The sequence below is a fragment of the Antedon mediterranea genome, chromosome 8, assembly GCF_964355755.1.
Source record: "Antedon mediterranea chromosome 8, ecAntMedi1.1, whole genome shotgun sequence".
NCBI lineage: Eukaryota > Metazoa > Echinodermata > Crinoidea > Comatulida > Antedonidae > Antedon > Antedon mediterranea.
The window spans coordinates 6,253,351-6,499,042 of record NC_092677.1 but is presented as its reverse complement, the minus strand read 5'-3'; the positions used below and the strand labels follow the sequence as shown (position 1 = coordinate 6,499,042).

The following is a 245,692-nucleotide window of genomic DNA, read 5'->3' as shown; positions in this document are numbered from 1 at the left end:
ACGTCATTCATCGAAGATACTATAATGTTTCATTTTAATCTGAAAAGTACACCCCTATCGAAAAATAGACAATCCCGGTAATTAGCCGACCGTCGGCTACGTAGTCGTTTGTGCAGCGCACAACACGTGATAGTTTGGGTAGACTTCATCATCCATGTGTCGTGTAACGTCTGTCTCTCTGTGCAGTCTACCTCTGCTATCTCCATCTTTTTGAAATAACAAAGAGACGCCTGGTACAACGAAACAAGTTGACGAAAAATGGAGCTTGAAGTAAACAACGTGATAACGAACAAAATAAATGCTTGGAGATCGACAAATGGACCTTTTAGTTGGAATTTCGCCAAAATGATTATTTAATTATCTATTTTATCATATGTCATCGCCAAAATGGCTGAAGTAACCGTTTTATTTTTCGCCAATCTGGAAACGTTTTCGCCATGGCGACCGGCCAGTGCGAGCCCAGCTGATTATATATTTGTTTGCAAATAAATGACCATTACCTGCAACTCTTGAGCTGTTTGTGATAATCGTTGAAATGTTTCCCCCAAAGTTTGGTTTAAATCCGCTGGATTGTTAGGTAGAGGTGTGGTGCCATCACTTTTTGGTTGAGAAGCTCCTGCAGCAGGAGGTTGAGCAGTAGGTGCTCCAAAAAAGTTGGCAAAGTCTGGTGGTGAATGGTTACCACCCATTTCCTCTATATCCTTCATAAAATCCTGCATGGCATTCTGAAATTCTTTAGTGGCCTCGCTAGCCACTTCTGATGATCCAAATAATTCATTGAAAAGTGCTTCCTGAGCAGGAGGTATGGAAGGCCCATATTTCTGTAAAAACAAATTTGAAAAATAATGACATTTGGTGAATTTTTTTCCTCCTTTTCCAGTTCGAGTATAAAAATGACACAGCAAATCAGATATCTTTTGTTAATGTTATTGTTAAGGGTACAACATTGCTAAACGCAGCTAATCCCCGCAAACCTCCAAAAAACATAGCAAACCCTATTGAACATTGAACATAAAAGTTACTGAATCGTGTAGTGTATTACTATAATATATGTGTGAAGTACTACACGATTCAGCAAAGAAAGAGATACCTACAGTGTAGGCATGAAGCATACATGACTGGAAAAACGGTTAGCGGTAGGTAGGTCTTTCGACACACCCCTGTGTCAATATTTATTTGTAAATGACGCATCCATGAAGCACCTCTCACACGGGTCGTGGGTCATACAATTGACCAAACAAGTGCAACACAAAAGGTCGAATGTGCATAGAAACCTTATAAATTCAAATTACAGTTACACATTGTTAAGTTGACTGTCTGGCTAGCCTATAATTTGATTACCTTTGTGCTTTCATCTTTTGGTTCTATTACAGCTTCTGTTTTTTGTACACTATTTGTAGCAGCAGACTTAGTTTTTTTAACATCAGGTTGGGAATCACATTTAGCACCTTTGACATTTTCTTTTGCTGGTCCTTCATTTAAGTCCTCTAAAACACCTTAAAAAAAAGAATAATTATTTAAATTTGAGAATGCAGCCAGCAGGTGAATTTAAATAATACTAGGCCTAATATTTAATATTTAGTTTTTTAAATATAATACAAAAAAATAGCCTCTATAGGGCTACTAGGCCCAATACTATTCTATTGTTGTATCTTAAGCCGTGGTGGTCGCTATTGTGCACTCGAAACATAAAGAAAAAAAAAAGTAGTAGTAGAAGTACTAGCTCTAGCCTCTAGAGGGAGATCTAGCTAGCTATTCTATAAACATGTTTAGATCTAGGCCTAGCTAGGGCCTAGCTAGAGTAGACTTTTCGCCTCGGTCGGTAGCAAGTAGGCCATTTCATTGGATTCCCATTTCATTTATATATGCCTATACTATAGGCTATGGCAACAAACCAGTTTAGTTTTAGTCTAACTCTCTTCTACTACGTGAATAGTAAATAGTGTAGGTAGGCCTAGATTCCCGCTACAGGCTAGGCTACTACTAGGCCTAGGCTCTAGGTAGGACTGGGTCTAGTTAGGCCCTACCTACTAGGCCTCTAGACCTAGAGTTCCGATCCTAGAGGAGGGCTAGCCTAGAGAGGCGGATTAGCCTCCCATGGCCTAGCTAGCCTCTATCTAGCCTAGCTACTAGGCCTTGGCTTTAATTAATTGATAAAACATACTATCTAAAAGTTCATCTAATTCTGGATCAATTTCTTGTGTTTTTTCTCGCGTTTTTATGTCGATTGCCAGCCGTGAACCACTTGAATTATCATCGGTAGTTTCAGAACTTGTCGATTTTTCAGCCATGTTGTTCATCATGAATATTTTGTAATCGCCCGCCCTCAACGACAACAAAGTGACAAACTGTACATGGAGCGCCTATGACGCCTTTAATTCACCAAACACTGTCCCTATATAACAAGTGTAATTATTTTAATCATTATGTTTAATTTTGAAATGGTATTAGTTGCGCATAGTAATAAATCATAAACTATCCTATTATTTACCTCTGTGCGCAATTTTTGCCAGAATACGATGTTCACACTGTTGTATGATGTTAAGGTTAAATGATTCTCCCCAAAACACAAATTCAATTTCATCAGGGTGCACAGGTGAGCAGCAGATACAATACAAGATGTTTTATTTATGGTTACAATACAGTAGGCCTATATGTAACTTTTGTTTGGCCAATAGTTAATACTAAAGAAAGAAAAAAAGTTGGGAGCCTCTGAAGGCAAAATTAATTATATAATATCTTGCCCGGTAGATCCGTTGTATTATACATGACATCCTCTCCCGGAAATCTAATTTGAAATTAGCATATAAATAAAGTAATATTTACAAACTATTTAACACAGGTTTTCGAAAATTTAACTTGCGCCTACGCCAGAAATTATTAACAGCTGCATATATAATTGAAGAAAGGCCCCAATTAAAATAAAACTAATTTTTATATTTTAATACAAACCTGGTTTCGATAATGTTATTTGGAATTAGCCCTACCCAACGAAAAGGTGATATCTAATGGTGATAAATAATGCTCTGTGCTTCAGCTTTTTGTAAACTTTTAAGAATATTTACTGCAATACGTTGTTGACTGATCGCCGCTTTTTAATCAACTGCTCAGTCTGCATTTAAAAGTTGAAGCATTGCCTTTTTTCGAATGACTTAACTAATTGCTGGCCTAGCATTCATCAATGATATATGATGGGTTGTACATTTAATAAAAGTAGGTCTTATAAAACAATTTTTGTTTGTATTCATTGAATACTCAGAGAATATTTTTTTCATTCGATAAAAAATTGACTGCTCTAGTTAGTATAGCTCCCCCTATAATGATTACCGTTTCTGATAAGATCTTTGGTTTCGTTTTTTTCCCGATTCTTTCATTACGTGACGTCACGTACACAATCTGGTTTGATCTAGAAAAAGTTGCTTTGTCTATTTGGAATTGAACACCAGTGATTGGTCCATACCAATTGTTTTGTCGCCGACGATTGGCCAATCAAAGTATTAACAACTTTTACACGTCACTAGTGCATGGGCTCTCAGCGAAAATAACATCATCGGTCGCTCTCTCGTACGTAAACACTTCGCGATGTCAAATTTGTGGAATTTTGGTCTATTTTTGCTCATTTTTAGATGTGAAGTTGTTATGTTGGAAGGGTGAAAATGAATGTACGGTAACATCAACACAGGTATACCACTACAGTGCTACAAAAACAACAATGATGGATATGGGAAATCAACATCTCTTTGTCGATCTGTCCCAACGGGGATTGGACGTTTTCACAGGCGACGGAAGCCAGGATCGTATAGTCAACAAGGCTGATGTGAAGGGCCTAAACATAAGTCGAAATTTACTAACATTTCTACCGTATAATCTCGCGCAGTTTTCTGGTTTAGTTGAACTGGACATTAGCAATAATCAAGTGGCGATAATTTCAGAAGAAATAGTGCAATTACAATGTTTGAAAACATTCACAGCAAAAAACAATCTTATTGATCAATCATCTTTACCAAAGAATTTCGGCGAATGCCCAGTGTTAGAAGTCCTTAATTTAAGTGGAAATAGTTTTGTAGATTTTCCTATTCAATTAACAGAATTACAAAATTTAAAATTTTTGTATATTGGAGGTAATTTTATCACTGACATCCCACGAGAAATTGGTAATTTCAGAAGGTAAGATTGGTGGGCTGTGTATGAGAAAAGGAGGGAAATTAGCCTAGTGGCCTATACTAGGGCCTAGTTTGTGTTTTGTATGTTCATGATACTGATAGTGTTTTAAATTTGTGTACATATTTAATATGAGGCCCTAATTAAATATAACGATATATCTAGGCCCTAGCCTAGGCCTACCTAATCTTTTTTTAAACTTTTATTGCCATCATAAAGAAATTTACTAGGATTAAAATTGACGATAGAGATGGTAAATAATATAGGCCCTAGTTTGCCCTTAAAAACAGAAAAAACAGTTTTCATCATATGTCATTATGATCAATCATTAAGATTAACAATAACTATTTAAATTATATTTTCAGGTTGGAACTATTGTACCTTGGAGGTAATCGCCTCAAAACGTTGCCTGTAGAAATTGGTGCACTGAGCAATCTACAAACCTTAGCACTTAGTGATAACAAGTTACAAGACTTACCTGCTGAACTAACCAAACTTACCAGTTTACAATCTCTCAGTCTTCACAATAACCTGCTGACAACGCTTCCAACACAAATTATCACGTTGAGTAACCTGTGCGAGTTAAGTCTACGAGGAAATCCTTTGGTCGTTCGGTTTATTCGCGATTTTGCTTGGCAGCCGCCGACGCTTTTGGAACTGGCAGCCCGTTGTGTAAAGAATCAGCATTTAAGTTATTCTTTGACCGATTTGCCTGCTAATTTATATCACTATCTAAATCATGCTAAGAAATGTGTTAATCCTAATTGCAAAGGTATGGTCAAGTCTTGTTTACACATGTACCACTCAATAAGCGATCTCTCCAGAGGGCGCCATATTTCAAAGGTCAATCGGGACAAAAAGTTTCATCTAGGCAAGCGCACTAATGTAAATTTACATCATCGCTCTAGCCTAGATTTTTTGTCCCGGTTGGCCTTTGAAATATGGCGCCTTCTGGAGTTATCAAAGTCGCTTATTTCATACAGAAAACTGAAATTAATACTGGTGTTAGTAGCATTCTAAAGAGTATGGACTATGTTCAAAGCGGTGAAAATCATTTTGACACACTTAGATAGTCATAACTGCTGTACTTGAGCTGCGAATTCCATTTCAAGAATAATTAATGTAATATTAATAAGGTGATTCAAAATCATCAAAAAAAAAAACATCCCAGGAAATACTACAGTAGATACTTCTGGCAAGTGTACATTTAGTGTTATATATCAAATCATTCATATTTTTTTTCCTGACTGAAGATGATTTTCAATAGAAAAAGTACATGATTTTAAAAACCAATCTTTCATTTCAGGAGTTTATTTCAATTCGAGAGTGGAGAACATAAAGTTTGTTGACTTCTGTGGTAAATATCGTCTTCCTCTGATGCAGTATCTGTGCTCACCTCAATGTCGCACTTCTACTCATTCTTCAAGCAGTTCTGAATCGGAATCTGAAGACGAAGACAGCCGACTAAAGAGGGTCCTACTTGGTTAAACATTATAATTATCAAAGTTGTGGTTTGGACTGGAATACGGTAATTTTGCAATGCAGATGATATACAATATTATACAAAAATATAATCTGCCTATTGATACAATAATAAAATTACACATGAATTAAGTGCATGGAGGATTGTAATGATTAAAGTAATATAAACTCTCAATATATTGGATCACAAGTACTCAGGTAAAGCATGCTATTTTAGACTCATCTGAATTTGTATGTGTAAGCTGCTTTTACATCATGCCCTTTGTCAAGCAAGGTTATTCAATTCATGCTCACTGTTAATTGGTCAAAAGAAAAAAAATCACACAATTTCAAGAAACAAATGGCTTCTTGATCCATCGCTCAGAATTTTGAGTCCGAATCCGGTACGGATTCAATGTTGGGAACGTCCTATGTTTTAACACTAAACCAATTTTTCTTGGAGCGCCTGATCGAAGCCAGGCGTGATGTGAAAGCAGCTGTAGTGTATAGACAAAAATATATAGGGTTTGTAAATTGTACTATAACATTAATCATGTTTTTCAACCAAAAATACTGAATAGGATTTATTTATTTAAACATATATTTTATTAATTTGATCTCGTAGACCTTTGAAATTGCTGGAGAATGTTACCAAACAAAGATCACAGTTTCAAAAACTGTCCATGTATTGTTTACATAATTTACTACTTTATACTGTTTTAATATAGCAGTAACTTATACTGTATATTAATGTAATGTGTCAAATATAGTGTCCAATAATTTTAAAAATTAATGTTTTTATATTTAGCAATTATATATTGTACATTTATAATTTATTATTAAAAATAATAAGTATATCAATTATCTGAATTAATGATTGCCAATTTATCTTTGGCTTTTGTGCTAACAAATTTATTCAAATATTTGTGTATGGTGGTTAGAATGTTTTTACAAATGATTTTTACACAATAAATTAGGAAAAAAACACATGTTCAGTCAGAAAATACTACTACTAGGTGTCTAGAAAATGAAGATCTAGATCTTAGGTCTTATTTTTCTAGATCTTGGTATTCTCAATGCCCCTTGTAACTCTCCCAAAGTTGCTTTTGTTTGCTGTTAGTATTTATAACATACATTCTGAAAAATAGACCAATTTTGAGATAGATAAGGCCTAAATAAACTATACATTTTTATTGCCAAAATTCTGTAAATTGAATATTGATGTCTAAAGTGAATGGTACTTTCAGTATTAGCTGGATAAATTAGTCTTGTTTAGTTAACTATGGTGCTATGGTTAATATCAGGGAATTTCTGAAATAATGTAGAAAATCACTGTTTTACACCAGCTGGTTTGACCATTACTGTAATGTTGGCTTAGTATTATTAAATATTTGAGCCATATAACTGCTGCTTCAAAAATTAGTTTAATTTTTTAAGTAACTTAATTATATTGGTACAATTGTAAATAATTTAAATAGTAATATAACATTATGTATGAAAATTATTCAATTCAATTTTCCAAAGTCTAGAATTCAAGTGGTCAATTGTGTTGATGACCCTATAGTAGGTTAAAGAATTAAAATGTTGCTTGCTGTAGTAATGAAATGTTTCTTTTTCTTACCAAAAATCAATTCCACATATTATTCTAAAGACTGTTCCATTAAAGAGTAGCTACAGATTTTTAGTCGCGTGGAAGCGACTCTATAGTTCACTATGTCGGTCGGTTGGTCGGTCTGTCTGTCGGTCCGGTATCACTATGCGTTTTATCGCTTTATGACCTTATCTTGATATCAGTTTAATCTAGCTAAGTCAATTTTTCACAGAATATTCCTTATGGCCAGGAATCGATGTGGTTATGTTTTCACGGTGCGCAATAAAAAATTACACGGTCTACGCACGCACGTTTGTAATCATATCTTAACAACCATGAATCACAATTAAATAAAATTTGGTACTCATAAATTTCAGGGCATAAATCATCATATGGCAATACAATTACGTGCGTAGCGCATGTAACGCATGCGTACGCGCGCTTAAAATGTTCAAAATTTATTTTCGATGAAATAAGAGTACGTTTCAGGCAATTTTAAGCGTTTACAAAATTGCCATGAGTGCGCAGATTTTTGCGCGCGAACTGCACGTTAAATGTTGTTGCGCACTCCTTTTGCCCGATTTCTGTTTTCTTGACTTACTTTTCAACTCGAAATTACGTTATACATGTTCAGTAATTTCGGTCAGTATAGTTCACTATGATTGTCGGTCGGTCTGTCTGTCGGTCCGGTATCACTATGCATTGTAGCACGCGACTTAATGGCTGTTGGCCTTGTTTTCTAAAAAGGAGCTTATTTCACTCGTTATGCTTCACCGCTTTCAAAATGGGGTCATTGACAACAACAAAAAGATGGTAAACTGTAAAACGGATTGTGCTTAAAATAAAATCATTCGATTAGAAAACGTAAACAATGCAAGCCTTTTTGTTGAGAACACGCTCTAGATTCTCCGTTATTAAATAAGTACTCAACGGAAAAACTATAATCAACGTTAAAATCCCAATCTAACAATTGCAAATCTTTATAAATAACTAAACAGCAATTTCAAACGCGGAGTTGCCTTTTAATACTGTAGTGTATTTGGTTCCCATTCTACTGTAGATAATATCTAGGATAGAAACGAAATACAGTACTATATTAACTGCCTTCTTTTAAAATCCTAACATCATGCGAAGAAGCAGATTATTGCGTCAAACAACATTGACCTAGTTTTTACTGTGAACAGGAAGTGGGTTTTAAGGGTCATTTAAATACAATGTCACCTAAACTTGGTTTTCATTGAAGAGATTAATAATTGTAATACCATTAGCCTATTAATATGAATACCATACCAAGATCCCTAGCTGAAAATCCATATTCAGGGTCAAACTGTACTTAAATGCTTTGAAGTTTACCTCGCAGAGAGTGTATAAATAATGAATGTTTATGATTAATCAGTGCAATGTGCAAAATAATTTCATGAGGCAACGCCGAATGAAACTAGAACATTTCATCTTTCATCAAATGAAATCCTGTCCGTACAAACAGAACAGTGAAAGTTGTGTTTGTGGGACGGTGATCCAATTAACCATCATCAAACAGAACAGTGAAGGTTGTGTTTGTCGGACGGTGATCCAATTGACCATCATCTACACAGTAGATAATCTTTACAGTTTCAGTACAATTGCAAGCCAAATGGCTAAAGAGGATTAAGGCAGGGTTGGCTGTAATAATCCAGTAGTCAGCATCATGGGATGGGGCATTTTGGTTTTAATTATGTGCACTCCCGCACCTTCCCTCCCCCCCACCCCCTCCTACAAAAAAAAAGATTGTTCACACTCTGTTCTCTGTTGTTATGGATGAAAAAATAGGAGGCACATATAAATGAACATAACTGTTTTGAAGAGGATCATAAATCTATTCCATCAAATTCATCAAAAAGGGAAAAAAATGCATCTACTGATTCAACATATGTACTTATATGATAAAACGATATGAAACGGAACAAAAGAACGTGACATTGGATAAAATAGTTGGCGCCATTCCACCTTTTGAAAGTAGGCCTAATGAAATAATTATGTGTAGGCCTGTTTTTGAGCCAATCTAAATTGTCTGTATTTTCATATTGGCACAAAACCAAATGGAAAGATGTAAGTTTCATTTCAAAAATTACTTTTTCTACCAAAAAAATGCAATACTCGGAGAGGTGTAATAAGCCTTCAGCTATATAAAATCTTTGGTAATACTACAAACTAGGGCAAACCATAGACAAATTAATGATTGAATAAATGTGTATGGCCTGATGTAATACAAATCCCCTGACAAACAGAAATGGAACCATGGAGGTATAAAAACAGAATTCAACTAAACAGATTATTCCTTTAAACATAATGCAATATAAAAGCTATTTATTTGTAAAAATCTATAACATTTTATTTACAAAATCTATCTGTGACATGTAATACCCACCATTTCTCCATGGTTTATAGGTAGCTGATGCGCTAGAAATGTAAATAAATGTATAATGAATAGTTAAAATAAATACAACCCAACCATGTTGGTTTATATATTAAACAGTATGAACTCGTAAGTAAGCACACATTATCACAGTTTGTGCCTGAAACTTAAAGTACTTTTCTGGTTTAAATTATACAAACAACAAAATAAACAAAATTCTCATTTCTCTGCCTTTTTATGTTTTTTCTTTCTTTTCTTTCTGTGTTTTCTACTCCTTTTATGTTTCTTTCTTTCCTCTTCAGAGGTTTGACCTTCATTTGAACTTGAATCTGTTGTTATTGTACTATCTGAGCTATCACTTTGTTGGCGTTTCTTTTTAGACTTTTTCTTTTTTATTCTAGAATATAAACAAATAAAAAGTGGTCTTTTTGTATACCATTTAAAGATGTATTGCCCCCCCCCCCCACCCCAAAAACATTAATATTACGTTAATTCTTTCATACAAAAAAAATAGATTTATCAATTACCGCTTGTGTTTAGATTTTGTTATCTTTTTCTCTTCTTCGCATTCCTCGTCCTCTGGATAAAGTTCGAGAAACCCATTGTGAGACCATCTAAATAAACCAAACATAAGTACTTTATTTATTATAAAAAAATCACATGGTTTTGTATTTCTTTCCTTCTTGACAAACCATAAAAAGTCGACTTACTATATGATGACAGCTACTTAGTTGCACCCAAGACATGCGACATTTAAGGGGGAATACAAGCAAAAACCCACACAATAACAAGTGGTGGCGCTAGACAGCACCGAGAACCGAGACACGATGAGTGAAGACAATCAATCAACACGTCACTTGCGTGAATAAGGCTACCGATCCTAGTTAGCCAAAACGTACCAAAAATCTATTTTTTATGGTTTATCAAAAAAGTAAAAAATATAAGAATCAATTGCCGATGAAATAATGTAACAATTATCAATACATGAAGTAACACAAATATTCAACATCAAAATATTGAATTTTACAAATCATAATGGTGATTTTTCAGTGATTTGGGTAATGCATTCTACTTTCATAGTTTATTATTAATATTAGGCATAAATAAACAATTTACTTAAATTGCCGTTATTTATAGTTTTCTGAATAATATAGTAAATGAATATAAAAAACTATTGACCCCCAAAAAACAAGAAGAATATTATTAAAGATGACTAACTTTGCGGTAGTTTTAAGTTGAATGATTTTTGTTAACAAAAGACAAATAAACAGCTATACATTATTTAACCAGAAGTTTTGTTGACAATGGACAGAATATTTTTTTCTCTATATAAATATATATTTTTAATCCAATTTGTGGTAAAGGCTATAAATTAGACATTGAATTGTCCTATTATTAATTTAAAATGTTTCAATTTATTGTTTAGAGAGGGATATGAATTTGTAATTCACTATAGTTTGCTCAAACATGTTCCATACCAATAATTGTAACACAGTATTAAGGCTACAACATTCAACCTTATGAGAAAATTGTACCCAAAAATTGATTTAGATAATGTTTGATCCCTAGATCCTGCATGATATTCTTTAGACGCAGACGTTTCCATGTCAACCAAAAGACATTAAAATCAAATATGTATACCACAGTAATGACAAATTTGCAATAGGATTACTTAAAGTTGAATAAAACCATTAAATGGCTATCAAATACCAAACAGCTTGGTTTTAGGGAGGTTTCGCAACCTTACGAATACGATAACGAAAACGGATACGTCACACATTTGTGAAACTTTTGAGCTGATCCCCATTTCATATTCGTAAAGCGTATTCGTGTTGACGAATATCACCAGTCATATTCGTAACTACAAAACGAGTATAGTTTTTGATCTATTTTGCACATTTTGCATTTGAATTAGGAATGAGTGTTCGTGACGTATCCGTTTTCGTTATCGTATTCGTAAGATTGCGAAACCTCTCTATTGTCAAATAAAAAGTACAATATACCAATTTGTGTGGGTGGTGAATTGTGTTGTGAGATAGGTAGAAGAACATTATATTGATGTCACAAAGAAATAAATAATGATGATGACATCACAAAAAAAGAGAGTTAGGTATAGATTGATTGTAAACAAAAGCGGCTATTTGTTTTTATGTGATACTATAGAGTACACTTTATGTAAAACTTTTAAAAACTATACAAACAAAATGTTGTTAACTAAAAACTATACAAAATACCAAATGTTTACAACATGCCTTACAAGTGTAGTGTAAGTAAACCTTAAGTTTATTTAATTTTGTTTATTAACTAAAAACTTTAAATGAAAGCACTCTCATTCATAGGCTCAGAAACTAAGTGAAGTGCTTGTTGATATTTTGGCCTATCGTTCAAAGAATACAGATTTTCCTTGATTAAGTTACCATACCCATAAACTGATTTTCCTGAAAATCAACAGGCATGTTTTGAATTAACACCCACACATTCAGGATAATGAAAAAATTGCAGCTAGGCACGATATAGACACACACACACACAACTTGGTTGACTTAGTTTGTAATTTATGTTTTTTTGTATACATTTTTTTCTGGGATAGAATCCAATACAATCCAAATATATTCTTTATAGTGTTATAATTTTCCTCTCTTTATTTTATTTTTATTTTTTATTTTATTCAATCGAAACCAACAGCGATAATTACCGCCACTAACAAGTTTGATACAAACAAAGCCAGGACAGTTTAAAGCACCTTGATTGGTCCTGACATTGATCAAGGGCTTCTCTCGTCCAGTGCCCACCTTGACTCTTCTCATTAAAGCCCCATTCCCTACGTTTTTTAGATCTATTTTAAGATCACAAACTATATTTAATGTAAAAATAATACTATATGGTCCTATTGCGATAACTTTTTTCGTCTTTAAACGGTTAAAAATGTGAAAAATAAATCGATTCTAATAATTATAGAGGCCCGCTATAAATCCCAAAATGCATTGCGCGCGGATTGATATTTTTGTTTTTCACCTGTAATTCGCCCACTTTTCGATCGATCGTGAAGCCAAAACAAATGGAAGACTCCTAACTTTTCAGCGAAAATACCGGGTTTTCCCCAATTTGTATCAACGGAGTCTGGCAAAAATAGAAAGACAATTAATGCAGCAACTATAAAACATCAGGCTAGGTATATAGCTAGCGTACGATGTTCGTACGTTATCGATGTTTACCAGCTAGGCCTACAAAACTAAGCCTAGATAGGCTAGGCCTAAGACCGTCCACGAGAGGTCGATCGCCGCGAGCTACTTAGGTAGTGCATTGTTTCTCACTTTTTATCATAATTTACCATAAAACGTACATTTAAGACAAGGAATGACATGGTTTAATGTTTTTAAAGTGATATATATGTATTATTTTCCAAAAAACGTCCAAAATTGCAGGGAAGGGGTCTTTAAGTTTATGCTATGCAAGTACACTATGCAATACATTGTGTTTTGTATTGATATTAACAAGCATCATAACCACCAAGCCACAACTCCACTCCACTTCAGTGTAGAATTGTCACAAAAATGTTTCATAAACTGACCTGTCAGAATTTAATGGATTACATTTGGTAATCTCTCTCTTCACATTGTTTGCAAGACGATGGTAATCATCGTTTAATTCCTTCTTTTGTCTTGATCTTGAATGACTATGAATAACAAAATGAATTTGTGTTGAGAGTTTATACAGCACATGGTGATTTATTTTAAATTATAAAATAATACAATTAACTCTCCCAATACTATACTTTTTTTGAGGTCCAAAGAGTCCCAAAAAACCCCCCAAAAACATTCCAAATACCAAACAATCTGGAAAACCAGATGTATTTGGAAATTGATTTTATTCGTGACATTTTAAAACAATAGTAGACAGTATTTATTTCAGTTAAATTATCAAATTAAATATATTTTAGTTACTGATCTAACTCTTTTCAATTTGTTGTCATGGTATCATACTGCACTTAACTCTATGTTTTTCGTTCCAAAAATCAATCATATCAATTATAAAGCAAATTGTGGTGTTTTTTTTTCTGCATGCAATTGCAAGTTAATTATTACTTAGAAAATAAAACAATTTTGAATGTGAAATAATTCAAAATACAGTACTCAATTTTATTTTATATTTTTTTCATAACACTATTTGGACTGGATTTTGTGGTGCCAGCAACTCCAGATATTTGTTACATCAAAGTTAAAGAAAGTGTTTCAATAGCAACATACAAATGTAAAAACAGGAAGATGATGGGAAGTTTAACATTAATAAACCATTATATTAATGATTTCCTGTAACCGACCATGGAGAAATAATCTATGAAAAGACTATACTGTACACAGTAAAACTACTTCCTATACAAAGTATGTTCAACTTTATGATTTACAATAAATAATGAAGGTTGATTGAGCTGCTCTGTAAGCATCTACAGTATGAACATTTTTTTTATGTTGAGTAGTTCAGTGTGTGGTCAGTCCCTTTCCCATTAGGCTACACAATTTCTTAACCATTTCTTAATTACCATCTCTTGAGCTGGCCTATATGTTTAAATTTTTAACTTTGAACAAGGAAAGGCAAGTTTTGGAAGGAAAGGCAAGTTTTGGAAGGAAAGGCAAGTTTTGGAAGACATTTCCATTTTAACTAAAGTATGGTATTGCGAGAATCAACCAAATACAAAAAAGTAAATAAATTCAGAACATAGATACCTTGAACTGTGCTTACGCTTTCTACTTGTTTCCTTCAGTTCAGATTTTCTCGCTCGCCACATCTCATCCTGCTCCTGCCTGCGATTGTGAACATCTGTGTGACGAATTACATTTTTGACAAATTTTCTGTCTAGATATCGTACTGTGATTTTACCATTCTGTATCATAAAAACACAATTGTTGGTTTTATTAAAAGGGCTACAACAATTTATGTAAAAATTAAATAGGTTTACTCTTTTATATGAATTTTAAAATCTAAAATAGAGCAGAATAAAAATTATAGGGGAATAGAAAGAAATATAATACTAATGCAGGATTTATTAAAAACATGTTTAGTTTATTATACAGTAGTTAGTATTGTTTACAGTAGTTCAAATTGTCATGTTTATAAGCACTTAATATTAATCTCAAATTTACCGAGTCCATACTGTATTTCTTATTTTGAATAGCACATCACTCTGAAAATAATGAAATTAGTTAAGTTTGTGACCTTAAATTAGGTTGAAAAAAAAACGTTGGTCTACTGTAGTGTCATTAAAGCATGTCTAGTTTTATTAGAAGTAGACCAGGCCTAGGCCTAGTACCTCATCATAGACCTACTAGTACTGTACATTTCATATTTAACGCAAAACATTCTCACTCCCGATGAGGTGTATTGATCGAAACTCAACAGTTCTCTTCAGAACTATGTGGTGTACCGCAAACTTTTTATATCAAATTCAAACTATTCTATTCAAAATCATTTATTTTGAACTAGGCCTATAGGTTAGGCTTTTTAGACTTAGTTAGTTAGTCTATTAATTAGAAGACTAGGCCTAGGTCTCCTAGTATTAGGCATGGCTATTAAGTATTATCTATTAATTATTATAAGCCTGATTGGCCTACTACCTAGGCTAAACCTAAGTACTGTATAACCTACTCCAGGTCTAGAGACTTCATATGCCTAGGCAGGCTTGCAGCGGACCTGGTGGTGGTCTGCCCGTCTCCTAAAAAAAGTCTAGGCCTAGCCTAATAATAGTATTAGGCATAGGCCTAGGCCTAGGCTAGCCTAGCTAGGCTATAGGTTAGATTAGGGAGGCCTAGGCTTGGCCTACTATATAATTGGATTTACAACACTAAAACAATCTCAGAGAGTTTGACTAATTTAAAATATTGAGTAATTCCTATTAATATTCTTACTTAATTAACAATTAATTAACATTGTTAACAACTTTTTAATCAGTCAGCAGAGTACGTCGCGACGACTATTTTTAAGATCGCCGAGAGACCCCCTAGCTGCTGCTGAATAATATTCTTTTACTACTGTATACTGTGTACATGTATATTTGTGGTGGGTTTGTGGTACATAATTGGTACCCAACAATGGTTAGGTTGTAACTTCAGACGAATTAAATCCCGATGTTAATGCTTGATGTTTTCGCTTTTCCCCCTTTCTCAGTTGTTTTGAGAGGAATCGGAAAACAAAATTGCATTTGCAATAATATATATTTTAAACCATTGAGTAATCTTTATTCCATGTTTAAACACTGTATAGCCTATTTACGTAGGCCTAAACAAAACCATATATGGACACACTGAGTGGATACCTAGTTCAATATTTCATTACGTCTTCATTGTGGGTAAATGCGAAAGTGATATCTAAATAGCTAAGGCCATAACTTCACCGGCTACATTACGGTCGAGCGAGAAAGAAAAGACCGTTTTTGCAGTTTTCGGACTGTGATTTGCTCTTTAAAATAAGACAATGGATGTTCACAATCAGTCATCCAAGAATATTAAAATACAGATTGTACATACGTCGAAGCAATAACATCATGTGACAAGCAAATTCCGGTAGAGTTTCATAATTATGTTTTTCATAGACGAATTAATTTGTACACCGACCTATTATTACGCTAGCAATGTATTAGTATTGTTGGAGCCAAAAAATGTAATCGTAACATAAATATACATTTTTCGGGTCCATGTTAGTTCTTACTTGATGGCAAACGAATCCAATGCACAGAATACCATTCTTCAAAGCAAAATATCTATCCAACGAAAAACTTGATTATAAATCCACAAAGAGAAAAAAAACTTGATTGTATATCCATCCACACAAGGAAAATATCTTGAATATAAATCCACAAGGAAAAAATCTTGAATATAAATCCACAAGGAAAAAATCTTGAATATAAATCCACAAGGAAAAAATCTTGAATATAAATCCACAAGGAAAAAATCTTGAATATAAATCCACAAGGAAAAAATCGTGATTATAAATCCACAAGGAAAAAAATCCACAAGGAAAAAATCCAACGCATAACTTGATATTTTTTTAATGTGACGGTAAATAGCCGGCCTAAAAACCATGCACTGTACTCTTCTAAGAACTGCAATGTTGGTTCTCGGGTAGCCTACCGGCGGTATGTCCTACGCCTATATATTCGTCATGTAACAGAAAGGCTTAACCATGAAAATTAGTGCCCTTTCAACTAAAGCTCGGCCCACCGTATTCGATGCATTCCTCTTAATCCGCAACATAAATGGGGCCACGTGGACGAGCGATCACAACATTTTCAACGCGACAATATTACAAGATGTATTTTGATTGGATCATTCGATTAATAGTATGCAGATATTTCGTGTCCATCTGCGGGCTCAGACATTTTTGTTGGCAGGTTTCAATAAACAAATTGAAAGAGTTAGTTTATCAATGTTTATGCTTAAATAATTTTAATTTTTATTATTAATTATAATTATTAATTATTTGTTTAAAAACACAATTACAATGTGTTAGAATAAACTTTTTAAAATTCGAATATTAATTTCAACATGGAGGTACTGTATATAGAATTTCTACATTGCGTCCAGAGGGATAGTCTCCAATTATGTGAATGGGCTAACGCCCTAGATTACTGGATTTAAGTATAGTCTGCGTTGGATTGGAACGCACGGGGGTACATATTATGTTCTATCACATCTCCTCATCTCTGCAATTGGTTTGGTTGCGACGGACGCTCGCGATCGGATTTTTTGAAAAAGTGTATTTTCAGTTCTACGTAAAATTTGATTATTTTTTATGTAGATTGAATCCTTAGGCCCTGGCCTCATCCAATAATATAGCCTATAATAGGCTATAGCCTAGGCCTAGTACTAGACATAGCTTAGAGCTAGCCCTCTCACGGATCCCTCTCTCTAGCCTAGCCTAGCCTAGGCTAGTTAGCATACCTAGGCCTAGGCTAGGCCTACTACTAGGCCTGGTACTAGCTAGAGCCAGCAGAGGGCTTGCTTGATGGTCCAGCTAGAGGCTAGCCTAGGCTAGACAGACACTAGGCCTAGGTAGATAGCTAGAAAAGCTAATTAAGACTTAAGTAAGCCCTGACTAGGCTAGTACAGTACCACTATCCTGACATTAAGTATCTGGCCTAATAATAATATTAAATGATTTATCTTGATTTGAATATATAATACAATTTATAATTCAGAGTCATGGCCAGCAGTAGCAGCAATGAGGGCAGTGATGAATTAATGAAACAAGCCCAGCACATCTGGTCAATGCTGGATGAACTAGCAGATTCGGACCCAGAGGCTTATAAAAAATTCATAGAGAAAAACGTAGCAGAGAGCAAAGACCAGGAGGCACCAGCAGCTCCTTGCATGTGTATCCAGACAACAATTTTGGTAGAATGCTTATACCTTTTTTGCGCCATAAACAGATCCAAGAAGGACGCTTTTTAAATTTTAAAAATTGCAATTCAAAAGACCTCAGCGTTCGGCACTTCATTTTACAATTTTACTGTAAATCATGTCCTCCCCCTATTTTTCTAATTCTTCCGGTACCACCACTGTAAATCACACCATTTTTTGTTATTACTGTATAACTGTTTTCTTTTCTAGAGTGAAAAACAATGTGAATTGTTTATTAATATCTGCAGTTGGAGTCGAGTTCCAGGGCCTAAAACAGACCATGATCCTATACCAGTCATTGCAGGAAAAATGAAAGAACTGATTGAAGGGACAAGTATGTGCTGTTCTGTGTAATCGGTTATTTTTCATTCACCTAAACATATGCCATATATAGCGAATAAACCTGTCGCATCTAAATATGTGCAATCTAATATAACAAACACTATAAACAGTTTTAAACTGTGGGATTTGAACTTATAATCTCGTATTTACATGCCGAGTGTCTTAACCAAATCACCACCAGATATGCCTATGAACCACTGAGTATAGAAGATATGGATAAAGATATCTTTGATTTGTTTCTAATTTTCAGAAAAACATAAAGTGATTCCAATAGCATTCAATACAGAGGTTTTAAAGGAATGCTTTGAAGCTGCTGACACCACTAGAATGCTGTTGAATCTTTCGCTTGACTATGTCACAGACCAGTTTAAACTTAAACTTGACAGAAACTACACCAAGTTAAAAGACTCAAATTTCAAAGGTGATCCCTTAACACTTGCGACAAGTTTTATCAACAAGAGATTTAAAGACACTGAATCAAGACCTGCAGACACACAACACAAGGGAGATTCTTTAATCGGAAACTTAGGGAGCATTTTCAAAGGAGAGGGTGTACAGTTTAATAATAGCAGACAGGCACATGAGATAACTCTGAATTCATCTGTAATAAAAGAACCAATTAATGGAGGAAAATTGATTGAAGAAATTAGCATTACTAGAGCAGCACCAGAGTATTCCCTAGAAGTAGTTAGTGATACCAAAGGACGTCATGTTGACATTAGGATTTCGTTACCGAACGTGAACTCGGTTCGACAATGCGAGTTAGATATTTCTTCAGTAAGTATTCCAAAAATATTTTTGATGAGCACACTATTTAAGATAAGTATAACTCATGATTTTAATAACCAATATCGATTTCCACATGGTCTGTTATTAAAAAATATTAAAGAATCACAAAGAAGTAACTTGATAAAAATAAATGATTTCATTCTTTTTTTGATAGGACGACGTTTCGTTAATAGTGGAGGATCTTTATAAACTTCAACTCGCCCTTCCTGAAGCCGTTTCAGAAGATGATACCAGTGCCAAATTTATAAAAAAATCATCAACTTTAAATATCAAAATACCCACTAAATTACAAGAAATTAAGCAGTGATAATGCTTCGGAGTGGCTGTCTCTAGTGACAGCTACACCCTCCTCAGCTAGCCCAACATGGATGGTGCTTGTGTGTAGGCCTAGAGAAAAGTTAGGCTAGTGACAGCTACACCCTCCTCAGCCCAACGTGGTTAGTGCTTATGTGTAGGCCTAGAGGAAAGGAAGACCATACAGAATGACCCAGCCATCTCAGTTATTTACTTTGTACTAACTGGTATACAAGGCTGTAAACATGTGTTGCAAATACACCTTGCCTGAAGAAAGTCCGACATTTGAAATCTGAAATGCGTTTAAGACATTGAATAGTATAATATGATCCAATTCTAGCGAAATAAAAATGCAAATAAAAATCTGGAAAATGTATTTTTTATTCTACATTTCTGATAAATTATTGAAAGCTATGAACAATAAATGGATTAGGAACTCTATGATAAATGTCAATAATTATCCATCATAATCATTTACAGAACAAAATATATATACATGTACAATCTATAATATAAATACACCACCAAGGCGAATTTAAACAAAGTTTTTTATGATTTCAGTGAGTAAATAGGTTATTTACTCGCCATGATAAATTATTTTTTTTAAAATATTTTTTTAAAGGTTTATGATATCCATTGAAGGATACGTCACACTGCTTGAAACTTGGTGAGTTCATTAAATACTTGGGAGCCAATCTACATGTCTAGCTAGTCTGCTTTCAGTTACATAACTTCAAATTTTAGGGTGGCCACGCCCCTCATCATACTTATAAATCTGTTAAATATAGTATTGTAACTGTGATACCAAATTCTTGCCAAGTACTTACATTGGCTGGATGGCAATGAAAACAAAAATATTTTGCATTATGAATATTTTTAATTATTTGAGCTAGAAAATGAATTATTTGTAAACAATAAAATGTGGGAATTAGTATAGTATAGCAAAACCATGACTTGATGCAATAATACCAATAATAATAATAATAATAATTGGGGTTTGTAACAACTATATTATAACCTTACACTTACAAACAAAATTCCCATATAATAAAATATTTATACTATATTTTTCACTTCATAATACTGTTCCATCATACAAAAACCAAATACGAAAAACCTTTTAAACTACACTCTTTATAAACCCTCAATAAGTTAAAATACCTGAGATGTTTATTACTTTGTTTACTTCCGTTCACAAGCTGTTCTTAGAGTTTAAATACAGCCCATGGTGTCAGATTTTTGACGCGTTTCAATGAAAGTATGCTGTAAAAAATTTCAGACAAACGACGTTTCTACAACCGAGTTATCAGATAAATTGCAATACCTGATTAATAACATTTTTCCAACTGTTTTTAGTGTTGCACATGGTGTATATGATGTTCATCCATGAAACAAACAGCTGTTTTTGTGCTTTTTATCAACCTCATCTTTCAAAATAGCATCAAAAGTTAAATTTATGTTTTGTATAAACAATCTTACTTCTGTGTGATTATATATTATGGTCAATACGTGATTAATATATTATTTGTATGTTTTTTACTGCAAAAAGCAAGTATAGCCACGGCGCGGTATGATGCCGTCAAAAATTAATGTTCATGTTTGTGTTTACTTTTTAAACAAATCTCCATCTCCTGAAAACAAGTATCTTAAAAAGTTCATTACAAATTATGATCCTTTTAATTACTTGAAACCGCTCATAATTGGTCTACTACAACCAAACGTAAGAAAATACAACACTGTTAAATATTAAATAATAATAATCAAGGTTTAAATCTTAGTTAAGATACTTTCTGCACCTTCTTGATCCGCAATTGCACGGCAACTTAACATCTTCAATAGGGAACTTGTAGTCGTAAGTTAACTCCTCTCCAACGTTGATCTGCCGACTGGCAAAGATCACAATGTGCTTTTTCCCATCAACGTTAATCACACGCGAGTAACAATTCGGCTGAAAATAGCGAATGAAAAGGAGTTTAAAGAAAGTTTTGAGAAAACTATACATTTTCACAAATATTAGGATTCAATTTAGAAAATGTAAATCATAATTAAAATACCTCACAAGAATGGTTAATAAACCTGGCAGCATTGCCATGCACTGTAGCATCAATGACGTCATAGTCATCGATTCGAAACATGTAACAACCAATACCCTGAAAAAGAAAATGAAAGCACTCAGAAACTGAGTGAAGTACTTGGCAAAATCTATCAGGGAAAACATTCTTTGGAGAGAGAGGGCTCACTACTTGAAATTTTGGTTCAAAGAATACAGAAGGCATGCAATTTAATATCTTGTATAAAAGATACAGGTAAGTCAGATTTTAATAATAAGTTTTTGTGAAGTGACCAATATATAAATTTTCCTGAAAATCAATAGGCATGTTCTGTAAGTATATACCTGCTAACACCCAAACATTCAGGACGATAACTTAAAAATTGTGGACGCTATTTTACGATTAAAGGACAATCCTTGACTGAATGCAAGACTAAAACCTTAAGGATGGAAAGAAGATTTGGTGTAAAAGTAGTAAAATGACATGAATTTCAGACCTTGCTTTCGTAATACTTCTCCCTCTTGTCCGTCAAAACTGACCGAATGACCGTTCCACTGTACTCAATAATCATTTCTCCTGTCTCAATCAATCGCTTACAAAACAAACCTCGCCCATGAATCATTGATCTAAACAGAGAAAATATTTAACTTCATAGTGCATATGGAAACTTTCCATTTGTATCAATGAGTGCTTAAGTGTAGAAGACAATTGTACATGCTCACAGTTTAAAAGAATGTGCTTAAATGCTTTCATAGATAAAAATAAACAACTGTCTTTAAACAGAAAAGCATCAATTGAAAGCCAGAGGCCGGTCACATTTTTAAAACTATTGAACCAAGATATAAAATGAAAACAAGAGGTTGGTATAGAAAAATCATTTATGTTTGCAATTTCAACTAAATAAAGATGTTCTTCAAAGAGAGTCTTTTTCACACCTAACATATAAAAGTATCTAAAGCACATTTACGGCACTTAACCATAATATCTCTACATTTCTACTTTAATTTTAGTGATGGAAACAGAATTGCTTACCGGAAAACACCAACTGCTTCTTTAGCTGTATTTTTCAAATGTCTAAATCTCATTGCCATTGGAAGGTCTATGCTTGTTGCACGTCTAGAAAAATAAATAAAAGGATCATAAACAGTGAATCTAACCCCATGCCATCAGCGCAAGCCTGGTGGTCTGGATGTATGAAAACCAAGTGCTCTCAATGTACTATTTCTTGTCTTATTATGAGGGTTCGTCCCCCTTTTATTTCCATACATTGTTTAATTTGTATACATCTCATTAATTCATTAATATACATATTTTATTATTGTTTTATTTGTTCTCCATGTATAAAGTAGAAAATTACATCATACATCAGAGTAGGGCAAACATCTGCCCAATTACAATGCAACTGTATTGCAATGCATATTCCCTCTTGTTGAACCAAGTCAATCTAGTGTTGAAATTGTACATCTTCTCCGATTGTCTTACAGAAAATAAAAGACATTGACAGGAAAAATATTATTAAAATAATTACCTGGCACTGCCATATGGTGATGAATCATCATCATCATTGACGATGAGCAGTGGAGGTGGTTTGCGATGTTTAGAAGCCAAAAAATCAAACATGTCATGAGTGAAACGAGTACGCTTGAAAGCTTCTGCTCGGGCACATCCATATGGATTCATTGGTAGCTCCTAAGAAGAAATAAACAAAGTGTGGTGTGGAAAATGAAAAAGATTTGATAGTTGGATTGTTAGATTCAGATTATGTTATGATATAACATAGATTTAAAAATTGTTTGAAGGCAAATAAATACTTTTTTGTGGTATGCTAGCATTACCAAAGAAAACAATGTTTCCTAACAATATTGAAGAGAGATTCTCAACTTAATTTTTTTCAGGAGTCATAATCTTGTTAATTCAGTAACATTTTTTCTATAGACTGCCCATTGCACATAGACAAAAGTTTTACAGTGGCCTGAGTAGCATATGGATTTTTAAATCCTTAAGCTTTGTCTATGCTATCAAACTTCAGGTCACATCACTACCATATTTGGGCACATCACACTTTTTTGCCAAACTAGTTTGATAGTTTAGACAGAGAAGGAACATTTACTGTACAGACTACAACTGATAATCTAAAAAACATTTCACCTCTTCTACTGTGTTTGCATTCTGATACTGGTGGAATTGAAAATGATAATTGCAACAATTTGGCGCACCATACAACTGCTCAATTAGAAATGCTATTGCATTGTTGGAAATTCCAAGCATGGACAAACCGTGAACACCTAAAAATGAGATAAATATAAAATATAGTAGTACATAGTAATTTAGTATATAATGCAGTTGTCAGGATGAACTTAATTAGGTCATATTTACAAACCTAAGCTCTTACTCCACTATCGAACTAGTTTGACAAAAAAGTGTGATGTGCCCAAATATGGTAGTGATATCACATCATCATGTCCATTTATGGGCACATCACATTTTTTGTCACAGTGTAGACAAGAGTTTAGTAAGAAAATGTGAAGTCTAGTCTTTACTGAACTTTTTTTTAAAGTTTGAGTTTTAAGTTTGCAAATTAAAGTTAGCCAGTGTAGACTAGGCATTAACTTAAATGCAAACTTGTTTTCTGCAGTTAAACCAAGTTTATAAACTAAAGTTTGCTAGTAGCAAATATGCAGATAACATAAAATAAGGTAGGGTTTAACTATCTATTAAATTCAATTATCTATTATATTAGGTCTTGTTCAGGTTGTGTAATTCACCAGAGTAATCATTAAACAAAATCCTTTGATATATTTGCCGAACAATTGAGGAAACGGCAATAGCATTTTCTAAAAAAGCATATATGATCACCTGTAAATGATAAACTTTTCATCCTTGCATCATTCCTACGCTCGTTTACAAGGTCTACCACCTGTTTCCATGCCTCTTCCATCGAGTCTGCTCGTGTGCTAAAACCATCATCGCTGGTGACCTCAAACACAAGATGAGGCTCATTTTTAGGTCGTGGCAGTGTTTTTTCTTCTAGACCTTTCATCATTCTGGCCAACAGTGGTGACATCACCTCTTCTTCCTCAGCTACATTTTGTATGCGTGGAGCTTTCCGTTTGTGAACCAATCCTGCAGGTGAAGTTAACCTTTCATCATCTGGTGGATAAAAATCAGAATTCAAAATTGAAACCTATTGTACTGCATTACAATATTATACCTGAATACAGTAATAGACGCCTTCAGGGCCCAACAAAGCTTCCCCTATTGGTGTCAAGCGTTAAAACATACTCCTCCTTACATTTCACTGAAAAGTGTCCGTAATGATAGATATATACGGAATACATAAATGAACAAACTACAAACCTGTTTTTCTTTGTACAACAGGAGGTTCTTGATTACTTGACTTGGTATTAGCTTCTGAGCTGTTTGTGGAAACCTTAACATTGCCAGAGTTACTCTCTTTTAGAGGCTGCTGTGGTGCCACTGTTGCTTCTTCTTGATGTGGACGTTCGGTAGGTATTAGAAGACTTCCAAGATTCAGGTTTTGTTGACTTTTTGCCATTGGAAGAAAGGGAGTAGAAGATCTCTCTACAGCTCTGGCAGCAACTTTACGCTGAAGAGCTCGAAGAACATCAGAACTTGAGTGTTGTGTTGACAAAGGTGAGCCTTGCTGTTGCGACTGCAGTATACTTAAATTGGACACTAAATGTGAGGACGTTACTGGAGCAAGAGGTCTTTGAATAATAGATTTCAGAATATTGGAGTTTGTGGCAGAGAATGGAGAAGTAGTTGGTACATGAGGTTTCATTGAACTTAAACTGGTCTTGATGATATGGCTTCCGTGAGGAACATACTTAACTGGTTGCAAACTTGGAAATCTTGGTATTGGAAACTTTTCTGGAAACACTCGTTTATAAGAATATCCAGATTTATCATTTGATTCAAAACTCACAGAAACTGCTTGAGTTTGAGGTAACATATTTGAAAGAATGCTGTTCTTGCTCTGTAAAACATTGGACACACCAACTGCATTTCTCGGTTGGATTTGATTAAAAGGAGTGATGGGAAATACATTATTTTGTCCTCTCACAGAAATAGAGTTTGTAATAGTTTGATTACTAAACATTGAAACAGAGTTAATCAAATTTGCTTGTGGCTGTACTTGAATACTCGTGTAAACAACAGATACTGGAGTTGAGTTTACTAACGTTGGAAATGATTGTGCAATAGGCGTGTAATTTAAAACAGGAGCTGAACTCACTAAATTATTAGACATTTGTAAGATAGACGGATTTGCTGTGCTTTGGACGTGACCAACTTGAGAAATGGACAATTGTGGTTGAGCGGGTAAAATTACAGATGGTTGTAAATTACAACCAGATGGACTTCTTACTGGACTTAAAAGCTGAGTGTTGTCCTTAACATAAACTGTTGGTAAAATAGCTGGTGAAGTGACATTTTGGTTCAGAGGTTTAACCATAACAGTGACTGCATTTACAACAGGAACTGTTGATTGTACTAAAACTGGAATGTTTGAGTTTCGGATAAAATTTACTGCTGTGTTTACTGATGGAATCTGAGGACAAATAACAGGCGACATTTGACTACTCCCAGCAATAGAAGTTGGCATTATATTGCAGTTTGGTGTGACAAAAGAAACCTGTTCTTGTTTAGGCTGGTTGTCAGTTGATGTAAGTAATTTTCCATCATTGCTCAACTTCCTTATTTCTTTAAATTTGCTTACACTGTCATCTTTGTTTACATACATATAAACTTGTTGAGTTGTTTGAAGACCACAATCTTTCACTTGTTTTCTCATAATGTTTGGTCTGTAACTTTGTTTGATAAGTTTCGTTTCTGAAGAATTTGTGGTAAGAGGAGTTTCAACATTTTCTTTTGCATTTAAAATTTTATCAGATTTGTTAAATATATCAATTATTTGAAGTTCGTCATCTTGATTTTCAAGTACTGCTTTAACAGATTCCGAAGTGTCTTTGGTTTTTTTGGTAATAGTAACTACAATTTCACCATCTTTTGTTGCATTTTCTACATTCATACTTTGTGCGTTTTTAGTTATATTATTTGTTTCAATATCAGTAACTGTACTATTATAATCTTTTGGTTTCTTTAGTGGTGGTCTTCCTCTTCTTCTTTTAACTGGTGGAGATTGCACCTGATCTTCATCTTCTTTCGTTTCATCTTCTTTAATTTCATCTTCTTTCGTTTCATCAGAATATTTTACATTTCTTTCACAACAGCTTCTTCTTAACCTCCTCCTAGTAGAAACACCTCCCTCTACATCTACAATTTGTTCACATCCAGACGACAGTTCTTTCTCCTCTCTTTTGTCCACGCCTGCCATACTTCCCATTTGGTTTTCACTATTGGTTGGTTGTTTTCTTGGACGACCACGCTTTCTAACAATAGGCTCTATAAGACCCTCTTTCTCTAATCTATTAGCCAACTGAACAGGGTCATCATTTTCCATCTTCTTAGATAAAGCCAATAAATCCACAGGAGATAAGCTTACTCGCACATCCTTTGTGATCTTTGGTGGTGATGGTAGCTCTTCATTTTCTTCAGTTGGTTCAGATTCAGCTGCTATTCTAATCAATCTAGAAGAAGTGTTTCGCATTGGATAGCTTTTCCTTCCAGGTTTGGAAATGTCCAATTTATCTAGCTTTGATTCAGGTACAAACTCATCAAAATTTAACCTTTCTGCTTCCTGTTTATATTTCTTTTTTGACCGTGGGCTAATGACTGGTTCATCAGTGTATTTTCTCTTTTCTGTCGTATGTCCATCAGAATCTTTGGTTACTAACTCATTCTCAGTATGTGTAACAACAATACTAATATCTTCCATAGGTTTGTCCTTATCGTCCAAAATATTTTGTTTCTGCTTACAATTCATGATATGCTTAAGATAGAAACTTTCCTTGACGTATGACTTCTGGCAATACATACATTCAAATGGTTCATCTTCATTTTTACATACATCAATGTCTTTCTCGGAAGATATTTTACAATCTTTTGAATTAACATCTACTTCCTTATAAACACCACTGCTGTCATCAACATCAATTGCATTGTTCACATCATTTATTGATATTTTACAATCGTTTGGCCTACGGTTCAATTCTATTTTACTTTGTGGATTCTGTCTTTGTTCTTTTTCTGCATCTCCATTGCATTTAATATCTACTAGTGACATTCTTTCAGTATTTTTTCGGACTGCATTATTTCTATAATTCTTTCTAAGAAGGTGACTGATGTCAATAGTATGCTTTTTAACTTCTTTGTCTTTTACAGTACCGTGTTTATCCTTAATCAATATAGGTAGAATTTGACCTAATTCTGATGATAATTTGGAAATTTTATTTTCTGGTCTCCTACCAACATTACTAGTTACATTTCCACTTTTTTCTGAATCCTTGTTAACATCGTACGGCAACATTTTCTGTCCTGAATTTTCTGTAAGATTTCTACAATTTGTTTCCTTATTTTGGTTAATTAGTATTACTTCAGACAAAGTGTCAGGACAATTATTCAATTCTTGTTCTTGTGAGTTACTTCCAGTTCTTTGATTTAGATTAATGTCAGAGTTTTCTGGTGAACGATTACGTTCATTTTCTTCAATAGTATTATGAATCTTGTTTTCATTACTTGTCTCTAGCTGACCTTGTTGCACATGATTGCACATACTTTCTGAAGCCTTTTCATTGGCACTTTGCTTCTTGGAATTTATGCGATATTCATTTTCATTAGGCTTGATAACATTTGACTGAACATCAGTTTTCTCTCTGATAATGTTGACATAAGCTTCGGTTACTGGTGCAGTTTGAGTATCTTCTAAGTTAACCATTTGAACTGTTGCAGAACCATTGTTCAAGGTGATTGGCATGTTAGTCTTATCATCTTCGGTGGGATTTAACTTATTATTAGCAGCAGCTTTATTCAAGGCATCAACCACATCATTCAAAATCAAATGATCACCAGAAATAGGTTGCAATACTTCTTCATTGGTAGAGATTTGGCTGGTTTGAAAGTTTGTTTGTCCACCAGCCCAAGAGTTACTTCTTTTCATATTCGCAGTCTTCCGCCAGCTATCTGTACGGGACATTGGATAACTGTTGCTCAACTTTGTGGAGTCATCAAGGGTAAACACAAAATCCTCATCAACAATCATGACAGAGTTACCAGTAGTAGCTTCATAAACCTCTAAGGCCCGTTCTGATAATTTCTTAACAGACCTCTGATTGTCAGCATTGCTGTTTACACATTCTGTTACTGGTTCATTCACAGAGGTTGTACTACAATTGAAATCAACTGGTGGTTGAATGACATCAGCTGGTGGTTTAATGACATCAGCTGGTGGTTGAATGATGTCAGCTGGTGGTTGAATGATGTCAGCTGGTGGTTGAATGACATCAGCTGGTGGTTGAATGACATCAGCTGGTGGTTGAATGATGTCAAGTGGAATGATGTCAGGAGTTTCAAGATCAGCAACAGGATCAATTTCCATCCTTGGGATGTCTGTTACAATATCAGTCGCTATAACATGATTATTATGTATCAATGTGTTGTTGGTTTCAACGAGTGTAGTCACTCCTGGCGATGTTTCTGGAATTACTTCTAAGATCTTGATGGTATAAACACATCGTTTCCCTGGATCGATAGTACTCCAGTACACACGACAGCACCTGTAAAAATCAAATAAAATCTTTATTTGTTCCATATATAAAATGTGTACATGGAAAAATTGTTTTCTTCGACAGAAAATATGGTAAAACAATTACAATTAAAAACATTCATTTAAAACATACATCAATCCCACATAAAATATTCAACAATCTTAATATGAAGTGTTTTCTTAGTACAGTTCTTATATACAAACAGCATTGTTTAACCTATCAAATAAAGATTATAAATAGTCAGTGCATAGAGAAAGTCTACAGCAAAAACCTTTTGTTGACAAGTAGTGTCTGATAACCAAAATGCTACACATGAAGAATAGATTAAAAATATGCCATGTATCCAAGATGATACCACTATAACAAAATAATGTTAATGTATCTTTAGTGCATCTTCTAAACATAACAATTCTTTACCTAAAGTTGATTGGATAAAGTGCTTCCTTGCAGTCAGAGAGAGGACCTAAACGGCCTAAAAACTCAACTGTTAACGATCCAATCATTGCATTCACTCGTGATGGTGGTAAACCTTTTGCAAACACTTTATTCATCTTCATGTTATCAAGACTGACACATACCCGACGTAAAACTGCAAAATGACCTTCTTCAACAAGCTAGAAAAGATATAGAAAATTATGGTACTTACATCTCTAGTTATAAACGAATGTGCTATTCTTCTTTATTCTATTCTTTTCTTCTTTATTGTATCAAACAAAAACAATTTCAATACAAAAGGTAGCCAAGATATAGCCGAAGCTAATCAAGCTTGGTACCTTTTATCTTAACTAACTTAAGCTACGAAATTAACAAATAAATAACAGAACTTAAAAGAAAATAAAAATTTGATTACAACCATATATCTTACCTCTTTGTCAGCATGATGACCATGTTGCCAACAGAATACCTTTTTATCTTCAAGAAAAAAGGCATTCTTTTCTCGTGCACACATAAAATGATAATTAGCAGGACACCCTCGCGTGTTACAGCCGACAGTTGCGCCCTGACGGTCACATACTTCACAACGCTGTACAAAACGAAAATTAAAGGTTTAAATAAAACTTTCATGCAATAGAAATGAAGTTAAATATATAACGTCGTGCCTTTCAGTAGTTTCCTCTGTAAAACAAGGACACTGGTGATTGAAAGGAATTTTAAGTTGTGCGCCATGTCTGAATAGCCTACACCCATGCCATTTTGTGACATCAGATGTCATGGCTTGCTACAGGGAAGTGATTTTAATTATATGCAAATCATTTTCATGAAACATTGCCTTAAATTGATTTCATATAATATTTATACTTAGGAACTTGTATGAACATATTTACAAGTAGCCTTCCTCTTGATATAGCGCTGTGGACATTAACCAATGACCCGTCCATCTCCTCAAACACCTCTGCTGACCACAGTCCACAGTTTATATGTATCCAGTCATCTTGACCAATGTAAAGTAAACGTCCAGCAAGGTCAGGCTCGTGGTCACCACATTGGCCACACAGTGAACACCGACGAGGATCTTCTGCATTTACATCCAATAGCGGGAAGTCAAATGCATCAACATCTGTTTAAGCAAGTTTGTTACATTTAATCAGTATCATATTAAGTAATAATGATGATATTTTGAATCAGAATTGAACCTGGAGTATGCACTCCTTTTAACCATTTTGGAATGTTTAATTGATGGTTATAAATTGTATATGCCTCATGAATTATTCATGAGGCAAGAGATTGCATGTGTACACTAATCATTTTGTAAAAGAACAAAGCAACTCCACTGTTTCAAGCAATTGGTTACACTAGTGATCCTGATCAAAGTCTTTCTTTTGTTTCTGCAAGAGATATTGAGAGGAGTTCTGTGGAGTTGTTATGAGGCAAAGAGACAAACAAACAACTCTAATTTCTAATTTCAATGTACCTGAATTTTCTTCTAATGCTGGTTTCTTAGTAGACGGATGAACCTTTTTAAGCGGCGATGGTTGTGGTGTCTTTGGTGCAGGAAGAATTCTCTGTTGCCATTGTGCATATTCATGATCACAATATGGTGGCAAAACGGCATTGGGCAACATGCCACTAAAGAAAACATGAAAAAATGAATTCGATATAAATATTTTACTCCAGTATTATATCCATGATGACATTATCTTTTACAGAAGTGGTTATTATTTTTGACCTGTGTATTTGGTAATATAGTATAGTATAGTGTTTAATTGTTATTGTTTATTTGGTAACTGTAAAGAATAAAAATAGTTCATAAAAATAACTTACTCTGGGAAAATATGATTCTTCTTCCAACATTTGGAGTTCAAGGCGTTACACCAAGGGAACATTTTCTCAATTACTTGCAAAAACTGTTCTCTAACGATCTGATTGCTGCGCTTAAGATCAATATTTTCAACGGTTTCACTAGATATTGACTCCTGCATTATGGCTACACAGTCATCAATGAAATCGGACTAAAAACAAATTATTGGACTTTATGATTATTCTCAATAAATCCACTAAACATGTACATGACAACCAGAGAAAAATTATGCAAGACAAGATAAGCTAATTATTTTAAGTAGAACAGTTTAATCAAGATCCATTATACAGACAAGATTTTATCCACTTGAAACACAACCAAAACCTGCTACTTACCACTGATAAATACTTCATCGAATCAACATTATTCTTGACCATCACCAAATTAGATGGTCGCTCAGTCTTCTCTTTCACAGATACAGCTTTAGAGAGTTCCTGGAGGCTTGCTTCAGACTGAAGAATAAGGTTACTTATGTCTTCTGGTAATCCTAATGTAAGATCTAGCATCGAGACATCTTGTGGAATGATGCACACACTTGGGTTTAAAGTGAACTGATCACAGATGCCAGGATTACAGAGGATTTGAGTATGATTTGACAATGACTGTGTTACTAAAGCATTGTCAATTGCCCTGTTTGCCATTTCAAGATTTCGTTGTGTATTCTCTGCCGAGTTGTAAGTATTGCCATCATCTGAGTATGCAGAAACAGTAGTGCAAGTGCTTGGTGATAGAGAGTTAGGATCTAATAAAAGGTTTTCTGAAGTGACATCAGGTACAACTGAGATAGGATCTTTTGTACAAGAAACTGACTGAAGACCAGGATTGTCATTTGCCACAATGGTATCTTCTAAAATATTGGCAGGCATACCAGATGTACCAAATGAGCTGACTGAAAATGGCAAATCGGAATCTGTACTAGATTTGACACTAGTAATATTTTCTATGTTTTTTGATAACATTTTATCCGGAACTTCAGTTCTATTCACATCTGTAGAAGGCGTAACACTGTTTTCTAAATTGTTTACAAGAATTGATGTTTTACTATTATCGACCAAACGTAAATCAAGATTATCCAATCCAAGTCTTAAAGGATCCATGGTTGCCATATTAGAGTTCGCAGTGTCAGTAACTTCAGATATATCTAAGGAAATTGTTATGTTACTTCCTTCATCAACTATATTTTCAGTAACATTTCTACTTTTACTGGGTAAAGATTTATTGTTTGCTGAAGAAACACCAGATGTTTGTGGTCTAGCAGATGTGTCCAAGTTTGTTTGATTTAAAATCTCAACATCAGTAATGTTTGAATTTAAAGGTGATTTTGCAACAGACAAACATGGGAGGATGTTTCCTTCAGCTTCAGCTATTGAAACTGGTACTGGTGTAATGTCAATACTTTCATTTTCTGGCATTTTTTCAATAACCACTGATACCCCCATTAGCTCAACGTCCATTTCTGCAGGCACTGCCTTTGGTGCTTTGCCTGCATCTTCAGATAGTGCTACTGCCATTGGTTCAACACTTCCTATTACAGAAACTTCCATCTCTTCTACACCTTTGGTTTCTGCAGGCACTGCATTTGGTGCTACAACTACACTGCCTGCATCCTTAGGTAGTGCTACTGCCATTGGTTCAACACTTCCTATTACAGAAACTTCCATTTCTTCTACAACTTTGGTTTCTGTAAGTACTGCGTTTGGTGCTACAACTACACTGCCTGCATCCTCAGATAGTGCTACTGCCATTGGTTCAACACTTCCTATTACAGAAACTTCCATTTCTTCTTCAACTTTGGTTTCTGCAAGTACTATGTTTGGTGCTACAACTACACTGCCTGCATCCTCAGATAGTGCTACTGCCATTGGTTCAACACTTCCTATTACAGACACTTCCATTTCTTTTACACCTTTAGTTTCGGCAAGCACTGTGTTTGGTGCTACAACTACACTTTTAATATCCTTGGATAATGTCACTGCCATTGGTTCAACACTTCCTATTACAGACACTTCCATTTCTTCTACAACTTTGGTTTCTGCAGGCACTGCGTTTGGCGCTACAACTACACTTTCTGCATGCCCAGATAGTTCAACAATACTTGACCCCTTTGGATCATTTTCATTCGAAATGTTTTTCTGAAAAGCAGCAAATATATTCCTATCCGTTTCACAATTCTTTTCCACGTTAGGTAATACAATTTCATTTTTATTCTCAAATGTACATGAATTTGTTTTATATTCCAAAGATGTTTTTGATTCATTGTTCGAAATATTATCATCAGCAGAAGAAATTGCAAGTAATGGACTAGAAAGATCTTTGATATTGCACGAATTTATCTCTCCATCTTCTGTAACGATTACAACAACCTCTGATTTTGCTGCTTCCATGACATTTTTGATAACATCATCCTCCATATTAGGCAGAATCGATGACAGTTCTGTTACGATTCGAGACGTGGGAAGATTGGCAAGAGTTGTGTTTGCAATTTGTAATACTGAACTATTGTTAGAATTTAAAACAGCTAATCTAGGAGAAATTCTGGACGATGTTTCCTGATGCAAACGTGGTGAAATTCTTGTTGGCATTTCACGTTGGACATCACCATATCCTGTTCGATTTAAATCCTTTCTTGATTTATTCTAAAATAATAAGATATTGCAAACAATTATTTTCCAATAAATAACATTACACAAAACTACATATATATAAAACAAAGACATGTAAACATGTGCTCCACGACTCTGAGGCACACTGCCTATCTCAATTCGTCAATTTATAAACTAGTTTGTTTTAAAATCACCAAAAACACAACATTTTAATCGACCTTACTAAAAGTCATAATTCCTCTCAATTTGAATTTGAAATGTTATTGTGTATTTAATATGAATTAAGGTGAAAATTTTAAGCATTCAAAGTGCCTTGAGCACCTTTGGTGAAGAAGTGCACATTAAAAATCTTTACTATTATTATTAGTGAGAATTTCTTTTTCCATAACTGTGTTTGGTGTTACATCTATACTGCCTGTATCCTCAGATAGTGCTACCGCCATTGGTTCAACACTTCCTATAATAGAAACTTCCATTTCTTCTATACCTTTGGTTTCTGCACTGGCATTACTATTATCCGTGAGAATTTCTTTTTCCATATAAACAGCTGCCATTTGTTTTTGATTTTTTTGTAGTTGTAATTTACTACTCTTATTTTCACTATTAAAGAATGAACCCAAGATTTTCCTATCATTATTAGGCCTCATCTTCAAACACAACCATTATTTTATTAATTTTATACAAACATAGAGACAACATCAATTAGCTTGATTGTATCAAGGAGTGGCAAAACAGTTTATGTTGTTGATTAGGCGTGCCACTCCCAACAAAAAAGCTATTCATTATTGACTTACTTTCTTTGGCTTTATAAGATGATATGCACTTTTACAATTTAACAACGATGTGATAACATTCTTGAACCCTGCTTGCATCTCCTCCATGATCTCCGTCATCCATTTTGCTGGCCTGACTGGATCGCAGCGCGGACACAGATATGGAACGTTCTCTGGTAAATCAGCCATTATATTGTATAAATCATCTAAAAAAATAGAATAAATTGTATTCATATTTGTGTATTCTGCGTAATATAGGACACCCTTTGACAATCTAATATATGTAACAATAATAATTGATATTTATATATAGTGCCATCCCAACAATCATTGCAGTAATGTGGACATGCTTCTCCCTGGATCACGTAATGTCAGTGCTGCCAATTGTAGCTCACACACTGCGTTGGTGAACTAGTATAACAGTGTAACCCCAGGACTTAAGCCTAGACTATAATCACCCAGTATTTCTGCAGTCAGATAAATGTGGTCTTTATCATAATAAAAAAAATAAAATCTAACCTGTTAACCCTTCACACTTGGCATGGATCCAAGTGTCACATGACCCACACTGCATCATCTTTGATTCATAATCATCATCTTCATAACAACGGTTGCAAATGGGACAATAGTTACCTAAAATACAATGGTAAAACAATTACTGTATAATGAATATAATTCCATGATAACTGTACCAGCCAATTATTTTTGAAATAAGACTTTTGGTATAAAGCCATATATAATGTATTAGGGAGCTTTTGATTTGCGACGACCCGACTTAGGTCAGATCACTTGATGTGTCGTCAACCGTCGCCTGGATCTAGAATGATCAAAACTTTGTTGAGGTGGGGAGCAACCAACATGTCCTAATATCTCTGTATGCGCATAATGGATGAACATGTTTTCGCCAAATTTTTTAACCAGGTTAGGTCATATATGCTATACATTATATTCCATCAAATTGTATCCAGTAATACAGTATCTTACCCATATCAAATAGTTTGCCACAATCTTGGCATAATGAGAAGTCATAGCACCATGTGGCATTACCAGTACCTGGAGTTGTAGCACCACAGCTTTTGCATTTAACACACTTTGTACAAATCTGAAAAAAGCGAAAATCATGTTATTTTCCTCAATCAAAATTAAATTTTTTTTTAAATACACACATAGAAATGGTAACATTTTCTTTACAAAATCTTACCCATATTTTGCGACGCTTTGATGGCTTGGTAGGATAGTTAGGTCCAAGGCATTCAGCATGGTATGTGTTCTTGCATTTATTACATTGTAAAAGCTATTAAAGAAAATATAAGTATTACAGTAGAACCTGTGTTTTACGTTCCCTCGATTTTACGTACGCTTAAAATAACCGATGACGTCATCATTTTCTTACATTGAGGGCGCAATTTAACAACAACAAAGCACACAAAGTCACAATCATGGCTGTGTGAGGAATTCTGCTATTGTCTGTGGGACAAGCTACGCACGTGCATTCCCCCTAAAGCAGCGACTGTTTTTATTGATAGAAAACAATTATATTTTACACTTTATTTAAACATCGTACAGCCTGTATATACTGTACTTGTCTGGTTAGGCCTCACATCTTGCTAGGCCTGCTAGCCTAGCCTGAATATTCTAGGCAAGGCCTAGCTAGTGACCACCTGCATACTGTACAGAAGTAGGCAAATACGGCTACCTACGATCTCTACTTATTTGGGGTCAATTTAAGGTCAACCTTGATTTTACGAATCCCTTGTTTTACGTACGCCTTTCGGTCCCGTACCGTACATAAAATGGAGGTTCTACTGTATTGTGTAAACATTGTGACAATATTATGTACAATACAGTACAGTCAACTCTCCCAGAAGCAGAGATCTTTTGACAACTATGTGATGATAAATAGAAACGGAACATTTTCCATGTTTTTGAGATAATCATTTTGAGAACTTGGAAAGAGTGGTCTGATGTTGTAGACAACTGATGTTCATTGTTGTTTCTGTATATACTTAAACTCTGTAAAATACATACATTATTTTGGCAACCGCACACATGGCAGAACTTGCAGTTTCGACAGCACCAATTTTCCATTTCTCCTTCTAGAGGCTTGTCTTCTTCATCCAAACAGAAATCATGGAATGGCTCGCAACACACATTGCAATAAAGAAACTATCAAAAAATAATTGTTAATTAATAATTTATAGAATATTTGTTCAAGACATACATATTTATTTCATACAATTATCTTTATTTGCATTGCATACTATATTTCTATTCAATTGTGGATGAGTTTAAAGACCATTTTTTTTTAATACTAAATTGGTTATATAAATTGGTAATTTAATGTTATTTTTTTCCAATTTAGAATAAAGCGTTTTTTTTTGGTGAGATCCTGATGAATGAGAAATTAAGATTGACAGAAAAAATACAAAATAAGTGAAGTGATAAGAAACAAGTCTTAACATACCTCATGTTGACCTTTGCTCCCACAAAGGTAGCACACAGTACGTGGCACCATAGGTTCAGAAGATAGTACAGCTACACCTTTATGCCATGCATTGAGCACACTACAGTCGGTCTATGGAATACATACATCAATAAAATTAGAAAAGGAAGTTATAATAAAATACTAAAATTATTTGTGATTACAGAACTTTGGACCTTCTGAAAAAGCAAGCTTTTAAAACCAGGCTTGGTTTCAAACAGACTTGATTAAAACCAGACTTGGTTTTAATCAAGCATGATTGCAACCAGGCTTTATTTCAATCAAGCTTGGTTTCAACAAGGCTTGATTGAAATCAGGCATGATTTAAAACAGGCCTAATTTAAACCAGGCTTGGTTTCAACCAAGCTTGATTGCAACCAGACATGATTTTAACCATGGTTTGATTTAAACCAGATATGATTTAAACCAGGCTTAATTTAAACCAGGCTTGGTTTCAACCAAGCTTGATTGCAACCAGACATGATTTCAACCAGATTTGGTTTCAACCAGGCTTCAGACATGATTTACGGTTTTTCTTTTTCTGTTTATAAGTTTATTAATATGGATGATATTCCCGAAATAAAAAAAAATTGAATTAAATCAGGCTTAATTTAAACCAGGCTTGGTTTCAACCAGATTTTATTTCCAGAAAGATTTATTTGAACCAGACTTTTAAACCAGGCTATAGTACCTTGTAGTCTAGCATAATACGATGAGTGGCTGCATTCACTTGCTGGGTCATCTTGCTTTTTAACACCAACTGCTGCATACCAGGTGTGTTCTCAAATTTTTCTTGACGAGATGAAAGCTAAAAAAAGTAAATAGGTTTACCAACGGAAAATTACATGAAATTAAGAATTGAATGAATTGTTGGTGTCTAGACAACTTTCAGTATAGAACATGCCTCTGTCAGACACATTGTACCTGGGCAGAGAGCTTTTACTCTTTATCAATGAACTTAGTTTCTGTGCCAGGCTAGGAGTTCCATGTCAGTGAGCACCTTGTATCGGACCTTGTATCGGTAAGCTTGGGCTCTTTACATTTTGTCATTGGGATTGAACTTTGTGACCCTTATGGCAGTGAGCTGTTGGTAAGCTTGATCTCTGTGTCAGTAAGCTTGTACACCACCAGTGAGTTTGGACCCCCATGGCAGTGTGCATGGACTCTGTGCTAGTCAGCTTGAACTCCCATGCCAAATGTGCCTATACTCTGTATAAGTGAGCTTGGACCCCCTGCGTTCAAAGTGCATAGACTATAAGGACGAGTGGCGCAGTGTGTTGGACGTTCGACAAAGTTCAAATCCAACTCCCACAACATTGCTCATATCCTTACTTACATTTGCCTCTCTCCATCCAGGTGTATAAATTAGTACCTGGTTAGATCAAGATACAACTTTACGCTGATTACTCTGCATTGTGAGAGTACTGTATGTTTTCATACATGTTTGATCCCAAAAAAATGACTGGGGTAATAATGTTCAGTGCTTAGAGGTTTCACAACATTAGGCGCTATATAAAATCCAGGATATTATTATTATTATTATATTATGTATCTGTTAATTCTATACAAATATTCAACTTACCACTTCTCGTAGGCCTTTCTTGATGATCTTGTTGGCAACAAAAGGTTTATTCTTCTTCACTGGCTGATCATTTACTTCTGGTTGCTTGCTAAAGTTTATAACCCTTTGTATTTCTGATAATATAAGAAATGTTTGTAAAGATCTTATTCTCAATAGAATTAGTAGCGTTATAATAAATACTAAACACATAGTGTTATCACAAGTTATGCTATAATGCTAACAGGCGTCTTGGGATATTTATCCAGCGTATATTGTAGGTTCGATTACATTCTAGTTAAGAATTCACACATGAAGCTAGTCACTAACGCAAGAGCATACAGTGGTACGAGAACATACACTGATCATAGATTAGTCAAGACAACTTTAACACTACAATGGTATAAATTAAATAGTAACGCTAAGAAAACCAAACAAATAGATGTGTCAAAACTTCAAGCACAACAAAACAGACAAACATATCAAAGAGAGGTATCGAGATGTATACAATCTGTAAACATCCAGGACCTGGAACCACAAGAGAAATGGACCAGATTAACGACAGTCTTTCAGAATGTAGCATTGGAAGTGGCTGGTTACAGGAAAGCAAAGTCTAAATCAAACAATAAATATATACAAGAGTTATCGAAGAAGCAGAAACAGTTGAGGTGCGACATAAATTCATCAAATGACAAATCAAAGAAAACAAAACTTAGGAAAGAAAGAAATCAAATCATAAAGAATATTCATACTGAACTTAATAAAGAAAAAGAAGACACACTAAAAGAAAAGATAGCTGAAATTGAAAAATTCAAAGATGACTCAACAAGAATGTACCAAGCAGTAAAAAACCTAAAACTTAACGAAAATAAAAGACTTGTGGTAGAAACAGAGTTCGGTATAACAACAAACGAAGAAGAGCAGGTAGAAATAATTAGCAATTTCTTTGAAAACGTCTATCACAAATCACAAGAAAAACCTATAAACGAAAACATTAAACCTATTGAAATGAAGTCTCCCTTTACAGGTGATGAAGTTGCCAAAGCAGCGAAATGCTTAAAAAATAGTAAAAGCCCAGGAAGTGACCAAGTATACTCTGAAATGGTAAAATATGCACCTACAGAAGTTTTTAACCACATAGCAGAAATATATAACCAAACAGCTAAAACAGGAAACATACCTAAAGAAATCAACGAAGGCATATTGCATCCAATACCGAAACCAGGCAAGAAAAAAGGTCCACCAAAAAACATCCGACCCATCATCCTACTGTCGGTTCTTAGGAAAATGCTAGCAATATGCTTACTAAATAGGATAAACGACAGATTAGATGAACATGTCCCTGTAACACAGGCCGCGTATCGCAGAGGACGAAGCACTACCGAACATGTACATACATGCAAAATGTTAGCAGAAAAGGCAATTGCGTCATCTAACTACGAAATAATATTACTACTACTTGACATGACCAGTGCATTTGACACGGTGCGGAGGAATACTCTATTTGACATACTGACACATATATTACAAGATGATGAACTACACATGTTGAAAGTTTTGATAAACAATGTAAAATTAAGCGTTCGAATTGGAAAACAGACAGGAAAATTGTTTACTACTACACTAGGAGTACCACAAGGTGACTGTATGTCTCCGATACTGTTCACACTATACCTAGCAAAGGCACTCGAATCAGCAAACACAACACCACTACCCCTACAACAGCTTAATATCCAGATGCAGTATGCAGATGAGATTTCATTTATTAGCGACTCAAAAGAACACATAACTAAAATAAAGAAAAATGTAACAGAGAAATTAGCAGAATTCAATCTAAAGATAAACGAAAGTAAAACAGAAGAATACCTAATAGGAAGAAACACCGATAGTAAATGGGAAGAATGCAAATACCTCGGTAGTAACTTGGACACAGAAAAAGACATTAAAAGAAGAAAATCACTAGCAGCTATGGCATATAACAAGCTGAAGTCGTCGCTAGAACACAAAACGATGTCTATAGACGTGAAATCCCGTTTGTTTGACGCATACATAGCAAGTATTTTCTTATATAACAGTGAACTCTGGGTACTAAACAAAAAATTACAAGAGAGTATAGATCTATATCACAGGAAAATGTTGCGAAAGATGATAGATATTAAATTAACAGATAGAGTGTGTAACACGAAAATATACGAGATAACAAAACAAGAAGAATGAAGTAAAAGAATTAAACGAAGGAGACTAAATGGTATGGACACATAATTAGATTACCGGATGATACCCCAATCAAACAAACAATTAAGGAAACTAACAGGAAAGTAAAACGACCCGTAGGAAGACCAAGAAATAACTGGATGAATCAAATAAAGAAAGACTTACAAGGACTAGTAGACACTAACACAATAATAAACCATCCTGCCATAAACAGAAAAAAATGGAAACAAATTGTGGAAAGCGTAATGTCGGAAGACGGAAAACGTTAGCAACAAAACTATTGTAGGGTCTGTTAGGTTCCACAAACACAATTCAAACAAGATACAATTTACCTTTTTTTTTTGTTGCCGGCAACACTGTCTGTACCATTGTAGATGGCAACTGGGGATTTGTGCACTTCCTATACCTATTATAGAAAAAATATTAACCATTAGAAAAATGTAAGCAACATTTTAAACACTAAAGAAAATGATAAAATGCATCTAGTGAGCATGAATTCATAAAAGTTTGATTACAAAAATGTGGTAATGGTAGACAATTGTATTAACAGGGCATCATCAATGCTTGTTTTCAACTGCACTTGTGTATGGCAATGGGTACACTAGTATATACAGTGTACTAATTAATGTAGACGAATCTTTTTACATTTCTTTTACAACAATTACCTGCAACATTGTTTCTTCTTATTAAGACCACCATACTTTGTTTTGTCTCTATAAAAAAAAAGTTTGATTTAAAGTCAATAGAATCTCACATCAAACATTTCTAATATTTAAAGTACTTAACACTTTATTCTACAAGGTTTGGAAATATCTCATACCTAAAAAAAACTTTATTCTGATTAATTTTTCCAGCAATTTCATTTCATTTAATTATTAATTTATTCATCCAAAGAGAACAGAAAACTATCATTGAATATAATACAGTAAAAGATGAAAAGGTCCATCATCAAAAAGCTTGTACATGGTTGATGACCTATCAAGAGGGAAATGAAATAAACAAGGAATGACAAACTTACAAACAGTTATCGCAAGTCCTGCAGTCATCTTCATTTTGACAACCAGGACATTTCATGCAGCGCACCTTTCGCTTACGTCCTGTCTTTGAGGTCGGCCTCAATTTGATGATGGTATGTGGAGATGAAGTTGTTGAGGCTATTGATGGACTAGAAGTTTCAGCTCGGTCGGTAGATGTATCTGAATCTTTAAAAAAAAAGGGCACAAATATTAAATTCAACATGTACAAAAAAGGAAACTAATGCTTTTCTATTAACAATAACACATCTATAGAAGGTGGAAGTCTACTGTTATCCATAGGCGTAGGAAATGGGATGTTGACAGTGGCAAGTGTATATAAATTGAATGAAAATTAAATAAGAATCATACAATTTTATTATACTGAAAGATTTGTTTTCTTATTCTTTAATATTGTTGGTACTTTGCTGGTATACATTTTCTAATGGTGTTGGTGGCAGAGTGCAGATTTGAATCCATGACCATGGGGAACCTAAACCAATTGTTAGATAAAACGAATAAATAAATAAAACTATTGAAAATTACCATATGTCTAATCCAAATTAAATGCAAAAATGAACATTACATTTAGCATGCATCATGCAAAACAACAATATTATAATATTTAATCATGCATTTTTCATACAATATTATACATTTTAAATCAAACATTGACATTACGACTTACCTGCTTTCAGAATCAAGTACACAAGGCACACTAGCCTTGCAGGATAGGTCTGTTTGTGTATTTTTTTAAACAATTATTTTAGCAAATGGTTTAATGTGTGTGACATGTACTGTATATTATTAGGTATGAAGTGCAGTTACTTTATCTGTGTATCAGTTACACTAATTCTTAGAAAACTATGATAGATACTTGAACTGCAATGATACTTAAACAATACTGTAGTGAACCAATTCTTTTGATCTAAATCCATGTCCAAGAGTAGTACAGTATGCATGCAGATTCTTCATTCATAAAAGAGAGCATGCTTAATTACTGATGAGAGTTAAGCTCTGTCTACACTATCAAACTAGTGTGATGTGCCCAAATATGGTAGTGATATGCGTTTATCATGTCTGTCCATATGTATGGGCACATCACATTATTTTGTCATCATAAAATTTGATAGCGTAGACAGATTTTTAGAAATGCTTCTTCTTGTGTAATGGAGGTTGGCGGCACATGGATTGTGAGAGAGGAGATGGAGATTCCCAATAAATGATGGCCTGTATTTGAATTGAAAATACTTAATACAAATTATAACAAAATAAAATAACTGCATACCAAGTACGACTTCTTGGTCTCTCTCATCAAGCGGGAGGGCACTCAGCGAGTGTTCTTCGAGATCCGTGAAATCAGCAGTGGGGCATCCCAAGGCTACAGACGCACGCCGACAAACATGCTTGATCCGAGGGCCACGACCTAATAACCGAACTGACTTAGGCTTAAGTACCGCTGCTTCGGCTCGTTTTTCTCTCTAATTATTGTGCATGACAGATTAAAATAAAATAAAAGAAATAACTATACTTTTAAAAGAAAGGTTACAAAGAAGATATTTTTAATTACTGTAATTATTTTCTGAAATGCCTCACAAAAAATAGGCAGACCTAACAGTAGGTGAGCTGCATTGTAAAATTTCATTAAAACAAATAGAATTTCAAAGATCTTCTAGCCCTGAATTCCTCATACCCAGCAAACTTTAGAATGTAATTAAGCACATTTACGTACTGTTTTTAAAGTACAGTTTTGTTATAAAACTTTTAGTACCAGCGGCCAGCCTGGACAGGAAGACAAACTACTTGTGTCAAGTACTGCACTCTTCCTCTGTAGCGCATACTAAAATGTTCAGTTTCCAAATCTTGATTATTATTTAGAAATTATATTTTGTATTATATATTTATGATATAATTGAGAGGGGTGGGGATAAATTCCACCCACCCAACTGTCGCGCACAAACAAAATTTACTCAAAATTAATAAGGGCCAGCCATTTTAAATACTAAGTGCGACCATCCTTCAACTGGCCCTGCTGGCCACCATGGTTTAAAGGTTAATTTTCAGTCCTGATTTTGTATTAATATGTTTGCTATCATCAATTATGCGTAATGAAATCTAACCTTCAGCGCTTGGTTCTTGGCGATTCTTTCGGGAGACCTGTCAGCTTCTATTGCCTCAGCCATCTGCCGGGAGACTAATTAATGGGAAACAATTAAGCTTAATCATTTTAATATTATTTCATTAATGTGTTTACAATATTTTATATGGGTGTTATTAGAGTAAAGTGGAATTTCAAATGTGCAAGTAAATCTGTGATAATTCTAACTGAAGAAAAAATATATCTGTTCAGTAAAAAATTTAGACAGGGATGATGCATACAGTACAGTAAGCACTGCAGAGAGAAAAACTACTGTGTACAGTATCTGATCAGTAAAGAAATTCAGTATTGTACATCACAGAGGTAATGCGGTTGTAATTACAATTTTAGTGGCCATTAATTGTTTTATTTATTATTTTCAAAGTTCAGGAAAGATTTTTTTTTATGTTTTATCAATTTAAAGTACTATTTATTGGCTGCATTTGTTCTATTCTATCAAACTCTACGAAAAAAGATGCACTCATCATTTTACAGACTTTCACTAATTACAGGTACAGATGCAATTATCAGTAATCAAACACAATGTACAGTTATTTACACCATTGAGAAATACAAGTAACTTATTTCTGTATGGTGACACTTAACTGTACTGAATGGCTATTGCTAAACAATGCAAACTTAAAAAAAAACGTAGCAAACCCCTATAAAAGTGATTGAAACATGTTTTTTAGGTTTGCAGGGTTAAGCAATACCCATATTGAATGCAATTATTGACAAATGTAAGAATCATTATGTTTACACACAGCAAATCTACAAAATGCATTCACTATAAAAAAAAACAAAATGCAATAATAAAAATATCAAGAATCTGCAAAGAACTGAGTTAAAAATTGGTAACCCAATGATGGGATTTAGACTACTACAGTACTGTTAGCATTGCAATATCCTTGACAGAAACAATAATTTTTAGGGATTAGAGGAATTAAAGATATGGCTGTTAAAGAAAAGGAAGAAGACTGTATTGTCCAACAAAACATGAAAAATAAAAATTTAAATAGACTACTGTAGAGTTGGTTGGTACAGTATATTTTTCTCAGTGAAAGTACAGTACACAGTTCTTTGCAAGAAAAAAAAAATGCCATGCAAATATCTAAACAAATAACGGTATCTAGAGTAAAGTAATTGTACTTACCAGCATCAGGCCAAACCCCAAGAACTCCTGGTGTCAGTGATTTTGTTTCCATCTTTTGCATCTTTGAACTACTGTGCCGAACCCTGTCAGTCTTTGCTGACATCTCCTTTGATTTCATAATTAAGCGTCGTCTTGCATCTTCTTTTGCCTTCTTTAAAAGTTGCTTACGAATATCTTTGCTTTTCTTTTCACTTCTGTGAGATGGTTTAAAAAGCCCATGTTCCTCAATATCGCTCCAATTATTACTGTATTCAAAGTTTCTATCCTCAAAACGTTTCGGCTTTTGGGATGATCTTGGACTTTTCTTAATCTCCTTCCGACGTTTCCTCTTTTTTTTGTGTTTCTTTTTTTTTATCTTACCGTCATTACCAAGTGTATAAGTAAGTTTATGGCGATGTTTCTTTTTCTTTTTTTTCTTTTTACTTGGCGCAGATTTTAAGTCAGTTAATGGAACTTCATCGCTGAATATATTCTGTAGTTCAGAAAGTTCTGCGTTTGAAAACTCCGACAAGGCTGTAAGGTGTTGACAAATAACATCATCTTTCACCAGTACATCTTTTGTGTCGCATTCAGTTGTTACGTTTTCTAAATTTTGCTGAGTGTCGTGATTTGAATCAACGGATGATGTATCATAATCACTGCTACTAACCCCAATTTGCTTCTCTCTCTTTTTACGGTCTTCTTCCAAAATGGATGCAATATCGTCAGTTTCTTTGGTTTCAGACAACACATTTTGACATAGTTCTGAAGATTCTATTGCACTTACTTCACTTTTTACAGGCACCTCCTCTTGAAGTTTGACCTCAACCTGATCACTTTGGGGGGATTCGATCCTTTTTCTAAATTTTGATCTGGTTTTTACATCATTTGATTTTACTGTTTTATTTCTAAGTGGTTGCTTTCTTTTACCTATACTTGTCAACTTTAATTTCTTCTTTTTAGCAAGAGTTTTTGAAATAACCTTAGTAATTTGGACTTTCTTTTTTAAACTTACAGCTTTTGCCACCTTTGAATGCTGTTGGACCCTTAAAGATTTCTTACCCTTCTCTTTAACATTTCCCTCTGTTTTAATGATCTTTGTATTTGTTATGTTCTCCTTACTAACATTCTCTTTTTCCGAATTATCCTTTGGCGAAACATCATTATCTAAAAAGTTAGCAGAGCTGTACAGCATACTACCATCCAAGAAACGTTTTGATGGTTTAATTTTCCTGGAAGATCTGGCGCTAACTTGAGGAAGAGAGAATTTTTTTTTGTTCTTATTCGGAACTTTTAATAATTCATCTTTCTTCGCAGTTTTTGCAACATTCCTTTTGGTTATTTGCAAGTCTTTTGCCCTTCTTAGTTCCTTCTTTCTGGTAAGTGTTTTCTTTTCCACAGTGCTGTCTTTTCGCTTTAAGAAGTCAAAGTCTTGACCCGACACCATGCCATCATACTGCCGAGTCCTTTTAATTTGCCTTTTTCGGCATAAAAGTGGAACACTGTCTTCTTTAGCCAAAGCAAGACTATTGAAAATATTTCTTCCAGATTTTGCTTTCTTAAGTAGTTGCTTTGCAATGGTTTGATCCGATTTTTTAAGAGCAACCTTTGGTCGAGGATGTTCTTTTGAAGGAAAGGTTTTTTTGCATACACGTTTTCTTTTAAGAAGTTCTACAGTAACATAGTCATTCTCTGAGGGTGTCAAATATCGAATAACTGATTTATGACCCTTAACCCGGATAATCCTTGCAATTTTCCCATCTTCTGGTTGCTCAGATCCTATTGAAACCAATGGATCTTCTTCTTCAGTCTCTTTAATGTCAGTGCTTGTATGATCTTCCTTGACCTTCGGTGATAATGCACGATTACTAGATTGTACGAGGTCTGATAACCCCTGTGAGTTTCTGTTCTGTAAGCGTTTCAATCGGAGAACCGGACGCCTTGAAAATTGTTTAGAAGCACCATATTTGACCTCATTCAATGCTTTTTTAACCTCACTTTCGGTCTTGTTGGGTTTAAATTTTGCAAACTCGCCTTTTCCATACTTTAATAAGTCTCTGTATGATTTTCTAGGAGTCCTTGTAATGCGTGATCTAGACATAGTAGGCTTAGGCCTAGGTGGAGAATCAAGCAACACATTTTGCAATAATCTTGGAGACAGTTCTAAGTCAGAGTACTGAACTGCATTAACCTCTTCATCCAAAAAGCCTTCAAATTCTTCCTCCTACAAAACAAATAACAATAAATATTCAGACAGCTGCTACAGTTTATAGGCTGGTTACTGAACACTGTTGGATATTTTGAGTGCTAATTATAATTGCATTTCATCAATAAAATCATAACTTTTACAGAGACCTTGTCACCAAAAATGTAATTAATCGATCAATCTTGATCCAACAATGCACAATCATAAATGATAATAATTAAATTAATACTAATAGGGCTTGGCTGGGGATGGCTGGGGATGTACTTAATTAGGTCTAGACGATACAATGCTACTGCAGTGTATTTTAATTTTATTTAATATTTACATTACAATAAATTTGTTGATACAAAAAACAAGAGGCCAGCCAGACCAGCAGGACGAACATCACCAACAATACATAGTCTAGCCTACTACTAGGCCTAGCTAGCAACATAAAATAGGCCTACATACTGTATGTTTTAGCATTAGTATATTTTAAATTATAACAGTCACAATAGGTCTAGGACTAAGCTAGGCCTTCTTACATGGGCCTAGCAAGACTCCCCTGGCCTAGCTAGATGAATAGCAATGCCAACAAAGTCATTGTCAATGAATTGATAACAAGATGGAGCGAGTATGAAAATGCATCGATAAATACCTCATCTGACTCTCCAACTAAATCATAAAATTGCTTTAAATTTCTATGGATGGTAGCTGTAACATTGAAGAATGTTCTGTTACAATTTTGAGCTTCTTCAGGCAACAATCTAACAAGATTACGTCCAAATCTTTGCCCTGGTCTACCAGGGAAGCGTAAACGCGCCATCTTGTTGTCTTAAAAAAGAGCCCTGCAACGAGCGTTATACTCTTAACCTTTTGTTGACCTAAACAAAGCGTAATCCATTATCCGCGCCGTCGACGACACACAACTGTAGTCTACAAATAGTAAACATGAAACACAATCGGTACTATAATCACAATCTTTAAAAAAATAATTTGTATCTAAACATTGTATGAAAAGTATTTATACAGAATAAAGATAGTTTATAATATTTTTTAAAAAAATGGCAAACATGTCGAGTTGTCCACAATGGTCTCGTCGAGCCGCCTTTCCCTGTGGCATTAATTTGCACTCTAATACTTAAAGCCCCATTCCCTACGTTTTTTAGATCTAATTTAAGATCACAAACTATATTTAATGTAAAAATAATACTATATGGTCCTATTGCGATAACTTTTTTCGTCTTTAAACTGTTAAAAATGTGAAAAATAAGTCGATTCTAATAATTATAGCGGCCCGCTATAAATCCCAAAATGCATTGCGCGCGGATTGATATTTTTGTTTTTCACCTGTAATTCGCCCACTTTTCGATCGATCGTGAGGCCAAAACAAATGGAAGACTCCTAACTTTTCAGCGAAAATACCGGGTTTTCCCCAATTTGTATCAACGGAGTCTGGCAAAAATAGAAAGACAATTAATGCAGCAACTATACAACGTCAGGCTAGGTATATAGCTCGCGTACGATGTTCGTACGTTACCGATGTTTACCAGCTAGGCCTACAAAACTAAGCCTAGCTAGGCTAGGCCTAAGACCGTCCACGAGAGGTCGATCGCCGCGAGCTACTTAGGTAGTGCATTGTTTCTCACTTTTTATCATAATTTACCATAAAACGTACATTTAAGACAAGAAATGACATGGTTTAATGTTTTTAAAGTGATATATATGTATTATTTTCCAAAAAACGTCCAAAATTGCAGGGAAGGGGTCTTTAATAATAACAGGATTTTTATAGCGCACATACCACTCAAGAGTGCTATCTGTCTGTGATGGGCGGTGCAACCGTGTGGCGGATGGTGGCACACGTCCGCAATGTCATTGATTTTCCTATAAAATTATTTATATTTATTTATAAAAAAAAATCACTGAAATAAACTTAATGAATCAGACATGACTCTCCCCGCGGCGACTGGGCTGGGCACCGTCTCACACAGCGCGATCCGCCCGCCGCCGAGGAGCAGTGAGGCGGTGGAAATCCCACTTGTCATGGGGAATCCCCGTATTAAGTCAACCAACCACGACGTACTGGATCGGAATATGACATTACCAGTAGGCCTACGAAACTAACCCAGCCAGACAGTAAGAAGTATGACGTAAACAATTCAAGTGCTATATAATGGCTGAATTTCGAGACAATTAGGCCTCGTAAACTCATGTGGAACAACAGCTGACATGAATTTAAAATCAAGAATAACAGCTGGAGAATTATTTTTTAATAATGTTTAATTATTATTATTATTAGCCGGACAGTTCTGCTGTAAAATTAACAAATGCCATACTATAATCGACTAGGCCTATACAGCAGAGAGCCATATCCGTCGATTGCAATTGTTTGTGTACTGCATGTAAACTTAACATGGTTTATGTTACTAACCATTTGGCCATCATGTAGGGTTAAAAAGCAATTTTAGTATATTTTAAAAGTCACACTTCTGGACACATGGATCCCGTGATTAAAAATGCGCGTGAGAAAATGGAGTATGTATTGCATTTCGATATAAAAAAAAATGGTGTCCAATTCCGAGATACAGAGTGCGGGGCACCGAATAAGCCAATGAAAATTGCCCAATTCCCAGCGCCTAATTTGCAGCTGCTGGATCATCACAAAACAGCGCCCTCATTGTGTTTGCACTTGACGTGATTTTTTAATCCTCTTAAAATATTTTAATATTCTTATATTATTATATCGTATTGTGAAGCGCTTCTCAACTGTTATTTTAACAATTAGGTAATCCCGAATCATTAATTTCATTTCTTCTAATCTGTATGTTCGTTTTAGTTTTCTATGGCGAAATAAATGATTATTAAATGATAAGGTTATTTAGATCAACATTATATAGATAGAAGAAAGAAGCTAGGTCTAATGTCAGTAGAGAATAGGCGTGATTTCTTAAACATGACATTCATTGCCAATATAATAATTTCTCCACGATCTGATTTTATGAGTGAATATGTTGATTCTTTTTTAGTTAATAATCGAAACCTAGATATACTCACCTTTCATCATGGTAGAGCTCGTACTGATGCTTTTAAATACTCAGGCATAGTACGGTTTCCTAAAATGTTTTCAGAACTTGGTGCTACGATCAGAAACAATCTTATTGAAGAGTCGTTTTTTAAGTTTAAACACAGTTTAAAGCAACATTTTATAGATTTTTAACTTTTCATATTTTTATTAACATGATTGTACCTACTTTGAATTTTTTAACTTTTTAACTTTTATACAATCAGAATTTTTAACTTTTATACAATCAGAATTTTTAACTTTTATACAATCAGAATTTAACTTTTATATAATCAGAATTTTTAACTTTTATACATTCATAATTTTTAACTTTTATTCAATCAGAATTTTTAACTTGTATACAATCAGAATTTTTAACTTTTACACAATCAGATTGTTCAGATAGCAATTGCATTTTTATAACACTTTTGTTAACATTTTATTATACCTTATTTTTCTATGTATTTTTCTAAATTTGTTAAATGTCGGTTTTATTGTATCATTCAAGTTGACAGGGGCTGGTCAAGCACATCACAAGATGACAGTTTTATACTTTTGCTTTTCCGCTACTCCCCTGTTATACTTATTATGTTTGTTTTTTTTGCTATGTAGAAAGATTGAAAATAAATAAAATAAATAAATATACCGTAGAGACTATACGGCGCTAGGCTTATATAAAATCTCATAAAATATTTGAAGATGTGTGTTGGTAAAATTCTTTAGAAAATGTTTCGTATTCCAGTGTACGTGCCTGACAGTACACAATGTCAGGCACACTGACATTTGCATTTGCAAATTTCAAGTAGCCTACAGTATTTAATAACAGTTTTGATATTGTAACTTAATATTAATATTTCTAATTTTATTCGTTCTACTCATTGCAATATATAACATTGAATTTTCTACCATTTGTACAATAATAAAAAACAGTTAAAAACATTAAAAATTTGCTTTTTGTGATCGTTCTTGTCTTTCGAGTGTTTTTATTGTATTAATGTTTTAAGGATTTTTATTACGGTTGTAACAGGAGCCGAGTCAAGTGACATTCTGTTTATATTTATGTCGTCTATGTTGCCTATCAAATGTATAATATACGGTAGGCCTTACTGATGTTATCTACAGTTTCATAAGCCTTTCTTACGTTCTTTTCCAACAAAAAAAGAACAATAGAGTTGAATTCAGCAACAAACATCATTGTACAATACTTCATTGTTATTGGTGAATACAGAGTACACAACAATAGAAAATTAACATATCGATATTAATTTATATTTGTAATATGTGGAAATTCCAACTAAATACCAAGGCCTACCAGGAACATAATTACAACATCGATTGATCACCAGCGCACATAGAGGTAAGTAAAATGTACGTAGATCTACTTATTTGAAGAAGATTAGTGTAATTTAATTATTAAATATTTTGGTATTGCATTTGTATTAAAGAAACCACATGCAACAATGACTGGTGTTGTCTTTTGTTTCCGACAATAATCGACGAGAAAGGTGAGAACGACCATCGCATCATGGAGTATGGATGAAAAAAAAGATATTATAGGCCTAATTATAGTAATGTATTTCCTCCATCCTTGGGGAGTGTTCGCTCCTAACCCTCCTCTGGTGTGTTGGTGTTTTGTACACGCTAAAGACACTACAACAGTACACGGGTACAATAGACACGACTCAGGTCAGGTGTGGATTCCAAGTGACCGAGGCATTTATTAACAACAGCCTATTATACTATTCTACCAATAATATCAATGCGCGTAGACCAATCACCCATGTCTTAATACACGACATTTCTCCCTTTTTAATTTGGAAACCTATTTTCACATTTTATATATTTTTTTTTTTACAGATTTTCAATACATTTTATTAAAATTAACAATACACCAAAATCTTAACGCAGAGCTTATACGCTGAATAGTCGAATGGATCAATGAACGTTAGTTATTGAATATGTACAACCGATCATAATACTACAGTAAATACTGCAAAAATGACTGTCTATAGAGTTATATTTTAAAATGACTACAAAGCAAATTCAATCATGCTGCTAAACAAACAATACTATAGAAACATTATCATTCAATAATGAAACCGATCTGGCGCTTTGCGCACTCTGGTTGACCTTCTTAACACACTTGGTTTAGTAGCAACACTACTTTTAACATTATCATTTATACAATTTTCTTTAGTCTGTTCAATAGCATCATTACTTTTAACATTATCATTTATACAATTTTCTTTAGTCTTTCTACTCAAAATTTCTTCTTCTTCTACTCTTTTATCTACATATTCCGTATCCATATCCTCCCCTTCTTTATTTTCAAAATCTACATTTACACCTCTATCTTTAATTTGATCAACATGTCTTTTCCAAACCATTTTATTTCCAACATCAATTTTATAGTTTAGAGGACCTTCCTGGTTTACAACAACACCAAGAACCCACTTAGTTTGTCCTATATAATTTCGCACATAAACCAAATCGTTTGTTTCGTATAAACGCAACTTTCGATCTCGTTTATGCATGGCTTTGTGTAAATTATTTCTCACAGAATCATTAATATTGGGTCGAAGGATATCTAATCTAGTTCTTATAGAACGGTTCATAAACAACTTTGCAGGTGTCTCTTTAGTCAATGAGTGTTCAGCATTTCTATAAGAAAGCAAAAACCTGTCTAATTTAGTTTGCGGATCACCTGAATCATTTCGAGCAGCCCTTAATCCTTGTTTTAACGATTGAACAAAACGCTCTGCTTGTCCATTCGTACTAGGATGATAAGGTGCAGATAATTTGTGACTAATACCATTCATAGCCATAAAACTCTTAAATTCCCCAGACGTAAACTGTGGACCATTATCAGACACTAGAACTTGGGGCAAACCATTCCGGCTAAACAAAGTTCTCAATACCCCAATAGTTTTATGTGAAGTCGTAGATTGCATAATAAAAACTTCGGGCCACTTTGAAAAAGCATCGACCACAATCAGATATGTAAGACCCTCAAAAGGACCCGCGAAATCTACATGTACACGTTCCCCAGGGTTAGAAACAGGTAACCAAGGATGCATAGGCGCAATGGTAGGATTATTTTGTATACGCTGACATGAGTCGCACTTTTTCGCAGTTTCCTCAATTTGCGCATCTAACAACGGCCACCAGAAATGAGAACGCGCTAACCCTTTCATTTTGACCACCCCAATATGGCCTACATGCAATTCCTCTAAAACCTGTTGTCGCAATTTTGGTGGAATTATTACCCGGACACCCCATAACAAACAACCCCCTTCAATAGTCAGTTCGTTTCGTCTGTTAACGTAAGGTTTCAAACTCTCGCTTTGGGGCCAACTTCCATCCATAAGATAACGCATTACTCTAGATAATATTACATCTTTACGGGTATTATTTCTTATTTCGTCGCTAGTTACCGGAAGAATCTTTCTAGAACCAATATGCGCAACCGAAATTTCGCTATGACGTGGGGGACCCTCAACCGGTAATCGGGATAAACAATCCGCGTTCGCATTCGCTTGACTGTTCCTAAATTTAATATTATAATCAAACCCAGACAAATAAAGAGCCCATCGCTGGATTCGCTCAGCAGCCAAAATTGGTAACCCTTTCTTCGGACCAAATATAGTAGTTAGGGGCTTATTGTCGGTTATTAAAATAAACCTTCGGCCATAAATATAGGAATAAAACTTTTTGCAAGCATACACGATTGCCAAGGCTTCTCTTTCTAGTTGCGGATAATTTCTTTCGGTCTTATTCAATGAACGCGATGCAAATTTAATAGGTCTTTCTTTCCCATTAACCATGTGGGATAACACAGCGCCTACCCCTTCACCTGAAGCATCCGTAGCTACTGTTAAAGGTAAATTTGGATCATAGTGAACCAAAAACCCAGAATGTCTTAGCATTTCCTTAGATTTCACCCATGCATTTCTAGCTAATTCTGTCCATTCAAATTCTCTACCCTTTTCTAACATACTAGTTAAAGGTGCTAATATTGTGGCTAATCGAGGTACAAATGAACGGTAATAATTCACCATTCCCAGATACGATCTTAAAGTAGTAATGTCCGAAGGCAACGGCATTTGCAAAATATGATCAATTTTGTCTATGGATTTATGAACACCATGTTTATCAACACAATGTCCCAGATATTCAACAGACTGCTTCATAAATTCGCACTTTCCCCGTTTTAGTCTCAAGCCATAATCTTGCAAACGAACAAGGACCCTCTCTAAATTACCAAGGTGCTCTTGATCGTCTTTCCCTGTGACCAAGATATCATCAAGGTACACTTGTACACCCGGGAGATCCTTCAAGATAACATTCATTGCGTTTTGCCAAATTGCTGGCGCGGACGTTATGCCAAAAACCAATCGATTTTGCTGAAACAAGCCCTTTTCAGTAATAATTGTGAGTACCTTTTTAGACTCATCGGACAACTCCATCTGATTGTAGGCTTGTGCCAGATCTAATTTGGTAAAGGTTTCACCACCCGCAAGGTTAGACAAAATGTCGTCAACGTTAATGTTAGGTGGAGCAACAGATTGTAGCACTGGATTGATTGTGGGCTTATAATTTCCACATAATCTAACGGACCCATCCTTTTTCCGAACGGTTACTATACCACTGGCCCACTGACTATGCGTCACTGGTGTCAGAACCCCAATGTTGACCAATCTATCTAACTCAGTATCAACGTCAGACCTTAAGGCATAAGGAACCCGGTATGCTTTACTAATCATTGGCTTGGCATCTCCCTTAAGTAAAACATCAGCTTTAATATGCTTTAAAAGACCCAGTTCCTCTTTAAACAGACCCTCATGCTTATCCAAGAGTTGTTTAAGAGCATCCCTACATTCCAATTACATAATTATTATTATGAAAACATTCTTGCCAATTTAACTTGATAACATTTAACCAGTCTCGCCCTAAAAGAGAATGCTTAGTATTAGCAACAACATACATGAATAAATAATGACATTGTGACTCATATACCACTTTAACACTGATTTTACCAAGGGGTTTTACAATCTCCCCCGTAAAACTAGTAAATGTCCGAGAACTCCCTTGCAAACGTTTATACTTAAAATGTTCTTTATAAGTCTGTTCAGATATCAAAGTTACTGCAGAACCAGTGTCCAATTCAAACTGAAAGTTTCGGTCATCCACATTCATATTAACACAAATAGCATCTGATGATTTAGTTGTTGTAAAAATAGGCAAAGGTAATGCAGTTTCAATATCACTATCGCTATCATCCATCTCTACCGTACGTACACCTTGTGACCTTTTGTAGCACATGCGACTGATATGTCCAACTTTTTGACACACGTTACACTTCTTGTCTTTAAACCAACAATTTTGTTGATCATGTGATTTTCTTCCACACCGGTTACACATCTTGAGTTCTTTATTCCGCTTTTTATGTTTATCGTTATTACTTTTATACATATTCCTACGCTCACCACTTCCCTGTTTACCACCACTAGAGTATGTATCAATTTTATGAACCTCTATATTTATAGCAGACTCTCTCAGATACTTGGATTCATCCTTAGCACTTTCTCTCGCTAAAGCAACTTCTACTGCTTCATTAAAACTCAACGCAGCCACACCCGCCTTTTCCATTAATTTCATATTGTGTGTCTCTCAGATTAGTGGTTGCTAAGATATGATAAATCAAGGTCAAAGGTAAATAATGTTAGAATCCGCCATTTTTTTGCAAAAACATGCCATTAGACTGGATATAAATGTGTAGTTTCTGAACAATTTAAGCCCTAATTTGTATATCTCCGATTAGTGGTTGCTGAGATATGATAAATCAAGGTCAAAGGTCAATAATGTTAGAAATAGCACTTCCATTAATAGCCTGGGTGCAGTACAAATTTTGCGGGAAAAAAGTATAGGAAAATTTTTTTCTTTTTTTTCTGATAGAGTATACCATATAGAATGTCAGAAAAAAAATCCCCATCCCAGGGTCTTGGGGAAATTTTTTTACGGCACTTTTAAATTTTGGCCTATATAACACACACAAATGCCTATTAACACACACAAATACCTATATATAGGGGATAGGGAAAACCATTCACGGTTTTTTTAACTTGGAGTTGTGTTATGATTATTAAAATTAGCTGAGGCTTACTTTAATAACTACTTCTCATAGTAGTTGATAAATCGAGTCGATAACAATGACATCATCATGCCAGAATCCAATATGGCGTCCAATTTGGCGGAAAAAACAGGGTATTGCTAAACCCCCGCAAACCCCTGGAAACCTCCAAAATAACATAGCAAACCCCCACCGAACCAACATAAAAGTGATTGAATCATGTAGTGTACGACCCACTGGGTATATCCATGAAAAAAAAAAAATTAAATTTCTACTGTTAACTACTTATTTTTGGGGCAAAACATCATTTTTTGGTCAAAAATGATTGCTAAACCCTGCAAACCTCCAAAAAAACATAGCAAACCCCACCGAACCAACATAATAAAAGTGATTGAATCATGTAGTGTACGACCCACTGGGTATATCCATGTTTTAAAAAAATAAAATTTCTACTGTTAACTACTTATTTTTGGGGTAAAACATCATTTTTTGGTAAAAAATGATTGCTAATTTTTAACCAAAAAATGACGTTTTATCCCAAAAATAAGTAGTTAACAGTAGAAATTTTAATTTTTTTTTACATGGACATACCCAGTGGGGTGTACACTCCATGATTCAATCACTTTTATGTCGGTTCGGTGGGGTTTTCTATGTTTTTTTTTTTAGGTTTCCAGGGGTTTGCGGGGGTTTAGCAATACCCTGTTTTTCCCGCCAAATCGGACGCCATATTGGATTCTGGCATGATGATGTCATCGTATCGACTTGATTCATCAACTACTATGAGAAGTAGTTATTAAAGTAAGCCTCTACTAATTTTAATCATTAAAACACAACTGCAAGTAACAAAAACTGTTAATTGATTTTCCCTATCCCCTATATATAGGTATTTGTGTATGTTAATAGGAATTTGTGTGTGTTATATAGGCCAAAATTTAAAAGTGCCATAAAAAATTTTCCCCAAGACCCTGGGATGGGGATTTTTTTTCTGACATTCTAATATGGTATACTCTATTAGAAAAACCAAAAACAAATTTTCCTATACTTTTTTCCCGCAAATGTGTATAATAATTGTTCTGCACCCAGGCTATAATTTTTGGACAAACTTTTTCAATAAAGTGAATATAAAAACATATATTCTAACGATTTTGACACCATAATTAAGTATCTGTGACTAGCGGTTTCCAAGATACAGAGTACGTTATTAAAAATGGCGGCCATTTTTAATTATGCAAATTAGGCTACTTCCCGTTGTCGAAAAATGTCCTAACGTTGATAAATGTGTTCAGTAGGGTCTAAAGAACACATTTCATCAAAAAAATCTTTTCTTGCAATTTGTGTGAGAAAAGGGTCATTTTTTAGCTAAATCCCATGGACTAATAGTCATAGTCATAGTCATAGTCATAGTCATATATATTTTATTGTCCATTTAAAAAACAGAAATGTGATTTGAAAACTGGCAAAATACAAAAATATAAAATACAATTTACAAAAACACACACAAAAAGTTAAGAGGCTAAAAATTGTTAAAATTAGATAAAAATTATCGGTTACAATTACATTTTACCTTTGTACTCTGGAGTTATATAAGTGTATAGCATTAGGTACAAACGAGCACCTAAACCGTTTTGTTTTGGTATTAAGTGCACGTAGTCTTATGCCAGAATTCATGAGAGCAAATTGTTTGTGAAGAGGATGTGTTTCATCATCAATGATACTTTTTACTTTTTTTAACACATTTTCTTTATACAAGGATTCAACATCAGGTAAGTGCTCTCCTACTAGTCTAATTGCTCTATTTCCTATTCGATTAAGTTTAATTTTATCTTTTTGCATTGTATTACCATAAAAACAAACATTACAAAAAAGTATTACACTGAGAATTACAGAGTTATAAAACAATTTAAGTATAGTTTTGTCAATTTGTAGGTACTTCATTTTTCTTAAAATAAACATCCTTTGGTTGGCTTTGCATGTGGCTTTATTTACATTATTTATCCAATTTAGCTTATTGTCAATTATACAACCCAGATATTTGTACTCATTTACTACTTCAATCTCATTTTCATTTATAATCAGAGGTTCTAAGGGTTCTTTAATTTTCCTAAAATCAATTTGCATTTCTTTTGTTTTCTTTATGTTTAGTTTCAGGTTGTTATTGCAGCACCAGTGATAAAAATCACATCCTAATAAGGCTCTATTGATGCATAGTAATTTAGTTGTTTCACTTTTACGTATTTTAATCTTAATTTTCATCTGTTTTATGAGTACATGATTACATGTAAAGACATTTATGAATTTTTCATATTTTGTTTTCAAAATGTATGTTTGGAAGTGGTGGATTTAGAGGGGACCGCTACCTCTAATATCGATAATGTTTTTATCCAACCATAATAATATGAATTTTGATCAAATAATTATTCAAATTTGAATGATAATTATTCTAATAGCATTATCAAAATCACTGTTATTTACAATTTTTTTTTATCATACGTCCAAATTTCTAGATCTAAGCCTGTTTGATACAGAGTATGTTTGTTTGTTTTATCTTTATCTTTATACTGGGTGACCTCTTCAGTCAAAGACTGATCACCCAGTTGGTGATCAGTGGCTGTGATGTACTAACACCGGGGTAACCCCCACTCGTCTCGAAAGATGTACTAGGTTCTTTAAAGTGCACACGAGCAAGTTGTGTACACTGGACCTACGGTTTATAGTCCTTATCCGAGAAGACTCATTCTACCACCAGAACCATGGAGTGAGTGAGCCTCGAACCCCTGCCGATGTTATGGCTACGTGATTACGGTTCCACTGTCTTAACCGCTCGGCCACTCACTCACTATACTCTACATTTGTACAATCCAATTTGGATACGTTTGATTAATGTAATTAATTCCTATAGATCTATCTATGAATATTAAAATGGTTTTATTATGTTGATCATCATGATAAGATGCGATAATTATTAGATTTAGATTGTTTAAACTGGGCCTTAATGCTATTAATAATAAAGCAATACAAATCACACACATATTTGTCGATTTATTTGAACTAAAATGAATAGTGAACATTTAAACCACGATTTAATTGTTTGTAATTATAATCTAATATCTTAATAAAAGTAGGCCTATATATCTAGATTTAGTAAATATCATTGTACTTGCAAAAAGGCATATCAAATGATTCGGATAAGGTAATATTACGCAGTAAATATGGAACACTAAATCGAATTCGGTTGTTACAGAGAAATCGCAGATGCATGAACATTTCATGTTTTTGACACGTCATATGAAACTACAAATTTCAGGGAGAGAAATGTCCTATCGCTGGTTATTCAATGTTAAATGTACGCCGATATGGTGCTTTTATCTGTTTTGACCCCATTTAAACTAATGTCATTTTTAGGGTTTGACGTCACTTACAATTTACACATGAGCGGAAACGGTAAGCGGAAAAGGAATTATTTTTTATGACAATTTATATAAAACGGTTTTCCACTTATCGTTATCCCTCTTCTGTGTAAATTGGCTTCTGCTACCTATTTTGTACAATCAAATGTCAAATTTAACATAATTTAATTTATGTGTAATCAATAATAACTAGGCCTACCTTACAAATGCGAATTTCACATAATATTAATATATAATAGGCCTATTGATATTATTTACATGGCAGTTTCATATATGCGACTAAACAAACATAAAGAGAACAATAAAGTTTAAATTCAGCAATAAACCATTGTATAATAATATTACAAAACCGTGCAGACAATTTCTAAATCGATCATTTCTATTTTTGTAACGCGTGGAAATTCCACAATTACCAAGGTACCGGTATTCAAAGAAAACGCTCACAACAACATCCATTGATGACCAACGCATAGAGGCAAGTAAGTGTTTTACAAATAAACTGCACCAACAATCGACATTCGTCGCGTCTAGTTGCATGGAATGAGTAAATATACCACATTTATATAGCGCCCTTTGAGTGAGAGGCATAATCTCACAACTCCTCCGGTACTTACTTGACATTTTTCTGTGATGTATAGTAATTTTTCTGAATTGGTGTTGACAATATTGTCACAAATGCCTTTACTTTGTTTAAGCAATGGATGTTTTATATAGGGTACCTGTATGCCTATACTATTTATACATAGGTCAAAATGAGAGTACCATTACCTTTGTAATAGACTTGCCCCAAGACTGTATTTATTGTCTTTTTTTTTATTTATTTGTTTTTATTTCGACCGCGATTTTTGTCTGAAAATACAGACTTGTGAAACACGTATAGAAATCGATTTGCAGACCGCAAACATTCGATAAGAATGACGTAGGTTATCATACCGTATTTGGCTATATGGGGCGGGCGGTATGTAAATATGGATTTCGAATCAACCAATGATTATTTTGTTTCAAAATGAAAAAGATCGAATACGTACAGTGCTGAATGTACAATCGAGACTGTTGAAATATAAAATCGTAATGCCAAGTTGTTTTTTTGTTGTTGTTTATGAATTGTTTAGTCCTTGGCCTAGGCCTCTTTCGTAGGTCCTACTCAACTCGCACGTATCTCCGCGTAATAAATGATCCATTCAATGTTTGAATTGCGGAGAAGCTATAGCCTATCACATCAAGACGAGCATGTTCTTGGGAAAAATCCCATCAAATGTTTACCAGACTACTAGGCATATAAAATAATTTCTAGCCTTCAGAAACTTTCATAAATGTACCCAAGTACACATTGTCTAAACGTAACATAGCGCATGCGCATCATCTTAGTTGTTGAATCTTTAAAATTCTGAAATATGAATATTAAAACGGTGTACGAGTGAGTATCCAATCGCATGCAGCTGAAACTAGTCAACCGGATAATCGTATGCACCAAGAATTCTTGGTGTCAAACCACGTGACTTGTGCGTGTTTCCCCAGACGGAGTATCCAAAATCAAGTAGTATACGTATGAAACGCCATATGTGCCAAAATATTTATCTTTTTACTAATATTAAGACAAAACTCCGTCTGGAGTCTAAACCACCCACAAGGTCTTTGATACCGATGTGCTCCTCTACTGAATGCCATGGCTCCGTCATTTATTTCTGTAAAATCGTAGGTAAAAGACGGATCAAAAAATCTTCATCCAGTTGGTATTGCACCCTCCCACTTCCACCATCTTGTTTAACGGAATGAACGTGGATGATTGTGATATGCTTTGCTTATCGATTGACTGGTCATCACCTACTCTGCAACTTCTGTGGTAAAGCTCAAGCGAATCAACAGGAAGACCAATCTGTGGAGCTACAAGTCGACGAATGTCAGCTGCACTTGCTTCCTTTGAAATGCTTACCTTTCCAGTAGAGCCGCCGAGACTTCTAAACAAAACATCGATTTCGTCAACGTTTTTGTTTTTGTTGAGCACAGAGGTCTTTCTAAAGTGGAAAAAGTCGTTTAATTGAATCTTTTGTTGTGACGATGATCCTTCTCCAGGCGGGTTTACCTTAACACCAAGACTAGCGGACATTCCAGCTGCAAGCAGTTTTAGTGACTTCAAGTTGACTACTCCAGGCTGCAAATAATAATAAAAGAATGCCCTGTAAACATTTTTTACAACCGTTGTATTTTAAAGGTTTGAATCGTGTAAACAGAGAAATATAAATTAAATTATAATTTTTAGTTAGAGATTCTCGTGTCCCAATATAGGTTCATACGCACTAAAAGTACAAACTGTTTTGTTGACGCGAAAAACTGCAATATTTGTTTCAAGTGTACTGTCAATCGTAGCAAAGTAGATCCTACTAAAATCTTGCTAAATTGGGGCCCCATATGAGATAATAAAACTGTTCATTTACCGCTTGGCCGTACTGCATTAACTTTCTTTTAATCTCTCGAGCTTTTGGTCTCAAATGGTAATCTCGCTGAAGCATTTTTGTGATCAACCTTTGCATAAAGGTACTGTGTACGTGTATTATGGAACCATATGCATCTTCAAACCAACCACTTCTTTCACAATACTTCCCTTCAATTCATCATCTAATATACAACAAAAAACAATACCCATGCTGAAAATATCTGCCTGAGCATTGTAATGTCCTTTGGGGACCTCTGGTGCCATGTATTCGTACGTCTCAGGAAGTGACTCCATAAACATTTCGTGGAGTTTGTGACCTTCATTGTTTGTCAAAATCTTTGCTAATCCAAAGTCGGCAAGTTTCGTAACTCGTCGGTTGTCAACCAAAATATTACCTGGTTTCAAATCCCTGTGTGAGATCTTGAGTCTGTGAAGATGTGCTATGCCTGAAGCTATGTCTTGAATTAAACACATCCGCACGTCGAGGTTAGGTTTTTCTGGATTTTATGAAAGCGTTTATGTCCCCCAAATCACAGTACTCCATCACTGTATAAATGTAAACTTCTCTATGCAGGATCCTTGCCATCATTTATGCTATGAAACTGTATTTATAAACGATGAGTAAATAAATGTGAATTGAACTTAAAGTCAAAGGCCAATACAGTGACGATGTCTGGCTTGGGGAACCCGAAGCAAGAACGCATTCAACAGCTGGAGAATGGCCTGTAAGTTACCACGGATCGAAGATGACCAGAGATAACATTCCCATTGGAAGTTGTGCTGGATCTGCAGGAGGACTGCATAATGGAATCATAACTACTCCTTCGATCCAAACGGTCGCGTTAAAATATGCAGACAAATTTGAATTTGAAGGTAACACTTACCAAATAGCTCTTCAGAATCGGATAAATCCTGACCCCGGTCACATGCTGAATATATCAGAGGATGAAGCAGCAGATTACTGGTTATCACCCAAGGAAGACCCTTCCCACCCTACCAATGTGCATGATGTTAGACCATACGGCATTCTTATTCGTAAGATCGACAACAACAGTTAGGTTTCGAAATTGTATATTATTAAGAAACATTAAGATCAGACTAGATTTGTTTGGAACAACACATGAAGTGGTTAAAATTATAATCTATATTATATTCACGTAAAAATAACTGTCATAACAGACGTGATAACGACAAAATACCAATGTTTTGGTATTGTTTGTTGAAATTTCTTCACTCATGTGTTCTTTACAACAATACCTGTATGCAGGAAAAGAAAAACAGCTGTGGATAGAGGATACCGAATGAACTGTAGGGGCAGGGCAATCGATTGCATAGGCCTACAAGATGTGCAGATAGAAAATAAATGTAGGACAATTATACCCGTGTGGCTAAGATGGTCAAATAAACTGTAAATGATGAAATTTATGACCGTAAATTGTATAGCTGTAGCTTACAGTACTTTGCACGAATAATGATACGATGACAGTTTGTTATCAGATAGCTTATAGATTCCTGGAATGATTTGATGTTTAATTACAACATAACATCCGAGCAAACATTTTAACAGATTAGGAGTACACAAAGTATAGGCATATCAGTCTTTTTATTTATTAGGCCGATAATGTAAGATTAACGAGTTGTCATAATATCCATTTAATTCAATTTGAATAAGGAACAGATAACTTGACAATGTAAGCTTGTTTTTCGTTTGTTTAGTTTGCACGCAACGCAAAACACATATCATGCAACTGAAAATAAAATATAATAAAAAAGAAATGTATTAAAAAATACTTAATTCAAAATACTAATGGGTAAGCCTAACTAATGACAACAAAGGGCAACATATAAAATGATGTTTACATTTTAAACTTTTACAAAAGTCTAAATCTAAGATTGTTTATTCATTAAGTGACATGATTTAATTTAAAACATAATTTTCAAAAATATTAAGGAGAAAACTAAACATGCTTACGTGAAATGAGAGACCACCCTCGTAAATTTTTGAAATAAACTTAACAAATAAATAAATAAATAATACTAGACATCCAAGAAATGAAATTACAATAAGCACCGAGAAGTAAAGGTTCCCGAGACATAGTCGCATTGCAATGTTGAAGAAATACAATTGTTTTGTGGTATGTAGTGAAATGGCGTTGCAAAACATAGGTTAATAGACAAAGCTTATTCTATTCGGTCTTACAAAACTGTGTTTTTATGTATAACTGTATGTTTTTAATATTACTGTATTTATGTATTTGAACATTTTATTATATTCCTTCTACAACAGCGTGAGCGCCAATACTTATTGTAGGCCTATTTTAAAATAATATAAAATGGTAAACTTTATAAAAATATAAAATGTAGAGATGGAGAGAGAGAGAGAGAGAGATACATCATTATTAAAATAATCACAGGTGTATGAATGTTGTTTATAAATTTATGGTATTAATGATAACATGAAAATATGAGTTTATTAATAAATGGTTTCATAATAATTAAACAACGTAGGCCTACTGGTTTATACTTAAAACAGAGAAATGTTTTCCTTCATATACAGAGAAACCGATAGGCCAGGCTAGTGGTACGGGTTTTGTTGTTACTGCATTAGTATGGTAAACGGCTCAGTCAGCAAATTATGATCCACGATGTTTCATTATATGGATTCTATTGATGTAAGTGACGACGTAACGCCGAAAATAATAGGCCTATATTGATATTGAGATGTCAACACATAATGTTTCTCAAAAGATATTGTGCACCGCCCTCATCTATTTTCACACTATTTGGAAATTCCATAAATACCCAGATAGAATAAGTGAACACTTAATAAAGTACTACGCAAAAAACAAGAAAGGTAAGTACGCACCCATATTGAATAAGGGAACACTTAATACTACGCAATAAACAAGGAAATAAATAAGGAATAGAAACGCACGTAAGTACTGATGTTATCGGTTTTGTTATAATATGTATGAGGTTAAAAGCAATAATTAATATGATAGGCCTTCGGGACTGAGGAAGAATTGAAAACATCTTATTCGATATCGCAACATTGCGAAAATCACTCTGTTCAACATCTGAAACCAGTTCATACCGGAAGTTCATGTCATTGGTTCCCTAAAACACCACCCATTTTCTCAGATATGGCATTCCCAGTGCTGTATCTCCACATACAATCTATTTTCGGAGTATCATAGGAATATTTGGTAATACAGCTCAATTCTATCACATATGGAGGCCTGTATCATGTATGGTTAGGTTATTCTGTTACTACTAGGTACATGTTTAACACATTTTATGTGGTATTATCAAATATTCCTATGATACTTCGGAAATAGATACTAATAATCGACTGTAACGGTATGCATATAATAATTAAACTGGTAGGAGTATTTTTAATATTACTTTTTACTTTTTGTACAGTGATTGAACAATGGAAAATCTCGAAAGCAGACCACTAGCCAAGAACCAAATCGTCAACGGCTACAAGATAGTAGAGCTTCTCGGCACCGGTTCTTTTGCGGATGTATACAAGGCGGTTAAATCCTCTAAAACAGTTGCCTTGAAACGATTTAAAGAATTGAAATTACATGTTCCAGATGTTTTAGCTGAGATAGAAACACTGAAAATTGCCGCTCATAAGAATGTTGTACAGTATATGGAAAGCTTCGCGGATGAAAACACCATTTATGTAGTGATGGAATACTGTGAGTTCGGGGACATAGAAGATTATATACTATCAAAAAAACCTAACATCAAGGTGCGGATGGGTTTCATTCAAGACATAGCTTCTGGCATTGCGCATCTACACGGGCTCAAAATCTCACACAGGGATTTGAAACCAGCCAACATTTTGGTTGACAACCGACGAGTTGCAAAAATTGCCGACTTTGGATTAGCAAAGATTTTATCGAAAACTGAGGGTATGAAAAGTCTCGAAGAAATGTATATGGAGACGATGGCTGGGACTTATGTATACATGGCACCAGAAGTTCCGAAAGGACATTACAATGCCCAGGCAGATATTTTCAGCATGGGTATTGTTTTCTGTTGTATACTAGATGAGGAAGTAAAGGAAAGTATTGAGAAAGAATTGGTTGGTTTGAAGATGCACGTGGCTGAAGGATATACATATACGGTGCCGGCAAAAATTGGAGCCTTTATGCAGAGATTGATCACACAAATGCTTCAGGAGGACTACCATTTGAGACCAAAAGCTGAAGAAATTAGCAAAAAGTTAATGCAGCACGGTCAAAAGGTAATTTCCCCTCTCAAAACACCAGTACAATTAATTTATGAGTAAGTTAGTTTTTGTAGTGTAATGGAAATTTGTTTAAAATAAAAAGGAATTTCTTTTTATATTTTTTGCAGCCTAAAGATGCTAATTTAAAGTCATTAAAATTGCTTGCCGCTGGGATTTCTGCTTGTCTTGGTGTTGAGGTACGCCCTCCCGGAGAAACATCATCGTCTTCACAACAAAAGATTAAACTAAACGACCTTTTTCACTTTACCAAGCCAGTGGTGCTAAATGAAAATAACCCTCAATCAATCGTCCATGATGTTAGTAACATCGATATTTTGTTCAGAAGTGTCGGCGGCTCTACTGGGAAGGCGAAGATTTCCAAAAAAGCAAGTTTGCTTGAAATGCGTCGACTTGTAGCTTCACAGATGAGGCTTCCTGTTGATTCGCTTGAGCTTTACCACAGAAGTTGGAGAGTAGATGATGACCATTCAATTGATAAGCAAGGCATATCACAAGGTGCAGTTATCCACGTCCATTCCGTTAAAAATGATAAGGGGACGGTGCACTACGAAATGGATAACGATCTGTTAGATCCGTCTTTTAACTTCGATTTTACTGAAACGGATGATGGCGACAATAAGTTTATTCGTGGAGAGCATCGGTATCACAGACCATGTGGGTGGTTTAGACATGCACTCAAAGTAAAAGGCCAATACAGTGACGACATTTGGCTTGGAGGTCCCGGAATAAGAACGAATTCAACAGCTGGAGAATGGCCTGTAAGTTACCACGGATCGAAGATAACCAGAGATAACATCCCAATTCAAAGCTGTGCTGGATCGGTAGAAGGACTGCAGGATGGAATCATAACTACTCCTTCTCTCCAAACGGTCGCGGAAAAATATGCTGAAGAATTTGAATTTGAAGGAAACACTTATCAAATAGCTCTTCAGAATCGGATAAATCCTGACCCCGGTCACATGCTCAATATATCAGGGAATGAAGCAGCAGATTACTGGTTATCACCTAAGGAAGACATTTCCCACCCTACCAATGTATATGATGTTAGACCATACGGCATTCTTATTCGTAAGATCAACAATTAGGTTCAGAATTGGTATATTATTAAGAAACTACATTTGTTTGGAACAACGCCTGAAGCGGTTAAATTTTATATTCACGCAAAAATAACTCTCATAAGCTAACACGCGTGGTTAAGGAGAAAATACCAATGTTTTGGTATTTGTTTGATAAAAATAAAAGAAAATATGTAGGATGACAGCAACCGTGGATAGAGGATACCGAATGTAGGCCTACTGTTAGAGGTAGTATACAAGATGTACATATAGAAGACAGGACTATACTCGTGTGTCTACTGCATGACTACATTAATTTCTGTTTAAATAGTCAAATAAACTGTAGATAATGAAATTTATGACCGTAAATTGTATAGCTGTAGCCTACAGTACTTTGCACTATATGATAATGATATGATTGTTATCAGAGAACTATAGATTCCTTGAATGATTTGAAGTTTAATGTTAACATAACGTACGAGCAAACATTTTAACAGATTAGTATAGGCATATCAGGTCTTAAGGCCGATATGTAAAATCAGTGAGTTGTCATAATATCCATTTAATTCATTTCGAATAAGGAACAGATAAGTTGACAATGTAAACTAATTGTTTTTGTTTAGTTTGCACGCAACGTAACCGTGTAAACAAAAAATATCATGCGAACTGAAAATACAAAAATAAAAGAAGAATTGTTTAAAAAAATATTTAATTCACAATACTAATTGGTAAGCCTAACAAATGCAACAAAAGACGACTTTTACAAATGTCTAAATCTAGAAGATTTTGTGTATTCAAACAGAAATGAAATTACAATAAGTAGCGAAATATTAGCAACCGAGAAGCAAAAGGTCGCATTACAATGTTGATGAAATACAATTGTTCTGTGGTATGAAGTGAAATGGCGTTGCAAAACATATGGTGTGATATAACTTTATAGACAAAGCTTATTCTATATTCTGTCTTTACAAAACTGTGTTTTTCTGTAAAACTGTATGTTTTTAATGTTTATTCAATTTGAATATTTTATTATTCCGTCCCCAACAGCGTAAACGCCAATTGCTTTTACAAAATATAAAACTGTAAACTTAATTAAAATATAAAATGCAGAGGTGGAGGGAGAGAGATAGATCAGTATAAAAAGAATCACAAGTGTATGATTGAATAACTTGTTTCTAAATTGATGGTCTTAATGATAAAATGAAAATATGAGTTTATTAATAAAATGGCTTCATAATATTAAACAACGTACTGGTTTATACTTAAAACAGAGAAATTTTTTCTTTCAAATACAGAGAAACCGATAGGCCAGGCTTTTGTTACTGCATTAGTATGTTAAACGGCTTAGTCAGCAAATTACGATGTTTCATTATATGGATTCTATTGATGTAAGTGATGACGTAACGCCGAAAATAATAGGCCTATATTAATATTGAAATGTCAACACAATATGGTTTTCAAAAGATATTGTGCACCGCCCTCATCTATTTTCATACTATTTGGAAATTCCATAAATAGGCCTACCCAGATTGAGTAAGTGAACACTAATTACAGTACTACGCAATAAACAAGGAAATAAATAAGGAATAGAAACGCACGTAAGTATTGATATTATCGGATTTAATATAATATGTATGAGGTTAAAAGCAATAATTGCTATGATAAAGAATTGGTGAAGAATTGTATACATCATATTCGATATCGCAACATCACGAAAATCACTCTTACATCTGAAACCAGTTCATACCGGAAGTTCATGTCATTGGTTCCCCAAAACACACCAATGATTATGAATTACTACTGTACTAGACACATGTGTGATGTGGTATTACCAAATATTTCTATGATACTTCGGAAATAGATACTAATAATCGACTGTAACGGTATGCATATAATAATTAAACTGTAGGAGTATTTTTAATATTACTTTTTACTTTTTGTACAGTGACGTGATTGAACAATGGGAAACCTCGAAAGCAGACCCCTAGCCAAGAACCAAATCGTCAATGGCTACGAGATCGTAGGACGTCTCGGCACTGGTTCTTTTGCGGATGTATACAAGGCGGTTAAATCCTCTAAAACAATTGCCTTAAAAAGATTCAAAGAGCTGAGATTACATGTTCCAGATGTTCTAGCTGAGATTGAATCACTGAAAATTGCCGCCCATAGAAATGTTGTACAATATATGGAAAGCTTCGCGGATGAAAACACCATTTATGTAGTGATGGAATACTGTGAGTTCGGGGACATAGAAGATTATATACTATCAAAAAAACCTAACATCAAGGTGCGGATGGGTTTCATTCAAGACATAGCTTCTGGCATTGCGCATCTACACGGGCTCAAAATCTCACACAGGGATTTGAAACCAGCCAACATTTTGGTTGACAACCGACGAGTTGCAAAAATTGCCGACTTTGGATTAGCAAAGATTTTATCGAAAACTGAGGGTATGAAAAGTCTCGAAGAAATGTATATGGAGACGATGGCTGGGACTTATGTATACATGGCACCAGAAGTTCCCAAAGGACATTACAATGCCCAGGCAGATATTTTCAGCATGGGTATTGTTTTCTGTTGTATACTAGATGAGGAAGTAAAGGAAAGTATTGAGAAAGAATTGGTTGGTTTGAAGATGCACGTGGCTGAAGGATATACATATACGGTTCCGGCAAAAGTTGGAGCCTTTATGCAGAGATTGATCACACAAATGCTTCAGAAGGACTACCATTTGAGACCAAAAGCTCAAGAGATTAGCAAAAAGTTAATGCAGCACGGTCAAAAGGTAATTTCCCCTAAAAAAACACCAGTACATTTGGTTGACAAGTTGTAAGTTAGTTTTAAGGTAATTTCCTCCCTCCACTTATGATTAGTTTTTGTAGTGTAATGGAAATTTATTTAAAGTAAAAAAGAATTTCATTTTATATTTTTGCAGCCAAAAGATGCTAATTTAAAGTCATTAAAATTGCTTGCCGCTGGGATGTCTGCTTGTCTTGGTGTTGAGGTACGCCCTCCAGGAGAAGCATCATCGTCTTCACAACAAAAGATTAAACTAAACGACCTTTTTCACTTTACCAAGCCGGTGTTGCTAAATGAAAATAACCCTCAATCAAGTAAAAGCAAAACAGTTGACAAAACCATGATCGTCCATGATGTCAGTGACATCGATATTTTGTTCAGAAGTGTCGGCGGCACTACTGGGAAGGCGAAGATTTCAAAAAAAGCAAGTGCAAATGAAATGCGTCGACTTGTGGCTTCACAGATGGGGATTCCTGAAGAATCAATTGAGCTTTACCATAGGAGGTGGGAAGTAGATGATGACCATTCAATTGACAAGCAAGGCATATCACAAGGTGCAGTTATCCACGTCCATTCTGTTAAAAAGGATAAGGGGACGGCACACTACGAAATGGATAACGATCTGTTAGATCCGTCTTTTAACTACGATTTTACAGGAATAGATGACGACAAGAAATTTATTAGAGGAGGGCATGAGTATCAACGACCATGTGGGTGGTTTAGACATGCACTCAAAGTGAAAGGTCAATACAGTGACGATGTCTGGCTTGGGGATCTAGGGACAAGAACACATTCAACAGCTGGAGAATGGCCTGTGAGTTACCATGGTTCAAAAATAACCAAAGATAACACTCCAATTGGGTCTGCACAAGCTGGACTGCAGAATGGAATCATAACTACTCCTTCTCTCCAAACGGTGGCAGAAAAATATGCTGAAGTATTTGAATTTGATGGTAAAACGTATCAAATCGCTCTTCAGAATCGGATAAATCCTAGTTCTGGCCACATGGTGATTATCTCAGGAGATGGACCGGCAGACTACTGGTTATCGCCTAAGGAAGACCCTTCCAAGAAAGTGAATGATGTTAGACCATACGGTATTCTTATTCGTAGGATTAGCGTAACTGATGATTAACACACATATCGTGATAAAACGTGGGGTACTCGCGGCGTGTAAATATTGGGTGAAATTCGGAGGGCTAAAATTATCGAGTACCTCATTAAAAACAACACTTGTTTTGTTTATTTGTTGAAGCTAAAATTCACTTTAGGCCTACAGTACTTCAGAATTGTAAAGGGTAGACTATAACGTGACCAGCCACTAAGTATTATTGTAGGCCCCTATAATATGGTTTAACAGATTATAATTCGGGATTCTTCTCTTATCACTAGAAATGTTTCTACATTCTCTGATGATGACACTTTATGTGGTTATTATGCGCAGAAAATAATATAGTCTTTCCCAACACGGAAGTTGTAACGACCATAATTGTTATGTACATTCTGGTGTTTGAATTTTAACATGCCCTATTTCACCTGATTTGTTCCATTATATTTATTTTGTTGCGTTTTGCTGCACAGTGTTCTTTTCCTTTCACTGAATCAATGTAATGTAAATTCATTTCTATCATATAACTAATTCATACATAAAGCCTATACATTTTTACACCATGGTAAATAATGAAAAGGAATTCGTACACTCCACCATAACATGCTACATATACGATTTTATTTACACTTTGGTATTGACACGTCTCAACCATATACCAGTTAGCATATTGATAGCACATTGAACTTTTACTGTACGTGACGACGTCCAAGAACACTGTTTATTGTGTACCAACAAAATACATTTGGCTTTTGAACTGAACTTTTTCATTTGTCTTTGCAAAACTGATTTTATTGTAATTTGTACCTTGAACTGTGTGTTTGCATTACTCTACTATAACGTTGATAAATTATTAGGTTTATATACGTACATAAGCCTATAATACACAAATCATTCACACATTGCATATTAATATTCTATAAATGACTAAGCCCATCAACTCCAGGTTTCTGGAAATTACATTACACAGATTGTTATCACAAAATATGAAATATTGAAACAGAGATTTGACATTTCAACAAATGGGAGTACAAACATCGATCTAAATCACTGTTGCCTCTGACCAAATCATCTATTGTTGCTGCATTTTCTTCTATTAGACTGATGTGTCAATGTTAATTGCAATTCTTTTATAACTAACACTATTTTCATCATGTATCATGTCAGTAGCAACATTAGGCCTATAGTGGCAAGTTATCATTATTTCAAACCAAAATATTCGGAGAACAGCGCACTGTAACGTATGTGAAGGCGCTAGTTACACTCCGTTATGCATGAGTAATTTATAAAGTAAAGGAATACATAAACGGGCATAAATAGATGGGAAGATTTGTACTCGTCGTTCATTACGAGTAAGGGTTAGAGTCCGGTATGCATTAATGCTATTGTAACAAGAAGTCACAGATGTTGTAAATAAAGGTAGAAAGAATTTAGCTTATTATCTTGTTTTGTACTTGTACTATTGGTCGACATAATACTTCCGTTTCACCATGCTTTAATGTAATCTATGCCGATCAAATCATATTAATAAAGCTTGGTTCCCACTAGAGACACAACGCAAGGATGTAGACGCAACAAAATCGGGTTGACCAATGATAAGCGAAAGATCAAATAATCCATCGCTTGTCATTGGCCAAATCACTCGTGTTGTAGTGGGAACCAAGCTTACATTCCAGAGCAATGTCGCGAGACACATTCATTTATAACACAAATTGAAATTCAATTATACAGCGGTCGAGGGTTAGGCATTGTTTGTTGAGATCCATCTGAACATATTGGAAGAAAACGAATAATGAATAATGTTTTTAAATTCCAAAAGATGTGATTTGTATAACTATGACATTTTTTTCATGGTAATACGACGACATTACAAAACATCCATAGTTTGGTCAAGAGTAACGCACTGTCTATTTACACAACACATTTATTGAAACCATTAAATACCACCATAAAGCACACAGTACCAATAAAAATTCCACAATTTCGATTCGTCGCAGAATGCATAGGACTTGTAGAATTATATAGATACAAACAAAAAATAATGATAATATGTTACGAAATGAATACAAATTATTGTTCTAATCAGATGAAAAAACAAACATTGTTAATAGTATATTAGATGTTAAGTTGGATGGTTTTATTGAAAATAAAATGTATTAATAGAAAAAAAATTAGGACTGTATATCTATTTTAAGAATAACTGGAAATACCAACAGCGCCATCTTGTACCGGTTCTATGCATTTAATAAGAAGCATACTCTTGGTTTTATTACAGGTAAGTATTGGATTATTGTAACCTTATTGGAATTTTTGTTTGTACACCAAAGTATTTAAACTAGTGTACACACTTCTTTAATGATAATTGCGCCTCTTTAGCAACTGTCAGACGACAACATATATAGGTTTACATAGGCCTACCACAAAGTTGAAGCTCAGACTCAGTAGCATATAATATCTGAATACAATAACACACAAGTGTATATTTTTGCCAATGGTTGGTTGTTTTTGTATCACGTGGCGATGAGTATCTGATTAATTTGAACTGTGAAGTTGTTTCGAATACACGTGAAACAAGCTTTTTGTCTGATCTGCTCTTCGGCGAACATCCGAGCCCTCTACAATTGATTCAAGATGGAAGCGACCGACTAATTGAACACAGTATATTTTAGAACAGTATGTAATTTAAAAAAAAAATATTATTGTGTTGTATACGTTGAAAAGTGAGATTCATTGAAAACCTAAAGTTCTATTCAGGCAGGCGAAGAAGAATTAAATAGAACAGCCATGCTTTCAACGAAAAAAAGGTTACACAATTTAAACATTTACTTTGTGAAACATTTACTTTGTGGTGGCCAACATTTCTATCTTTAAAGTAGGGTCAAATTCAATTCTAACTTTACAAAAATGGTGGTATTTTAAAACGTAGGCCTATAATACTGTTTAATATGTGTGAAATATACTAACAAAATCATAACAATTTATAAAAATTATATATTATAGGTATGCATTGAATATCTAATCGTTAAAACATGGGAGGTAACAACCAGAGTCGTTCACAGTCCACTGTTTCTCTACAGCCAGTAACAGAAAATCAGTGTTTGTCGTACGATTTCTGCGAAAAAATTGGAGAAGGTCAATTTGGTATTGTATATAAAGGAAAGCACCAACAAACAAATAAAACAGTTGCCATTAAACAATTACAAAGGCCTAACCAAGATCAAGATCCACATATGTTAGCTGAAATTGAATCACTAAAAATTGCAACTCATAAAAATGTTGTACAGTATATGGAAAGCTTCCAAATTGGAAACACCATTTATATAGTGATGGAGTACTGTGATTTTGGACACATAACAAGTTTCATAAAATCTAAAAAACCTAACCTCAAGGTACGAATGGGTTTCATTCAGGACATAGCTTCAGGCATAGCGCATCTACACGGGCTCAAGATATCACACAGGGATGTTAAACCAGCAAATATTTTGGTTGACATTCGGTGTGTTGCGAAGCTAGCTGACTTTGGATTAGCAAAGATTTTGTCAAAAACAAGCAATGGCAAAAAACTCGAAGAAATGTATATGCGTTCGATGGCTGGGACATATGCATACGCAGCTCCAGAGGTCACCAAAAGACATTACAATGCTCAGGCAGATATTTTCAGCATGGGTATTGTTTTCTGTTGTATATTAGATGATGAATTAAAGGGAAGTATTGAGAAGGAAATGGTTGGTTTGAAGATGCATATGTTTCCAGAATACACGTACACAGTACCGGTGAAATTTGAAAAGTTTATGCATAGATTGATCACACAGATGCTTCAGCGAGATTACCATTTGAGACCAAAAGCTCAAGAGATTAGCACATAGTTATTGCAGCTTGATAAAAAGGTAAACATATACAAGTTTGGTGGATTTTATTATTTCAAAGTTTGGTAGAGATTCACACCCATGCAAAATGATAAATAAAAAATAATGGAAAGTAATATTAGATTGATGCTGTATCGTCAACATCTGCTATATTACCATTACGTCTTCTTATCGTATTATATTCTACTAGTTGAACCAATCTTCTGCACACAATTATCGCATTTAGTGCAGGCTTCCTCTAATAGTATTAAGCTGTATTGTAAATGATTTTGCACGGTTTGAGAATCACATACAGTCACGTATATGTATTGTTTTTTGTAAGGTATAGAGTTAGAGTAAGTTGAATATAAACTTGTAAATGATAAAATGGAAATTGTCAAGTTATTTGTTTTATTATTTGCAGACTGGTGAAGTGAACATAAAATCATTGAATTTGCTAGCAGCTGGAATGTCCGCTTTTCTTGGTGTTGAGATAAGACCACCCGGAGAAGGATCATCGTCACATCAAAAGATTCAATTAAACGACCTATTCCACTTTACAAAGCCTGTTGTGTTAATGAAAATAACCCTAACTCCAACAAAAGCACAGATGTTAATGACATCGATATTTTGTTTAGAAGTGTCGGCGGCACTACTGGAAAGGCAAGGATTTCAAAAGAAGCAAATGCACTTGAAATTCGTTGACTTGTAGCTTCACAAATGAGGATTCCCGAAGAGTCATTTGAGCTTTACTACAAAAAGTGTGAAGTAGATGATGACCATTCAATTGATAAGCAAGGCATATCACAAGGTGCAGTTATCCACGTCCATTCCGTTGAAAATGATAAGGGGACGGTGCACTACGAAATGGATAACGATCTGTTAGATCCGTCTTTTAACTTCGATTTTACTGAAATGGATGATGGCGACAAGGAGTTTATTCGAGGAGGACATCAGTATCAGAGACCTTGTAGGTGGTTTAGACATGCACTCAAAGTCAAAGGTCAATACAGTGACGACATTTGGCTTGGAGGTCCCGGAATAAGAACACATTCAACAACAGGAGAATGGCCTGTAAGTTACCATGGTTCCAAAATGACCAGAGATAACACTCCCATTGGAAGTTGTGCTGGATCTGTAGAAGAACTGCAGGAGGGAATCATAACTACTCCTTCTCTCCAAACGGTCGCGGAAAAATATGCTGAAGTATTTGAATTTGAAGGTAACACTTACCAAATAGCTCTTCAGAATCGGATAAATCCTAGTTCTGGCCACATGGAAATCATCCCAGGAGAAGGAACAGCAGATTACTGGTTGTCGCCCAAGGAAGACACTTCCAAAGATGTTAATGATGTTAGACCATACGGTATTCTTATTCGTAAATTGTAAGTTAAAAAGTTAAAAATATTGCAATAAAAATGCTGTTTCATAACAAATCAATATTGTTTACACAACATTTTTATCTTTGATGTAAACATTTTTATATGCATTTTGCATTATATATTTTTATACTTTTTTATGTGTTCTTATTTGTATAATTTCCCAGAGGAAAACAATAATTAATTAAATTTGGAATTTACTACTGGAATTAATAGCATGGTAACTAAATGTTTGCGCTAAATAATAATTCTTTTTTTATGTATTATAATTATAATAATTGTATATACTGTACACCTAATTCACAGCCTTGTTGTTGGTCTAGATTGTATTTTGTATAATAGTTCAAAAAGAAGAAATAATTTCCGAATACCTACTAGACCTATTGAAGTAGGACGAGAACAATTGTCACTACAATTATTTTATCTTTTTTAATAAATTAGATAACAAAGCTGACATTTACCAACAGATAAATATTCCTGGAATAAAACATAAGATAACAGATCAAACACGTTTGTCTCCTATGTTCACATATTAAATACAATCCAAAAAAATCACAAATACGTAGGCCTACGCGCAAGTAATTCCAATCAAGCAATCAATCGCAAATTACGGATCATCAAAACTGCAGGTTTTGGTACTTTGGTCTTTTTTCTATAAATATGGCCCATTTTTAATATCTTATATTTATTATAGGCCTACTATGGATAAAACTGTTAAAAATATACGAAAAAAGAGAATTTATATTATATAAAACAAACTTAAACAGATACACGGAGATGCTATAATGACAAGTATTACTAATTGACTTATTTTATGAATGAATAAATCGTGTTTTTTCTATAATACATGGTTATTAAAAATATTTATATCATTATCTATTATATGGATAATGAGGTTACGAAATATTCGAAAAGGAGGATTATATTATTGTATAACAATCGGTAAATAAAGATTGTAGATTTACAACAACGAACACAATTTACTGACTGTATAGTAATCATGTTGAATGAATGAATGAAAGTGACGGTACAAGCAAAATTGAAAAAAAAATGTCGCTTATGATTTGGAAAATTATGTGTGTGTATGTCAAGTCGTTTTAGAGCCTACTGTTTCCTTACATTACACCGTGACCCATCGATAGTACAGAATACATTTACACGTTGAGGTCACGAATAATAGTATATAGTATCTTTACGATAAGTAGGTTTCACATTTGTATTAGCCTTTAGAATCAATATATTCATTACGCACTGCATGATAGACGTTTCTACAAACATAAAGCATACAGTAAATCAACAACGATTCAACAATTCCGATTCGTCCGGAGCATAACAAACATTTCCGGAAAAAAAAACCCATAAGCCTATAATAGTTATTTTAGGAAAACTGGAAATCCCATACCGCCATCTTTGAGGAGTTTAGCAGGAACTCGTCGTTTTTAAATGTGTAAGTATAATGTACAGTAATTTAATTGTATCTTAAATAGTTGATTTAAAATTAGTAAAACATTCTGTGTTAAACCGTTACAATTTTTAAAAACATATAAACATACTATCATATAAGTATACGGCTAGATTAAAACAGGAACGGATATTTTCACTTGACAGTTAATAGCTCTGTTATGCGTTGCTGGTTGTTTGCCTTCATTGTTATAGGAAAGGCATTATTACATATTACATTACATACATTTAGGCCTAGGAAAAACCCTTCACATTTTATCACGGGAAGGCTATGCCAATTTTAGCATACATCATAGCAGCTTACAAATGAATGCTTTGAAATTTGTTAACATGAATAATTGTTATCATTTTTTTAATAAGGTCAGTACTGACAGTACCTATATACTTTTCAAATATGGGAGGTAACAACCAGAGTCGTCCGCAGAGTCGCTCACAATCCACTGTTTCTCTACAGTCAGTGACACAGCATCAGGGGTTCCCGTACGATTTAGGCGAAAAAATTGGAGAAGGTAATTTTGGTACTGTACATAAAGGAAAACACCAGCAAACAAAAGAAATTGTTGCCATTAAGAAATTGAAAAAAGTCAATCCAAGAGAAGCAGAAACATTGAAAAAGGCTAATCATAAGAACATCGTAAGATTGATTGAATTTCACGAAGTTTCTGAAATAACATTCATAGTTCTAGAATTCTGTGAACATGGATCCCTGGATGTTTACCTAGAAAAAATAAAGCCAACGACTGAGGTACGAAAGCAATTTATTAAAGATATGTGTGCCGGATTAGCGTATCTTCATAGAATTCCAATCATACATCGAGATCTAAAACCAGCAAATATCCTAGTTAGTAGAGACGGTGTTGCTAAGATAGCAGATTTTGGACAAGCTAAACTGGTAGTAGGACCTGACAGTGAAGTGAACGTTGATAAAATATACATGGGTACAGCAGGTGGCACTCTTGCCTATATGGCTCCAGAAGTAATGCAACGACACTACAACTTACAGGCTGATATTTTCAGTCTCGGTTTACTCTTTTGTGCAACGTTAAGTGACGAATTGAAACGAAAAATTGGAGCGCAATGTACAGCTATGATGGTTAGTAAAGGTGACCATAGTTTGACCTTAAGTAATCTAGGCGACGACTTCATGGAAAAGCTAATTACAAACATGCTGAAAGAAGATTACCACGAAAGACCAAAAGCACGCGTTGTCTATCGTCAAATCATGCAACATGATGGTCCGGTAAGTGTTCTAATTTCATTTGTCTTGTGTGGTGTAGTGTATAAAATAAATTGTAAATATTGGTCAAATTGGTAATTTATAACTTTTATAATATATAACATCTATTCACAGGTAAAACAACCAAACCTATCATCAGTAGAACTTGTGGCAGCTGGAATTGAGGCTTGCACAGGGGTCGAAGTTTTGCTTCCAGGAGAAGCTGCCAAATTACCAGGTCATCCTAACGTCAGGAAAATCACAATCCATGATTTCTTTCACTTCACAAATCCAGCAATGAGTTTTAATGAAAAACGAGAAACGGATGTTGTCGACGAAAATCTTATCGATATATTCGTTAAAAGTCAAGGTGGCTCTACGGGTGTATTTGGAATTTCAAGTGACGCTACTGTATCCGATCTGCGGAAACTAATTTCCTTAAATTCCCACCTTCCCGGTGACTATCTAGAGTTGTTTCACCGAGCCTGTAGAATTGAGGACGAGACACCGATTCGACAAGAAGGTATCAAACATGGGTCAGTTGTTCACGCTCACTCTGTTGGTTCAAGTCAAGTATTGTACGAAATGGATGAATCCCTTCTTGATCCAGGATATAACTATAATTTCACAAAATTGAATGATGGTAATACACAGTATTTCAGAGGTGACCACACGTATCAGAGACCATGTGGTTGGTACAGACATGCACTTAAGGTTAAAGGTCAGTACGAAGATGATATTTGGTTGGGAGAGCAAAGAAGTAGAACAGATTCGTCACCAAATGAATGGCCTGTAAGCTACCATGGGTCAAAGATGAGAAATAACTGCATTGTACATGGCAGTATTGCGACGAACGAACCCATACAAGGCGTTTTTACCACCCCTTCTCTTGACATTGTTGCCGATAAGTTTGCTGAGACATTCTATTTCGAAGGACATACCTACCAAATTGCTCTACAGAATCGGGTTAATCCAGATAAGAAAAATGGAAACATGGTAGTGATTCCAGGAGAAGGTTCAGAAGAATCGGTTGAATATTGGCTTTCATCAAAAGGCTATTTAGAGAATGGGTTTTCAGATGTCAGGCCATATGGTATCATTGTTCGCTTGGTAGATGATGACTAAATGACTAAACAATTTAAACATATACGAGGACTATGTAAAACTCATCCCTTTAGTCGTTTACCTGAACATACCTTCGAAAGTTTCATAAAATATTCAAGAAGACTCGTATAAGAAAGTACAAGAAATAGTAATACAAAGAAGTGCTCAAAATGGTATTCGGACACGTAGATACATTAAGATGAAGATATAATATAATAGCAAAGGAAATATTTTTACTCAAAGTACCTGAGTCTAGTACTCTCTCATCTTCTCTTCTTCTTCCATCTGGACACTATTGAGTACTATATATACTTATAAAGTACTACTCCTCCCTTATTCGTTGTAGTATGGAGCTGGGATTTGGCATGAATATACCACAGGGACATCCATGTCCTCAAAGCTATGGATTTTTAAATTTCAAACCGGATGCAGCCATATCACGTCTCGAAGATGGTACCGTATAGCCGTATTTGGTAGCGAGGTTATTGATGTGTATGTGACGTTACATCCGGTCTTATGACGTCATTAGAGCTTCTTTTGCTGCTGTACCCAGAGTATCGCACATTCGTGCTTGTTGTATTCTATCGTGGCGGCACTATCTTTTATTTCTATTAACGTTTAGCAATGTAGTCTTTACCGCGTACACAGTTCACATGCAAATATTGTTACCAATATACCCCATGTGGGTATTGGCGGGACGCGATTGTTATGATTTTCAAAAGTAATTTGTCATCAACCGCGTAAAACATTGTGTTTTATTTTATAACTATTTAATCAAGAAGTCCACCAATATTTTAAAATAGAGGGCGTCAAATATACTCGTTGTCGAATAACCATCGATTAATGGTTTATGAGTAATATAAATGTATATTTCTATCTAAAAATATAGTATTCATAATTTTTAAATTGTCAATACATTGTATAGTAGTGGTTAGATAGTCTGCAATACGATTAAATGTATCAATGTATATTTACAGTAGTGATGACGGTGTGTGGAAAGTATTTGGTATAATGTTTGTGATAATATAACTATTTTTGGGGATTTTTTTTCTTTGTCTATAATCTGTAAAATAATAATATAATTAATAATGCATGCAAAAATCTTCATATTCTTTAAAAGTATATCAAGCTTTTACAGATTCGTACCTTTAAAAAAATAATAATAAAACAGAATTAATATCTCATTTAGCTATCTTAATTTTAATTCTCCTCCAGCCCCCGCACCTAGCCGCCTCCTCACATTTGTCAAAATCTATTGTAACAAAATTAGCTACATGGTATTAACTTTTACAAACAAATAAATCATACTTCTTTTATAATAATAATTACGAATCTACTTTATAAAGCCCGCTGTGTTAAATGAAAATTCCGGAAAAGCATGTCCACAGCAGACGGAAAAACCCCACTGATGCTCATGGTGACATTGATGGTTTGCTTAGAAGTTTCGGCGGCTCTACAGAAAAAGACTTTTCAAACAAAGTGCAAATGGAATTCCTCAAAATTGTAGCTTCCCAGAAGGGTCATTTTAGTTTTACACATAAAGTGTAGGCCTAGTCAATTGATAGGCAAGGCATATCACAAGGTGCAGTCATCCATGTCCATTCCGTTAAATGTATCAAAATACACTACGAAATGTTTTCGATTTTACATGAATAAATGATGGCTACAAGGAATTTATTAGAGAAATGTATCAGTATCTTTGGGTGGTATCAACGCTTAATAAAATAAAGATGTCTGTCACATTCAACAACATGAAAATGGCCTGTAAGTTACAATGGTTAAAACATACACTTCAATTAAACGTTGTTCTAGATATGCAGCAGGAGGACTGCATAATGGAATAATTACTCCTATTCAAACGGTCGCAGAAAAATATGTATTTGAATTTGAGGGTACTGTAACACATTAAATAGCTCTTCAGAATTGGATAACCCCTACTCATAGCAACATGGTAATTATCTCAGATAATAGAAGCTGATGTGTACCAAAAAGATTCATGGAAGTTCAAATAAAACATAATAATAACCAAGCAAACATGCGTGTCTACTATATTCAGATATTATATTCAATGTGTTTAGGCCTATATATCTTTCTGAGATATTATTTGGAAAAAAAATCATAATGCAAAGGAACGGTTAATACCAAAATATATTTGGTAGGCCAAATGCATATGTACAATTCTACGCTAAAGCATTGCTTTAGAATGCAACCCCAGGCATTACACATGCATCCAATTGTGTAGCGCGTAGGTCTATTTAAAAACTGTATTATTTTTATACTGAAACCAGGGAGTATTATTATATCCCCGATCCCCGATACTACTAAAATGCGTTACTACTGAGATATAACCTACGGAAAACTTCCACTGCTCTTATGTTCATTTTCCCGTGAACCATCCACGGTACATAATCGTTTATGTAAATTTAAGGTCGTGACGAATACTATCTCTATATCTATCTTATGACCCGTAGCCTTTGGAATCAATGTAATACCTTTTAGGCTTATACTGCATGTAGTTATTGACATTCCAACAACAAAAAGACAGACATAGAACGTACAGTAAATCAATATCTCTATCTATGTCAATTTGAATAATAATAACCATAAAAACACCCTGAAAGAAGACTATCTATTTTAAGAAAAACTAAAAATCCCAACACGGCCATCTTGCAGTAATACAGTATCTGATTGAGTTTAGCAGGAAGCCGTCCTGCTAAAACTAATTTGTAAGTACAGTATTTCTCTTACGTTTTAAACAAAAATTACTAAATTAACTTGAACTGTAGGACTTTGGTTTGTTCCTCTTAATCATGATTAGGAACTCTTCGTATCAGTAAGATAACATTACAGGTGTTTTACAATAGGTATATATACAAAGGTATAGTTCATATTTCAATACAGTATTGATTTATAAATTTATTTATTTATTTATTTATTCAACCATATTTTACGAAGGTGACCCAGCCAGCGGAAGCTGATTTTAAGGGGCCCTCAACAATACGACATAAAACATAATAAGTCAAAAATATATTACAATAGTTAAAATTGAATAATGAATAAATATAAAGGTCAAGAAGATAACAATTTAAAAAGAGTCATTATTAAGCATAAAATTCTTTAATTTACTTTTAAAATTTAAAAAGGTATTGCAATTTCTACCTATCAAGGCACCACATCGGATTTTTCTTCTACACGGTAACCAAACTTAGAAATGATAGTGGGTAGGTCCTAAAATAATTATGTTAAACATCTATAAGATAATCAATGACATTTTCATCTTAGTATCATGAAGATGAAAAACATGCAAAATTGTACTTATTGTGTTTTAATCCCTGCCATACCAGTCTTCATTTACATTTTTTCTCGGTAAATAGAAATTACTGAAAATATATTATACTGTATATATACATATTAAGTTACATCATCTAGTCCCGCGATTTAATTTTGTAGCTTTTGGCTACAACATGATAATCTGACGTCGATTAATTCATTATCCGCTTCTTTTATCATTAATAACTAAACACTTTGCGATCTTTGATCGTTTCTAAAGGCTTACATAATCTTTACCATTAAGTCTCTTAGCATGATACGTGCTTTTATACTTTCCTTACAACAGTAATGAGTTACTTAATTACTGGGTAACTATAAAGAGGTTACATTACTACGCAACGAATTTACCATGATGGATACTCGCATATTATGTAATAATGGGCTTAGCTAATGGGCTTAGCGTTTTATACGATAATATTATATAATATAATTATCTGATAAAAATAGATATAGAACTATATCGGTCTAAAAATGACTGCCTTCGTCACTATGTAGCCTATTTGAGGTCTATAGGCCTAAGTAGATTGAGAATCGGTGATCTCAAACGTGTGTGCGTATCCTATAGTAATTGAGGTTAACAGTGTAGAGTTACATTTAAAATGACATCTGCAGTATAGGCTTACATGAATTAGCCTGGCCATATTCCTTGAAATACAAGTCTCCACTTTATAAATAAAATTAATTCTTTTAAAAAATCATTTAAATCATACCTTTTTGCTGAGGCATATGGTATTAATGAAGCATAAGTGTTGTGATTAGCGCCTTGAGCACTTTTAGTGGATATGTGCGCTATATAAATTGTTATATTATTATTATAACTATGCAAGGATCAGCTGTGCATGGTTACAATGTTGAAGGGGAGTGTTTGTTACTGATAATGACAACACACCCTCCAGAGTTAGGGCCACGGGTTATAATGTTTAGGTTATGGAATAAAGTTCCGGTTTGTGATAATGTAAGACCTATGAACTAGTTAGGGTAGTAGGAACTATGTAGTGTTAATTCAGTGTGTGCACGCAGAACGGACACTGGTCGACTTGCTTCTTCATCCGATTCATTTACAGTTTTTGGCGGAATATACATATTTCCTGGGTTGTCTCAAATCGAAATCTCCACTGGCACTTGCACAGCACATTTTCAAAGTAGAAATGTCGATATGACATTTAATCGAAAGTCGGTCGTGATGGGATGGGATGGATGTTACTGGATCATCTTATCGTAAACACGCACCCTTCTTTAAACAGTCGCCAATGAATAAAGAAAAGTGAATACTGAGTACCGGTGTTAGGCCTATAATGAAAATATAACATTCGTATCACTGAGGTATCATCGCCACGATACATTTTTTTTTTATAGAACGCGCTAAAAGCTTAAATGTTTTATTTAATGTAGCCGCAGCATCACATATTTATTTTGTTTGTTTGTCTACAGACATCGTGGCATTTTGCGGTATACCGATGGGGAGTCGTTACAGATGATGCTCTTTAGGCTGGTTTTAAACTTAAGATTTAACAGCGAATTTACAATCAGCACATTGCTTAGGCCGTAACAAATATTTTCTTTCAGTTTTTATGTGTACGTAAAATATTTATAACGTAATTTGGTCCTTGTTTTTTTTATTTGGGGTTAAATCGACACCGTGTGTACTATGTACAAGGAATTTTGATACAGCAGCAGCAACAAATATAATGGTTTTACTGCATTTTGCTGAAATCCCATGTTACCCTCTATAGTGTTAAAAATCGACGCTGTGAACTGTCCACGTAAGTTACTAGAGGTCACCAGCATAAGACATTACATAACATATAGTACTGGAGCCATGAGTATCTTATCCATGTATTTATTGAAGTAAATTTGCTTGAACACAATTGTTTACATCACTAGCGCCCTCAAACTACTTTACCAAGCTATTGGCCGAAAACCGATAGCGTCACACATTACTGAATTTGTTTCGCTCATTGATCATGGTGCCTCGCAACTGCTTTAAAACTATACATGTAGCCTATACATTAACATGTATAATGTGAAGTTTTGAAGCAGTCGCAGGGAACCATGATCAAAGAGCGAAACAAAAATAGCAATGTGGGAATCTAGCGGTTATTCGAACTTAAATCGAGAGACTGATACGAAACTAATATAATCTAATATCTCGAAAGCATGTCGAATTATAGCACCGCGTATTGTCGAACAGGCACCACGTAGCCTACTGACGAATAAGCACACTTTCGAAAAAGCACGTCCTCTGTCGAAACACCACATACTGTCGAATAAACCCCACGGGGCCCCACGTAGGCAACTGTCGAATAAGCACCATGTATTGTAGAATAAACACCACTTACTGTCGAATAAGCAACACTGTCGAATAACCAGTGTCGAACAAGACCTCTCTCGAATAAGAACCAAGTATTGTCGAATAAGCACCACGTACTGTCATTGAATAAGCTGTTATTAAATAAGCACAACTGTCGAATAAGCACTTCTGCCGAATAAGAACCAAGTATGTTTTAATAAGCTCCACGTACTGTCGAATAAGCATCACTGTCGAATAAGCACACTGTCGAACAAGACCTCTGTCGAATAAGAACCAAGTATTGTTGAATAAGCTCCACGTACTGTCGAATAAACAATACTGTCGAATAAACAATACTGTCAAATAAGCACACTGTTGCGCACAAGCACATCGGTGGAATAAGAACCACCCTTGTCGAATAAGCACCATACTGTCGAATAAGCACACTGTTGCGAACAAGCACATCGGTGGAATAAGAACCACCCTTGTCGAATAAGCACCACGTACTGTCGAATAAGCACACTGTTGCGAACAAGCACATCTGTGGAATAAGAACCACCCTTGTCGAATAAGCACCACGTACTGTCGAATAAGCACACTGTTGTGAACAAGCACATCTGTGGAATAAGAACCACCCTTGTCGAATAAGCACCATACTGTCGAATAAGCACGCTGTTGCGAACAAGCACATCTGTGGAATAAGAACCACCCTTGTCGAATAAGCACCACGTACTGTCGAATAAGCACACTGTTGCGAACAAGCACATCTGTGGAATAAGAACCACCCTTGTCGAATAAGCACCACGTACTGTCGAATAAGCACACTGTTGCGAACAAGCACATCTGTGGAATAAGAAGCACATCTGTGGAATAAAAACCACCCTTGTCGAATAAGCACCACGTACTGTCGAATAAGCACACTGTTGCGAACAAGCACATCTGTGGAATAAGAAGCACATCTGTGGAATAAGAACCACCCTTGTCGAATAAGCACCACGTAGGCCTACTGTCGAATAAGCACACTGTTGCGAACAAGCACATCTTTGAAATAAGCACCACGTACTGTCGAATAAGCACCACAACTTTCGAATAAGCACACTGTTGCGAACAAGCACATCTGTGGAATAAGAACCACCCTTGTCGAATAGGCACAACGTACTGTCGAATAAGCACACTATTGCGAACAAGCACATCTGTGGAATAAGAACCACCCTTGTCGAATAAGCACCACGTACTGTCGAATAAGCACACTATTGCGAACAAGCACATCTGTGGAATAAGAACCACCCTTGTCGAATAAGCACCACGTACTGTCGAATAAGCACACTGTTGCGAACAAGCACATCTGTGGAATAAGAAGCACATCTGTGGAATAAGAACAACCCTTGTCGAATAAGCATCACGTACTTGTCGAATAAGCACCACTGTCGAATAAGCACCAAATTGTTGAATAAGTATCAATGTCGAATGATATCTTGTTACACACTTTCAACATTATATAATTAATGTGTAAGATTACACTCCACGTAAGCAAAAGGTTAATTTTATAATGGTAATTGCGTTATGGATATCTAAAAAGGAAGAAATCTGTAATAAATAGATAGAAACTTACTGTTTAAACTATGGATTACTTACAAAGAGTTTACTGTATAACAAAATAGCACAATTATATTACTGTTCTATGGTAACATTTGTATTACTTCTATATGATGAGAGCATAATTTAATCAGCTGTTTCTACAATTCTTTCTGTGGTACCGCGCATAACATGAAACCGCCAAATTTCGATCAAATACTACAAATAGTATAGGGTACATCAATAATTAGGATAAACACATTGAACATTTCTTGGGAGTCATGTAATTATATACAGCTGTTGCTAGCACATTTGCATACATCAAAATCAAACCAATTTAATTTAGGTTTGGAGGGAAGACATTTGAGTGTAAAGGCCTATTTTTACGAGTTACACAATCACAAGGTATTGATCGAAGATAAATAGATAACTATACATTATTCCTTCAGAAAACAATGACATTTTTAAAAACGAAATAGACAAATGTCCATCGTATTTGTATAACAAAATCTTTTTTTCAGATAAAATTTACTTATGTGATTGAAAAAAGTCATGCGTTTCCCTGGTTACCATACCGAATACGGGCTTGGTGTTAACAAAGCTTTAAGCTGAAAACAGCGGCGATAGCGTCATAATATAAATTAAATCGATTGAAAAAAAAATCAAAGTCCATATGATTGTTATAGTTATTGATTGTTCATTTATGAATATAATTATCAGTATTAACACTGATTAATTATGGATGACTCTCATCAATCACTTCTTACTATTTATATAGTAAAGCAGATGGTTTACCCTATGTCAATGTAATTAAATTATAATATTAGTTGGTGAAATGAATACAACCATGATGATACCAAGGCAATCTAACAACGGACGCTGAGCTCGTCTTTTAATTCCAAGACTCGTAACAGTCATTTGAGCTTATGTCTGGCTGCGACAAATACAAATATACCTAATGTACTCTCTGCGGAGCTTGGTTCCCACTAAGACGCAAAGCAAGCGAGTTGGAATGACAAGCGACTGTTCGAATAATCCATCGCTTGAGTTACGTCATTGCGCTGCGTCAATATTGGGAACCAAGATTTAAGGACGTAAAACAGATCGTGTCACAGTCACAGATAAACCCTTTCATCTCCGGAGCTCATACGGCAATAATGTATTTGCTCAGTATCTTCGGAATAATCATTCGGTAATCAGCATCTCATATGATCATGAAGGTCACATGTGAAAAACATGTGATGCTGTATTATCGATCATTCCTATGATACTGAAGACATATATTGAGAAACGGGTGTATTTTAATTATAGTTATTGTATTGATATTATTTTTATGCTTTTAAACTGCGACTGACCTTCAGCGTTTAAATTAGCATATGAATAAAACCAACAATAAATCATTATTAAATTTAAACGATTTTATTGCAAACAGCTTACAATATTGATTATCGTTATTTTTTACGCGCATTTTTCTCAAAAGGGAACTCTTAGAATGAAGATAATACAATGTTAAATGCATGTATGTTAAATCTATTTATTCTTGGTGCTCAAGTTTTAACTGAAAATGTAACTGTAAACTTTAATTTTGCTACTACTAACGATAACTGTTTTCCGGTAGCAAAGTCAAGCGAATTAGGACTTAAAATACTACTGTACAACAATAAGCTTTTCCATTAGGGTCTATAAACTCTTGATCTACAATCAATATTATGTTTATTATTAGTGACGTAGGAACATTTTATTTTGGTATTAATTTCACGGGAAACGAGTTCTCATTATAAGGAATGTATTGATGATGTAATAAATATGTCGAGAGAAATTGATCATGGGTATCTGTATCATCTATCTTTACCTATCTTTTAGTTAGCAATAACATATTGCAGCCAGTTCTCCTACTGTATCATATCTAGTGACGATAAACATTATGCCGTATCGTGTATGTTGTCAGCAACAGATACATGTCACATACACATTAACTTAAACTAGCCTATAAATAGTCCGTGACTCGACGATATGAAAAATGGGCCATATACAGTCACGTTCTAAAATGTGAGTTAGTATGATATACCGACTGACCAACCGACCGACATGAGCTGTAGAGTTGCGACTAAATTGAAACGTCCACGTTGGGATTTAAACTAAGGTGTATTAACTGGAAAACCGAAGCACTAAGAGCCGAAGCACTAAGAGCCAAAAGCACTAAGAGCTGAAGCACTAAGAGCCGAAGCACTAAGAGCCGAAGCACTATGAATAATTGACTATACTGTATGTCAGGACATGGAATCAATTTGCTGTAGGCCTAAGAAGACACGCACTGTTTACTGTCTCTAGAGATGATACCATGAAACATTACCGTGGAACACAGCACTTACAAATCTTGTGTTATACTGAATCGTATTTAAAGCACCGTTGTCTTGCATCTTGATGTAACAACTTGGCCTTAACTTTAAGTGATTCTAAATTTAGGTAAATGAATGATAACATCGACGATAATTAATAACTACACGATTCAATTAATCGAAAACATATTAACATTTCATTATTATAAAAAGAATGAAAATAGAACATTGTCGTGATGGTTTTATGACGGTCATTTTTACATGCTCTTTATTTCTTGGAAACGGATAAAATTAGGAAACTACAAAAGGGCAATTTACACAGACGAGCGGGAACGGCAAGCGGAAAATCACTTATATAACTTGTCCCACCTTGAATAATGTATATCCTGAGCGGAAACCGCCCGTCCGTCCTCATTTTGTGTCAGATTGACCTAAATAATGTATATCCAGAGCGGAAACAGCCCGTCCGTCCTCATTTTGTCTCAGATTGACCTAAATAATGTATATCCTGAGCGGAAACAGCCCGTCCGTCCGCATTTTGTGTCGGATTGACTTAAATAACTAAATGTGTTACATAATAGCTCCAATGTTTCTATGGTACTCAATTATTATTGCGAATGATTGATTATTCCCAATTAAACTATGTGGTTGCTGTATCCCACTACGTACTGTAAGGTAAACCAAACAACAACAATATTGAAATACCTAATAAACGAGTATAATATTAATAATCCCCAGCGATGATAGACTGGATTTCTCTTCACTTGAAATCTAAGCCCCGCCCACGATCAGACGATAAATGTGTAACGCATGCACAGATGGGTTTGATCACATACTTTATTGAGTTTGTCATTGTATAACAGATGTACAGCGAGTCTAATCATAAGTATTATATAAAGTTGAAGCTAGTTGAAGCGACCAATTTAAAGGCAGAATATTAAATATACATGACACATCATACAGGTAAGTAAGCAATTCTCTATTATTACAATTTTAAAATAATTTTTTTTTCTTATACAAGGTATGGAATATTGTTTCTTACGCGGTATAAAGACGAACACGATAAGTGAAGCAAGTAGTCTGTAGGCCTCCTCACGGGCCTACTCATGATTCGAATAGATATAAAAGTATCACATGGTTAGCTAGGTAGAGCGCATACAAGTGTAACAACCCTCTAATTTTAATTGGTCATCGGTTTATCCAATTATCGTGCACGAAATTGCGCCGCGCAATTCAGGGCATGAGGTTATACAACATGCGACCGGCGCACGAAATTGGCAAATCAGGTAAAACTGTTTTACCAACGACTTTTGCATGATTTACTGTATCTGTTGATATGCTGATATGACAACAGCAGCAATACGATCCAGCAAAATGACAAATGTGGTCTGAATGGTTTAACGTTGTTGTTTTTTTATATAAAGACAAGAAATAAAAAGAATGGGTCGATAAAGTAAACGTACATACACATCGGCCAAGGTATGAACACTATTGTACTTTAATGTTATACGACATTGTTTCTCAAAGGACTAACATAAATCGTCATGAATATAGACGACAAGCAAATAAAGACATCACGAATTGCAATAAAAGAAATCATTTTAGCTGGATTTTTGTTCTGGTTGAAGGATAAAGTACGGACAATCCCGTACATTGCGAACGATACAAATTATGAACGGTTCCTATTATTATTATAACTAATAATTACAAATCGGACGTTATTACATAAACAAATAAACCAGAGCTTTCCCGATTAAACTAAAACTATAAAATATATCTGTTACGGTAACCTCCCTTAATTTTTTTCGATTGCGCTTTTTGGTTTTGGGCGCATCGACTTTTAATTTACTGCTGTGGCTGCAAACATAATTTGGTTACACATGCCTCAAAATAAAATTATTCCAACTGATCTAGAAATCGCCGTGAAAATAAAAGTAGGCCTACATGCTCAAATGTAATTCTTGGAGGTTTAAACCATGCCGTAGATTGAAAAATATACACATACGTAATGTATAATCTGTGTTAGATTAGTATAGTAGGCCCTACATTTTAATTTCACTCTTTCTAGAGTAGGTTTCAAGTGTAAATATTTTTATTTATTATTTTTTTTTACACACAAAAAGAGTGCATCCACTCGAAATATTTACCATAACTATAAAGAGAGTAAATATATTTATAAAAATACATACATTTATTTTTATTGTTTTCTTTTTGTCGCATATTGTTTTTTTTTTAATGTATCTCTATGCAGCGTTTTAATCGTTAAGCATGTTTTCCAGAAAACATTCGCGACAATCGGATATTCATGAGTTCTGATTTCTTGCAAATGTTTTACGCGTTTCAAATATTACAAATGGAAATAATATATACTGTACATGAATCAGCTTGAAAACATTTGAAAACATGCTTTAAGTCTAAGGAATTAAGACAATAAGTATCATTTTTCTATTTTTTTGTTGCTAATTATCATAAGTTACGGTATAACTCTGTAAAACTACGTCAGATGAATATGCGTGTGTTGCTAAATCTAGTGTTATTTCATTTCATTTATGTATTTGACCACAAACCATATCAAATTTACCGAGAGGAATGGGACTACTGAAGTAAATACGATTACTATAACTACAGGATTCAGCAGCCTGTTACTGTTTTAAAGAATAATTATATTCTATAAAGCTCGGTTCCCACTGGAGACAAGGAAAGTAGAGGCAAGAGACAGTTCAAATATTCCCTCGATTATGATTGGTCAAATCATGTTGAGTCACATGATTTGTGACGCAATTTATTTGGTTTTCTCATCAATGTTGACATCAAAAATCAAATTCAAAGCATTGTCGGTGTCGAAGTGAAATCTCTGATGTAATGTTTAAAATGTTTATACTTAAGAAAATTAACTCAATTACAAAACTTAACCCACCCATTACACTCATATATTATTACTGTATTGGCATATCAGAAAGGGCTAGACTGACACAGAAAACAATTTCCACAAACCGTTTCAGATTTTCAACACTGTACAAAGCATGCAATTTATTTAATCAAAAACTTTAAAAGATAGTAACTTATTATATTTAAATATTTATCCCTTGTATTATTTAATGATCTACTTATGGTACAAAACATATCTCAAAATTTTAAAATGTTGGCACTAAAGTAGACTTGTATTTTGTAGGGAGAGCCAGGCATAACTTGCAGACACTTTAAGCAAAACGCGTGCACTGACTTAATAATGTTATACAATTTCTAGAACAATAATGGTAATCTTAAGTGCTGATTTTTAATAAATTGATATACCTCATGATTAAGCTATGCCACTCGGGATTGCCGTTCCTTGATACTAATCAAACAAATTACACAAAGTCGCCATTTCCATTTAGCATTCAAAGTGATCAGTCTAAATAATTTCTTGTTTTACCAATCTGTGCAACTTTATGCAAATTGTAGTTTTTTTCAAATATTTTTTTCAATATCACTAATACAATTGTAAAACCCAATTTTTATCTAATGAAAATACAGTTTCGAACGTGATCTTAATCATAATTACCATCATTTTCGCATTCTATGTGATTTGGAGATGGTTAAGATCATTTTATTCATAATTTACGATAATGAGAATTTAATTTATTCTGTTCCATATTTGCATTAATCAAGTTTCTTGGATATTGATTAAATTTTTTGATCTTTTTTAAATTATGAAGCCTCCTAGTTTATAGTTAATAAACGCATTTACATAATAGACCGTTGGGTAATAATGAATGTGTGTGGGAAATTGTGTAAACAGATTTATTGACTAACATGGTCACCAATCTCGGACCTGAGCTGGCGACTATAAACATTTTAGATGTTGACCGATCTATCGTTACCCCTACCCTACACGCACTGCGTTTAGACAATGGAAAACCGTTTGAAGAGTTATTGGAGTGCAAATGTATGTTCGCGGTCATAAGTTCTACCCAGGCTCTATATAATAAATCGATTGAAATTACATAGTTATGATACTATGTTGAGAAACCATTTGAAAATCTATTCTATATGTTGAGCCTACGGATGGTTCACACCTTTTCAAATGTCAAATAAAAAAACAAACCAATTCAAGAATAAGTCACACGAATTAACATGACGTAAGCACACTTTATTTTAATTCACATGCATTTTGTAACGTGAAGTTGCATTAAACGCGCTTTAGTTCAGTGGTGGAATGGAAATAAAGAAAAACAAAATAAAACAAAAAGAACATTATAGGCCTAGCCTAGTCAAAAAAAAATCTACTACCAAGGATCGACTCGTGTGCAGTTTATTACCGGTTATTTACTGTAGGATAAAGTAGTATAAAATCCGATAACCATTATACATATAATAAAATTACTATAGTAATATTTAATAACATGAGGAATATCAAATACGATTTTTAAAAACACTTAAAAATTTCATATCTTTACCGATAAATCAGTTAATATCGAGAGGTTTTTTTTGGCTTGTCGTATTGCTCTTGACAATAATTTAATTTCAAAACAAACCGATTTTGAAGGCCATTAGCAAACGTGTAGTTGATGCTTGAGAAAAATAATACCCCTCAACACATCAATTTACAATATTTATATTGAATTGTATAAAACTATGCTATAACTCGGATGAAAATACGAAACATAACAAAGCATCATGCGTAAAGCATGCAGATCATTTTTTTTTAAATGAAGATGAATACATTTTAAGATGAGATAGATTGAAAATTAATTATACTTGTTATCTGTTTTAAGCCTTGTCTACACTATCAAACTTTATGTGACAAAAGAATGTGACGTGCCTATATTATGGAGACGATGACATCATATCACTGCCATATTTGGCCATCATTACCATATTTGAGCAATTTTTTGGTCAAACCTGGGAAAAGTGAAATTAACTGTAATTTCACCCTTTTACAGTAGACAATGATAGATAATGTCATCACTACCATATTTGGGAATATCATTACCATTATTTGGGCACATCACACTTTTTTTTTCCAAAATATTTTGATAGAGCTTTAGATAAGAACACGTATGCATTATTCGTTTGATCCCATTGTTTCGCATACTGCATTAATACACAATCCTCTAGACTCAACGACACTAATAATACTGGCAATCGTAAGAAGAGATCTTACTTAACCGATTCACACATACAATCCAAAATGGTTACATGGATATCTCCCCGAGATAATTTTACTGTAATTTATAGTAATCGCCGTGTTAAAAAAAAAAGATTTGTGTTTTAATATCTCTATTAATTTCATACTTTCATTTTCAACGTTGTTTGTGCCTTGTGATATTTTACTCGGACCCCAATGGAAACTAATTCTTTTTTTTTAGGATTAATTCGGGTGTCTTAAATTCATCATCAAATATTTTTCCTTTGTTCTTTCTCTGGTTTTTATTTTTCATTTTAGGTCTGTATGTCTTTATGTATGATATGTATGATCAAAGAACTTATAACACAAGGATCTCCTGTTCTTTAATTTGCATTCAAAACACAGTATCGGAAGTACAGGGTTAAAAGGTCAAACTGGGCGACGCCATTTCACAGCATGGAGCAGCGCCCCCTCCAAACTAGGAAGTCAATTACTCTTCCCCCTAGAGTATTAGCAGATCCCCTCTATGATTTTGACTTTCTAATTTGATGCGGGCGCCCTACTCCTCAGTCAATTACTCTATCCCCCCTAGAGTATTAGCAGATCCCTTCTATGATTTTGACTTTCTAATTTGATGCGGGTGCCCTACTCCATGGCTCACAATGGCACCACCCATTAGCTCTATTCTATGCCTTTCGAAATTGTTACGCGCTTCGGACGAACAGGAGATTCTTGTGTTATAAGTTCTTTGGTATGATGTATGGATTCGAAATAGAAACAAGCAGCGTATGCGCGGATACGCTTCGAAACGTTCCTACCAAGGAGCTACCAATGTTAGCTTAGGCCTTATATTACAATTGTTTACGCGTAAATAGGAGTAGTAGTAGTACTATTTATGTCGGCATAAGCATCTTTAGAATACTGACTGAATTATAATTTATGTTATATTAAGTGGTAGATTCAAATGACGTTTGTGTTTGGACATGTAGCACATATATACATTACCAGGTAAAATTATGTTATTACATGCAAAGTGGACCGCATTTTCCTATAACTTATTTTCAACCATGTATTGTATGCATCTCATACACGTGATATCAAGGGAATTTGTTGGTATATTAAAAATAATTACGTCTCAGTGAAACGTCATTCGATGAGTTTAAAAGATATAAAATGGACGAATGAGAGTCATTATGTTCTAAGTGACTTATTTTTATGGATAAAATGCTCTTTCAGATTACAAGACGTGGTAACAATATCAGTAATGTAAAAATTCAACAATGGCGTAAGCTATGGAAGGCAATCACCGCCAAAAATACAATTACAAACATACAATATATTCGTGGAAATATACAACGTACTCGCAGAAACGTAAACCGTACTCGCAGGAACATACAACGTACTTGAAGAAAAGGACAACAAAAAGACATTCACAAAAACGTACAACGTATTCGCTGAAACAGACAAACACAAAAACGTACAACGAAGTCGCGAAAATGAATGCGCAGAAAATAACTATGGAATCGTCCATGAACATTTAGGATGAAAATACGTTGTATGTTTCTGCGAGTACGTTGTACGTTTCTGCGAGTACGTTGTACGTTTCTGCGAGTATGTTGTACGTTTCTGCGTGTACGTTGTATATTTCCACGAATATATTGTATGTTTGTAATTGTATTTTTGGCGGTTATTGCCTTCCATAGTAAGCGTAAAAGGGAAGATATTTTGTGATGGATTATCATCTCAAAACTGTCGCTTGTCATTGGTCAGCTCACTACGTCTTTACGTTTGGGTCCTAGTTAGAAACTAAGCTTTAAAGGTAAAATAGGGAGTGCCGGTAGTGGATCGGGATCATCACCCTACTGCATAGCACGTGAGTGTACGGTCATTCTGCAATGACTAACACCGCTACAAGCGCGTAGGCCTACATGACTTGGTGGCGGTCTTCCAATCAATTCAATTCAAGTTCATATTTAGTCAAGAAAAATCTAAATCAGCATAGACATTTTCTGTGATTGTAATTCCAATTACAAAATAACAATGAAACGTACAACGTACTCTAATTACACATTTTTAAAATACATCATTTATACAAACGTCAGTTGAATAGTACAGAATATTAGAATATTTTAACTCTAACTAATAAATAATGCAACGTATATAATATAAACGAGGCTGGGTTACTATAACCCAATTAATTTGGCGCAGGGGCTTCCAAGTATACTTATATAAACATATACATTAGGACTGGTATTCGTAATCTGTTTGCGTTAATAAATAACAGCGGAATATATAATCATAATTAACTGATATAATTAATGGATAAGATGAATAATAATCCTTTATACCCAGAGGGACTTGATTATGTAAAGCAACTTATACCCAGAGGGGTGAATTGTTATGTAACACAATATTATTGATTGAAGCAGCAGGAAAGGATTTAATCTTAAATAGGAAATCATTTATTATTCAACAGTTTCTTTCGTCTGATTGGTCAACAAGAGGGCGAGGAACTCGACGATATAGGTACGCCAAGTTATAAATGTTTATAAACGCTTCAATACGATCTATTTTACTTTGAGTATACAAATACTGCAGTTATCAGTTCCTTGTAGCAACCTATACAATAGGCCTACAAACCAAATACCCACTTGTATTATCGCAGGCGTCGTACTGCGACTTCCATTGTGTTGGGCAGGCAGTACAGTCTGCCGTATTTCTTGTATAGGCCTAGGCCGACGTAACTAAATAGAAGGGTGGACAAGGGCCTACGTGGTGGCCTAGTCATAGGCTTGGGTAGTTCACGCACCCCTATAACATAATAAAAAAAAATTTATAACAAATCAAAATCAGGCCTAACCAATTATTTATATATGCAAATACGGAAATCGACTGAACAAATTTCGAAATAAACGAATAAAGTGAAGTACTCTTCTAATTTGAATGGTTACCGAGTGACGTGGGTTCATAAAAGTTTAAGCGAATAAAAATGAATGCTATTAGTGATTTTCTAATATACGATCGAGGAACTATATTTTAATCTTATATATTATTACTCGATTATGAGTATACTGTTTACATCGATATAATTTAAAGAGCTCATATTATAACTAAAGAAATTTGATGACGAATGTATTTTTTTTTTCAAGAGAAAATAATTTACGTTTCAAGATACATTACAAGGAACAAGTGTTTAATTGACTTTTGAATAATGGGATTGAGGAGCTTTGTGATTATTGGAACAAGAATGTTGTCGTTGCCGCGCAACCCCCGCACGCACTTGAACTTGAACACCTCATGTAGTTAATTGCTGTCCGTGGGCGGCAGTACGCTTCATTTGCGCTTAGTTTTATAGATTTGAGATGTAACTATTTCATTGTTTTATTCATAATTGCATGTTTGTTTACTGTTTGAATTTTCAAATAGACAAGGAACATTACCGTGACATCAAATGGGAGTCTTCACACTAACGTGAACATTCCGTTCATTAGATTGCAAAAAAAGCGTTCATTTACCTCATGTTCTTCTAAATTGTTTCTACTTTACCTTTCTACTACTACTCTTCCTTTCTTTTTAAATACCAATTAAAAACGCAATGGGGTTTCACAATGTGCGCACCCAAGTGTAAATTTAATTATTATTTAACATAGTAAAAGCTAATATGGAAAGCTGAATTAGAACAGTTATTGGGTATATAAAGTAATACATTAATAACAATTTAGGAACACAGGGCTGTAATACAGGCACGTTCGTATTCACATACTGCATAATAAATACCCGGTTACTATGGAAATTCGTATTTGCCTGGGACAAATCAACAGTATCTAATAATAAACTATGTACACAAACGATCTAAATTATGTTTTTCATTTTACTTGTGCAAACAAAAACAAATTTGGAGATAATCATACACAATATACTTTCATGTTTACTTTTACTGGTGGAATGATCGAGCGGTTAATAAATCGTCGTACACCATAGCTACAACATCGACACCATAAGCCCAGCGCTCTCCCTTGACCATTTACTTTTAGTTGTAGAATAAGTTGATTTGATCGTGTCCACCGAACCAAGTGCACCTTTTGTTCTGTACTGTACTGGTTCATCTCCTCCTGCTGGGACCAGCAGACGACAGAGCACCGCCTTGGTGACAGCACTCCACACAAAGCCTAGGCGGCCACTTGACGCAGCACAAAAAGGTCAGCAATTGTCACAAGCAAATAAACTTTCGCTTGTCATTGGTCGGTGCGTTGTGCCTACGTCGTTGCAATCGGAACCGTACCCGCTTGGTCCCCCCTAGCGACGCAACCTATGCAACATAAGCAAATGACCTTCCAATAATTTTGTTTTCCCCCGTCTGCGTGAAATCAAACCTGCGTTGTTTGCAGCATTATTGCGTCGTCGTTTCCAACTTGTGATTACGCAATACAACACTAATATGAAAGTTATATGTGCCACAGAAATTTCGGGCGATTATTATGCGAATCCATGGTCCGATATAACCTGCAGGGGTTTTGTGATGAAACTATTTTACAATCTTACTTTTCTGCACAATTTTTGACGATCGGTGTAGAAAGATAGACATAAATTTCAGGTTTAGATAGAAGTAAGGTGAAAATGTTTTTTCAACACGTAGCCTACATATAGCTATAGATAGAAAGAAATTGAGATAAATTGAGGATGAATTACATTATTTTAAGAAAGGACCGTCTAGAAAAAAAATGTTGTTCAACTTATGTAATATGGGCCGAAGGCCAAAATTACTAATAAAAAAAGAATCAGTCTCGTGGTTTGAAAGCCTTTATATGAAACCCATATTTAAGAACGCAGAATTATAGTATTATGTTACAAATAAAGGTACATAATTTTATAAATCACTATCAATTGTTATGGCAATTGTAATCTTATATTTCTATTGTATACACAACCCACTATTGATTGGTACTTTAACAGGTCTATCAATCTAAATGAAAAGAGACACGCAATGTATCAACATCAAACATGTAACAATGGTAGAGATATATTTGTTGTTATTCATTTTTAATGAGATACGTTAATTGTAATCCGGCTTGCTCATCTCAAGTATTATCAGCCTAACATTTTAATTTACGTAATGTCATCCTCAACTTGTTTTTCCAATTATCATTATCTCATCGCAAAAGTCGTTTACATAATGTTTTAATCAATGCACTTTGTAGAAAATAATGGAGAAAGCTCGTAAAATATACAATGCATTATTTTTATAATCACCTTCGTGCCGTACACCTTTGTACACATTAAATTGACCCTATTAAGTTAAGGCAAAACGGCACTGAAATGAAGGACGTAAATTGTTGGAAATTGTATCTTATTGATAAATCTATATAGCCGATTACTATAGTACGATGCATGAAGAAATGTTGAGATGACACTGTACACAATACACATGGTATCCAACGTGAAATCCTCAGTCGGTATTGGATTCAAAGACGATTTTTTGTTTACCATTTTTTGGTGATCCATCCAGCAATTGCTGATCATTAGGGACCCTCAGAGGTTCACAAGACAAACATGTAGGCCTACACAAGATGATCAACATATAAACAAAGTCTTATTTCAAGTCTTATCATGGAGTAGTTAAACTTATCTCTTCCCTTCTCTTACGGACGGGTAATGAAAGTCAATAACGGGTTGGAAGCGTACTGATATCAAACTGAAAGCCCATGACAGTAATAAAATCAATGGTGGCGAGTACAGTCTAGTACTGTACACTGAAAACCCAAAAGCAGGTATTGGCATCAAAGAATGGTATAGCCTACTCAAATAACGACGGGTAGCAAAACAAAGTAAATTTAATTTTAATCGTCACCAAACGAATGAAATTAGGACCCTCGTCAGTCACACTCAGATCAGGAAGAGACAATTTTCGATTCAAATACTATACAAATTGTTAATAATTATTGACAACTAAAAACAAGTAAATATGACTCCACTCCTAAGGAAAGAATTCGCTTCATCATTTTGTCGAAAGTATTTATTAAGGGAATACAAGTTGTGATAAATCAGCGTGCATATAATCCATAGAGCATTCAATCATACTGTATAAACACATTGAATAGATATATCAAGTGTACAACAATTCTCCATGGAGACCTTTGGTATTGATAATCATGTTGTGCGCTGTTATGTTTTGATACATCTATCTTAAAACCATGTAGTATCATAATAAGTATTTCAAATGAAACGTTCAAATTCAATGTCATTGAGTGACTTTGGAGAATTTTAACAACTGTCTACTATATTAACTGTCATAAACACTTTAAAAGACTATAAAAAACATTCAAATTCCATGTATCAATTCATTCAGGCACGTAATCGGAATTCTCCCATTCTAGCTGGACGTAACCCGACGACGTAAGCGCAATGCAAACGAGTTGACCAATGACAAGCGACATTTATGATTGCGCAGAGTAGGAAAAGGTACAAGAGAAAGTTCAAAGGTCAAAAAAAGTAAAGAAACATTTCATGGGCATCAATGCGGCGCATATGAAACACATAATATATGCCGTATCAAGGAATTTGCCTAAATACCGTACTGAGAATCGGCTGTTCATTTACAGTACCTTTTCCGACCAAATGTAATTGGGCGATTCATTAATTCGACAACAAAAATAAATAGACTCAATCCAAACCATACACGCACAATAACAGCATCTAAAATTACACGTCATCATAGAACAATTGTATAAATCAGTATAAATTAAACACCTAATTAATCTTTAATTCGGCGAAAAACAAAAAGTTAATTTCATCGTTGTCGCCTCTAAGTGTCTCACAATCAAAATCCGTGTCAGCTAGGAATTCTGGCTCTGGTAATTTGATAGAAAAGATATTGATGTCTGGTATTAAGAAACACAATTTTTAATACGTTCCAATGTTAATAACAACGAAAATTAGCTACTGCATATTATACTGCTATATTAAAAAAAAAGTCGAAACAAAACATCTAGACGATGGTGGTGAGTTGAGAAACAGTTCACGGTCTAACCTATTTAGGCACATTGTATATAAATCACTTTAATTGACTTTTAATGAATATTGGAATTAACGTATTTAGGCCTATTATTGCACACTATTCACAGTGATACACGTCGTGTGATGTCGCTCGGCAAGAAACAGTATTGCAGTTTCTTATTGTTAGACATGAAACCTTACGAAAATCGACTATTAATGTACGATACGAATGACATGATTCGATAGGTCTGAACAGATACTTAAGGTATATGAGTTGTTTACCTTGGCTATTTTATTGCATTATTTTATATACATTATCGACCTTGTTTTATATCTTGTGTATTGTGGTTAAAAGGTAAAATGTATACTCATCAAAAGGACCTAATTACATACAATACATTTCTATATTGATGTAAAAGTAGACGAGTCAATGATAGTGAAAATGATTGTCTAGGAACCTTCAATATAATAACATTTTATTGTATAATAGGAGTCACATAAGACATGATCCATAAATGAATTACGCCATGTGCACGTCGAGGTTTGCTTATGATCAATCCAACGCGTAGTCAGTGGACTTGCTGATGTCATAAATAGTCCTATGTTACAGGTACTACACATGGCTTAGGGCCCTTCTCGACAATTTTAGTTGTGAGTATAAAACGGATATATGAACTCTGATGCTCATATCATCCGCGAAAAAATAATTGTGTTGATCTATCTGTTGTGGACAGGCGAATGATCCTTCGTGGCAGCTAAGGAAGGGACCTTTAAGGGAGAGAGTATTTGTTATCTGCTACATCCTCTAGTCTAAAACAACGACAATCTAAATTCATTCGTACTGGCTTGTTACAGTAGCATGCCGCATCACTGAACGAAGCAGTGAACGAAAAATATCCGTTTATGCATACGCCATTCAATAATATTCAATCACCCAAAACGGATTGTAACTAGCGCCATCATATCACTATGCTCTGTATGTACGCACAGAGCGCATTAATAACATTGTGAAGCGTTTGGATAAAATTAGCTTCCTAGAATGATATTATGACATGGTGCTTGTGACAAATTACCTGCTTACAAATATAAATCAGGTACAAATAATGCATCCGACCGATAACTGTTTTTTTAAAGTAATTTGTTGATTGTAACTAGCGCCATCATATTATTATGCTCTGTATGTACGCACAGAGAACATTAATAACATTGTGAAGCGTTTTGATAAAATTAGTTTCCTAGAATGATATATGGTGCTTGTGACAAATTACCTGCTTACAAATTTAAATCAGGTACAAATAATGCATCCGATATCTTAACTGTTTTGTTAAGTTATTTGTAAATTTGTAACATTATCTTCAAATAGATCATACGAATCTCTAGGTAATCTAATATCAAATCAGAAGCAAATTCTATTTCTTCAGGTGGTTTAATACGCATATAAAACACTCTACCTATGAACCAGAATATATGATTAACCCATATAAAGTTGGCTAACCAATTAGGCCACTGAGTATAGGAATTTATGCAAGGCTTGTCATGTGTACGGACGATCGTGGTTGCGTAGGTTTTCCATACTACTAGTACTAGCTAATCGCACACTGTTACTTGAGCTACCACCTTTAATTGAACGTTTATGCAGTCACGTCTAATTAGTCACGTATTAGTTGACGCTCGCGGAAATTATCTCCTAACACCCAAGGCTTGTTTTCATCTCAAGAACACAATTATGTACTGTAGTTGCATCTGACCAGGTTTGCAATCATCAAAAGCTTCTTCGCTCAATCGAACAGTAACAGAATGCTTGAAAAAAAAACACTTGAACACACACTACAATCGTCATGATAGATGCGTATTTATATTGCGTTTTATAAAATTGTCTTAAAGCGCAATGGACAGGATGCTACACAACAATATAACTCAAACTGTGCTTATTCGTCTTTCCACGACAAGCGCTTTCCCGAAGATGCACTAGAATGCACGCGGACACGCGAGCTGATGTACTGGATGGACATCCAGTTTTAAGTTACTTACCTAGAAAACATGTTCTACCACCATGGCTATGGCGGATGAGAGCTGTGTGCCTATGATGATATTGTGGCTATAGTTTGCGGCGCCCCTGCCCTGACCCTCCGTCACTATAGTATTGTGTTTAAATTGCAATGAAGTGTGTATGAACACCTTGTCCCCGCAAGGATCTGGTTATAATATTCATTAGTTTTTTCGATTAATTTTGTTTGATTACTTGTCAGTCGTTATGTGTAAATAACCATCATTTACACCATCTGTTAATCATTCCACAGTATTTCATATTTTATGCAGAGGAATTAATGTTAATAGTTTAAAAATATTTTGATTATTACGTGTTTATGTAATGTCGTTTGAATGTTAACATCAAGAAAATATCTTTTTAGAGTGCTTCAACGATATAAGTGCTTCTATAAAAAGAATATTTAGTGATCTTTTAATTCAAAAAATAAGGAATGAAAATTAACAATTGACATTGACGAATGGCAACAAATTATTTTAAGAGCTACACACTCGGTCTGACGGAATTATCGTTTGGCAACGTTCCGGTTGTCGTATATTATTGTTTGTGATATACAGTAACATGATTTAGACCTAATCTAATTGTCTAGTCTACCGGACGAGACGTTGAACCATCTTCAAAGAAGAGGGTACACGATTGAAACGGAATCCAATTATTTTTCATATCCGAATTTCTCCTCGGTAAATCCATAAGTAAATTGAGAATTAGTATTAAACATACATATTTTATTTACGAAATGTACCATGTTATTTGTACGTAAATTATTCCAAATAATGACCACGCTAATTTTCTTAATGTATGCAATTTAAAGATCAATTGATTATACAACACAACTTTAATTATACTTCTGAACATAAAAGGTCTCCTTGCAAAAACGAGCAAGAGCACTTGACGTTTTGTCGTAAATACGTCAGAAAATAGCCGTGGTAATTTTGTCAAAAGTCAACTCCTGACGTCAAAGCTCTAAAATTATCCGTATGTCTCGTTGTAACTGATTAATTGATAGATTATTGATAAGGTGCGAAATGGCACCTGTTGTTAGAATAACGATAATACTTAATTTGTATGCCAGACTAAACTTATCATTAATTACAAATACTGTACATCTTTACATGGTGTATACGTAACGACAAACATTAGATTATTCTTCACAATTAAATAGTGAGTCTTGTCAAAACGTGAGGTTGAACATGGTTATACTTACTGTAGAAAATGAAATGCATCACATAGGCTATATAAGATCGAAACAGTACTGTCTGCAGATTGGATATATATATATATATATATATATATATATATATATATATATATATATATATATATATATATATATATATATATATATATATATCCAATCTGCAGACAGTACTGTCTGTATATATATATATATATATATGAAGGGCTAGTGTTGCCCGAAAGCTCTGCTAACTTTTCTGGCTGTTTACTTTATCGTTTTGATTTAGCTTTTCGCTTTTTATTTTTGTATCTCCATTGAGATCCAGCCACTGATACCCACAGCATTGTCATTTTTTCAGTAATTTGCCTTTGGATTTATATATATATATATAAACAAATCAGGCAAAGAACATTAATTCTAAAGACTCACTATTTAATTGTGAAGAATAATCTAATGTTTGTCGTTACGTATACACCATGTAAAGATGTATTTGTAATTAATGATAAGTTTAGTCTGAGTTCGAGTCTCGGTTGGGGCGACTTTTTCTCATTCTCACAGATTTCCTCATCTTTATCGTTTAAAATTATATATATATATATATATATATATATATATATATATATATATATATATAAACACAACAGGCATAGAAATAAATTCCAAACCGCCCGGTGATACACTGAAAATTATTTAATTAATTTTTGAAACGATAAAGATGAGGAAATCTGGGAGAATGAGAAAAAGTCGCCCCAACCGAGACTCGAACTCGGACCGTCTGCTTGATATGCAGTTGCCCTAACCATTAGACCACTGGGGCTTTCATGTTATTGTTCTTTAACTCGATCGGATAACGACCCTTTAACATTCTCGGCGTGGTACGGTTGGAACACAACTAGTCCTCAGTTGTACGCACGCGCACCAGAGATCAAATTGATACGCCCTCATCTATAATTCAGTATATTTATTCACTAAGCGGGATCTCGAGAGATACTTTTATATATATATAAACACAACAGGCATAGAAATAAATTCCAAACCGCCCGGTGATACACTGAAAATTATTTAATTAATTTTTGAAACGATATATATATATATATTATTCCATTGACTACCACAATTTAAGTTTCAATGTTAACCACCATTTAAGCTGTTTTATAGTTCTATTCCAAAAGTTTTTATATCTCTACCAAGCTACCTTCTTTGTTTCCTAATCTTATTCAGTCTCCACCCACTATTAACCACCCTGTCTCCTTTGTTGTATTTCTTTTATTCCTGTCCACCCAGGCAGCACTTGCCAGTTCTTATAATATGACGTTATCCAAATTCCTGCACTTGCACTGATGAAGGGCTAGCATGTTGACCGAAAGCTCTGCTAACTTTTCTGGCTATTTTACTTTATCGTTTTAATTTAGCTTTTCGCTTTTTTTTTTGTATCTCCATTGAGATCCAGCCACTGATACCGGGCACCCACAGTATTGTCATTTTTTTTCAGTAATGTTTATTTTGTCTTTTTATAAGTGGAAACTGTATTTTGTTTATTTTTTTTCTACGGAAGTGAATAACTTTATTAAAACTGCGAAATGGTCTATTCAATTTTTATTTTGTTTAATCTTCATTTTTCATGTGTTTGGAGGACAATACATCGTTAATTACAATACATGTTAAACACGTTGTTAGAATTGTCAAAATGTTTTGGACAAAATTGTGTTTTTAATAAACATTTATTTGTATTTGATTTGATTATAGAATTCCGAAAATGAAGTGTGGAAGTTGCATTTAAGAGAAACATCTTAGTTATAAAAAACAATATAAATCAAATAATACAATTATTATGGGAAATCATATTTATATTTAACATAATACGATATCATACGTTCTGGGGGGTAAGTTATGTTAGTGGAATAAATCAATGAAATAGCTCCACGATTTCAACAACATACGGTACTTAATTTAAAGAAGTTACCAATACGCAGAAACATTCAAACACCATTTCTCTCATCCAGCTGGCCTTGTGTGTCTCATAAAAATTTAACGGATGGAAAAACATTACATGTAAATGTGTGTGTGAGAGTTTTATATGAAACATACAGTAAGGTATCAAAATCAAGTATGCGTGCGAGTATTCCTGGAATTTGTAGGGGTATCGAATTCACGTCAAATGTGAGCATACACTTATTTACCACTTGAACAAGCAATTTCGACGAAATAAAATTGACCAATGCATCGCGTACATTTTTTGTTAGATTTCACGAGCGACGTTTCTTTTAACTGACCAATCAGAAAAATGATTGATTACATACGCACAACGTTTATTAGCGGCGCTGCAGATTGAATGTGAAAACACAACTAAACTCAAACAATGGTCGTCGCTGGGAATTTACGGATTGTTATCTGAATTCGCTTGATTGTCTAATAAATTTAGCAAAGGAGAGTTATTAGTTAAATTATTATTTTGTAGATGTAGATAATTGCAAAAGAAATAAAGATATTTATAGATACTTATACTGTACACCAGGCAGTGATAGTTTAAATAGGCATAGGGTAGCCAATCGGGTCACTATTTCGTTTTCGTTGGGGACTCCTAAAAGATATATATAATATACATATATAATAACCTCTCTCTCTATAAAGAAGATACGTATGGGATTCGAACACCACATCGACATGCAAAGTCCATAGTCTAATCAATTCGACAGATGGCTCGATGTAAAGCGTTTGCATTAGCGAATTTCAGTTAGATCAATTCTTACGTCACACCTTATAATTGTGGATATGACTAATGAATATTCATGTTTATTTTGCAACATTTTATAAGAGGTCTCCAACTTATGTACGAAAAGAATTATCGCAACCGAGCATCGGTGCGTGTTCACGTCTAGTGTGAACCGGCCTTTAATTATAGATAGCAATAACGTTACATCATTTTTGCAAATCATTATTTTCCATAACAAAAAATGAATTATCTTTAAAAAATGCACAAAGTCTGAAAAGTACAATTGCTGTACAAAATGGAAATTGAAAAACAGTCATATTGATGAATAAATTTATCTTATACTAACAATCAACAATCAATCATTATTGTTTTTTTATTACGAGTTAAGTCCTATTGATTAATAATTCAGACAGCGTCAGTGGTCGCGTTATTTACTTTTTAAAAAGAGACCGCGTTCGTTCAGTGTTATTACAAAGCTTCAACTCATAACTAGCAATCATGTCACCAACGTTAAAGTGCATTCGGAAACGAGTGGATAACTAAGGTGGTTCAAAATAAACGGAAGTATGTTACGTCGATCTTTCAACTTCGTAATAATCATCGCACTTTGTAATACATAACAAACGTTCATAGCTACTTGTACTTTTTTAGCGAATTTATTCGCAATTATAGAAAGCGTAAGCTTATGCGTAATAATATGTTAATTTTTCATATTCCTTTTCAGCGAATTCAAATAATAGTTTCGGTATTTATGAAGCCAAAAATTGAGCAACCAATCAAAGCTCAGAAACTTAGACCCCATTTACACTTACGATTTAGGCCGGCCCTGGGTCGGCCCTGGGTCGGCAATTGATAAGTGTAAATACTCCAAAAAGTTAGGCCGGCCCTGGGCCGGACGCAGATCTGGGCCACCTCTCCAGGTAGGTTCAGGAGCGGCTTTTACGTTTGGGCCGGCTTACGCAGTGAACCGTGAACAACGTTTGACCTTTTTATGAGGTTGTTGTTATGACGATCCGACATTCTCAGTACATACCTTCCTCCTTTTCGGGCGACAATTTGTTTTCTTCATTATATAGTTAAATTTATTTTCAGACATCTTCTTTCAATAAAGTATTCCTCCGCTTGTTTCGCATATACATAAAATATAGCCATATTATATAAAACAGTGGGGTTCATTTTGTTTTTAATGGGACAAAAAACAACAATACAGTACTATAAATATAAAACGGTCGGTTCGCGCGGAGAGTTGAATTGACGATCGAGAGAGAAAAATGTAAACAAACTGTACTTCGTATCCCAGCATGCAATGGTACTTCCGATAAAATTATTTACGACCAGTAATCTGCGTCGGTAGTGTAAACGCTCTGGGCCGGCCTAAAAAAGTAAATATTTGCAACCGGCCCAGGACCGGCCCTGGACCCAAACGAAAGTGTAAATGGGGTCTTAGTTATGACGCGTTCAAAGCCACTCATGCAAATAGAACAGAACTCGGAGAGAGACACATGAGTGAAGTTGGATTCCTGCAGCAAATAAGTGGATAAAAGACTTTAGGCCGCAAGATAGAAGTATTAGGACTACAAAGCAATGTAATGTAGTCGGCCACGCTCCAATTAATGTCGTTATTAAAATATTAGGTTAAAATCTTGATTTTGTATTATGTTATAAATCAATATATAATTATAATATGGGACGACTTTTTCTCATTCTCACAGCAGATTTCCTCATCTTATCGTTTCAAATTAATTAATTAAATTTCAATAAATCACCGGGCGGTTTAGAATTTATTCTGTGCCTGTGATGTATATATATTCATCACAAAATATTTAAGATTTATTGTTCCTCAAAAACATGAAAAATAAAGTTTAATACAATCAAACTTTGAATAGGCTATTTTCAGAGGGAAATATAATCAATTTTGTGAACTTATGTTAGTTTCATTTTTCAATTGTTTTTTCCCGCCGCTATGAGGTAGACTTATTTATGAAATATAAATCCTGTAGGCCCTATCGGTCAATTGTAATATCGTGTGCATTAGTTTTAAAAGTTAAGATTATAAAAGGCCCACACACATGTGACACTGTGTTATAGAATTTTCCTCTTACAGTACCGAAAATCGGCTAATGGAAATGAAAAAAAAGTGTATACTACAATATTTTAAACAATGCTAATGTAACATGCAACATACATTGAAATCACCTCTCGGGGCATTAGATGATGACCTTAATGGTAAAACTAATTATTAATCCCAAGAAATGAAATCGTCAGATTGAAATGACTGCTTCTATATATATCTGCTATTCTGCCGCACGAATTCCCAATTCATTAGACAAGGCTAAAATGTTGTTTGTTTTTTACAACTTTTTAAGCAATCGGAGTAATCACCTATTAGCATAATATTCTCCAATCCATTAAGACGCCGAAACTGTTGCTTGATGTCGATTCATCAATGTTTCTTTTTCACCCAAGAGTCTACGGGAGCACTTACCCAATTAACTGTTGACGCAATTTAACTGTTAGGAAAAAAAATGTTGTAATCAAATCATGTACCGTAGTACTAGAGCTTTTCCATGACCTTCTGACTGGCCGATTTTAAGATACAAGGATCGCAGAAACATGAACTCAATTTTGGGAAGACACTTTTGAGTTTCCGTACTATATTAACATCAATAGATACGATTATATCACCAATGCATTACGAAAAACAAATTTCTCAAATTTTGAATTTCTTTAAAATAATAAAACAATATGGTAGGCCCACAGGAATCTACAGTACATAAGACAGCAGAATGTATACGTGCATGACAATACTTTTCCTCTAAACATTAAATGACAGTCTTTTGTAAATGAACAAAAGATATTATTATTATTATTATTATTACATAATGTTAAAGGATGCACATAAAACTTTTAACATTCAATGGTTAAAATATATTTAACGGATATGTAAACAGGGTTTTTGTTAAGACAGTTACGCGGCTATTTTTGGTTTTAGTCTCAGGCTATTTCTGAGTCTAGGCTCAAGTTAGGAGCTTTCTTGAATTGCGCATACGTACAGTACCGCCGGATAATCCAAGGGGATGCGCTCGGGGCGTGCGCTCCCCTTTTTGATAGCTATTAAAATGATGAACTACATTTATCTGGTTTTTTTTATAAATATAAATGTTCAACTCGGAGCTATAGACTTTAAGTGAGGCAATGTATTTTATGTCCATTGTGTTGCTCGGGGCGCTTACCATGCGTGTCAACAAAGTCATTTGACAACACGTACTCAGTCCTGTGTCGACATAAAATCAAATAAGAGAACTATTATATAACTTAATAATAGTAAATACAAACAACGTTATAAAATATTGGCAGAAAAAAACCCCAAATAGATAATTTAAATAATAATACTAGTTTGAAGTGTGATATGACATCACATTTATTTATCACATAATGTGTCACATGATATAGTGTACAGAAAGAGCTTTAGTTAACATTTTTAAATGAATGAAAACTGAAGAACAAATCCGCGTTAAAAGCTGAATGCAAATGTTAACTCATTTGCAAATACAGTACATATAAATACTTTCTACAACGTATACGGTAACCATTGGCAACGAACGCTCGTAAAAAACTGCTGTATTTCAGTAATTTCCGCTCGCCTGTAATTTTGACATTTGTATTATGCTTTTGGACGTGTCATTATTTACGGTTTCCGATATTTCTTTTGGAAAAATAACATCGGATTGATCTTCCCTTTGTTAACAAAATGGTGAACTTTTAAGTCTTCACCTAACTCAACTTTTTATATTCTCGGTCGATACAAAAGGCACGCTTTTGTGATTTTTGGAGAAGATAATTATTCTCGTATTATTTTTTTGTTTCCTGTTGACCTAAAGCAGCTTAAATCTGGCACTATTTTCATCTACAATCTATAAAAGATGACTTATGAATAACATTTAATGATGTTACAATATATCAGCTAAGTGTGTGTACGCAAGAAGCATGATCCATGTCCTACATACGCCCCACTGCATTACTCTTCTCGGCATAACCACCTTCCAAACATGCCCTTCCTCTACATTCATTCTCACCTACTTGCCCCTTATTTTAGACTTACGTGCTATAGGCCTACTACCACTTGCACTTTGACTACTTTTCCTTGTTTTTCCACTAGGGGAATTTGTTCGCGCGAATGAAAAGCGTTAGCTTATACGCATGCGTGTTCATGTTTCTATCTCCCAAATCCCTCTTAGCACATGCGTATAAGCTTACGCTGTCGATTCGCGCGTCTTAATCATTCGTTACAACTAAGAAGAACTATACTTTTATATTTCTTCGTAACGTTTTAATATGTTCTTTGTAGTCCTGTGGGTTTTGTGTGACCTTTGTGATCAATATTTTATTGCAAAATATAATAATATAATATAATAAATACATAATAATAGAGAATAAGAATAAACGATTGACTATCCTCCGTACTCTTGCGAAATGTCATTGGCTACTTGAAATGTTGAATTTTGACTTTTATAAATCGCTATGATTCTGAAACATTATATGGGCCACTAGATTGAACTATACACGTCACCGGATGATAAAGAATAGCAAAAAAAACTGTATTAAGAAAAACTTTATTTCAGGTATGAATGTTTGTGACGGAAGTACGGCGTATTCTTCTGGATGCCTTTAAGCGTGGTTCTCACTAGCGACGCAACGCAAGGACGTAACGCAAGTGAATTGACCAATCACAAGCGATGGCTTATTCGCTTGTGATTGCTAACTGTCTATAACTTCGCTTGTCATTGGTTAAAACGCTTGCGTTGCGTTTACGTCCTTGCGTTACGTTCTAGTGGGAACCAAGCTTAAGACATAATGTCTACGAGTTTGTATTTTTAGAACAAGACATCATTATACTACAGTAAAACTTATGGGAAACCCTTATTAAAGCGTGGTTCCCACTAATAATAATAATACCACATTTATATAGCGCCCTTTTCATGAGTAATCATGCTCAAAGGCGCTTTACAAGCATTATTACCCCAGTATTTTTTGGGATCAAACACGTATGGAAACATAATCCCATAATGCAGCCGGTAACCAGCGCAAAGTTGTGTCTAGATCTAACTGGGTACCCATTTATACACCTGGATGGAGAGAGGCAACGTAAGTAAAGTATCTTGCCTACGGATACAAGCAATGCGGCGAGAGTTGGATTCGAACCTAGGTCTGACGATCGGTAGTCCAACGTCCAACACACTGCGCCACACGCCCTTACATTAGCGACGCAACACAAGGACGTAACGCAACGCAAGTGAATTGACCAATTACAAGCGATGGCTTATTCGCTTGTGATTACTAACTGTCTATAACTTCGCTTGTCATTGCTTAAAACGCTTGCGTTGCGTTTACGTCCTTGCGTTACGTTCTAGTGGGAAACCCTTATTAAGGGGGCACGATTGAAGTGTCTCTCGGAGCCCAGGAAATGTATATTCGCAACTTAAAATCGTTCATATAATATTTAGGCCTAATTCTGTATTGTGTATTCAAATCGAGAATATACAATGATTATAAAAGCTTCTGTTGTCAGTTTCTTTTAAAGATAAGGTTTCGTCTTCTCTTTTACATGATAAAATATTACCTTGAATATTATAATGACGTCAAACATGGATCGAATTTTTATATGATGATGCGTTTCCATATAGATAAGTTGCCACATGTTGACGCGTCAACTCGATCCATAATAGCATTTACCAATCTGTTATAACGCATTTGAACATTTAGAATTTCTTCAGTTAACGCATGTTATAATTTAACCCAATTAACTCACTTATCGCGTCGTGATTCCTCATTTTTTTTACTAACGTTGCACGCTGATAAGAAGCCCAAGGCTTACGAGATAAATTAATATTAAGAGACATTTTGTATTGATTTAATGTGTTAGGGTTCTACTATCGATGTTATAGTTATGTGCTATAACTCCAAAATACTACCGGTACTACAGCAGCACGACTATGGTATTATATTAATGTAACAATAATATTATCATTATGCTGTAATACTAAACATTATTGCTATAATAATAATAATTAATGTTATTTTAAACCGCACGCTTTGTTACTACTTTTTAAAATTATACTGTATTGTATGATATATATATATAAGTAATACCGTATATTTGCCAAACATAAATGTAAAGATACAGCAAAACTGAATTAATCGCGTTCATTAGTGTTTCAGATACTATTTACTCTGGAACAATCACCATCGCTAAATTCACTTTAGTCTCAAATACATAATTTAATTCAATCGCGGTATTAAAGAAAATGCCGTATTGTATACATATTTATGAGACATAAATTGATAATATTACCAGCCGAATAACCAGGTTTGGCGTTTCCCTACAATATGTTTGCACGTACGTGCGAATATTGATTACATAATTATAATACAAAAAGCCGGATTGTAAGAATAGAGATAAGCTTGGTTCCAAGGACGAAACGCAATGACGGAAGGAGGAAGCGCAATACAGGTAATCACAACCCGATGGATATATAACGTCGTGATTGGTCAAATTAGATACGTTGCTGTTCCATCTTGAATTAATAGGGAACTTTGGCATCGGGACGGTAAACGAAAGGGACAAAATTAACAAGCGTAACGGTTATTTCGAGACACATAGCAACGGCGGTCATCCCCTCCTGACTAGTCCGCAGACCCTGTACATGTGGGCATGATGGAGCGTGTTTGAACGGTTTCTGCGTTAGTGAAATCACGCTATATGATAGGCCTACATAACATTTTTTAGTTAATTACAACTAAGTTGGAAAACTTATGCTTATCATTTTTTGTTGTTGAAAAGTTATGTAGGACCGAACTTTAAATCGACGAAAGATAGTTCCGATAAAAATATATAAATATAGGCCTATTAATATGGTCTTTGTGCAAATACTATACTATATAATAATAATTTGTATGAATTATAGTATCCTCTCTCCTACCGTCCCCTATCATACCATCTAATTTTAAAGGCAGACGGAATGCTTGGTCATTCAAACTTTGAGTTACAAGCACCTGCCGGCATGGTTACGTTTCCTTGCTGCGCTTGAATTGGAACAGAGCTAGCTGGTTGAACGAGCAACTGCCTTTCCGCACAATAAACATTCTAAAATTATTTATAAAAAGCTAAACGTACAATAGACCATTAAATAGAACGAAATTAAATAGAACTATTAACATGCAGTAGAACTAACGGCACGTGGTACGAGATTAACCAATCAGATAGTAGTTATACACCTTGGCGTGTAGAATCGAGTGAGTAAAAAGAGTCAGGGTACAAACAAGAGTCTATACAGTAAAACTGAATATACAACTTTATAAATTTAAAATAAAACTTTACATGTAGATTAGAACTAATAATCAGTGACACGTGATATTAGTTAACCAATCTAATCAAAATAACATCAAACAATATGCGACTACTACTACCGCGTCAATATTGCAGTAGGCCTACATGTTGTTAATGGTGATAATAAATAAAACAAGAGAATCTGAGACTAGTTGCAGTTTCCACCAGGGGTTAATCGAGAAAAAGGATCAAGAATCGTGATAAAGAGTGGCATGGAGTCGTCCGTGACCACATATCTATCAGTGGTTTAAATGTGATGCTTGTTGCATCGGCCTAAGTGTAATAATAAGTGGTCCAGAAATGGGATCTTGGTCTGGCTGGGTTGTCTCCAAAATTGGATTAAATTTGTTAAAGATTCATCTTTTAGTTTTGACGATTATCCTGCTAACAAACACACCCACGCACTCAAATCTCAGACAAAATTATAACCTCCTCCTAAGCGTAGGTAATAATGACGCACGAGACAAGGTTGTCGCTCTTAATAGGGCCTCAGATTTATAGGTGACGTTTTAAAGGGGACCACAGTAAATGAATATAAACGCGGCTGTAATTAACGTATGTGTTTTCTGTTGGTCAAATACAAACTCATAAACTTCAATTTGTATTTGTCATTTAGATATAATTAAGTATTGCTATTAAACTTGGACATAAATCGTATTTGTGTACTTGTGACATTTTTAATGCATAGTTTCACCTCTAGCAACAGTTTATTGTTGTTCAGTTTCCATTTAAGTAAACTTATGTTATCAGATTGAATAGAATTCATATTGAGAATACATTGTCGTTATCATACAGTTTAAGGGGTAGCCACGGGTTCTAAACAATTTATTTTTTATATAAAATATACGTTTGCATGCGTTATTGAACCAAGATGAAAGAGAAATAATCAATCCGTTAAAAATGTGAGGTTATATGGCTTGTTTGTATGTTTTAAGATAGGACGTTCACCAAAGATTGACTAATTTAAGTACAAACATAAAAAGAACGGATTTTTTTTAAACAGAATTCCATTGGTTTAAGAATACACTTTTATCTTTCAGATTCCATTTAAACGGACACGAAGATGTGAATGGAGATGTCGTCATGTTTGTCGAAAACTATAACTCATAGCGCAAAGTGTGTATAGGCCTACCTCTTCTAAAAATATACAAAAATGGATGATGAAGAGGATTTTGATTATGATGATGAAAACAGTGCACATTATATTGTGTTGATGACGTGTACGTTTGTGGTAATAGCTATCGTTGGATTAATTGGCAATGTGTTAATATTACTCACTGTGCTGCTAAACGCGTCAATGAGAACGGCTCCAAATGTCTTACTAACGAACTTAGCCGTTGGTGACTTACTGATTATAGTATTCTGGCTCCCGAACCAGTTTTCCAAAACTATTCACGGACATGAAAACGCGTTGTCGCATTCATCTATGTTCATGTGTATAGCTTCGGAATCTTGTCAAGTAATATCACAAAGTGTCAGCGCTCTTACTTTGACAGTTCTAAGCCTCGATCGTTACGTGGTCATCACTAGTACGACGGGACGACTTGTCAGTTCACTGCTAAAATTCTACGTCTACGTTGTCATTTTAATATGGTTGCTCGGGATCAGTTTTGCAATACCAATCGTGCAGTTTGCAGAGTATTATCACCTGTTTGACGTCATTAACACAAGTTATTTGACCGAGGAAGATTTTGAAATCCATGCAGACAGTTACATATGTGATCGAATGCCACCATCGGCGATGAGTAGTATCATCTACGAAAGTTTACGCGTGGCGTTGCTTTACTGTATCCCAGTTTTGATTATCGGGACGTCATATTCCATGATGGCGCGGAAATTGATAGCTAGCCTGAAAAATGTTCGCCGTTTGTCGTCAAGAACGACCAGTCGTAGCCAGCAGACAAAAACACGTAAACGACTGGCGATCGCCGTTCTTGTGATTGCAATCATGTTTGCTCTTTGCTGGTTGCCAGAGATGGTGTTTAATATAATGAGAAGTATTGACTCTGCTCGTGTGTTTGTTCTGAATAACAATGCTGTCCAAGAGTTTGGTCCTTTGCTTGTCTATATCAACTGCTGTGCAAATCCTATTGCGTTGGGATTCACCAGTCTAACATTTCGCAGACATTTTAAGCGTTATCTGTTACTTGAGTTTCTTCGAGGTACTCGGATTGATGAAAGCGGCAGTGAATATCGGTTTGTCAGTCAAACATTTCGTATGAAACATGTAAATAAGCACACTGGTATAGAATCTATGGAATCAACCGAAGTCGATAAAGCCTGAAGCTCATACACAATGAAAAGAAACTAAATATAATACAATGTCTGCGAATTAAAATACACACAGACCGTCCGCAACAGAGTTAAACAAAGAGTACGAATTATGAAGAATGCGCCATCGCATCTGCTGCGGTGAGATCAGTTGAATTGCAATTGCGCAAAATTTGATAAACTATGATGAAACTTACCTTTTACAATGAGACGCACATTGTCTTCAGATTCTTTTCTTTTCTCATTATTCCTAAATCTAAAAAAGAAAATATTATACAATTATTGTTGTTTATTTATAGAGACCGTAAAACCTGTTCATTTGGTGAGTTTATTCGAATCGGAAGTTGTTTACTTTTATTCGGTGACGTAGGCCTAAAAAAGATCCGATTCAATGTATGCTATATTGGCTAATGTTTTCTAAGATGCTACAGTGTACGTACTCGGTAATGTTTTTTATTTTATTTATGTATTTAGAGGCACATGTGGCCAAGAATTACCATGAATCAATGAATCACTGTCCTCGGATATACAGTAGGTGGTAATCCCCAGAACATTTTTTGAACCAGTTCTCAGGGTAATCCCCTACTTGTCTCGAATAATGAATTGGGTCCTTTAAAGTGAACACTGGCACACTGGACCTCGGTTTATAGTCCTTATCTGAATTGTTGATGGTTGTTGATCCAGAACTAGGCCTCGAACCCATGCCGATATTGTTGGCTCTTTAGCTGCTGCATAAACGGCGCCCCTGCCTTAACCGCTCAGCCACTGACTCACTCGTTCCCTTTTTGTGTACTAAACACAGAGGGTTACAGTTTGTCATAGCAAGGCAATCTAACAGGACACTGAGTACGCCTTGTCAAGATAGAATATCGTAACAGTCCTTTGATTTTATGTCTGACTGCGAAAAATACGAACTGTACTACGTAAACTCTCCGCGGTGTCTTTTATAAAGGACGTGGAACTAATCTTGTCCCAGCCACAGTTAAACCCTTTGATATCCTGAGTCTTCGTCCTAGTTTCCTTGTAATCTTGCCAAAGCAATTATAATGATGTCTTGATTCATAATAGCAAAAAAAAATCGGATTTGCTCACTTTAAAGAACTGAAACGGCAATGGAGTTGTTATTCTCATAATAGGTTTTATCACGAATATTATATAAACTATTGATTTAGGTCTATAGTATTGAAAATAATCAAACTGAATACTCAAAGATGTTGTTATCGCACAATGACAAGGACTGGATATGACCGAGCCACGGCAAGACTTAAGCTCTCTCTACACTATCAAACTTTATGTGACAACAAAAATGTGATGTGCCCATATATTATGGAGATTTGATGATGTCATATCACTACTATATTTAGGAATATCACTACTATATTTGGGCACATCACACTTGTTTGTCAAACTAGTTTGATAATATAGACAGAGCTTTGCGGTACTTAACATTATATAAGCTCATAATTGCCATGAAGACGACGACACTAGAGCAATGACGACACGCACAAAGCAAGACATTTGTACAATAGCAAACGGTAAAAATTACTAATTATGTCGCTTGTGATTTTATTTGGGCAAATTTCAGGTATATCATTAATTGTACGTACGCGTTCTAAAACAAAATTGTAAACTTTGTCAAAAGCACACAAGGTTCTGCTACCAATTGTATGTAGGTCTCTAACCAAGGCAATCTAACAACAGAATACTGAGCTCGTCTAGCGAAGATTGAACTCCTAACAGTCCTTTGATCTTATGTCTGGCTGCGAGAAATACTAATAGTATGTACATGTTCTTTTTTTTTGTTTCTGTTAAGGAGGCGTGAAACTGATCGTGTGTCAGCCACAGATAGACCCTTTGAGATTAGTAGCTCAGTATAATGTTGTTAGATTGCCTTGCCTTTGTCTAACAGCTCAGAAAATGCACATATGTTTCGGCACTATCAAAAGTGACAACAATAACAACGATAGTAAAAAAATATTTTAATTACGCTTAACGCTATTGATTTTCGATGATGTGTTTTTGTATTCAGATGGTTGCCAGAATAATAGTAACTGCGGAAAAAACTGTTAGTTATCATGATCTGTTATTGTTATTAATATGCCATATAATTTTTTTGGAATGTATTGTCCTAACTTAAATGTTACTAATAATTTGTTAAATACTCTTACCCATAATTTCGATTTAATAACATCAGAATAAGAATTTGACAAATCTTTCTAGAATTCTGACACCGTGAAAGGCGGCGAACACGTGTCTTGAATGCATCAAGCTATTTCCTAAGTAGGCCTAAATGCATCAAGGTTAACGCATAAAATGCAACTAAACGTCATGAATCCGTGACTTGCAGCCTAACTAAGCTGAATTGCACACAGGTGTGGATGGTAGTAACTTTCTTCTCCCTTAAGTGCCGATTCGTGTCGAGTTCTGCCATCAGACGAAGCTCATTCGTCTGCCTATTGCTTTAGAGGCTAAATAGGGAATTCTAGATCATAAGCTCAATTGGATTTAAACTAGTAACTGTCTGGGTGAACTGGTTAGCTGATCAGATAATAATCAGCTGGAGAAATTAGATGTAGATGTGTGCAAACTGAGTAGGCCTAACTATAGTTCTGGACAAATTCAGAGTTAGCTACCGTTACACGAATCTTCACAGGTAAAAAATGTAGCCTTTGAATTAACGATGACTTTTTAAAACAAGGCGAATTTACCACGAGAATGGAAAACCAATCTGACCTCATGGTTGACTTCGATTTCGGTGCGAAGATTCACCTAGGGAAACATTCTAAAAGAACTTGCGTATTTTATACTGAATAATATATATATAGAGTTAAACGGATTATAACATAATAAATTAAGTCATTTTTACTTACTATAATGTACGATAATAATAATTGGAATATATTGTTCAATGATTATAAACAAACTTCGAAAAGCCAATTATGATTCAATATTATTTTGAACCCAAGTTCTGTCTACACTATCAAACTTTGTGACACAATATTTGGACATTGTTTGTCAAACTAGTTTGATAGTGTACACTAACCTTTATAATGGTTCGTCAAACTTTTTTTGGAGTTATTATTATCCTAAAAACTGTATATTATATTTATCATTCTGTTCTATAGAGTTTAGTTTATTTTAGAATTTGGTAATGGTTTAATTGGCATTGATAACCTGTTCAAAAAGACAAGATGAATAATGTACACGTCACGAATATAGGCATAGCTGTATTACTAAATTAATCTAAATTAAGGTAAATTAAAATTGTGAAATTGTTAACATTATTATAATCATATTTATTATTATTGATGAAAATGTATCGTGTTGTAACACGCTTAGTGCATTATGCGGTATGTGGGCCGCAAATGGTGTTTATATCAGTGTTACCGCTGGTGGTGGTAACGTAGTTGGTATGTAGCCCTAATGTATCAAATAAAACACGTATATATATTTAAGTTATATCTAGTTTTACCTATCTACACAATCTGTTCGACAATACGCTGACCTACCGATTGTACAGAACACGACGACCATGATTCAATCGTGGATGGAGAGATAAGCAACCACAACATAAATCCTTCTCTGGGACGCCCTATTCGACAACCTCTACTAAGGCGACGCCGTCTCATGAAATGAATAAAGGAGAATAGAATATTGGTTATTATGTAACACTTATGGCCAACCCATATTCAGGGGACTTTTCTATTGAGGAACACCGCTGGATAATGAAGATATCCATCTAAATTGGGTTCGACAACATAAACGATTCTGATTAGAAACATTTTAAAATAAAATGTAGTACTAAATATTGTTGTGCATGAGCAATGTCTGCCAGTTTATATTCATTGCACTGTTTTGTAACATAATAATTGCCGAAACCGAACCGAACCGAACCGACGTCTAGTTCCACAAATAGGTATCAACAACACAGGTGGTGTATTGTTATCTTTAGAATTCTTAATAAGCACGTCCAACGTTTTAAAAATGTTCGTATGACATGTCCTGTTATTGTATTCCACCAGTACTACATGAAAATGACATGCAATAGTCATTATTATACAGTTCAAACTCTATCCTAGTTTATAAGAAGCCTCTGTGGAGCATAGTAATTAATATTAAGTATAATGCTTGATACAAACAATTATTTTTAAAATGACATGTTTGTTATGTTGCTTTAAAGTCAAGTTAAATTAGTATGCAAGATAACTAGTGTGACTCCTAACTTATCGAACTACATTAAAGCACACACATTTCCTACTGAATGTAGGCCTACACGCGTATCTAAGATGATTGATTATTGTATTACTAAGTCACACGGTGAGAATTGCTCCATTCGCCATTGGCTCATCTATTGATTGGACCAGACCGGCCTACCCGTGAGAGCCAGATTTCTTTCATATTAAATCTTATGAACAAAGTTTCAATTCATGCTGCGTGGGTTTATATCTAATAACACGATACATAATGTTCTAAGTCACGACGATGAACATTTAATAAGATTATCTTGATTTGAATACTTACTCAACATAGCGTTGTCCATGTTTACATGCTCGTACCGCGGCATTCAAATTAGAGTATTTGTTTCTAAATGTTATGAGGTGCAGATAATGCCAAATATAAGGTTGTACTTTTGTCCTATATAATGGTAATCCTGACTGTAACGATTGCTTTCCATCTATACTTCCATAGCGGCTCAAAGAAAAGGGCAGCAATAATAATAATAATATAGGTTAAGTTCAGCAAATAGATGTAAATGTTTCATCTTGTCCCTTCTGTTTTAACCTATGGAACGCCGATTCACTCAAATACTGGTTGCTGTTTTGGAGATAATAAAGTTTGTCTTATCTCTTAACAGATAATCATTTGTCAAAAAATATTTAACAATATTTACCCTAATAAAATATGTCACCACTTGTCTCTGCTTAATATGTTAAAAGTTACATAAGAAATGTATAATAATTATAACTAATGGAAATTGTACGCATTCATCAACCTTCTTCAATAAAAAATAATATATCTTTATAATATAACATCAATCGGTGAAAGAAAAAATGATTACAAACGACCTTGAAGACAGATCATGTCTTCTGGCAATATAATCGTACGTTACAAAAAATCAAGTTCATCAATAACTTTGGCAACATTTTGCTTTATACAGCTGGAATGGAAAGAGGTGCCACTGGAAAATAAAATTTATTCGAACAAACGCTCCGCTTTGAATAAACGCCCCTTATAGAATATCATTTTGAATAAACTAGGGCCTTATTTCCTCGAATAAACGCCCCGCCACCTGCATTATATACACAATATTGTCTTAAAACACATTTCTATTTGTAGTAGGCGATAGACATGATCTACGATTTACCAAACATTTTGTTACAAAAAATATCAAATTAAAACATTTATATATTAATTGTGTTGTATTTTTTCATATCTAGGGGTATTTATTTGATTATACATGTTACCATTTTAAACCGCGAAAAATAAACGCCCCGAATAAACAACTTCCTCGAAAAAACGACCCACCACCCCTACCCCCTAAAAAATGACCCACCACCCCTACCCCCTAAAAAACGACCCACCACCCCTACCCCCTAAAAAACGACCCACCACCCCTACCCCCTAAAAAACGACCCACCACCCCTACCCCCTAAAAAACGACCCACCACCCCTACCCCCTAAAAAACGACCCACCACCCCTACTCCCTAAAAAACGACCCACCACCCCTACCCCCTAAAAAACGACCCACCACCCCTACCCCCTAAAAAACGACCCACCACCCCTACCCCCTAAAAAACGACCCACCACCCCTACCCCCTAAAAAACGACCCACCACCCCTACCCCCTAAAAAACGACCCACCACCCCTACTCCCTAAAAAACGACCCACCACCCCTACCCCCTAAAAAACGACCCACCACCCCTACCCCCTAAAAAACGACCCACCACCCCTACCCCCTAAAAAACGACCCACCACCCCTACCCCCTAAAAAACGACCCACCACCCCTACCCCCTAAAAAACGACCCACCACCCCTACCCCCTAAAAAACGACCCACCACCCCTGGAAGTTGTTTCCTACACTAAATTTACCGGAGCGATAACTGTGCCCAATTTAAGACCAATTTACACTGAGCGGTAACGATAAGCGGAAAACCGCGTAGCTTATCCCGCATATAGAATCTTTGTTGTTTCCGCATTCTATGTTAATGGCCATAAGCCAATACAGTAGTAGATTCTATTTTTCGTTTTCCGCTTACCGTTACCGATTGTCATATTATCGCTCGTCCGTGAAAATTGGCCGCTACGTGGTAAAGCTTGTTCGACCATTTGCAATAATTACTGGAAACCAATCTGCAACATGTGTACCAACCACAGAATTATACTTTCTGATCATATCTAGGCTAACCATGTTGCCTTAGACAGATTACACCCTATAGCATTACGAAAAGAGTGTTAAATTATAATAAACTAAATTCATTGCATGGCATCAACATTCAGATATAAAGTTTTTATTTTAATAACCTTCCGGATATATGTGACTATTAATCGAAAATGGTTCAACCTGACACAGATCAGGCCATTTTTAAATTAATGTGAATAATATGAAGGTAAAACGCCAACATTTATTCAGGTTTGGCATCGCTGAAAGCGAAAGTTTTAAAACATGAATTATTCATAAAAGATATAAAGTCTGTAGTTTATTGTTATTTTATTTATAAAATAATCTTCCATACTTCCATTTTAGAAAAACCGTCGAAATCTTCACAAAAAAATTAACCGATTAGGCGAGTAAATCCCTGTCTACACTATCAAACTAATTTGACCAGGAAAGACATTACAATTAATTTCACTCGTCCCTGGTTTGACCAAAAGATTGTGATGTGCTCAATGGTAGTCATCGTCTCCATATTTTCTTGTCCCATAAAGTTGGATGGTGTAGACAAAGAATTAACTTCCTACTGACAGACATACTTTACTATGGTATGTATACCAAGGCCTTCTTTTTAGGGATAACATTTAGCTTGTTTTGCCTAGTCTACAGTTTCATCGTCATGGGCCAAATATCTAACCAGGAACGAGTAAAATAACTAATTTTACTCTTATCAAAACCATGGCCAATGACTTCGTCATCGTCACTGACATCGTCTTTTTGTCCTCCTTCATAAACCTATTATAATTTCTTTTATTATCGACACAGACCTTTTATAGCACTATGTTTTATATGTTGTTTGTTTATGTATGAACGCATCAGCAAAGGGTGTGCGCCATTGATGCTAAAATAAGTGCCAATAAAATACTGAATACTGACACCGATCAATAAGTTTGTACTCAATCAATCAGTCATAATATATGTCTATTCTACTGGGTCTGGACTAAGTCAATCGATTGATATGTCAGATATATAAATAGTTGAATGCCAAGCTCGTTTAATGGTTAAATACGAGCGACCTTCAGTTGATATTAATTTCTATAATAATTTCTCTTAGAAAACTATCGTGCATTGTATTTTATAATGAGATTTTTTAGTTACTACTTGAACAGCCTACTTCTATAAGCACAATACCTTCTAGTTTGCTATTAAACACAGCATTATTCTTGAATGAAAACAACTCGCGATGAACTGAATTTGACATAAACACATACTATTATTACTGTATATTGTTTAGTGGATTGAATATGTTCTTTCCGTTTTTAAAAGACTCTTGCGACCTTCCATACTAAATCACCCGGTGGTTACTGAATGAGACAGTATTTTCATTTAAAGATTGACTGTTCTATTCAACAGGCTGTTTTGTGTATCCATTCATAATTTTTAGCGCCTTTATTTTCCAAAGGCTAAATTATTACTCTAACTCTCATCAGATACATTTGGCGCATGTTTACTCGTAGTAGTATTATTACAACAGATCGCGCTGGTTATCCAGGTAGACATACGTTTGTTTACAGTACTTCATTAGGCGCATGCGGTGTACTACTTATTTTTAACACATATGCTGGCGCGTAATCGCTGATGTATATTCCATATAAACACTTTTTTACTGTACTGTGTTGTATATTGCGATAAGTTGAAAAAATTATATTAAAAATTCACCCCAGCAATGAATGCAGCCGGTAACACGAATAAATCCGCATTATGTGTGATGTGGTTTGGCCAGTGCATCTCTATTATGGCATTATTCATAAAATCATGCATATATTCATTACTCATATTTATGTAACACGGTAGAAATTAATGTTAATGTAACCCTTTGTATACATCATACATTTTACAGCTGTGTAAATTTGCTTCAATATTTATTTTTGATTCATTATAAGTGCGTTCATGACACGTCATAATGGCTGTTAGTCTGCAATAGTGCAAAAGCAGACACATAACACATTGTTGCAAAATACGTATGTAGGCCAGAAGGAGGAATGCGTTTAGTATCTATACGTATATCGATATCATGTAATTTATTTTATGTGTTCATATAACAGAATTGATTAACGTTTCCAAATACTAAACCAACACATTAATTAATTTTGATATAGATTAAGCATAACATTGTGAACGTACGTGCTTAAGATTCGATCAAGATGGTGTGGAAAAAACAACTAATAAAAAAAATACGAACTATATGAGATAATGGTAAATAAAGACAATGGTAAGATAATCCCTTGTATCCTCCCTGTATATTATATAGGCCTACTCTGACAACAGAATGGTGAGTTCCGGAGATGAAAAAGTTTTATCTGTGGCTGTGAAACGATAAATTCCACGCGCCTTAACAACCACCGCGCCGCGGAAAATATGTAATATAGTAAAACAGTACTGCTGGTACAGTCAGGCATAAGATCGAAGGACTATTACGAGTTCCTATTTCGGCAAGGTGAGCTCAGTCTCCTAGTGCTAGATTGCCTTGTACATTGTACATTAAGACGCGTTAGGCGTTTCATACCCAGCGGCCGAAATGGCCAGAAATTTATGGTAAAAGCATGGACATAATATTAAGTACACGGTGAAAGGAATGAAAATTCCTCTCCAGTGTACAAACTGAGCCTTAATAAAAAATGGTAAGAATTTCAACAGGAATTTCAATTAAAAAAAAAACTATACTATACATTAGGCCTGTATACGAAAATCACTCACAATATTAAAATAATAAATACTTTTTTTGTATTCATTTAAGATGGATCCTTCACACGGACATGGTTAATAAAGTGGTGCAAACAGAATTAACAAATCCAGTGAATATTGTTAGGCCTCCTAGATAACAACATATACCGCATGTCTTGTGCATATACATACATGTGAGTTCAAATTTCTGGGACAAACATCAAACTTATATTGTGGTAATATATTATGTTATTATAATTGTATTACTGTATCTAACCGGAAAAATCAATAAATCAATTACGATAATAATTCAATATATAGTGAGTGTAATAAAATGTTATTACGTCACAACAGCATTGTTTTTCGTTTGATTGTTAAAACGACCCACTTATAATTTAATGTAAATTACATCAGTGCATTTTGAAAGAAATGGAAATCATTAACAATTTACTTATGTGGTGAATTGATTTCATGGAAAATAATTTAGATATTGAGGTATATTTTGTTTAAAGACTCAAACGAAAGGTATAATATATTACAGTTTGGTTTCTCCGAATGCAGGAAAACACGTATATTAATTCTATCCAAGACGATGGTGGTTGATGGGATAATAACAATTAACCTATGCATTATACAACCAAATTACTCACGGTTTAATAAAGAGACAGTTAATTGATGGTAAATACTAATTCGCAGACGCTAGTCTTATCTACAAACGTAAAATATACACTCAATCTTAAAACAGATAATCACAGCATTTCTTATTGTCGACATTTCAAAGTTTACGATTAAAAATTACTTCACATTATTATAAAATGACCGCATTAAATTGAGATATGAAAGCTTTTGAGAAATGGTTAATTTATGTTTACGCAATAGAACTTCCCGCCAAAAATTCGCGAATACTGTATTGCACTCTTTTCATATTTGATTGTGCCGACTATGCGGACCATTCAAATTCAAGCTTGATTTCCATTTGGACGCAACGTACGTATAACCATAATTAATAATATCCTGGATTTATCTAGCGCATAATGTTGTGAAACCTCTAAGGGCTAAACAGTATTACCTCAGCCATTTTTTTGGATCAAACACGTATGGAAACATACTCCCATAATGCAGCTAGTAATCAGCGCAAAGTTGTGTTTTTATCTAACTGGGTTCCCATTTATACACCTGGGTGGAAAGACTCAAACGTAAGTAAAGTATCTTGCCTAAGGATACGACCAACGCAGCAAGGGATTTTACAAATCACGTGCTATCAAATTACGGTGCGCTTACGTCGTCCTCGTAGTTGTGTACAAGTGCAGTGGAAACTATATGTTTCATCACATGATGTACGCGATAAGCAAGCCACCACATCTTGAGAGATAGAAGCTCCCTTTAAAATAAATCAACAATTTATATTATCCTTTAAGAGTATCAATGTTATTTTATGTTTAAATTTAAAACATGGTTAAATTAACATAACAGTAAACAGGATATTTAAACATAAACAATGTCGATTGATGTTTATCAATGTTTTAAAAAGATCGGACATAAAAGAAGTTCTGACGCCATTATAAGCTAATAGAATATGTAGCTTATAAATGGCAATTTAGATATCGGATACTATTATTTCCTAACCATTAATAACAATATAGGCCCATTTAAGAAATTCGAAGAAGTGGTAAATTAAATTAAATGACCATGAAGCGCTCTAACATATAATAGCAACCATCTATTGAATTGAATCATATAGTTTTAAGGACCGACGCAAAGTATCTGTAGAATTCCCCAAGTTAGTTTATGGAATTTTCAGTCTCCTGTTCTCAAATAAAGATGTTGAAAATATCGTCGGTGCAACTCCACTAAAAGACTATGTACATGTTCACTACCTGAAGTATATAGCCCATATCTGTCGAGAACCAAATAACTCATTAACAAAACGATTGCTCTTTGTACAAGCCCGAAAACCATACTATCGTGACTCATGGATCAAATTAAGCAATCTCCTTCAGTGCGATCCTAGTCAAGCTAAGAAGCTAACCCAGTCAAGGAAGCCCTTCAACAGTCGGACCCAGCATACATTTGGATGCTAGAGAAGCAAAAAAATGTATATTTTATGGCGATCCTGTTTTGGTGTTTTTTTCTTTACACTGTTGGATCTTGAATAAATAAATAAATAAATAAATAAATAAAAGACTGCCTTTTGGATGCGACTGGCATCAGTGGAAGGAAAAAAACTGCACTGTACTGTACTATAGATAAATAATAATTATATATTTTTGTGGATTTTCAAATTTGTCACACTTTTTTATGTTTTAACAGTATGTAGTTCCATAAAGTTATATATTTAGTATAATTTTGTTTTGGTTTCACATGTGATCCAATTATGATACCTGTGCTACGACACAAACATGTTTGCGACATAAAATTAAATAAATAAAATAAAGAACGTTCTAGCATTTGCAATATGTTATTACCGAGGTAATCGACGAGTTGTCTTTATTACAGATGTTATGTCAGGAAGCAATTACACTTTTATGTCATAATGTACATTTTCCATAGACGAAGTAATTCGAGGATTACACTAATCTTTATTGACGTTAAACGTCATTCTTTTTTTAAAACGTAAAGTTAGCATAATTACATAATCATTTCTTTCAATAAACATGGTATTAAAAAACAATCCACATGATTAATATAAACGAACACTCACTATTTTCTCAAATTATGTAAGGTATTTATAAATGTCGACAAAGAATGTTATGATGATTTATTAATTTTGGAGATGAATTGCTGTTACTGTTACACTTAGTTTAATTTTACACGGATGAGACATAAGCGTCTGAAAATACATTTCTATTGTTTGAACGCGAAAAGAAAGAATTGGGTAAACAACATTGGCAGCCAGTGGAACAAAATATAAGGGCGCGCGACACTTTTGTTTGACGGCCAATTCTTTTGAACTATTAATTTCAATTGCATGTGATGACGCCTCCTCCTCTAATGCTAAGTAGTTACGCGCGCCTATTGAGGAAGCATGAGGGAGAGCGGTAACTGCTGAATTCGCGCTAGCATAGAGCTGATCGTCCATTTACTTGTTTAGATCCACCCGATTGTTGATGCGGGGGTGTTAAAAATATATTACTTTTATACTGCTATGTTGGCATGTGTTAAATACAACGGAGACACCCACGATGGACTATACCATACTTTACGAAAACACAATTCAATCGGATGAAGTTAAACAAAGTGGATGTATGTAGAGAAAAAATGTGAAACTTTTCGTGTACGATAATATTGTAAACACATAAGGTACAATAATAAGAGCTGAACTTCAAATTGGAAGAGACTCGGAGAAGGAAAACATTGTAAGTAAGCCTATTATTGGCGACAGGCCTACTAAGAATTTGAACATCATTTGTTAGCAGTGACATTATTAGGCCTAGGCGTGTTCACAGATAGGGATAGAGATAGCTGGGGCCAATAATCATCTAGCGACAGGCCTACCATTACTAAGAAGTAAGATAATTAGGCGCTTTTGAGCGGTTCGTTATTTGCATACCAAGGCCCTATTTATATCTATTATACTGTAGGGAAGAATGAGCACTCTTCTCTAGGTGTGCCTACTGTCATCATCATCATATAGGTCTTAAAGCGTTAGAGTGTAGAATTATTAATACTTATGATGTTTGTATTACTATATTCCAATAATCCCACTTCATTATAGCCGATAGGCTCAAAACATGGCTCTGTAGCTGATCGACTCCTTCGTTCATGATCTAATGGCGACCAGTTGTTATTCACTCTTCCCTGTTATATAACTAGACCCAGTTATTAATCTGTATTGTGATAGTATATCTATAGTACTCTATATGTTTTTTTTAAAATAGCAAATTCCAACTTTTTTTGGGAACATAATCATTAAAAAACATAGATGTGCTAAGCTTACTGTCTGTTATGTTCATTTGTAAAAGATTCCATCAAATAAATAAAATTAGGAAGGGCTCTCTGACTGTGTGTATAGGGAATCATTGAGGCGGAACGAACGACCGACTTTCCAAACAGTTTTGCATTCTCAGATGTCTAAATCTATAGCCCGCCCTCTTGTATTGAACAACTTTTTTTAAAGTTTGCGTCTTAAGTTAAGATGCATTTGGAAATATTTAATAAAGGTTTTTCCTTTCTAAGTATAATCTCTGCTACTTAGTTAGAATTAGTGGTTGGTTTCAACCTTTAAAGGACATTCCATTCTATATTTAAAAAAAATTGTTTTCAAACACTTTGATGAAGAAACTTCGATGGTCCTCCTTTCCCTTTAAATGTACAGTATTTACTAATTTTAAAACATTGATCATTAAATCAAAGCTGTTACCTTTAAACGGTAATACTAACCGTTTTAAACTATAGAGTTTGTATTTTTGTGTTATATAAACCTGTTTAACTTACATATTGTTCTATTTTTTCAACAAAAAAAAAGGAAAAAATAATAAATTTGTACAAAATATGGAACGCTTCACGATTTTGCGTGTCATCCTTGCGCAGGGGCCATGCTAATCTTCTCTGTATCGTTCCAATTTTAATATATGTACTGCCGAAGCGAGTACATTTATATAAAAATATTGATCTATATATGATTGCCTATACATTTTACATAAAAATATGTAAATGTCACTTTGCTAACTAAATCTTTAGCAAGAAATCTTTTCAAATTGTCTAGAAAATATTTCGAAATGAAGACGATATAGTAGAGAATTCGTTTTATTGATAAAATAAAGGTCGAAGACACATAATAAGTAATGAGTAACTAGAGGAGTATTAATATTTTCCACCCGCGAGAATGATGAATATTCATTATATAAATGTTATGGTTACGCGCCATAAAGAGGGCGGGCTTTATCAGTTATAAAGTATAATAAATCAGAAGGCAAATTATTGATAACAAATTACAATGCCGTAGATATCAGTGGCCCGATTTTAAAAAACTGCCCATGCACCAACTGCTCGCTAAAGTACTATTAATATCAAATAGAAAGCTTATTGCTATTTATAGATAAGGTAACTTGATACATGGTCAGTCCCAAGAGAGTGGTTCTAACCAATACAAGTTAGCATTAACTTGATACATGGACAATCCCTAGAGAGTGGGTCTAGCAATGTCAGCGTGTCTCCTGGCTAATGACCTGTCAATCAATCAAGTTAGCAGTAACCTGATACATGATGAGTCCCCAGAGAGTGGTTCTAATCACTACAAGTTAGCAGTAACTTGATAAAAGGACAATCCCTAGACAGTGGGTCTAGCAATGTCAGCGTCTCTCCTGGCTAATGACCTGTCAATCAGAGAAGTAAGCAGTAACTTGATACATGGTCAGTCTTCAGAGAGTGGTTCTAACCTAAACAAGTTAGCAGTAACTTGATATATGGTCAGTCCCCAGAGAGTGGTTCTAACCTAAACAAGTTAGCAGTAACTTGATACATGGTTAGTCCCCAGAGAGTGGTTCTAACCTAAACAAGTTAGCAGTAACTTGATACATGGTCAGTCCCCAGAGAGTGGTTCTAACCTAAACAAGTTAGCAGTAACTTGATATATGGTCAGTCCCCAGAGAGTGGTTTTAACAAATACAAGTTAGTAGTAAAAAAAAATCCATTATAGCAATGCCAATTGTACAGCTTTATAGCCATTTTTAAAGTTTATATAACACTGCCTACGGAAATTATGCAATTTTAGGGTAGGGGGTAACATTTTTGCTAATAACATGGGATTTAGTGAACAGATTTGGATTTTCTTGGTATCAATATGTAGTGTATAGATTGATTAAGTGTAATATATTTTTATAAGTAAATCCAACAAATATTGACGTCATTAAAGGTCAGAAGATCATTGAACTGAAAAAATGATTTTTTTTTATATTATTAACTTATAACTTTCAGTTTAAAAAAAATACAATAGATCTTATGCAAACTGATTTTTTCATGAACATATAGACCAATAAACAAGAAAATTGAAGTTAAAGATTAACAAAAAATGTGTATGCTATGTATTATGCAGAAATTCAGTAATTTGTAATCGTTTTTACAATTATGGGGTAGGGGGTAATATTTTTGCGAATAACTTACAATTTAGTTAACAGATTTGCATTACCTTGCTATTTTGTAGTGTATAGATTGCCTAATTGTAATATACTTTTTTTTTAAATGAATCCCAACATTTATTGACATCTCTAGAGGTCAAAAGGTCACTGACCTTTAATCAAAAATGCAATTTCTTCTAAATTACCTTATAAATTTCAATTTTAAACACACAAATACAAGATATCTTATGCCACCTAATGTTTTCTTAACCTATAGACACAATAAATAAGAAAATTGAAGTTAACATTTTTTTTCAAAATTGAATATGCTGTGCATTATAAAAAAACTTGTTCGTCATTAGTAATCGTTGACAATAATGGGGTAGGACTAACATTTTTGCAAATAACTTAAGATTTAGTGAACAGATTTTCATGTTATCATTATGTAGTGTATGGATTTCTTTATTGTAATATACTTTTTTAAAATTAATCCAACATCTATTGACGTCTTTAGAGGTCAAAAGGTCAATGGCATTAAGAGATCTTATTTTAATGTTTTCCTAAACCTGTAATATCAATAATAATAATAATTGTTATATTTATTTTGAACAAATAAAACGTAACATATATTGAAGTCATTGTAGGTCAAAGGGTCATTAAACATTAACAACAAATGCAATTTCGTCCAAATTTAACATTAATAAAGTTTCAATTGTAAACACAAAAATACAACAAATCTAATACAAACTGATGTTTTTTCAAACCTATACAGACAATGTACGACAAATTTAAGTTAAAAATTAAAAACAATTGGTAAGGTTAGACACTGGTGGCGTCTACACATTTGGCAAATAGTCCAAGGGGAAACAATGAGCCAATGGCCCAACACAGTAGGTACATGTTTCGCTGTGCTTTGAGAATTGATTTGCCATTTACAATCTTTTCCATTCACCTCGAAACACACTGTGGTTGTATTAACTAACATAATTGCATAACATGCTCTGCTGTTGCTCATTTTAAAATTATAAATAGCGTTATACAGCATCGGTATCCAATGAGTGTAGCTTTGAATTGATAGTAAGTCGTAAATGATCGATATCTTAATTAAATTATACAAGTTTTATATTCGCAATGACGTCATTCTATCTTATTGACTGTTTGCCATTCCTAGAAATAATCCTGACTGATTTCATCATTATTCTCTTATTGTTATTCATTAAAGCTACGGTATTAGAGCATGTCTGATAACATTACTGTATTTTCAAGGTCAGTGATATGGTGGCCAGCAATAGACCAACTAAAAGGGCAATGCAATAACAATGGTATGCTCATTTTATAGTATCATGAGTGTACTCACTGAGTTGTTTGCTAAAACTATGGGCAGATGCCTGAAATAGTACAGTAGGCCTATACAGTATTTCGGAGGCACTGGATATTAATCTGAAACTGAAAATGAGTATTATATATTTATACTATTAATACGATAGAACATTTAAAAACGCCTACTTGTATTCAATTCATCTGCATGCCGCATTGTTCATCTTAAATCAAATGTCGAAGGTCAGGCCGCAAACCAACCCGTGTAAAAAGGCAGTACTTTGGCAGTTATAGACGGAGACTGTTGTATTTTCAATACCTACACTGGCCTAAAGAAGTCGCACTTGCTGGCACAAAATCTAATAAATTTGCATACACTTGAGTTTACTCTTTTTGTCATTGATGTGTTGATTATGCATGCCGTTTGGGGGAAAAAATTATATATTAGAGGCCTATAATGTTTAGCTTTTTTTTCAACTAATAATATTATATTCTCATTCATATTCATTCATTCATATTCATTCATTCATTCATTCAACTCATATTTAGCCTATTGATTATTGCCAATGTTTTGAAATAGTCGAATCTGGTCAATCGCATAGATGGTTATAAATGTTGAAGCTATAATAAATCAATAAATAATCAAACACTTTCTCTAATGTATCATTTCACATGTAATATACTATAGTTTTTCTAATCACCTTATTGCAAAGATAATAAAGATCACGCGAGACTGGTATGTCCTAAATAGGCTCCAAAGTCGTTGATAAAGACCGTAAAATCGCCTCGAACTCGAAAACATTACCAAATGTAGGTCTAATGCAATGACAAGGTAGATTCTTTCAAATTTGTCTGAAAAGGAAGCAAATTTGATTATATCATTCATTGCCAACGTTATTATTTAAGTATGCTATTAAACTGTTAAAAAGTGATATAATTACGTTATCGTGGCGCGTGTTATAATTTACCAATGCCAATCGTTTATACGTAAATTACTCAATTCTCATGTTGTATTTCGAAAAAAATCTCTTGACGCATATTGCCCTTTGATAGATCCGTCATACGGAATTAAACGCATTACTCATGGAAAGTGACACCAAAATGCGACTCACTACCGAGATTTTAAAATATAAAAGATAGATGTAAAAATGCCAATTTTGAGGACGAACATCTAAATTAACAGATTTCGACACGGTAGAAACTAGCGATCTGCGTATAGCAATCTTTATTCTATATGATTAAACAACAACTATACCTTAAACTAATCTTTTCATTTACGTCAAATAAGTAAAAAAAAAAAACAACAATTTTCATGAAAAAATGAAACTGAATATGTAAAATTATACTTTGTTCAATCCATGATGATTTAATGAGTATAACTGCTGTGACGTTGAAAAAATACATAAAACCGTATTAATTATTACTACAATATAAAATAGAAATAAATTAAATAATAAGATCTAAATATATTTCAAGGAAGGTTTATGAGATTTAAGTCATATTTAACATTTCTTTCAATTATTATAAAATAGAACCCTTTGAACAACATCAATATTTTTTTCCAATGTTTTAAATTTGTATTGTATTTATTTTATCAGAATTAAGTAACCACTTTTATAAATTTAAATGGTATTAGTAAATTATATATCTTACAATTCTTAACAATTTATTAACATTAGATATTTAAAAATGTAACGCGTTATCTCTGCGAGCGAGCGTAAGTGTATATATCGCCTGAAGGAACCTTTGTAGCACGACAGCACAGTATTTAATGAAGAGATTCATAATCACAAAGTGATAAGATCAAATACAAGTTATGTAGGCCTAGATCAAAAAAACCCCAACCACACTTTCAATGAGGAGTATCCAATAACATAAGAGATAGCTTATCATATAAATGTATTCATCAATAAAGCGTTCTAGTTACACAGAACTAGCCAAGATACAATACCAAAGACTTGTGATAATTAGTGATATTTGTTACAAATACAAATTTCATTGGAAAAAAAAAGTGATTTATGATTATATAATGTATTATTCTCATGTAGATAATTATTAAAAAAAATAAATGTTTTAAAAAATCATCGTTACCGGTAAATAAAAAGAAAAAAAAAATACCACGGTGACATTTTCAATCCTAAAGTGTAAACTTTATATGACAAAAAAATCACATCACATGTTTTTGTCACATAAAGTTTGATAGTGTAGTGCATGAAACGACGTATGCTCAATGCAAGTGAGTTGGCCATTCAAAATCGACAGTTCTAATGAATGATACCTGCGTCGTTCAAGTGAGAACCATAGGCTTTGTAGCAGTATGTAACCACCACAGTAGTACAGGCAGGACCAATATAATCTAACAACAGAACACCGAGCTCCCCTTGCCAAGATAGGAACTCGAAAAAGTCCTTTGATCGGATGTCTGGCTGCGACAAATACTAAAAGTAATGTACTATATACATATTCTCAGTGGACTTAGTCATTGATTGTTACAGCCAAACTAGAGATACAAATACAAAGCTTTGAGATGAGATGTTACAGATGATTCTAGGTATCACATCACAAAGACCGAATAACAAACGAAGTGCGAAGCAGAGTAAGACCAGTCATTGGAACATGATCGACATGATGATCTCCGCTCTAAATCGTGCGTGCGAGGCACTGTGCCAGGTGGGAGGAAAAGAAGAAGACCCAAGAAACACTGGAAAAACAATATCAAATAATGGACCAAGCTGACTCACAATAAGATACTAAGGATGGCGGAGGACAGGATCACATGAAGGAGAGTTGTTAAATCTTCTATGTGCCTAAACAGCCCCCAAACGCCAAACCGAAAGGGCGCAGGATTCGTTGATGATTGAATGCATTGAATAAAGGTAGATGTGTTATAAAACAACTCTACTCGGCTCCGCCTCGTTAAAAATGGAGCAGTCAATTGTTCAACTCATGACATTTCTCACCATCCCAACTCATAAACAATATTTAGTAACAACACATTACAAACATCAAAATACAAATGGTGATTTATCATTTTGATGGTACTAATTGTTCAACTTGTTGATTCTATCATATTATATATTATTCGAAGCTCTTTGTTTTTACAAGAGAACATTTCAACGTTTTCATTTGATTTAATGGTCACGCAAATATTGTTTGAGCATATCTGTCATGGCCATTACCTTGTTCATATTAACTGCTCATACACCTCGTTACGGTTTCCATTTGATTGAATATTCAATCTTTCACGTATAGCCATACATTTTTAATTTAACTATATTTAATATAATTAAAAGATTTTTGGTAGGCATACAGCATATATGTTAATTTATTCACCCTAAATGTTGTTTATGTACATAATAGGACAAGTATCCGATGCAGAAGTTTTTCTGTGTTTCAAAAAAGGTTGTTGTTCGACTAATGTTCTTGTCAATATTTTGTTATTCACGCTCCGCTACCAAGACATTATCTACATTCCCTTGCGGTGTTATAATGTTGGAATGACGAAACAACGGGTTTTATAAAATCCGCATTTCTCTAATGTTTTCCTCCATGTGTTGCAAAGTATCATTATAGAAATTTACTGAAATGTGTATCTTTACCGTAAAGAAATTTTCGTGTTTAATAACTAGGTAAAACAGGACCTAACCTTTAGATACTGTGAAATGGATGGAAGTCTGCCATCAACAACCTTTTAGGTTCCACGCCTGAATGTCTGAAATGTGCAGTGATGAGCTGGTAACGCACATTCTGATTCAATTAAATACAGTACGTACCACAAACATAGATACTAGTAATGTAGTATGATTAGGCCTAACAATAAATTACTGGTCTGTAATGTGGTTAAAGGCAATACTGTACTTGTTTCTATACGGATATTGAATGTAGCAAGGTTTCTTTAGTTTTCTTTTTATTTGTATGTATTTATTTACGCCTAATTCTTGAGATCCTGTAATTTTTTCTTCAGTATTTTTTTTTAGACTCGGTATATAGAAATACAGTCACTACTATTATAACTACTAATATGTTGATGAACACGAAATACTGGAATATAGAAACAATCGAAAGTGTATATTATGTATATGCCTATAAAACATTTCTAAAAAGCTTGTCTAAATAGTTGATTCTAAGTCATCATTTATAATCATAATTATTCTCACACTAATAAATGTAACCAAAAAAATATAAGTTTACGGTGAGTATTTGTTATGTTTTAAATAATTGGTAATATTCATGTCATTTATAGAACATTAAGAATTAATTTATTAATAAAAAAAACTAAATTATTCCAATAAAAATGATAGCAATGGCCATCAACAAAGCGTACACAGTTTCTATGACTACTTTATTTGTGTGGGCAGACGACACAGGTTGTTTGGCGTCTGCTTCAAGTATGTTTCCATATCTATCTAATAGAGTCAAAACCACTCCATTTGTCCATCCAAATCCTGTTTGAACTTCGTACTCTCCTCCATGTCCTGGATCACCCTGATTGCGGACGTCGTACTTTAAATTTAAATTAAAAATGAATTGTAAATAGTTTATCTTAAACTAGAAAGGAAGTATTCTATTCTTTATTAACACAAGATGGCGACAGACATATTTATTATTGAGACTGATGATGATAACAATTTTGAAAATAATGACTGGTAACATTCATAAAATTAAAATGAATAAAATCTGTGCACTAACGTTTTAGTTTAATAATCTCATAAATGTGTTAATACTGTACCTTCTCGTACATGGCATTACTTTGTCGAAAAGCTCTCCAATTAGTTAGTGTCCAATTCTGAGCCAGACGTTCTGCAGTGTCTCGAGCCTCTGTTAGTAACGATGATCCTAAAGCTTCAATCACCATATCTTGGAGTGGAGGCCAGGCGTTCGGAAAATCCCACTGTTGGGTTGTGTTAACAAGTGATGTTGGAACTCCCCCTGGGTATGATAACACTCCAGTTTTCTATTAAAGATGAAGTGAGTTAATTATTAAGTCAAAACCGTCTAGAACCTAGACTAATAAAGATATTCAGTTGTACTTTAAAATTCACATCAAAATACCTGTAAATAATTGAGAACTTTTTCCTCTTTTTCAGCATTCCCGTAACCATTACCATAACAGTTAGCCCACCATGGAGCAATGTTCGACGCAAAGAACTGATTGTTCAAGGAGCTAGTCTCTATGTCATAGTCAAACCAGGAACCTTCATCATTATTCCAGAGCACGGCTTGTATGGCAATTCTTCTCTGTGTGTACGCATTTCTGTACATTGAGGCCTTCGACACATCACCTTTGATAACGGTAACAATATAGCAAAAAAAAAGAATAGAGTAATCACCACTGTAAGGTAGAACATTTTCAATAACATATTTTTCATATTTTATAGAATAGGCCTAATGTATTATGTTTTAAACATTTTTACCACGCGAAAGTAGTCACCAAGCTGACTAGACATAGTATTTAAGAAGGTATAAAGTACGTTTTTATGTCAGTTTGGGCAAATACAATCTATAACATTTATTTTTTCTCTTTTTTTAGTTTGTATATGGATGTACTATCCGAAATCAAGGAAATAAATGAATGATAGGACCAAAATGCCTACTTCCATACACCACCTTTGCCGTAGTGTTAAAACATTATATTTCTCCTAGTTTTATGGAAAATATCCTCGAATAGCCGTTTCCCAGAATAGGTGTGTTCAAAATGAGGGCTGTATACTGTATACGTTTTTATGCATTGCACTTCATTTAAATACCATCTTATTTTTGTTACAGCCGTAAATAACTTGCCGAGCCTATATCGATGGTGCTGGAGCTCAGCGTGGAGATAGAAGTGGTGGCTGAATGTTAAAAAATAAACGTATTTTTTACCATCGAATCTTATAATTAAAAAAACAAAGAATAAATATTATTTTAATCGGTTCACTTACCGACTTCCCAAAATAAATCTGACAGAATCTTTTCGTTTTTACACAGGACGCTGTTGAGGTCCACAGGAATAATATTCTTTGTGCGTGCTGACCGAAGTTTATTGGAAGCGTTAAACCAACGACTCGAAAAATCCCAACCTGATTCACAAGCTGACGCTATGTTAGAAAACAATTCAGCGGCTCCGCCTGAAAACAAAAATATTCAAACATGCTTTTAACTTATAAGAAACTGAGTTTTAGTATAGGGTTCTTTATAAAGTGGTGTTAACTCACCTTTATTAAGTCCATTCGCAGTTTCGACATCTTCACGATACGATTCAGGTCTAAAAAATTAAAACGTAAGGTATTATTGTGTAAGAGCACCGACAATAACAATACCACTGCAACAAGCAGTGATGGAGATTAAATGAATTGTAAAGATACATTTCCGAATCCACTGCACTAAATAGTTTTTAAATGGTGCTGGAAACTCCCACGAAACTGATCGTGTCGCAGCCACAGAAAAAACCTTTGATCTCAGCATCCTGTTGCTAGATTTCCTGGTTATTCTAAAAGTGTCCAAAGATTCAATTCAGTTTTCTTCCAATGTATACACAAAAACATTAGTCGCTTACCTTGGCATACCCATTTTTACGTTGTAGTTATTTAATGTGTAGTTAGCACCATCAACAGTGATTGTCACATTGCGGTTCGTCATCCAGAAGTTATATTCTTCCACTAAATGCTCCATGATGTCAGACACAAACTGGATATCCTTTGAAGCTTTTAAATATTCATAAACTATTGGTATAAGAAACGGCGGTTGGCTGCGCTTTTCAAAGTAGACGCGCCCTCCATTAGGAACGAACCCATACCTAAAATTAATGGCAACGATACAGACAGTAGATGGGTGTCAATGTAATATTCTCTATTTCGAGAAAACGCCGAACGTTTTACAATTTGTTAAGTAGTTGATACCGGCTACTGCTTTTCCGGATTATTGTTTTGGATTGACACCGAAGTGTTTAGGTGAATATGTTCAGATGTGCCGAACCTTCGACAGCATATATTAGAATCAAGATAAACATGTGATGATCTAAATTTTACCTACTACAGAAACGGAATACAAATTGATCAATCAGCAAATGATTTTACAATTTCTTATCCTTTCCAGTTATTACGGAAATTGTACTGACCTTTTTACCATGGAAACAAAGTTTAATATCATTCCGCGAACGGTTGAGTACATTTCGGATAAAAGCAATCCTTTCACAACCCAATACGAGTCCCTAAATTGAATAATGTAAAGATTGTTTCTTGTAAGGTACAATTGCCAATGAAATGATTACTGTATAATTAGAGTATTTTGAGTACAGCACCAAAACAACTTCGAGGAGGTAGCTGTATAATAACAAGGAACTACCAAATGTCTAAGCTCAGTCTAATAAATTGATTAGCAAATTGAGGTTCGTGAATCCCGTCGTGAACGAATCAAAATAGTCTTCGGGTGCTTTGCAGTCATGTGATCCCAGAGTTTGCTAACACAAGTTTGGCAAGTTTGCAAGTTCAGACTTTTGGCACTACCAACATACAATTACAACATAAAGAGAGATAGAGATTTACGGTGGACATCGACAAAAGGAAAGAATGTAAAGAATGATGGTGATGATAAACTCACCAATAGTAAAACTCCCGAAATCTTCCTCCTGGTATTATGAACGGATTTTCAACGTAAACTAGCGAAAATTGACCAGGTGTCTTTTCCACTTCTTTCTTTATCTGATGGTACCAAACAATTCCGAAACAGAATCAAAGTAAATAACACACATGTTCTATATAGTATTAATATTAGTTTATTTAACCGATGCAGAACATTATTTTACAATAATAATAACCTGACCTTTCGTCCCAACTCCTTCCATAATCCATGTAATTCTTTTGCCCATTCTACCAGCTGCGGATCTTTAATCTTTTTCAGAAAGTCTGGACTTTAAAAAAATATTTACAGTTAGCGCTAATGTTTTATCATATCCGTATGTTTAAAAAAAATACAGTTGATCCCACTGTTCTATACAGTATTGTTTAAAATACTCACTTTTCATGCCAGTCACTTGGAGTCCATTTTTCAAATTCAGTTCCTGGTCCTTTGAAATATTTATTTACAAACAATGTCATATTATCATCATACATGTCATTAAAAGCTTGAAGAACCTCATCTTAAAAGCAAATGTTGTACACAAATATATTAGTTGTGTTGCCTAAATGGATCTTACAGAGAAAAGTTTATTTTCTGTGGTCGTAAGACCCTTTGAATAAAAAAAATATCACAAAGAAAATCATGAAAAAAAGTGTTGTTACCTTCAGGTTTTAACATTTGTAAGTCAACAAATGTCTTGGAATCGTCATGGATGTGTGCATTCTGAGCGGCTTTTAGCAACGGTCCAGAACAGTAAACTAAACTGAAAAGTTCAATTGCAAGAATTGGATTGACACACTACTTTACTACTCAATCAAAACAATTTGATCAATAGGCCTACAGTATATCTAATCCATACTTTGTGTGTTTATATTATTTTGTTTACAATACTTATCTACTGTTTATTTAGTACTAATAATTTTGCGTTCACATTGTTGATATACTAATTATAACAACTATGGAAAACAATGTATCAAATAGGCCTACCGTAGGCTACCAGCTACGTGCAACAATCTGATATGTTGAGTATTCAACATGTAGGCTACGGTAATACATCATACACAAAGTCACTCAGATCAACCGTGGAATATTGTGGTTCAGAATGTCAGTAACTTATTTTTTATTTATCGTCAAATTACATCTAGTGACGTCATAAATGTTCATTCTATAAGCTCATAATACGTAGAGACATTCAGAGCAACGCAACATCAGCATACACACATAGACATACTAGTTTGGAGTTGTGTTGGTAAGTAGCCTTTTTAATACTAAGTGCATACGTCATATTCGTTAGTAGTTTGGGGCATTGAGAATTATTATTTCTACAAGTTTTAAAGCTAAAACTAGGATAAAATATAGGCGTACGTCAGGACGTGTCGGAAGAAAATTGGACACGATCACGTCTCTTGATTTAACACGTACCTGTCACATGGTGGAATATCTGCTATATCTTGTGTCGACACGATTGGTACGCTTACAAGAAGTATTCCTACAAAACCTGCAAAGACAAAAAACATAGTAGGTCTATAGCTGCGATAAAGAACACACATATTGAAGTATTAAAATGATAGAACCATTAACTTGAACTTTGCTCAGTTGATGGTTTCAACAATTGCAGGGGTAATGTTATAGATAACAACGCCCTGGGTCAGACGACACGGTTTTGGTTGGTGCTAATACACAGGTAGGTAAAGGTAATTTACAAACTAAACTTAAATATTCATAATTCAACATGACTATCACTTTATCATTTATGTACGGAGTACAGTACAGCAGCTCTATAGTAAAGCCCTGAACCCGTTTATGTTTTGCGGTTAAAGAAACACTTTTGGCTTGGGTTAAACGGTTATAAAAGTGATTGTGCATTGTTACCACCTAAACGTTTCTTATTCATTAACTTCCGGTATTGTTCAAGCCGAACATTGGACTCAATGTCTCTACACATTGAACATTATTAATATTAGTCCTAAAATCATAATAAAAAACGACTCTAAGCCGACGAAGATAAACATAAACAATGGCCTAACTCATTTAAAACCAGTATATCTAACACAAAAACGTATTATACGTACATTGACTTATTCTGACATATTAGCACCAACCATTATTATTTAAAGAACTTTAAATTTTAAATATTTATCAGCAGTATCAGTATTTCGCACTACTTTGTTCATGATAGTTTACATAGTAAATTTCTGGAGACAACTCCTAAATATTTCTCGTACGGTATATTAATTTTCATTATTCAACAAGGTCACAGACTTGTAAGAGAAAATGTGTATATACCAAATTATAGAACAAAAATATAGGACAACATTTTATCAGGTATTCTGGTTCAAAGCTGTGTAATGAAATCCTAGATGACTTAAGGTTTTTAGCAAACAGCACATTTTAAAAAGTAATGAAAAAGTATTATTTGTTTGTTTAACTAAAAGATAATTATATATTTGAGAGAAAGTATGTTTAAAAAAATGTTTATTGTATATTTATTTTTGTACTATTTATATTCCAAATGAACTTGATTAGTTTTTACTATTATTTGGTACTATATTATTACTTTATATTTGTGCGTACAAAAGACTGAAAGAAATCATAATTAATATTATTAATATTCTACGTATTATGAGCTTATAGAATGAACATTTATGACGCCCTCTATATTACACATTTAAATATGCGCAATAGAGGGCGCATTAATTGGGAAAAAAGGAAAATGTTTATTTTCTTCAAAATCAAATAATTGATATAAATCAATTAATGCCTAAACGCTTTTTTTTTTTAGATAGTGAAATGGCAGAAAAACAAGCATGCGTATTCCTTTGGTGTGTTCCGCGCTGTGTATCCACTGCTTTTCAAGTATGTATGGGCAAGCTAGACGATATGCAGGTCATAAATGAGCCATATATAGCTGCTTACCTCGTGAGGCCTGACTTTCAACAAGACAAACCAGACTGATATCATAGAAATGAGAGAAAGTATAAACAAGGTGTCATCTTGCACTGTAGTCAACTGCGACAATCCATGGGAATCGGAGAACTTAACGTTCGGATTCGTTAAAGATGATAGGTTAGAGGACGAATATCCGGATAAAAGAGTGACATTTGTTAAGGACATGTCATACGCAATAAATGCAGAAACACTGCACATGCTGCCGAAGGGTTACAAACATGCTTTTTTGATACGCAACCCTGAGAAGGTTTTCTCGTCATATAAACAATTACTTAATAAATTTACGACAGATGAGGTAATATTAAAAGTTGGCAGATATGAAGTAGTACCACCTAACCTAAACCTAAAAAAGCGCCATCGAGATCTGATAAGACAGACGATGTCATTCATTGTATTGAAGCTAGTTTTCCATACTACAATCAATTTTACGAGCTTAGGGCTAAAATTAACTAAGGTTCTGTCGTATAATTATTATGATTATCATTGACTTTTTTTTTTTCAAACTGATGCTATAATAAAGCGCCCCTGCTATAAAGGTTACGTACCTTTGTCTACATGCGCTAACGGCGTATTGTCACACTTGGTTGCATTCGAGGAAAAAATTGACTCGGTTGGTGGATAAACTGCATAATAGTATAATTTTCTCCTTAAATTTCAGTCACGATGGAAACATAGACTTGCCCAAGTGTTGTTCACCAGTCGGTGTTTCGATTTTATCTGACGAGCTCAAGTAGTATACGTATGAAACACCATATGTGCCAAAATAGTTATCTTATTGTTACTAATATTAAGTCACAACTCCGTCTAGAACCTATACTTGACAAAACATAAAGAAGCTATCTATATAAAGTACTCTGAACCTACTGTGTAAATGTCATTAAGGTACGACTTTATGCCTCCGTTTTTTAAAACAAAATACGACTTAAAAGTTTAGTAATTCATCGAGCTGTCGTTTTTGGAAACCTAATAAGGTAACATTACCGTTTTTCCTTTCAATTGATCATATAGAAGCCTAACAAATACAAAAGGTACATTACTAAATACGACAACTACAACATACAGTCTAGGCGGGAATAATATAATATCGATTAGTTAACAATCTTCAATCAATGCAGTATAATTAAACTAAATAAATTATTTCGTTTACACTATATCATTTTAGTTATTTGGAGTTCAATTTCTATTTCAGAAGGCCGACTGATTCTTCAAAAATATTATTATTATTTAGCTTGGAGAACCTCATATTAAAATACGGTTTAAAATAACACATTTAGTTGTGTTGTTGTAAGGTTACAAAAAAGTCCCAATGAATCGAATAATTCGAAGGTGCCCGTCCGCGAATTTTGTTCTCGTACTAAACAATGCAGGAATCATAAATGATTAATTCAGTACTTAATTATATTCAGCGTTTGTATTAGCAAATTGTAGTCAGATCAGTTATTACGTCACGCCTAATGCATATTCAATAAGGTAGCGGAGTATGACTAATGAATAATTCATGTTCTGCATAACCTACGAAAAGTTTAGTACAAACATTCGTTGGCAAACTGCCAATGCATACATACATACATACAATACATGCTACTATTGTTTGTAAGTATGTTAACTATATTGTTGACGAAGCAGATGCATTCTATGGTATATAATAGCTTCTTTTGAGATTAGAACATCAGATCAGAACTCGGTGATGTGTTTCATCACGTACACTGTATTATAATATGCAACGTGAGTATTGTATTCCAGTGAGCGGGGTTGGTAAAATCTGTCCATAATAGGTTACTTTTCTGTCCATAATAGGTTACTTTCTGTCCATAATAGGGACTAGAGGGCGCTGTTGTTTGTCCATAATAGGTAACTTTCATAATTGGCTGTCCAAAATAGGTGACTTTTTGTCCACAATAGGAGATTTTATTGGAGTAGTGCGCCATCCATTGTGTTGTCCATAATAGGTGATTTTATCCCTCGTACGTACGTAGTTTATTTCGCGAGTACTAATTTGTTTTCTGTTCAGACTTCGAGGCTACCTAGGAGGCCTAATTAGTATAACTATATTTATTATTGTCTCTCTAGCCTAGGCCTAGGCTAGTCCTGTTAGTTAGGCTACCTCTATAGGCCTTACTAGTACTAATAGCCTAGTCCATTTGTTATTGTCCACTAAATGAAATGTGAGATTTATTCAACAACAAATAATTTAATTTCAACTTCATTTTAGGTTTTGAATGTTAGTACGGACAGACATTACGCAACTTACCATACTATTGCAAGTTTAAATAAATCACCCAACCCACCTGTTCTTTTACAAAAATAAAAAATACCCCATATTATAATAATGCTCTAATATTGAAGAAGTTTTATTTTTTTAAGATAATGAAAATGTAAACTGTTATTTTTAATGCATTGGTGTTTCAATGTAATAGTTGTATTTTGTTTTTCTTTGGACTTTATTTTGTTTTGTTAACAGTAATAATAAAAATCAACTTTATCAATTTAATAGTGAAAAAGACATCACAGTTCAGCACTTCATTTCATCATTTTAGGTCCTCCCCTATTTCAAAATCCTGGATCCACATTGCTCAATGACAAATCATCCCAGTCTGAAGTGGATCAACAGCAGCACTTCTCATCCATTTATTATATTGTTGTTTAATTAAATGAATCAATTTTAATGTTTAATAATAAGAAATAGACAAGTTTACATACACGCAGTGTACAATCAACACCTTTGTTCTGTATTCAGAACAGTTTATTCAAAATCTAAATCACATTAAAAAATACTGAATTGTATTAATTTTCAAAGTGTAAAAACATGGTTAAACTACAATTTAAAAAATAGCAAAGATAAATAAAATACACCATAATTATTATGTTTATTACTATAATTATTGATTGATGATATCATCAAAGTTATTATGTTGAAGTGATGTACTTTTCCATTTCAGCAGCATACTGTATATGAGCAGAATATCAAACATCTGTATGCCTATAATAAAAAAAGGAAATATTTAAGTACTATAATAATGTTTAAGTTTTGTATAATGCAAGTAACTTCAATCTTTTTAATGCTGAGACAAATTTTCATGTTGTATGGTGGGACACAGTTATGTTTAAATATTTTATTGCATTTAAAAAAAAGATATGTAGGATTGTTTTACTAAATTTAAGTTTATACCAGTTGTCAGAGTCAATTATTACCATACTTTGTGCGTCAGGAAAACTCAATACGTAAGTAAACAACAACTCCTGCTAATTGTATATAAAGCCTTTTATAAGCTTTGTGCATTTATTCAATCTGTACATTATGGCTGTCTATCACCCTTCTAGTGACGACCTTTCGCCTATCGTATGACTTGCTGCAACTAACTTAAAGCATTTTTTAATTATGCAAATGTTTCTTCCTTTCTACGCATGCGTGATACAAGCGATCGTTCTATAACGATCCAATACTCACTATATGAAAACTGATATTAAATGTTTTAAAGATAAAGGCTTTATTGAATGAATGCTTTAATATAACATTTGATTAATTTTATATAGTTTCTGCATGAATTTGTTAGTGGATTTATCTATTCTTTGTACAGTGATTGTAATGTTTATAATGAATAGAAATAAAAAAGAAATATCTACTTTTAATTTCTTAGCAATTCAAATGAATAGAAAATTTCAAATCAGAATGTTAAAAATTAATTTTCATGTATTGTCAGTAAGTTTTTCTACTACGGTACTGATAATATTCAGTTTGTCTCTCTGAAAATGTTTGACTAAATTGTATCCTTCTTTTCGAGATTACTTTTGCAAACAAATACTTTTTCTAAATAGGCTTCTTCTTGGGATTTTACAGTATCTTGGTCATATTGAAAAATCTCCTAAAAGATGTAGGTCTAGTGGGTTATATGTAAAGTATTTTTCTTCAATTGTAGGTTGGGACTATCTGTTACTTACCCTAGTTAATAGAAATGTCCATGCTACTGTACTATAACATTGATCAGAAGATACACTGTACACAATCTGTAATACATGCAGAAAATATGAGAACACAATTGAGATTTAAATAGATGACATAATAACCTTAACAATAGCTCTGGTTCTACTATACTGCCAACCTACTTACTGTCCGAACTGTCTGGATAAGACTCATTCATTCACAAAATAATAAAAAACAAAAATAGGTCAATCTATCAATCTAGATGTCTGTGATTTGAAGACAAACTACCAATAGGTCTAGTAGACTAGGCTAGTAGCTGATTTCGGTCTTCAAAGTATAGTAGTAGCGGTGGTGGCAGTGGTATTAGTAAAACTAAAAGACTGTATAGTGACTAGTCCGCCAGACCTGACCTGCAGTTAGGCCATGGTTAGGCATATAGAGTTACGAGTAAAATAGCATGTTAGTCTGTAAAATATTCATATTAAAATAATAAAAAAAAACAAAAAAATAGATAACTGAGGATAGGCCTAGTTGTTTGTAGTAGGAAACATATCTACCTAATATGGAGCCCATGTCATTTGTATTCCTACTGTAGCAGGGAGGTACCCCCTGCTGTAAGCTAGGCCTAGAAAAAAAAAGCTCACATTTTCATTAGTGGACAATAACAAATGGACTCTAGCTAGGCCTAGGCTAGTAGTAGTAGGCCTGAGGTAGTCTAACTAACAGGACTAAGCCTAGCCTAGGCCCTTAGAGGCTCGAGAGACTTAAATAATTATACTAATTAGGCCTCCTATACTAGCTAGGCCTAGGCCGCCTCGAAGTCTGAAGAGAAAGCAAATCAGTATTTTAGCGAAATAAACTACGAACGTACACGTACGCCAACAAAATCACCTATTATGGACAACACAATGGATGGCGCACTACTCCAATAAAATCTCCTATTGTGGACAAAAAGTCACCTATTTTGGACAGCCAATTATGAAAGTTACCTATTATGGACAAACAACAGCGCCCTCTAGTCCCTATTATGGACAGAAAGTAACCTATTATGGACAGAAAAGTAACCTATTATGGAGAAACAACAGCGCCCTCTAGTCCCTATTATGGACAGAAAGTAACCTATTATGGACAGAAAAGTTACCTATTATGGACAAACAACAGCGCCCTCTAGTCCCTATTATGGACAGAAAGTAACCTATTATGGACAGAAAAGTAACCTATTATGGACAGTTTTCACCAACCCAATTTATTCCAGTACTGGTGTATTCGTTTAAGGTACATTCGTTAGATAAAGGGGGATCATCACGGACACAAGTCAATCTACTACAGTAAGTACAATATAGGCATAATATACCTTGTGTATTCATTTGAATGTAGGCCTACAAGAGGTGGGGGATGTTCCGATGTTGGTTCTTTACTTTGATATTATTTGTTTATTTAGACCAGCATTCTTTTTTTATAATTAGTGTTCTGCTGTAATAAGTAATGTGAATGTTTCATTCTTTTTATTTCATACGCACCCAACAGCGAGTAACGATAATCATCATCATCAAGTTTCATAACCGGGTTTAGGGAGGGGAGTTGAATAGCCATGTGTTACATCCCTGACACACACACACCCACACACAGGTCAGGATTGAACCCTGTACCTTGGGATTGGAAGCAATCACGTTAACCACCATGCTACAGCTCATCTCAATTACCCACATTTAATTGTTTTATCTTTCGTTTTACAGTATTTAAATATGATTGCACGGCTTTATTTCCTGTATATCAACGCGAATTAAGATTAAGTTACTGCCTAGGCCTATTAAATAATAATCTAGTTTAATTTGCAAGGTAGCTGCCCAGAAACTGAGCAACCCTTACAATATCTATATTATAAGTGAGAGAGTTTGTCTGTTTGTCTGTCTGTTTGTTTGTTTGTTTGTTTGTTCGTTATACAAAATGTTGTTACTGCACACAATCTTACATATGGGGGTATCAAAATGACCGCAATTGTACCGGGAATGTTCTAAGCTTATTTCAACATCATCCGCCACCTAGGATGCAAGTTAGGGACCAAAATGTGGTCAAACCCCCCACTTTCGATGTTTGTTCGTTATAAAAATTTCTGTTTCTGCACGTAACCATACGTATGGGGTATCAAAATGATGGCAATTGTACCCGGAAGGTTTTAAACTACATTTAAAAAAATTCCCCCGACTCCTGGGGTTTTTGTGGGAGGGGCGGGAGGGGTGGGGCGGGGTGGTGTGGTGGTTTGTGATGTCATTTTTTGCTAGGGCTCGGGGTTGTAGGCTATTGAATTGTAAAATTATACTACAAAAGTTTTACAGTATTTTAATTATCCTCAGCAAGGCGTATATAGATTTACATATTTTATTCATTAACCAATATGACACCTATTCATTTACACATTTAGCAAAGTACTTTAACCATATCCAGCTATGTATCGGTCTCTTGGATTGTCTCAGTACAGACATCCATTCCTGTGTGAACAAACGTTGCTTACTGTTACTGTGTTCCCTCCAAGGGAAAAACGCCCATTGTGAGAGAGTGGGGTTGGGAGATAGGGTTTGGGTTCAGGGGATAGTGGGGATTTTGCTTACACCAGAATTGTGGTTGGAAAATGTTAAAGTATTTAATCATCCCTGGGAAGCGGATGGGAGTTTGGGGTGGGGATGTAGGCCTATGACCATGACCGAAACTGTATTTGGAATGTTTTAAACTACATTTGAAAACTGCCACTGAGGGATTATGGGTTGGGAGTGATAATAACATAATTTGTACTGGAACCGGCTTTTCAACACATCACCCAGTGTATCTGGGGTGTGTTTGTAGGGGAAGGAGGAGCGAAAATACTAGCGATTGTACTAGGAAAGGTTACTAAATTTGAACTGTCCAGGGGAAGAGTTAAGGTTTGTTGATGGTGGCTGGGGTGGTGACAGGAGAAAGAAGGCTGGGGGACCGCAGTATCTAAATTACATATTTTCATTATCAGCCAATATGACACCTATTCATTTACACAATTTACAACGTACTTCAACCATTATTAGACCCATCGTAGCTATGCATATTCCTCTCAATTCGAAGCTTAGGTTGAATTGAATTTGTCCATCACTGGGAAGAATTTGTTTTTAAGAAAGAGTATGGGGTGTTATTGAAGAGGGGTGGAGGTTGGCGAGTATAGACAGATACTGGCGTCGGGTGTTATGTACTGAGAAGGCTGTAAACTAATTTTGAAACCCGCCCTGGGGCGGGTATAATTGCTAGTTATATTATATACAGAATGCAAAACAATTAAATAAAGTACCATGGCTTCAGTTTTTTATTTCAACAAAATAATTCACTGCTTTTAATGATCCATTTGCTTCAATGACTTCTTTACAATGTTTAATATTCTTTATTTGCGTTATTTCCATTACTGTAAGTTGCATGACCTTACTTTATTTGTTGGAATGGAATTTGATCTTGTGTTGGTAATAGGGTAGGGCTTATAACAATTGAGACAAATACACTTCCTAAACAAAAAAGATCCATCTGCTAGCTGCATGAGTGCAATGACCCATTTTCGGCGAGATTGTGACCTTTGTCGTGAGTCAAAAGGGTAATTAATATCAATAAAGTGGACCTTGAACAGGGAAGAAATCCGAGCAATCTACAACAACAAAAAGGACGGGGCGGGGGTCGCTTCAAACTTCCTAATTTCCAATAGGGTTGGTGAAATTCAGTCCAAAATACGCAGAATTTTTTCCAAAATACGTCAAGTTGAGGGCGCTATACTAATCCAAAATACGCGAGTCTTTCGAAAATACGTCGACTTGGGGGCGCTATTCATTTTCCAAAATACGCGAATTGTCCAAAATACGTCAAGTTGAGGGCGCTAGTCATTTTCCAAAATACGCGATTTGTCCAAAATACGTCAATTTGGAACCACTTGTAATTTTCCAAAATACGTCAACTTGAGAGCGCTATTCATTTTCCAAAATACGCAATTTAAATAACTCCTTTACTTCTTCTAACCAATTAATTATTGATATTATTTTAATCACAATACCATGCTTTTTATTATTATATATTATATGAAATAATTATTATGTTAGATTTCAGATTAGGTAACTTATTAGACCATAAGTACTGTACATTAAATTGAAAGCGATGTTGGTCTGTCGAGCTCGGGAAAAATATCGATTTTGTAGATCACCAAATATATAACACATACCTATGACTATACTTAAATACTATATACGTACATGCTGGTTTTGTAGCCGCTTTATGCCGCATTTAAACTAGCTACGTCTGGCAACGCAATCGTACATCGTTCAGACATTATTAACGTATATTATAGGCACTGTCTATTGACTGATGTTGGCATATATTTGTTGTTTTTCAGTAATAAATGATTACATTGAAAAATAATAATTGGCTACTCTATGACATTTTATTTACAAAAAATTATGCCTTCTAATACTTTCATTTATAACTAAAATGTACTTGTTTGTTTTATTCCAAGAAACTTTTTTTTACTACATTAAACTGTAATTTTACCTTACACTCTCAATATGATACATTTGGAAAGGCTCTCGTATTTTGGAAAAAAAGTTTGCCGCCCTCAAGTTGACGTATTTTGGAAAATTACTAGCGGTCCCAAATTGCAAATTGACGTATTTTGGACAAATCGCGTATTTTGGAAATAAATAGCGCCCTCAATTTGACGTATTTTGGACAATTCATGTATTTGGGATAATTTATAGCGCCCTCAACTTGACGTATTTTGGACAATTCGCGTATTTTGGAAAATGAATAGCGCCCTCAAGTCGACGTATTTTGGAAAGACTCGCGTATTTTGGATTAGTATAGCGCCCTCAACTTGACGTATTTTGGAAAAAATTCTGCGTATTTTGGACTGATGTTCACCAACCCGACTCCTAATTTCACGATCTGAGGTCAACGTCACTGGCAAAGTTAAGGTCAAGTCATCATCGCTGGAAATAAAGAACTCTGTAGCTAGCATATGAATTTCAAGTTCTTCGATTATTTTGAAGATACATTGCATAAAATAATCAATTATTAATGCTCACTAGTCTATAGTCCCTTAAGGGGAGAAGGGGTAATTAAAAGTAGTTGGAATTATTAATAAATAATATGCAATTTTTATATTTGAATTGTCATATTGGCCTTCCACTTCCTGTCATTAAAAATTACGTTAATCTATAGAATATTAAATTACGCATTTCACCATGTATGTTTTTATCGTGTCACAAGTACAACAAACGTATTTTTAATATATTGCTAAGCAGTGGTTTCTTCGTAAATCTCCTTAATTATCGATGTGATTATATTTAAATTGTAGTGCCTGGTGATTGGCTAGTGGTTATGTCATCCACATCACATCCAATCACCTGGCCTAATTGAAGGAAAACTGCGATCCCTGATCCGGGATTGGCTGGCTATGTATAGTTGCGATACGTCACCACTGACTCTACTACAGTACTCTCTAGCGCTCGTTTCGTTTTGAATAGACGCAAGGCAAACGAAGCATAAATGTACCTGCCTTGTCTATTACTGTATTATTATTCCCACAAGAAGTAGACAACGATGAGTATATAGATCATGATTACACGTTGTAGCTACTACATTTAAGATTAGCCTACCAATGGGCCTACCTAGGCCTACATCAATTACATTGACTTATTCTGACATATTAGCACCAACCATTATTATTTAAAGAACTTTAAATTTTAAATATTTATCAGCAGTATCAGTATTTAACTATGCCTACTTTATTTGTTCATGATAGTTTACATGGTAAATTTCCGGAGACAACTCCTAAATATTTCTCGTATATTAATTGTCATTCTATTAGGTATTCTGGTGCAAATCTGTGGAAAATCCCAGATGATTTAAGGTTTTAGCAAAAAGCAAACTTAAAAAAGAAATATAAAAATATTATTTGTTTGTTTAAAATATTTATTTCTAAAACAGAATTATACATTTGAGAGAAAGTGCGTTTATGTACAAGTATATATATTAATTTTTAGAAAGGTAGCCCTAATTTGTTTATATAATAACTATTTATATTTCAATGTTTAAGGGCGCGCTGAACTTGATTAGTTTTACTATTATTTAGCCCTTCCCTTGATATATTATGTTTTATTTATATTACAATGTTTATACTTTATATTTGTTGGTAAATAAAAGAAAGAAAGAAATCATAATATTGATAACAATTGATTCGCCCTCTATGGTACACATTAAAATGTGCACTATAGAGGGCGCATTAATTGAAAAAATAGTAAAAACAAGGCCAACAGCCATAAGTCGCGTGCTAAAACGCATAGTGATACCGGACCGACAGACAGACCAACAGACCGACCGACCGACATAGTGAACTATAGAGTCGCGTCCACGCGACTAAAAAGGTTTATTTTTTCAAAATCAAATTAATGTTTAATTGTCATATAAATTAATTAATGCCTAAACGCTTTTTTCTTTTAGAAATTGAAATGGAAGAAAAACAAGCACGCGTATTCCTTTGGTGCATTCCGCGCTGTGTATCCACTGCTTTTGAAATATGTATGGGCAAGCTAGACGATGTACAAGTCATAAATGAGCCATATTTAGCTGCTTACCTCGTGGGGCCTGTTTTTCAAAAAGACGCATCAGATGATATCAAAGAAATGAGAGAATTAAGTATAAACAAGGTGTCATCTTGCACTGTAGTCAACTGCGATAATCCGTGGGAATCGGAGAACTTAACGTTCGGATTCGTTAAAGATAGGTTAGAGGACGAATATCCGGATAAAAGGGTGATATTTGTTAAGGACATGTCATACGCAATAAATGCAGAAACACTGCACATGCTGCCAAAGGGCTACAAACATGCATTTTTGATACGCAACCCTGAGAAGGTTTTCCCGTCATATAAACAATTACTTAATAAATTTACGACAGATGAGGTAATATTAAAAGTTGGAAAATACGAAGTAGTACCAGAACACTATGCTTTTGGAGAAAGCTTACACGTGTACAAACACCTGACGAAAACAGGGATCGAACCAAAACCGTTCATTATGGACGCAGACGATCTTTTAGAGAACCCTGAATCCATATTACGTCAGTTTTGTGCCTTTGCTGGAATCGAGTATACGGATAAGTTATTGTCTTGGGATGGCGGACATGACGTCACTAAACACTGGAAAACGTCAAAAGAAATTTTACAGTGGAACAGCATTGCAGAATGGCACAAAAATGCTTTTGAAAGTAAAGGTTTTGGCAAACCTACAAAAGCGCCATTGAGATCTGAAATGACAGACGATGTCATTCATTGTATTGAAGCTAGTTTTCCTTACTACAATCAATTGTACGAGCTGAGAGCTAAAATTAATTAAGGTTCTGTCGTATCTGATTATCACTTACTTTTTTTTCAAACTGATGTTTTAAAGGTACCTTTGTCTGCATGCGCTAACTATGGCGCGCAAAGCTGTCATTTATTCAAGCAATAGAGATATCTTAGTTCTATTAATAGAGATATCTCTATTAACAGAGATATCTCTATTTAAAACTAAGATATCTCTATTAAAAACTAAGATATTTCTATTTAAAACTAAGATATCTTAAATAGAGATATCTTAGTTTTTTTTAGTCGGTGTTTCTTTCTATTTTGTCCGACGAGCTCAAGTTTACGTATGAAACGCCCTATGTGCCAAAATAGTTATCTTGTTACTCATTAATTCACAACTCCGTCTAGAACCTAGACTTAGCGAAACATAAAGAAGCTACCTATACAGTACTCAGAACCTACGGTGAATGTCATTAAGGTACGAGTTTATGCCACCTTTTTTTTTAAAAACAAACTACGACTTAAAAGTTTTGTAATACATCGAGCTCTCGTTTTTTTAAACCTAATAAGGTAACATTGCCGTTTTTCCTTTCAATTGATTACATAGATTATTACAAACAAAAATACAAAGGGTACAACAACTACAACATAGGTACAGTATAGGTGGGAATAATATAATATCGGTTCTAGTCAACAAGTATCAATCAACATGCAATATCAGCTAAATAAATTATTTCATTTACACTATACGCAGCTCATATCAGTTATTTAGAGTTCAATTTCTATTTCAGGCTGTATTTGTGAGAAAACGGCGGATTTAAAAGATGAGGTGTTACACTCAGATTTTTAAAAGATAAATGCTGAGTAAACGGGACCAGTGGTCATACTTTAACTTATACTGGACGACTAAGGATGTACCCTAGTATAATCCCACCAAGTAACTCCCATGAGCAATCCGCCGTTTTCTCACAAAAATACAGTATCAAATTTCATTATAATATTAAAAATCATAATTGAGTTACACTCAAATTTAAAAGATGAGGGCTGAGTAAACGGGACCAGCGGTCATAGGCCTACTCCAACTTTTACTGGACGACTAAAGAGGTAGGCCCTACCCTAGTATAATCCCACCAAGTGACTCCCAGGAGCAATCCGCCGTTTTCTCACAAATATTTCATTTCTAATACCATAAAAACCATAAGTAACACTGAAAATGTAAAAAATACACAAACGGTGTTTCATAGTTATTGTTGGCTGGAAAAAATTAAAGTGGGCTGGCTTATTGTCGGCTGGCCTATATTGTTGGCTAGCTTAACACAAGCCTTCCATGATTATGTTTTTATTCCCCATCAGGACTGGACACACAACAGAGTGGTTTCAGTCACGTGGTTTTAAATTACTATGCTGCCCTCAACGTTTAAATTTAGTTAGACCGTGCGCCAATTTTTGTCCTTACGCCAATTTTTGTCCTTTCGGAAATTTCGTCCTTTCGGCAATGTGTTTGTGTGTCCGTACGGCAATATTTGTTTGTCACTCGAGGAATTATGTCTTTAACGCCATTAGTTTGCCTTACGGGAGCGGAATTGTTCGTACGGCAACGTTTGTCTATTTTGACCCTAATGGCCGCCCATAGAATATGACTAATGAATAATTCATGTTCTGCATAACCTACGAAAAGGTTAGTACAAAGATTCGTTGGCAAACTGCCAATACATGCCATTATTGTTTGTAAAAGTATGCTAACTATATTGTTGACGAAGCAGATGCATTCTATATGGTATAATAGCTTTTTTTGAGATTAGAACATCAGATCAGAACTCGGTGATGTGTTTACATCACGTACACTGTATTATAATATACAACAGTCAATCTACTACAGTAAGTACAATATAGGCATAATATACCTTGTGTATTCATTTGAATGTAGGCCTACAAGAGGTGGGGGATGTTCCGATGTTGGTTCTTTACTCTGATATTATTTTTTTTATTTAGACCAGCATTCTTTTTTTATAATTAGTGTTCTGCTCTATTAAGTAATGTGAATGTTTCATTCTTTTTATTTCATACGCACCCAACAGCGAGTAGGCCTAACGATAATCATCATCATCAAGTTTCATAACCGGGCTTAGGGAGGGGAGTTGAATAGCCATTGTTAGGAGATACATTTATACTATTATATTATTATTACTTTACCATAGTATTGTAGTGTATATATTATATTGGTTGTAGACTAGACCAAAGTTCAGTAACCAGGTTGTTAGTAATTGTACCTATGAGACTGCTCATAACTCAAGTTGTCAGAGACACTTGTTTGATATTCCATATAAGGAAATTGTTACAACAACTTCATACTAAGATGATGATGTCATTTGAATTTCATCTTAAAACCAATTTCATCATCTTTAAGTTATTTGATGAGATCATTATGATCACCCCACATATCCTGCATAAGAATATAAATAGTGGTACATTAACCATATTTAATCAGTCCTAATACGAATACTGACATAGCTAAACTAAATGCTGTTAAAGTCTATTGAAGTATCTAGAAGTCTGTTTGACTGTTTTGAACAACTGAAGTAAAGCTTTATATTAGCCTTGGGCTCAGCTATATTTGTAAGTCTTGAATTTCTTTATGTATTTTGATTGTGTGTTACCACCATCTTATACTTTGATAATTATTTTATATTGTTAATTAATCTTTATCTTTATAATCATTTTAATTGATTTTGTTATCTTTTGCTTTTCTGTTTGAAGAATAAAACGTAGATTAGAGTATAAAACTTATCCATTGTATTGCCTATCTTCTGTTTGTGCCTTGCATGTAACACCATGTGTTACATCCCTGACACACACACACACACACAGGTCAGGATTGAACCCTGTACCTTGGGATTGGAAGGCAATCACGTTAACCACCATGCTACAGCTCATCTCAATTACCTAAAGTTAATTTTTTATCTTTCGTTTTACAGTATTTAAATATGAGTGCACGGCTTTATTTGCTGTATATCAATGCGAATTAAGGTTAAGTTACTGCCTAGGCCTATTAAATAATAATCTAGTTTTATTTGCAAGGTAGCTGCCCAGTAACTGAGCAACCCTTACAATATTATATTATAACAGAATGCAAAACAATTAAATAAGGTACCGTGGCTTCAGTTTTTTATTTCAACAAAATAATTCACTTCTTTTAATGCTCTATTTGCTTCAATGACTTCTTTACAATGTTTAATATTCTTTATTTGCGTTATTTCCATTACTATAAGTTGCATGACCTTACTTTATTTGTTGGAATGGAATTTGATCTTGTGTTGGTAATAGGGTAGAGGCTATAACAATTGAGACAAATACACTTCCTAAACAAAAAAGATCCCTTTTTTCTAATTTTCATCTGCTAGCTGCAGTGCAATGACCCATTTTCTGCGCGATTATGACGTGACCTTAGCCGTGAGTCAAACGGGTAATTAATCAATAAAGTGGACCTTGAAAAGGGAAGAAATCCCAGCAATCTACAACAACAAAAATATCACGGTCTGAGGTCAACGTCACTGGCAAAGTTAAGGTCAAGTCACCATCGCTGGAAATGTCTGTAGCTAGCAGATGAATTTCAAGTTCTTTGATTATTTTGAAGATCCAAAGTTTAAATGTTTGTAGTAGGCATTAATTGCTTTTTCGTCGCGTGCAACGCGACTCTACAGCTCACTATGTCGGTCGGTTGGTCGGTAAACGCGACTGCAGCCATGTATATGGTTTTGTTCTGTTTAATTAGCAATAAAGGCTGATGTTTCGTTTTAATTGATTTAAATTGCTTCGGACCATTGAGCCTTGAAGAAGGGCTAAACACCTACCTGTTACATGTTAGAATATATTTTCTTGTAATTGGGAGACTTACTCAACTAGGCCTGGCCTAGTATTATAATAAGGGAAAAAATAGTGAAGTGAAAAAACCAATAATATAGTTATACTGTACAAGCAGATGGAGACAGGATAAGTCATGGTTGTTAGCTTTGTGCTTATTAGATCATTTGAGGGTTTCAACAAGTACTATTTAAAAATTAGGTAGCATCTCTCTGTATGTTTTCATGTACAGTAGGGCCGTTAAATAACCGTATCTCTAATCAAGGCCGACAGAAGTGAACGTAAATTCCTAAACTACACGCATTTTCAATTTTTAACATGGCTGAAAATTAATATATTATGATTTTTAAATAACGCTCCAAAACCGCCTGAAAATTGTAATACTTATCCTGTTTTTGATTTATGAAAGATGTAGATCGCAGGCACTGTTCACAACATGTGTTTACTGATTTTGTTTCTCTTTCTTTTTAAACTCATTGGAAAATGGCCTATCTTTGTTTTAATATACATAGGCCTATATGAAATATACAAAGTTCAGATAAATTGATGGTTAATTGCATAAAATAATCAATGTTCACTAGTGTATAGTCCCTTAAGGGGAGAAAGGTGGAGTGTTACATGACAAAACTGGATACAAATTATAAAGCAGATAGATATGGAAATGCCAAAACATAGTGACTGAAAATCTGAGTTGACTACTGTGACCTTTGGCCTCAATGGTCATTTCTAGTTGCGTGCAACTCGATCACTATATCGGTCGGTTGGTCGGTAAGCACTAACTTGAGCACGCGATTGTAGCCATGTATATGGCCTTGTTTATTATACATGGACATTTTAAATTTTGTTTTCAAAATATATAATAATAATAAAATGTGTACAAAAATGCTTTTAGTTTGCCCTTTAACCTTTATTTCCTAATAGAGAATCTCAATATCGCTGAGAGATTTAAAAATCGGCTAGAGATGAATATTCTCAGAAATAAAATCTTATCTGCATAATCTAACTCTAGTCTGTCTACTGCCAAATTAATGTTGAAGCACGGCAGCCTATGTAGCTCAACATTTCGCTGTCCTCCAAGGCTGGTTTTGCCTGTGCAATATTTTATCAGGACAGAAAACTAATTTTGAAAATTGCCCTGGCTTCCTATCAAATGTTTAATAGTCGGAAGATAGATTGGCTTACAAAATAAATATATTGGTTATTGTTTTTTTATAGATATTGCAATGGCAGAAAAACAAGCACGAGTGTTTCTTTGGTGCATTCCGCGCTCTGTATCCACTGCTTTTGAAATATGTATGGGCAAGCTAGACGATGTCCAAGTCATAAATGAACCGTATGTAGCTGCTCTTCTCGTGGGGCCTGACTTTCAACAAGACCTATCAGACGATCTCAGAGAAATGAGAGAAAGTATGAACAAGATAGCATCTGTTGTTGAAGTAAACTGCGATAACCCGTGGAAGTCGGATGACTTAACGCTTCAATTCGTTAAAGATAGGTTAGAGGATGAATATCCAAGTAAACGTGTTATTTTTGTAAAGGATATGGCAAGCACAATAACTGCTGATACACTACACATGCTGCCAAAGGGTTACAAACATGCGTTTCTGATACGTAGCCCTGAGAAGGTTTTCCCATCACAAAAAAAACTGTTTAATAAATTTACGACAGATGAGGTAATGTTAAAAGTTGGCAAACACGAAGTAGTACCAGAACACTACGCTTTTGGAGAAACTTTACACGTGTACGAACACCTGACGAAAACAGGGATCGAACCAAAACCGTTCATTATGGACGCAGACGATCTTTTAGAGAACCCTGAATCCATATTACGTCAGTTTTGTGCCTTTGCTGGAATTGAATTTACGAATAAGTTATTGTCTTGGGATGGCGGACATGACGTCACTAAATACTGGATAGCATCAAAAGAAATGCTACAGTGGAACAGCGTTGGAAATTTCCACAAGAACGCTTTCGAAAGTAAAGGTTTTATTAAACCATCAGCAGCGCCCTCAAAATCCGAGTTGTCCGAAGATGTTCTCCATTGTATTGAAGCTAGTTTTCCATACTACAATAAATTGTTCGAGCTGAGAGCTAAAATTAGATAAGATTTTTTCGTGATATTAGTATCTAATTATAATATTATATGTATTAGCAACTATCAAAAACTCAAAAAAAAAAATTATTTTACGTTATTTTTGTTGGTACTAGAGGCCTACAATGTTATGCGAACTGAACATCGTTCCATTTATTACGGAAACCGCAACACAACAGTATATGGATAATGTACTATATTAATGTAGCCTACAAATGGCGTGACATGTACAAAGCGTATCGTACGTCGTATACCACAAGTACACGAAATAATGACGTATTGAAAAACATTTTGGTATATCGGTAACGGTCTGTGCAACATTTATTAAATAAGGTATAAGAAATACTCCTTGTCACTTTTTTCCCTAGTACAGTACAGTATTGTATTTCCAATTAGGGAATTAAGTTTTAAATAATTAATATTTTATATAATTGTATACATTTTTATGTCTTTTTGGATTGTTAATCCACAATACATACAAACTGTCTAATTAGAGAGTTGGCCCTATATTGTTAGATTCGAAAAAAAAAAATCTGAACATAATGATTGAGATGGGAAATTAAAAATAAACTATTATGTGAAAGCTTGGTATAAACAAAACGAAACTGCTTAAACGCTATTTATTTAAAATAAAACATGAGTTGTATTTTTAAAAGTTAAATAAAAATGGAGTAAAATGAAAATTATCAAGATAATTAGTTGAACAATAATGTGTGTACTAACCCTATGTAAACATCTGATATGAAGAAGAATGAATAATGTGGGACGCACCAACTCTTTTTGAAAACTTAGATCATTTAGACAAATGTCAATAAAACAGTGGGTGTGGCGCGATAAAGTTTACTGTATCAAACGTTACCCTGTAGGCCTACAGAGTCGATGAAACGCATCAGCAATAGTACCAGTTTGCTATCGGAATATCGGTGAAGGTGATTGCAGGTGAAATATTGTCAACTACTGACGGTATGTAGAATTCTTTTTATCAAGAGAGAAGCATGAAATTACTCTCTGATGATTCTTATTTATTAAACCTTCAACAATTATTTTTGAATGAAGATCATTTTTTATTTGGCAGGAGTACTTAAATAGAATATATAAATCCAAAGGCAAATTACTGAAAACAATAAAATGCTGTCGGTGTCAGTGGTTGGAGAGAGATATAAAAAAAGCAAAGATTTAAATCAAAACGATAAAAGTGAAACAGCCAGAAGAATTAGCCGAGCTTTCAGGCAACACTAGCCATTCATCAGTGCAAGTGAGAGTACTTAGACAAATAGAGAATACTAAAGCAGACACTCGGCGCTGCCTGAGTGGACTGCAAGAAAATAAAAAAACACATGAGGCACAGACTAACTAGAATATATATACTGTATATGTATATGTATATATATATAAACAAATCAGGCACAGAACATTAATTCTAAACATATAAATTACGTCGCCTGTCCGAGAAACGTGTCAGGTATCGTCACCATTTATGACGTTATCCAAATTCCTTCACTTGCACTGATGAAGGGCTAGTGTTGCCCGAAAGCTCTGCTAACTTTTCTGGCTGTTTACTTTATCGTTTTGATTTAGCTTTTCGCTTTATATATATATATATATTTCAGAGTTATTGCAATAGACCACGATGTCAAATGGAGCGACAAAACTCGCAAAGACAAAGAAAACCACTGGGAATTACTACTTAAAACCACAAAACCTTTTGGACTTAGGAACATACTCCCAGATCGGTAAAATTATTCCATTGACTACCAAAATTTAAGTTTCAATATTAACCACCATTTAAGCTGTTTTTTAGTCTCATTCCAAAAATGTTTATATCTCTACCAAGCTACCTTCTTTGTTTTCCACTCTTATTCAGACTCCACCCTGGCTCCCTTTGTTATATTTCTTTTATTTCTGTCCACCCATGCAGCACTTGCCAGCTTTATACTCTGACGTTATCCAAATTCCTTCACTTGCACTGATGAAGCTCTGCTAACTTTTCTGGCTGTTTACTTTATCGTTTTGATTTAGCTTTTCGCTTTTTATTTTTGTATCTCCATTGAGATCCAGCCACTGATACCCACAGCATTGTCATTTTTTTCAGCAATTTGCCTTTGGATTTATATATATATATATATATATATATATTCAATCTGCAGACAGGACTGTTTCGATCTCGTCAGTGCAGTTCAGGTTCCGAAATGAAATGTACCGCAGAACTTGCACAATAATAGGCTGAGCCAGTTATGTGGGATGGTACACTGATATATACTGTAGTCAAACTCAGTCTCTATCCCACGGCTATGGGACGGCATTGGTTCACATACAAATAGTATTTCTCTCCCTGTTTTCCTCAAAATTAAGAATCATTATATTTCTATATACATATAAAACTGATCTGTGATCACATTTTCTCTGCAATTGTAGTCTGTAGTAGGCCTACTTGTCTTTTTTGTTTATAGGGTCATCTCGTGACAAGTATTGCACTTCTTGACATGAACCTGGTTAATTATATATATATTATATGAACAAACTGTAAAACTGTTGAAATAAATATTTATTGACACTATGTTCACGGAAAATAACTCTGAGAATATAATTTTCAATACAACGCCTATTTAACAGTAATAATCGTTTAATTGAATGTTTTTGTGTATCTTGTATAGATAAAATGGCAGAAAAACAAGTACGAGTAATGCTTTGGAGCGTTCCACGCAGTGTATCAACAGCTTTTGTAGTATGCATGAGCAACTTGAACGATGTACAAATAATGAACGAGCCTTATATAGCGGCTTATCTTATGGGCCCGGACATAAAGGATAAACCAGAATATATCTTGGAGTTGATGGAAAACATGAATAAGATAACATCTGAACTCGAAGTCAATTGTAATGAGGCTTGGGAATCCGAAAACTTCACGTACTCTGCTGCAAAAGACAATTTAGAGGCCGATTACACGGATAAAAAAGTAATCTTTGCCAAAGATATGTCATACGCAATAGCAGATAAATTGAATATGTTACCACATGGGTACAGACATGCGTTTTTGATTCGTAATCCTGGAAAGGTATTTCCCTCCTGGAAAAATCTTCTTAATAAATTCAACGAAGGTGAAGAGGTAATGTTAGAAGTTGGTAAAAACAATGTGATACCAGAAGATTACGGTTTTGGAGAAAGTCTACAACTCTATGAGCACCTAAAGAAAACAGGAATCGAACCAAACCCGTTTATTATTGATTCCGACGATCTTTTAGAGAACCCCGAATCCATATTACGTCAGTTTTGCGCCTTTGCTGGCATCCAGTATACGGATAAGTTATTGTCTTGGGATGGCGGACATGACGTCACCATGGATTGGAAAATGTCGAAAGAAATGTTACAGTGGAACAGGGTTGGAAATTTCCATAAGCATGCTTTCGAAAGTAAAAGTTTTGGTACATCTACACCAGCGCCCTCAAGATCTGAGCTGTCAAAAGACGTAATTCACTGTATTGATGCCAGTTTACCATACTACAATAAGTTATATAAGCTGAGAGCTAAAATCAAATGATAATACAATCACTATAGATAATATATATAAAAGACCACTTTATGGCAAAAATATTTTAGAATACATTTTTTTAAACGGTTAATACCTACTTATATTAGTTAAATTTGCTTAATAATAATAGGATTTTAATAATAATAGGATTTTTATTATTACACAAAACGAGAATTAGTTTACAGTAAAATTAAATTAAATAATAATAAAAGTAAAATAATTATGATTACAATTATGATAATAATGTTACATTAGGCCTAATCCTGACAAATCCTTGACAGAATTATTATCAATATTAAAAGTTGTGATTGCAATGTTATTAGGCCTACTTGTAATTTGTCTTTACGTTAACGGCGATAGCGATAATAATATTGTACACAAAGAAGCAACTTGTAATACTACTTTGGTCAGTGTCATGGACAGAGGAGAGCAACTGAATTGGCAGTAGGCCTACTGACTGACGCGACCTTTAAGGAAGAAACTTAATTTAAACATGAGTTGGCACTAGCCACGGCTTACAACAAACAAACTGCGGGTAAACTTTATGTGTGATAATAATATTATCACACATACAGTTTACCCGCAGTTTGTAAACCTACATGTGTGTCACAACTGGGATGACATTTTCGCAGGTGTGGACAATCAAGTTGTTAGACATGGCAGCCTAAATGCCGACGCAACGTAACGCAATCTATGCAACGTAAGCAAATGCCCTTCTAATAATTGTGTTTGTCCTCGCCTACGTGAAATCAAACCTTCGATATTTGCAGCACTATTGCGTCGTCGGTTCCTACTTGTGATTACGCAATACAACCGTTTGCGTCGATTCGTCGCTGCGTTGCGTTCTAGTGGGAACCACGCTTAGGGCCTTTCACACCTGTTCCGGCACGGTTCCGGTCCGGCGAATCGAACGCCAATCTTTCGTTTTCACGACGCTCCACGCGGCCAAGCACCAATTGATATGCGCGTAGCCGCGTAAAAACGAAACATTGACGTTCGATTGGATTTGCCGTCGCCGGACCGGAACCGTGCCGGAGCAGGTGTGAAAGGCCCTTTACACAGACGAGCGGTAAACGGAAAACCGCGTAGCTTTACTTGTCCCACATTGAATCTGTGTCTATAACCTGAGCAGAAACCGCCCAGGAAGCTCGGCCATTCGACACGACTGTATACGACACGAGTGGTAAATGATTGGAAAGAACTATTATATATGCAACTAACATGTTTTATTTTAAAATTCAACATGAAGCCTAGCTTAATGATATATTAAATATTGAACCATTAACGATTATTATATAACACCTAAATAAATTCCTGTCATTTGATTGGACGATTGTGGGTCACATGGCGTGCAATAGTACGCACTATTAAACGATCGTTTAATAGTACTTTTTGAAACATTTTTGTGTACGAAAAAAAAAACGTCTCGCGGATGAAAAAAAAATCTAGTACACAAATTATCCTATATGGCTCTGTACTGTGTAATACAACAGCGCCACCTGTCGTTTGGTCTCAGTTTCATCTGTAAACACCACCGCGAGATATGCAACAGCAGCAGATATTTGTGTACGATTTGGACATTATGTACTAATTTCTTTCAAAAAGGCATTTAAATTAGCTTTAGATCGTTTTTAGGATTTTGATTAATTAATGGGGACATCCCTACAAGACGTGGAATTGTTGGAAAAACCATAATTAGCTTAGATAAGTTCCAATTGTCTGTCGAAGTTTTGCCTTTCAGCCAAGCTAGTACTAGGCTACTAGGTCTAGCCTAGGCCATGCTAGTATTAGGCTAGGCCTAGCCTAGGCGTTTTAGCCTTGCTAGGCCTAGGATTGTTTGGTCGTTTGTTGACATAATTAACACAAAAGTAGGTGTGTTTACGAAATCCATATAAATATAACATTTAATATAAAATTATTAAAAACCAAATGTTACTGTTTTTAATCAATGTGTGTGAAGGAAATGTAGTAAGCTTTGGCTAGGGCTACCTTTTATTTGATTCAAATAACTAGAATTTATATAGATGTTATATAAAACAAATAATGAATGTTTTGTATTCGTGTAATGGTACAAATAATGGCACTTGGTGAATGATGAAAGGTTATATCAACTCGGCGTTGCCTCGTTGATATAACCTTTCATCATTCACCTCGTGCCATTATTTGTACCATTACACTCATAAATATTCATTATTTGTATACTATTACATAATCAAAAGGTACATAATTAGGATCTAAAAACAAGATTTTATATTCATTACCAAAAGTCGCGAAAATCTGGCTAATAATTGTGGCAGGACGAAGACATTTAGAAAAACGATCAGCAGATCTAAAAATAATATACTAACCAAAAGCCGCATAATTGTCCGGACGAAGACATTATATATTTGACACCAGAAAAAAAAACTCAGAATTAATTAACATATATGGTAAAACATTAGCTATAATACATTATATATATTTATTTCCAAAAGTATTAGACATTTCTAGACATAAAATCTTCACCACGTTGTCGACTGGATTCGAATCTGTAATGTTAACAATTATTATTCAGGCTTTACTCTGAGTGCGTACATCTTGTCGTAATATGGTTGTGCTGCGTCGATACATGCATTAACATCGTCATCGAGTTCTGCTCGGTTTGGTTCGGGTTTAGGAGTTGCAAAACTGGTACTTGAAAACGCGTTTTGGTAATAGTCACACGCTTTATTTCCCTTGATGAGCATCGTAGAAGATTTCCACGTATGAACAACACCATCATTTCCATCCCAGCTTAGCAGTTTATCGGTGTATTCTATTCCCGTTCGTTCACAAAGTTGTTTTAGAATTGATTTAGGATTTGCAAGAAGATCGTCAGCATCTATAATGACTGGATTTGTTTCAATACCAGATGATACCAAATGTTCGTAAAGTTCTAAACTTTCTCCAAATCCATATTTTGCTGGAAGCCATCCACTTGTATCAAAGTTTACTTCTTTGCCACTTTTATTTGGAAATTTTTTCAGCATTTTTTTCCAAGATGGAAACAATTTTGTAGGGTTACGAATTAGAAATGCATGGCGGTAACCTTTAGGCAACATATCTATCTTCCCTGTAATTCCAAATGACATATCTCTGGCAAAAACTACCTTTTTATCTGGGTACTCTCTCTCTAAAACGTCTTCTTTAATGAACTTGTAGGTGGCAGTATCCGACTTCCAACCTGCTTGATAGTCCATCTCAACAGCGTTCGCAAGTTCATGGAAACTGTCGTTGTCCTTGTTTATTTCATCTTTAGCAAACAATTGTCTATCAGGTCCACAGAAATATACACTAGCGTACGGTTCACTTATAATCTGCACGTCATCGAGGTGGCTCATACATTTAGTGAATGCCGTGGATATACTACGTGGAATACACCAAAGCATCACCCGAGCTTGAAAGTTTTCAGCCATCTTTGTTTGCAGAACAGCGATGTTTTCTGAGGAATATCAGACGTTCGAAAAGCTTTCCTTGTTAAACTTCTTAGTTATATATTGTAGATATTGGTTATAAAAATGTGTTATTGTATTGATCACCAAATAGGCCTAGATGGAAATTAACTTACATATCTACCCGCTGAATAAATTAAATAAAGTTTTAATGCCCGTTTTGATGGCTGTCATGAAACGAGAGGCTAAAGCAAGTATTTTGCTAAAACAATACGTTTTATTATTCTTATTACTACAACCCTTAACACTATTACCATCAAGGTTATTCATTGATAGAACATAGGCCTAGCTCATTCTTGTTGTTATGATCATGTAGCAAAGATTCATTTAATTAATCTGTTTATTATCACTATTGAACGTCTGTCAATACATAAAATTACTATTTAATGACAAAAAATTCATTAATGAACAGTCTTTAAATGGATATAGGCCTAATGTAAATAAAAAAATTTATTAATAATTAAAGTTGTTTCTTCATAATAATTGGTTATTAGGCCTATATTATAATAAAAATTGTATGTACTGTATATTAAATGTACAATTTTATTAAGTTTACACTTACATAAACTATAGTCTTAATATAATTCTTTTAATATTTTAACTTTTAGTAATTTATCATTATTATTGGTGACAGTAGCTTATGCTGCTTTGTGCCTTCCTAGCAGCTAGTGACTATAATTATATATTATTTTCTTCTTACGTTGTGTTTGTTTAATTTGTATTATGTTTTGTAAAATGTATATTAATTGCCTCAATAAATAATAATAATGCTTAAAGATGATAAATCTGGGTTCGGGTTTTACAGTGAAGAAAACAGTACTTGAGAATTCAGTTTTGTAATATCAGGGAAGAGTAAAGTAATGTACACACGCTTTATATCCCTTCATGAGCATCGTAGATGACTCCACGTCTGTACAACCTCATCGGTGTATCCTATTCGCGTGCGTTCACAAATGTTTCAGAATTGATTTAGGATTTGCAAGAAGATCATCAGCATCTAAAATTTTCGGGTCTTTTTAGTCGCGTGCAACGTAACTCTAGAGCTCACTATGTCGGTCGGTCGGTTGGTTGGTCGGTAAACACTAACTTGAGCACGCGACTGCAGCCATGTATATGGCCTTGTTCAATACCAAATGAAATTAAATGGTGGTATTCTAAACGTTCTGCTAATCCATATTTTGCTGGGATCCATGTACTACGTGGACTGCACCAAAGCAACCATCCGATCTTTACCATTTTTCGCTATCTTTGTTTATGTAGAGCAGAGACGTATTAGACCGATACTAAACGTTGGTATAATGTTATTCATCTTAAGCGTGTTTCAATATAAAAAATAATCATGTTTGTTCTAGGTAACGTTTCTTTGAGGCTAATTTTGCTATAAACTATAGTAGACTGTTCCAATATTCTAGCACCTTCTAAATGAAACATTAAATTGACCAATTGAAGACCACAATGTTTCAAACAGTGTATTTTTAATATGCGCTACACTCTAAATGTGGTTTAGAGTGTAGTGAAACATTCTTATTGTTCATATTATATACAACATACTACCGGCTGAGTTTAAGTCTACCTTTATAATTATATGAATTTGATATGATTTGATGTGATCACTTTATTTCAGAATAAATATTCCATACATACTATATATACAACAACAAATAATAGAAAACCGAAAAATCAAACTAAAATAGGAGTTTTCCTTACTTGGTGTAGAGATTTGAATATCGGAACAAATAGTTCGTGGTGGCCTACACCTAACCAGATCGTTTTCACTATTCACAATTCTTAATCTAAAGCCATAGACACACTTGCGTACATGCTCTTAGAAAGAGGGAATTCTCCTCGTGGCAAACATAATTACTAGCACTACAGTGCTTAGATAATTAGCCTAGCAACATTCTCAATGAGTTGTTGTAGCACACCTCCAAAGATTTAATATTCTGAACAGTGTGGTCAGACCATAACATACAACAGTACAGATTAGTACCAAACGACCTGAACAAATTACATTTAACCTTTTCTTTACATCTACTAAAACGTCTATTAAAAATTAAATTTAAATTCTCCTTTTAGAACGGACGAAACAAAATCAAAGATATATAGTACCTTCATAATTATATATATTAAATTTAAGTTCTCTTTTTGGAACGAACGAAACAAAATCAAAGATATACCTTCATAAATAATATATATTAAATTTAAGTTCTCTTTTTGGAACGAACGAACCAAAATCAAAGATTGAATTAAGATATTGGTAATAATATAGTTTTATTATCAACTTAATCTTAGTACAGATACACAGTACAAGTTGCTGTTGTAGGCATAATAACGTAAATGTATGTGTGTAATTGTGTATGCGGGTCAATTTTGAATGGGGCGCTTAATCGATTATAATTATGTGTGGACAAAAAAAATATAGTGGTTAAATTTTAAATAGATAGTTAAGATTACGTTTATACAACTAATAGTTAGTTGTACACAATCTATCTATCTTGAGTTGGTAACGTGTTTCCTTTACATCTCTAAATATTGCCCCTTTCTTTTATTGATTTTTGATTGTTTCAAATAAACAATTTTTATTTGATTTGAAGATTAGAAACATTTTGTTGTATAGGCCTATCAAACTAGTTTGTGTGTGATGTGCCCAAATATGGCAGTGATATTCTCAAATATAATAGTGATATGACATCATCGTGTCCATATATGGGCACATCACATAACGTTTGATAGTGTAGACTATTTAACTTTAATCTATAATGTCTGGTGTTTTTTCATCAATTCATTAATACATTTTTCATTTCATTTTCATAAAATTACATAGTGAACCATAATATCTCTGGACTACAACAAAATACACAAAAGCCAAAGTCGAATGTAATCACAGTTACAACAGTAATCTGATGTGTACCATTTGTGTTTATTTTCTACGACACGACTCTCGTGGTTGAGATATTTTATTCAATAAAGGCAAAGATAACACTTATTGTATCTAAAGGGCTGTCAATGACGGGATATAACTAACATACAAGCACAACATAAGCCATTATAGTATCTGCCACATACATACAATAATAATAATAGAATCTTTATTTTAAAACGGAGGCTCGTTAAAAACAAAATTTGTTCTTCCACGAGGTAAGCTCTGGAAACTTAAAAGCCATTATAGTATTTGCCACATTTAACTAATAACCAATCAAGGTAAGCTCTGATAACCGGGGCCTAGTGGATATAACTACAAACAAAACTTAAAATCCATTATTGTATCTGCAACATTGGTGTAATTAACTAGTAGCCAATCAAGGTAAGCTGATAACTGGGGCCTAGTGGATATAACTACAAACAAAACTTAAAAGCCATTATTGTATCTGCAACATTGGTGTATTTACCTAGTAACTAATCAAGGTAAGCTCTGATAACTGGGGCCTAGTGGATATAACTACAAACAAAACTTAAAAGCCATTATTGTATTTGCCACATTGGTGTATTTAAATAGTAACCAATCAAGGTAAGCTCTGATAACTGGGGCCTAGTGGATATAACTACAAACAAAACTTAAAAGCCATTATTGTATCTGCAACATTCGTGTAATTAACTATAGTAACCAATCAAGGTGGTAAGCTCTGATAACTGGGGCCTACGGAATATAACTACAAACAAAACTTAAAAGCCATTATAGTATCTGCAACATTGGTGTATTTTACCTAGTAACTAATCAAGTTAAGCTTTGATAACTGGGTCCTACAAAATATAACTACAAGCAAAACTTAAAAGCCATTATTGTATCTGCAACATTGGTGTAATTAACGAGTAACCAATCAAGGTAAGCTCTGATAACTGAGGCCTAGTGGATATAACTACAAGCAAAACTTAAAAGCCATTATTGTATTTGCCACATTGGTGTATTTAACTAGTTATCAATCAAGGTAAGGTCTCATAATTATTCCTAGCCTAGATTTGTTTAGTTGACACTTTCGGAGCTGCAAACTCTTTAAATTACCATCAACTTTTACGTGTATGCTTCATTGGTACAATAGAACGAGCGGTTCTTTACTTTCCGAAACTACGCGCATGCGTTACCGGTACGTCATATATGTTGATACAACGATGTATATTTTCCTAATCCTAGAAGCCTATACTAATTTTATTATCTTTATAGGAAATACAAAACAGGTTGCAGAACGTCTGAGGATAAATTACTTCTTCTTCTTTTCAACTAACACGTTTCACAATTGAAACAATGTCTGACAACCAGGTTCGTGTAATTCTTTGGAGTATCCCTCGTACAGTTTCTACTGCATTCACAAAGTCTATGAGTAATCTAGATGATGTTCAAATCATCAATGAGCCTTACAACAGTGTATATTTTTATGGACCAGATAAGCAAATACATTTCAACGACCAAGTAGAGAGAGACAGTGATAAGTTTATTAAAACAATAGATGCAGTTCAGATGGATTACCAAGCAAGCTGGAAGTATGAAACGGCAACATATACATTTATTAAAGAAGATGTAATGGAAGCAGAATACACCGAAAAGAAGGTGATTTTCGTTAAAGACATGGCATTTGCTATTACAGGTAAACTTGATATGTTACCTATGGGTTACCGTCATGCGTTCCTAATTCGAAACCCCGTCAAGACGTTTGTCTCGTGGAAAGCCATGCTAAGCAGATTTTTAAAAGAAAGAGACAGAGAATGCGAACTTGATATTACCGAATGGATTCCAGAACATTACGGATTTGGAGAAAGTTTTCAACTTTACGAGCATTTAGTTAAAAGCAACATTGAACAAAACCCAGTAATCATAGATTCCGACGATCTGCTTGCAAACCCAAAGTCAACTATGAAGCAGTTCTGTGAGCGTATTGGAATTAAGTATAGCGATAAACTCTTAAATTGGCAACCGGGCGATGAAGTAGCCCAGGCCTGGAAGTCATCGACAATTATAGTGAAAGGAAACAAAAAGGCAGACTTTTTCAAAGAAGCATTTGCCAGTTCAAACTTCCACACTTCCAAACCAGAGCCAAACCGATCGGAACTCGACGATGATATTAACACATGTATAGACACTGCTCTTCCATATTACAACAAAATGTACGCCCTTAGATTACAATCAACTGAATCTACATAAAGCCTAGCCTAGCCTAAGGGTGCATGTGGGATGGACATAAACGTGACTCCTTAGAGGAATGGCACATATAAGTACCTTAACAAAAGGATAGGTATTTAAGTAGACATTCAATATTAAACTAGAAATAATAAAGATTATTAATCTAATTTAAAACAAAAATCAACAATCGATTTGCTATAAGTATAATACACTTACAAATAATTGCTGTTACTGTACTGCAATCTGTAGGCCTATGTGAAAACATTATTATGGTGAAATGTAAAAATATGATTATAGTGAAATTAAATTATTGTTCACATTGTGGGTTTCTATTTAATAATTTGAGTTCAGTTGTATTATAGTTTGATATCAACAACATGTTCACTTCTTATGCCAAAGATGTCAATTGGTACGGTAGCGGACGATTTGGCCTAGAGTGACAGTACGACCCGGGATGATTCGGGCCAGAGACGATTCGGGCCAGAGACGATTCGGGCCAGAGACGATTCGGCCCATTTTATATTGTCAACTTATGCATATTATAAAGATAGGCCTAATAATACATTCATCAATAACGTTTAATAATGTTTTGTTTTTAAAGAGACTGTAGTATTAGGGATATCGATAATAAAGCGATAAAACTATAACAAATCTTACTTGTCTTTATTTATGGCCTAAAAAATCACCGAATTTGTTATGCCACGCAAACGACGTAAACAAATTACGTCCTGTATGTAATAATTAAAGTTGTTTCTTCATAATAATTGGTTATTAGGCCTATATTATAATAAAAATTGTATGTACTGTATATCAAATGTACAATTTTATTAAGTTTACACTTACATAAACTATAGTCTTAATATAATTCTTATTTTAACTTTTAGTAATTTATCATTATTATTGGTGACAGTAGCTTATGCTGCTTTGTGCCTTCCTAGCAGCTAGTGACTATAATTATATATTATTTTCTTCTTACGTTGTGTTTGTTTAATTTGTATTATGTTTTGTAAAATGTATATTAATTGCCTCAATAAATAATAATAATGCTTAAGGATGATAAATCTGGGTTCGGGTTTTACAGTGAAGAAAACAGTACTTGAGAATTCAATTTTGTAATATCAGGGAAGAGTAAAGTAATTTACACACGTTTTATATCCCTTCATGAGCATCGTAGATGACTCCACGTCTGTACAACCTCATCGGTGTATCCTATTCGCGTGCGTTCACAAATGTTTCAGAATTGATTTAGGATTTGCAAGAAGATCATCAGCATCTAAAATTTTCGGGTCTTTTTAGTCGCGTGCAACGTAACTCTAGAGCTCACTATGTCGGTCGGTCGGTTGGTTGGTCGGTAAACACTAACTTGAGCACGCGACTGCAGCCATGTATATGGCCTTGTTCAATACCAAATGAAATGAAACGGTGGTATTCTAAACGTTTTACTAATCCATATTTTGCTGGGATCCATGTATTACGTGGACTGCACCAAAGCAACCATCCGATCTTTACCATTTTTCGCTATCTTTGTTAATGTAGAGCAGAGACGTATTAGACCGATATTAAACGTTGGTATAATGTTATTCATCTTAAGCGTGTTTCAATATAAAAAATAATGTTTGTTCTAGGTAACGTTTCTTTGAGGCTAATTTTGCTATAAACTATAGTAGACTGTTCCAATATTCTAGCACCTTCTAAATGAAACATTAAATTGACCAATTGAAGACCACAATGTTTCAAACAGTGTATTTTTAATATGCGCTACACTCTAAATGTGGTTTAGAGTGTAGTGAAACATTCTTATTGTTCATATTATATACAACATACTACCGGTTGAGTTTAAGTCTACATTTATAATTATATGGATTTGATTTGATTTGATTACTTTATTCAGAATAAATATTCCATATATAACACTATATATACAAAAACAAATAATAGAAAACCTGAAAATCAAACTAAAATAGAAGTTTTCCTTACTTGGTGGTGTAGAGATTTGAATATCGGAAAAAATAGTTCGTGGTACACCTAACCAGATCGTTTTCACTATTCACAATTCTTAATCTAAAACCATAGACACACTTGCGTACATGCTCGTAGAAAGAGGGGATTCTCCTCGTGGCAAACATAATTACTAGCACTACAGTGCTTAGATAATTAGCCTAGCAACATTCTCAATGAGTTGTTGTAGCACACCTCCAAAGATTTAATATTCTGAACAGTGTGGTCAGACCATAACATACAACAGTACAGATTAGTACCAAACGACCTGAACAAATTACGTTTAACCTTTTCATTACATCTACTAAAACGTCTACTAAAAATTAAATTTAAATTCTCCTTTTAGAACGGACGAAACAAAATCAAAGATATATAGTACCTTCATAATTATATATATTAAATTTAAGTTCTCTTTTTGGAACGAACGAAACAAAATTAAAGATATACCTTCATAATTATATATATTAAATTTAAGTTCTCTTTTTGGAACGAACAAAACAAAATCAAAGATATACCTTCATAAATATATATATTAAATTTAAGGTCTCTTTTTGGAACGAACAAACCAAAATCAAAGATTGAATTAAGATATTGGTAATAATACAGTTTTATTATCAACTTAATCTTATGCAGTACAGATATACAGTACAAGTTGCTGTTGTAGGCATAATAACGTAAATGTATGTGTGTAATTGTGTATGCGGGTCAATTTTGAATGGGGCGCTTAATCGATTATAATTATGCGTGGACAAAATAAATATAGTGGTTAAATTTTAAATAGATAGTTAAGATTACGTTAACACAACTAATAGTTAGTTGTACAAACGTAATCTGAATGTATTGGCAATTTATCACATCATCATTCTATGGATATCAGTATTAATACAAAAATATGTCGCATTGTAGCCTTTCGAGATAATTAAAAATTACTTCTTGTTAAAAAAAATAATAGTATAATAATTATATTGATTGAACATACATTGGAAATTGACTTTCGTAAACGGGAGGCGCGCCAATCTATCTAAATATTTTTGTTTAAATCGATATAATTTTTTTTTGTTTTATTTTTGTGGTGGTGGTTTGGGTGTTTGTTTTTAATCGAATTATAATTCTGAGTAAGAACCAAACAATTTTCCTTTTAAAATTTGTGCAGATGAGAAAACAGACCAAGCAAACGAAACAGATGGTAATGAAATAAACATATCCTCCGTTGAATATATTATTTTATATAACCCGCACAATTACAGCAATTAAATATCCATTTTTTTAAAATTATTATTCTTTTGAACGAGGCAATACGATAGCAAGCACCAAAAAGTAAGTAATAGGTAGAATTTTACAGATTGGCAATACCCCAATATAATTTTAACTATGAAAATTATGTTTTATATCAGGACAGCTTTACGTTATATGATAATAAGGTTATATGATGATTTTTTTGTAAATGGTTTGAACGATAAAGGATGTACATAGTTAAGTCTTTCTTTTTTTTACTCTTTAAGTAAGATTATTGTTGACAATAAAAATATTTCACTTTGTTTTTCTCGTAATCTTCATAGTGAATAGTTTATTTTATTTGTAGTAAAGGAAATTCATGTTGACATACAATTGCTAAAAATTAGTTGAAGGTTAGTAATATAAGGATATAAAAGGAAGCGTTTTGTTCTACCTAGAGCAGTTCTCAAATGCCTTTCAGATCTTGACCATTGATAATTACTATGGAGTGGATGCCTTTTATTTATTTTTTTATTATTACGGTATGCTACTAACGTTATCATAAACTTTAACATTGAGGGACACAATCTATCTATCTTGAGTTGCTAACGTGTTTCCTTTACATCTCTAAATATTGCCCCTTTCTTTTATTGATTTTTGATTGTTTCAAATAAACAATTTTTATTTGATTTGAAGATTAGAAACATTTTGTTGTATAGGCCTATAAAACTAGTTTGTGTGTGATGTGCCCAAATATGGCAGTGATATGCTCAAATATAATAGTGATATGACATCATCGTGTCCATATATGGGCACATCACATAACGTTTGATAGTGTAGACTATTTAACTTTAATCTATAATGTCTGGTGTTTTTTCATCAATTCATTAATACATTTTTCATTTCATTTTCATAAAATTACATAGTGAACCATAATATCTCTGGACTACAACAAAATACACAAAAGCCAAAGTTGAATGTAATCACAGTTACAACAGTAATCTGATGTGTACCATTTGTGTTTATTTTCTACGACACGACTCTCGTGGTTGAGATATTTTATTCAATAAAGGCAAAGATAACACTTATTGTATCTAAAGGGCTGTCAATGACGGGATATAACTAACATACAAGCACAACATAAGCAATCATAGTATCTGCCACATACATACAATAATAATAATAGAATCTTTATTTTAAAACGGAGGCTCATTCAAAACAAAATTTGTTCTTCCACGAGGTAAGCTCTGGAAACTTAAAAGCCATTATAGTATTTGCCACATTTAACTAATAACCAATCAAGGTAAGCTCTGATAACCGGGGCCTAGTGGATATAACTACAAACAAAACTTAAAATCCATTATTGTATCTGCAACATTGGTGTAATTAACTAGTAGCCAATCAAGGTAAGCTCTGATAACTGGGGCCTAGTGGATATAACTACAAACAAAACTTAAAAGCCATTATTGTATCTGCAACATTGGTGTATTTACCTAGTAACTAATCAAGGTAAGCTCTGATAACTGGGGCCTAGTGGATATAACTACAAACAAAACTTAAAATCCATTATTGTATCTGCAACATTGGTGTAATTAACTAGTAACCAATCAAGGTAAGCTCTGATAACTGGGGCCTAGTGGATATAAATACAAACAAAACTTAAAAGCCATTATTGTATCTGCAACATTGGTGTAATTAACTAGTAACCAATCAAGGTAAGCTCTGATAACTGGGGCCTACGGAATATAACTACAAACAAAACTTAACAGCTATTATAGTATCTGCAATATTTGTGTAATTAACTAGTAACCAATCAAGGTAAGCTCTGATAACTGAGGCCTAGTGGATATAACTACAAGCAAAACTTAAAAGCCATTATTGTATTTGCCACATTGGTGTATTTAACTAGTTATCAATCAAGGTAAGGTCTTATAATTATTCCTAGCCTAGATTTGTTTAGTTGACACTTTCGGAGCTGCAAACTCTTTAAATTACCATCAACTTTTACGTGTATGCTTCATTGGTACAGTAGAACGAGCGGTTCTTTACTTTCCGAAACTACGCGCATGCGTTACCGGTACGTCATATATGTTGATACAACGATGTATATTTTCCTAATCCTAGAAGCCTATACTAATTTTATTATCTTTATAGGGAATACAAAACAGGTTGCAGAACGTCTGAGGATAAATTACTTCTTCTTCTTTTCAACTAACACGTTTCACAATTGAAACAATGTCTGACAACCAGGTTCGTGTAATTCTTTGGAGTATCCCTCGTACAGTTTCTACTGCATTCACAAAGTCTATGAGTAATCTAGATGATGTTCAAATCATCAATGAGCCTTACACCAGTGTATATTTTTATGGACCAGATAAGCAAATACATTTCAACGACCAAGTAGAGAGAGACAGTGATAAGTTTATTAAAACAATAGATGCAGTTCAGATGGATTACCAAGCAAGCTGGAAGTATGAAACGGCAACATATACATTTATTAAAGAAGATGTAATGGAGGCAGAATACACCGAAAAGAAGGTGATTTTCGTTAAAGACATGGCATTTGCTATTACAGGTAAACTTGATATGTTACCTATGGGTTACCGTCATGCGTTCCTAATTCGAAACCCCGTCAAGACGTTTGTCTCGTGGAAAGCCATGCTAAGCAGATTTTTAAAAGAAAGAGACAGAGAATGCGAACTTGATATTACCGAATGGATTCCAGAACATTACGGATTTGGAGAAAGTTTTCAACTTTACGAGCATTTAGTTAAAAGCAACATTGAACAAAACCCAGTAATCATAGATTCCGACGATCTGCTTGCAAACCCAAAGTCAACTATGAAGCAGTTCTGTGAGCGTATTGGAATTAAGTATAGCGATAAACTCTTAAATTGGCAACCGGGCGATGAAGTAGCCCAGGCCTGGAAGTCATCGACAATTATAGTGAAAGGAAACAAAAAGGCAGACTTTTTCAAAGAAGCATTTGCCAGTTCAAACTTCCACACTTCCAAACCAGAGCCAAACCGATCGGAACTCGACGATGATATTAACACATGTATAGACACTGCTCTTCCATATTACAACAAAATGTACGCCCTTAGATTACAATCAACTGGATCTACATAAAGCCTAGCCTAGCCTAAGGGTGCATGTGAGATGGACATAAACGAAGTATATAGTCACCAACATTCTTTAACTGACTCCTTAGAGGAATGGCACATATAAGTACCTTAACAAAAGGATAGGTATTTAAGTAGACATTCAATATTAAACTAGAAATAATAAAGATTATTAATCTAATTTAAACCAAAAATCAACAATCGATTTGCTATAAGTATAATACACTTACAAATAATTGCTGTTACTGTACTGCAATCTGTAGGCCTATGTGAAAACATTATTATGGTGAAATGTAAAAATATGATTAGGCCTATAGTGAAATTAAATTATTGTGACATGTTCACATTGTGGGTTTCTATTTAATAATTTGAGTTCAGTTGTATTATAGTTTGATATAAACAACATGTTCACTTCTTATGCCAAAGATGTCAATTGGTACGGTAGCGGACGATTTGGCCTAGAGTGACAGTACGACCCGGGATGATTCGGGCCAGAGACGATTCGGGCCAGAGACGATTCGGCCCATTTTATATTGTCAACTTATGCATATTATAAAGATAGGCCTAATAATACATTCATCAATAACGTTTAATAATATTTTGTTTTTAAAGAGACTGTAGTATTAGGGATATCGATAATAAAGCGATAAAACTATAACAAATCTTACTTGTCTTTATTTATGGCCTAAAAATCACCGAATTTGTTATGCCACGCAAACGACGTAAACAAATTACGTCCTGTGTGTAATAATTAAAGTTGTTTCTTCATAATAATTGGTTATTAGGCCTATATTATAATAAAAATTGTATGTACTGTATATTAAATGTACAATTTTATTAAGTTTACACTTACATAAACTATAGTCTTAATATAATTCTTTTAATATTTTAACTTTTAGTAATTTATCATTAATTATTGGTGACAGTAGCTTATGCTGCTTTGTGCCTTCCTAGCAGCTAGTGACTATAATTATATATTATTTTCTTCTTACGTTGTGTTTGTTTAATTTGTATTATGTTTTGTAAAATGTATATTAATTGCCTCAATAAATAATAATAATGCTTAAAGATGATAAATCTGGGTTCGGGTTTTACAGTGAAGAAAACAGTACTTAAGAATTCAGTTTGTAATATCAGGGAAGAGTAAAGTAATGTACACACGCTTTATATTCTTTCATGAGCATCTTAGATGACTCCACGTCTGTACAACCTCATCGGTGTATCCTATTCGCGTGCGTTCACAAATGTTTCAGAATTGATTTATGATTTGCAAGAAGATCATCAGCATCTAAAATTTTCGGGTCTTTTTAGTCGCGTGCAACGTAACTCTAGAGCTCACTATGTCGGTCGGTCGGTTGGTTGGTCGGTAAACACTAACTTGAGCACGCGACTGCAGCCATGTATATGGCCTTGTTCAATACCAAATGAAATGAAACGGTGGTATTCTAAACGTTCTACTAATCCATATTTTGCTGGGATCCATGTATTACGTGGACTGCACCAAAGCAACCATCCGATCTTTACCATTTTTCGCTATCTTTGTTTATGTAGAGCAGAGACGTATTAGACCAATATTAAACGTTGGTATAATGTTATTCATCTTAAGCGTGTTTCAATATAAAAAATAATCATGTTTGTTCTAGGTAACGTTTCTTTGAGGCTAATTTTGCTATAAACTATAGTAGACTGTTCCAATATTCTAGCACCTTCTAAATGAAACATTAGATTGACCAATTGAAGACCACAATGTTTCAAACAGTGTATTTTTAATATGTGCTACACTCTAAATGTGGTTTAGAGTGTAGTGAAACATTCTTATTGTTCATATTATATACAACATACTACCGGTTGAGTTTAAGTCTACATTTATAATTATATGGATTTGATTTGATTTGATTACTTTATTCAGAATAAATATTCCATACATACTATATATACAAAAACAAATAATAGAAAACCGGAAAATCAAACTAAAATAGGAGTTTTCCTTACTTGGTGTAGAGATTTGAATATCGGAAAAAATAGTTCGTGGTACACCTAACCAGATCGTTTTCACTATTCACAATTCTTAATCTAAAACCATAGACACACATTGCGTACATGCTCGTAGAAAGAGGGGATTCTCCTCGTGGCAAACATAATTACTAGCACTACAGTGCTTAGATAATTAGCCTAGCAACATTCTCAATGAGTTGTTGTAGCACACCTCCAAAGATTTAATATTCTGAACAGTGTGGTCAGACCATAACATACAACAGTACAGATTAGTACCAAACGACCTGAACAAATTACGTTTAACCTTTTCTTTACATCTACTAAAACGTCTACTAAAAATTAAATTTAAATTCTCCTATTAGAACGGACGAAACAAAATCAAAGATATATAGTACCTTCATAATTATATATATTAAATTTAAGTTCTCTTTTTGGAACGAACGAAACAAAATTAAAGATATACCTTCATAATTATATATATTAAATTTAAGTTCTCTTTTTGGAACGAACAAAACAAAATCAAAGATATACCTTCATAAATATATATATTAAATTTAAGTTCTCTTTTTGGAACGAACAAACCAAAATCAAAGATTGAATTAAGATATTGGTAATAATACAGTTTTATTATCAACTTAATCTTATGCAGTACAGATATACAGTACAAGTTGCTGTTGTAGGCATAATAACGTAAATGTAGGCCTATGTGTGTAATTGTGTATGCGGGTCAATTTTGAATGGGGCGCTTAATCGATTATAATTATGCGTGGACAAAATAAATATAGTGGTTAAATTTTAAATAGATAGTTAAGATTACGTTAACACAACTAATAGTTAGTTGTACAAACGTAATCTGAATGTATTGGCAATTTATCACATCATCATTCTATGGATATCAGTATTAATACAAAAATATGTCGCATTGTAGCCTTTCGAGATAATTAAAAATTACTTCTTGTTAAAAAAAAATAATAGTATAATAATTATATTGATTAAACATACATTGGAAATTGACTCTCGTAAACGGGAGGCGCGCCAATCTATCTAAATATTTTTGTTTAAATCGATATAATTTTTTTTTTTTTTTTTTTGTGGTGGTGGTTTGGGTGTTTGTTTTTAATCGAATTATAATTCTGAGTAAGAACCAAAAAATTTTCCTTTTAAAATTTGTGCAGATGAGAAAACAGACCAAGCAAACGAAACAGATGGTAATGAAATAAACATGTCCTCCGTTGAATATATTATTTTATATAACCCGCACAATTACAACAATTAAATATCCATTTTTTTAAAATTATTATTCTTTTGAACGAGGCAATACGATAGCAAGCACCAAAAAGTAAGTAATAGGTAGAATTTTACAGATTGGCAATACCCCAATATAATTTTAACTATGAAAATTATGTTTTATATCAGGACAGCTTTACGTTATATGATAATAAGGTTATATGATGATTTTTTGTAAATGGTTTGAACGATAAAGGATGTACATTGTTAAGTCTTTTTTTTTATACTCTGTAAGTAAGATAATTGTTGACAATAAAAATATTTCACTTTGTTTTTCTCGTAATCTTCATAGTGAATAGTTTATTTAATTTGTAGTAAAGAAAATTCATGTTGACATACAATTGCTAAAAATTAGTTGAAGGTTAGTAATATAAGGATATAAAAGGAAGCGTTTTGTTCTACCTAGAGCAGTACTCAAATGCCTTTCAGATCTTGACCATTGATAATTACTATGGAGTGGATGCCTTTTATTTATTTTTTTTTATTACGGTATGCTACTAACGTTATCATAAACTTTAACATTGAGGGACACAATCTATCTATCTTGACTTGCTAACGTGTTTCCTTTACATCTCTAAATATTGCCCCTTTCTTTTATTGATTTTTTATTGTTTCAAATAAACAATTTTTATTTGATTTGAAGATTAGAAACATTTTGTTGTATAGGCTTATCAAACTAGTTTGTGTGTGATGTGCCCAAATATGGCAGTGATATGCTCAAATATAATAGTGATATGACATCATCGTGTCCATATATGGGCACATCACATAACGTTTGATAGTGTAGACTATTTAACTTTAATCTATAATGTCTGGTGTTTTTTCATCAATTCATTAATACATTTTTCATTTCATTTTCATAAAATTACATAGTGAACCATAATATCTCTGGACTACAACAAAATACACAAAAGCCAAAGTTGAATGTAATCACAGTTACAACAGTAATCTGATGTGTACCATTTGTGTTTATTTTCTACGACACGACTCTCGTGGTTGAGATATTTTATTCAATAAAGGCAAAGATAACACTTATTGTATCTAAAGGGCTGTCAATGACGGGATATAACTAACATACAAGCACAACATAAGCCATTATAGTATCTGCCACATACATACAATAATAATAATAGAATCTTTATTTTAAAACGGAGGCTCGTTCAAAACAAAATTTGTTCTTCCACGAGGTAAGCTCTGGAAACTTAAAAGCCATTATAGTATTTGCCACATTTAACTAGTAACCAATCAAGGTAAGCTCTGATAACTGGGGCCTAGTGGATATAACTACAAACAAAACTTAAAATCCATTATTGTATCTGCAACATTGGTGTAATTAACTAGTAACCAATCAAGGTAGGCTCTGATAACTGGGGCCTAGTGGATATAACTACAAACAAAACTTAAAAGCCATTATTGTATCTGCAACATTGGTGTATTTACCTAGTAACTAATCAAGGTAAGCTCTGATAACTGGGGCCTAGTGGATATAACTACAAACAAAACTTAAAAGCCATTATTGTATCTGCAACGTTGGTGTATTTACCTAGTAACAAATCAAGGTAAGCTCTGATAACTGGGGCCTAGTGGATATAACTACAAACAAAACTTAAAAGCCATTATTGTATCTGCAACATTGGTGTAATTAACTAGTAACCAATCAAGGTAAGCTCTGATAACTGGGGCCTAGTGGATATAACTACAAACAAAACTTAAAATCCATTATTGTATCTGCAACATTTGGTGTAATTAACTAGTAACCAATCAAGGTAAGCTCTGATAACTGGGGCCTAGTGGATATAACTACAAACAAAACTTAAAAGCCATTATTGTATCTGCAACGTTGGTGTATTTACCTAGTAACTAATCAAGGTAAGCTCTGATAACTGGGGCCTAAAGGATATAACTACAAACAAAACTTAAAAGCCATTATTGTATCTGCAACATTGGTGTAATTAACTAGTAACCAATCAAGGTAAGCTCTGATAACTGGGGCCTACGGAATATAACTACAAACAAAACTTAAAAGCCATTATTGTATTTGCCACATTGGTGTATTTAACTAGTAACCAATCAAGGTAAGCTCTCATAACTGAGGCCTAGTGGATATAACCACAAGCAAAACTTAAAAGCCATTATTGTATTTGCCACATTGGTGTATTTATAGTAACCAATCAAGGTAAGCTCTGATAACTGGGGCCTAGTGGATATAACTACAAACAAAACTTAAAAGCCATTATTGTATCTGCAACATTCGTGTAATTAACTATAGTAACCAATCAAGGTGGTAAGCTCTGATAACTGGGGCCTACGGAATATAACTACAAACAAAACTTAAAAGCTATTATAGTATCTGCAACATTGGTGTATTTTACCTAGTAACTAATCAAGTTAAGCTTTGATAACTTGGTCCTACGAAATATAACTACAAGCAAAACTTAAAAGCCATTATTGTATCTGCAACATTGGTGTAATTAACTAGTAACCAATCAAGGTAAGCTCTGATAACTGAGGCCTAGTGGATATAACTACAAGCAAAACTTAAAAGCCATTATTGTATTTGCCACATTGGTGTATTTAACTAGTTATCAATCAAGGTAAGGTCTCATAATTATTCCTAGCCTAGATTTGTTTAGTTGACACATTCGGAGCTGCAAACTCTTTAAATTACCATCAACTTTTACGTGTATGCTTCATTGGTACAGTAGAACGAGCGGTTCTTTACTTTCCGAAACTACGCGCATGCGTTACCGGTACGTCATATATGTTGATACAACGATGTATATTTTCCTAATCCTAGAAGCCTATACTAATTTTATTATCTTTATAGGGAATACAAAACAGGTTGCAGAACGTCTGAGGATAAATTACTTCTTCTTCTTTTCAACTAACACGTTTCACAATTGAAACAATGTCTGACAACCAGGTTCGTGTAATTCTTTGGAGTATCCCTCGTACAGTTTCTACTGCATTCACAAAGTCTATGAGTAATCTAGATGATGTTCAAATCATCAATGAGCCTTACACCAGTGTATATTTTTATGGACCAGATAAGCAAATACATTTCAACGACCAAGTAGAGAGAGACAGTGATAAGTTTATTAAAACAATAGATGCAGTTCAGATGGATTACCAAGCAGGCTGGAAGTATGAAACGGCAACATATACATTTATTAAAGAAGATGTAATGGAAGCAGAATACACCGAAAAGAAGGTGATTTTCGTTAAAGACATGGCATTTGCTATTACAGGTAAACTTGATATGTTACCTATGGGTTACCGTCATGCGTTCCTAATTCGAAACCCCGTCAAGACGTTTGTCTCGTGGAAAGCCATGCTAAGCAGATTTTTAAAAGAAAGAGACAGAGAATGCGAACTTGATATTACCGAATGGATTCCAGAACATTACGGATTTGGAGAAAGTTTTCAACTTTACGAGCATTTAGTTAAAAGCAACATTGAACAAAACCCAGTAATCATAGATTCCGACGATCTGCTTGCAAACCCAAAGTCAACTATGAAGCAGTTCTGTGAGCGTATTGGAATTAAGTATAGCGATAAACTCTTAAATTGGCAACCGGGCGATGAAGTAGCCCAGGCCTGGAAGTCATCGACAATTATAGTGAAAGGAAACAAAAAGGCAGACTTTTTCAAAGAGGCATTTGCCAGTTCAAAGTTCCACACTTCCAAACCAGAGCCAAACCGATCGGAACTCGACGATGATATTAACACATGTATAGACACTGCTCTTCCATATTACAACAAAATGTACGCCCTTAGATTACAATCAACTGGATCTACATAAAGCCTAGCCTAGCCTAAGGGTGCATGTGAGATGGACATAAACGAAGTATATAGTCACCAACATTCTTTAACTGACTCCTCAGAGGAATGGCACATATAAGTACCTTAACAAAAGGATAGGTATTTAAGTAGACATTCAATATTAAACTAGAAATAATAAAGATTATTAATCTAATTTAAACCAAAAATCAACAATCGATTTGCTATAAGTATAATACACTTACAAATAATTGCTGTTACTGTACTGCAATCTGTAGGCCTATGTGAAAACATTATTATGGTGAAATGTAAAAATATGATTATAGTGAAATTAAATTATTGTGACATGTTCACATTGTGGGTTTCTATTTAATAATTTGAGTTCAGTTATATTATAGTTTGATATCAACAACATGTTCACTTCTTATGCCAAAGATGTCAATTGGTACGGTAGCGGACGATTTGGCCTAGAGTGACAGTACGACCCGGGATGATTCGGGCCAGAGACGATTCGGGCCAGAGACGATTCGGGCCATTTTATATTGTCAACTTATGCATATTATAAAGATAGGCCTAATAATACATTCATCAATAACGTTTAATAATGTTTTGTTTTTAAAGAGACTGTAGTATTAGGGATATCGATAATAAAGCGATAAAACTATAAAAAATCTTACTTGTCTTTATTTATGGCCTAAAAAATCACCGAATTTGTTATGCCACGCAAACGACGTAAAAAAATTACGTCCTGTGTGTAATAATTAAAGTTGTTTCTTCATAATAATTGGTTATTAGGCCTATATTATAATAAAAATTGTATGTACTGTATATTAAATGTACAATTTTATTAAGTTTACACTTACATAAACTATAGTCTTAATATAATTCTTTTAATATTTTAACTTTTAGTAATTTATCATTAATTATTGGTGACAGTAGCTTATGCTGTTTGTGCCTTCCTAGCAGCTAGTGACTATAATTATATATTATTTTCTTCTTACGTTGTGTTTGTTTAATTTGTATTATGTTTTGTAAAATGTATATTAATTGCCTCAATAAATAATAATAATGCTTAAAGATGATAAATCTGGGTTCGGGTTTTACAGTGAAGAAAACTGTACTTAAGAATTCAGTTTTGTAATATCAGGGAAGAGTAAAGTAATGTACACACGCTTTATATTCTTTCATGAGCATCTTAGATGACTCCACGTCTGTACAACCTCATCGGTGTATCCTATTCGCGTGCGTTCACAAATGTTTCAGAATTGATTTAGGATTTGCAAGAAGATCATCAGCATCTAAAATTTTCGGGTCTTTTTAGTCGCGTGCAACGTAACTCTAGAACTCACTATGTCGGTCGGTCGGTTGGTTGGTCGGTAAACACTAACTTGAGCACGTGACTGCAGCCATGTATATGGCCTTGTTCAATACCAAATGAAATTAAATGGTGGTATTCTAAACGTTCTGCTAATCCATATTTTGCTGGGATCCATGTACTACGTGGACTGCACCAAAGCAACCATCCGATCTTTACCATTTTTCGCTATCTTTGTTTATGTAGAGCAGAGACGTATTAGACCGATATTAAACGTTGGTATAATGTTATTCATCTTAAGCGTGTTTCAATATAAAAAATAATCATGTTTGTTCTAGGTAACGTTTCTTTGAGGCTAATTTTGCTATAAACTATAGTAGACTGTTCCAATATTCTAGCACCTTCTAAATGAAACATTAAATTGAGCAATTGAAGACCACAATGTTTCAAACAGTGTATTTTTAATATGCGCTACACTCTAAATGTGGTTTAGAGTGTAGTGAAACATTCTTATTGTTCATATTATATACAACAAACTACCGGCTGAGTTTAAGTCTACCTTTATAATTATATGAATTTGATATGATTTGATTTGATCACTTTATTTCAGAATAAATATTCCATACATACTATATATACAACAACAAATAATAGAAAACCGAAAAATCAAACTAAAATAGGAGTTTTCCTTACTTGGTGTAGAGATTTGAATATCGGAACAAATAGTTCGTGGTGGCCTACACCTAACCAGATCGTTTTCACTATTCACAATTCTTAATCTAAAGCCATAGACACACTTGCGTACATGCTCTTAGAAAGAGGGAATTCTCCTCGTGGCAAACATAATTACTAGCACTACAGTGCTTAGATAAGCCTAGCAACATTCTCAATGAGTTGTTGTAGCACACCTCCAAAGATTTAATATTCTGAACAGTGTGGTCAGACCATAACATACAACAGTACAGATTAGTACCAAACGACCTGAACAAATTACATTTAACCTTTTCTTTACATCTACTAAAACGTCTATTAAAAATTAAATTTAAATTCTCCTTTTAGAACGGACGAAACAAAATCAAAGATATATAGTACCTTCATAATTATATATATTAAATTTAAGTTTTCTTTTTGGAACGAACGAAACAAAATCAAAGATATACCTTCATAAATAATATATATTAAATTTAAGTTCTCTTTTTGGAACGAACGAACCAAAATCAAAGATTGAATTAAGATCTTGGTAATAATATAGTTTTATTATCAACTTAATCTTAGTACAGATACACAGTACAAGTTGCTGTTGTAGGCATAATAACGTAAATGTATGTGTGTAATTGTGTATGCGGGTCAATTTTGAATGGGGCGCTTAATCGATTATAATTATGTGTGGACAAAAAAAATATAGTGGTTAAATTTTAAATAGATAGTTAAGATTACGTTTATACAACTAATAGTTAGTTGTACACAATCTATCTATCTTGAGTTGGTAACGTGTTTCCTTTACATCTCTAAATATTGCCCCTTTCTTTTATTGATTTTTGATTGTTTCAAATAAACAATTTTTATTTGATTTGAAGATTAGAAACATTTTGTTGTATAGGCCTATCAAACTAGTTTGTGTGTGATGTGCCCAAATATGGCAGTGATATGCTCAAATATAATAGTGATATGACATCATCGTGTCCATATATGGGCACATCACATAACGTTTGATAGTGTAGACTATTTAACTTTAATCTATAATGTCTGGTGTTTTTTCATCAATTCATTAATACATTTTTCATTTCATTTTCATAAAATTACATAGTGAACCATAATATCTCTGGACTACAACAAAATACACAAAAGCCAAAGTTGAATGTAATCACAGTTACAACAGTAATCTGATGTGTACCATTTGTGTTTATTTTCTACGACACGACTCTCGTGGTTGAGATATTTTATTCAATAAAGGCAAAGATAACACTTATTGTATCTAAAGGGCTGTCACTGACGGGATATAACTAACATACAAGCACAACAAAAGCCATTATAGTATCTGCCACATACATACAATAATAATAATAGAATCTTTATTTTAAAACGGAGGCTCGTTCAAAACAAAATTTGTTCTTCCACGAGGTAAGCTCTGGAAACTTAAAAGCCATTATAGTATTTGCCACATTTAACTAATAACCAATCAAGGTAAGCTCTGATAACCGGGGCCTAGTGGATATAACTACAAACAAAACTTAAAATCCATTATTGTATCTGCAACATTGGTGTAATTAACTAGTAGCCAATCAAGGTAAGCTCTGATAACTGGGGCCTAGTGGATATAACTACAAACAAAACTTAAAAGCCATTTTTGTATCTGCAACGTTGGTGTATTTACCTAGTAACAAATCAAGGTAAGCTCTGATAACTGGGGCCTAGTGGATATAACTACAAACAAAACTTAAAAGCCATTATTGTATCTGCAACATTGGTGTAATTAACTAGTAACCAATCAAGGTAAGCTCTGATAACTGGGGCCTACGGAATATAACTACAAACAAAACTTAACAGCTATTATAGTATCTGCAACATTGGTGTATTTACCTAGTAACTAATCAAGGTAAGCTCCGATAACCGAGGCCTAGTGGATATAACTACAAGCAAAACTTAAAAGCCATTTTAGTATTTTTAACTAGCAACCAATCAAGGTAAGCTCTAATAACTGGGTCCTAGTGGATATAACTCGATATAACTACAAGCAAAACTTTACAAGCCATTATTGTATCTGCCACATTGGTGTATTTAACTAATAATCAATCAAGGTAAGCTCTCATAATTTATTCCTAGCCTAGATTTGTTTAGTTGACACTTTCGGAGCTGCAAACTGCTTAAATTACCATCAACTTCTACGTGTATGCTTCATTGGTACAGTAGAACGAGCGGTTCTTTGCTTTCCGAAACTACGCGCATGCGTTACCGGTACGCCATATCTGTTGATACCGTCCGTGTAACAACGATGTATATTTTCCTCATCCTCGATGACTATACTAATTTTATTATCTTTATAGGGAATACAAAACAGGTTGCAGAACGTCTGAGGATAAATTAATTATTCTTCTTTTCAACTAACACGTTTCACAATTGAAACAATGTCTGACAAGCAGGTTCGTGTAATTCTTTGGAGTATCCCTCGTACAGTTTCTACTGCATTCACAAAGTCTATGAGTAATCTAGATGATGTTCAAATCATCAATGAGCCTTACACCAGTGTATATTTTTATGGACCAGATAAGCAAATACATTTCAACGACCAAGTAGAGAGAGACAATGATAAGTTTATTAAAACAATAGATGCAGTTCAGATGGATTACCAAGCAGGCTGGAAGTATGAAACGGCAACATATACATTTATTAAAGAAGATGTAATGGAGGCAGAATACACCGAAAAGAAGGTGATTTTCGTTAAAGACATGGCATTTGCTATTACAGGTAAACTTGATATGTTACCTATGGGTTACCGTCATGCGTTTCTAATTCGAAACCCCGTCAAGACGTTTGTCTCGTGGAAAGCCATGCTAAGCAGATTTTTAAAAGAAAGAGACAGAGAATTTGAACTTGATATTACCGAATGGATTCCAGAACATTACGGATTTGGAGAAAGTTTTCAACTTTACGAGCATTTAGTTAAAAACAACATTGAACAAAACCCAGTGATCATAGATTCCGACGATCTGCTTGCAAACCCAAAGTCAACTATGAAGCAGTTCTGTGAGCGTATTGGAATTAAGTATAGCGATAAACTCTTAAATTGGCAACCGGGCGATGAAGTAGCCCAGGCCTGGAAGTCATCGACAATTACAGTGAAAGGAAACAAAAAGGCAGACTTATTCAAAGAAGCATTTGCCAGTTCAAACTTCCACACTTCCAAACCAGAGCCAAACCGATCGGAACTCGACGATGATATTAACACATGTATAGACACTGCTCTTCCATATTACAACAAAATGTACGCCCTTAGATTACAATCAACTGAATCTACATAAAGCCTAGCCTAGCCTAAGTGTGCATGTGAGATGGACATAAACGAAGTATATAGTCACCAACATTCTTTAACTGACTCCTTAGAGGAATGGCACATATAAGTACCTTAACAAAAGGATAGGTATTTAAGTAGACATTCAATATTAAACTAGAAATAATAAAGATTATTAATCTAATTTAAACCAAAAATCAACAATCGATTTGCTATAAGTATAATACACTTACAAATAATTGCTGTTACTGTACTGCAATCTGTAGGCCTATGTGAAAACATTATTATGGTGAAATGTAAAAACATGATTATAGTGAAATTAAATTATTGTGACATGTTCACATTGTGGGTTTCTATTTAATAATTTGAGTTCAGTTGTATTATAGTTTGATATCAACAACATGTTCACTTCTTAGCCAAAGATGTCAATTGGCACGGTAGCGGACGATTCTGCCTAGAGTGACAGTACGACCCGGGATGATTCGGGCCAGAGACGATTCGGGCCAGAGACTACAATTCGGGCCAGAGACTACAATTCGGGCCAGAGACGATTCGGCCCCATTATATTGTCAACTTATGCATATTATAAACATAGGCCTAATAATACATTCATCGATAACGTTTAATATTGTTTTGTTTTCAGAGAGACTGTGGTATTAGGGATATCGATAATAAAGCGATGCAAAAACTATAACAAATCTTACTTGTCTTTATTTATGGCCTAAAAAATCACCGAATTTGTTATGCCACACAAACGATGTAAACAAATGACGTCTTGTGTCGAGGAATTCATGAATTAAATTTTCGAAATAATAAGTGCATATTATTACGTTTGTTAGTAATTTATTATATATCAACATTGGAAACATCAGTAAAAATATGTTATTAAAAGGGTTCAAATACCACAGAAATGTATATTATCAATCAGTATGGTTTTGTATAGAATAGAAGTTTGACGTTTCGGCCAGAATTGTGCTGCATTGTCCCGGTTCGGTCAGTTATGTGATTTATTCGGGGATTAATGCGTTGCATGCAGAAAATCATTTTCACAGCTAGGCCTACTCCCGGACCGCGATATTTCTTTTCGTACATAAGTTGGGGACCCCTCGTGAAACGTCACAAAATAAACATGAATATTCATTAATCATATCCATAAGGTGTGACGTAGGAATTCAACTAACTACAATTCGCTAATGCAAACGATTTCTGTCGAGCCGTCTGTGTAGTCGAGTGGATAAGACTATGGACTTTACATGTCGATGTATCGGGTTCGACTCCCATGAGCTACTTCTTTTACTTTATAGTGAGAGAGAGATTATTTGGAGGGTTATATTTAGGAAGTAGTTCGGCTATCTTTCACATGGGGTCCCCAACTTATGTACGAAAAAAAAATCGCTCCCGGGCCTATGCCTACTAGCCTATAAAGCAGTAGTAAGCCAATGTAGCCAGCTACATTAGGCCTAATTTCGGGTTGTTCCAACACACATCGATTACAGTCATTTCCATTTAAATTAGTTGTTTGTTTCACACGGCCAATACATTGGAGGCATTTATCAATATTGGATAGCTGCGGAGCAGTCCCCAATCTCACACAGACATTATATTCATTTTACAGTTAAGTAAGAGGCTGTGAGCTGGCGCCAGAAATGAGTATATTTTAGGTACAATTTTCAAATTAAAAGGTCATATCAACACTGCTCTAAAGTCTTTGATTATCGATCGAAATCATTGTTTACTTACCGATAGAGTGTCTTTTTATCACAAAGTAAACAGCAGCAGGTACTCACCATAGCAGCTACTTTGTCGTTCCGATCTTCTTGTAGAGCGTACCATCATCATGAGGGCGGTATGTACAATTTTGTACGTCATAAGCACAAAAGGTATGTATGTACTGTATATTCAGGATCAATTTCACAAAACATAATTTTATTTTCGATAATTAATAAAAGAAAACAAATTTGTTTTTACGCGGAAATCTTATTTGTAGAATCAACACGATGATAGTTCAAAAATCTTTTACAAACTATGGAGTGCTGTTTGGGACAAGATAATGAAACAAACATTGTGTTATACACGTGATAATTACGAATGTTTGTAAACGATATATATCGAGTATCACGATATAAAGTGATATAGGTCATTAGATCGAACAAATCAATATACAAAGGTTTGCAAAAAAACCATACACAAACTGTAGTCTTTTGACATTTTGACGTACATATAAGCACATTTATTAATAGTATATCAATTATTACACTAATCATAATACAAGCTATATTACATAAACAAATTACAGATGCCCGTTTCTTCCGGTAATTTATCATAAGTAAACTTTGATTCCCCGAGCTCATGATACCTGTCTGATGTCTCTCCTAGACCCATGCAATCATTACTACAAATTATAGAAAAAAAATGAAATTGTACTGCAAATGCGGTACTACTGTCCTCGCTCACGACGCACAGTAGGCTGGTCAGAACCAATCAAGGTGGGCCAAAAGTATAAATCGACTGATGTGACAATTTATGTGTTTTTTAAACATGATCTTAGGAAGAAAATACTCTAAAGTATACGGTACTAATTTACACATAATTTTATTTTGGTGAGTGTCATAAAGTGAGTAAAGTGTGATTTTTCGCTAAACATAATAAAATATTTTGAGAAAACTGCTGTGATTTCCTTTAGAGGTGAGCAAAAACCATAACACATTAGTACACGCAGTATTTCAATATTAGTATGAAAAAGGTTTCATAACTGGTACATCATTTGGAATAAAGGATATTAGGCCTATAAGCAAATAAAATCTGACACTATTAAAGGGGGGTTCCGGGTTTAAAATGAATAGTAAAAAATGTAAAATATATTTGTTTGTCTCTTGAACGGTAAAAGTTTCAATTTATATAAGCGCCCAGTGAAGCAGAACGAAGGCTGTGAAATCAGGCCAGATTACAAGTGCAGCTACGGCAAAATCACACTGTGGTTACAAAATAGGAAATTCGTGAAATGGTCCATCTTCCGACGACTCGTTATCATAAACCATATCAATTACTTTTGTAAAATTATACTTATCTGATGTAATTTTAGTCGGTCTTCCCATTTATAAAGTCAATTTTTTATGAAAATTCATCAAAACAGTGAAAAATTAGATATGTTTGCACTTTACGTTTGCCGATTTTCGCACCGACTTAGGAAAAAATCAAAATCAATGAAGCGTAACGTATAATGTACATTCCTGCTGAGGATCGAGCGAGACGACGATACACGTGCTCTCTCTGCTGCCCATGCCTGGCATCGTCACGTGATAAGCAGATACAACAATACCAAACTGGTCGGGTCGAGTATACCCCGTCTATAATCACAACATGAACGATGTACAGTATTTGATTGAAGGTCGACTCGACCTACCGGAATGGTATAGATAATATAGCTCGAATGAGAGAGTTGGAATATTTGTGTAGTGCAGCCTATAGTAAAAGGCCTGGTAGTATCAATTCGCATAGGGTCTACTACACTAGCTAGCTCAAATTTTAACTGGGCCGGATCGGCTAGGTCTCCTTCCTACTACCTGGTCTACTTGCTTGATGCATGAGCGAGTATCCGCTTTTTTGGAGAGTAAACTAAACCTATTTATTTTAGGCCTACTTAGACGATCGGGACACCATACGTGTGGACGGCGATCGGACCTTGTTTTGCTTCAATATTTACAGCCGATTTTGTAGAATGTTTTAGGTTTAGATTGTTTAGGAGTTTGGTTGATAGGATGGGTTTTGTTATTTATGGGCCAATCGTCTAGTAGTAGGCTAGCTAGGCCCATGGGCCCCATTGTTTTAACGTAGCCATCGTGGCATGGAATCCCTAGTCAGAATGGCTCTCGCCCATATTATTATTAGGCTAGGCCTAGAGTAGTATTGTACGTGAAGCCGATAATACGATCTGTACTATAGAGGTATAAAAATAGTATAATTTATGACTCCGTATCTGTACTAAATTTTGTATTTCATTAAATGTCAAATAAATATATGCTACTACTGTTATTATTACACTTTAGGCCTAGCTTAGAAAATCTACAAAAAAATGTATTTCACAATGATCACAATGGTGGTCGTCGTTTGACAGGGGAGAGAGATGTAAATTAGTTGACAAACACAACGTACATGACGTCGCGAGTTTGGAATCCACTGGTGACGTGATTTTGTGAATATCTCATGAATATTAATGAGCTTCCCTAAGCTGCTAAAAAACAGACTTTCCATGAATTTACCCTAAAATGTATATGAAATTTAATTTTTTTAATTTCTCGTTATTACTTCTTCATTCTGAAATGTCTATATTGTTATAATATTTTTTATTTAATAAATAAACGATATTTAAAAGCAATTTTAAACCCAGAATCCCCCTTTAATGTTCCCAAAAATATGTATAAATATATTTTAATTGTAGGCGTACACTCAATTGTTGATGGTCTCGATTATTCTTAAAATGCTCTTGCGGATCCCATGATTAATTAAAATACTAAAATAAAATAAATGGATGGACCCAAAGAACTTATAACACAAGAATCTCCTGTTCTTCAATTTGCATTCAAAACACAATATCGGAAGTACGGGGTTAAAAGGTCAAACTGGGCGACGCCATTTCACAGCATGGAGCAGCGCCCCCTCCAAACTAGGAAGTCAATTACTCTACCCCCCTAGAGTATTAGCAGATCCCCTCTATGATTTTGACTTTCTAATTTGATGCGGGCGCCCTACTCCTCAGTCAATTACTCTATCCCCCCTAGAGCATTAGCAGATCCCCTCTATGATTTTGACTTTCTAATTTGATGCGGGCGCCCTACTCCATGGCTCACAATGGCGCTACCCATAGCTCTATTCTATCCCACAATGCCTTTCGAAATTGTTACGCGCTTCGGACGAACAGGAGATTCTTGTGTTACAAGTTCTTTGATGGACCTTATACAAAGTATTAACAAATTGTTATATGTTGAGTAAGATGACGTTAAAACTTACCTCTACATTACATAGCTTTATAATATATATATATAATATACAGTAATATACAGTGAATGCATACGCTATAATTCAGTAACGTAAAAAGATTAAAAATGTAGAAGAAAAGAACGTCGAAGCTGTGATACGATATATTCTCTCAGAGAAGGCTGTGTTTGCATAAAACAAATTCCCATTTTCGTAGTTTGTTTTCACTATAATAACGAATCCTCAGTATTCGAATTCTTAGAAAGTTACCCAATGCTTAACCTAAAAGAGAAAACGAAATATATAAATATACATAGGCCTAATTACACTATTTTTAAGGTTGGGAATTAACACATGATTGCAAACATGTACCGATAATCGATGAAAACGATGGCTGAGAGGAAGATTGTCTAACCTTAAATCTGACTACTTCTCCGGAACTTTTTATTTTAGCGTGTTCTTTTCTTGGTGATATTGCCAACGCAAGCCTCTGTAGAAACAATTTAGAAACATTTTACATGCTTACATTACACCTTTTCGGAATGACCGCATTCAAAAAAACAGAAAATGAAATTATTTGCATATTACCTGTTTCCAGGTGGATGCGTCTGCTGTAACTACTGAGTAGACAACAAAAGTCGGAATGAGTGACATCGATGATAGGGCCATACACCAACCAATTGCATCAGCCCATTTAGGGTAATCGTATTCTTCTAATGTGATTGGCTCGTAGTATATTATACTACAAATTACAATCACCTAAAGAGACATAAAAACATAAATATCAATTTAATTCATAGAGAGGGCTAAGCCTAGCCCTAAACTAGGTGGAAATAAATGAACACGTGTACACACGAATTTACTCTCAATGAGAAATAAATAAGTATTGGGTGCTAAAACTATGCTAACACAACTTACAAATAGAAATATAGGCGAGATGAATTTCCAAAGAAAGCGCCACCAAAGTTGAGGTCTTGATCCAATCATTTCTTCGATATTTGGCGCCAGAACGTAAACACCTTTAATTTAACAGAATTAATACATTTATAAACCGAAGAAAATCAGAAAAAATAATGTCCAGACAATACATAATAATTGATAGTAAATTAATAATGTTTTTCAAATCCTAAAACGTTCGTTTTGACTGGAAAACTAAATGTATATGAAATGTAAACACATGCCTACTGTCATACACAAATGAAAATTACTCGTCAAACTGTTATGACGTATCACATTTTGTATCAGCCGTAACCTGACTTCTTTATTAATGGAGAATGACAGTTCGTGTTGGAAACTGGTCCAAACACTTGTATTCGTAGTACCGTAACTGCTATTGATGCAAAATGCGGCGTACTATGCTTTCACCATTACTATTCGTTTTATTGTAAAATGAGAGAGCATCCAGGCTCTATTCTAATTTTTTTTTAAATACCATAGAACCACGATATCCCAATAGCTTCACAGCACACTGCAAATAGCAATGATGTTCCTGCGACATACGAATCCATTAATGTCAGCACATACAAGCCTCCGTAGGAAACATTGGCGAGACCGACAAGAAACACGACACAGCACATTACTAACACAAGTTGCTTCCGTTTGTTTTTTAGGCGCCTAGGAAACGCATCTATGAGACCAGTGGCTATTGATTCAAAACCACCAAACTAAAAAAAAGGAAAAGGCTGCAGTGCACATTCAGAACTACTATATATATAACAACATTTATTGACAACAAGTGCCTCTCGTCGCAGTCTGTAGGCCCTAATAATCATCAATATTTCTAAAATACAATATTACACTTTTTGTCTACGTTCGGTTATGTTTTTGATTTCGTTATTGGCATAAATATAAAGACATAAACGGGGGGATAAAAAACGTCTACAAACTATATAATTATTTTTAATACTGTATTCAGGTCTTTATTGTTTGAGAGGTTTCGATTTGTGGCACATTTTCAATCTGACGAACGTATTTTGTTGTGCAATTATAGTTAGTTAGTTAGTAATTGTAATTGTGGTAAACGGTAACTTACCGAACTGTCTAGGCCAAGTGTGATAAGCATGATATAAAAAATAATAGACCACGCAGTGGATCCTGGAAGAGTGGATATGGCTTCTGGATATACCTCAAAAACAAGTCCAGGGCCTTAAAACAATAATAAATGAAATTTATATTTAATTCATTAATGATTTAGAGCCTTCTTTGTAAAAATTCTGAGCAATATGAACTGAATACTCAGAAGACAGTATTTAGTCAAAACAATCACCCAATTGCAGCTGTCTCTAGGAAGATTATAACTGACTCTTGACAGTCATCTGGATACGAGTCTACTTTAACCGGGTGTCACTTACTTGTAATACATGCTATCCCTATCTCTGCGATCCTAATGACAGAAATAACATATCGACCAAACAAACATAACATGTTCAAATATACATAATACATAGTAGGCCTATCTAGATGACTGACATTGTCAGTTACTGTACATCCGGGGCGGAGACATCTGTAGAATCGGGTGAAATCATGTTTATTAGTGTACGGTACCGTACTTACCATCAGTGGCCACATCTTCTATTGGACGTTGTTGCTTTACTGACATGTATCCAAGAAAGGCAAAGATCACAAATCCAGATAAAAAGCTCGTCATGCAGTTAATACTACTTGTTAACATCGCGTCACTGTGGAGAAAATGATACAGATAACCGTATTTAATAAATTAGTGATATGAATACTTAATGTAATGAATTTTTCTTAAAGTATTTTTCTGAAGTCTTATATCGTTTGTGAGTCTCTTGAAACATACGAGAAAGCAATAAATACATCCCTGAATGTTTTTATTTTATTTGATTTAATATAATATTTGGTTTAAAAAGAAATCGTTAATATAAGTTAATTAATAGTGATCAAGCTGTAGCTTGGTAGTTCAAGTTTTTGCTTCTCAATCCCAAAGTCTAGATTTCAATCCTGACCTAATGCCATTACTCTTTTAACTGCTCCTTATGCTTTAAATGAGACTAAGAAAGTGAAAATTGTTTCACGTCGAAACACGTGAAATAGAAAATGCAACTTACAAATAGCAGTTGTTGTGAAACGGATTATAGCTAGAGAAAGCAACGTGGACACCAAATCCAGCCCCTATAGAGTAGAATATCTGTGTAGCCGCATCAACCCAGACCTTTATCAATAAAACTATCGTAATTGTAATTGTTTTACCATATTATTATTTTTCACATGACAATCGACGTAACTATTTACTTCTGAAATAGGCTTACATTTCTTTCTCATTTTTAACTCAAAACAAGTACATAATTATAATCTTTTTATTTAATTATAATAAATTATTGAAATAATAGAAAAAGAAAATTTTGAAATGGAAAATCTGGAATCAACCATAACTATAAGTATAAGGTACGCGTATAATGTGGCCTACTTAGCCAGCTTGTCGTTAAAACGCCCACAAATTAAATTCATTTTAGTCGATACACCAACAAAAATGTATCACATCATCAGGGCATGTTTAAAGGAGTTAACTTTAAACTCTAAGAATTTAAAACTTGCTATAGGCCTAGTATTCACTAGTATTGTCTTCCAGTCTACAAATACAATTAGGCCTATAGCAGGTTTTCCTATTAAAGATGGGAACATTTTTTATGACTAACATGTAATGGTGTACAGTGCCGAGGCCAGGAAGTTTTCTAAAAGAATATTAGTAAACTTGAAAATCACAAATATTCACATGTGTATACTTGGCCCAAAGGTTACTCAATTCATAGTAACACATCCAAGAAATAACCTACTTTTGACTTCATTGGGACATTGGCTGAGCTTACGCGACTTAACATAACATAAGCGATGGACTATTCGATATGTCGCTTGCAATAGGTCAACTCAATTGCTTTAGCGTCCTTAGTGGGAAAAAACAATGAGAGTAAAAGAAATTATTAATCTAGAATAGTGAGGTTACGAAGAAAAACTTTTTTGATACAACTGTTGTTATAACTCTGGATGATTTTACCTGTGCTGTTTTTAATCTGTTGAAATCAGGATTCACGTAATACGTTATACCTTCTTTAGCTCCTGGTAACGTTACTCCTCGTATCAGAAGAACAAGCAATACAATGTAAGGCATAGTCGCCGTCACCCATACCACCTGTTAGAATTATAATTTAAACAAATTTAATATACAACGAATTATTCGTTTAGTTTAATCAGTTCGTCGAAAAAGATTATATGCTACTGGTATAATCGCTTGCCTGCGAAGAAGAGCGTAAGCGTAACGCAGGTGAGTTGACAAATGTAATGGCAGTGACCTTTAAAGTAAAAATGCGATAATCGAGTGCTTTTTGCTTTTTTTCCGCATGAAGTTCACTTTCCCTAAACATGCATTTAAGCAAAATTGGTTACTCAAGTATACTACCCTTTGGATACGAAGCAGATTTAGTATAAAACGATTAATATAATGAACACACAGTATTTCAGAATTTCCATTAACCAAATTTCAGAAATATTTTAAAATATACTCTCTAAATACTTTGAATAATTTGTCAGATGTTTTGCCATGGCAACACCCTGACGCAAATCTTCTCCACAATAATTACAAACAAATCCTCTTGGTGCAGTACGCGCTGCTTACTTGCGAATCTGACCCCTAGCCATCAGCTAGACGTATGAATGCCAGTCTAGTGATCGTGGGTTCGATTTGTTTGAAAGTATTCTCAATCTACTTAGTATAGACCTAAAGTACAAATTACGTCAGAGTAGAGCAAAACATCTAATCAATTACTCAACACCCTGACGCCCGAAGCTACAATTATTGCCGTTGGTCAGATAAATAAATATTGAATCATATAACTTATCATGCACTTAACCCACCTTTCCGGACGTCTTGACTCCTTTCCAAACTGTAAAATAGACAATAGATAGTGCAGCGCCAAAGCACAAAACCATCTGCCAGTTCAACCCTCCCAAGTCCTCAATTCCATCACTCTTATGAATCTGCAATGCCTTTCGTCTGTAAATATAGAAACATATATTAGTTTGCCAGAGGTGATTCTAGTGATGTACTGCCGGGCTGAAACAAAAATATATTAGATCAAATGTCAAGCGATTACTTTTCAAAATGTTTAATATATACAACAGAGTCGGATATATTTTAAATAATATCAAACTTTGTGAAACGAAACATATTTTATTCAAGGTGAATCTTTTAGCTTATTACATTCATTATAGGTTATTACCATTTTCTAATTATAATAATGTACATTATAAAGTAAAATGTAATTTTATTAATCACTTATTTAATCCACTAAAAATGTTAAAGAATAAACTATTAAAATATGAAATATCAATTAATTGATGACAGGCGAGAACAATTAATCTCATTATCAGCTGATGCTGAATTGTAAATATTAGCATTTTGCAGTTTTTATCTCGAACGGTGCAACTGTGGTCTCTATTATGTTAACGATAGTACATAATCGAAGAAGCGTTTGTACACTATGAATAAAATGATTATGGATATGTTATGAAAGCGCAAGTCACTGTTACCGTTTATTTACTAAATAAACAAAAAAAAAAGAATTTCTTTATATCTTTAATTGTTTACTCTACAAATTGTTTGCTGGGATTAACCAAAGTCCAAGTTAGATTTTTTTAAAACACAACGTTATTAGGCCAACACTTCTTCTTCTATTATTATATTATAAGAAAACTTAAAACAATATTGTCATTTTTTGTCTATATTGTTTGATAAATACATGACCAGCAACTAACTGACTTTTACTATAATATATACAATGACTCGCGACTTCGGAAAGCCTTATCAAAGTTTTAATTTTTTATACAAAACAATATAGAAAATAAGTATTGAGGAGGGTCCAAAAGTGCTAGTATTATAGTGTTATTGACCTTGCTAAATCATCCGGATGATAATCTCTAAAACCCCACGAGGGAGAAAGAATTAACTTTCAGAGTATAAAAAAAGACCCAGTACGTATTATTACGCTGGCACCATGGTGTATGGTAAAATATATATGATAAACTACTACTGTTAATCATATGCATGACAATAACATTTACAATGGCTTTGCTATGACTTTCTTTGAATCTGTACTTAATAAAATTCATAGATTAGAAAACGATGTCTTAATCATTGTAGGCCTATGTTTTTAAGTAAAATATCGGTTGAGAAAAGAAAGTGTTACTTTACTCCCAGAATTCTCTTGCAGAAGAGTCTCCCGTTGATGCATTGATCCACACTTGATCACCACCAATGTTAACGTAACCGTCGGTTCCATTGTAACACATGTCCGTATTCCAGTCATGGTGACACCCAATCCAAGGTAGATCCTTTGAGAAAGAGGCGATAAGGTAGAAAATAGACCAGCCAATGATGACGTTATAGTAGAACGCTACGTAGAATGCAATCAGGACCACAGCCCATCCAACGCCTGTAAGCAACCAGTAAAGTAGCATAGAAAGTAACAATAGCGTAATGTTTTTTCTAAAAATATTGTCATTTTTTATTTTAAAAACCAACAGCTCCCAAAGATGCTACGATTTGCCATAAAGTTTACAAAATATTGAAATGTTTGGCACATTAATTAAATTAATTAAAGACCAATTCCCTACAAGTTATGACATTTTGTAAAAATAATGCATATATATTACTTTAAAAACATTAAACAATGTCATTCCTTGTGTTAAATGTATGTTTTATGGTAAATTATGATTTTTTTTTAAAGAGAGAAACAATGCACTACCTCGTCCGATCGTGGATGGTCTTTAGGTCTAGCCAACTTAGGCTTAGTTTTGTACGCCTAGCTGGTAAACATCGGTAACGTACGAACATCGTACTGTTTCCTTTTCTGAGGTATATACAGTATACTATATTATTTTGAATATAATTTGTTTATTTATATTCCGTTTGAACGAAAGTGATAGCCTCAACTAACTGAACCTTTAGTAATTTTCACTAAATGTGAGCCATACCACGCGGCGTTATTTCTGATAGAGTTTTATTATTCAGTAAGTTATGTACCATGGCACTTACCTTCAAAAAGAGGACATATTTTCCAAAGACTGATAGCACCTTCTCTATGATATTGACCAATAGACATCTCCATATACAGTAATGGCATACCACCAAATATTAAGAATATTACATAAGGAATTAAGAAAGCACCTACAAGAAAATAGATAATTTAAATATAAAACATAACTAATGTTTTGTTACGCTATCAAACTAGTTTGACAAAACAAAGTCGTGTCAACTATGGGCACATAATATTTTGATTTTCACACAAAGTTTGATAGTGTAGACAGAGCTTAAGAAACACAAAGCTGGCCTGCAACGTTTCAAAATTCTGTTTAAATAATAAGTATACATTTTGAGATCATTTTGGACCTTTTGGTTTGTTTTCGGATTCTAGCTTTGGGAGTGTTATAAATTAATCTCGTATTTTCGAGAATAGCTTGTCCTAGTTTTTTTATTTTGATATTGTAGGCCTACTACACATTTGCTTCAAAGAAGGAAAGATTGAAGATGAAAATAACCTATATATAAAAAATAACTAAGAAATCCTTGAATGAGGGATCAAGTGTTGAGAAGGGTCTCTGGAAAACTTTCTGATCTTAGATTTAATTATCTTTCATATGTTAAACTAAAGATGAATGATGTCTATTCAAACATTAAACAATTTTCTTTTGAAGTTACTTTGTGCCTAAACAAACAAAATAATGTGTTCGAAATACATCACTCACAATTTTTTTTTTATTATTTAACAACATACCCATGTTTTCACAATTATGAGGTAAAATAAAAAACCTGTTTTTGGTCCTGTCTTGTATCGAAAAGGTGTTTGTTTTAAAAGAAATGGTATCGATATCTGCTTGTTGTTGTCGAATATCTAATTTCAGTTGATAAATTATTTTTGCACCTGCAACTTTGTACGGCGAGTTCATTTTACTAAGGGTAAAGTGGGTATTGACATATTTAGCTCAAGCGATAAGTAACCTATATTACAAAACATAAACAACTGATGATTTATTTACATTTGCTCCTAATATCATTTTTTTAAATGAAAAGTTAAAAAAAACTATAATGTACCTCCACCGTTTCTGTAGCACAAGTACGGAAACCTCCATACGTTTGACAAGTCTACTGCAAATCCGATGGCAGATAGTAAAAAGTCCATCTTCTTTCCCCACGTTTCTCTTTCAACGCCATCTGTGTGTCCTTCATGTTCAGAAACACCAAAACCATCTATATATTTACTCTCCTCCTGACCGTTTATTTTTGGATACCGTTCTACATCTTCTACATCCGGCTGTTCATGTTCTAAAGGATCGACTATCCCATTTGTTTCGTTTTTGTTTGGAAGATCTGGATAGAGGTTTGTCATGCGTGTCAGTTCTACGGATGATGTTTCTGATTCCATTGTCTCCAGTAGATGACCAGTGTCAGTGGTAGTAGATCAGACTCTCTTTTATCAGAGCTTTCCCACAAAAGGGTCAAATCAAACTAAAAAAAACCTGAGATATAATGTTACGACACGACACATTAATTAATTATTACTTTAAATGTTGAAAATGATTGGGGCGTGTTAAGTAGGTCTGCCGTAGGCCTACCCAAAATAAAACTATGACTAAAATTCTTGAAGTACTTACGATCCGATACAATGTGTGCGTCTACCAATCTAGTGATCCGGTAATATGTATTGTTTCCCTTTCTAACGATGTACATAAGTTAACTTGGATGCATATATTAATAGTAAACACAACTCCTCTTTCCTTTTATTGATACTATAATAAACAATAACCGATTTCTATTGGGTAAAAGGTAGGTTCGGTCGTCTGCCTGACCTGACCCCTTTCAAGTACCTAGGCTCGAAACTATCTATAGACCCAATAGGAAATAATATTGATCAGTATGATTAGGATAACATACCCTGACCTTAATATACTACAACAATGACGTCATAATTGCCTACAGTAAAATTGTGGGTGATCATTAACCCTGATCTTTAACATACCTGGCATAAATTGATTAAACAGTCATGAACCAAATTATTATAGTATAATAAAATAATAAACATTAATTTACATAGCATGTTCCAGTTATTGTCATGGTACTAATTAAATAAAATGAAAGAATGATCCAATATGGTTATATTATACTATTATATTATCAATTTACGTAATGGGATAAAATTAATTATCTCTGAATGTGAGTTTTGTGTAGCACATTGGCTAAATTGGCTTTCTATAATATGGGCTTCAATTTAACCTTTCTGAAGCTCAGTTATCCGCCTGGCATGTTTTATTTATTCTAACTATGAAGGAAATGTTCGTATCCTTACATACGATTTATATATTTCCCCAATAAATAATTCAGTTATTCGACATGCTATGGGCGGCTCTACTATATATCAGTAGAAATGTACCACTGAACTAGTTTAATTCAATTTAACTAACACTGTAGCTTTATTAGGCTAACACGGCCAAGATTGTTTAAACAAAAAAAACTTATTTCAATAAATCAATATTAACAAGCTAAACTATTGTTTCGCTTAGGTTAAAACAGTTATCTCGGTGTAACGGGGCCAAACATATAGGGTAAGTAGGTTTTCCTCTCAATAAATTTTAAAGAATTAAAAGAAAACAACCGCAATCATTTACTTTTATTCAGTATATTTTAAGTAAAAAGATTTTTGATTTTGGAAAATCTTTTTGTTCGTTAATGCATTATCACCGTTGTTGCTTAACTTCTTGGTGTGTTTTTTTAATCGGACGTTAGATGGGATACCCATGTTAACTACAGGGGTATTAATAAATCTCATTACGTAGCCTACCCTTAAGTGTCATGGTGTCACTCCTGCTGACCTAAGCGCAGTTCGGCCTGTTCCAGTATGGATTAAACTAAGCATCCTGAGTATATGACATTGAGAGTGTCCAAAAACGCGCTTGTCGTATGATTTTGGGCCGTGGTTGTTCAACCTACGATGATGAATTGGTCGAACTGCGCTTAGGTACACTTATTGAAACACTAAAAAAGCCTCTGTCTTACAGCTCTTCTCCTTTACTAGGCATATACACACATTTGTTGAAACTCAATGTGATACCAAACGCCATTTTTGCCGTCCTGTTCCATATTTTATTAGACTTTTCAATGAATAATTTGTACTTTTGCCTTTTAATATCGTAGTTGTACTGTTTCTTCATCACATATTTTGATGTTCAATTGGTTTTTTTACCTATAGCAGAAATTGTTTCATTTTTAGTCATTTTAACCTATTTTATACATATTTTTTAAATTAAAACAATTCAGCATTTTGCTGCCATGTTTTAATCTTTTGTGTTTTATGAATAAATACCAATGAATAATATTATATACTAATATCACTCAAAACAAGACTTTAACACATTGTACTGTTGAATGATATGTGACGTATTTATTTTATCTTTACAGCATTGATCGACTCGTGAAATAAGTTTCGATATTGAATTCATTTTTTTGTTTGTTTTACTCTTGGATTTGTTTATTTCAGGTAAATAAAAATGTCTAGGGTAGGGTGCATTATAGGTTCATTGTAGTTACGCCAACATAAGGTGTATTGTATTTATTTTTTGTGGTTATTATTTTGGTATTATATGATATTTCGTTATGTTGTTTATCCTTCCCATCATACTTGTCTATTGTAAATTGTGTATGTTTTGTTTTATTTTTAAAACATCGTAAGTTGGAGTTGGATAGCCGAGTGGTTAGGACACTTGACTGTCGTACAGATAGACACGTGTTCAATGCCCGACAACTCCCAGTTCACTCAGCTGTAATGAGTACCTGGTTGAAAATACTATGGAGAAAAAAGGCGGCGTGGAAAGGAACTGGCCACCCTACCACATAATGCAGAGGCTTAGTACAATGAGCTCCTAACAGCTCATTCCCCTACGTTCAGAGAACACGGGACTCACCTTTACCGTAAGTTGTGTATGTTTTGTTTTATTTTTAAAACATCGTAAGTTGTTTTTAATATTGTATGTTTAGCCTACATTGGATTGTCTGATAACCTATAATTGATAATAATATAAGAGCGTCATCAAATATTTGATAAGTAAGATAAGTATAGCATTATTTATGTTCAGCCTACATTGGATTGTCTGATAACCTATAATTGATAATAATAAGTAAGATAAGTATAGCATTATTTGTTTTGAAGGAATGTTCCGTTGTTCTAATAAATATTGTTAGCATTGAAGTATGCAAACAATACTTAATAAATCAGAGAGTATTTTTCATAGTTAAGTAAGTGCGTGTGGCGTGAGGGTGTTGGACGTTGGACTACTGATCTTCTCTCTCTACCCAGGTGTATACATGGGTACCCGGTTAGATTAAGACACAACTTTGCGCTGATTACTAGCTGCATTATTATGGGAGTATGTTTCCATACGTGTTTGATCCAAAAAATGACCGGGGTAATAATGTTCAGCGCTTAGAGAAGCTTGCTTGTAGAGCGCTATATAATAATGAACTATTATTATTATTATTAAGTAAGACCTAGGATATCGTTCCCTTGGCAAATTAAAAGTATATTAGGCATGATAGAACTTTAATAATTCGTTTTATATTTTGTGGTTCATTACCACCTTTATTCATCCAATGTTTCATGAATAATAATGATTACACAATTTCCATACATTTTTTACCCCCCCCCCCCCACCCACCCCCGCTTGCTTGTATGTTTAGCCTAAAAATTGGATTGTCTGATAGCCTATAATTGATAAAAGCATCATCAAATATTTGATATTAAGATAAAGCTCTGTCTACACTATCAAACTTTATGTGACAACAAAATGTGATGTGCCCATATATGGACATTATGATGTCATATCACTACCATACTTGTGCATATCACCACTATATTTGGGCACATCACACTTTTTTTGTCAAACTAGTTTGATAGTGTAGGCATAGCTTAAGATAAGTAGCATTATTTGTTTTGCTGTTCTTACTAGACTACCGTATCGTTTCCTTGGCAAATTAAAATTATTAGGCATTTGTGGTTCACCACCTTTATTTATCCAATGTTTCATGAATAATAATGCTTACACAATCTCTATACATTTTTTACCTTTGGCCCTTATTTTCTGGTTGTTTTTTTTTTATTTTAACCTTTAATATTATACCATTACTGAAAATTATTTTTGTAAAATCACGTTTATTTATTATTTATTTTCAATCTTTCAACAATCAGAAACAAAAAAGTTAAACGGGGCTGTCGAGGTAAAGCAAACGTTTTGAAAACTGTCATCAACAGATGTGCTGAATCAAACCCACGTCAACAATATCAACAAAATTCAATATAAAAAAACATAAAACAAATCAAATACAGTGCAAAATCTACATTTATATTTCACGTAATATTTTTTAAATCATCTATTTACGATACCCGCTCAAATATCCAGTTTCTTGCCTGTTTTGCTCCAAACTTGTTGTACCTAAAATCTTACTGATTGATTCGTAACATTTCTAATTTCCAAGTTCTGAAAGTCAAGTTTTCAATCGCCTAGGGCTATAATTTCAACACTGTCAAGACTTTGACATAAATGGTGACGAATTGATAAAAATAAAAAATGGAATGAAGAGATGATTGACATATACATAATACTGCTAAGTTCATCACAGAGTGATTGTTTCTAAACGTGAAAACCATATTAATGGGTATATTAAAACAGAGCAACAGTAATGGTGGTTACTGCTTCCAACTTAGATCAAGTAATGAGCCTCCTTCCCCACATCCAACTCTCGTACATTTGTTATTAAAATAAACAAGTAAAAATCTGTCTAAAACAAATTAAAAGCAAATAATTATTATCTACTACTATTGTAAAAGTATATTAAAAAAAATTTCTTTTTTTTTAAATGAAAATTGTTAATGTATCTTCAGCGAAGCGTAAAATAATTAACTTAAAGTAATTTTACTCTTCCCTGGTACTAGTACTGTACCACCATTTTGTATTTGTTCCTGTCCAACCTTATAAAACAAGTTAAGACACCCCTTAAATCTCCACACTCATCATTACTCCATTGGGCTACCAAGCACCCGTAATTTTCATCCATAATTACTCCATTCTACAATGCCTAACAATTGTAGGCACCATACTCACTCATTCATTATTTAACTCCATTCTACGATGTCAAAAAACTGTATGCTCCTACTGTCTCTTCTATCATTACTCCATTAGGATACCATGTCATAGGCCTACTCCCGTTTTCATTATTCTATTATTTCATTGACTTCCAAGAAGCTTAAAAAGTGCATAGGGACCCCCTGCTCTCTCATCCATCATTAGACTTCTACCCATACTCTTTTATCAGTAGGCTAATCATCAATCCATTGTACCTACCATAGTATAACTGTACTGTTATGCACAGTACGTAACCTGACCTATTGGCGTGTCGAGACGTCTCGAGGGAAACAGTTCTATGGAAATCATTACTCAGAACACTTGTGGATAATAATTATAGGAAATGACGCCCATCGATTACAGATCAAACGGATCAGACAGAACATGCCTACTTTTTACCATCCCCGTTATTAAAGCTTATACTTTTGTACGCGGGTACAACATTAGGGCTAACTTCAATGGTTAGTAACTACCGACCTTTATCCGGTAACTAGGTACTGTAAGTCTTGATGGTGCCATAATCAAAAGTCATCAATGGCAGATTTGGAAATATGAGGTTGCTACAAATGTTAATAAAGTGCTGTGATCCATGATTTTGAAATGAGCGTTATGAGGGCCTAAACATTCAAGTTCAAGGCTATGAGCGCTCACCGAATAAATCCAGTTGCCTTGAGCTTACGGGGGCCTGCTCAGAGGATAAAAACGGGCATTATTATTATACTTTTAAAAGTAGCCTACTAAACTATATATCTTTTGCATTGAAATATTCTTTCTGTTGTTAATGTTCTAATTACAGAACCTTGGGACATACGTGCAACGAATCTTTTTACGCAATTAAGACGCAATGGAAGAACTTATGGATAACGCAAGTAATTTAACCAATCACACGCGATGTATTTTCGTTCATCGCATTACGTCATATGGAGGAAACGCATCATGAGAAACAAGGTTTGCAGATCATACGAATAAAACCTCCAGGGTACCTTATGCGATGGACTGGATGCTCTTATTAAATTCGGAACGTAGCCAACCTGATCGATTTTATTTCGACCCTGTTTAGTATGCTCTTGAAAAAAAAACGGCACAGAAGAAAGATATAATCGCCAGGGCTATTATGGTTAACTTTGGAAATACAAGCAATTTAAATTCAATCCGTCAGACATCGGGTTTTAATTGGTATTTCATTTGTTTTTAATTTATAATTAAATTACTATTTTCAGTAAAGGTTCTTCTACAAAGAACTTCATTTCTACTCAGATTTAACTCATCTCTAGCATCATTACCGCCCTATGATACCATCAAGTCATGTGTTACCGATCCCCACATGTCCTCAAGGGAGACGGGGTGAACTAGAGCACAGGTGAAATCATGTAAATGTTATATTAATTATGACATACGCACCTCACGCGGAGCAACATATCGTTGCTGAGATCATGGATTAATTGTAGTTGTAACCCTTATAGATAGACATGCCTACATTGGTTCCTCTGGGGAAAATGTTTATAGGTACAACTCTTGTTAAAATATAAATAATAGTAGGTCTATAACCCTGGCATTCATTCAAGTGTATTGACGTGTCAAGTCTATCAACGATATTAATGTTTTGAAAACATTGTGATATGAATTTCAATCAAACGTGATTCTATTGAGGTCTACATTCGTAAATATACATTACTACAAAAAACAAGTACTAACTTAGTAAAATTTTATTTTGTCAAGTAATAATGGTATATCAAATTCATTCTATTTTCAGAACAGAAACTGAACAGTAAAATGACAAATGTGCATTCAGGGATATATAAACGTCGATAGTATAATTTGAGATGGCGATTTACTTGAAGAAAAACATTTGGCATACATGGCGTGTCATAACTAACAAGTCTATAGCGTGTACTTTGTGTTAATTCAATCCACGCGCGGTTTTTATAGTCTGAAAAATTAAACCATGATTTGTAAAGAACTATCACAATTTTAAAGAGTGTTGAAAGGGAATAGGAGAGAAATATAAGAACGAAATCAAGAAAAGAAAGACGAACAAGAACATAATATGAGAATATCAGATTGAATTAAACAATTTTATTGATCATGATTGTTAATTATTAGGCCTAAATCAATCAAATTGATAGTTCACGCCACAAAAGAGAGGAGGAAATATATGAGTAAAAGGGACCACGATTCCACGTAACATCAGTGTCAATTGAATTTCGTTGGTGTCAAAGCAGCATTTGGTAAACATAATTTTCTCTTAGTTTAGAGAACCGTGAATATCTTTAGTCTGTCATCGATCCATTAATGCTAAGAATTTTACACATCACACCTGTTGTAAACGATGCGAAACCAGTAAAAATTCGAAGGGATCACTGACCAAAGGGGATCCAATAGGGAGAAATAAATTCTTTGATGATAAAACAGAGATATTATCATAACAAGTTTAAAACCAATGTAGGCCTACCTAATTTTGTAGGCCTACTTTCGCATAATCTGCTTGGCGCGTCTTCACTATGGACTGAATCAGTAAATCGCATAAATAATAATAATGCAATATCAAATGAACCTCAGTATGTTTCTTCCTATAATAATATTACGTAACTTTTAACGTTATCACGTGACCGTTATAATTACCTTCAATCAAGTATAGATCTACTACATTTGTATGTATATTTTTGTTAATGTTTTGTTTGTAAATATATTTACTATAATAATTAAATTGATTCTCCTCAATAGCGTAAACCGTCATGGAGGGAATATTTACAACAACATATAATAGGGATATAAAACTTAATATACAAACATTCATTGAAACTCGACTTTTTTATTTCTCATTGAGTTATTAACTTGTTATAACCTTCTTTAACTATGTACATTGTGAATTATTGAACTGAAATTATAATCGTTTTTAATTACGTTAACATTGATTATGATTTTATTGCTCTTAGAACATTTTTTTTTTTTTATAATACAAAACAAATGTTGAATAATTAAACAAAAACATCAACATTACAGAACATTGTTTGTCCATGTTTGAATGAATTTCCAGCACATAAATTACATAATGGACATCTTATTATCTGGAGACTTCAGCTTCCCATGTTCAACGGCCATAACAAATTAAATATTTAAAAAATTAGAAGCATAAAAAACAACATTACAGAACATTTAATGATAGTCCATGATTGAATGAATTTCCAGCACAAATTAATAATGGCCATCGTGTTATCTGGGGACTTCAGCTTTCCATGGATTGTGCAACGGTCATATTGATATCTGTATAAGTCCACAACAATACGTCCGTCCAGCTGGCGCCTCTCTTTTTAAAATTACGTATCATGCTTTCTATAAATAGGCCTAACATTAGGGCCTACGCACAAGGTTCTAACCATTATACAATATTTTACTTGATTGCGATGAATATTCTCACTGCGTAATAAAATAAATGGTTTTGCTGATATTTGGCTTTTATACTTTGATTAAGTGTGTGTTGCTGTACGGACTACACTATCAATCTTTATGTGACAAAAAAATGTTATATTTGGGCACACCAAATTTTTTGTTGTCAAACTAATTTGATAGTGTAGGCAGAGTTTTACGTTCTCATTCGTTTTACGAATTTTATAGTAGAAATAGGATATAGTTTAAAAAATTAGAATTACTTGAAGGTGCTGGGCTCGATCGATTTAATAATATAATTGTTATCTTTAAAATTCATAGGCAAATTATAAATAAAAATTAAATAATGTTATAAAGCAGGAGGTCATTATGAGGCCTACAATTAAAACGTTCAGGAACAAATTTGCAACTGATGGATTATTTTGATTTATTAGTTTTCAGCACGATATTATGTCATTCATAAGTGTCATTTTAATTGGGTGATCAAAGCGTAATAACCGATCATATTGTGAACATTACTTATAGGGAAAAAAAGTATGTAGGCCTATGTTTTTTATAAATTTTTGTTTTTGTCACTGACGTTGAATTGCGTATCGTTGTAAAGGTTCTTTCACGCAGTCGGGGGGCCAGGTGATCGATGAACACGAGGAACATACAGTTTGGTAACATTGCGTTCAGACTTACAGGTTTACAATTTTACTTACTGACTAGTTCACACATAGAAACAACAAAACATTGTCAAACCAAAATTTATAAACTTAGGCCTACTCTTTGGCCGTGTTTCCGCATCATAAAAAATCGATAAAATGTTTGAAACAATGCATTTGCTCAACTGGCAACCATTATAATTCCTTCGAAAGTGGGCGATATACACAATCCAACACCCATCCCCACCCCACGTCGCACTGTATTAATCCAGCCCGACTGCATGTTTAACGAGTAGGGTACTAGACTCAATTGCCTCTCGCACGTAGGCGTATTCGTATAGCATGCCATATCTAGCTATACTTTGTATACTTGCATTGCATTCACAAAATATATGCGATTTTTAAACTGTAATTTATAGCCTAATATGCGCCAGTTGGAAATGTTAATACTATAGATCAATTTTCTTCTTTGTTGTGATATTATTTGTCGGTCAATTTGGATCTGGATTATCGTTTCATATTCGAAAGGTGATCATGTTTATAAAAAATAAAGTAATTATGACTTCTACTTACGCAATCTTGGATTAGTTTGTGTAGATATAAGAATTTTACAGATTAGAAAAGTAAATCTAAAATACACTTACTGTAATAATAATGTCTTGTGAAAGGTTGACTTTTAATATGTTTTTTTTCTATTTTCTATACACATTGCCTAATACGGTAAAAGACCCATAGGACACATCTCTCATAAGTTTGATAAGGTCTCAAAAGGATTGTTGTGATTACAACTAACCTATATACTAGGTAACATACTTTTGTTAATAGCAGAATAAAGGGTTTACAAGTTCTTAATATTTATAATATATATCATTTTTTGTATACGTTGTTTGTATAGTTTTCGATATTAGATTTTTTTAAAGTTCACTGGAGAGTTTATTCCACAAACAATGAGCCTACTTCATTCATAACATTTATTAAACTGTGTCGCAGATGATCTAGGTTGACTGTAAGTTCATTTTGTTAGTATTCATAATACTTATATAATAGTAATAAATAACAAATACTGTGCCATAGTATTCTAACCCTCACCCCGACCCTTGTTATGTTTATGGCATCAGCAATTACAACCGTTATTGTGTTCCATGTATGTATTCTGTCGACAAAATATGTAATGAATTATATTGAGGTTAACATAAAATACATTAATTCAACATTGTTACAAGTTTGTTTCTTTTGATGTCTGAGAAAATATAATATATCATTCTACTTCTAGAAATGTCTGGGGTATAACACAATTTCAATGGAAGTGGCCGAATACCCCGTGCCTCATGTGCTGTTGAATGTATCGGTGTGCTGGTCAATCGCAAGCGCCTCTCACTGCTTGTATTATAAACAGCAAGGAGTTTGAGATGGTTTATGAATCCTGAGGAGGACTTTTTAGTCGCGTGCAACGCGACTCTACAGCTTAGTCGGTCGAATGGTCGGTTGGTCGGTCGGTTGGTCGGTAAACACTTCTTGAGCACGCGACTTATATTTTAATCAACATTGAGAAAAGAATCTCGAGATAACAAAATTACAACAAAAGGAGAAACTCGTAATGTTGGAAGACTAAAAGAACGTTAAGAAGGAGTACTTCAATTCAATTCATATTATAGTGTTGTATACTCTAATCGGCCTTTGCCCAATTACGAAAAACACACACAAGCCCTTCTCCCTTTCAATTTTTTTCAGGACGACTTTTGGGCGTATTTTAACAAAGGTTAGTTCCCATTTTGGACGCAACGTAACCACACCGAAAATAATTTGACCAATCACAACGCGATGGATCATCCGAACTGTCGCTTATTGGTCAAATTGCTTAACTCACTTGCTTTTTACCTCGTCGTTGCATTGCGTTCAAGTTGGAACCAAGCTTTATAAAACATTTTATTTAAAAAAAAAATAATATAAGAACATCAAACATATATTGCTTTTTTGACGACACAATCAAACAGTCTCTAGAAATTGAATACTTCGTTCAACTAAATCTATCAATTGATTAGAAGTTGATTAATTACAAAATTACATTGATCATCAGTGAATATATCGATTGATTAAAATAAAGATCGATCATTGTGACAGCAACAATACATCACGGTCATATTTTATACAATCAGTTATGTACAGTTCTGTCGCATCTACGTGATGACTACAAAGTACAGCCAATGTAATCCGGTTTATCAAATAGTGTTTGTGTTTACAAAAACACAATTAACCCAGCCATGAGTATAGTCAATGAACATATAAATCTCACTAGAACATATTTAGGCCTATACACAAAAAAATATATAAATGTACAGGATATATTCTAAATATCCCGATGATAATACTAACGATAATTGATTAATTCTGAAACGGTACAAAAGATGAGCAGTGGCGTTACGGCCAAACTGGATGGCGCTCACGCACAAAAGGCATTAAAACATGTCGTAAATGGGCTAAAAACACGAGGTCTTTAATAGCGTTGACGTAGCGCCACTTAGAATTAAGGTCATTAAGTCGGGGGCCCCATGCCTCTGTGTTTACGCCTCCGACGATCGATGGCGATATCTGGAGAATGACAAATGAGACGCCCCAAACGAAAACCGAACGCGAATCATTCATTGTATGTACATTTCCTAATTGTACCAAACACGAGTTTTTGAACACTATATATTTGGTGGTATTTAATTTGTATATTTTACTGTATAGTGCACCACTGTGATTAGCTCTCAACTTAAGGATCACACATGGGTGCATGGCAATATGAACAACTTGGCTAAAGTAACTAAAACATCTATACAATTATTCGGATTTATTTTATTTTATGCTTAAAAAAATATATAGGCTCACCTATTTTACTTGACAGATAGAATGAACCATGCAGACGCCTTCAGATCATGCAACACGTCTATGATGCTTTGATAAAGAACACTACAAACAAACTTGGACTTCATTCAATGCTCAATGTAAATATTTAATAAGAATAATCAAATAAAATAGCGTAATAGTTCAATGCATGAGGGCGATATACTTATACCATGGAGAAATAAGTTAGCATAACTTATTTGTCCATGCTTATACCAAAATGTTAAATATAGAAAGTCAATATGTAATCTGGTTGTAGAGTTTTGACTTAATATTAGTAAAAAGATAAATATTTTGGCATATAAGGCGTTTCATACGTATACTACTGAGCTTGTAAAATCGAAAAAAAAAATACAATAAATATCTACAATACAATATCAAGCGCAAATGGGTGTTGACCGGTATTATTAATATGGTATCTGTTTAACAAGGCGCCTTTTAAAAATAAAGATATAACATCAAATAAACATAACTGATAAATTATAAAATTACAAAATACAAGGTTCAAATTTCGCAATAAACACAGTCCTTAAATAAAACGATCATTACAAGAATAAACATTTAAAAAAACAGATGAGTCTTAGGAAGACAATAAAAATCAAGCAGACTCCGATTACGAAAGCGCCGGCCTCTAGTCTGTGTAATTACCAGTCTCGTTGCATCGAAAAGAAGCCACTACGGTACGACGGGAGTCATGCTTATGAACCAGATTCTTAAGATACACTTGAGCGGATCCTTAACTGAAATTCTAAATTTAATTCTCAGTTCTATCAGTAAAATGAAGAGGCTTTTAAACATCTCTTTATTATTACGAGTAGAATCTACATTAAACATTGTACATTGTACATTTGTGTCGAAACTAAACGAAATAGGCCTAAAGTGAATACAAATTTTAAAACATAATTTAATTTGATTGATCGTTATGTGTATCAATAACAAATTTGGATTAATTGATTACCACCATGGCAACAAGGCAGAAGCCATGTTTGAAAAAGAACAAGCACCACTCATGGAGCGCGTAAATATGCGGTAAGGGAAAATATATCAAACAGTTAATTGCACAACGAAAAACGGGTTAATCCTGAAATCACTGTTATATATTCATTAAAAATATCTACTTAAATTGATTTCGAAATGAATTCTGTTAGCGATTAAATTTTTAAAGGAAAGCATACACAGACAGACAACTTATAGGTAACAAATTAAATGTTAAAGATAAGATATATATTGTTCTTTAAGAACATGAATGAAGATTAATATAATCACACTTTTACTAGACCCTTTACAAAAATTTGAATAAAGCGCCAAAAACAAAACCAACAAAAGCTACGTTTATCTTTACATCATGATGGAGACCTGTAACGTTGTAAAATGTATTTAATTAAAGAATTATACTAAGAGCAGAGTAAAATAATACATACATTGGTAAACTGAATTCAGATTTTTTTTTAAAGCTATCCAACGATACCAAACAGTACAGTATTATTTTATATGTTGGCCTTTTGATTTTTTTGGCCACGTGACTTGTTTTATTGCTTAATAACTGTGTAACTATTGCTTTTACATATCGGTGTTTAATGGAGAACTAAGACCAACTATATGCAAATTAGGCGTGCCTGAAGATATAAAAACCGTTCCATTATTAAAAACAATGGAAATAAAATATAAAAATGTCCACGTATCATAATAAAAAAAAGTTCGATAAAAGTATGACCTCTTTTTACCTCTGCCGAAATCCTATTAAACACCAAACGGAAACAAACAAGACACTCAGAATGTTGCAAATACTTACCAAACGAGAGTAGATAATTGTTACTTAATTATGAAAACCCAACTTTTATAGCAAAAATTGTCCAAATTTATCGCGCACTTTGGAAATGAATGGCTCGTTTTTTTGATGATGGTAAAACGATGCCTCGCATAAAACGAAAGTTCCTCCATCGGTTCGTTTCGGCATCAATCGACTCTCTTCGGTAAGCGTCTGCGCCACGTTGTGCGGCCATACAAACAAACTACCATAAACGTTTATTCATAACATATTACAATACAATATCAAAATTTAACAGTGTGGCGTGTTGACCGCGAATGACTAACAATAGCATTTTCCCACTACTACACCTGCACAACCATTACATAACAACCCACGGCATACCAAACCGTTTCGTACACCTGCGATGAAAATAATAATAAATTTAATTTCTTTTAAAATTGAGGGCGGCAAACATAAAATTAACGAAATCGAATAGGCCTACAGGTTGAAAAAAAAATTAAATAAAAAAAAAAGATGTCAAATGTGCTCTCCCTGCCTCAGCACTAAGGCCCTGCCACAGCCTTTTGGGGTCGTTTCCAGCACATCACCAGATGCATTGATGTTGTCGCCTCATGATGTGTGGTGGAAAGGGGGACGTATTAATTCTGTGAACCCCAAACACAGTGGTCGCATACCTTTAACTCTATTCCACCGAACCAGCGTGAGAATCGAACCCACGACATACGTGTTGTCAACACGACGCTCAAGTGACTGAGCTAACTGGTCATTTTGGTTTTAACAAGGTTAATAGGATATTTATGACGTAATGATGAATTACGTAATACACGTATAAATAGACTATTATCAGCTGTTCAGTCATGTACTACTTTGTGTAGTAACGGGTGTAATGCTCAGGTTTGGGTGCTCTAAGCTCTATTAGAGTGGGTTCGGACCTCTACGGATACTTTTTTTTTTTTTTTTTTTTTTTTTTTCGGAATTGAAAATAAATATTGTTTTTCTTTGATTTTGGAGAGATATTTTGAACAAGTGGACCTTTTTTAAAATCAGGAAAAAAGTGGCATTATTTTCCATTAAATAGACTGTCATAAAACCTCGAAAAGAAGCCCGTGTGCTCCTTCATTTTTAGTACTCTTGGGTGGGCTTCTTTTCCACATGGAGTTCTTTTCGAGATTACTTTTTTTGCAAACTAAAAGGGAAGTCCAGCTGCTACTTCCCGCCCGGAAAATGTTTTATTTACATGATTTGAAAAATCTTCTAAAGTAAATGGCGTGTACCGCGAATGACTAACATAAATAATAATTATCATCTTCCCCATAATACACACGCACAAACTCATTTGCATAACAACGTACGACATACCAAACTGTTTAAAATAGAGCTGCAAGGTCCCCGGCAATGACATCTATTATTTATTTATAACAACATGAATAAGAACCTTTATGCTTGGGGCTGAGCTGAGCAAAGACAATTTTAGAGAAATAAAGCTTCATGTGAACACCTGTGAGTAATGTGCTGGCATGCACCTCAAATTGCTGGTAAACGAAAGCAGTGATGTGGGTTCGATTGGTCTGCTTTTATTCCGGTTTTCTTTTTTTGCAAAATGTTTTGTTACTTTTAGTTTCAAGATTAGTATTTTTCATGGTTTTTACAAGCACCTTAAGCACTTTGTGGATGTGTGCGCTTTATAAATCGTATTATCTTATCTTATAGGTTCCCGCCCGAAAAAATGGCATTTTACATAATTTAAAATTTAATTATTATATGAAATAAACGGTATATGATTATGAGTCTACCCTAAATATACAAACTTTTGAGTGCCATATTAAATAATAAATAATAGGCCGGCGCCTAATAGGCCTACTCTAAGAACATAATATAATTTTAAAGATATTTTAGGCCTAGGACGTCTACGACCCAATAGTAGGGCGGCCTAATTGCCCTTTGTTGAACCAGGGAAGAGTTAAATTACATTTAACTCTTCCCTGGTTGAACGACCCTTTGTCACGAACGAGGGGGCTATCTTTTCTTATGGTATGTCCGATTATAGCTAGCCTAGCAAAGCTTGTGTAGGCCGCATACCATGTATTACTTTTGAATTTAAAATGATTATGTACAGTCGGAAATCCTGTGCACAGTGTAGGCTACCTGTATGTTGTTATACTTTTTAAATAATATTATTAAATTCATATTTATATTTTATGCTGATGGAAATTTTACGTTATTATTATCCCCCAAAAATAATGAAAAATAAAGATTTCAGACCGTAATTTTGGAGTTTTAATGAAGTAAAGATGGATGCATTTGCACATGATTTAGACATTTTTTAAAAATATATAACATTTTCTACATCAGCTGGCGATATCTAGGAAGCTGAGAGGCAATTTCCGTTACTAAAATAAGCTGTTGACCGTTTCTATACATTTTAGCTGGTGTTTTTTTTTATTTACTACAAAAGCTGTTGGTGTTTCTACATTAGCTGAAGTTTTACTCATAGTTGCCAAATCTGGCATAATTTATGTATGATTTTCTGGCATAATTTTGACCCATCTGGGCATAATTTTAGAAAACCTGGCATAATCGGGCATAATTTGAAAAACGCAATTTTCACCATTTTCAAGCATATTCTCCACGATTTAGCATATTATCTGGCATATTTTTTCAAAAAAATCTGGCATAATTTGTACACAATCTGGCACAATTTGGCCAAAACACCTGAAGACCTTTTTTTTTTTGCTTCACGAACTTTGTTGTTGTACTAGGCCTACATATAAACATAAACCGCCCTCTAACATAATCTGGCATAATGGCTGGCCAAACTGGTTTTACTACATTTTATATTAACGGTTGTTTCGACATTCACTGGCGTTTTCTACATTATTAGCGGTTCGGTTGTAACCGGGTGTCATTTAACAACAATTGCTTCGCCACACACAGGGGACACGTGTTTTTGTTGTCGTAACAGTTATTGTGTATTAACTATGTTTAACTGTATATCATTAAATTCTCGTTCTTTTTTCCCATTTGTATGGGATAATTTACGAATGATCTCAACATCCACAGTAGGCCTGTGTAAGCAGCAACAACAACAGAAGTATAGGCCGTGGCTCAACATAGAACAAGCGAATAAGGTAAAACCTTCGAGCTCAATAGAAAAGAACCGACAAGACAGAGAGGATCTTGCAGCAGCCTACAGAGGACTAGCATACTACGGACTGAGCGAAGGTGTATGTAACCATTTAACGTCACGAACTCCTGCAAAAAATGGTGAAGGAGAAGTTATGCTAATTGTGAAATACGGCTTGCACTGGACAGAGGTACCTAAACTAATGTTATATAACTTACTAGGCCCGTAGCCAGGGGTTTTTTCTTTTTTGGGGGAGGGGGGGGGGGCGAACCCCCCTCCTTTTGCGCTAACCCCTCCCCCTTTGCGCGAATCTCCCCCCACCTTTTTCGCGAAACCCCCTTTTACCATCGACCCCCCCCCCCCCCCCCACCCCTTGAAAATCAAAGGCCCCACAAAATTGTGCAATTAATTATCAATTATAGAATACTTAATTATATAATTTCTCTGCATAACTTGGAATTTAGTAGGTAAAAATGTCTCTGTAAGCTGATTAAAACAACCGAAATTTCTCTGAGAGCCAAAGCTTACAGGGCCCCTCGGCTCCTGGAACCCCAAAATAATTGGTTTCAACAAAACCCCCCTCCAGTCTGATGCATTCTGGCTACGGGCCTGTCTAGAGTAGATTATGGCTAGACTTTTCACTACAGAGGGGAGAATGGCAAAATGAAAAACGCTGTGGCTAAAGATACGGTACCGTATCCCAATTTCCGTTTGCTAAAGGTACAGTAAAATTGCATTACGTTATAATCAGCCAATGGGGTACTGGTATGTGTATGACAACATCGTATAAGGCTTGGCGCACGGTTTCTTGGCTTTTTTCATCCTCTCCACATCCAAAAACAACAACACGATCGAGGCATCGGGACGAAAGCGGCTCTCTCTGAGGGTGATCGATTTGGCAGTTACGATGCATTTTAACAGAGCAATTGAGATCTATGAAACAACTTGTTTCATGAAATGTATGTTGTATACAGTATTATGAAATAATATTTGAGATTGTCATGTTGTAAACGCTTTTTGTAACTAACGTCTACCAATAACATATGAACTCGATCTACTACTACTACTACACAATCGACACAACTAATGTAAAAAAACTACAATTTCAAGTTTACAAAACTGAAAATAATCTAAAAACAGTTGTTTCAAACTTTTTTCTGGGCCTACAACAATACATAATAAGCAAATTTAGCCTACCGAGGACTTCCTTCCTGGCATGTCACCCGTGATAACCTCTTGATAATTGATAACACTGCTAGGCCTAGCTGAATTACAAGGATATTTACATATTCTAAATATAAAAATGTGTATAAAAGTATAAAACCAATGGTAATTATATATATAAAAGGTTAAAATTGACACCAAAAACTATATACAGGAACAGAAAAGTTTAGCTTAAAATAGAAAGATAAATTAAACCACCAAAAAGGACCAACAAGAAAACAGAGACATAAGAAAAGAGCGTAAAAGGAAACATAAGAGAAAAGAAAACTGTACTGCGCTGATAATGGGGTAATACATCATGATTATTCATTTAGAAACGAGATAAGGTATGGTATGGGATTGCACTTTTCTATAGCTTTCAACTCTGCATTTGGGTTATTGATACTTTACACACGTAGTTTCATGTTACTTGCATTCATTTTCCAAAATGAATACTTTTCAAAGAATTCAGAGCAAACTTATAGCATACCTGTATATTACGCCTTCTATCAGATAAAGTGTCTAGAGAAAGATCCTTGAGTGCTGGTTATAACATATGTAATCATTACACAGTTATTATTCTGCAAGCCCTTTTTTGGAAATATTGATTCTATCATATCACTTTGTTTCTTAGTCCTTCTCTTTTGAAACGGTTTTCAGTATTGAAGAATTGAAATTAACATTTTTTGCTTTTCAATCACCGACCTAGCCTAGGGCTACTTCGTAGAGGTTTTGTCACACACACGCGATAATTTAGCGATAAATGAATCAAGAAAATGTTAAACGCGGTTGATCACCTTTGTTTTCGATTTTCGCGATACGAAAAAAGAAAGTGCTTATACGATGACGTCACACACGTACCAGTACCCTATTGGCTGATTATGACGTAATGCACCGTACCTTTAGCAAACGGAAGTTAGGATATGGTACCGGTACCGTATCTTTAGTCAAGATATGAATATGCTAAGATATGAATGTGAAATGAACATGTTAAGATATGAATGTGAAATGAATATATTAAGATATGAATGTGAAATGAATATATTAAGATATGAATAAAAGTTAAGATATGAAAATGTTGGGATATAAACACCCTAGGATATGAATAAGTTAAAATATCAATACGTTCAGAGATAAATGTGAAATGAATATGTTAAGATATAAAAACGTTAAGATATGAACATGTTAAGTAATGAATATGTTGAGATATGAATATGGAATATGAACACCTTAGATATGAATAAGTTAAATTATGTAGGCCTATACGTTAAGATATGAATGTGAAATGAACGTTAAGAGATGAATGTAAAATGAACGCCAAGATAATGAATATGTTAAGATATGAATGTGAAATGAACGTTAAGAGATGAATGTGAAATGAACGCCAAGATAATGAATATGTTAAGATATGAATGTGAAATGAACGTTAAGAGATGAATGTGAAATGAACGCCAAGATAATGAATATGTTAAGATATGAATGTGAAATGAACGTTAAGGTGTAAACACGTTAAGACAAGAACGTGAAATGAATTTGTTAACATATGAATGTGAAATGAATATGTTAAGATATGAATTAAAAAAAAAAATATCTTTAGTCACGACGAAATAAACATGTTGGTAAAAAGTTTGTGGTATTATTATACTGTAGTGCTGAATAGTTTTCTCGACGTATATTAATATACTCTGATTGGGTAAATTCCTTGATCGTAGAAGTCCAGGAAAGTTTATTCAATTTTCGTTGTGATTTTTCTTTTTGATGAAATGTTTGTATATTTAATGCTCCAGGTTACAGCCAGCAGCCTGCTTGGTATCAACATTGAAAATGGTAGTGTACTTGAAGGTGATGGTGAGCCCGAGACATCAGCAGCAGAGATACACAAAGCTTTACACAGTCACATACTCAAGACTGATCCATCGATACAGTCTGTTTTCCATACACATCCACCACATGCTACTTCTTTGGGTAAGTTGGATCTCTGTCAGTAAAGTGTAAACTATACCGTGGTGGGCTTTTAGAAAATTTGACAAATTGTTTATAACCTACTTAAATTTAAGTAATATATTTTTTGTTTACTTTTTTTTTTGAGTGCACGCCTAATCAGCGACAGAAGTTGTTGGCATCTTCCTTGGTGCAATTTAAAAATATGATATCAAATATATTCATTGCCAATTCCGTTATACCCCAAGTTGTATCTTTGTTTACAATGAAAACAACACTGAATATCTTTTTTTGGGAGGTTGCATGGTGGCTATTTTGGCTGTGTAAATGTAAGTGGTTACTTAATCGAATGTAAAAATAAAATGTATCTGTATTTGACACATGTTTGATTTTGACTCGGCAGTGTAAATGGAATGATAAAACTTGAAAATGCTAAGTTAATAATAACCGACAAATCATTCAACTTCAATTTATTTTCACAAGCGTGTCTCGAAGACCCCACTCTTCATATGATACATCAGAATTCAACCCGATTTTTTGAGGACGTCGCATATGATTGTGGTTATGATGGTCTAGCGACAACTGGTGTCGAGGGACCTAGAATAGCTCAACAACTGCATGGAAAGTCTGTAATGTTCATGGGCAACCATGGAGTACTTGTCTTGGGGAAGAGCACTGCAGAGGCTTTTGATAAGACGTACTACCTAGAAAAGGCAGCCGAGCTTCAAGTGAGTGTAGGCCTATGTTCTTTGCAAAGAATCATGTTAGTTGGTATCCTTAGGTCCTCAGAGAATTAGTATCTATTGTATCCCACTTTCCATTTTGGTTATTTTGTTTTGGTTAAAGAAAATTATTTACACATTTGTAGAATTTCGTTTCCACATTTAACATCAAAACTGATTGTTTGACGGCGTGATGTTTGCACATTTGGATTATGAATTTGTACAAGTTTACACATTTAATGTGGTTGTTTACACATTAATTGAGGGCAAAATGTTTGCACAAATGTGGTTGTTTGCACATTTCACAGTTCAACACTGTGCCTTTGATTACTCTCTTTATATTTATCTTTAATGCGTCCTCCACACACAATTATATTTATTCATTTATTTTCTGTGTTTTATATTGTATATTGTATTGTGTGAAACAATAAACTTCAAACTTGATTTAGGGTGATGCTATTGTACATATCTGTAATTTTTTTAAAAGTTATTTTTACCAATATTTTTTTTTCAGGTACTAGCCATGTCAACAGGTAAAAAAATGTCAAAGCTGCCAGATAATCTTGCAAAATTTGTTAACCAACAGATTAAAAATGACAGTCGATTTCTTGTTGCTGCACATTTTGAGTCAATCAAGCGTATCTTGAAGCACACATATCAGGGAGACTTTACTTCATGAATTGGAAAGATCGTTTATTTTTTAATTGGGTGGTTTGCATTAAAGGTTTGGGATTAGATCATGTATTTATTTTTAATTATACTTTGGTGCAATTTTTTAACAAATATAGTGTATTCTATTTCATGCTTATTTATATTAATACATTATCAGATTAAAGTTAAAGAATACATTATCAGATTAATATTAAAGAATTGTCCCCCTTTTACTTAATGAGATCATTCAATCACCCCATATACTGTATCTTGCATAAGAATATAAATAGTGGTACATTAATCATATTTAATGAGTCCTGATACAAATACTGAGATAGCTAAACTAAAAGCTGTTAAAGTCTATCGAAGTATCTAAAAGTCTGTTTGACTGTTTTGAACAACTGAAGTAGGCTAAAGCTTTATATTAGCCTTGTTGGGCTCAGCTATATTTTAAAATCTTTAATTGCTTTATGTATTTTGATTGTGTGTTACCACCATCTTATGCTTTGATAATTATTTTATATTATTAATTAATCTTTATCTTTATAATCAATTTAATTGATTTTGTTATCTTTTGCTTCTCTGTTTGAAGAATAAAACGTAGATTAGATTATATAATCTATATCTTTTGTATTGCCTCTTGTGTTTGTGCCTTGTATGTAACAATACATCTTTAAAACTTTTTGTTTTAAATTCCTTAATTATTCTTTATTTAAAACCCTGTCCACATTCAAACAGAGAAATATCGCCACTAACAGGCCGTTAAAAACTTTACTACAAATTTATGCTAAAATGAAACATTTCTATGAAACATAATTATTTTTCTTTTTTTTACAATAATGATTGATTTATGTTTTGATGCTTGTAAAAGTTTGTGGTTTGTTTTGTTAAATGTATTCCCCCCCCCCCCACCCAAAAAAAAAACAAACTGAAAAATGAAGATTAATAAAATCAGAAACTTCGAATAGACCGTAGTCAGGCTAATCACTTCTGTAGAAAAAAAAATCTGAAAAAAAAATCGCCCGATTGCTGGTGTCACACACCAATCGCATTTTGCACGGCTGGCGGCTCAAACATTTCACCCTTTTCTAAATCATCGCCAGCCGCAACGCATGCTTGTGCTTGTAGCATCCCAGTATTTTCTACTTAATCACTTAATATATATTTCTATTTTGCCGTGATCCGTACTCACAGGACTTTTCAGAATAAATATTTATCCAAATCATTATATCATCTATATTTGTGTTTCATTCTCAGTCTCACACACACACATACAGCAAGCAGGGCCGTAGCCAGGATCTGTCAAAGGGGGGTTCGGACACTAAGTATTTGGGTCACTGTCCCACTGTCACTGTGTTTCCCTTGTGGCCCGGGCAACAGCCTTAATTTCATACTAAATGTTGTTTCTGCCACTAAATTGAAATTGAGTTCCATTTCATCGTATACCATCCGGACACGGAACTTGATAGGCTAAGTCATAAAGTAGTTACAGAGTTGCAGGGCATTTTATCATTGTTGAATGTTTTGATATTAGCCTAATTGTTAAAACGACCTTCACAACCAAAATATTTCTTTGTAATAAAATCTATTTTAAATGGAACGCTACAAAAATAATCCACTGCTTTATCAGAGCATGCATACCTAATAACCAGACAAGAACGTGTCTTTATTACACTTTACTATCAATCTATTTTCATATCACGCAATCCATTTTTCAACAATACAGTAGTATAATAACATTTTGATTGAATAGTGAGGGATTAGTTACAGTTTGACTTTGAATAAACAATTGGTAATTTACTGAAAATCCAAAATGAACTTGTGTTATAATACAAAAAAAATTATTCAATCAAAGAAACGCTCTACTACACATGAGAAATAGATGTCGGTCGATAAACTTCTGACGACGACTAAAACAACGACAATCAGCTAAATGTTAGTAATTTTATTTCATCTCTGGCTTGTTACATTTTTCATGACACATTACCGGACTTCCCCCTCCTCTCGCAATGAACGACAGTACAGATCCTCCCTATCTAGGCTCGTGTATGTAGCATACTACTACGTTATTCACAAATTACGCACGCATAGCAGTGTTACTAGAACCATCACAGATTACCTCTAATGGATCAATCATTCACACATGATTTAAAAAATTCATCGACAAACGAAATATAGCCTATATTCATTCCTTTTAAATATTAGGCATATTGCCAAGGCTAATAATCGATTTGTCCATAATTATTGCGTTTTGCCGGGGGTTTTCCATAATCTAAGGCCAATTTTTAGGCCAAATCATAATTGTGCGTATAGTGTTGTATTTCCGATGCGTGTAGTACCCTATTTATCTTCATTTCCGTACGTTCGTCGTAAATAGGCCGAGTTTCCGTAGTAATTTATAGACGTTCCAAAATTTGAACCGTGTTATACCGGTAACAGAGCAAAGTTTGCTTTCTTTCTATCATTATTTTCTTTGTTTTATTTGGAGTGTGGTTTAAAACAACACTTTTGTAAAGTTTATAGTGGATAAATGAAAATGAATTTTTGGAAAATGTGGTTTTAACATCTGACTTTATTTAGCATTTTTAAATGAATTAAAATTCCAAATTATACAATTTAACCTTTTGCTCAATATATTTATAGCAACTGCTTCATATTTTTTGTACAACTTTTTAAAATTATTAATTGATAATTAATTTACATTAATTGAGTACAGTTATTAGAATGTATTACCGTACCAAAAGTACCTTAATCGGAGACTTCCCCGCGACGTTTGCATTGAACGAAAAAAAATTTATCATAAATTTACGTGCGAGAGTACTATTTGCGGCCATCTAGGGGTGTCATTTAACAATTTGCTTGCTCAAATACTCAGTGTCTACAGCCCTGGAGTCTTTGGGCAACCCTCTTAAAATAGTCCTGCGACCGCCCCTGATAGCTCTATCTATATTTATTTACAGCAATTTGTTGAGGAAACTAAATATATCAATGTAAATAGGTGGTATTGATACAGTTGAGTAGGCCTACGTATCGGCTGGTGGTCTAGAAAAAAATAATCGAATGCCATAGGCCTAATGTAAACTACAGTACATGATACCATAGATATTATAGTGTAATATATTAAATTCACTGTAATCCTCTATGATCAGGCCCGTAGCCAGGGGGGTTTTTTGGGGTTCGGGCGAACCCCCCCCCCCCCCTTTTGCGCGAACCCCCCTTTTACCAGCGAACCCCCCTTGAAAAACAAAGGCCCCACTTCCAAAATCGTGCAATTAATTATCAATTATATCAGATTTTTTAGTCATTTTACTTCTATTGACTATGTTTAAATCGATCGAATATACAGATTGTCCGATGTCAAAGTCACTGCTGAGCGTGAGATCGAGAGATTGTTGATGACGGTTATAAATATGACAGAAAAATGGACTGACCAATCGCGTGCTTCGGCCGGGCTTTTCGGAACGCACAAGATCACGTTCAGTTCAGTTCAATCTTTTTGGGGATTTTTATTTTTTTCCTGGAAATATTTTTCATTAAACCAAAGAATTTCACTGTGTAAACTTGAATAAAAATGGTGCTGAGTTAAATTAGTACGTGTACGTAGGCCTACCGTATATTTCGGTGTATAAGACGCACTTTTGACACGCAAATTTGACCTCTAAATGTTACCCTAATTAATTTAATTACCTACTAATATTTAAATTAATTAAAAATAGTGTACTACTCTGCAATGTAGGCCTAGCTAGTTACTCACTCCTGTCTAACCACAGTGTGGTAACAAGTTTATTGAATTTTTAGTTAAGGTAAATTGTCATCCTCGACTGTATTAATTAATATTACAGTTAAGTACGCATTAGATATTCTACACAGGCCTAGTAATACTCTCTGAACTCGCGGGTGTGTATTCTAGCAGCATGCAGCATCACAGCGCAACACATTTATGGAAGAGTCCATTAATTACGGTGGTGTCACATTTTAATTACACAATAACTATTTCCCTTGATCACGGTGGTTTATTTTTATTACATCTCTATGTCAACAATCACATAATTTTATAATCATGTAGGCAATAGTTCGTATGTCAAGCGATATCTAAAAGAGTGTGTTGTTATTGTGTTAAGTAGCTTCCCCTAATCTCATAGTGCATATGGCCAACAGTGCTGGACACCAGGCAAGGAGCACATGGTTGGTGCTCTCCTCTCCTCATATTGCTGTAATGCATGCATGGAAATAAGAAAGATTTTCATATAGGCCTACCCAACATGATATTCCTGGTTCATTATCAGCCCAAAAAACTGAACATCATTTGGATTGATTTTATAATGGTCATACACACAATAAGAAGGTATATATTTAAATAATATGAAATTAAAGTTACTTAAATAGACATAGGCAGCCCTACCCACACAGTGCATCGTAACTGAAACAATATGGGGATTTCCCTTTTCATTGAAGGTTCAGTTGAAGTAGAGACTGATTACGATGTAATAAAGGCAATCAAACAAAATTATATCATTTGATTCTAATAAATATGTCTCAAATATCGTTGTTTTATTATTAAAATACCATTGTTTTGATTGTAAATTAATGTTTAAATTTCGGCCTAGAAATAAGTGCGTCTTATGCATCGACTACATAAAAAATACTAATATTTCAGTCTCCGTTTTATGGGTGCGTCTTATACACAGGTGCGACTTGTACACCGAAATATACGGTACTATTTGTTTTTTATGTTTATAGGATAAGAAATTATTTAAGGGCCTAATATAATATACTTTTTTGCAACAATAAAGCTGTATTTCATGATCAGTACTATACTAACTTCCATAATACTGTACTATATAATTTCTCTGCATAACTCAGATTTTAGTAGGTAAAAAATGTCTCTGTAAGCTTATTAAAACAACCGAAATTGCTCTGAGAGCCAAAGCTTCCAGGGGCCTTCGCCCCCTGGACCCCGACCGGGGGCCCTTGGCGGCCCCCTGGCCCCCAGCCTACAGTTGCTCGCTGCGCTCGCAAAATACTTGGTGTCAAGAAAACCCCCCTCAGATGCATTCTGGCTACGGGCCTGATGATGATGATACACTATACTTCATAGCCACACATAAATATTGTAGGTAACCGCAGCGTTCCATTTTTTGATGTACGTCGGAAGGCTATATACTTTATGCATGCTGACTGCCAGTGATCGAAACAATAGGTACGCGGTTGTCTAGCGGTGTTCTTTGTACGATTAGTTCGTGCCCAAGCTCGCGTCAATATCATGTTACATCCTGGGACCAAAAATTCGTATTATTTTTCAGGTGAAAATCGGCAACCAATTCATTTGTTTAATAATAAGGTATGAGTTATTCACGAACGAGTTTACAAATTTTTCAATTTACAAACAACCTTTTGTATTGTGGGGCACGTATTTGGAGGATTTTCAGAGATGAGGGTGTGGTGAGGTATTGTGGATGTCGGGGATAGGGGTTCGCAGTCGGTTAAGGGGGGGGGGGGGGTGTCGCTGTAAAGGGGGGTTCGCCCGAACCATAAAAACCCTCCCTGGCTACGGGCCTGGCAAGACTGACTGCAAAATAATGTTTAACTTATAAAATGATAAAATAAACTGTTCAATTCAACCAACAACCCATTGGCTATTTTTGCTATATTACAGTTTTTTCAGGTAATCATTTTTTTCCATTCTAATTTTTGGTCAAAATGAATACTTACTGTAACTATTATGTGACATTAAAATACTGATACTGATATTATTTTATTGTCCATAGTAATATAAATGGAAATTCATTTGAAATTGGCATGAAATATAAAAAAATATATACTATACAAATTCAGAAGATTACAACAAAATACCCACAAAGATACATTAAAAGTAGGTTATGATTGTATAATACATCTTGTCATCACCCATTATACGCAAAGCAGCCTGTATTGATCTATCATTACTGTATATAATTATCCAAGCAGATTTATATCGCCTATAAGTTTAGGTCTACCAGGGAAGAGTTAAATTACATTTAACTCTTCCCTGGGTCTACCAGCTCTTTTCACAATTTGATATATTCAACAAAACAATTTTTATAAATATTTTTTCAGAGGAACAATTTATACATCTTTAATAATGCATGTTTTCTTTTTACCCTTCAAAATATTTTCCTTTTTTTTAACGCACCACATTGTGAGTGCCATTCGATTCAAGGTCAACAAATAAATAAAACTGGTAAAAAGAACGCACACATCGATATATATGCGGCCTCGATTTATCTTCTTCGATCTGTAATTGGTGGTTGGCGGCGCCGCCGTTTATACAGGCCTACAACAATAATATTTTATGTTTTGGTTAGTTTGTGATCGGAAAAAATTCTGATCAATGTGCTTTTAAAATTACAGTGATAAACACGAAGACATTAACTTATAAATATGTCAGTTGGGTGTGTGCAAAAGCTTTTAACTAGTTTATATCGGTGGCAGTGTCTGAACATTAGTACTCGTAGGATGTATTCGGCTAGGCCTAGGCTTTCTAGGCCTAGGCCGATTCTCGCATGGGAAAGGAGGTCACATCGCGGACGGGCAACATGGTCTGAAGAGGCCAGTTGTGTTGAAATGAATAAACAACAACGGGAAGAGCTTGCAGCTGCCTATCAAGCATTAGATTCCTTTGGTCTTTCTGAAGGAATTAACAATCATCTATCAACCAAAGCACCTGCACGAAATGGAAAAGGAGAGGTTATCCTACTTTTCCCGTACGGACTTCATTGGAATGAAGTATGTATAACTATAGGCTAGGTCCTAACTACTAACAAGAAGTAATACTGTACTTCTAGTTTACTTCGTACACTACTTAAATAGGTCCTTTGTTCAAAGATTATCTGCCTGTTGTTTTTGGTCACGTAGCTAGTGGACTGGAAGGCCTACTTTTTGTTGTGGTTTGTGTATTGTTGTAGGTCAAAAATGTCGGGTCCAAGTAAGTAAGCCTATGGCCTAGTTCAATTCAAATAGCTACAACCGATGCCATCTCGGGCAAATACAGTAGCATCTGCCTAAAAAAAACAGAAAAATACATACTAGAAAAAAAATAGTACAAAATTATTTAAAATTGAGTGCAATTTGAATATCAGGGAGATGAGAATGACCTTTATTATATAGAGGAGAGAGTGGAGGGACAGAGACTGTTCTAGGCCTATAAAATATCGTTTTTACTACTACTATTCAGATTTAATTTAAAAGTTGTAATATATCACAGGTGACAGCTAGCCGTTTAGTGGGTGTGGACATGGCGAGTGGTACTGTTGTAGAAGGTGTTGGTGAACCAGAAACTACAGCTGTAAATATTCATTGCCAAGTTTATCAAGAGGCCCTCAAAAGTGGATCTTCTATAAACACAGTATTCCATCTGCATACACCGTATTGTTCAGCACTATGTAAATACAGTATTTATCATCTGCATTGAAAAAAACACAGTAAAATAATGTTCACTTAGGCCTACCTGTAGGCCTATAACAAAACCAAAACCCCATTGCTGGCAGCCAATTTGACTATTTTTAGGTATATCGACGAACCGATAAATATATTATCGGCCTATTCAAAAAAATGTTTTCAGGACAAACCTTTAAAGATGTATTGTTCCTCTAAAACATGAAAAATGAAGAATTGATGATGATGAATAATTATTTTTTCAGAGGGATAATACATCTTTAATGACAGCCATTCCCTTTCAGCATGCCTTCAAGATCCCACCTTGCGAATGATTCATCAAAATTCAGCTCGTTTTTTCGGTGACGTTGCCTATGATGATGGTTACGAGGGTCTTGCAATGGACACAGAGGAAGGGTGTAGGTTAGCTAGGATTATGAGTGGAAAATCTGTGTTAATAATGGGTAATCATGGAATATTAGTAACCGACAAAACCGTAGCACGTGCATTTAATACAACATACTATTTGGAAAGAGCAGCAATGGTTCAAGTATGTATACATAGTTACATTTTATTAATTAATTAAACACATTTATACAAACATACAGACAAAAAATTACTTTTATAATGTACATTCAATATTTTATTTCGGATTCTGTGGTCCATAAAATGTAGGCATAATACGTATAAAATTATACAAAAATAAGTCTACTGACTAAATACTATACAGCTCCGTCTACACTATCAAACTTTATGTGACAAAAATAGTGTGATGTGCTCATATTATATGGACATGATGATGTCATACCTATTTGAGAATATCACTACCATATTTTTGGGCATATCATATGTTTTTTGTTAAGTTAGTTTGATAGTGTAGACAGAGCTTAACAGTTGTTGAAGCATAATATCAAGTATTTGTTATATAGAAAAATAACACAAAGACAACCATTCAACCGACCCTACTGACAACATTGCCCTATTTTCTTACACAGAATAATACAGTGATCCTGTCATTTTTTCTTTTGAAATTTGACAAATATAATTGAGCCGCCGGTATAGAAATTGTTTAAAAAAACACTTACATTATTGGAGTATTGAGTGTATTATTGCAGTGTAGCGTGTCGGAGATTATTGTGTGCCGTACCGTAATTGTCTATCAAGACGCTCTGTGATCTCTCTTAAGAGCATCTATTATTACTGATTGAATGTATGTACTAAAACCTAAACTGTGTTTCTCTGGTGGTATAATAAATTGGCAGGGACTGCTGGTTACGTATCCATATACTATCCGAATTTCCCAGTTTCAAGTTAAGCTTGAGGACGATACAAAAAAAACTGTTACATTTTTAATTACAAATAACTTTCATAGAAGGGATAATTAATAATATATTCATTTATACAGATTTTGGCAATGTCTTCAGGAGCTAAACTTTCTGAGTTGGATGATGCAGGAGCAAGTTTAGTTCGAACACAAATAATGGCAAATTACACTAAAGATTCAACGCTTTACTTTGAGGCTATAAAACGTTTAATTCGTATAAAATCGCCATACGACTATACTGAATAGATAATATAAGTTGCAATAAAAAAAAAATTATATTTAAAGATCTTATCTTTGATGATTACGATAGCTGCATACAATGAATTTCATTTACGTGTGCATTCCAACTCAAATAAGGATCAGCATATTAAATTATCATTTTTAAAAGCAATATATTTTTCTATGTCATCGGATTGAGTTGTGTGTAGGCTACTCCTTGGCGACGTCAACTTGTTTAGCCCAGGTTTGCAAGAAGCATAGGTGATGTTCAATATTTGGTAAAATTGATGTCCATATTCGATTGTACTGTTCTGATCGTGGCCATGATTTTTTCGTCAACAAATAAAAAAGTAAATTTTAAAAAGTGGCTTATTTGTTTACTTGTTGTTCGTGTTTGTTATTTTGTACTAGCATTAGTACCCGTTTTCGATGGTGGTGTGAGCCCCGCTGATTTCAACCGCGTCAAGAAAACTTACCAAACGTATGTAAAATAATAATATGTAATAATTGCGAATTATTATCAGTCGCCTTTTATGTTTCAAATCCATTTGTACACAATTGTCACAAAAGATTCAAAGAATTGAAAGAAAGTCACGGTAGGCTAAATGCTTATAAATATACAATGTATGCAGTCAGTAAAATTCATTGTAACAAAATTAAATACAATTCAACAGTTTGCACTATATTTTAAATACACTCGCAAGTGTTACGTACGTCTAGGCCTAATCTGAAGTCCAAAAAGAAAGTCCATTGTTATTTACGAATTCGAAGTATTGCTACAATATATTGAATTTTGAAAATGGTGGTACGTCTGTTGTAGATGGGCAAATGATTAAATATTATTTAAATTAATGATTACTATACAGTACAGAAATATAGGTAGTAGCCTGAAGTACAATACAAATACAAACTAGAATTTAATTCGTCACTTTGACGAATTATGGGTGATCATTTTGATCATTTTAATGAAATTAACATTTTTTAAACATGCACGTACGTTAACATACCATCGTAAAAAGTTGATGTACGCCATCCTATGACATGATGCATATACACTTATAGCGCTGAGTTGTACCTATTATGTGTCATATACAATATGTACAGTATATACTGTATATCTATATACAGTGTAGCATAGGTGAAATTACGGGACTCATATCGTGTTCTAATTTTTTGGTATAATGGAATTATCAAAATAAACTCGAAGATGACAATTTTGAAAGATAATGAATTAAGCAAATAAATATAAGGATTGGAAGAGAATTTGACACGTAGAAGCGCAATGCACGCTCTTTGAAATTTTATCAACTACGACTAACGAAATTTAAAAACTACTTTTTAACTTCAACTGGCCATATGATGACATCACTACATCCGATAGGCTTAATTTTAATATGAATTCATATCTACATTTCATCAGCTTTTATAATAAGTTATAATCTTCAAGGTCACCTTTAATTCTGAAGAGCTATAAGATATTCAAATGTATAGTGTAGCTGAAATTACACGACCTAGTTTATTCAAGTTTTTACGCGTGATGACGTCATCAAATAAAAATGTTGACAACTCATGAGAAAGATAATTAATTGAGCAAGCACATACTAAAATTTCAGCGAAGATCGGGCTCAAATAACGGAGATGCGCTCTATTGAATGTGATAACCCACACAAAAAGATAAAAATTACTAATTTTTAAATTCAAGTGGCCATTTGATGACGTCATACCATTTTGTACGTCTAATGTGTACATGAATATGTATCTACAACCCAATTTCTTCCCGAATAAGTTAAAAAAATTGGGGGTCCTGCCTGCCATTCTGAAGAGTTATATTCATTTTAAAAAGGCCTTTTTTTTCACCATTTTCAGCACTTTGATGCAATTAATCAATTAATACAGTGGAATAATAAAATACCTGCCCTGAAGGATGACAAATAATAAATGTCTTATTTGTCATACGTCAGGGCAGGTATACGGCTATGTACAGTGGAATCATACAATACCTGCCCTGAAGGATGACAAATAATAAATGTCTTATTTGTAATACGTCAGGGCAGGTATACGGCTATGTACAGTGGAACCATACAATACCTGCCCTGAAGGCTGACAAATAATAAATGTCTTATTTGTAATACGTCAGGGCAGGTATACGGCTATGTGCAGTGGAACCATACAATACCTGCCCTGAAGGCTGACAAATAATAAATGTCTTATTTGTCATACGTCAGGGCAGGTATACGGCTATGTACAGTGGAATCATACAATACCTGCCCTGACGGCTGACAAATAATAAATTTCTTATTTGTCATACGTCAGGGCAGGTATACGGCTATGTACAGTGGAATCATACAATACCTGCCCTGAAGGATGACAAATAATCAATATCTTATTTGTCATACGTCAGGGCTGGTATACGGCTATGTACAGTGGAATCATACAATAACCTGCCCTGACGGCTGAAAAATAATAAATGTCTTATTTGTCATACGTCAGGGCAGGTATACGACTATGTACAGTGGAATAATAAAATACCTGCCCTGAAGGATGACAAATAATAAATGTCTTATTTGTCATACGTCAGGGCAGGTGTACGGCTATGTACAGTGGAATCATACAATACCTGCCCTGAAGGATGACAAATAATCAATATCTTATTTGTCACTAGCAATTATACCCGCCCCAGGGCGGGTTTCAAAATTAGTTTACAGCCTTCTCAGTACATAATACCCGACGCCAGTATCTGTCTATACTCACCAACCTCCACCCCTATTCAGTAACACCCCATACTCTTTCTTAAAAACAAATTCTTCCCAGTGATGGACAAATTCAATTCAACCTAAGCTTCGAATTGAGAGGAGTATGCATAGCTACGATGGGTCATGGATTAAAGAATAGAAGGATATGCATCGACGGTGACATCAAACGATTTTACAACGCGCTTGCCTATACTAAAGCACTGCTGCCAATCAAACAAACACGTTCATTGAACTCCGTGTCTCTAACCGCGGCCCTCTGTAAAACGCTGCGAATCAACTGTTACATTTTTTTAGACCAAAACGTAACCATGTAGAAATCGTATGCGCAGTCTGAATGTTCTATTGACATGTCTGCGTCGATGATTAATTGATAACAAACATATATTGCTGAATAATTCTGTTTTAGTTTCATCACAATCGGACTACGAAAAGTTCACTTTCTTACGACTGGTAATTTTAGGTAGTTGGTAATATTAATAAAATATGCCATTTTTATATTTGAATTATCATTATTTGCCTGCCATCTTCTGTCATTAAAAATTGCGTTAATCTATAGAATATTAAATTATGCATTTGACCATGTATGTTGTTAGCGTGGCCGGTGTTCAGACATACAACAATCGTGTTTTTTAATATATGGCTAAGCAGTGGTTTCTTCATAAATCTCCTTAATTATCGATGTGATTATATTTAAACTGTAGTGCCTGGTGATTGGCTAGTGGTTCGTTTATTTCGTTTATTTATTTTTTCCACTCACTTATATATATATATATATATCATTTACATTTACATAACATATATTAAATGTGGGTGGATGGAAGTCACAGTAAGTTCACTGAACTTTAAGTCGTGACTCCCGTATGCCTAAGTATACTAACATTGCTACAGAGTAGACTAAAATATGAATATATAATAGTGAAAGTACATAAAATAAAGAAAATAAAAAAATTTTAAATTATAGAAGTTAAGATAAACCAGGCAATTATATAATATATGATAAAAGGGATAATGATAACAATTAGAGTACAATATGAGATATAATTAAATATGGTATAATAACAAGTATAACGATACAATGTAGCGGAGATTATTGAATACCAGGGTGAAGGATTTAATGCCATGTATCACCACCAAATAAATAAGGATAAAAGATCGGCGAAAAATTATGTAGCATATTCTGACACCATTTTGTGTTTGAAATTAGATTTAAAACTAGAAAAGGAAGATTTCTGTTTAAGTTCATTTGAGAGTGAAGTCCAAAGTTTGGGACCAAAATAATACATAGAAAATCGTCGAGCCTTAACATTTAAATTATCAAGGATATAATTGTTAACAGAGGATCGGGTTTTATAGGAATGGCGTTCGTCAATTCTTGTAAATAAAGCATTAAAATGTGAAGGCAGTAAATTGTTAGATAAACGGTACATAAATGAGGCAACTTGTAATTTATTTAAATCATAAATGTTTAAAACATTAAATCTTTTAAAAAGTAATTTTGTATGGGCTCTAAATGATTCTCCCGCGCAAATCCGAAGTGCACGTTTTTGTAGTTTAAAAAGGCGGTCAATTTGAGTTTTCTCTAGACTTGTCCAGGGGCATAACGTATTAAATTTATCTAGAGTAATTGCCCAACATAAATTGGCATAAGAAAGGTAAGGCAAAACTAAAGTATTATAAAGGGTTAATAAGGTTTTTTGAGGGAAGATATGTTTTAATTTGTTCAATATTCCAACATTTCTAGAAACTAGATTACTGATTTTATTTATATGTAGTTTCCAAGTCAGAGAGGCATCTATGGTTACTCCTAAAAATTGTGTTTCATTAACTCGTTTGATCATTTTATTATCAATGTATATTTGTTCATTTAAAGAATTTGAAATTTTACGTTTAGAAAATATTATATAGTTCGTTTTGAATGTATTAAGAGTTAATTTATTGTGTTTGAGCCAATTTGAAACTTTAAGTAACTCATCATTGACAATTTTAAACAAGGTATTTAATTTAGGATGAGAGAAAAAAATATTTGTGTCGTCAGCAAATAAGATAAAATTTAGTAATTTAGAGCTGTTTGGTATAAAAATGTATGTATTAAAAATGTGAGTTAAGGGTTTGCATATAAAATTAGAAACACGTTTAATAATTTTATTGGAAAACCCATCAAACCCAGGAGATTTATTATCTTTGAGGGAAAGTATTATACTGACAACTTCATGTTCGGTTACAGGACTAAGAAAGAGAGAGTGCACACATGGACGAGGTAGGGTAGAAGTATAATTATCATTATCCGACACATGTATTTTGTTAACTAAATTTGGCCCTATACTAGTAAAATAATTATTGAATTCAGTTGCAATTTGTTGAGGATTATTTAATTCAATGTCATTGTTAATAAAGTGAGAAGGAAACGGTTTACGAGATTTCTTGCCAAGGACTCCATTTATTGTTTGCCAGGTTTTTTGGATGTTATTTTTATGGAATTCAAATTTGTCACTGAAGTAATTCTTTTGGGCAGTACGAAGGATTTTGGTAAGTACATTTCGATATTTAACATATTTATCTTTGTCCTTTTGCTTTTTAGATATAAGAAATGTTTTATATAATTTGTGTTTTTTGTCGATAGATTTAATTAAGCATTTAGTTATCCAAGGTTTTTTTTCTTTCCGAATATTTCGTCTGGAACGAGTGGTTTTAATGTTGTTATTATATAATGTACTAAATATGTCGTTGAATAAAGCGTATGCCTCATTGGGTTCATTGGAGTTATAAATACTAGTCCAGTCAACATTTGACAAATCATTACTTAAGGTTATGTCATCCACATCACATCCAATCACCGGGCCTAATTGAATGAAAACAGCGATCCCTGATCCGGGATTGGCTGGCTATGTATAGTTGCGATTCGTTACCTAGCGGTGGTCGTTTTGAAAAGTACACGCAGGGCAAACTTGATCACGAACAAACGAAGTAGGCCTACCTATTATTATTATTCACACAAGAAGTAAGACAACGGTGAGTATTTAAGATTAGCCTAGGCCTACCTAGGCAGTATCAATGTCGGCAAATCATAGGGTTTACTAGCCCAGTTTAGCCTAGTTAGTACAAGGCCTGGGCCTAGCTAGGCTAGCATTCTTGCTGATTTTGTAATTTTACAACAAATGAGACAACTAAGGCCAAATAAAAAAACATACTTGTTAAGCGTCACCGCCCGCTCCTGATTATCCAGCCGCCTCTCTTTTTATTTTTATTTTTTTTTTACCAATATACAACGGAAAGTTCAGCGGCCCGACCCAGCTCCAGAGTAGGGCTCGAAATTCACGCTAGCAAACTAGCATTTTGCTAGTAGATTCTTCATAATTGCTATTTGAAAATTTCAAAACTAGCAAATGTTTGTTAGGCTAGTGTAATTTTTGAAAAAATACATACTTTTTAGCTTAGACAACGCTAGCCGTCGATCGCTCTATGTCGACAACGGCAAATTGGTGAAAACAATTGTTTCATTTACACGCCGCCGATTTACGTAAAGGCAACGCGAATAGCACCGTGAATCATGTAATGTGGTAAACAGCAAGCTTTTTCCCCAACACATTAAATCATGTGCATTTAGTACGTCGCTGAGGATTACATCATCAGTCACGTGATTACAGAATACGCGATTATCAATTTAGGGATTTAACGAAATAAATATTTTGCCTACACAGTGGTCGAAGCGCGTTTTTTTATAGGTTCGTAAATAGGAAACACCCCATACATAATGGACTCTACCAATTTTGTTTACGATGATCTCGCGCTCGAGATCGGCACACCACGAGGTCCTGTTGGGCGATGGGTTTCCTTATGCCTGGTTTACCTGCCTGGAATAATTACATACACTTTTTGCATCACAACTTTAAATACTGATTTACACAGCAATTGGCAAAGGATTCATCAAAGAAGAATGAATACGTTGAATAAAAATTCACTTAAGAAATGCCGTAAGCTGTTTTCAAACTATAAATCAGCCCACTATTTAGTATTATTGAGACCACCAAATCATGCTTCTCGCGATAGGGAATTTCCTGGATAGATGAGTCGAGCGAGAGACGGCGGATGGCCGATGAGTGAGGTTGGGGTAGCACCTTGGACGGATTAGTTAGCCTAGGGCCTACAATTTCGCTTGGTGGCAATTAAATTTAATGTTTTAATTACGTCTGGATATAAACAATACAAAACTCAATTTTGTCATAAGCAATAATATTTCATACATAGTCAATTTTGTTCTGTTTCGCATTTTAAAAGTTTGACGTTTCGTCCTAAAAAAGTGGGGCAAAACGTCCACCGCGCAAAAATATACCTCTATAAAAAGTAAAAAAAAAAAAAAAAACCGTCCCCCCGCCCCTGAAAATTTATGAGGGTGTGACGCTTAACAAGTATATTTTTTTATTTGGCCTAATAGTTATTGTCTCAGATGTAGGGCTACTACAGGTCATAAAATGCTACTTTAATCATCATAAAAAAATCATTAGCGTAGATCAATCGCGGCAGAAACCAACATAGTCAATAGTTGACCATCTACAAACATCATGCCACCAAAGAACGCGCGAAAGAAGCGTAGTAGCCAACAAGGTTAAATGTCGTTGCACATGTGCAGTAAACAATATATTAGGCACGCGACCGTTTCGTTGTTACCATGCGGTTAATTAAACTGTAACATTGTGGGCGGTCCGCGGTCTGTCGGCGAGAGTCAAGGAACCCTTGATCTCACGTCGATGCATATCCTTCTATTCTTTAATCCATGGATGGGTCTAATAATGGTTGAAGTACGTTGTAAATTGTGTAAATGAATAGGTGTCATATTGGCTGATAATTAAAATATGTAATTTAGATACTGAAACCCCCCCCCCCCCCTCTCTCTCTCCTTTCACCACCCCAGCCACCATCAACAAACCTTAACTCCTCCCCTGGACAGTTCAAATTTAGTACCTTTTCCTAGTACAATCCAATAATAGGCTACTTCATTACGCTAGTATTTTCGCTCCTCCTACCCCTACAAACACACCCCAGATACACTGGGTGATGTGTTGAAGCCGGTTGCAGTACAAATTATGTTATTATCACTCCCAACCCATAATCCCTCAGTGGCAGTTTTCAAATGTAGTTTAAAACATTCCAAATACAGTTTCGGTCATGGTGATAGGCCTACATCCCCACTCCAAACTCCCATCCGCTTCCCAGGGATGATTAAATACATTTTCCAACCACAATTCTGGTGTAAGCAAAATCCCCACTATCCCCTGAACCCAAATCCTATCTCCCAACCCCACTCTCTCACAATTGACGTTTTTTTCTTGGAGGATTGGTGATGTAGTTGAACACAGTAACAGTAAACAACATGTGTATGTTCACACAGGTATGGATGTCTGTAATGAGACAATCCAAGAGACCGATACATAGCATGGACATGGTTAAAGTACTTTGCTAAATGTGTAATTGAATAGGTGTCATATTGGTTAATGAATAAAATGTGTATATCTATATCTATATTTCCCCAAACGCCTTGCTGAGGATAATTCAAATACTGTAAAACTTTTGTAGTATATATTTTACGATTCGATAGCCTACAACCCCAAGCCCTAGCTAAAATGTGACATCACAAACCACCACACCACCCACCCCTCCCACAAAAACCCCAGGAGTCGGGGGAATTTTTTTAAATGTAGTTTAAAACCTTCCGGGTACAATTGCCATCATTTTGATACCCCATACGTATGGTTACGTGCAGAAAGAGAAATTTGTATAACGAACAAACATCGAAAGTGGGGGTTTTGACCACATTTTGTTCCCTAACTTGGATCCTAGGTGGCGGATGATGTTGAAATATAGCTTAGAACATTCCCGGTACAATTGTGGTCATTTTGATACCCCATATGTAAGATTACGTGCAGTAACAAAATTTTGTATAACGAACAAACAGACAAACAAACAAACAGACAAGCTCTCTCACTTATAATATAGATACGTCAGGGCTGGTATACGGCTATGTACAGTGGAATCATACAATAACCTGCCCTGACGGCTGACAAATAATAAATGTCTTATTTGTCATACGTCAGGGCAGGTATACGACTATGTACAGTGGAATAATAAAATACCTGCCCTGAAGGATGACAAATAATAAATGTCTTATTTGTCATACGTCAGGGCAGGTGTACGGCTATGTACAGTGGAATCATACAATACCTGCCCTGAAGGATGACAAATAATCAATATCTTATTTGTCATATACGTCAGGGCTGGTATACGGCTATGTACAGTGGAATCATACAATAACCTGCCCTGACGGCTGACAAATAATAAATGTCTTATCTGTCATACGTCAGGGCAGGTACGGCT

At 34.3% G+C, this 245,692-nt stretch overlaps 22 protein-coding genes, 3 long non-coding RNA genes and 1 other non-coding gene across 36 annotated transcripts in view; 18 read left to right on the top strand and 8 right to left on the bottom strand.

The window, feature by feature from the left end:
* The window catches only part of LOC140057571 (peroxisomal biogenesis factor 19-like), a 10,565-nt gene extending 8,274 nt beyond the window's left edge, over nucleotides 1–2,291 (bottom strand). Inside the window, exons 1-3 of the mRNA XM_072103286.1 lie at nucleotides 2,165–2,291; nucleotides 1,342–1,496; nucleotides 501–821 (exon numbers count right to left, since the gene is read on the bottom strand). Of these exons, the coding sequence (XP_071959387.1) occupies nucleotides 501–821; nucleotides 1,342–1,496; nucleotides 2,165–2,291 (603 nt within the window). The remainder of the gene's footprint in view (nucleotides 1–500; nucleotides 822–1,341; nucleotides 1,497–2,164) is intronic.
* Nucleotides 2,292–3,531: 1,240 nt separating this feature from the next.
* LOC140056968 (leucine-rich repeat-containing protein 58-like) lies at nucleotides 3,532–7,218 on the top strand. The gene is made up of 3 exons (XM_072102497.1): nucleotides 3,532–4,167; nucleotides 4,527–4,933; nucleotides 5,468–7,218. Exons 1-3 carry the CDS (start codon nucleotides 3,713–3,715, stop codon nucleotides 5,647–5,649), a joined length of 1,044 nt encoding a protein of 347 aa, XP_071958598.1. The 5' UTR covers nucleotides 3,532–3,712; the 3' UTR covers nucleotides 5,650–7,218.
* A 1,856-nt stretch (nucleotides 7,219–9,074) lies between these two features.
* On the bottom strand, nucleotides 9,075–16,506 carry LOC140056730 (uncharacterized protein NKAPD1-like). 3 transcript variants are annotated; one of them, XM_072102203.1, is made up of 6 exons: nucleotides 16,311–16,506; nucleotides 14,750–14,790; nucleotides 14,333–14,490; nucleotides 13,180–13,284; nucleotides 10,136–10,222; nucleotides 9,075–10,005 (listed from the first exon to the last, which is right to left on the bottom strand). In XM_072102203.1, the coding sequence occupies exons 2-6, from the start codon at nucleotides 14,756–14,758 to the stop codon at nucleotides 9,828–9,830; spliced, it is 537 nt and encodes a 178-aa protein (XP_071958304.1). In that variant the 5' UTR covers nucleotides 14,759–14,790; nucleotides 16,311–16,506; the 3' UTR covers nucleotides 9,075–9,827. The 3 variants fall into 3 exon arrangements, with proteins under 3 accessions (XP_071958304.1, XP_071958302.1, XP_071958301.1); XM_072102201.1 differs by lacking the exon at nucleotides 16,311–16,506 and adding an exon at nucleotides 15,544–15,580 and having other exon boundaries at nucleotides 9,076–10,005; XM_072102200.1 differs by lacking the exon at nucleotides 16,311–16,506 and adding an exon at nucleotides 15,512–15,596 and having other exon boundaries at nucleotides 9,080–10,005.
* An 801-nt stretch (nucleotides 16,507–17,307) lies between these two features.
* On the top strand, nucleotides 17,308–19,818 carry LOC140057423 (PIH1 domain-containing protein 2-like). 2 transcript variants are annotated; one of them, XM_072103074.1, is made up of 5 exons: nucleotides 17,308–17,357; nucleotides 17,800–17,995; nucleotides 18,212–18,335; nucleotides 18,594–19,120; nucleotides 19,287–19,818. In XM_072103074.1, the coding sequence occupies exons 2-5, from the start codon at nucleotides 17,804–17,806 to the stop codon at nucleotides 19,437–19,439; spliced, it is 996 nt and encodes a 331-aa protein (XP_071959175.1). In that variant the 5' UTR covers nucleotides 17,308–17,357; nucleotides 17,800–17,803; the 3' UTR covers nucleotides 19,440–19,818. The 2 variants fall into 2 exon arrangements, with proteins under 2 accessions (XP_071959175.1, XP_071959174.1); XM_072103073.1 differs by having other exon boundaries at nucleotides 17,312–17,373.
* Nucleotides 19,819–19,931: 113 nt separating this feature from the next.
* LOC140057422 (histone-lysine N-methyltransferase 2A-like) lies at nucleotides 19,932–48,393 on the bottom strand. Of its 3 annotated transcripts, none has more exons than XM_072103070.1 (29): nucleotides 48,217–48,393; nucleotides 45,395–47,597; nucleotides 44,225–44,298; nucleotides 43,393–43,585; nucleotides 42,110–42,293; nucleotides 41,757–41,804; nucleotides 41,424–41,497; nucleotides 38,902–39,014; nucleotides 38,011–38,127; nucleotides 37,302–37,412; nucleotides 36,866–37,003; nucleotides 36,039–36,131; nucleotides 35,822–35,939; nucleotides 35,357–35,470; nucleotides 34,859–35,043; nucleotides 31,797–34,097; nucleotides 31,425–31,612; nucleotides 31,075–31,229; nucleotides 30,488–30,720; nucleotides 30,028–30,186; nucleotides 29,580–29,776; nucleotides 24,835–29,171; nucleotides 24,334–24,627; nucleotides 23,626–23,762; nucleotides 23,006–23,166; nucleotides 22,510–22,593; nucleotides 21,974–22,103; nucleotides 21,481–21,576; nucleotides 19,932–21,374 (listed from the first exon to the last, which is right to left on the bottom strand). In XM_072103070.1, the coding sequence occupies exons 1-29, from the start codon at nucleotides 48,382–48,384 to the stop codon at nucleotides 21,201–21,203; spliced, it is 12,579 nt and encodes a 4,192-aa protein (XP_071959171.1). In that variant the 5' UTR covers nucleotides 48,385–48,393; the 3' UTR covers nucleotides 19,932–21,200. The 3 variants fall into 3 exon arrangements, with proteins under 3 accessions (XP_071959171.1, XP_071959172.1, XP_071959173.1); XM_072103071.1 differs by having other exon boundaries at nucleotides 24,334–24,600; XM_072103072.1 differs by lacking the exons at nucleotides 43,393–43,585; nucleotides 44,225–44,298.
* Nucleotides 48,394–65,439: 17,046 nt separating this feature from the next.
* Nucleotides 65,440–69,086, top strand: LOC140056449 (uncharacterized). The gene is made up of 3 exons (XM_072101817.1): nucleotides 65,440–65,528; nucleotides 66,017–66,851; nucleotides 66,965–69,086. The coding sequence occupies exons 2-3, from the start codon at nucleotides 66,027–66,029 to the stop codon at nucleotides 67,940–67,942; spliced, it is 1,803 nt and encodes a 600-aa protein (XP_071957918.1). The 5' UTR covers nucleotides 65,440–65,528; nucleotides 66,017–66,026; the 3' UTR covers nucleotides 67,943–69,086.
* A 337-nt stretch (nucleotides 69,087–69,423) lies between these two features.
* On the top strand, nucleotides 69,424–73,252 carry LOC140056967 (uncharacterized). Its single transcript, XM_072102496.1, has 3 exons — nucleotides 69,424–69,510; nucleotides 69,858–70,697; nucleotides 70,848–73,252. The coding sequence occupies exons 2-3, from the start codon at nucleotides 69,873–69,875 to the stop codon at nucleotides 71,844–71,846; spliced, it is 1,824 nt and encodes a 607-aa protein (XP_071958597.1). The 5' UTR covers nucleotides 69,424–69,510; nucleotides 69,858–69,872; the 3' UTR covers nucleotides 71,847–73,252.
* An 813-nt stretch (nucleotides 73,253–74,065) lies between these two features.
* On the top strand, nucleotides 74,066–76,225 carry LOC140056737 (uncharacterized). Its single transcript, XM_072102211.1, has 3 exons — nucleotides 74,066–74,094; nucleotides 74,820–75,706; nucleotides 76,089–76,225. The coding sequence occupies exon 2, from the start codon at nucleotides 74,849–74,851 to the stop codon at nucleotides 75,683–75,685; it is 837 nt and encodes a 278-aa protein (XP_071958312.1). The 5' UTR covers nucleotides 74,066–74,094; nucleotides 74,820–74,848; the 3' UTR covers nucleotides 75,686–75,706; nucleotides 76,089–76,225.
* A 159-nt stretch (nucleotides 76,226–76,384) lies between these two features.
* On the top strand, nucleotides 76,385–77,053 carry LOC140057570 (uncharacterized). The gene has a single exon (XM_072103285.1). The coding sequence runs from the start codon at nucleotides 76,385–76,387 to the stop codon at nucleotides 77,051–77,053; it is 669 nt and encodes a 222-aa protein (XP_071959386.1).
* A 1,399-nt stretch (nucleotides 77,054–78,452) lies between these two features.
* On the top strand, nucleotides 78,453–81,798 carry LOC140056910 (uncharacterized). The gene is made up of 3 exons (XM_072102433.1): nucleotides 78,453–78,490; nucleotides 78,865–79,744; nucleotides 79,856–81,798. The coding sequence occupies exons 2-3, from the start codon at nucleotides 78,899–78,901 to the stop codon at nucleotides 80,843–80,845; spliced, it is 1,836 nt and encodes a 611-aa protein (XP_071958534.1). The 5' UTR covers nucleotides 78,453–78,490; nucleotides 78,865–78,898; the 3' UTR covers nucleotides 80,846–81,798.
* A 1,685-nt stretch (nucleotides 81,799–83,483) lies between these two features.
* Nucleotides 83,484–121,511, top strand: LOC140056473 (neuromedin-B receptor-like). Of its 3 annotated transcripts, XM_072101848.1 has the most exons (3): nucleotides 90,533–91,321; nucleotides 97,945–97,994; nucleotides 116,826–121,511. In XM_072101848.1, exon 3 carries the CDS (start codon nucleotides 116,939–116,941, stop codon nucleotides 118,067–118,069), a length of 1,131 nt encoding a protein of 376 aa, XP_071957949.1. In that variant the 5' UTR covers nucleotides 90,533–91,321; nucleotides 97,945–97,994; nucleotides 116,826–116,938; the 3' UTR covers nucleotides 118,070–121,511. The 3 variants fall into 3 exon arrangements, with proteins under 3 accessions (XP_071957948.1, XP_071957949.1, XP_071957946.1); XM_072101847.1 differs by lacking the exons at nucleotides 90,533–91,321; nucleotides 97,945–97,994 and adding an exon at nucleotides 83,484–83,550; XM_072101845.1 differs by lacking the exon at nucleotides 97,945–97,994.
* An 8,597-nt stretch (nucleotides 121,512–130,108) lies between these two features.
* LOC140056215 (uncharacterized) lies at nucleotides 130,109–139,635 on the top strand. The gene is made up of 3 exons (XR_011846740.1): nucleotides 130,109–130,511; nucleotides 138,158–138,293; nucleotides 139,616–139,635. It is a non-coding gene; the product is annotated as an uncharacterized lncRNA (long non-coding RNA).
* Nucleotides 131,641–131,747, bottom strand: LOC140057863 (U6 spliceosomal RNA). Its single transcript, XR_011846982.1, has one exon. It is a non-coding gene; the product is annotated as a U6 spliceosomal RNA (small nuclear RNA).
* On the bottom strand, nucleotides 138,766–143,308 carry LOC140056210 (trehalase-like). Its single transcript, XM_072101505.1, has 12 exons — nucleotides 143,112–143,308; nucleotides 142,787–142,887; nucleotides 142,524–142,644; nucleotides 142,329–142,416; nucleotides 142,107–142,207; nucleotides 141,625–141,717; nucleotides 141,064–141,303; nucleotides 140,723–140,772; nucleotides 140,450–140,635; nucleotides 139,581–139,810; nucleotides 139,258–139,482; nucleotides 138,766–139,031 (listed from the first exon to the last, which is right to left on the bottom strand). The coding sequence occupies exons 1-12, from the start codon at nucleotides 143,159–143,161 to the stop codon at nucleotides 138,804–138,806; spliced, it is 1,713 nt and encodes a 570-aa protein (XP_071957606.1). The 5' UTR covers nucleotides 143,162–143,308; the 3' UTR covers nucleotides 138,766–138,803.
* On the top strand, nucleotides 139,794–140,598 carry LOC140056214 (uncharacterized). Its single transcript, XR_011846739.1, has 4 exons — nucleotides 139,794–139,821; nucleotides 140,059–140,212; nucleotides 140,295–140,379; nucleotides 140,496–140,598. It is a non-coding gene; the product is annotated as an uncharacterized lncRNA (long non-coding RNA).
* Nucleotides 143,309–146,465: 3,157 nt separating the features above from the next.
* On the top strand, nucleotides 146,466–156,393 carry LOC140056212 (uncharacterized). Of its 3 annotated transcripts, XM_072101508.1 has the most exons (3): nucleotides 146,466–146,798; nucleotides 150,271–150,323; nucleotides 155,494–156,393. In XM_072101508.1, exon 3 carries the CDS (start codon nucleotides 155,502–155,504, stop codon nucleotides 156,384–156,386), a length of 885 nt encoding a protein of 294 aa, XP_071957609.1. In that variant the 5' UTR covers nucleotides 146,466–146,798; nucleotides 150,271–150,323; nucleotides 155,494–155,501; the 3' UTR covers nucleotides 156,387–156,393. The 3 variants fall into 3 exon arrangements, with proteins under 3 accessions (XP_071957609.1, XP_071957607.1, XP_071957608.1); XM_072101506.1 differs by lacking the exon at nucleotides 150,271–150,323; XM_072101507.1 differs by lacking the exon at nucleotides 146,466–146,798 and having other exon boundaries at nucleotides 150,150–150,323.
* Nucleotides 147,912–194,933, bottom strand: LOC140056213 (uncharacterized). Its single transcript, XR_011846738.1, has 3 exons — nucleotides 194,911–194,933; nucleotides 149,013–149,078; nucleotides 147,912–148,053 (listed from the first exon to the last, which is right to left on the bottom strand). It is a non-coding gene; the product is annotated as an uncharacterized lncRNA (long non-coding RNA).
* On the top strand, nucleotides 158,062–163,214 carry LOC140056164 (uncharacterized). 2 transcript variants are annotated; one of them, XM_072101450.1, is made up of 2 exons: nucleotides 158,062–158,215; nucleotides 161,414–163,214. In XM_072101450.1, exon 2 carries the CDS (start codon nucleotides 161,422–161,424, stop codon nucleotides 162,301–162,303), a length of 882 nt encoding a protein of 293 aa, XP_071957551.1. In that variant the 5' UTR covers nucleotides 158,062–158,215; nucleotides 161,414–161,421; the 3' UTR covers nucleotides 162,304–163,214. The 2 variants fall into 2 exon arrangements, with proteins under 2 accessions (XP_071957551.1, XP_071957552.1); XM_072101451.1 differs by lacking the exon at nucleotides 158,062–158,215 and adding an exon at nucleotides 158,286–158,953.
* On the top strand, nucleotides 164,902–165,876 carry LOC140057033 (uncharacterized). The gene has a single exon (XM_072102571.1). The coding sequence runs from the start codon at nucleotides 164,950–164,952 to the stop codon at nucleotides 165,826–165,828; it is 879 nt and encodes a 292-aa protein (XP_071958672.1). The 5' UTR covers nucleotides 164,902–164,949; the 3' UTR covers nucleotides 165,829–165,876.
* On the bottom strand, nucleotides 166,911–169,689 carry LOC140056352 (uncharacterized). Its single transcript, XM_072101699.1, has one exon. It carries the CDS (start codon nucleotides 169,251–169,253, stop codon nucleotides 168,366–168,368), a length of 888 nt encoding a protein of 295 aa, XP_071957800.1. The 5' UTR covers nucleotides 169,254–169,689; the 3' UTR covers nucleotides 166,911–168,365.
* Nucleotides 173,463–174,652, top strand: LOC140057263 (uncharacterized). Its single transcript, XM_072102848.1, has one exon. The coding sequence runs from the start codon at nucleotides 173,530–173,532 to the stop codon at nucleotides 174,421–174,423; it is 894 nt and encodes a 297-aa protein (XP_071958949.1). The 5' UTR covers nucleotides 173,463–173,529; the 3' UTR covers nucleotides 174,424–174,652.
* LOC140056996 (uncharacterized) lies at nucleotides 186,849–187,821 on the top strand. Its single transcript, XM_072102529.1, has one exon. The coding sequence runs from the start codon at nucleotides 186,928–186,930 to the stop codon at nucleotides 187,819–187,821; it is 894 nt and encodes a 297-aa protein (XP_071958630.1). The 5' UTR covers nucleotides 186,849–186,927.
* Nucleotides 192,088–193,133, top strand: LOC140056995 (uncharacterized). Its single transcript, XM_072102528.1, has one exon. The coding sequence runs from the start codon at nucleotides 192,240–192,242 to the stop codon at nucleotides 193,131–193,133; it is 894 nt and encodes a 297-aa protein (XP_071958629.1). The 5' UTR covers nucleotides 192,088–192,239.
* Nucleotides 194,934–195,332: 399 nt separating the features above from the next.
* Nucleotides 195,333–206,535, bottom strand: LOC140057569 (sodium-dependent noradrenaline transporter-like). Its single transcript, XM_072103284.1, has 13 exons — nucleotides 206,205–206,535; nucleotides 205,149–205,280; nucleotides 204,306–204,546; nucleotides 202,970–203,108; nucleotides 202,113–202,247; nucleotides 201,169–201,272; nucleotides 200,651–200,775; nucleotides 200,130–200,242; nucleotides 199,530–199,761; nucleotides 199,016–199,116; nucleotides 198,686–198,856; nucleotides 198,513–198,587; nucleotides 195,333–198,379 (listed from the first exon to the last, which is right to left on the bottom strand). The coding sequence occupies exons 1-13, from the start codon at nucleotides 206,533–206,535 to the stop codon at nucleotides 198,356–198,358; spliced, it is 1,923 nt and encodes a 640-aa protein (XP_071959385.1). The 3' UTR covers nucleotides 195,333–198,355.
* A 16,285-nt stretch (nucleotides 206,536–222,820) lies between these two features.
* On the top strand, nucleotides 222,821–228,236 carry LOC140056948 (putative aldolase class 2 protein RP493). The gene is made up of 4 exons (XM_072102482.1): nucleotides 222,821–223,287; nucleotides 226,088–226,265; nucleotides 226,725–226,969; nucleotides 227,478–228,236. Exons 1-4 carry the CDS (start codon nucleotides 222,952–222,954, stop codon nucleotides 227,640–227,642), a joined length of 924 nt encoding a protein of 307 aa, XP_071958583.1. The 5' UTR covers nucleotides 222,821–222,951; the 3' UTR covers nucleotides 227,643–228,236.
* A 5,604-nt stretch (nucleotides 228,237–233,840) lies between these two features.
* On the top strand, nucleotides 233,841–236,934 carry LOC140056685 (putative aldolase class 2 protein PA3430). The gene is made up of 4 exons (XM_072102140.1): nucleotides 233,841–234,379; nucleotides 234,858–235,035; nucleotides 235,333–235,577; nucleotides 236,433–236,934. The coding sequence occupies exons 1-4, from the start codon at nucleotides 234,035–234,037 to the stop codon at nucleotides 236,595–236,597; spliced, it is 933 nt and encodes a 310-aa protein (XP_071958241.1). The 5' UTR covers nucleotides 233,841–234,034; the 3' UTR covers nucleotides 236,598–236,934.
* The last annotated feature ends 8,758 nt before the right edge of the window (nucleotides 236,935–245,692 follow it).

Coding starts and splice junctions, on each gene's coding strand:
- LOC140056968 (XM_072102497.1), top strand. CDS start 3,713: ATGATGGATATGGGAAATCAACATCTCTTTGTCGATCTGTCCCAACGG. Junction 4,168..4,526: donor GAAATTGGTAATTTCAGAAG/GTAAGATTGGTG, acceptor TTATATTTTCAG/GTTGGAACTATTGTACCTTG. Junction 4,934..5,467: donor TGTTAATCCTAATTGCAAAG/GTATGGTCAAGT, acceptor CTTTCATTTCAG/GAGTTTATTTCAATTCGAGA.
- LOC140056730 (XM_072102203.1), bottom strand. Junction 10,223..13,179: donor AATCCATTAAATTCTGACAG/GTCAGTTTATGA, acceptor TGGTTTATTTAG/ATGGTCTCACAATGGGTTTC. Junction 10,006..10,135: donor ACAAAATCTAAACACAAGCG/GTAATTGATAAA, acceptor TTTATATTCTAG/AATAAAAAAGAAAAAGTCTA.
- LOC140057423 (XM_072103074.1), top strand. CDS start 17,804: ATGGCCAGCAGTAGCAGCAATGAGGGCAGTGATGAATTAATGAAACAA. Junction 17,996..18,211: donor GTATCCAGACAACAATTTTG/GTAGAATGCTTA, acceptor TTTCTTTTCTAG/AGTGAAAAACAATGTGAATT. Junction 18,336..18,593: donor AGAACTGATTGAAGGGACAA/GTATGTGCTGTT, acceptor TCTAATTTTCAG/AAAAACATAAAGTGATTCCA.
- LOC140057422 (XM_072103070.1), bottom strand. CDS start 48,384: ATGGCGCGTTTACGCTTCCCTGGTAGACCAGGGCAAAGATTTGGACGT. Junction 30,187..30,487: donor TATCAAGAGGAAGGCTACTT/GTAAATATGTTC, acceptor CGTTTTGTACAG/CGTTGTGAAGTATGTGACCG. Junction 22,594..23,005: donor TCACCATATGGCAGTGCCAG/GTAATTATTTTA, acceptor TTATTTTTCTAG/ACGTGCAACAAGCATAGACC.
- LOC140056449 (XM_072101817.1), top strand. CDS start 66,027: ATGGAAAATCTCGAAAGCAGACCACTAGCCAAGAACCAAATCGTCAAC. Junction 66,852..66,964: donor TAATGCAGCACGGTCAAAAG/GTAATTTCCCCT, acceptor TATTTTTTGCAG/CCTAAAGATGCTAATTTAAA.
- LOC140056967 (XM_072102496.1), top strand. CDS start 69,873: ATGGGAAACCTCGAAAGCAGACCCCTAGCCAAGAACCAAATCGTCAAT. Junction 70,698..70,847: donor TAATGCAGCACGGTCAAAAG/GTAATTTCCCCT, acceptor ATATTTTTGCAG/CCAAAAGATGCTAATTTAAA.
- LOC140056737 (XM_072102211.1), top strand. CDS start 74,849: ATGGGAGGTAACAACCAGAGTCGTTCACAGTCCACTGTTTCTCTACAG.
- LOC140057570 (XM_072103285.1), top strand. CDS start 76,385: ATGAGGATTCCCGAAGAGTCATTTGAGCTTTACTACAAAAAGTGTGAA.
- LOC140056910 (XM_072102433.1), top strand. CDS start 78,899: ATGGGAGGTAACAACCAGAGTCGTCCGCAGAGTCGCTCACAATCCACT. Junction 79,745..79,855: donor TCATGCAACATGATGGTCCG/GTAAGTGTTCTA, acceptor ATCTATTCACAG/GTAAAACAACCAAACCTATC.
- LOC140056473 (XM_072101847.1), top strand. CDS start 116,939: ATGGATGATGAAGAGGATTTTGATTATGATGATGAAAACAGTGCACAT.
- LOC140056210 (XM_072101505.1), bottom strand. CDS start 143,161: ATGTTGAATACTCAACATATCAGATTGTTGCACGTAGCTGGTAGCCTA. Junction 142,645..142,786: donor ACAAATGTTAAAACCTGAAG/GTAACAACACTT, acceptor TTTGCTTTTAAG/ATGAGGTTCTTCAAGCTTTT. Junction 142,208..142,328: donor GGAAGGAGTTGGGACGAAAG/GTCAGGTTATTA, acceptor TGGTACCATCAG/ATAAAGAAAGAAGTGGAAAA.
- LOC140056164 (XM_072101450.1), top strand. CDS start 161,422: ATGGCAGAAAAACAAGCACGAGTGTTTCTTTGGTGCATTCCGCGCTCT.
- LOC140057033 (XM_072102571.1), top strand. CDS start 164,950: ATGGCAGAAAAACAAGTACGAGTAATGCTTTGGAGCGTTCCACGCAGT.
- LOC140056352 (XM_072101699.1), bottom strand. CDS start 169,253: ATGGCTGAAAACTTTCAAGCTCGGGTGATGCTTTGGTGTATTCCACGT.
- LOC140057263 (XM_072102848.1), top strand. CDS start 173,530: ATGTCTGACAACCAGGTTCGTGTAATTCTTTGGAGTATCCCTCGTACA.
- LOC140056996 (XM_072102529.1), top strand. CDS start 186,928: ATGTCTGACAACCAGGTTCGTGTAATTCTTTGGAGTATCCCTCGTACA.
- LOC140056995 (XM_072102528.1), top strand. CDS start 192,240: ATGTCTGACAAGCAGGTTCGTGTAATTCTTTGGAGTATCCCTCGTACA.
- LOC140057569 (XM_072103284.1), bottom strand. CDS start 206,535: ATGGAATCAGAAACATCATCCGTAGAACTGACACGCATGACAAACCTC. Junction 204,547..205,148: donor AATATGTCCTCTTTTTGAAG/GTAAGTGCCATG, acceptor GGTTGCTTACAG/GCGTTGGATGGGCTGTGGTC. Junction 201,273..202,112: donor ACAGATTAAAAACAGCACAG/GTAAAATCATCC, acceptor TTATTGATAAAG/GTCTGGGTTGATGCGGCTAC.
- LOC140056948 (XM_072102482.1), top strand. CDS start 222,952: ATGTTTAACTGTATATCATTAAATTCTCGTTCTTTTTTCCCATTTGTA. Junction 226,266..226,724: donor ACCACATGCTACTTCTTTGG/GTAAGTTGGATC, acceptor TATTTTCACAAG/CGTGTCTCGAAGACCCCACT. Junction 226,970..227,477: donor AAAAGGCAGCCGAGCTTCAA/GTGAGTGTAGGC, acceptor TTTTTTTTTCAG/GTACTAGCCATGTCAACAGG.
- LOC140056685 (XM_072102140.1), top strand. CDS start 234,035: ATGTCAGTTGGGTGTGTGCAAAAGCTTTTAACTAGTTTATATCGGTGG. Junction 234,380..234,857: donor ACGGACTTCATTGGAATGAA/GTATGTATAACT, acceptor AATATATCACAG/GTGACAGCTAGCCGTTTAGT. Junction 235,036..235,332: donor ACCGTATTGTTCAGCACTAT/GTAAATACAGTA, acceptor ATTCCCTTTCAG/CATGCCTTCAAGATCCCACC.